This window comes from Melospiza melodia, chromosome 3 (genome assembly GCF_035770615.1).
Source record: "Melospiza melodia melodia isolate bMelMel2 chromosome 3, bMelMel2.pri, whole genome shotgun sequence".
In the NCBI taxonomy this organism is placed as follows: domain Eukaryota; kingdom Metazoa; phylum Chordata; class Aves; order Passeriformes; family Passerellidae; genus Melospiza; species Melospiza melodia.
This window is the reverse complement of record NC_086196.1, coordinates 24,997,411-25,285,768: the sequence shown is the minus strand read 5'-3', so window position 1 is coordinate 25,285,768 and position 288,358 is coordinate 24,997,411. Positions and strand designations below refer to the sequence as shown.

Genomic DNA, 288,358 nt, shown 5'->3' with positions numbered 1-288,358 from the left:
TAGCTGCCAAGCAGTACTACTGCTTTGGGAAGCTGCCTGTCGCATCTGCTATTAATGAGCACAGAACTCAGAGCTCCCGACCCGGGAGCAGCAGTATCAGCACATCCCCCGATGCTCCTCCTGGTGTGATAGACAGTGAAGTACCTGTTAAGTCTTGTGGCTGCATGCCAGCATCCAAACACAGCAAGTTCATATTCTGTTAGAATACATCTCTGACCAAAACCAAAATAGCTGCATGAGTTTTCAGAGATGGAAGAATGCAGGTGATGAAAACTGCAATTTTCAGTACATTGAAAATAAAGAATTTTCAAGAAATTAAATGAGAAGGCTGCCCACCTAGATAATTTAAGTCCTTTCTACATTCTGTCTAGCAGGGAACTGTGTCAATGGCCCTTGATCCCAACAAGCCATGAAGCAGCTTCCCCAGCCTTGTAAAGCTTCCTGCCCCGGGCAGCAGAGAAGGCTAACAGCATCCCCGGTTTTAGTACAAGGATTGTAGCCAGTAAACTGAGGGACGAAATCATAAACTTTCACTCAGTGTTTTTAATAAATTAAAAAGATATTCCAAGAGATAAAATATCCCAACAGAACAAGAAGGCTAGTAGAGAGAGACCATAGTTCCTACATAAAGTTCTGAGATCAGATGAGATGTGAATACTTGTTTCACTGCTGAGACACAAGACTCTTTAAAGTAATTTCTAGAAGCACTTGATCTATCTTATCTAAGTGCATTCCTCCACCCTGCATTTATCTGTGATAATTTGGGGTTGATGTATACAACCTTATAGGATGAAAGCCAATGACTCCTCCTCTCTCTTTGCTGAAAAATTACACCTCTGGAAAAAGACAATGAAGCAAAAAGACAAAACTGTATTAAAAAAGCAGGTTTATTTTTCCATGTTCTTGTTATTAAACATTAACTTTTCATTGCTTGAAAGCTTTACCCTAAAGTCTAGTAAATATAATCAAGCTCTAATTAAATGTTAATGTAGAGTCAGTGTGTTAAAAATTCATAAGGAGTGAGCAGATGCTGTGTTTTAGTCAGCATGGTCGAATAGACAGGATCAGATCCCAGCTGTGGAAATCCTCTCACTTGACACACCAGCAGAGCAGCTCCTGTGGGCTGTACATTCTGAGTCACTTCTGTGGCTGGCAGCACACTAGTTTAGGGCACAGAGGCAAAGGTATAGCTACCTCTGACCTACAGGCTGTGTTCACCTTGGAGTGGCTGGGCCATGCTATTGTTAGCTGATATAAGAGTGCAAAAAAGGAGCTGACAATCTTCCCCTATGGACACCCAACACAGATGCTCATATTGCATTTCTAAAAAGTCTTATCTCACTTTTGCATTTTACCTATCAGTTTTAAGTTCCAATTCTGAAAATAGAAATCTTGCACTGTACTTCTACTTGACATAATGATCATTATTTCCAATAACATTTTTATGAAAAAATCATTTCTCATTAAAAAATTTAATTTTGAAACTGTTAATAAATAATGGGACTGGAAAAAGATCAGATTTTCTCTTTCATAAAAAGTACTGATGAAATGCCAATAAAAGTACAAGATTAAGTTTTCACAAAAGCTTTTATTGTTGTATTTGTCAGTTACAAATGAAGACTAAAAAAAAAGAATATATTATTCACAAATGAAAACTGATTAAACTACTGCTTCCTCTGTTATTGCTCATTTACCTGTTATCTCAGTCTGATTTTATTCCACAATTTAGGTTAGATATGTAACTGAATACCTTACTAGGCAGTGCCAACACATAGTCATAAAATTTCTTCTATAACATCTTTCCCCTCCTTCTTATAATTGGTTCCTAGAACTGTGCCTGACCCTTTCGTGCATGCTATAAAGTTGCAGGAAGTTTCCTTATGCCTTGCTGTGAAAAGCCTGCCCATGCACAAGACAAAGCACAGCTCTTCTGCAGCCATCACAGCCTGAATAATTAATTATCTTGGTGGGAATAACCCTGACAGCCATTTTGCTTGACTCATGACCTTGTGCTGTGTCTGCACAAAAGAAAAGTTTTACAACCAAGTCTCTCTTTAAATTTTTATGTTCTGCAAGACTGCTGAGTCAGGATGTGGTTACTATTGCAATTGCATGCTGCGTGCACATTTTTGTACTGTTTTTTGGGTCCATGATGTAAAGAAAGGCAAAACCCGGTAGAAATTTTGAAATAGCAATGTCTGTCACTATGGTTTTTCACAGAATCATAGAATACTTTGGGTTGGAAGGGACCTTTAAAGGTCACCTAGTCATTACTGATGCTGCACAGAATTGCTCAAAATGCTTTCACAATCATTATACCTGCCTAAAAATTGCTGAAAGTCATTATTTCTTTTCACAAATGAGTCAAGCAAGAGATTATTTCCACAGATGTTTTAAAAGTGTGTTGTCTCTAAGGGAATCTTACTTATACAGCACTTTGATTAAACCTTAAGAAGCTTTGTCTGAGATACCACTCATTATTTCCCTGAATTCCTTCTTTCCTTTATGTGCATATTCCTGAATTTTACTAACACAGTGCGAAATCTGTTGCAGACAGAATGCTTTGACTTTTTTTCAAATTACTTTTTTCTCCTATGGTTTTAATTTTGTTAAACATAGAAATTGATTTTGCAGGTATTGTCAAATATTACTATGGGGGGGAAAGATAGAGGTTCTGGAGGTTTTTTTTTTATAATTGTATTAATACATAAGATTCAGTTTTCCTTCTTTCTGGCATTTGAGATTCCCTGCACCAGTCATCATTACATGAGTGGGTGTACAGTACAGTAATGCATGTGTGTTTGGCATCTGGTGATCTTTCCCTGGATGGTTGGTTTACTTGCCAGGGAGGAATCAGTAGTGGGACTATATCTCCTGGGCCCCCTCCAAGGGGAATATGCTGTTCTGTAAATATGTGAGCTAGAGCTAGAAAGCTGGAGGCAGAAGTAAAAAGCATCTATTGCAGACAGAGTGAAAAAAATAGGATTCTTTAAGCACAGGAAAAGTTCACATGAAATTGGGGGTCTTACAGAAATTCTTATTGATGTGTAATGCTGAAATGCCTCTGATGGGATTTTTTCAAGATCTGCATTTGCACGAAAATGCTTGGTGTTGCAAATATCAGTGCTATCATGGAATCTACTTTGGTTCTGTAACTCAGTGCAACCCCCCTATCCCTTAAAAAACCCCAACTACCAAGCAAATCAAGAAAAAAAAAAAAAACACCCAAACCAACCAACCAAAAAAGCAAAGGCAAAAGAAACCCTACTCCTCACTTCTTTCCAATGGGAGTAGATAATGTTCTCTTTCCTTTTGCAACATAGGTTATCTCACTTATGGATGAATCCGTAGGAAGTCCCCATCTCATATTCTTTAAATGTGAACACTATGAAATAGCTCATGTTCTTACTGTTTCGTTTCCTTTTTTCTTCTAACAGGCACTGTGCCTGCAGATCCCAGATGTAAGAAAAGTTAGCTTTAAAATTAAATTCTGATGGAAACAGAAGCCTGACTTTTCTCCAGCATCCACATTTTCCTGGGCACAGAAACAACCTTGTGTTTCTAGGCTTGATTTTTGTAGGAAGCATTATTGTTGCCAAAAGAGAGAAAAAGATCTGACAAAGGCAGCCACACCTAACCTGAATTAGCTGGCCCCATTTGTAAAAGTTTTTGGAGTTTGACACTGATCTCTAAACAAGATGCCATCCAAGTATTCAGAAAGTTGTTGAGCTCACCTTGAAACCCATATTGCAATACCAGTGTCTTCCAATTAAAATTCTTGCCAAGATGATATGAGAATATTTTATATTCTATCATCATGTCTTTTGCAAAAAAGATATTACCAATCTTGTGCATTTTAAATTTATGCAAGATTTGTAGTTTTATTTAATCTTAATAGTTCACTATTTTATTTAATCTTAATAGTTAACTAATTCATAATACTATTTTTGTTTTTAAATCACAATAACACCAAAATACCTTTTGGGAGAAAGCATGAGCTGAAGTAGAACATGTTAGCTTGATTTTGTTTTGTTTTGTTGGGTTTTTGGACATCTACTTAAAGGATTATGTATTTAAATGATAACAAAAAGGATAAAATCAAACTACAAACAAATGTATGAGAACAACCAAATGAATGAATGAATGATGAAAATAACTTTGTGAATTAGGTTTTTATATTCTGAGATACAGTATTCTGATAGCAAAACTTATGCAGGTTTTAAAAAACCATAACATTTTTGTTTCTGAAAGACATGGTGAGAACAGACTGTTTCTTCTTTGTGGTCAATTGCAGTTCAAAATCACTGAAAATGGTCGTAATCTCAGTGCTGTTTAAATCAGTGACAAAACTTATTCAGTGCAGATGTGATTTTGTTAGGTTATCTTTTTTAATGCATCTTGGATGAATGGAGGTGTATTTATAAAGTAGCAGTTTCTCTGCAAGCACATTTTTACAGTCACACACATTAAATCTATATGTGTGGTTTCCACGCATCTGAAATCTTACAAACAACTTTGCAACTTCTTTCTTTTAAAGCTGGGGGGTTTTTTGGTTTGTTTTTACTAATTCTGTTAGTGCATTTCAAGGCTCATTTACATGTATGCAGGCTTTCCTGCAAAACTGTAGAGCTACTTATATATGAGAATAGCTTTGTGCTACATATTAAAAGGCAGCAAAACTTTGGTTTTTGTTATATACAAGGTTGAATTAAAATTGTTAAAGTCACAGCAAAACCAAGTTGAATACAGGTTAAAGAGCTTTTACCATCTTCAATATTTACTTTGGAAGTGAGTTTCCTCAGCATTTTATTTTCTGCTGCACTACTAGCTGAAAGCAAGGAGCATGCATAATCTCTATGTTTCTTGTTGTTCCCACTTTAACACTCCCCATGAGACACATCTTTTTGCAGGATCAACATAAAAAGAGAGGTTATATCTCTTCATACAGCTGGCTTCTAAAATAATTAGAATTATTGTAAGCTGGAAAAGAATCTGGTCCATACAGTAGACTAGGCCTTCTCTTGTGCTTGACTTCAAGCACCAGGAAATAGTACTTGCGTGATGAAATGAGAAAAAGAGGGAAAGAAAATTCTACAGGGAGACATTTCCAAAAAAGAGAAGAGTCGGATATGCCTGGATTAGTTTGACATAGACAATAAGTTTAGAAAGCAAATTTCCATGAAGAAGGTGAATTCCTGGAGTGTTTGGGTCTGACTATGTGCTGGGAATCACAGGGCTGCTGTTTATTTCTTGCAAATACACAGACCATGCTGCACACATATCTGAGTGTGGCCTCTGATTTCTACTCCATTTCAAGATCATCAGCAAAACCCCACAAACTGATTATTTTCTTTAAGAGTGGTGATCAATTTAGTAGCAAAAAGGAATCCAAAAGCCCCGGATTTTCAAAGACTAGAGCACAGACTCGTTTGCTTTGAGATAGTGTGCTAATCCATAGCATTGCTGCTTTGATAATGATAACAAAAATGGACCAAAAAAGCACATAGTACAAAAGTTGGATTTATATAAAGCTTTCTGTACAAATAATGAAAAACAAACATTATCTTAGCTCAGGGGGAAAAGGCATGATCCTGACATAGACTTATAATATGAAAATAATTTGCAACACTACATTATTTTCAAAGGGGAAAAGAACAAGCTTAAACTGATGATGATTAGCAGCAAGCAATCACAGACAGGCTCCAAGGAATTTTTTGTTGTCTAAGCTGTTGTACAAAACATATTTTTGACTGTGATTATTTGCATCTATTTTACTCTGGATACTTTTCTTCCTTTTTTTTCCTTAACAGCTCTTCAGATTAAATTTAATTACAATACAAAGCAGCCAGATTTGTACCTAGAGTAGAAGTCAATAGACTGCAACAGCATTAAGGAGATTAATGTTCTCTGTGAGTTAAAAGTTCAACTGTCTCAACAAGGATTTTCATGAAGTTACTTGTTGAAATTATCAGTCCAATGACTACACAAACACAAGGCTTGGTGTGCTCCCCTTATTAAAAGCATCACATGTAGATATGGAATCAAGAAAAAAATATCTCTTTGTGATTTTGTCAACTTCTGGGACAAATGTGACAAAATTAACTTCTGTCACCAGCAACAGGATTAGGGTCAATGAACATAAACTTAAACACAGGAAGTTCCATCTGAATATGAGGACAAAATTCTTTGCTTTGCTTTGAGGGAGACAGAGCACTGGAACAAGCTGTCCAGAGAAATTATGGAGTCTCTTCTGGAGATCTTGAAAACTACCAGGATACGACCCTCTGCAACCCCATCTGGGATTTTTTAGCAGAGGGTTTTTCTTTAACAGAAGGTAGGACTAGATGATCTCCAGAGGTCTGTCCCTTCCAATCCCAACAGTGTTGGGATTCTGTGATTGTCTCCTACCCTTTTTTGTATCAGTATGTTCTAGAACGCCTGTTGAAATGGGATTAGTTGTAGACGGGAGAAGAAGTAACAAATGCTAATTCTACTTACAACTTTCCTAGACAGAATCCATGTCTTCACTTCTTTTTCCTCTTTTTCTATTTTTTTTCCTTCCTTGCCAGACTGCCTAAATTTTGAAGGTGATTCTGATGAACTCAGAAATTTCTAAAAATTAGTTTTAATCTGCTACTCTGTCTCAAAATAGGAAGCTAGATTGATATGTGGGAAAATATCTTTTACCTAAGATCCTGGATATCAGGAGTAGACACTCTTGGGTGCCCAGTCTTCTTCTTTATAAATACATTTTGTTGTAAAATTAGCTTTTTCTTGATTAGGTGTAGTTTAGCTGCAAGCATACAAGGTATCTGAATAACAAACTGCCATAGTAAACAACGTGCTGTTTTATGGGTAAATTCTCAAAATCTTGACCTATAAGCTCCATTTGACCTCTCTAGGAAAACATCTACATTTAGCATCTAATCATAAGACGTTTTCAGGTCTGTTTTTCTTCCACATTGTGTAATGTAAATTTTCTGAAAGAAAATTTTAATATAATTTTATTTGTATTTTTCATGTCCATGGTGAATTTTCTGCTTGTTTAGATACAGGTTGCTTTAGAATAGATAGCCTTTAGATTATCTAGGTAAACCTAGGAATTTCCTGATTTAAGATCTCAGTATTTGTGCAAGTGGTTGTATTTTCCTTAGAAATTTTAATATGAAATTTTAGGCCTTGTTTTCCATAATTAAACACTGTCATGTATTTCTTGTCCCTTCCCATCCCACCTTCTTTAATTGTCCTTCCATAGGTGCTTGGATTCTCTAATTCCAAACCCTCAGTCCCTTTCAGCCTGTTCATCTTAATTGTAACACTGACTATCGGAGCTTAGGCAAATTCCTCAGAGTATGAGTCAAATTCTTTGCACTACTTTCTGAGGGTATGTTTATGTGATGTCAGATGACTGAGTTAGTTTGTTTAATGAAAATACCTCCTACAGCTGGAGATTTATGTTGCTCAACTGAGACACTCCAACAACATGTATCTCTGTTCCCTTCCTGTTGTCATGACAGGCACAGTTGATTAGCTGAGCCCAGTTACATTTTTGTATGTAAATTCTGGGCTGGTAGGCACTCTCTTGTCAGCATTCTGATTTGCACATCAGGCCAGAACGGCTCAACCTGTGCCTGGGTCTTCACACGTGAGCAGTGTGTCTGGCTTGCTGTGCCACCTAGCCTTCAAACAGTAAATATCTCAATGAACATCAATCCTTTGCAACCTTTGTTTTTGCATCTACTAAGTGCTTCACTGCTTGAGGTTTGCATTAAATTCTTTTTGACGCAGTTGGAAAATTCATCATCTTCCCAGACCTCGCAAGAATTTACAGCATCTGTCAACTGTGGGGAGATAAATGATGGATAAGAATGGGTGTTATTCCAACCAAATAAAGGGAAAAGGACTGGCACTGAAAACAAGGTTGGGGGGGATGAGGAAGGTGGAGAGTGGTTCTTTCATTTATGTTTTCCTTTTTTCTTTTTCACAAACTTCTTGGCATTGGAAATAGCAATTGGCACTAACTACATCAGGAACCTAACCACCATTTCTCCAAGATGTATTTACTAAAGCATGATACAAGAAAATCTACTCTAAGAGTTTTACAGTACAGCAGAATCAAGTTTTGGTCTCTCACATGCAATCAATATTCTTTTTGAACTGACTGTTTTTTATTTCAAGAAATCAGATATAAAAATCTATAACACTTTCCCAAAGTTTTTCTTCTCTATTAAACTTTTCAATGCCAAGTGTGGAAAAATAGCCAAAAGGATACAGATTATAGGAAGAATTTATGTTTTAGGAACTCTAAGTTAATTCTAGATTAACAGTATTTATATTTTATCACACCTTTTAAAACTAGATGTATTGAAGCAGGAGGACTTTTTATTTATTTAACTGATAAGGAAACAGTCTTCATAAAACTGCTTGCCCTGTAAAAATCAAGATTCATCAACAAGATGAATCTAAAAATCATCTAGCTGATGACTGAAACAAATTATTTTTAAGGTGCTTTCAACCTAACCCAACCCCCATTCTCCGATTCTATTATTATTATTAATTGGATGATAGTAGTAGTAGTGGTGGTGGTAGTAGTAGTAGTAGTAGTAGTAGTAGTAGTAGTAGTAGTAGTAACACTATTACTACTACAACTACAACTGCTACTACTACTCCTGCTACTAATAATTTTCCAGAGGCAAATGCAATAAAGAGACATATCATTCTAGATACAAACTATTTGCTTTAAGAAGAGGAATAGCAGAAGTCTCATGTATTTAGCAAAGGAGAGCAGATGTTCTTTTCCTCCCCCTTTTCAGGAGGGCAGGCAATTGCCCTCTTTTTTATTATCTCAAAAGACTGATTAAGAAAATTTCTACCTAAGTGGTTTTGGCAGTCATTGTCTTGACTGGCACAATGTCATAATTATGCTTCTATAAATCTTTATATTTCACCTATTATGTCCTAGGTGAGGTGGCTATCCTGTCTTAATTCATCCATCCAAACTTATTTTGAAGAGGAAACTGAGAAATAAACATTAATTTTACATTAAACAGAAACAGTAAAAATATGGTGAAAATTCATTACTCTTTTTTTAAAAAAGATCTACTAATATCTTCTACACTGACATTCCTCAATACACAATTTTTTAATCACCTTTAAACAAGCATCTATTATATTGCTACAATAATTACATATAAAGTTTTTTTTTAATATCCCAGGTTACATATTTTCTGCTGCCTAATTATCTTCAGAGTTCATTATGCGCCTATATTGTTATCTGACAGAATAGATTGTACCAAGCTACTGCTTATGCTGAAGGGATCGAAGTCATTTCCACATACATTTTCAGGCAGTCTGATATGATCTGCTCTCGACAGCCAATATCTTCCTACTGCATGTCCAACTAGAATTATTGTCCCCGAGATGGCTTATTAAAAAGGTGTAGAGATGGGCCATTGAAGTTCTCAAATTTTCCCTGACAATATCTCTATCTTCGTATGATTTTATTATTATCCCTCACTCAGGATTTCCTGGAATAAATGATTTGAGTCTCAATTAATTGCTGCAACTGAGAGTTGAAGCTATTAGCAAGCCTTTGGCAAATAGCTGGGCATTAGTATTTATTACACACACAGATGCATGAGAGGTGCAATCAATTTTGTCTTTGTTGGATTTCAACTTCAGTGAATTGTTCATTGATTTTGGAATTTGAGAGGATTCTAGGAAACTATTAAACAAATGGGCAATTTTGGGAACCATTTTATAACACATATAGTGACAGCCTAGACAATAGATGTCAAACCATTTGCACAAAGGTCCTTTTAAGCCTCACTTGGTGCACATGATCTTACACCTCATAACATATAAGCCTATGGTAAATTGTGTTCTTTAGGCAATTTCTCCTTTAGGTATGAATGAGAATTAAAAACCAACAGGAAAACATCTCATGTATGGATTTTATAGGTCAAATTTTTTTCCCATTATTACACTATTATTTTTACATTTTGCTATTCTAGTATTGTGTGGTGACTTATCTGGTGCATTATAATTCCAGAAGTCAAACTAGTTTTAAAATAAATTTTTCTTCCTATGTTTTTGGCATGCAGTTATTTTCCCCTTTAAAGTATATAAAATTATTTATCAAATTTCATAGATTTACAGTTAGTTTACCCAAGGCACATTCTCTGAGTTTTGTGTGGGATTCATTGTTCAGTTTTGCTTACAATGGAGAGATACACATTTTTGCAGCAACTTGGATTTTCAGATTAGAAAAATCCTAAAGAAAATGCTTCCCAAAAGAAAAATTCCAAAATGCATTGAAATAATGCTTGAAACATTTAAGCATATAATCATATTCTAGAAACTGTCTATCAAGCTCTTTGAAAATGTGACTCTGTCACATAATCATTCATCAAAGAGCTGGATTTTATTGTATTCTTTTCAATATTTGTTGCAGTGTATCATTTCAAAGAGCATTAATTTTTTCTTCTATGGATATTAACATTTTCATGGCCTTGAAAACATGTGCATGTTCCTTCATAAAAACTTTTCTTTTTTCCAACAGGGTAGGAAAATAAGAAGAAATCATTTATAAAACAGGATTAATTTTTCACTCCCAGGATGTAGAATTTTTGGTGCCCAAACTTTATGCTACCTTCTCTTTTCAGCAGTGTGTATCAGCCTACTTTAATAGTCTAATATATCTTATCAGCAAGAAATTATGTCTTCAAATGCAAATTATGCATTTCTCCCAAGAAAATGGTTCTTTTTTATTACCTCTGCACTCATCTATATAAATTTTACCATCATTTTCTTTTTAGAGTGTAGGGTTGGGTTTTTTTCTCAAATATAAACTATAAGAAAGAATATGATTGAACTCTTTCATATACTTATTTTTAAGTTTGCAACACACAAAGTTTCCTCTTATGCCAACCATTATCTCCTACATTTTTGATTTCTTATGAAAAGGTTTTTGTTTGAAAATGAATTTTTGATACTTTTTCTTAAAATGACCCCCTGTTCCTTGAACTGATACACTGAAATACAGGAGCATAGGCTGTCATTAATCTCAGAGTTTTTTTGTTCAGATGCTGTAATGCTTCCTTACCAAACATAAAAGTTTTGTGTTCACTGCTTGTTTTCCCCCTTAGTGCTAACTCATTTACAGCATTGCCACATTCAGACCAAACATATTTTTTGTGACTGTATGCTAGCTGAGCATTCTTTTTTCCTTTCATTCTCTTATCTGCTTCTTCTTCAGAGAAAAATAATCAGATAGTAAACTCACCATCCTTTCCTACTATAATCACTCTTCATGGAATTTAAATTTTCCAAATATTTGGAGATTTTTAAAATAAAAAAGTAAATAGTTACATTTGTGAGCATCTTTTTAAAATATCATTATCCTTAGATTGAAACTGTTTACGAGTTTTTTGTACTGTACTAAAGATAGCAAATAAATACTTTTATTCATGATCTGTTTAAGCACCATTCAAAAACAGGAATCAATTTTTCCCTTATGTAGTCAGTCATAGCTTAGCAGGAGAAAAACACTGTGGGTTAACAAATAAGGAAGAGAAAAGCTATTCTGGCACATCCCTTCCTATTATACTACTAATAACATTACCCATAGCTACCTCTTTAGTCTGAATCTGCCCTGTTGTCAGATGTGATAAATCCTTTTTTACTTACTCTACCTAAAACTGCTGTTGTAGACTCATGTACCAGCACTGCTTGATATAGAAAAAAAAATTTTAAAAAAAGTTTTAGAACTTTAAGTATCCCAGAAGACCTTTAATGTTTTCCCTTAATTATATTTTCTCCTTTATATTTTGTTGCTAGTCCTCATTGCTGCCTGTGCCTTTTGCTCCTTGCAGAAGATGCCATTTAGAGTTTTCAGGTTGTGAAGCTTCTGAAATATGACCTATTGCCAAGTCAGGACAGATCCTATTCTGGGTTCTTTTATCTCTTCAGGACCTTTTATCTCAAAGTGTAATTTCAGGTTTTCATGGATTTTTATCTATGAACAAAGTTGTGTGTTATAGTTTTCTTTGTATTACAAGGCTATAGCTTTATCATAAGGCTACAGGTTTTATCATATCACCTGTATGGCAATGCTAGCAATAGATTTTATTAAATGAGCTGAGAACTTCATTGACTGTTTTTTAATATTATGGAGGAAAATCTTGAAAAATAACTGGTCCTTGCATTTACAATGCCACCCTAATGACTCTCATTGAAGAATCATCTATGTTTTCACAGTTGTAATATTCCTTTAAGGAAATGCTAGGTGATTTTATATTGAAAATTAATTTTTTCCCTTTGTTGCAGTGTGTTTTTGGTTTTTTTATCTCAAATATTCACTTTCTGAGAATCCCCTACTTATTTTAATTGAGATTCCCTTTAGAATTAAATTGGAATTTGCCTGCTGCTATCCACATGTTTCTTTTTAAGAAGAAATAATATTTATATTTCTATCTGGTTTATTTGTTTAATGCAAGTGATTTCTACCTTTGGATTAGATCTCTTTTTTTCTTTAATTCTCATGAAGCTGGGTCTCTTTTACATGTTTTTCACTTTCCTCTGTGGTTTCTACACTTTTTTTTTTCCTTTGTCAGTTTTGGCAGTGCTCTGAGAAGTAGACCCTGGACCCATGTTGCCTGTACAGGTGAGGGAAGCATCACTGCCTTAGTTCATCTGAGATTCCTTATGTTGTTTCCAGCTTCAGTTAGTTAATCAAGTGTTTCTACCTTTCTCGTTTCTTGTCAGTTCCTAGAAGATTTGCACCTTGGATGCCATTGATTTTATTTTAGGTGCAGAATCTCTAATATCCATCTTTGTGACAGAAACTTGCCCGTTCAATGTCAAGATTTTTGTTGGTGGTGTTAGGATAACCCTAGGGACTCTTCCAGTTACTCTATTCAATGCCTAAAGGAAATTCAGTTTCTTTTTTAAGCCACAAGGTTCTTTATAGGAACAACATTCCTGTACTTGGTCTCAGGGATCTTCAGAGACTTTTTGGTTGGGAGTCTCAGGTTTCCGAAGAATTGAGCTGTGGATAGAGAGACACTTTCTCTGCCAAATATAGGACTATGTTATCCTTTCCTCCATTGCAGGGAGGGAAGAGGAAGTAGACCAGTGTGACAAGATAATCTCTCTGGGGCTTAGATCCTTTCACTGAATGAAGCAGCCTAGTTTAGCTCCAGACAAGGGAAATGACAGCTGATTTTTAAAGCAATTTTTAGTTATTGTAAAAGGCCACTATAATAAAACATTGCTATTCCCATGATATCACTTGAGCCCCAAAAATTTAGTGGATTGAAGGAAGGGAAAATACTCTTGCTTCTACAGGAAGAATTACTTCTTTGATCCTTTCCTGTATGAAGCTTTAAATTCTTTTCCAAGTTTCTCTGAGGAAAGCGTGTGCACTTGTTGACATTGCCTGGACCGCTCTTGTTCGAGATATCTGCTTCCACAAGCCAAAGGAAACAAGAGACCATTAGCCCCGACAGGTGACGTGTCACATGCTAGTGGGAAGTTTTGTTCCAAGACTGACTGGCCAAAATTTCAGCAGCCATCCTATTTTAATTCCTAGTCCTCAGCAAAAACTGCAGGACACATCAGTGTTAACACCAGGGGATGCATCAAAGAAGGGCTGTTTTGCTCAGACCTCCTGTGCATCAAGACAAGTTTCAGTGAGCTCACTCAGGGAGAAAATTAGGACTAGTCCCTGTCCACACCTAATACTGTTAGTTAAACAAGTCTGATCATCCCTGAATGAAAGGATGAAAATTGTTTTGCTTGAGGAAAAACAATCTTGAATTCAATTGTGTAATACTGTACACCAAATTGACTACAACACTCCCTACAGTTAAGTCTGTAGTTCAGCTGCATAACAGCCATATTACAGTCCAAGAAGGAGTTCAAGAAGCCTTTTAAGCAAGAAAGAGCATAGTACATTTGAGATTGCTATGAGGCTCTTATATAAAATAAAAATATCAATAAATAGAACACGAGATTCAAAATTTATTTTGTAGTTGGCTTTCTTCAGGAAAATATAAACTATTCCTGAGCCTGATCTAGTGCAAGTCCCTGTACTTATTGATTTTACAACAAAGAGGGGAAAACTATCAACAACTAAATTAAATAGAGATAGTGAAATAGCAATCAGGCTGTTTCAGTCACTTAAAACTCAAAATTTATAATAATTGAATGACATAGCTAAGTCAAATAAAGTAAGAAATAAACATCAGGGTAACATAAATGAAAACAATAAATTTTTGAGAGTTAATATATTTTGGTGAGATAAAGAAGAAAATTAAATACATCTACTGAAATTTTCTTTAATTCATCATTAAATAAAGAATAAAGTGAAAAGAGAAGAAAAAAATCTGTCAACTAATCCGATTCAGACTGAATAGAAACATGCCTCCTCATAAAAGGCAATTCTACCTTGGGTCCTGACGTACACAGATGACTGATCAGATGAGTAACATATGGCTAAGTCATGATCTTTAGTTTTACTGACAAATTTCAGTAATAAAAAAAGCCCGCTTGATTCAGGACACAGGAAGTGTGAAAATGGCCAAAAGTAATCTTTACAGTAAATTAGAAATTATATCTTGCTTTGACTTAGAATTTTTAGTCACTTCACTTCCATCCGAGTAGGAAAGTCTGCTCTAAATCTATTGCAGTTCTAAAACCTGGGTTTTCTTAGGATAAGTACTACTGGAAGATCTAGAAGGGACTGAATTACCCAGTTTTAAGTAAGAAGCTCCTTCCCACTTGTCTCCAGTCCTCCAGTTTTAGTTCTTTAATTCTTTTCCTCCCCTTCACCGTTCATATCTGACTATCCTGCATTGTTAAGTACTAACACCTGCCTTGGAGGAAAACTGCCCATCAGATTGTGGAAAATGTTCTCCAAAAGCAGTTCAGGACCTCAGAAGATAGGACTGGCAGCACACAGGAAATAGGCAGGGATAGGAGTCATTTCCCTGACTTGGAACAAACTGACCTGTGCAGGGGGTCACAGACTTGTGCTAATGTCAGTGTCCATGACTGAATGTGGTCTCTTTCCTCTCAGCACATGGGTGAGGTCTGGGTTGGGGACTTGGCAGTAGGGGCTCCAAGGAAAGCTGTGACACATGAATGTGAAAATTCAAGGCTGAAGTCCTGGTTTCTAGGTGGAAAGAGATGGAAAGAAGCAAACAATGGATGTTTGATTGTGGTTCAAAAAGACAAAAATATAGGGAGATAAACTCAAAGATGTAAGGAGATAAGGGTTTGGGAGATTAAGGTTTATAACTGAAAATCATCCTCAGATTGCCCTTGTCACAGACAATCTGTGACTCACTAGTACATTTTCTTTTCTAAAAAATAAATCAAAACAGCAAACACAGACTTGTTTTTCCTAGCACCATGGACTGAACACCTTATTTTCCCTTTGGAGATCTTGATGTATCACTTTTCTCTCAGTACCCTGCTTCTCCTCCTCTGGATGTGGGAATTCTTTACTCTTGTCCAAGGTTTTCACAGAACACATCATGAAAGAATAGATCTCTTGTTGCAGCTCTTTTTCTATTCCTATATTCCCCAGAGGAGATTTGCAGTGGAGAAACTGAGCTTACAAAAAGACTATGAATTAATATCTTCCCCCAGAATGCAAGAAAAAAATTTCTTTAACAGAACTGAAAGTTATTAGAGGGACGGAGTTTCTTTTGTCATTAGAAGACAACATCTGACAAAGGATAGTTGTTAAATTAATACTGTGGCTACCTTTCACCTAATCTTTCAAATAATTATCTTTACAGATAATTATTGAGAAAATAAATTGGACTTTATTCCCTCTATGAGAAAGTCTGAAAGGAAGAGGTGTAACAGGCAGTGTGACATAGTGGATACTTCAGCCAGCCCTCTGTAGTTAGAACCATGATTTCACATAGGACTCAGCCTTACTCCCTGACAGTTTAACAAGACTCTTCACTCTTCCTAAAGTGGCTATCTGATAGTTTTCCTGTTGTATGCTGTATGCCATGTGTCTTTTTTGCTTTCTATATAAAACTAATTTCAAACCTATTCTCATTCTTGCTTCTCTACTTTCAGTATTAATCCAAGGATGGAATTTTAAAATTTTAGTTTATTTTACTATTTAGAAAAGTTATGAGTAAGTGTGAAATATATTTCCTTACTTGAATATCTGCATCTTCGCCATCTGAAGAGCACACTTTTCTACAATAAGAAACGCTTATGGCTGATTCTCAGAGGAAACATGGCTATAAAAGTGTAATAATATTTGGGCCCTTCCAGGTTTTCTCTTCCTGAGATTTTCCCATTACATTACAGAACTAGATAGAGGTGTAATATAATGCAGATATGACCTGTTTAAATGAGACAACCTGAACTGAGCAACCTACATAATCTATACCACAATCTTGCCAAACTAGAATATCCACTGAGCTAGTTATAGAAAAGAATAAGATATACAAATTTTGAACATCCTAACACCCTTCCCCTTGTGATTTTTAAAGACTCATTTTCCTCCTGTGATATAACAGAGCAGTTATTTAACAGTGCACATCATGATTCCAGAGAAGAATTTAAAATTAACACAATAGTCAAAATGAAAGAAAAACTTTCCTAAATCTAATGTAAACACTTGACAGGGTTAAGACTATTTGACTAATGCTGTACTGTTGTAAAAGGCTTTATTGAGTATTTAATGGTAGCAAAACCTATTTTTTTATGCAAGGGACTTCATTGTAAAAAGTAAGAAAAATCTCCTCTAACAGAATGGTGCATAAGCCTTGATTTCCCAGTGGTTACTCATGCTCTTACACAAACGTTCTATTGAATCAGTGCTTATCTAGATAGGTAAAATTTCTGCACAAGTAAAGAATTACTTTAAAAAAATCTTACTCAAGGGAACACTTGGAACACTTACTCAAGGGAAACGTATTGCCTAACATACCGCTTGCCAAGCTTTATTTAGTTCAGATTGTCTGCTAAAATAAAATAGCTCTCTCATTTTTTTATAGGAAATCAACAATTTAACTCTCCTTAGTTTTATTAAGTTGTTAAGAATGTAAACTAAGGTGATCAGGCTGCAGGCACCTAGTAAATACCATTTAGACAATTAAATTTTCACCACATTTTGACATCACTTTCACAGATTCTATTCTGGTAGTTAGCAAACTACCTAGTTTGTAGAAAATTTACATGTGAAATTTTTTGGTTACTTGTACATGTAATTACTACAATAAAGAAGTCAGGTGATGTGAAGAACCTCAGGAGGTCCAACAAGAGGAAGGGCCTAATTCTGCACTGAGGGATGAACAGCCCTATGCACAAATATATCCTGAAGAATACCCAGGTGGAAAGGATCATAGCAGAAAAGGACTTAGGATCCTGGTGGCCATCAAGTTGAACATGAAACAGCAAAGCCCTTTGTAGAAAAGAAAACCAATATTACCTTGGGATGCATGAGGCAAAATAGGTCAAAGGACATGATCTTTCCCTTCCACTCAGCACTGGCAAGGTTATATCTGGGATGTTGGGTCCGGTTTTGGGCTCCCAATTATAAAAGAGACATGACATATTGGAGATACCCCAGAAAAGAGCCATGAAGATGCTGAAGGCACTAGAGTATCGTGTCAGTGACAAAAGGCAAAGAAAGCTGGGACTGTTCAGCCTGGAGAATAGAAAGCTCAAGGAGATCTTGTTAATGTACATAAATACTTAAAAGGAGAGTGTGATAGCACAGTGAGGATGGAGCCAGGATCTTTGCAGTGGTGCCAGCGACAAGACTAGAACCAAAGAGCACAATACACTTTTTTATAGAAAGTGTGACCAAACCCTGACACAGGTTGCCCAGAGAGCTTATGGAGTCACCCTCTTTGGCAAGATTCAAGCACAACTGGAAATGAACCTGCTTGAGCACAAAGTTGAATTAGATAGACTCCAGAAGCCCTTTCCAGCCTCAGCTGTTCTGGGATTTTGTCACTGCATACATAAGGTTACATGAAGTTATATATATACTCTCTGTATCTGTACAAAGGGTATTTGTATTTCTGTATAACATATATTGATGAACCAACAGCATTTTTCCCAAAATACAGTATGATGCACCAAAAAGATATTTTAACTTATAATTGGATGTAGTAACACTTACTGTGACAATACAGATTGCATTATTTGAGGTGGGTGTTTATTGATAATTTTTCACTGTTGTTTGAGGGGTTTTGTCTTGTGAAAATCTTATGAATTCATAACAGGGTCAGTATATTCACCCAGCTTTATCTCCAAGGAATAATACCAAGATGACTGGGAAATAATGTACTGGTCTGACAGAGACTGAGTACCTTGATATAGAGTTTGCATTCTCTGATGCAGTGAGATAAATTACTGAGGTTTATTTCCACTTTAACACTTTTTCATGATAGCACAAAAAGGTGACCATTGGAAATAAATAACTAACTAGATCAAACTGGTATTGACAAACTGCAATCCCTTTTTGGCCAGATTAGATACATTTTTGTACCTTTGTCTTTCTGTGCTGGCTATATTATAGTTCAGTGCATGTATTTTACATTTGGGGAGGAGAATGGAGGTGCACAAAAATGTTTCACTTGTAATGTATAAAAGATTTTTAAACCCAGCATAATTTAAAAACTTTCTACTGTGTCTTCTTGAAAGTGGGAAGAGCTTTTGCTGTCTACATCACTTTTGTGTTCCTATCTGAATGTTACTATCTTCCTAAATGTTTAGCTGATTAGTGTATTAAAATCAAATGCATAATTTAAATAATTTTGCATAAAGTTTTCTGCCATTCTTTATTTATTCATCACTTATTTGCCCTCTAATTTGTGATACAGTCATGATATCATTGAAACTATTTTTTTTCCTAGAAATTTAGTGCATTTAAGTGCAAATAGTGTATTTTAGTCCATGTGAGGAGAGGAGGAAAATAAAACAAGTGAGCTTTAAAACATAGGGCTGAAATCAGGAAAAAAATAACTTAGACTTGGTTAGACAATTGAATAGGAAAGTGCATTTGAAATGGATCATAATGAAAAGCAGAACCAGAAGTGCCAGAGTAACCAGCAGGCAGCAGGCGCAGCCCCTATTGGAGACTGCGCTGTGGTCTCCACGTTTGACTGCAGGAGAAGCAGCACAGAGCACGTACAGAGCAGCAATCATGTTCAGTGACTCCACTGTTTATGACTCATCTGTGGAAGGATGAGCAGCATCTGAAGGTAACCACAAAGAGCTGTAATAGGCTGGCTTGTGCCATTTCTCCTCTTTGTTACCGTCTGTCATGTGTGTAGATTAATGTTAGGTTATTTCCTACTCTTGTTGGAGTCTTCTGCTGTGATAATAAAGTATGAGAATTTGAATGTCTAGCATGTCCTTGGAGCGTTTTACAGTACAGGAGCGTTTGACATTTTCTGTTTTAGTACCTAGCTCTGCCTTCCCCAGAAATGAGTGTGGCTATAAATGTTGATGAGTGAAATGAGTAGCCAACCAAAATTAAGAACATTGTAAAGGTCAAGGTAATTCACCACTAAGACTCTCAGTGTGCCATATTCTAGCCACTAAACACTATCACAAAGTCTCCAAAACAAGAGCACAAAGACTTACATGTAGGGTTTCAAGTTTGGTTTTTGTTTGTTGGTTGTTTTTTCTAAAAAAGGCAGTGACAATAGTAACAAACAGCGGAAAATTAAGACAGTCTACTTACAATGCATGTATACTAAATTAATGGTCTTTGTGCTGCAGAATAGCTTCCATCTTCTCTGCATCAGAAATGACTTTTGGAAAGAGGACATAACTCAATAAAGTCCAGGGTAAAGAAAATCTATAAGACGCAAGGCTGATAAACCAAAACTGTTCTTCATAGTGTTTCATTTTAATTTTGAGTGGCTTTTCTCTCTTTTTTTTTTTTTTTTTTTTGCTTGGTTTTTTTTTTTTTCCTTTTGATCTCATTCAGATCAAAATTTAAAATCAACAATCAACTGTAATGGCATCATTCTAAAGAGAAATGGAAATATGACATTTGTCAATCCAGCCCAAAATCATTGCAAAGAATTTATGCATGTTCTCATAAAACACAGCTGTGATATTGCAGTAATTTGAGCCAAAAACAAACTGTAATTTTAATGACAAAATGCTTCTGTTGTGTAAAGTTTGCACAGAAACATGGTTATGTTTAGTGTTTTGATCTCATCAAACTGGAGAAAACTGCCAGTCGACCCTGGACATATGCTTCTATTATTAAATCTAATCTATTTGCACAGCAGCTGCACACCTCTTAGTTCACTGAGCACTGCAAAAATGTAGGCCCACTTTTATTTGGAACTGATTCTGATACAAGAAGAAAAAAATTAATCCACACATTGGACTGGCAAAACCTCTTGAGTAAAAAGCATTTCATTACAAATAAAAAATCCCAGTGTAGAGAGGACACATGTCACTGCTGCTGTTCTGATATTTTCTTAAGCTGGAATTCATGGCCACCCTCTTCAGCATGGCAGGCTGTGCTCTCAGATTGCACAAAGGATAGGAAAATAAAGTCATCTTATAATTTTCAATTAGATTTCCAGATCTTTTTCAAAATACCTGTGCCAAACTGATTTCCTAAAAGAAAAAATAACTGGATTTGATGGGAGTGTTAATGAAAATGATGCCATTTTGAGTTATGTTTTTTTGTTTGTTTTTTTTTTCAATCTAGAACTGAAAACTACTTATTTTTATTTAAAAAGATAATAATTACAGACTATATTATCCTTTTAATTTAGCAAAAATTCTAATGAAGATAGAGTAAGTAGTTGGATTTTGCTGAGATTTGTAATTTAGAAAATCATATTTATTTTGTATTTTTAAAATTTTTTTTGAAATCATGCAGATTTGAGTGATTTGCAGATGCAGTCAATCAGTTACAACTTTTATACAAAGATAATTCTTCACAAGTGCTGAGTTATATCAAAATTTTCATGGAAAGAATTAAAAATGTTACAGTGTTTTTAAAATAGATTTTATTTTGTTGTGGTTTATTTTTCTATAAGTAAAGTATTACTTGTGTTATCTATATAAATTTACTGTGAAAAAAAGAGAAGTGTTATTAAAACAAGTAACAGTTCTGGGTGAGAAAATAAACATAAAAGAAAGCTTAAATCCAACTCAACAGCAGATTGCCCTACCATTCAGAACATAAATGAAAATATATTTTTAGATACAGTATTTAATTTTGTGCCTCACTTTTCCTGTGTGTTTCTCTTCTTCCTCTGACTGAAATGTACCTTGCTTTGAGGACAACTTGATATCCTATTCTTGACTAACAGATGTCATTTTTGCCTCACATATGATGGCTTCTGAAGGCAGACCCCATTGCACTGGTTAGTGACCAAAAAGCAATGGAAATATTATTTTTCTCATTGGTAATTCACTGATTTTAGGACCTGCAGTGCCTTTATATCTACATTAATTTTTCATTAATTGAATATAATTTCTTAAATAGAACGATATTTAGAAAAAAATTAGGATTAAATCATCATGAAGTTTTAGGTTTATCCCATTTCCCTTCATTGCTCTAGAACTGGCTAGATATTTGTCTAATGTCTTAATACATCCTCAAACTGACAGACACCTTATACCATTAATATTCCTTATAGTACCCAGTTGGATGGGTTTCTCATCTACAAGAACCCTCAAGTAATTTGCACAGGTGGAAGTTTTCAAGGACGTCTTTAGATGTTTTAAGGAAAGTGGAAACTAAGGAACCTTATATCAATCCTTCTTGAAATGTCCATCTGCTTTGCTATTCCAGAAGATAATCCAGGGTCTGCCAAGAGGGTAAAGGAGACACAGAGCTAGCCTGGAATTTGTGCTTCACTTAAAAATTATGTTTTAATAGCTTTCAGAATTTTTATTCAGGACCAGTGGCCTAGTGCCCTGTAACGGGAATACAAAGTTGTTCTGGTGCTTCTTGAAGTTCTTGACCTGAAGATACCCTAGTACACACAGCACAGCTGGGTTTTTGGGTCATCAGAATGTAGCTGAGCTCAAATTTAGTAGTAAATCCAGTACAAAGTTCTTCACAGTGATAATGGTTAAAAACTGGAGAGTCTGCATAAGGAGGCATGGAATCTCCATCCTTGGAAATACCTAAAATTCTTGCCCAAGGACCTGAGCAGACTCATGCAATTTCAAAGCTCACCCTGTACTGAGCAGGAGATCAGACTTGATGGTTTCCCAGAGTTCATCCAAACCTATGCAATTCTGTGAACAGGGTCCTGCAGAACCTTGAGCTCCAGAGAAATCTTAGAAAAGTATGGGGAGGAATTATACAGAACGGGCCAATCTTGACTCATCTGGCATTGTCTTGTGTACGAGGAAAACATAATCTACATGTGCTAAAGGCTTCAGTATCTACTGATGCACAAGCTGCTATAAAGACATAAAAATATTGTTCATAGCTATTATCTCAGCTTTCATTACTGAGCAGTTGTCTGTTATTAATTCTTTGTTTAAGCTGCTCCTTTTTGGGGGCAATAATTGAAGAACTAAAAAAAATTTAAGAGACTCAAGAATTTAATCTGTAACAGAATTTCAGTTAGCTTCAGAAAGAATCTCAAAGTGACAATTCATCTTTCTCAATATTCTTTGATAAATACTATACTAGACTTTTGTACAAATCTTCTTATTTGCAGTGAGCATGGAATGAATATATTTTGCTTATGACAAGACGGGACTTTACCATAGCAGTGAAGGGGTCATATTTCTTTTTCAGATAGGAGGACCTATCATGACAGATTTTAATACATATTTTTCTTTTTACACCTTCAGTTTCAAATAAAACTGGAAGAAAAATTAAGAATACATATTTCTGGTATTTTCATGTAGCCCAGATGTTCAAATGTGGTATTTATATTTCTGAAGTAAGTATATATCATTTTCTACTTAAGATGCACAGAGCATTTAGAAGATGAGCATTCAAAAATGGATTTTTCATTTCTTTTATTTGAAATCCTAATAGGTTCTCCTTTTTTTTTTTTTTATTTTTTTTTTTTGGCAAGCTTGCTAATAGCTTTTTGGGTGCTAAAAAAAAAGAAACTTCTAACTTTTGATACTATCCATACTTATTGAATGCTGCCATAATCTGCAGTTTTTCTGCCTGGAATATGCTGTGCTTATCATAATAGCACAGTGATATTTAAGAATGTTATCCTCGCCAATTTGTGGTTGAGCCTAGCTAAAAATGATTTCTTTGTTTTGCTGAAATGAAAGGAAAAAAAGAGGAAGTTGCAAGAGTCTGGAGAAGGAATGGAGGTGTCTGGTGAGGCAGGACATGTTCTAATAACCTTTCTACCAGTTCAAGAGGATCTCCTTTGCCTCTGCAACGTGTGCCCTGCAAAGAGATGGGGAGCAATCTGATCTGAATGTGTTGCTAAAATTTGTTTCTGAAGCAGCCTGGAAAGGTTGGCTGCACTCTAGAAGAGGAGCATGCTGCACAGAGAGGAAAGGCTCCCCTTATCCTCAGAGGCAGGTGTGGGAACTGAGGGAGATGCGGACTCTTCCTGCACCCCTTAAATGCATCTTGCTGTCCATGAAAACATCAAATCACAGTATTTGTCTTATTGTCTCTCCCCTACAAACCTAGATGCTGAGAATAGGGGCAATTTAATCTAATTAGTAATCTGAAAGTTCACATTTTAATCAAAGTTATTACTTGCTATCCCTGATTGAAAGAGCATAGAGGAATAGAAGGGAGGGACCTCCATAGTGCAATTATTCCTGTCCCCTGGAGACCAATTCAGACCACATAACACAAACATCTCTCTAAAATGGGATGAATAGGTCTCCAGAGATGCCCTTTTTTCTCTCTACTAACTGTAAAGAAAGCAGTAGACACCTAGCACTGATGAGAGTCACTGGATACCTAGACAGATTCAGGTAAAATGGATTTCCTTCTAATTTTCTCATATTACTGATGCTTGCAAGTTAGGGTAATGAAATTAAATTCATATGTTACTTTAATTTATAGGCACAGAACCAACATTCTTTTCAAAACTATTATTACAGATGAAAACATGTACTATAAAACTGTCTATTAAAAACACAAACAATGATAATAACTGCAAGGAAAGAAAAACACAATTCAAAATACAACAGAGGTTTGCACTGATGTGGGCTTCATGACATCTAAAGTAATTTGCTTTATTTCTCTTTGTCTAAGGTCCCCTTTACTTAGCATGAAGTTTTTAGCAGAAATGATATCAAAAAGATCAATAGGGATAATCAAATATTTGGAATAGTTTACATATTGTGGGAGATAAGGACTCAGTACTCTCCAATCTGAGGGAGAAATACGAGGGAGAATAAAATTATGACAAGTAGGGAAAAGTAGGAAAAGAGAAATTGCGCACTGAAATATGTGTTGAAATGACTTGGAAGAATAGAACAAGGTCATTAGGGGAAAAGTTTGAAGCAGAAAAAGGGAATACCATTTAATATTATCTTGTTTGAAACAGGAGGCTTCTTTCAGTGGGATGTTGCTGTTGACAGTAGCTTATGCAGACTCAGAAAGCATTAATTTTTATCAAAGTATATGAGATATAGTTTCTTCTAAGAAGCTTGCAAATAGCTCATTGTCAAAAACTTTCATCATATTTCAGGCAACATGTCGCAGTATGCTTTTTCTGTTCATGTGTACTTTCCTAAGATCCTCTACATAAAATATTCATAAAGAATTCTAGATAATCGACTGCACAGGTCCATAACATTTTGAGTATGTTATAATTACAAACTTAGACTGCCAGGTTAATTCACTGGAGCTGACAAAATATTTTGAAGACTAGTCTCACTCCTCTGGTATGAGGCATTTGACTATGGCTTGCAGTGAAAAAAATTATAATTGTTTTCTCTTCAATTTTGTTTATTTTCAAAATCATATACTCAGAAAAGTCTTCAGTTTCTTTCAAACCAGGCAACCTAGATACATGTCCTATGAGTACCTCCACTTGCTGTTTTGTCACAAATGTTTGCCCTTCCTTACTGTTTTATTTTTAATAAATATTGTCAGTTTGGCTCCCAGCCAACATGCTGTTAAAAACTCGATGTGACAACTGTGCTACTAGCATGCTGGAAGCATGATAACTGGGATATATTTAATGCCTGATTATAGCCACATGACAGAAAAAGGGCAATTCTTTTCCAGTTTTCCAATACAGTATCAATATGGAGGAAAACGCCCAGAAGACATTACTGCAATGGGATTGCACATCTTTTGTCTTAATCTTTCACAAGTCTCAGTGAAATCAAGCTTCCTTCAGCTTCAAATTATGCATCTCTAGTTCAATAATTTTCACAATTATAATCCAAAAAATCGTTTGGGACTATGACCAATGGATTTTATGCTATTGGTTATGTTTGGGGTATTCTTACCACTGGCAACCACAGACATTGGTTGCAATTTTCAGTTCAGCAATTCAGAAATTATTGGGTTTTTTTCTCTTGTGGTCATCCCTAAAGCCTTCAATCAATTTCTCAAGCTTCAATTTTATGCGGATGGGGTTTGAATTTGTAACAAACTTGTTGTCATCTTAAAAATTTCTTCCATTTTGATGATGGTGGACTTGGGACATTTCCACCACCCCCCCATCCCCAAAGAATTTCACATGAGAAGAATATTTCCATTGATCTTTAAACTATTGAAAAATGTTGGAATATCATAGGTAACACAACAAAACACACCAGTAAATAAAATACAAATATCTTCTATATCAAAATCTACAGCTTGTTCTGAAATAATCACTCCAGATCCTCTTTACTGTGACTTGAGGGAAGTATTCATGTCTGAGACTGGCTAACTGGCATCTAGACAAATCAGTCATTGACTGAGATTCTCTAGTTCTCTCTCTTTTCTCCACAGATACTCTCACACGGATCAGATTTTTCTTTTGTGCTTCTTGAATGTCCAGGGACACAAATCTCACTTTTAAAAATGCAACAGCTAAATCAAAATAACCAAACATTCAGCTACAGGTGCTGCTTTACCTGGTATGAGCACTAGAGTCAGTGATCATTTTGGTTTAAGTCCCCTGAGCACAAGTTAACAGATGCTTGCTCTATAACAAATTCTTTATTTGTGAAAGTGAAGATTCTTCTAGTCTTTCTTCCTAGCCTGGAACTCTCCCAAATCCTGGGGATCATTACCAATAACACAGTTGACTTTGAAACAATCTGTTCCTTAGAGCAAGCATTTTCTTCACTGACCAGAGACAGTTTTGTTTTCTATGGACATGAAAACCCCTAGAATATGCTTAGTATTTCCATAGTGTTGAAACATGGGGAGAAACCAGCTAGTCTCAGACATTTTTCTTCTCCTTCCTGGTCAGGTAACTAAACCTAGAATAAAACTGACTTCTTCTGTAAGGTGTAGGTTAACCTCTAAAATATTCCTGTGAACCCTTTGTCTTAACATTTTTTAGCATGGTAATAATAAAAACAAATTGATTTTTGTTTTCTGATTGCTAAAAACCTCCCAACACTTTCTTCAGCATCAATGTTGAATAAATCACTGTAATGTTCCCCTGAAGTGAATTGAAAATTAATTTACACAGTGAAGATGATCCTCCTAATAACAGGGTACATGGAATGGGGAAATTGGAAATCATTACCCAGCAAACATTATCTGTATTATTTTTGTAGCTGCTTTAGATTGTATTGTAATAGAAAATTAGGAGACTGGCTGTGAAGAAGTTTAAGAGGGTCCCCTGAAGAGCTTCTGCTTTAAAATTGATTCTTTAAAAAAGCATTAAAAAGCTATTGGAATTGATTGCCTGCTAATATAAAGGAAAAACTCTTTGCCACCATTTGTGTTAAAAAAGAGCATCTTCATTCATGCATGTTATTAAAACTACTGGCCTGAAAGCCCCTGTAGAAAGATAAAGGATATGGATGGGATATTAAAACAGCAATCTTTACTTTATCTGGGATTTAAAGTTAATATGTCGCTTTTATTAATTCAGCGGGAGCTATTAGTTAGTATGTCAAATAAGGGATTTACAATTAAAATACTATATAATAGAGGTATCTTTAGTAAACAGTGAAGCAGCAATTCTTCATTAATCTTCCAAGCGTGAGGTATACCCCTGCAAAGAATAAATCCTGCATTTACAGTTTCTTTATTGCCTAGCTTGCTACATAGAAAAAATAAAAGTCAGAGCTGATAACACCCCTGATCATCTTCAGCAGTTTCCACTGCTGTGGGGTAATGGTGAATCAGATCTTAGCCAGCCACCATATCTTATTTCCAAAGACTCAACTGAACAACCTTTGGAAGATGTTGCTGTATGTAATGTGTTTGTAATATTTAAAAATGACATGGAAATATAATTTCCTTTCTTGACTTTAAACTACTCAGTGCTTTTCATGGTGTTCTGATTTCTAACACATTTAGGACAAATTTCCCTTGTCTCTTTTAATTTGGGATAACAGGAAACATTTAGGAGAAATGAATATTGAGGAGGAACAATCTTAATAATGATCCTATTAGAAAAACAAATTGAATGAACTTTAAAGCAGCAATTTGCATGGGTGCATTCTTCAGTTTTGCTTTCTTTTCAAAAGGGAAACAGAGGTTGTGTTAGAAGGAAGACCATCTTGGGAACTTTGTCAAACACAGCATTTAAGGTGAAGTCCCTTAGGTAAAGTTGCAAAGAAATTCAAGTTGATGAAATTATATTGATGAAACTATTGCAGATTCAGAGACCAAGGGAGTGTGACAAAGCATAATAGCAGTCAATATGGAGATTAAAAGAAATAGCCTGATCAGGAAAGTGACAAGCCAGACATAGTAGAAGAGCACCCAGCTGGTAACAGAAGCCACTGCTTATTTATTCTGGATTTCAAATGTCTGAAGATTAAAAAAAATATAGGTAGCAAAGCCCAGGTATGAATTAGGTTAAATAGAAATTAAGTGTAATGCAAACTGAAGAAGGATATTGCCTACTACATGGACATGATACAAGGACAGTAAATTTTTTTCAACATTCTGTATTGTTATGATGGAAAGGAAGATTAGCTTTTAACTCAGCCTAAGGATGTGTTGTCATCTTATTGCAAAGCTCCCGTAGCTTCTCTGTGATTTCTCACGTGCAGCTCCTCACAGCACTGACAAAATTTAGATTGCTAGACAAATAGCAAGAACTTCTCTCATCAAGAAACTTCTGGAATTTTGGTCTCTGGGTTTGCCAGTCAGTCTAGAAATTCCTTACATTTTGCATTAAATAATACGTATTGAAAATTTTAGATTTATTTAATAAATGGTGGTTGTAATGATTAACTCAATAGGATGCATTTTACACATCAAAACAAAATTGACTTTGCTGAAATGATAAATATTGATGTTAAGCCAGTCAAAAATCTATATGTTCTATGAATAATTTTAATTCTTCAGACCATGATTTCCTGGCAGAAAGCACAACTATGCTAATAAATATTCCATCACTTCAAGTAACTACATGAAAAAAAGTTATTTATAAAGAAGAAACATTGATTCCTGAGTGACAAAAGCCATAGTAGAAACATCAAAAATATAAACATGTAATTCTGAATATACTTACAATAAAACTCCTTAAAAGTTCACCCTCAATTATCATTCAGTGTTCTTAACTTTTGAAATATTTAACTGCTTTTATCTACCATCAATAACCAAACTTTCATTTGTGAGCAAACACAGGTTACCTACAATCTTCACCCTCTGGTGTATTTGTGATTCAGAAGTTTGGAGGATGATGAGGAGGATGAAAATGAAGAAAAATTACCACAAGTCTTTTGAGAATAATCAAAGTAAAAGGAAAAGTCAGTTACAAATTCCCTAGGCAAATAAAATGACAGCCTTACGATGTCACGTATCTAAAAAAAAATAAATCCTTAACCTTCTATATTTTACATTTAAAAGTCTGTTGTTTAAGATTTGATAATTTCAGAGTTGTGTTATATACATGTACTGGTTATAACTGAGTTAAAAAGATCCCTGCCCAGAAAGACAGCTACATGCATAAGCATCGATGAAGGCGACCCCCAAACGTGCAATAACTCCAATGATTTCAGAAGGCTGTCCAATTGCTTTATTAATCTATGTATATATTACACTACATACTATACTAATACTATACTAATAATAAAGAAAAACCCATGACATTTTTCAGACAGTCATGATATAGCTTTGACCTAATTGGTCAATCAGTCAAAACAGCCATCACCAGTGTCCAATTAAGAAATCCCTTCTTCGGTAAACAATCTCCATAACACATTCCGCACGTGCCAAACAACAGGAGCAGCAAATAGAGATAAGAATTGTTTATTATTCCCTTCTCTGAGCTTTCTCACTGCCTTCCCCAGGAAAAATCTGGGAAGATTGTGTCTGCTGCTCTCTGTGAAGAGAGCTGCAGCCACACATAAGTTTTCACTTAGTAATGTGGGAATGTAGATTTATAGAATTTTTGCTATACTCTAACAACAGTCTGAGTGCTTGCTCTCATTTTGCAGTAAAAGTAAGACAGCTTATTCCACACTGAAGAAGAAAACTACCTATGTTTACCATAGCATAAGTACAGGCAGTTATTGCAGAGTACCTGATATCATAAATTCAAACTATAACTTAGACCTTATTGACCTGTTGAAAGATTGGGAGTCCAGTACGCTAACCACTGTACAAACACACAAGAATAAGTATCTTTTGTCAGGCAGAAAAAAGAAAACAAATGACTGAATCATAGAAATCAGATGACTTGCTCAAGGACAAGATGTGAAATCACAGACCTAGGACTTGGATATTTATCTTTGAAATTTCAGTCATAAGACTGTCTTTCCTAACCTCAATAGTAAAAATTCTCTTCTGCAAACAAAGTGTGCATTTAAAATATACACATATTCTTTTAATTCAGCACTTCCATTGTTTGCTGAAGTCACATCCCTGCCTAGATCTGAAAAAGAAAGTGTTGGAGAAGAACCCATTCAGTGTAGTCACCCAAGGGTCACTGTAACAACCCTGAGGGATGTTCTCTTGCTATGCTGCTCTACAAGACTTAAGAGCTTCTTGGTCAGGTCCCAGATGCACTACTTACCTGAGGCACTGCTTGGGAATGTGAAATTCATCTTTTTTTTAGTTTTTTTTTGAAGAGCAGGATTCCTAAACTGGTCTAATGCATACATATACAGCACGAGGTATTGCTCTACAGCATGCTGCAAAAAATACCTCGAAGTCCAAATAATTACAAGAGCCACTACATTAATGCATTGCCTTTATGACAGATCTGTGATGTTTTTCTGTTAAGCCATAGATTATAACAGTGATTTTGCAGATTTGTGCTCCCTTTCCTGTATTGTATTAATCTTATGGCTTCCTGGACATAGAGATGGATCTGGGTCTTCCAAAATTATGGCAAGAAGGGATAATTCTACTTTTTTCTTTTGCTGTTTAGTATGCTTATACAACCGCCCTAATAACAGCCTCTATTTTTTATTGAAAACTGGCATGAAAGCCTAATTTCAGACATATATTGGACTTTCAACAGAAACTTCACTTTGGCATTACAAAGCAAATCAGCATCCTCTTGTAATTAAAATAATAACCTAGTGCTGACTCTTGGCAGTTCTTAATGGCTCTCTCTATTTTCCTCAATTTTTTTCCCCTGCAGTTACCATAGTGAAGGTATGGTCATATATACAATACACCTGGCAGCTTCGAATGTCCAGATGTCAAGTTTACCTTTCCACTGTTGGCATTAGTTTATAAATCTGAAGTGATTTCAAGTGTGAGCTGTGCTAGAAAATATGTTCCAAGCAAGAATTGTCAGAGAGGAGAAGCTGAGCAGCAATAATTAATTTCCCATTTTAAATTTATTTTGGGTGATCACAGGTATCACAATTAAAAGTACAAATGAATTACAGCAGTAGAAGAATATTTTTCTACTTGAAATTAATGAATGAAGGATTTAATAGTTAATGTTGAACATTTAGGTAAATCCTCAACTGAGCTTTTCATGCACCTCCCTTTGCAAGTGCTAAGGCCTCTGATCCCATCTTCACTGATGGCTGATAGATAGAAGTGGGCTAAAAGGTAATAAGATTTGCTTTTCTAGAGCACTCAATTTCATCTAAAAGTGCCAGAAGGTACCCTCCTGACACCTTTGCGAGACAGACTGTATCATTTTCCCCCCAGTTTCCTGCAAAATAAATTGAGGATCAAAAAGGTTAAACTACTTGCCCATGGATTCATACAGAAGCCTGGGGCACAGCCAGGATTAGAATATGAACTTCCTCACTCCCACGCTCTGTTTTGCTACAAGACCATTCTACACTTGGTAAACATCAGATTTGTAACTCAGCCATGGAGAAAATACTGCAGTAAAGTGATTTGTGCTTTTCCATCTCGCAGTATGAACAAGGAAGCTCTCAAGTCAAAGAAATGGCAGTACTTCATACAAGGAAGGAATGCAAATCTTAAATTTTTCTAAAGTTCTTCAGTGCTCTGGGACTATCAAGTGCTGCTCATTTATAGATCATATAAAATTATATATGTTGGATGATTAAATAATTGAAAAATTCGTAAACTCTAACAGTAGGGCTCACAGTGTTTAAAATGGCAAAGTCTATGCCTAAATTATTGCAAAATGGAAATATTAGGTCTTAAAATATTAGCTTCTTTGCTGTATTTTTTTTCCTGTGGCCTACTAATCTCTGATATTTCCTTTCAATATGTCAAAAAATTTTTTTAATTCATTCCCTTCTTTAAATTTACGTTTTCCCCTGTAAACTACGGCATTGCTTCTCTCTCCTTGTCAAGGTAGAAAGAGGCTATACATATCCTTTTCCACCTATGGCATAAAGAAATTGTTTTGCATTGTTTAATTTATTTTAATGTGCCATCTTAACCAACATCAAAATCAAAAAAAACACAACATATAACCAGTATGCTCCAGATTTCCCAAACTGCAATGAAATTAAATATTTGCTCTAAAAAGGAAAAGCCCAAGTCATTCTTTTCATTGGAAAGTCAATATTTTATGGAAAATTGAGATGCTAAGAAATGCATTTCACAAATTCAAATTATTTCCCCATTGGTTTTTTTGTATGTTTTATCTGAATTGTAATGAAAGTAATCTGGATCCTAATTCTGTACTGTCCTTTAGTTTTTTCTTTGTGAATTCAAAGAAAAGAATGCTAGAAAACTCACTAAAGAAAATATAAACAAATTTTAGCAATTAGAATCTACAAATAATATTTAAGAAAGTGAAGTGCATATTACTTGTTTTCATTTTAAGTTCAATTTCAGAATCTTGGTTATCCTCCAGTGACTTCCTTTGCCAGTGTTTATTGTGAGTTGCTGCAGCTGCATGCTGTGAGAGAAGTACTAAATCACAAACTGGGAACTTCATCTAGATGCATAGTCCCAGGCATTCTGTTTCACTTATTCATCATTTTGGGGCATGGAGTAAAAATTATGAAGTATAGTGGAGAGGATTTTTTTTTCCAGGCAAATAATGACCTACTCATGAGCTCCCAATAATATGCAAGTATTATTGCAAGAATTGAATGAAAACTTTTGAAATATTTCTTAGTGGAGGTGCAAAATTATCAAGGCATAAAATGTCACAAAACAAGGCAGAACCTTATGAAACAGAATATGCAAAACTGATTTGCTAATTTACCTTGGAAATGCAAGGAATTTCTCTGAGATATTCTTTTAAACATTTCATACGGTCCTTTGGGAGAACAAATTGGTTAAACATGGACATGTTTAGAACTAGTATAGAAGTTAGACAAAGAGTAAGAGAAAGGGACAAAATAGTTGAAGATGCTGAAGGAAGCTTACCAGTAACACACCATTTCTGGAAGCTAGATAACACTTCTTTCAGTGACCTTGTTGCAAAAGGATAGCTTGTTTAAATGGAATTTACTGATGTCATGACATTGGGAAAACACCCCCAATACAAAAGAGGTTTGGAAGACCTGATGACCTTAGAGACTTGCATTATAGTAATGAGATAAAAATTCAATCAAGCAAAGGGCAATGCCATACACTTAAGGGCTATCATTAAGAACTTATAAGCTCAAAAGATTAGAAAAGAAGAGAATCTATGATTACCAATAATGCCTATGAACCATAGTGATATTCTTAAAAAGGCAAAGGTAATTCACACTTGTATCAGGCAAGGCATTTCCAGAAGGATCCATGGCAACTAAGTGTTTTTACACAAGGTACTGCTGGTTGCTTTTGGAGAACTGTGCAATATTTAGGATCGCTCAGCAAAGAACAGGGGAAGAAAATGGCTCTTGGAGTATCAGAGAACTATGAGTCTTAGAAGAAGAATAAAACTGGGTTTGTTTGAGGTAATCTAATAAAACAGAAGCTGGATGATATTGAATTACTTTCTATAAATACACAGACAGGGAAACACCAGGGCAAGAAAGGATCTGTTTAGACTAAAGGACAGCATTGGCACAAAATCAAATGGATGGAAACTGGCCATAAATAATTCTAGTGTGGAAATCAGAAGAAGGTTTCTAGTTGTTAGGAGAATGATATTCCATGTAATATATTTCCAGTAGACTTTTTGCTTCGCCCACTCCATAAGTTTGTAGAAGGGATTGCAAAGAGCAAATCTCTGCAGCAGCAAAGATCCAAGAGTTTCCACACTAGGTTAAATGCCCATTCCCTTCTTACTAAATAAAGGAAACATGTCACACATTAAATGTCATGCCACAAACCAAAATACATTCAATCTCTTAATGGGCAAAAATGAGTTAATGGGTCAAAATGGGTTAATGGGTCAAAATGTGAAGGGGAGGAACTAAGTAAAAACCAAATATTTAGCAAAAAGGTAAAGATGCCAAGCTGCAAAATGCTTTTTTAATTCCCTTCTTAATTAAAGAGATTGTGCAGAAGGGCAAATCCTGCTGTGTAACCTGTTTAAAAAATACCCAATGATGTAAAGTTCCTACATGGCTCCTTTAAACTTTATTAGAGAGTTATGTCAGACTGGAAAAGGATGCTGCCTGAACCTTTAGATCATTATTTATTTATTTGTATTTGGATTTATGTCAAAGTTAGACAGGAAGAAACACTAAACTTTTTACTGCAATGAACCTTGGCGTTTGACTTCCATTATAAACAATGTGAACTAAAAATGCCTGGAGGCACAATACCTTGTGCATCTGGCATTTATACAGCAGATTACCAGCACTCTCACTGACCTTGGCAGCTCTGCAGGGGACACAGTGTATATTCATTGAGCTGAGTTGATTTAAAAAAATCTCTTGCCTGTGCACATCCGTATCAGGGTGAGGCACAACTTCTCTCCATCATTGTGTCAAAGGGATTCATGTGAAGTTCATCATGCTTTCAGCAAAGCACCTTTGTGAAGGTGTGAAATCAGATGGTGAGTGTATTTAAAAGCCCTCAGTTCCAAGACCCTTCAGCTCTTACATGTGTTTGCAACCCACCGTGTTCAGTACAAATAAAAAATGTATTTGTTACATACATTCGAGGGCCTACGAGATCAGAGGGTCTAAACCTTAAGGGCCAAGATTTCCATAGACTGTTTGCAATTGTGTGCAATAGCTGTACGCAAGGAGTTTTCTACTTACATGTTCTTTGGAAAAGTCATCTCCAGCACTTCAAAGGAATAAAGTTTGAAAAGCAGGCCACTGCCATCAGACATGCTGGATGGTAATCAAAGGCTAACTAACATGAAAGGTTTGGAAGAACAGATGTAGCACTCAAAAGCAAACAGAGACTGTGCTCACTTTCTTTACTCATTTCGCTGCACATTTAGGAACCAAGTCTCCAAAAATTTCTAGGCACAACCAAGCCATCTAATCTCAGAAACACTTTGAAACCAGAGTTTGGGCTTTCCTGAAATGCACTACTTTACCTGAAGTTATAATAGTGGTAGCTGTAGCAATTCTTAGTCTCAATTTCCCTCACTCTTAAGTTCTACTTATAAGAAGACTTCAAATAATAAAAATGCAAAGAGTGAAAATTAGTTCTTCTGGCAATCCATTTTCTGCATGTTTACTTCCAGAAAGGTTTAAAATGGAAAATTAATGGGTGCTTAGAATCCAAACTCTTTGGATTACTGTGAAGTAAAACACTTATTTCTGAGAAATAAAGGGCCAAAGTTATCCATACTGTTCTAAGTATGAAATTATTTATGACCAATGCATATTACTACATATAAATATATTCATATATATGTAAGACATTTGATATATATTAACTTTCAAAGCCTCTCAGAAGATATTTTTCATTACACATTAAAAGGAATATCTTCCAAAACACGTTATTTAGACATAATGGAGTCTATAACATTTCTTTTGAATTTCCCATTCTTAAAACAGATCTGGTCACTGCACATACTGAATTTCTGAAGAGCTTTATTTCATGAATTTAAAGAATAGAAGAATCTTTTTACAGAATAATCTTTTCTTTCATTGAATAATGCAGTAGTCCAAAGTGTTTGCTAAATAGGTATAGCTGTCTAAAGTGTCTTCTAAAAATGGCTAAAAGAATTACATATCCAGATTTTGAAGTAGTATGTCAGGTGAAAAATGAACACATTTTCTGAGAAGTGTTTACCAAACAATTATTCTTACTTTTTTCTAATTTTTTTCAGAATTTGTCATAAATATTTTGTCACAAGCAGAAATACCCAAACCCAACATTCTGTAGCTATATTCTTGCAGTAGAAAAATACAAACTAACCTCTCTTCCAGTCCTAACAAGAGAAAAAATGAGAAAATATTGGCTTTTCATTTACAACATCATTTCAGCAGTCAAAAATTTATCAAAATATTCCCTAAAACTAATTAACCAATTGAAATTAATAGCAGTCCTTAGTATTTCACTAATTTAAGCAGGCTTTGTTCATTTGACACATTTAATTTTGGCTGCCATCCACAAAATGAGCTTCCTAGTCATTTAATTACCTGAAATTATGAGTATCTTCCTGATAGAGAATGCCAGTTAGATAGTCAGGACTTTATTCCAGACAGGCTTTTGTTCCAGAATTTTTGTGTTGTTGATGTGACACAAAGCTGACCCACTTGCTTCAGTTCCCAGTGCTCAGACTTTCTAAAAAGTATTCTTGAGGGGAGAAGCATAGGAGCAAAATGGGGATTGGAAAAGATAGAATGCCATATGCAATGACCCAGTTGATCCTTGTCCATGAGTGTAACATTGTAAATTAGGGTATCCTAAAAATAATCCTCAATTACGGAGCAGATTTTCTTCACTAAACAGGAATTATAAAATCACAGGAAAATGGCAGACAAAACCCTCCCCCTAGACTTTTTTCAGATACTTTGAAAGAATTAATTCTCTGCTGACACCAGTATAAGCATTCAAAATATCAGATTACCCACATATTTAAAAGCATGAAAAAAATGAATGCCTCTTTTTAAAAAGTTATTTCCTATGTAATGGCAAGAAGTGCAGGGTTATTTGAAGAAAGGTTATATTTCAGTTCTCCCTTTGGAGTAATATTTTCTACAAAGTTAACAATTCAAATAGTCTCCTATTTTTCTACAAAAACCAGGCCTGTCATGCTTATTGACACGAAGGGATTAGAGCCCGGGCAGGGGAGGTATTGTAGAGTATTGCAATGTCAATTAGCATGTATATTAACACTTAAAGGGCCTGTAGAAGAAACGAGGCATTCTTTGCTGTATTCGTGTTCTTTCTGTACTGCAACAGCTCCTTCAGGTCACACAGTGAGGCAGCATCCTGTATAAAATGCAAGGACAAACAAGGAGACATTGTTTCCTTCTGTCTTGTTATTTCAAATAAAATGTTAGTTCTTGGAAGAAAATTTATACCATTTCATTTATCTCTCCAACCTAGGAAATTTCAAGAGATGCTTATTCATTTTTCCTACATATTTCTGAGTGTATTCACTCTAGGTGCTTTGAACTTGAGCACTTTTGCAAGTTCAAAACACCTGTCTCATGCAGCTTGATATGTAATTAATCACACTAGAGTAGGATTGTATGTTTAACACTTTCTCTGTATTTTGGAAAAATTCACACTCTCCAGAGGTTGCTCCATTTTCAATGTAGTAATGTATATAAGGAACTTTCCATCAGCAAACATGTTTGAGCAGATATAAATTGCTTTACAGCATTTCATTGACTTCGGAATACAGAAAAAATCCCCAGCCAAATGACAAAACCCCCTACAAATTGTTTCCACTAATGAAATAGAGTAACTTGCTTTATAGAAGTTTTTGAGGGGTAAAAATTAATGAATGTGTGCTAAAATATATTCATGGTAAAACTCTGATTTAGTTTAGGATGGCTGATATGTGATACACATTTACAGCAGAGAGAAAAAAAATGTAATGAATTTTAGCAGGAAAAAACCAGCAAGTGAAACCCTTGAAGATTATTCCTTTTTTTCTGCAGAAAATCCAAGCACCAGCTACTGCTCAGCAAATCAGGATGAAGATACCCTTCAATGCTCTGCCATAGCAGACACTCTGCATGAGATTCATCTGAACAAAAAAGGCTTTTAGTCCCACAAAAAAATAGGCATTTCTGTGCTGAAAATCCTATCTTTTGAACTAAGCAGCTACATTTGGCCAGATGAATCATGCAATAAAAATGCCTGTCTCTCTCCACTGTGCTGCTCTCTCCCAGAGTCTATGCAGATGCCCGTGCTGTACTTTCTGACTTTTCTGTGATAAGAGTCCCATCCTAGTTACCACCTCAGCATTAGTGGCTCAGCACACCTGCAGCTGCTTGCAATGCTCCCTTACCCTGGTAGTAATTTAGCTCTATATTCTTGGGCAGCTGTGCACAAAAAACTCTCTCTGATGACCTTTCTGAGCCCATGGGTACTGTAGCTGTGGTCTCTGTTGTCAGGCAAATTCTGCGAGACTCAACAAGTCCATATGAGAAGAATACTTACTGACTAGATAGTGGTACATCATTTCCAGTATAGAAGAATAAGAAAAATTACAAGTTAAGATCTTCATGATAAACAGAAGAGGGAATTCAGAAAAAAACAAAAACAAAAAACAAAAAACAAAAAACAAAAAAAAAAAAAAAAAACAAAAAAAAAAAAAAAAAAAAAAACAAAAAAAAAAAAAAAAAAAAACAAAACAAAAAAAATAAAAGTAAAAAAACCCAAAAAAAACCAACACATTTAAAAGGCTCAGAAAATGCTTCAGTTCAGTCCATAGCAAATAACAGAAAATTACAGTGTAAGGTGCAAAACTATAAATTATTTTGGTGACTTTTATAAGCCATAGACCTTCTCTTTTGTACTCTGAGAAGAAATCATCACAAGGCTGACATGTACAATCCTTCTATGGGTACCCTGAGCTCTCACTAATCACCATTTCTCTGTAGGTATTAACTGCACTTCTCATATTCTCCTTTGAACTCTGTGTTCAAGAGGATACTACTCAGCCTGGTTTTTTAATTATTTTTCACATACTTCACTCAATCTTCTTCCTCTCTCATTCCTCACAGAAATTGATAAAAATGATAAATTGACCTTTTTCTTTGACTCAAATATAGGAACTTCCTGATACTGCTGATGCAGCCCTTTGTCTTCTCTCCTGTTTTCAGTTCCAATTGTGCTATGGACATTAATTGAGATGGAAGAGCACAGCTGTTCATTAAAACACAATGTGTACAGCAGCTAAGTCTCCTAAAGGAGTCATTCCTTCAATCTGTTTCAATATGCATTGTTCTGTATATATTTATATAGAGAAAAAAAGATAATAAAGTGAGACCACTAGTCTAAAGGTACTACATTTTGCTAGGAAAAATAAATTAATTTATAATTTCCATATGGTAATTTCTATCAAAATTACACTGGAAGGTACTCTCCTAGATAACAATGGCATTTCAGAGAGAAATATACAACAAATGAAATATGCAACAACAGCTGCAAGCAGTTTATACATCAAACATGTATTTTGCTGGAGTATCTTTTCAAGAATTTCTTGCTTTGGTAGCACCAGCTGAGTATGCTCTCTCCAGCAGCAACCCAAACCAGAGGGGCAGAGGGGAATTAAGAACTAGTAACCATTGTTTCTCCCAACTGATCCCCTAGACTTCAAAAGTTTTTGGCTCAGGCCATTTCCTGAATCACAGAGAGTTTTTCTGTTTAGTAGTCTACAATGGATATTTCTTCAAATTGTCTAGTATCCCATGAAACCAGGCATCCACAACATCTTTTGGTGAGGAGCTTGTCATGTCTGCTACCTAAAAATCAGGCAACTGTGAATGCACCACTTGGAAGGTAGAATCAGGACAGAATAGTAAGGCAAAATTAACTAAGAGCCATCCATCTTTAATTCTCATACCATATACCATATACCACAATAAGAAAAATTATTGAGTTTTTTTTACAAAACTGTTGCACTTTCAGATACAACGTGTTTATAAAGTATTTATTCTGCAGCAGTGTACAGATTGCTGAAAATTTTCTGCTTCTCTCTCCAAATGGCTCCTTTGCATTACTACTAACACTCATTCTGTAAAGCTTTGTCTCTTTTTGGATAGATGTAATCATTTGATGTTAGAGTCAATGTCATTTGTCCAGGACTTTACAACCACTGCGACACTTCTCAATTTGTCTGCTTAGTTTTGGCAGAATACCATAGGTGGAACTTTAATTTTGCTGCCTCATCCCAGTAAACTACTTCTTGCATCCTTTATCAAGACTTTTCCATTGAGACTATTTCTTTTCCTCTGAAGAGCAACCAAATTGTGTTTTAACAATTTGTAACCTGTATGAGGGGCGACCTACCAAATCAAAGTTTTAGGCCTGAACTGTACCTTTTTAGGTCAGTTTTGTTATTTGCTGTAATCTTTTTTCATTTTGAATCCTTTTACTTGCAAGAGAATCCACAGCTTATAAATCACTCTTCAGAAATATCCACAGCAGTATCTAACAGAAAAGTAGAGAGCTTTGTGTTTCAATTTTAAAAGGAATCCTTTTCAGAAGGATACTATAAGAGCTAGTAGAAGAAATGATGAATCACTTGAAATTATTTTTTTAAGAATAACAACTTAATAAAGACATTTTTAAGAAGCAGTGAAAGCATAATGCTCTAATTTCCTGAATGAGCTGTAAATTGTCAACAGCTTTCTCTTTAATAAATATTATTTTTTACTCACATGAAGTTTAAGTCTCAGATGCCTAGCCTTCAAGGACTATAGTGTGAGGAAGAACACAGAGGCAGTGCCTTTGCATCTTAATTATAGCAGCCCTATTCTTTCCAGCGCTGAGCCAAGCTACACCCAGAGGATGGGGAGATAAATGTGGGAGCTGTGAGGTTGACGTCTAATATCTGCTACTGAAGATTTGGGATTTGATTTAGTGCCTCTATTGGAAGGTTTGAAAAAAACAGGTCTTCCATCTTCTTTTAATAAATTCGTTTTCAGACCTGCAATTTACTTTTTTGGCAGTTTTACGATTCAGAACAATGGGCCTTTTTTTAGTCATGTAATTTTTTTGGGCTGTTTCTGTTTTCTCTCACATTTATAAACAGAAAAACGGTGTTCACTAATTTGCAGAATAGGGAAGCAGGAGACATTAGTAGTTTCCTAGCTGGAGAAACTTTACCATGATTCCTGACTGCAAAAAGGCTTGGAGAGTATTTGACAATTTTTATCAGTGATAAAATGATACTTGTAAATTACCAGATCACATTATATTAGCTCCATGTAAACCTGCTCTACTGGAATATCTGAAAAATAAAAATTCTGAGGTGACATAATAACTCCTAGCAGAAGGGGAAAGAGATTTTCTTCAAGAAGGAAAAGAATACCATGATAATGCAACTTTGCTTTTATTTCCTATTAATCTTAAAATAAAAGGCTATGAGGGCAGGAAGGGAGGTAGTGGGCAGGAAATGCTTAAAAGGACATATAAGTTTGGAGTCTAGTGTTCCTGATGAATCCGAGACCTGACAAATTTATAAAAAACCAACACACACCTGAACAACAGATTGTGCGATGCCAGACCACATGGAAGAGTGTGGTGGCTGCTATGGGCAAAGACAACAGGATTACATGTTCAGCACACCTTAGGGGACTTTCTGAGCTTGCACCAAGAGACCACTGGTGCTTCAGTGTGACCTTCTGCTTCTGTTGGCCTCACTTTTCATTGGCCTCCTCCTTGTGGCTTCCACTGAGTAACTGTGAGTGACTGTGAACTGTGATGAAACAAGCAAATGTACCGTGCAAACAGCTATCTGATGTCAATGCCAACAGCAAGGTTATTTTAATAGCAAAATCTTAATAAAAAATGGCTGTTCTGATAAATCTTGGTTATGATCTGCCCCTCTGTCTCAAGAACTAGTTGGGGAAAAAGGAAGTGACAATAGCAGCCTAACCCCTCTGCATACATGCACTGCATCCTGCCTGGTGGTTGTTTTGAGTAACATGTATACTGTAATTGCATATTCTTGAAGAAACCTACAATGTAACTCACAAAATTAAAAAGAGTGACTGAGATTTTGGTCAAACACAACAGTTTCTGTATTGTACTGACCTGTCACAAACCTGGATGTCTTGAACACCTGGGTCAACCAGCTTTTAGATAAATTTTTAATTGCTTTTAAATAATCTATAAAGGAGGAAGAAGATAATCTGTATCCTATACAGATATAGATAGAATCACACAATCTGTCCTCTGTCGACCAAAAGAAAATAAACTGCCGAGATAGATGCAGTGATTCACTTGCTTGTATCACCACAAAACTGAAATAGCATCCTAGTAAATCAGTCCTGCTATCTATGCAAACCAAAGTAGATATTCTGTGCTCCAAGTTCCATTTATTTGGTAGGAAGTAGCTGCTGGAAATGTCTCTTGGTGAGAAACCAATTCCAGCTCCACAATGCTTTTGGTCCCTGCTTGGACGTAGATCTAGACAGGGTCACAGGGTGTGACTGATCCATTACACATACCTGCTCTGACTTCACTCTTTCTTGCCATTCGTACTTCAGATAGAATGAGTAGGGCAACAGTATAACAGAGGCTTATAGGCTTTTTCATCAGGGAAAATACCTTCCATGCATGTAGGACTAGTGACAAGAAAAAAGACTGGTAAGTCCTTATTCAGGTTGCTCACAGGTCAATAAAAAGAATGTGGTTTTAGCTACATTATACTTTCATTTTTATTTGGATCCTTTTCTGCAGACTGTCGAAAAGATTTTGGAATGATGTTGTGTTAAACGTTTATTTAAGTAATTAAATGACAGCATTATTCATATAATTCATATAAACATTTGTATTCACTTGCTTCAAATTTCCTCTGAATTAACCACATTAAGGGAAGCACAACTGCTTTTGTATTTGCATTAAATTTTGTTGATTCACAGTTAGAATCAGGGTTGTATTCTTGTTCTTTCGATTCTTGCTGTCAACATCCTTTTCAGTAAATGAAAGTCCCATAGGGCACCATTGCCCTTCCTTTTTATACATTTGTCTAAATCCAGTAAGAATGGAAGAAACACTTAGGCTTTTAAAAGAAAAAAACCCCACAAAATAAAAAAATAAAATAAAAGAAAAACAGAAAGCACCAAAATACCTCACTACAAACAGTATCATTAGGACAATTAAGGTTTTAGCCTCCACTCAGCATGCATACATTACTCTGATTAACGTTATCAGGAAATACAGGCTCACAGACTGGAGAATAGGTCCCTTAGCTCAGAAGAGAGCATTACTCTTGTATCTGAATGTGTCCTTTTAAAAAATGACCCTTAAGTTTATCCCACAGCAACTATTTTCCCTTTTACTGTATGTTTGAAACTATTTTAGTTTGAAGTGCTGTCAGGAAACTAAAATCTTGTTATAGAATTCCCTACAGAGTTTGAACCACATGTTTAAAGAAGCACTTGGTATTAATTGCAAGATATGTGGAAATAAATTCTGTGATACCCGTCTCACAGATGGAAAGGGCCCTATATGGATGTAACAGGGAACAGAGTCTATCCAATTTATTCTACTTAATGCAATACCATATAGGAGAGTTGTTGGAGAGAGGAAAAAAAAAAGAGGAAGAGGAATTGGAAACTCATTTTGTCCCCTTGTATCTTTTAAAGGTCATTATGACTAATGGTCTATGGATAATTTCCAGGTCTACATTCTGCAGTAACAATAAGAAAAATGGAAACTTCTATGTGCAGATATGGTATCTAGTTAAAAAAAAAAAAAAACAAAAAAACAAAAAAAAAACAACACCAAAAAAACCCCAAAACCAAACAACTCAAATCTCACAGAAGCTTTACATAACCTTACTCCTGTTCCAATTTTTCATATTGTATATGGGAAGAAACCTATTTTAGCAAGCTGTTTACTGAAACAATCTCGAGACTTATTTCATTATCTCATGTTCCTCATATCAGCTGACAAGGAAAATATTCAAGGTTTTGCTTTCTCAGCTGTTTTGATGGGCAAAATATTATACCTCCCTCACAGTTGTGCCATCATGCAGAGCTACTTTCCAAACAAGTTTAAAGAAGATATCTTGGACTGGCAATTAAAATAAATTACTCTGTTTAGCTAACAGATACTGAACCACAATGTCTTTTTCCAGCAGAATTCAGACTTGTTTCTGACTTACTGTACAACTAACTTGAAGGCCATCAAGTCATTTCCTCCTGTGTATGCTAGAGATTGTCCATTGATTGGATACAGATGCTGTAATTCACTTGTGTATATATACAGTTCAATATCTCTTGTATTCCTCTGTGTGAAATCTCTTATCTCTTCACTAAAAAATAGATGTGTTTAATCCTGGTAGAATGTGTTTCTTCTGGAAAGTTTACTGAGAATAGAAAGTAATTAAATAATTGGTGTGTGGCCTAAGAAGGTTAATGCTCTTCATTATTCTTACAGAAAAAAAATCTACTTAGGTCAACTAGAGTATTTTAGTTGGCTTCACAGACTTTTATGGCCAAAATGAATCATTATAGCTTCTACTCTGAATGCCTTCATATTACATTTCATCCAATTAGCTTTCCAGTGTGTTCACTAACCTGTTTTGGCTAAAGCTTATCTTTCAAAAAGGCATCCAACCTTGATTTTATAACCTTAGAAGTTGGAGGACTGTCGGTTTCTTGGCTGTTTAGGTGGCCTGGAAAGGCCCAGAGTGGCCTTGGGCAGCCCGCGCTTCAAAGGACGAGGAGAGACTTCTGATCTTGTTTCGGTCTCAGTGTTTATTAATTGTTTATCTAAAAGATTTTCTTTCAGCCCTGCAGAGGTCTGCACAGCAAGTCAGCCATGGGCACACTGCGAGCCCCCGGGGCGGTCACTTATCTTTATACCCGTAGTTACGTGTACAATATTTATAATTTTTCTCCAATACTTTCTACCCTTATTAACTGGTGCACTTTTAGTAAAGACTAATTCTAGAGTGCCACCATCACCACAGAAGATGGAGGCCAAGAAGAAGAAGAAGAAGGACAGGACACGCCCCAATTCTTCTATCTTACTTCTCTAGACCCCCCTGTACAGAAATCCTAAACTCTGTGTTTTATACTCTAACTAACTTATCTCTTCACCATTCACCTCAGTGAAATCCTCCCAGTCCTCATACAGATGTTATCTCCTGTGTAGGATCAAAGTCCAGCCACCAGACACTTCTGGCAACATTCTAGGACTCTCGAGCCCCCCAAGGGTGGTTTCGGTCACTCTGCACCCTCATCCTGAGGTGCTGAGATCTCACAGAGGACTAGTCACATCGATACGTGTGTTGTTTCAGAGAATAAAATCTGTGAGAAAATGACATTTGCAAATTTACACTTTTCAAGCATCAATTCCCTTGATTTATGTTTCTAGAAACTGGCTGGTTATTTTCTTATTTTCTTATCATTGATAAGTTTTAGGCTTTTACAATCCATTATCTCCCTCGGAAACTTATTCATGAAAACACCTAATTTTTCAGTTCTCCTTTTAACAAACAAAACATCTTTCTGTGTCTTCATTGATCCCCAGCTAATTCTAGTTAATTAGAAGCTGCTTTAAACTACTTTCTCTAGTTTAGAATCACATAGCTGTAGAAGACAAAAAATATCTAATTCTTTTTCCTCCACAGTTTTTAACATAGATTTAGAAACCATGGCAAAAGAGCAGATTGCAGCTGACACTCACATTCAGATGTAGATTTACCTAAATGTATCCTGAATATGAGTCATTCTTTCAGAATCTATACATCTAAAATTAATTTTGCCCTTTTAATATACCACCACACAGGACAGTTTCTTGTCTGCCATAACCACCTCTTGGAACTGTTACTTTCCAGAGCTGCAGCCCCTCCTGTATTAATAGGGACATACTTCAGTTTTGGATTCCATGATTTAGACCTATGCAAATATGATTCTAACTTATGATACTGCTGTGGATTTCAAGCTTTTTCTACTGATCTTCATCTGTCTCTCTCCTTCATTTAATAATGAACTGCTGCACAGGGTACTAGCAAGGCACTAGTACCTAACACTAGCTCCTTTTCATTCTGCACAGAGTTAAATAGAAGATAAGGGCTAGTGACTGGCACGGGTGAGCTCCAAGCTAGTAAGCCTGTACATTTGACTGAAAAGAGTAGGAAGTGCTGCAATAGAAGATGTATTACATCATTCTCAAATGCAACTATGCCAGCAACAGCAGCTGGGAAGAGTATGGGGTTCTAATTACAGATTGCATCAATCTCTGTGAACAGAAGCAAATCTCCTTCCTAAGTTTCAGGGTTGCAGCTTGCTTGGAGAGGCATAATGAGTTAGGATTAAATGTTCACTTACAATAGGATGACATTATAGGATGTAAGCAGATGTTGCATGCAAGAGCTTTAATGATGTATATTTCAGTGCATCAAAACTTCAAACTTCTAAAATTAAGTCTTTATAAACCCAACTCTAAGTGTAAGGATGCCTGCATTTATTTTGGGATGCAGAATCAGTGATTGGAAGGTGTTCTCTGTGCATGTTAAGTAAGATTATAAACCAGCTAGAAACTTCTTAAAAGAAATATTGAGAGAAAGTGACAATAAATATTTAAATATGAACAGAAATAGTGGCTTTACAATGCTAAAAGTCAAAGATTACCAGACAATACAGAGGGGCAAACATATTATATTGTATTATTTCTCCCATCACAACATTAATCCCCAAAGTTTCCAAATTATGATGGCACTGTACTTGTCTGTTCAACTGGGACTATTACTAACAATGCAATTGTAGTTTTGGAATATTAATGACACAATATTATATAAATCTGACTTCAAAGTGTACATATTAAAGGCCAAGAGTTGGTTTCAACCACATCTCCATTTTGTTTTTTATTCCTGTTACTATGTCTTCATCACTGCTTCTGGCTTTAGAAAAAAGAATATATTTGTTACTTTATCAGGAAGATTATTAAGCAAAAAAGGACCCACTGAAAACCCCTTTAAAGGTTTAGTCAGAAATAGGTGCTAGATAGATTACCTCTGCATCATCTGTACCGTGAAACCAGGTATATTGACGCACTTGTTCTCCCCTCTGGTGCTTGAAAACTTACATCAAAACACAGGACTTTTCAGGTATGGGGACATCTAAGCAGAATTACAATAAATGGTGACAAGGGAATTATTTAGAGGCAGAAGACTAGATACCTAGGCCAGGCTTCTTCTTCAAATAGATGGCAAACCTGAGGGACCCTTACACCAGAAGATCATTAGAGTCAACACATCCGAGCTTCCTTTGATGCCCAGGTATCAATTCATCCTCTCATAGCAGGACACACTGCTACACCAGCCTGGAAAGGACATCTGAGACTTGGAACTGCCTGGCACTAAGTGTGGCCTTCAGAACCAGGAGCTGCAATCAGACACTGACAAACCCTTCCTCTTATGACAAGAAAAGGTCTAGTGCAAGACTACTGACAGTGTCAACTGCTTGCAAAAACATTGTTTGGATTTTCAAATGAGATGGTTCTAGAAGACAAATGAAATGCAAGGACTAGAAGGCCAAAATAAATCCCTTTCTCCTGTTTGATGAAAAGGAGTTAAAAAGGGATCTGAAACCATGTTTGTTTGATATTCCTATTCATTCCTCATGGAGCAGATATCTATGAGCAGAAAATAGCATCTTGCTTAATAAGTTTTTTTTGTTGCTAACAATAAAGGGAATCATGAATCTACAAAATTTTAAAATGGCAAATAAAGCTTATAAAATATTCTTTATGGAACTACTTAGCAAAATTTTGTGGTAAAACCCATGGTGCTCTATAGAAACATGTCCAAAATAAAAGAAGCACAGATAAATCATGAGCGCTATCAACAACTGCTGCTTTCTTCAGCAATTACAGTGCTTCAGAACAGGCTTTTGCTTCCACATTGCTCTTCTAGTGAGATAACACCCATATATTCATCCTTATGAATGCACTGCCTTGAGTACCATTCAGGTCGATAAGGAGTTTTAAGCAGTGTTGGTGTCGGGGAGCAGCAGGAGCTGCTCTGTGAAGGAGAAGGATGAGCAGGATGTGAGGGGGACTCCAGGACAGGCTGAGCTCATCGACAGGCATCACCCTGGAACGAGCTGAGCAGGCCAGCAGGGCAGGGCTGTCACTGCAGTGCATCCTACCAACAGTCCAGTGGCAATGAGGCAAACATGACGTGACGAGTCGGGTGGCTCCAAGGTCAAGTCAGCACAGCCAACATCAGCTGGGGACAAGGCTCAGACTCATCTAAATCTTAGCTCAGCAACAACTGCAGGCTGAGCAGAAAAGAGGTGCCCAGGCCCATGTGTACAGTGTGGGAGAGGGTGCCAGAGGGTCCCAGGTGAGGCTAGTCAGAAACACCATGCACCACTGATATCCTTGGGGCATTGACACAGAGATCTTCTTTTCTTTTTTCTTTTTTTTTTTTTTTTTTTAATGCTAAGTAAGCTGCTTCTGGCATGTGCTTATAATTACTTTTCTTATATTTTGACAGACATGTACAGCTGTGCTCTTCAAGTACTTAAAATTCTTATTAACACGGGTTTTTTCATTTCAAAAAGAGCAATATGCAATACCTATTCATAAATAAATATGAAATTGGGTCATATTAGTTCAGTGACAGCAGTTTAATTGTGCTTCAAACCTTCCTACACAAAATTAGCTGGAAAATAAGACGGAAAATTCTCTAAGCGGCTTCCTAGGATCTATGTACAGAAGGTGGAGGGTTTCTTAGCCACCCACAACAAAGACCAAATTACTGACCCACAAAGTCTCCAGGAACTACAAAAAAGTCCAATGCTTTCTGAGGGTTCCTCTCTCCCTGCTTGCCATTTGTATGCACACACCTGCTTCCAGCAGCATGGCTCCATCCCTACAGGCACTTCCCAGGCACAGTATGTTATTTTCATTGCTGTGGCATGGAGAGCTTGAATTTAACACTGAGATTACTTTTATTTAAACACTGCACAACTCAAGCAGTGAGAGTTTGGCTTCAACTGCCGACCAGAGCCTTGGGCTTCGAAAATAGAAGCCAAACTTTTTCTCTGTAGCTTCAACCCACTTCCTGGCTGAAAAATAGCAACTACTGCATGCAGAACCTGTGCAGAAGTTGTGCAGCTTCACAAAGATAGATTTTATTGAGAAAAGTCACTACACAGAAAAAAAATCTTATTATTACTGAATAAACAGGGTGACAAAGAGCAAGGACAATTAGCTAAATTTAGAGCACAGATTCAAATCCCTTCACCTTACATTGCTGATTATATCTATTTTAGGACCATAGTTGCCAACAGAGAAAGACATTTCCACAGATAAATTAGAACATTAGTGGCCTTGAGGTGCTGTGTTTTTTGTCTGTTGCCCATACAAAAATCTAAGCGACTAAGAGGTCTATACTAGGTGATTTAACCAGAGCCTAGAATAGCAACTGGTAGAAATATCATTTCTGCAAATGTTTCCTTTTTTCCACCCATGTGTGCTGAGTTTAGAATAAGATACTCCTTTTTTACCTATATTTCACTTGGATGAATTATTATTCTTTCCCACATTAAGGCTGCTCAGGAGTTTTTCATCTGACAAACATAGGTTTCTCTATGGCTGGGAACAGTACTGGGAAGAGATACAGCTGGTGGGATAGGGATCATTTGGTTAGTCTGGCCCTGTTGTGAACCCAAGAGCTTGGAGGGATCTGCATTGTCATGTATTTATTCTTCATTTTACATTTCCTTTGCATAGTAGTAACAAAATGCATAATACCGCCTCGAAAGAAAATTTTATTTTTTACTTCTTCTCCTAGACAAGTAATTTATCTAACAAACACTGCTTTTCTTTGTTCTCCCTCTTAATTAGCCCTCTTGGAGTCTTATTTCCTATTTTGTTTCACAGGCATGCCCACCTTCCTTTGATGTTTTCTGCTCCATGGTCACCCTTCTTGAAGAGCACTTTTTCCCCTGTCACCCATTTATTCTTATCTCACCAACCAGAATATGTATTTTTCTTTGTGTTTGCTTTGGCATACTTGCTTTTTAGTTTTATATCTAAATACCATTTTTCTTACTTCCTGTCTTTAAGGATTCAGGTGACACAGAGAAAGCACAAGTTTCATTATACCAGATTTCTAATGCTTCTTTTGGATTACTTATGTCAGACCTTTGAAATCAGTTAATCCAATACCCCTCAAGTCAAGTAGGTTTACTCTTCTCCTGACTGATTTTATCATCTTGTCAGTATAGTAAATGTACTGCCTGGTTGCTCAGTCAACATCTCAATTGGAAATACTATTCTTATATCCCAATCATTTCAAATTAAAATTGCACCAAAAGCTGGCCTATAAGTACGGGCCCACTTACACTGCTTTGTTCTTGTCTGAAAAGCAAAAACAAGGACCATGTGAAAGCTGTTACTTTTCTGAATTAAAGTGAAATACTTACATGGTAATGGCCAGACAAAAGCTACTGCCTATGCTGCTTTCCTTTCCCATTCCAAGGTAATATTGCTTCAAAAAACCAGTGCTGTTCTGGTACTTCACCTTTAATTTAGACTTCCCTAGAATTTGTCAGCTTAAACCAGAGACTTAATACTATTTTCATGCAGCTTTTTGGTACTTAATGACAGACAATCCATTCTGCTGTGGAGCAGTAAACAAGCTCACTGCAAGATGCCAATTGGGAATCACAATGGGAAATAACTGATCTCCTGAGTGATATCAGCTAAAACAGTGTGTCCTACAGCCAACCTTGAGACTTGGTAAAGCATTGTTGTGTGAGGGTTTAACTCACTTAATACATGATGGAACAAACACCATACATTATCAGATAATACAGAGGCATTTTTAAACAATTTTAGTTTGTTGAGAGGCGATTAAAACTAGCAATCATATATATCTGTCAAGAGATATCTGTGTATTAATAGTTCACATGTGCACGTACGTGTGAATATGAAGCTTAAAGGAAGTTAAAAGCAACTTGACATCTCACCTCTACATTTTTTTTTTTTTTTTTTTTGCTACTAATACTGAAATAGTACTGAAGTTGGTTATTTTAGATAAAAATACACAGGGTCAAATTCACCTGTTTTCTCACATGTCTATGGGGCTCAAGCCAAAACAAAAAAATTGTAAATCTGAAATAGCTAGCAAGGGATTGGGGTTAGTGATGGTGTTGAGTTTCTGACTATTTTGATTTATAGAAATAGTCTAAAGAATTTAAAAAGTGCTGATGATATTTGAAAGTAACTTTAGTGAAACACTTTCATTACACAGCAGTAAGATTGAAGAAGCGTAACTTTAGGAAAAGCCATCTCTTTACAACTACAAAATACTCGACTTCTCCCAAAAAACAACAACAACAACAACAAAAAACCCCAAAAAAAACAAAGAAAGAAAAAAACCCCAAAAAACAAAAAGGACCCCAAACCAAATCAACCCCCATCATGGCATTGTAATATAAGCTCAGATCTAAGTCTAACCGTGGTTCTGATTTCATTTCGTGGTGAAAAAGTATGAGATAGAGGACTTATTTTAAGCTTAACAGCTAAGAAACTAAGGATAATGCACCAACCATAAGTTATTTTTAACTTATTCAGGTCATGGAGAAGGTAAAAGAAATTGTGACAAAGAGAAAATTATATAAAAGGGAACAATGACTCAGGATGCCTGAAAAATACCTTCTTCCTTTAAGCAGATTAGTTGGAGCCACATGTTCAGAATCTAATGATTGTTCTTTTGTGAGCAGATAAGGAAAAACTTGCTGTTCTCAGTTGCTTAAAGTTATCCCAAATGTTCCTGAGCAAAGTGTGATTGTATTCAGTGGGAAACAATAATGCAAGGAAAATAAAGGAACTCCAATAGGGAGAAAATAAAAATTATCAACATTAGCAATCCAAGTCTCTCCCAATGTCCTATTTCACGCAGTCAGGATGCTGTAACTGGAGAGATATCAGCTTACACCAGTCAGCATTACTTCATTTTCTCTTGCTACCCTCTGGCTGAGAATTTCTATCTTGTACTGTTCAAGTTGCTCTGCCACCTGTCAGTGTTATCTTGATAAGTACCTTTCCTCTCCCAGTTAAAATGCATGGTGGGTCATGCATATGTAAAGCATTTCTATTTCTTGTAGGTGATCAGAGCCCACATTATGTCCTGGGGTTATCAAAAAACCCCTGCAAATATGTCCAGCTGTTCCACAGCTGAGGTGATGCTTAAAGTTGCACAGTATGGGCTTCAGTTATTGCTGTGTTAAATTTTTTCTTTGACTGGGAAACTTTTATCAGGGAAAGCTATTATCTACCTTACCTCCTGAATGCCACCTCCCAAAGCACAAGATTCTTTGCTGCTATTTTTACAAAGGACTTGCTACATTTTAGTTACTTGCTCTTCCCTTTGTGTGTATGGATAGGTATAGATACACATTAAGTTCCCCCATTCATTCTGCAAGTGAAAAATTAACAAAAACAATTATCTCAATTTCTCACTTAATTGCCCTTATAGGCACAAATCCCTTTTTAAATAGCATTTAAACAAAATGTGCTATTTGAATACTGATATTATATATCTCCAAACCTCACTTGAGGGAAAAAAATTATAGCAGAAATACTATTTCCAGACAACAAATTCACATACAATATTCACTCTCCTAGTCCAGTTGGTTTGGAGACAACCTGTTTCCTAGACTTTCATGGTAGGTGGGACAGCAACTTCTGTGTAAGGTCAGTACTAACTCTTACATGTCTTGAGAAAGGAAAAGGCAAAGTCAGCCAAGGTAAGAAAGTCAACATATGATGGAAAAGCCCTTCCCTTCCCTTCCCTTCCCTTCCCTTCCCTTCCCTTCCCTTCCCTTCCCTTCCCTTCCCTTCCCTTCCCTTCCCTTCCCTTCCCTTCCCTTCCCTTCCCTTCCCTTCCCTTCCCTTCCCTTCCCTTCCCTTCCCTTCCCTTCCCTTCCCTTCCCTTCCCTTCCCTTCCCTTCCCTTCCCTTCCCTTCCCTTCCCTTCCCTTCCCTTCCCTTCCCTTCCCTTCCCTTCCCTTCCCTTCCCTTCCCCTTTTTTGGTAATGCTAAGGCCATGGGAAGCTGCTTCACCAAGTGTTTCATGCTGGAGCTTCATGGTAATTGTGCAGTCTGGGACTCAGATGTGTTTCAAGGAGATCCCTTGACAGGCTGTGATCATCTCATATTTTCTCTGTCTAGTGTCAGACATGATTCACTGTGTTGTAAGATGAGTAAGCTTATAAAAATAATGATATTTCCTCCACAACACAGTTTTGTTAGGCTCTACACGTAGACTAACTGTGGGCAAGTGGGACAGTTTGCCCCAAGGCCACCACTAGGAAGAATCAGAGTCCAAACTTCTTACAGCAGGATATATCATCATATACGTAAGAGACACACAGAGGCTAAATAGTTGTGAATATAGTGGAGAAAGTAAAATATGGGCCTGTAACTCTTTGATCCTTTGTAAATCCTTACCTTCATGGAAAGGGCTCACAAAGAAGAAAAACATGTCCTCAAACTAAAGTCTGTTGGAAGAAGATTATGGGTCAATTTAAACCAAATCAAAACAACAAACAAAAATGGAACAAAATTAAAATCCACAACCATCACACTTTTTTTTTAGCATACATTGAATATTTGTAAGGGTCAGAGCAAGGGACTCTGCCTAATTTCCATAATTTCTTCAGGAGTCAAGAGTGAGTTCATTGCTATCTCTCGTATCTCCTATTCTGAAAAATGTATGCTTCAGAAGAAACAGCCTAAGGAATTTGTATTCTGTGTCTCTAATTTTCTGGAATATTAACAGTGAAGCCTAAAGCAACTTGGCTCATATTATGAACATGTTTAAAGTTAACCCAGGGCCCTAAGTGCCACCCAGAGGGGATTCTTTGAAGCCAGAAATTCTTAGCCAAAAATGCAGACTCTTACATTGTTCAAGCCAAGCAGTGTAGCAAAATGAGGTCAAATAGTATGTACTGAGTTATTGACATTCCTGTGGTTTCTCTGTGAAAGCATTGGGTAGCATAGCCTGGCTGATAATTAAAGTTTGTACATTTTGTAGAGCTTTCCAATATCAATATGATTTTCTTTCAGATAAAGCTTGAATGAGAAGGTTAGAGGTTGTGTCCAACGTACGTTTGAACAAATCTGTCAATGTTTGCCCATGTGCAGATTAAAAGCCTTGTAACAGTGTGCCAGGTGTGTGTGTGGGGGGGTTGTTTATGTTTTTCTCTTCATTGACTACAAGTCACATATTTTATAGGGAAGCTGTCTAAACTAAATCTGATATCCAGTATGACTTTAGTTTGCTATGTGATTGAAAGCATTTTCTAACCCATGTGTTGCTTTAGCATTGGGCTTTCATAGTAACTATGGTAGAACTTTTAATTTTTCTGAACTCTCGGATGTGTGTATGAAATACTTTGTACTTGATTCTGCTCATCAGCACCCTAGCTGATTTCTCTTGAACTACTAAATAAAATGACACTCAAAAGTAGAGCAGCAAAACCATGTTTGTCATCCTCAGCAGCAAGAGGTGTTATCTCTTGCAGGTAATAAAACATAAAAGTTCTTATCAGAACAAATCAACAATCAAGTGCCAAGAGCTGTACCATAGGAAATAAAAGCCTCTTACATTTTAAGCAGCCTGGATGGAATCAAAAAAGAAAAAAAATAAGGCAGTGGAAAAATCCCACAAAAGAGAGAATTCAAGGCAAGAGGCACATCCAATATGATCAGTAGCAGTCATAGTACACTCATTATCTAACCAGGTATCTTTCACTGGAATCCCAAGTCATTACATGTGCAAATATTTTGCCTTTTGAAAAACTCTAAATGATCTGATAATGGGCACATGGCAGGGTATAATTGTCTCATGCTTTATTCCTGGCTTGTTTCACTGAATAGCTCAGGACAAATCACTTTTTACCCCTCACCATCATCTAAGTGTGAATAATTATAGCTATCCTACTTCACAAAAGTGGTATTAGGAACAATTTAATTGATGCCTGTGCAGTGCTTTAAGAAACTTGGGTGGGTAGATCAATGCTAAATTAGAGCAGGCAATTATATTCAGCCCGAGGGGGAGAAATCAATATCCATATGGCAAGGCAGGAGGAATACTTTCATGAGCCTCTTTTAAGTCTCCCTTATCCCACTCTCACATGCCTGTATTTTGTTTACTTCCTCGGAATTAGTTCTGGACAGCACTGGAAAAGGAGAGAGCACGGTTGGAATCCATGAGTCCATATCTGTGGGGAACCACAGCCAAAATGAGAGTTTGGAAGACAAGGGAAAGAGTAAAGGTGGTCAGAGCTGAGCTCTTCTGTATTATGCAAAATATTTAGACTTCTCCACTTTTACACACACATTTGGATTTTTAATCAAGTTTTATCTTTTAGGGCAGTATTATAGTTCTAGAGGAAATCTGAAAATGCTGACATTTTGGTTTTGCATTTTATGGCAGAATCTTTTTCTTCTCCTTTCTTTGGAATAATGACTGAAATTTTTTTCATATTTACATTTCTGTAAAATTATTTCTTACATGAAATGAGATAATAAATAATTCACTGGTTTTATCTTAACGGGTAAAAAAAAATTCTTAAGATAATTTTTATGTCTATAAACATAAATTCAACTAATAAATGTTTTCAAAATATCAGATTTATCTCAAAGCAATGCTGAAACATGAAAACACTGAAATAAAATTTTATAGTGTTTTTCTCATGAATGAGATGGGTAAAAATTCCAACAAATGTTATGAAAAAGCACACTTTCTGCAAAAAGAAACTAGTATATATTTATATATGTGTATGTGTGTGTTTGCTTGTATATATAAACAAATTTATTACATTCACAGAATTTGAATCTTAATTTTGCTGTGATCTCTGCACCACTCCAAAGGGTTCAGAGCTCTGTTTTTCCAAGAGGTGAGAACTGTTCTGGGGAGAGGGTGAGAAATAGCAAATGCAGTAATCCATAGTTATTAGCACAATTCCTTTGGGTAAAAGGGAGGAGTTGGCAGCTGAAATCACGTTAGGCCAGCCCTGAAGCTTGAGTCTGCCTCCACTTCTCAGATCCAGGGCCAGAATTAAACAGCAGCTCAGATTTAGGCCTGGATAACACTTGATATGAATACAGGCAGATGTATTCTTGGAAAATGCATATACACTTGGTTGTTGCACTTTGTGTTCCTGGGGACCACTAGGGAGATTTTCAGTTCAAGACTGGATCATATTTGAACACTGGTCTTTTGGTCTATTTTTTTTTTTTTCTGACTTTTGTTGCTAATGAAATACATGTTTTGCAAACTTGGTGGAAAAACACCTTGAATTTCCACAAACTTATAAGGCTGAATCCTTTCACAAAAAAGTGTTTTTATCTGAAATCTTTCTCTTTACTGTTGTTAATGCTGCTGATGGTTTGGGGGACTTGCAATTAAAAGTTAAGTGGAAGTTTTTGTTTATTTTGCAATAGAATTCTTAAATATTTATGAAGGACCTTAAGTCTAACTCGCCTTGAGGAAATATAGATGAATTAATAATTTATGTGGTTGTTTTGCAGAAAATTAAAGGTTGGGAACAAGTGTTTAAAAATTAAATCATCCACAATATAAGAGAGCAGATGTTATTTCGTTAAAATCTTGCTAACAACAAAGTACAATGAGGTGCTATCTTCTCCTTGGTCCAACTGAAATCTTAACGATTCATTACAATTGAGCAGATTCTGGAGCCTGAGGCTAGCTAATGTCAGAATAATGAAGAGGAACTTCAATTATGTAGACCAGATTTTTTTATTTGTTTTTGTTTTATTTTATTGCCTTCAGTGAGAAAGAGTCTGTATCTCTGTATTGCATGGTGATTTGTAAGATGCTACATTCCCACAAAAATCACTGCATATTTCAATAGTAATCCTACAATGGAATCTCCTGCAACCAAAATGTGTGTGCTTCTACCTGTGTAAATAATAATAATAATAATAATAGTCATCATCGTCGATATAATGAGATTTTAGATGGAAAAGAGACACTGAAATTGCATAGCTTAATAACTTCAAGGTTCTTACTCCTTTTGTCCCAAATTACTTAATTTTTCCTCTTTCTTTCTTATAAACGAAACAGTCTCACTTACTCAGGACAGTATAGTTAGCCAATTTGTGGTCATCATCAAGCCATACAGATTCTATAATGAGTTTTCTTCTTGTCTTTGATTAGCTAAGGCCAAGCATGCAGTCTTTTGGCGCTAAAATTCTCTTCACAAGTACATTACCTGGATCTTAAGCACAGCCCAGTTGTTAATCCTACTTCTACGTCTGTTTTCAGTGCAAGGCTTCTACTAAGATCAAGGCAAACCCCACAAAACAAACCAAACAATCAAACAAAAAGTGTATCAGATCAGAACTTGAACCAAGATTCATTCTGTAAATGCAAATTCTAAGAGGTCTGTATCTGCAGAAATATAAACCAGGATGTGGAAAATGCATGCATTATTTTCTCCTCTCATTTCCTTGCTGGTTTGAGAGTGACTGCAACTGCATATACAAAACTCTGTCATTTTGGCAAAGACATAAGCATATCAATCTGTAACCACAACTGCAAATATAAAAGAGATTTCTTTACCCTTCAAAGATCTGTACAGCACAGCAGATGAGAGAATTTTTTGCTTAGATTCCATCTAATAAGAACCCAAAGGATTTCATTGCTATTAAAAATGTAAGTTGAGACAACTTCAATTTAAATAAAAAGTATATGTAGGAAAAATATAGTCATAAAGGGGTTCTCTTTCAAGATACTCTGTGAAGATTTAGCAATGTGATTCTTGAGATGCAAATAAAGACAGAAAAACTGAAAAATTGTACATTGCTTGACAGTATAATTCAGCTCAGGAGTTGTGTATTTTTTACTCTGAGGAAGCCAAGTATTGGCAATTCATCTACACTGACGCTAAATTATGGTTGGTATAGATATATAAGACTGTAATTGCACAGTAATAATAAATGAAAAACTTTCACAAAAACTACATACATAGCAGTTCATAGACTCGGCCAGCTCCATTTTCCATCTAAATGTTTATCTTCAATCAGCATTGCAAAAAATCAATCTTTTTTTCTTTCATGTTTTTATTTTTCCTGTTCTGAATTGCTGTTTATGAGATTTACTATTCCGAGTGATTTCAGAGGAAGCTAGGTTTGCCTAACACACATATCTAAATAAAATGGCAGCAGTCTGAATAAACTGAAGTATTTAAAATTAGAGTTACTTTTCTAAATATTAAATGTAAGGGACATAATGAGCAGATTGATTTGGTAGCATCAGAAGCTTTTTCCTAGGTGTATATTTCCATATATGTAACCTTTCAATTTTCAAGTGTTCTTTCTTCTGACCAAATGAATCTCATATTCCCATTGCTGGGGTTATTTTCATCATTTATCTTGTTAGTATCAATCAAAACAGCCAAAACCTAAGTCCAGTGCCTAGTTCTTAAGGGTTCATTGCCAACCATTTTGTTCTCCCTTAGCAGACAAAAAAAGTATGGATGTGATCAAGATTAGGGGTTTCCTGCATGAGGCAGTGTATTTATGTGATAAGTAGTATTACTGCAAATGTAAAATATTAAATATGTTCAGATTTTGAAACTGCTGGTTTGACTTGCTGTGTGATATGGCTGAAACCCGGAATTATAGCACACAAACTCATCAGTGGTCTGAAATGAGTTCTTGTTTTCTAGTGGTTGAGTGGGGAAAAGAAAGAAAACCTTTTGTTATTTGTCATGGAACAGAGAACTTCTAACGTGCCTCAGAATATCTGGCAACTCAATAGCTAGCATGCCTCACACATTGAAGTTCAAGAGTCAGATTTTTATTCAGCTCGTTACTCAAAATAATTGGAAATTAAAATTTTCACTTTCCTTTTTCCTGATAAAATTTCTCTGAAGTCTTTTTATGAAGTATTTTAGTTTCAATTAAGTTATCATCTGATAACATGGTAAAAATACTTTTGGAGAAAGATTGCTGACTGCTGCATTGCTAAGTATTGTGAAACTTTATGCCACTGCACCTTTAAAGCAGAGTAGATTTAAAGTTGTACAAATGTCTGAAGCTCTGCTGACACCAATAAAATAAACCCCCTTATGACTGATTCAATTGAAGTTCAGACCTAAAGGATGTAAGAAAACTGTCAAGTGTTAAATGAAGATAACTTATAATTGTAGTTCTCAAAACTCTGTTGTTATCTAGAAACAAAAAGTAAGATACAGAAATATTTTGAGAAGCTGATAATGTATCTGACACTTCTTCCAATTTCCAAATGATCTGGAATTCACAAACAGCTGGTTTGCATAATATCTACAAGCGTTGCAGATTAGATGTGAGCTATCACTTTCAACAGGACTAGCCAATCTGAAAGTGCATTCTCCTTTACATTTTAGCAGTCATGTCTCATTACACAGCTAATGTTCTATTACTCTGTCTAATGTAACATGGCATGACTGGTAAAATTTGTGGAAGCAGACAATTTTTCATATTAGAAATCCCCTCTTCCTCTCTCTGAACTGGTTGTCAATTCCATTTGGAGTGCATCACACTGTAATCTTGCGTAAACCACTAATATGGGAGAGCTGTAGATCTTAGCAGCTATCCTATTACCAGAGGAATGGAAAGCCAAATTTGAACAGCTTGGCATGTCATCAAAAAAGAAAAAAAATCATGACATATGATGTTTGTTTCTTTGAATTTGCTTTGAAAGCCTGTTATGATTGAATACAAGGTTTTTCTCTTCTGTTTATGTTTTCATCTACCCACACACACAAAATATAATCAGGTTGTACTTTTTTAATTAAGAAAAACATCACTTAGATAGATATTAAGGAAGATATATTGCAAAGCTTGATAATTTTTTGAAAGCTGAGTACTTAGGATTGAGAGGAGATGGAAACATCTTAGTCCTGCATATGTCTTATGTATACAGTCCTTTACTTCTACATTATTGGAAACAAAAGCTATTAATAATATTGTTTAACAAAGCCCTATCACAGAAAAAAAGGCCTTAACGAAACAAGTTTCTGCTCTACTTTGATGTCAGTTTCTTTCTTTCTCTACTTTTTCAAACAGTGTCTTTAGAGACAAATTTCCTGTCTTGGCAGTAGTTGGATTAGGTATGAATTGAGCAAAGGTATTTTACATGATAGAACTCATCCATGCTGCTTCAAAGCTGCACAGTCACCAAGGAGGACAGTAACAGCTGTGTCTTTCTCTACAGAGATTTTTAAAAGTTTCTGAAAATTAGAAGAGGAAACATAGCAAAGAAATTCTTATTATTCAATGGCTTTAGATATATATTTAACATTTTTGATAGCCATAATATTTTCTTAATTTAAGTGTGCATAAACTATTTGAAGCATATATACTTGGCACCTGGAAATCATTAATTACTATTTTTTATTAAAAATCTGCTATTAAATTTAATTTTGGTCTATGGACCTTGTATAAAGAAAGACAGTTTATTCAGTTTATAAATGTTACTTTATAAAAAGGAACATTTCATGCTGTAGTACTAAATATTATGTAATTAATAACAATAACATAATGTTAATAAAATAAAAATGAACATATTGTATTGCAATACCCAAAATGTTAGGAATTTTAATAAAGTGTCAAGTTAAATATTCACCAAAATTATTACTTGCTATATTTTATTCAAGTAAAAATTCATCTTCTACATGTAATTCGATGGGGTTTTTTCAGTTGCAGCACCATTTTGAAAGAGTGACATTAAAGAATACTCTTAAATTTTACCCCAGTGTAAATAAAATAGATTTTATGGCAAACTTCTCACTCAGGAAGAGTATATCCTTAAACTACATGTATTTTTCATACTTAGACAGTAAAAAAAGATGATGCAGGAGTGTGACAGAACTTTGTTTTTCTTAGTCATACTGCAACTAGAAACAAATAATGGAAAAGAAAGAGAGCTACATTAAATATATGCAATAACAATGCTTTCTTTACTAAGCACTATGTTTTTTTGCATTTCTGAAAACAGTAGATTTGAGCTCATCAAAAGTGCATTGGCATTCCACCTGTTTTTTTCTGACCATTTTAATTTTTAGCTTCCCAGCTTTCTCTAGACTTTTTTTTTTTAATCATTTAAATCTCCTGTTTTGTTTTGGTTTTTTTTGAATAAGGTATGATAATGAAATATCTATATGTCATAATAGTAACGAATATATATTTCAAGTCCTTTCTATTTCATTCTCAATGCATATCACTAATATGACATGGGTTTTTGTGGATAAAAAGCTGGACATGGGCCCACAGTGTGGGCTCACAGCTCAGAAGTACATCCTGGACTGCATCAAAAGAGGAGTGGCCAGCAGGTGGAGGGACATGGTTCTCCTCACCTACTCTGCCCTCGTGAAATCCCACCTGGAAAGCTGCATACAGCTCTGGAAGCCCTAGCACAAGAAAATTGACCTGTTAGAATCCAGAGGAAGCCAAAAGGATGATCAGAGTGCTGGGACATCTATCCTACAAAGACAGGCTGAGAGAGCTGGGGTTGTTCAACTCTGGAGAAGAGAAGGCTCTGGGGAGACCTTCAGTACCTTAAGGAGGCTTATAAAAAGGAGGAAGAGGGACTTTTTATACAGGCAGATTGTGAGAGGACAAGGGACAATGATTTTAAAATGAAGGAGAGCAGGTTTAGATAAGTGTTAGGAGGAAATTCTTTAGTGTGAGCATGGTGAACACTGGAACAGGTTGGGGATGCCCCATCTAGAGAAGCTGGGGATGCCCCACCTCTGGTAGAGTTCAAGGCCAGGTTGGAGGAGGCTCTGAGCAATCCCATCTAGTGAGGGACTTGGAACTAGATAATGTTTAAGGTCCCTTCCATCCCTATCCCTATTCTGTGACTCTATAGTATGCACTCAGAATACAGTATTTACTGTGTAATGTACCTCTCTTGCATTGAGCAGACACTAAAACTATGGACAGGTCCTTGAGACATCCATACTCAAAAACCTATAGCCTTTACAAATGGCTATAAGGTGACTTTAGATAAGCAGAGACATAAATATTGTATTGTTCTTAAAACAAAGTGGTTTTAATGAACAGTTTTCAGGTGTTTTTGCTTAGCAGCATGATCTCATAGGGAACTTTTTAAAAAAGGGGGAAAAACTATAACAAACCATTTAACTTAACTACTTCCCAAAGCGGAATTAGCTGCACCTAAAAAATTCCTGACAAATATTTCTCCACACACCTCTCCAAATTTCAGTGAAAGTAATTGCCTACTCTTCACAAGAATTCTGTGTCCATATGTAACCACCATAACTACACCTTTTCTCTTCTGGGCTGTAAGCCTTACAAAGTGATAGTTCCTTGCAGAAGAGAAAAAGAAAAGGAAAATTGTCTTTTGGAAATGTGTGTTTAGGAGAATGAAAAGCAATAGCGCAAGTGTTATCTGCTGTGGATTTCATCAGGAAGAAAAGTGTTCTCTTCTTCTGAACGACAGAGATTTGTCACTCAGTGAGGGGATAAGTTTATATTCTTCATTCTCCCAGAAATATTATTCTTAAAATAGACCATGTTTTTGATAGTCATCTCCTTTTCTACACCTCAAATTTACTAGCTTCCTAGCTATATGTACATATGTGCACATATGTGTCTGCATATACACACACACACACATTCCAATCCCACACATATTTTAACTCTGTGAAAGAATATACTCTTGCTCTCATGTCAGTGTGCCAGCTGAATTGGTATCTTTTTTACTTTGTTGCCAGGACTATTACAATGAAATTGTCTCCACTTTTGATCTCATATTATAAAGATTCCTGAATCTCTGACAACTCAAGGCGTTATGATATACTCTTCATACCCTCTTAAAGCAGACACAGAGAGCAGAGTTCTCTGTAGAGCATAAGTAAAGATTTATAGACATGCTGAAAGAACACTTTGCCTGCTGCCTTCTTAAAATAATTATGACTTTCCATGAATCTCTTTATAAATCAAATGTAGAATGACAAAAGCATAAGGAAGTAAGCCACAAAAATACCATTTACAATAAGCTTGAGTGGACTTATTTAAGCAGCATATCACTTTGCTGATGAAAACTCTATATAATTATTTCAAGAAAACATACATGCCATAATATGAAAAATAAGAATTTATTGTGCCTGTCACTATGTTTCAAAACCTCGCTTTCTGCCTTGATTTTTTGTCTTACTAAAATACTTTCATATGATGGTACTAAATATTAAAGGAATCAACAGATACATACTGAGAGACACATAAAAGGACACTATATGACACAAAATAAACATAATAGGTTGACAGTTTCTAACAGTCATGAAGAAATACTATTATTTAGAATGAAAGTGAACACCCTTGAAATTTTACTGAATTCAGGCTGCAAGAGAAAGCCCTCTGATTTGTTTGATCTAGCAGCAGCAGCTACCTGGCCTTATCGATAGGTGGGGTTAGGTATCTGCCGTGTGCTCAAGGGTATCAGTGACTTTCCAAGCCACCATTTCTGCCTGAGCTTCATAAGCATTGCAGTACCAGCACAGGATGCTGAATTTATACCCTTCATTCCTTGCGCTAATTACACAGAATAAACCTATTCAGTATTAGTTGTTAAATTGTCAAGAAACAATGGGGACAAAACCACCCTTCTGTTATATGGATTGCAAATGCAGAATTTTGCTTCCGGGTGCTCTCTGGCAGCCTCTCTCAGCTGAGCAGTGCCTTGTCAGGCTGTAAAACCATCCTCACATCTGGCTGCTCAAGTGCCTCAGCTCACCTCCTCAGCCCTCACCCTGCTGGCAGGGTTTCCTCTCAGCCTCACAAGCAGGGGACAACACACACAACCCTCTCATAACAACAGGGTTTTTCCATTCAGTGAAGAGCATCCTACTCTTCAGGGTGAAGTGTCATCAGGAACCCTTTCAAATGAGCTGTCTTCATTCACAGCCACCCATAACCAACTCTTTCCCTCAGCACTCACATCTCCCTGACTGTGTGGCTCCACACAGGTAGGTGGGCTGGGTTATCCCAATCTCCTTGGGTTCATAACTTCCATTTTTCTGACCTTCAAACACTGGCTTGACTTCAAATGCTGTCTGTGGTTTTCATGGCATGAATCTGATCCCTGCGTTTTAGAGATTGCTAAAGCCATTCAGACACACTCCTGCTGTTATGTAGTAGTACATTCACTTTAATATACTCAGATCCAGTTAAAATTATTAAACATAGGCACTAAAAGATGATATGGACACACAAAAGAAGGGAATAAGAACAAGCGATCAAAAGGATTTTTGTTATTAAATTGCATTAAGCCAAAATATACCAATTTGTGTGATGACTTCAAATAAAGTTATAACATAAATCCAAAAGATTTATGAACTACAGAGGGTCAGCACTCAGAACACAGTTCATATAGAAGATATGGATGACAAAGCACTTTAAATATAGAACCCTGAACAATAAAATAGAAAACGGTTGTTTTCTGCAAAGAAAGTGAAGTAACTGCCAGAAGAAAGCAAGGGCTCTAGACCTATTAAATTGTTTTATTTTTGCTAAGCCAAACCTTTCACATTCTGATTAAGTTCTGTGCCAGTGGATCTTGATGGATAGTAAAGCTTTCTAACAGCTTGATTCTTTGAGAAGAGGTAATTTTATTCTCCAAAATAAAGCATTTCAGATGTTTGTACGTGCAAGACAGGCATCCAGGTAGTACTTAAAATCCTGTGCAAGCTTGTGCATGCAGGGAGTAAAAAAAGTATTTAAATGACACTTGCTTTGCAAATGTTGTCATGTTAGCTTCAGTTTCATTTAAGCTAACTAGTCTGTGAAGTAGTAGTGCCCTATAAACCTAACAATTATGAGAGTCTTTAAACAAGACAAAGCAGAGGGAAGAAACATGATGGAAAAGAAAATGCTTTCAGATACAAACAAGGCTGTTAGCAAGACCTGTGAACACATCTGTTTAGATTAAGGCAGCAATGAAAGTTGGGCTCTTATGTTGGTAATGTTGTCACTGCAATACAGCTGCTCCTCCCTTGTCAGTGAGGCAAAACATAATAGCTAGAAATAAAGTCCTGAAAAAAGAATAAAAATCTCCTGAATCTGGGGCAAAAATTCTCCATAAAAACAGTAGATTAATAGTGCTCTATGCATCCTACCAAAATTTCACTCTGCAACAAAATGGCCTAAGAGGATTGCAGACTCAGTGGCTCCCCAGTGATCTCACTAAGCCACAGGTAGGTGTGTGTCCTGAAGTCTCAGTGCCCTTTACAAAAACCTTAGCTTAGATAAAGAAGAAAACTAACCAATCATGCAAGAATCAATTTTGTTTTCTTATTCCTTGACATATAAAGAAGAGCAAGGAAAAAAATTGAAGCATATTGAAATGCTGTCATACAGAGGTGTATAAACTGCAGATGAGGAGGACATTTAATTTATTTGTTGCTTTTTTTAAATACTGTATTTATTTCAAAGTTCATAGAAACTAAGCTTTGTTGTATTATGTATGGCAATTTTCACTCCCAGTTGGACATAACCACAATAAAAATTGTGCCATGCTCAATGAAATCAAATAAGAAAATGTTATATGTAACACTCCTAACTGTGCTTTAACTATTGAAATCTACCCTATATTTTGACTTTGTTTCAACTTAGCTTACTGATAAAAAGATAGATATCAAATATCTGTAACTGCATGTAGCATAGAAAAACTGTGCTTTCCTTTTCTATATTTATTCATATGAGCCTGTTTTTTTACTGAATGAGCAATGCTAATGGCTGTCACTTTTCTTTAGAACAAGTAACATGGCAAATTATGAAGTTTCACAGTGAGCTTCTAGACAAGAATGAAAATAAGCAAGGATAAATTCATGTCCATTTTATTTTCTTCAAATTCAGTGAAGAATTGATGTATTTTACTATGTGTTTAAAAACAGATGTGAATATTTTATATCCAAATTGAGAACAATGAACAGTCTAGATATATTATCAACAAAGTATCATTATATACTATTATATTACACAGAATATATAATTTAAAAATATTAGGTATGGATATTTCTGCACACCAGTCTCTAATTTGTAATGACAGCAAAATGTTAAATCCTATGGGATAGAAGAAAAGCTCAAGACAGAGTCTTTATATAATTTTTCCACCTTTTAGAAGAAAAAAAAATCTCAGTGTTTTCAAACACCAGAGAAGCTTCTTTTGAATTGTAGGCTCCTTTAACACTTTATTCCACAGTACTTTTCTCTTGCTCTTCATATTATATTCTCAACATATGACACATGGCTTTTGTGTAATTAAATGTGTTACTCTGGATGGGATGCTCACGCATCCAGAGTAAAAAATATTCACATTTTAATGGGAAGCTCTGTGCAGGTGAAAAAGAAAAGACCTATTTGTCATCCTTCATTATGTCAATTCACCATAATAAATTAACAGGGAAGAAATATTCTCCATATTTCCACAGCACATTCTATAACTCTTCCCCTTCAGAGTGTTAAGAGACCAATCTTTGTATGGAAATAGTGCAGAAGTACTTAAAAGCACTTTGCAATCTGGTGTCTGAATTTCTTTCTTATAAACTCTGTTTGGCACTGGATTAATATCTAATTTTGCTCTGACACGAATAAGCAAAACTTATGCCTGCTAAAAGGCTTATTTAGGCTGCATATGAGAACATTTGTTTCTCTGTGGGAAATATATATATATATATAAAGCTAAAAAAGAGAGTTTGGGCTGTGGAAAAAAGACAGCACTTGAAGATTTGGTAATGCTGGCAGTTCACACAGCTGTGTACAAAAGAAATTATACAAAGTACATGAGTATTTTAATAATCCATCTCAAACTCTATGCAATATATATGAACACTCACAAATGAAATACAGTCATATGAATTATGTTGGCAGAAAACATAATGGAAACAGGTAGGAAACAACATATACCCTTTATTATATGGAAAGTATGTTCTGGGATGCAAAATTAACTGGGAAAAAGATCTTATGGGAACATTGTATAATGACTGTCTGCCATAGTGATGGTGCTTACATGACTTCAGAGAACATTTATGATGTTACTGCATATTGTAGACCAATTCTTGGACCTAATTCTATTACTTTTTTTTTATTTATTATTTTATTCTTTGTGTCACCGCTCCTTTAGAGCTCTTACTGGTGTTTAATTAAATGTCTGTGGAAATTATTCTTTTCCTGTCTCATCATAAGACCACCTCTGTCTTATGATGAGACATATTTTGATTTGGTCACTTTTCAGAAGGTGCCTTACCCATCACTGCTAATTGATTTTGAATCTAATTCAACCAAAGAGAAAATCACCCTGGGATTTCAGTGAAAAACTTGGGGTCACCTAACTCATTGAAAAGTTCAGCTCAAAAGGTAAGTTTTTGAGAAAGCTACAGTCATTCGCAGAGAGAAAACTAGAAACAATCACCTTGATTTCATAAAATACCACATATCATTAAGTATTTACATATTCTAGCATCCAGATTGTAGAGTTTTGCATGAAAATTTAAGCAGCCACAAATAGGTCTTGTGATTTATTTGTTGGGTTTTTTTTTTCAAGCAGTTTAAAAAGCATTCTCTTGGCAATAAAAAAATATGACAACCATTCCTTCTCTCCTAAAGAATTATTATAAGATTTTTTCCTTATCTGTGTATTTATTTGATAAGATAGCATTTTTTTCCCCCGATGTTGTAGTGGATTTTTCTATTAAGTCATTGGTTAGATATATTTGGTATTGGACCACACGACATATTATTAATATATCTGGAAAAAAGGATTACAAGTAAGATAGACATTGTAAAATTGTCAAAGACATATTTTTAAGGGAGAGCAGCATACAAAGGTTTCAGAAAATATTATCAAGGTGGTTCCTAGTTGAGTTCTGCAGAATGTATTCCAGGAACTCATCTGGTTTATTGCTTTGAATCAGGCACAGGTTTAGATCCATAATGATAGCCATGCACGAGGAAGGTAGGACAGAGGAGATCAGAAATGAATACCAAAAGATGTAGATGAACAGAAATAGGAGTAGATTGAAATGCAAGGTCATGCACATGGAGATAATAATAAAAAGTTCTCTGATATGCTGGAGGCTTATCAGATGGAAATGTTTTGTAGAAATGTGACAGTCAGTTTCTCAATGAATGAACTGACAGTGTGATGGAGCATAAAAATCTCAAACAGAAACTGAAAACTTGTTGCAAAAGGTGAATCTGTCAGAGACAGGCAAGCACTGGTATCATTGTACTAGGCCCTGGTTAAACCTCACTGCAATCCAGCATTGAGATTTCTAGTCAGGCAGGTAACCTTGAGAGAGAAAATGTAGAGAGAAGGTAGAGAGAAAGTAGGAGAAAATGAACAGTTTTAATGGTGACCCTGAAAATGGTTTTCTGCTATGAAAATATATAGAAAAATGAAGCAGATAGGGAGGTGATTAAGCTCTATAAATATGTCAGTGAATAAAGAAGAAAGAGCTCATTAAATCATAATACTGAAACAGAGAACATTCTATGGACATTCACGTGGACATAAATGTGCTGAAGTGGAAATTGAAAAATCTTCTAGCCATTACACCAAGCAAATTTTACAGTGTTTTTTTCAGTTATGTTACAAAGAAAGTTTTTGAAAGAGTCATTTGTAGCCTCTTATGAATGGGATTATTTGGCATATGCTTGAGCATGGGGGAAGTGAGATACATGGCACATGTCCCTTCCACTCTCACCAGCAAGACTTCAGGTGCATCAGTGCTTCTAAATGACTCTCAAAGTGTAATAAACTGTCCCATAATACCTAAATATATTGAGACTGAACCCATTTATTGATGTGTGTCTCATAAAAAAAATTGAATAAAAGAAAAAATCAGATTACCAAAGCTGGACCTGAAAGATTAAAATTAATTTGTACATCAGATTCTAAATATGGAATCTAGAAGGACTTTGCCCAATTTATATGATGTAACCTGCAATACAGTTGCCACTTATCTTTCTCTAGTTTTGCCAGCTACAATGTAAATTTACTAAGCATGTGGTTACAAGTGTTTATATTTGTTCCCTAAAAAAACTGTTCAATATGTCAGTAAACAGTCACGCTCAGAGGCAATACTCAAAATATGTTATTCAACACATACTTGTATGCATTTACTGTTTTTTCTTCTGGAAATTAGGGTCTGAGTTAAAGAAATTCAGCTGTTTCCATTGTCCAAAGCTTGTTGTGGATCAACAGTTCAAGGAGGAAAACACAGCAGCAAGGAGAGAGTGCCAAGATGTGCATGATGCATTTTCTGAATTCTGTGGAGAAGAGCAGAGGCCTCATCTCTGCAGCACCTCTCCACTGTGAAGGAGATGTGTGGATTCAGGCAGGCACCTGGATCAGTCAAAGTTCAGAGTAGCAGTCTGTAGTAGGGCTTCAAAAGAACTGGTAACTCAGAAAACTGCTGATGATTACAGACATGGTGAAAAAAACAGGGCTTTCAACTTTATTCTTCACAAGCCTGACCTTAACTAACCTGGTTTTGGAGTACAGATTAATCAGATGATTTTTTATCTGGCAAAGCAATTCCTTGCCAAAAAAAAAAAAAAACCAAAAACCAAAAAGATATCAATTCAGAGGAAATAGTCACTGGGTGATTTTTACAAATAGAAGTTCCCACATGAGGTTTTTAGCAAAGAAATTGACACCCCTCCCCCCTTCCTATTGTATATCAATCCTTGTTAAGGTAAAGGGATTTGGTTTCCAGGTTCCTTCAAAAATGGGTATGAAAATAACTGTAACATTTTATGTCCCATTAAAATCCCCATAAGACATAATTTAGCAAGAGAATTTTCTTGTTGTGGACAATAAAGAAAGAAATTAACAATTTTACTTTTTCTTCAGTGCTTCTTCCAAACCAGAAAACTGGACAGGTTATCCTGGCATTGCTGTTAGAAAATGTCAAAAGAGAAGGAAATGCTTCCAGCCCCCACCAATTCTGAGCAATTTCCCTCTCCTCTAGCTCTGCTTGGATCTTTTCTCCTCCTATAAGTGCAATATCTTAAGTGTTCAAACAAAATGAGATCACAGCACCAAAAGGGAAGTAAGCTGTCAATTTCAAAGCTGGAAAATTTACAGGCACTTCTAGACAGTAGACAAACTTTTCCAGTTTGGCTCAAAAATAAATGTTCAGCAAACTTTTCAGTAACACATTATTCTGGGACTTAGAGTTTCATTATGCTTGAAGAACCTACACTCAGTTATGACCTCAGTCTTAAGCATAAGTGGGTTCCAGGGTGGCTTGCACACAGATTGTGAAAATATCTTATTTTTTTCTGCAAGACCTCTCATCCTCACCTCTGTGAAGAAAGTGGGATGAGTTTTGTAACAATGCTGTCATCTTTGTTCTCGCTGCCTTTTATTACTATTGCTATTTTTGGCCCATATACAGTGAAAGAAGTTTCAGTATGCATTTCAATTAATGTTTCATTCTTAAAGCATTTGAATTTTTATATGAAATGCAGGATATTATCCCCTTGCAGTGCTAGAAAATTCTAGTGATAAGCTTGAAAATTCACCAAAAATTAGCTGGTCACTTCTCAAAAGTTATTTTGATTTTGAATGCCCTACTTCAAAGCCTGTGTCTCATTTGTAGAAGTGGTCCCCTCTCAGCTGAAGCGAGTGCACAGTAACCTTTCAAAGAGTAAAATGAAAATTTCTAGATAATTTACATTTACACTCAAAAGTGGTGGATGCTTATTCTTTAATTGGTTATGTCTCAGTTTCATCTCTGCAATGGGAGTGGTGGAAGTGCTGTAAAGTAAATTAATAATTTGTGAAATATGAAGATGTCATATTGACTGGTTTCACAGAAAATCTTCTGAAAAGGTAATTAATACATTTTCTCAATAGAGTTTAAATAAATTGGTAAAAAGTGTCTGATTTGCCCAAAAGCCAATGAAAATAAAATAAAGGTGCTTAGCCATAAAGCAGGACTTATCTTTTGCAGGGATGTCCAGTGTTGATGAAAGATGAAACAGTATGTTTTTGCAATTTTAAACTGTGCTATAATGTATATCCACAAATAGGGAAGAAGTTGAGTAGAGTTAATAAAGGCAATTTTAGTTCTAATGCGGCCTAGTACATGACAGCAGCATTTTACTGCAATAAGAATTAAGAGGTTCCATTCTTCCCTTTCATTTTCCTCCTTCTCTTTCTCTTCTTTTCCACTTTCTTTTCTACTTTTCAAAGAAGGATGAACACAAGTATCTCAACAAGTAGCCTGACACCAAGAAGATTCATCATTGAGGTTGGGAAGTTTAGACCTGCAGGGTATGTTTCTGCATGTCGAGCTGCTGTCAGGCCTGACAATGGCAACAGATGGTCACGTCTTGTGTGGAGTTCCACCAGAGGAGACTGAGGGGCACACTTTGCCAACAGCTCTCACAGATAGTTATTGATAACAGTAAAATGCTGAGGTTTGGGATGGCTGGTTCATTTCCAAGATCTGCATGGCAGTATGCTTCAGTACTACAGAATTTCTGTCTCTTTTTCTGCTTTTATGTCTTATTCTAGTTCTCTCTCTCTCTCTCCCCCACTTCTGTGACTTCATTCACATCTTCACATCTTCACTGGCTTTTTTCCACCTGACTTTTCACTTAGCCAGCTACGGTCTTCACTATTTTGATTTCTTCTTTTTCCTTGTCAGCATATCCAAAATTTTAAGCTTCTCACTTAGTTTTCCCATCTGAGTGCCACAAAGGCAGATCCCTTGTCTCTTCCCATGCTCCTTCTCTTCACCTAGCAGTCAGTCATCTGAATTCAGTCTCTTCCTTACCACTTCCTCACAGGTCTCAGAACTTTCTCCCGTATTTTTTACCATTGAAGTCCCTGTCACTTTATCCTTGCCAGTTTCCCAGTACCAAGAAATCCAGGAAAGAAGGCTTTCATTCCAGAAACACTGAAGCAGCCTACTTCTCAGTGCATCTTGGGCTCTACACAAAATTAAGAGTGGAGGAAAAACAGACCCTCTTGCTTAAGAGCAACAGCATTGGGAGACACAATTCAAGACCATTTCTGAATGTACCTCGGTGGAGAATGACTAAACATATGCATTAAATTGCATATTCCTAACAAACTACTATTTCACCTGTGTCAACTAAGCTTCCAAATGTTCATGAACTGGAAAAATGTAAATGAATTTTCATGGAGATACCAAGTCATCCTCAACTAAATCCTGCCAACTGTAAGTCTCTTCTCTGTTACCTGAAGGTGCTAGAATTCTTTAAAAAATAGACCTTGAAATGAATATATTAACAAGAAATAAAATATTCTTCCTCAATTTCTTTCTCAGGTATAGCTGAACCGTTTTGGTTGGGTAGGCTAAAAACATGCAGCCTGAGACAGAACTTCAGTGCACAGAATTTCAGGCTGAATCACTGAAGTTTACCAAACTTACAGTAAGCTGGAAGAAGTGTAAGTGTCAGGAAGAAACATGGAGTGGACAGAAAAATAGTTGAGAATTATTCCTCTTATGTGCAAACCTCAGCTATTCTGTCAATACATATCTGAATGGAAAACAAGAGTCAAGAGGCCTTGTATGTTAGTTTTTACCTGAACAAAGTAGAAAAAACATCATAAACCTCTGTGAAAATCATGCCTAGTGTGGGTGCCCAATGACCAAATAGCTCTGCGCATACCCATAGATCTCCCACTAAAATTAATGCTATGTCTTTGTATATAATCTTTTTTTCCTCCTAAAGGGAATCATGCATGGACATTTGAAGGCAGAATTTGATTCTAAGCCTAGTATTTTTGAATTTATTTCCCCCAAAATGAAAGTCTCTCCTTAACATGCTAGTCACATTTTAAATAAGCTGCCTCTCAGCCTATTATTGTTTAGTATGTTTTCCTATATATTCAGAAAGAGTTGTCAAAACTCTCAGGTGCTGAAGATAAGCCTGCAAAGCAGAGCTTCAAGAAAATAAAGAAGGAGATTGTATAAATTCTGAAATATATCAAGGTTAGATTACCTTTGTTGCTTTGTATATCTAAGATTTGAATTGATTTTTCTGGTATGAAAACAAAGGGGGGGAAGGGATTTCTGAGGTAATGCTTTGCAGAAACCAGAAAAGTCAATAATATGCAGACAGCTCAACATATAGTATTTACTGATTCAGTGAAGCATGTTTTTAATGAGTTATGAAGGCAAATTCCTACCTAATAGATGTACATTGGTTATAAATTCTAAGAAATCTATTATTTTGATACACAAGTTTACATAATCCTATGAGATTCTTAAAAACCTTAAGTTTTTAAAAAGTCCTTGAAAAGAACTTTTTTTTTTCCAAAAAGTAAGTCAACCTGCCATAAGTTAAAAAAAAAAGTTGGCATATGAGACATTTCACATGGAGCAGAATGCAAGTTTTAAAATTTGGGAGACAATTACATAAAACATACATTTATGACAGACCAGATGTTTAAAAAGTAAAGAAACACTCTAGTCCAGTTCCCAGAACTATTAGTGAAACTTGAATTTTAGACTAAAAATCTTGGTGCCCTGGTGTTATATATAGAAGAGTAGACATGATGTACCAATCTGTGCACTTTCTCTGACATTTTTGCTTTTTAGAAAATCCTCTTGAGTGTCAAAACCTTACTTGGTTTCAAGTTGTTAATGAGATTTCAAGCCAATGCAGTCATACAGAAAGTGTAATAAAGGGCATTTTAGTCTTGCCATTTTTATCTAATTTTGCAGAGAACAAATTTTGCTTATTATTTATTATCAATGTCTGTTTGTAAAAAAAGGTACATACTTCTTCAAGTTAGAGTAGTGAAAAGGAATACAATAAAGCTGTTGGATAATAGGCTTTGTAGTAGAAAAATATACAAAAGAAACAAACAGAGCCTTATTGAAGAATAGTGGTCTCAATTTTCTATTTCCTTAAAATTCTGGCTGCTGAATACCTGTTACTTCTATACCACATAAAAGTTGGAAATCTTGGATAGACAGAAACCTCACAGTTTTACATGAGCTAATGTCAATGTGATTATCCTACACAACATATGAAAAGATGGAGCAGTGTGTGTGATACCTTATTACTCTTCCCTGCCACATTAGATGGCTCTTAAGTAAGGAGAAAATACTGGATTTAGTGAAGAGAACAGAGAAAAAAAGCAAACAGAATACATGCTTTCAATCATTTGACATATTATCTACAGTAGAAGTAATCATTCATTAATTTTAGGGCTATTTATGATTAGTCTTGCTGCAACAGGTGGAAATATAGCCTAAATTTGACACTACAGTGTAGATTTCCCTTTCTTTCCCATCCCTAACATCTGCTCTTGAGGCCAGGAAGTCTCATACACCCAAAACTTTATGCTAATGTACCAGTCACTTCCTAATTTTATTACTGATCTTAATGAAAATGGGATCAAGACTACATTTTTGTGAATTAAATAAAGAGACTTGGGCCTTTCTCTCCTTGGGCTAGGATAGAATGGTGCCTGATGCCTATGTCTGAGGAGCTTGTTAAGGTGACAAAAAATACACCACTAAAACTTTCCTCAAGTGGGTGAGCCCTATTAACTTAGATCTTTTATAATTTCCCAGAATCTCACATTTGGTGTATTTGAGAGGACTCTTCCTAAACCACAGAGGATTTAGAAACAGTGTGTTGAGGTCTTGAGAAGGTGTAGGTGTTATCTTACACTCTGCATTTCTAATGAGCAGTAGGATGTGTTTTACAGCACAGCCTGACCATGGCAAAAGGAATAAAGGTCTTCTTTCCTGCTGCCTCCTCCATATGAGATTGCATTTGTTTGCAGGTCCAACCATGTCTGTAACATACAGAGGTATCTCTATAACATTCTTGAATTCACTCTTGTTACCCAGCTAGCCCTTCTCCCCATTCCCACCACATATCCCATTCTTTTTTCCCCAGGTCCTCATGTGATCAGTCATCCCTTTTGCACATACTACCTATCCTCCTCCTTGATTTAGCAATGACAGATTCAACCTCTCTGAATGTAGACTTTCCATAACAAATATTTTGGCTATTAGGACCACAGCCTAATGTCCTACACAAAAAAAAAGAGAAACACAGAAAACATTGTATACTTCCTTTTTATTTTTTTTTCCACAGATGTATTTCTAATACTTAAGTTGTTTGTGTGAAAAATAAAGTGCAAGGTATAACTTTCATATTCTTTCTGTATCAGCAATTCTATGACTTCTCCTCCAAGTGGTAGCACTTTTTAATAGCACTCAGAAGGATGTTGAGAGCTGTGTTTTAAGCTTTACCTCTTTTTATTCTAATTGCTGTGTTTTAAGCTTTACCTCTTTTTATTCTAATTTTTCTGTGATTTTGAAATATGTTATTTATATAATTGTTATATATAGAGCATGTATACATGCACAAACATTTATGTATGAATATATAACTTCACACAGAATGTTTTTGATTAAAGGGCATATATGCATATATATATTTACCACACATGAAAGGGAGAAAAAGACCCTATATATCCTCTTTTCATACTTTTATTTTGATTACATAGGGTTTTGCTTGGTTTCTCTCCATAAAGAGAACTGGAACTAAAACTCTGAATTCTAGACAGTCTAAGTAGTATTTAATCCAGTGATGAAGGTAAAAATTATCCAAAATCCTTCTTATAAAATAAGAATTTTTAATATGCCTCTGTCCACCTTTATGCATATTGCCTTAAGCATAGGACAATGTTTTTGCCCATAAAAATGAACACAAAGCAGCTAAAAACTCACAGTATTATTTCTTTCTCAAAATTTTTATTGTTGATACTCTATTTTTAATTGCAGCATAGAAGAGTTGAGTTTACTGTGAAAAGAAAATGGCTTGTCTTTAAAATGTAAGAATTTATTCGTGTGCTATTGTTGCCTGCCAACAATGAGCTAAAGAGGTTAATGGATCATAGGTCTGGCAAACAGCCACGCTGCCTCAAGCTCCATATATTTAACTGCATAATCTGGGTTAAGATCTGGTGCTATATTTTTTTTAAATCAGAGCATGAACCGTTGATAAATAAAAATTAGGTTTTATCCAGTCTTTTAATTTTTTTATTTTTTTTAATTTATTTTGCCCCCGAAAACAGAGCCACTTATCACTGATCTCGAATGGCACGGCAGGAGGAGCGAGGGGAAGCAGGCGGGGGCTCCCTGCCGCCCTTTGCCCCGGGATGGGGCGCTGCCCCCCTTGGCAGCCGCCGGGCACTCCCTGCATCCCTCCGGCCGGGCATCAGCGCCTGCTCGCCCTCTCCCCGGGCTGCCAAACTCCAGGGCCCAAAGTCCCACAGGAGCACTTTCACGGGTCCTCTACACACTGCCTTTTCCCCAGGAAACTCCTTTTGGAGCTCCGAAACCGCCACCTGCAGCCACCTCTCCATCAAAGGAGTGGGGCATGCGGGATTGCGTTTTGGTTTGGGTTGGTTTTTTTTTAAGAAAGAGATCACAGAAAAAGTACATAGCTCCCCCTCTCCCATATTGCATGTTCTTTGGGCACACTGGTGGAGGAGCCAAGCAGCAGCGGCAGCGTTATAATGCAAATCACTAAGCGAGCAACTTTCAATGCTGTTGAGGCTATTTTTGATTTCTCTCCCGAGAACGGGCTTTTTTTAGTGTGCGTGTTGCTTTTTTCCCCCCTTTCCATTCGATTCCTATAATCATGCCCTCCCTCCATTCTCCGCTCGCTCCCCCCTCCTCCCCCAAAACATCCAGCAGCTATGGTGCACCGTCCTCGGTCCTCTCCAGCGGGTCACTCCGCTCGGGCAGGAGGTGAGCAGCCGAGCGAGGCAGCGGCGTTTGCAGGGATGCTCTGGGGCCCCGCACCGCTGCCCGGCAGAGGCGGGCCCTCGCCGCTGCTGCTTCATTCCTCCGCTTCTGGGCCCCGCCGGCAGCTCCTGGGGGCAGCCGCCTTCCCCTCCGCGCCCCTCGCTCTGCCCCTCCGGCCGCGTCCCGGCGGCGGCAGCCTCCCAGCGCCAGCCCGGTGCCTGCGGGAGCGCGGCCGCTTCCCGCGGAGGAGCCAGCGCCGGCGGAGGGCCCTGCCCGGCTCTTCCTCGGCCGCAGGGCGAGCCGGCAGCACCTGGCTGCGTCGCCCGCCGTAGCGGACTGGGAGAGGGCGAGGGAGGGAAGGATGGAAAAAAGGGAGGGAAGGAGGGAGGGAGGGAAAGAGGGAGGCTCCTGCGTGCGCGGGGAGCGGCTCTGGCTCTCAGCTGGGCGCTCCCGGCAGCTGCAGCCTCTGCCTGCTGCGCCGCGGGCGGTGACGGCTCCGGCGCGGCGGGAGCGCTCCGCTGCCGCGGGACCGCAGCTCCAGGGCGGGGGGCTCAAACCTTGCCCGGGAAGTAGAGCCAGAGTTTTGCGGTTTTTTCTTTTTTTTTTTTTTTTTTTTTTTTTTTTTCCCCTAGTGATTGGGCTTTTTTTATTACCCTTTTTTTAAATCCCTCCCCCCGCTCCCCCCATTCACCCGGCGGTGCGTGTGGCGGCGGGGAGGATGCGCGCCTCCCCCGAGCCGTTCCCCGGCAGCTCCCGCCGCGGCTGCGGGGCGCTGGGGGCCGCGGGGCCGGGGGCGCGCTGGGCCGCACCTGGCGGCACCGCCATGCCCGCGCTGCGCCCCCTGATCGCCCCCGCCGCTCCCCGCCGCCCTTCCGTGCCTGAGTCTCCCTTCGCTTGTGTCCAGCATCGCGCACACACGCACACGCCGTCACGCACGGAGACATTCACTCACTGACTCTGCCGAGCTGCCCAGGCTGCCGAACAGCACAGCGCAGCGCCGCGCAGCCCGCCCGGAGCCCCCTCCCTCCCTCCTTCCTCCCTCCCTCCTTCAATCCCTCCCTCCCTCTCTCCTCCTCCTCCCTCGCTCCCGCCCGCCCGCCCGCCGCTCTGAAGGATGCCCGGTAAGTAGCGACGAGGACCGGCACCTCTGCCGGTGCGTGATGTGAGGGGTGAGGGACTGCTTACACTGCTGCCGCCCGCCGGGGGGGCGCAGGGCGGGGGGCGAGGGGCGGGGAGGTGACAGCGATCCGAGGCAGGAGGCGGCGGGGCTCGCTGTGTGCTCCTCAGAAGGACTTTTAGCTGCTCGACCGGGGCTTGGATGTGGGCGCCGAGGGACGGGGTCTGTGCACCGCAGCGGGCACCGGCCGGGGCGGGGGCGCTTCGCCTGCGCTGCGGGTTGCTGCCTGCAGCACCGCGGTGAGTACGGGGCTCCGCGCCTCGCCGGGGTCCCCCGGGGGCGGGTAAGGTGTGGAGGGTGCCCTGCCGCGCTTGGGGCTCCCTCCTTGGCGGCTCCGAGCTGGGACCGGGGCACGGAGGGCGCGGTGCCCCCCGTACGCCCCGGGCACTGCCCGCTGCTACTGCTTGGGTTTGGCCACGTCTGTAGGGGCTGCCAGCGCCGTCCGGTGTTTGGGGCGCCGCGGCGGCACCGGTCGGACGCGGGGACGGAGCTCCGCCGGGCGCCTCACCTGCGGAGAGGAGCAGCCAGGTGCCGCGCACCGGGGGAGCGAGCGGAGCCCCGGCCGGTGCCCAGCAGCGCAGCGAGAGCGGGGCCGCCGCTCCTGCCCGCTCCCCGTCCTGCGCGCTCCGTCCTCCTGCGCTGCAGAGGGCTCCGGTGCGAAAACGCTCGTCCCTCAGGGAAGCGTAGTGTTTGTAAAATGTTTGCTATCAATTAGCGGGGGGCTCCGCTCTGCTCGGGTTTGCGCACGGCTAACTCCGCTCAGGCAGGGGCTCAGCTCCGGCTACCAAATGCTCGGAACACCGCGCAAGGGGCTTTTTGTTCTCCTACACTGCCTGGTGCGATTTGTGGGAAACACATATGAAAGCGCACAGTTGCTGGCGATTTTTAGGTGGACTTTGGTAAATCATTGAAATCTTTTTACTCACTTCTACTGTGTGTACTTTGGCAACGATCTCACTCTGTTTTTCATCCTGGGTATGATAACTCCGCCATTGAAGTCAATGGCAAAACTCCCAATTGACTTCAGAGGAAGGCAATTATGGACAATATGGAATGAAAGGGACTGGGCAGAAGATGGAGAGATGGCAAAAGCAGAAGAGATGTATCAAAGAAACTTCCTCTTAGAAGCTAGCTCTCTAACCAAAGAGTTTTAGCAGTGTCAGGATTGTCTTCTAGAATTTCATTGCCATTTTTTGCACTGGAGAATACTGGAATGATTTCTTGGTATGTTGGAAATCAAGTGGGCTGAATCCCATTTTTTCACCCATAGACATAATAACATATTACTTAGTAACTGATACTTTTTCCAGTATATCTTTTTTCTCACTAAAAAGTTGAAAGCAGTTGGAGACAATTAGATGGGCTCTCATTGACTTCGGTGGCCTGTGGATCGGACCCAGAAAGGCTCAATAGAGAAGTAACAAGAGAACTGTAGTACAGTTTGTAAGGAAAGGTGTTGCATAAGCATTTAACTCATGAACTCCCTCCCTCTAGAGAGGAGAAAAATCTAAATGTACATTAATTTTTTATCCATTTTATCCAACTCTTTCACAGCACAGATACAAATAAGAAAGAATGCTTCTGATTAATAATTAAAATGCCCATATTCATATGGATTACAACGAAGATTTTATGCAAAAAAAAAATCCATTAGCAAATGGAAGTTCTAGTTCACAGAATGTCCTCTGTTCACTGCAGTATTTAGATTGGGAGCAGTCAGATATATAATGAAGCACCAAATACAAATATTGATATTCAAATGGCAAAAGCTAGACTTATTCCTGTAACCTGACTAACCACTCTCAACTCCTTGGAATGTCTTAAAGATGAAAATGTGATTTTTAATTTTTTTTCCAAATCGGAGTGTTGAAAGAACCCCCAAGCATCCCTACATGCTGAATTTAGTCAAAAATCTTATCAAGTATCAGAAATATGTTCATGCTCATGAACAATGTAACTATTACAGTGATAGCTGTGCTGGGATGCCCTGGGTGGATGCCAGGAATTCACCAAAACTGTGTTATCACTGTCCTCCTCAGCCAAACAGGGAAGAGAAAATGTAACAAAAAGCTCATGGGTTGAGAAAAGGACAGGGGAATCAATCAGCAGCTACTGTCACATGGAAAACAAATACGTATTGGGGAAATTTGTTTAATTTATTACCAGAGTAGAAAAACAAGAAATAAAAGCTAAATCTTACACATCCATCCTTCCCCTTCCCCTCTCAGCCCCCTCTCTCAGCCCTCCATTCGTCTCAGACTTGACTTGGCCCCTTAATTATCTACCTCCTCCCTGCCAATGGTTCTGGGGGGTAAGGAATGAGAGTTAGGGTCAGTTCATCACAGGTTGTCTCTGCCTCTCCTTCCTTCTCAGTAGGAGGACTCCTCACACTCTTCCCCTGCTTTGGTGTGGTGCTCATGGCGTGGGAGATGGTCTGCCATGAACTTTGCCAACAAGTCCTTCCATGGGCTGCAGTTCTTCATGAGCTGCTCCAGCGTGGGGCCCTTCCACAAGGTGCACTCCTTCAGGTGCGGGCTGTTCCCATGTGGGTCTCCTGAAGAGGGACACTACTCCAGTGCGGAGTCCTCCCTCCACAGGGCCACAAGCCTGCTCCAGCATGAGCTTCTCAAGGGGTCACAGCCTCCTCTGAGCATCCATCTGCTCTGGCACAGGTTCCTCCAGGGGCTGCAGGTGGATCTCTGCTCCTCCATGGAGCTCCATGGGCTGCAGGGGCACAGCTGCCTCCCCATGGTCTGCACCAGGGACTGAAGGGGAATCTCTGCTCTGGCACCTGGAGCAGCTCCTCTGTTGTATTGCACTAAACAGTTTATTTAGTTGTTTTGCACTGGGGTCAATCTTACACTCCTCCCACTCCCTATTTACTGACCTTGGTGTCTGCAGAACTGTTGCTTTCACATGTTCTCAGTCCTCTCTGTGAATGCAGTTTCTATTGCTCACTCCTCTCTCTGGCTGCAATTTCTGTTGCTCAGGGTCTTCTTTCTCCCTTCTTAAACCTGTTATCCCAGAGGTGCTGCCACCATTGCTGATGGTGCCCAGCCTTGGTCAGTGGCAAGTCCATCTTGGAGCTGGCTGACATCAGCTCTGTAGGACACGGGGAAGCTTCTGGCAGCTTCTCACAGAAGCGCCCTTGTAGCCTCTGCCACTTACACAATCCAAGAAGAAAATTTCTTTCTCATTTATGGTCCAATAATGATGTTTCCCTTTTAAGTACAACTTTGTGATTAAGAGGCAAATATAAAAGCAAAGTTTGAAGTGCTGCATCTCTTGTGCAGCTTTTTTTTGCAGGCATTTGGTAGAATTGTCATTGAAATGAACTGAATGTGTCACTAATACTTAACTGTGAAAAGATTAAGATGTTCATGCTACAGTGGGAAAAAAAACCTGCAAAATGGACAAATGCTTCACTGATTATCTCTTCTCTCCTTGCAAATCCATAGGCAAGACAGACATCTTGTTCTTAAAATGTCATATTGTCGGTTTCTTTCTAATTTTCCTGTGAATTCTAATGTTTCTTTTATCATGTGCCATATATGGAAGTGGAGGGTACATATTTTATGGGACTCTACACAGAGTAAAATTTTATTTGAGCTACTTTGTTGCTTTCTCTATTCTCCAATCTATCTGCTGTTTGCGAACATGTTGTAATGCCACAACATATTTTTGTTGACAAAACTTCTATTTCAAGTCAAATGTGAAAAATATAAAAATATGGTAATTACTTCAATATTAAGAGGTTTGGATTTTTTTTTGCTGGGGGGTATGGTGGGGTGTGATGATGGTGCTTTTTTTAAGATCCAAAGTAATGCTCCTCTTCTTTCTGTCAGCAGTTTCAAAAATGAAGATATTATTTGAATAAATATTTGGCTTTATCTGAGAGCCATTATTTGTAATTATTTGGGTTTTTTTTCATTTTGATGTTGTAGTACTTATTCTTCAATGATGTGTATGGACAATCAGACAGATCCTGTGGACAGCATCTCCAAAACAGAAGTTTAGGTTTTTTAGGCTCACCTGTAACTAAAGACTTTATAAGATCTGAGTATTTAAGGCAGAGTTGAATGAAGCCAGATAATGAAGTACCAGGAAGCTCCAGAACATGATTCTGAATAACCATTACTCACTTTTAGCAGCAATATAAACCTAATCCTGTTTTGAGGAGTAAATGCTGCTCATCTTTATTCAGATGAATATATCAAGATTATTTTTGCTGTCCCTTGCCTGACTCTGAAACATGTTTATGCCCTTGTATTGCTATGGTTGTTAAGTGAATGGTAGGAAGCATTTACGGGTCTCTTGGTATTTGAATCTAAGAAGCAACATTACTGGGATTCTTGAAAGTCACCTAAATTTTGTCATTACTCCACCTTTAAGAACACATTCAAAATAAATTTTATTGTTTGTTAGACTCAGAACACATTCATTGGATAATTTATTTAGGACTATATTCTTCTATTCAACAATTTAGGAACAAAAGCCTCCACTGTAGCTCAAATCATTCAAAATATTGGTTTTAGGTTATACATTGTACATATGGAACCTGGCATGTAAAGCAGATGGTATGTAAAATTATGCATAGCATGTCTGGAGAGCCATACAATATCTAAATGCAGTGCAATAGAACAAGGAAAGAGTATCATGTGCAACTTAAAATACCAATCACTGGACTATGTCTAGTCTCAGCTGTGCTTTGCTTTCACATGTGTGTGTGTATTTGTGTGTGTGTGTGTGTTCGATTTTTTCTTATGGCAACCAGGATATTTCCTTGATAGAATGATCTTCCTTAGAAAAGCATGCAGACTGAAATGATATGCTACTGGCTAAACTAAATAAAAAGATGGATATACAAGAAAAACTAGCTTAGTTCCATTTGGGTGCAGAGCACAAATGTATGGAAAATAAAAAAAAAATAAAATCAAGAACAGAAATTTCAAACTTTAATGCAAATGGCCAGACATCACTTACTACCAGGACTGTGTTTTTCTCTGTTATTTATACTCTTGGTTTGCCCAGCACAGCAATAGCACTTAAATGTACTTCTATCCTGTTGCATAAATGCTGTGTTAGATTCATCCCTCTCTCTCTCTCTCTCTCTCAAGTATTACAAGTCTGTATGCACAAATTTTTTTTTCCTGAACAAACAAGCATTACTGTGTATTGTTAACACAATCAGATGAAATGGTAATTGCAGAAAGATTCACATCAGCAAAACCCTTAAATAAATATTAGTCTTTAAGCATGTGCTGACCTCAAGGGGACCTAATCACATTTTGTTGAACAGAGATGCTTTTGTGATCAATGACCATGAAAGGTAATAGTTTTCCCAAGTTTATTCAAATATGTAAATCTGTGGTTACAAAATTTTGTCAGCACCAGACAACTTTAACTTTCAGGGGAAAATCTTCAAATATTGCTACTTTTTCTTTTAATGTTTTATATACTTTAGAAGTACTGGAAGCAATTAACTGTTTTAAAATGGGTTGCACAGCTGTACTCTTTCATATTTCTAGCCAAAATGAACTTTTGTAGATAAGATGTGAAGGATGAGGTTTATAATGAAGGACTACTGCAAAGTGAACTTTACATATAAAAATGAACTAACACTGCACAAGGTAGACTTTAATAGCTAATTCTGTTAGATTCAGACATTTTTCAAGGAGACAAATTGAAGGAATGTCTCCATGGGTAAACTGTTGAATATCCCCAAACAAAGAATTTTTAAGGTACCTGAGTTGATATACAACATTTCATGCTACAAAATAAGTAAATAAATAGATAATTCCTCTACTTTTTGTTCACTAATCCTCTTAGTCCTTAGGCATTTTATTTTTTGCAACAGGGTTGCTTGAGAAAAGACAGATCTGTGTCTGGGGGACTAAAGGAACACATTTGTCCTCATACATTACAGAGCAGTGTCTAACAATTTATTTCCCTTTTGGAAATGAAAGAACTTTTATCCATTCAAATCACTGTAATACAATCTTGTATTATAATGGCTTGAACAATCTTGACTCTGCACAGTTGCTGGAGTCTCTAAAGGACTGTCATAAATAAAGCTATTAGACTCTATTATAGAAGACACATATTCAGAGTCTACCAAGGGATGACAGGATTTTACATTACAGCAGAAAATGGTAAAAAGTGTCTGCAAATTACCAAAAATTATTGGTAAAAGGACTTAATAAACTGATTTATAGCACATATATATGTGTTAGTTTTCTTTTAGAGTGTGAAAATGCAACATTAATATTAATGAATTAATTCTATGTAGAATTAATTGAAAAATGAGATGGCAAATAAGGGATTTGTCCTCTACAACAAGTCTTTAAGCTTGCTCAGCAGCGTGCAAACTTTCTGCACTGACTGATGGACATTCAACTTATATCAAAACCTCCCTTTCCAACCCGACATTGCTGCTGTGATGACAGCCTTAGAAAACTGGCATCTCTTGGGAGATAAGTCACTTTACATCAAGGGAAATGGATTTACACTGCATCCTGCATTCTTTGCAGACAAGTTTGTTTTTATTTTTCCTCTTACTTTTATAGAAGGCATGACATTTGCCAGGTATGAAGACAAAAATGAGTTTGGCAAAACCCTGAATGAACTTAGAAACAAATTTGGAAATGGTGAAGACATAGCAAAATGAAGTAAAAATATATATATAAGGATGTGTTATGTTGTTGGTTTGGTTTTTTTTCAAGAGAGGGAAAAGTGCACTATTTAGTGAAAAGATTCCTAAGACAGAAGTAAGAATAAAAGGAGTGCAACTGAGGTTAAAAATAAAATTATGAAAGTTGAGTTACCTAACATGTTCTGGCCACGGGAGAAGTAACTAAAGCTGACATAACGACAGGATGGGAGCCTCAAAAGAAGACTAAAGCCAGAAAATAACCACTTCCCATGCTGCAAATCCAGATGGCCCTAACAGATTTTGTGTGCATTTGTATACCCATTTATCTGTGTGTATACATGTGCATACGTATATACTTTTTTAATATCCAAATCTGTATAATCTTTGTTACTGACTGACTTCCTCATCCCAGCAGGGATTTGCTGGTTCTTCGTTCTATCTGATCATGAAGTTACAGAGGAAGATTTGACAACACAGTAAATAGCTGAGAGTGGTTAAATTGTTTCCTGAAGGTAGAACAGTAGGGTCCAATGGTTCTCCTGCAGAATGTTTTAAACCCAAGGCTATAAATAAGAGGCAATGCTGTCAAAGCAAAACAAAAAAACAAGCAAACACAAAACAACAACCAAAAAAAAAAAAACTTCAGCAAAAACCCCCCCAACCAACCAAGCAATCAACCAAAGAAAAGAAAAAAAACCAAAATGTATTCAAATCCTGAAAAAAGAGAAAAAAAAATGAATCTTTACTTCAGTGTCTGAAGCCAGTGTTACATTTTGTCCTGAAAAACATGAATCTGAAAGATATTTTGCCAACTACAGGCTAGTGTCACCTACAATCACATTCAAGGTTTTCCTGTTTAAACTTCAAAAATCAACTACAGTCTTATACTGGAGAATTGGAAAAATATTTTCTCTGAATGTAATGTGGAGCTTTTAGGTAAACTGAAGATGACAGTGGAGCAGAGGAGTATTTCATACAGCATTTTATTTAATACAGTAAATAGATATACCATTTCTTCATATAAAATTTTGATGCTGAAAAGACTGTTGAATGGATTGAGTGGAGCTAACTTTATCATGATGTCAAAGGAAGATCTGAAGAAAAATATTTTAGATAATTTGCTGCTGCATGTCCTTGCCTTTGTGAGTGCCATGTAAGTATAAATAGTGTCAGAAGTGGCAGCAAATCCTTCCTCTTTATAATTTCACATTCCTGCCTCTTGTAAAAGGATTAATCTCAAATCTAAAGTAAACCAGATTTGCAGCAGGAAAAAAATCTGCCAATGTAGAATCTATCAGTATAGTCAAACAACATGTCTTTATTTGTCTTCTGGTGGAAAATTACATTCCTGAATGATGATGCAGAATCTCCATAGAATAATCTATTACGATCTTTTTGGCAAATAATTCTGAAAAAGAAAATATGACTGATAAGTTTTTACCAACCACAGAGTTTCACTCAGAAGTAGAAAACTTTTGAGGAGAACTAGTGAAAAATTTGTCCTGGTATCAGAAGTTCTCAGTTCACATATGAAAAAATTCTGGTTACCCATGACATTGCTAGCTATTCTTTTGGTGCTTTCTGAACTGAGAATGAAATTCGCTTCCTTCAGGTATGGCAAAAAACACGGGCTTCCAAAAGTCAAAGTGCAACTGCAGGAAATGGAACTCAGGCCTTCGTTCTGATGTGCCTGAAATCATATTTCATTTCTCTGGTTGCTTTCCCAGCAGCTCCTTCAGGACTGCTCCCTGGCTGCTAGTGAAGTGGATTTAGGTGAGCACGAAGCAACAGCTCTTTCCTCCCTTATATATTGGATGTGCAGTGCTGTAACTGCCCTCCTTCCCTCCTGGTGGCAAACAAAAGACAATTTATGGTGCAGATGCCTCAGAGAGGTTTTTGTAAACCTCCACCTTCCACAACTTAATAGCAAGGAACAACAAAGGATGCATTTCATGACAGAAGCTTTACTTGTGAGCATTAACATTGAACAGAAATTAATTTCTTTAGCAAAAATGGATTGCAAAGATTTATCTGTCATTAAGATTCGTCATTTCTTCTTTTGTAACAAAACAAACTAGAAACTTTTGCTTTGTTTGTTTCAGAAACAGAGAGTATATAAGTAGTTTTAATGATAGTGTGTAATTTTCTTTTATTTTCCACTACTCTTTTTTTGTGGAAGCAGGAAAGTATTTCAATTAGAAAAAGAAGAGAAAGATGACAAAGGGATAAAAATATTTTCTAAACTTTCAAACGATTTCTCTTTTACACCAAGCAAACATATCTGAAAAATGCCTCTTTGTCATTCACCACTTTGAAAGAATCTGTATCCAATTTTAAAAATCAATTTTTAAATGTCAATTCAGAATGGATCAAAACTTCTTATCACAAAAGTTTTCTCTTTGAAGATATTTCAGCCAGGTCTCAAATAAAACTTGAAGCTGGCTCAAATTTCTTTGAAATTTAGGTTTTTCTGACATATAAGTTAATTTAAAATTAACCCGTCCATAAAAATGACATATTTTCCTATATTTCCTGTGCACTGTGATAATATATTAATTAAAAGGTATATTTTTCATTTTTCTTAATCTATAAGGTGATTTTCTTGTGAAAATAAGAAAAAATAAAAATCTGCAAGAAGTCCCCAAAATATTGCCACAAAGTTCTTGATCTGTCCCTAATAAAAATTCTTTTCTTCTGAGATTTTGAAGACTTTAAACTTACTTTTTCAACTTCAGAAAAAAGCATTTGAAAAGATCCAAATATTTTTCCGGATGGGGAGAATAATCCCTGCCCCATTTCTGAGCAGACACAATGTTGTGTAGATCATGGTTTTAGGCTAATGGACAAAGGAGAAGAATTAGGAAGGTAACTAGGGGATTTCTTTGAAAGGTACTTGTTTAGTGGAAGTTGAATATTTTATTCCTGGTAATACAGCTCATACATTAAGGAAGACTTCAGGTGAGATGAGAAAGAAAGAAAGAGAGGAAAGAAAGAAAGAAAGAAAGAAGAAGAGAGAGAGAGAGAGAGAGAGAGAGAGAAAGAGAGAAAGAGAGAAAGAGAGAAAGAGAGAAAGAGAGAAAGAGAGAAAGAAAGAAAGAAAGAAAGAAAGAAAGAAAGAAAGAAAGAAAGAAAGAAAGAAAGAAAGAAAGAAAGAAAGAAAGAAAGAAAGAAAGAAAGAAAGAAAGAGAGAAAGAGGGAGAGAGAGAGAGAGAGAGAAAGAGAGAAAGAGAGAAAGAAAGAAAGAAAGAGAGAGAGAGAGAGAGAGAGAGAGAGAAAGAGAGAGAGAAAGAGAGAAAGAAAGAAAGAGAAGAGAGAAAGAGAGAAGAGAAAGAAAGAAAGAAAGAAAGAAAGAAAGAAAGAAAGAAAGAGAGAGAGAGAGAGAGAGAGAGAGAGAGAGAAGAGAGAGAGAGAGAGAGAAGAGAGAGAGAGAGAGAGAGAAAGAAAGAAAGAAAGAAAGAAAGAAAGAAAGAAAGAAAGAAAGAAAGAAAGAAAGAAAGAGAGAAAGAGAGAAAGAGAGAAAGAGAGAAAGAGAGAAAGAAAGAAAGAAAGAAGAAAGAAAGAAAGAAAGAAAGAAAGAAAGAAAGAAAGAAAGAAAGAAAGAAAGAAAGAAAGAAAGAAAGAAAGAAAGAAAGAAAGAAAGAAAGAAAGAAAGAAAGAGAAAGAAAGTGTTTCCTTGGCATAACTAAAGACAGCAGTGAGTGGGAAATTAAGTGTGTCTTTTTAAAAACTTTGAAGAGGAAAATGCCCTACAGCTGAACAATATATAGGCTCAGGATGTACATTCAAAATGTGGCTGAAAGCTTAGTGCGCAGCTGGGAGAAGGAAATCTGCCTTCCTTGGCGTGGTGTTTGAGCACCTGAAGCTGCATGGGTGCTGCTGATGTGAGCTGACACGTGTCAGTAAGGGGTGCTTAGGGGCCAGGCAGCCTGCAGAGCCGGCTGTGCACAGCACCAGCGCGCTGGGTCAGTGAGGGACGCGCAGCGCGGAGAGGCAGCGCAAATCCCCGGCTCGCTGGTGGGCAGGAGCCGGCCACTCGCGTCTGTTTATCCCCCAGGGACACGAGAGAGCAGATTTGTCAGGGTTCGTCTCCTTTATTCCAGTAATTATGAGAGATTAATTGGGAATGTTTACTGTTGGGAGAATAATTGGGAATGCTTGTTGTTTACATGTTTGTTTGGTTGGGGCTTTTTCCTATTACAGCTGCGTTTCTGCTCCTTGCCTGTAATTTTTATGAATAAACTGAATGATGCAAGGCCTCCCTCTAGCCTGGAGGCCAGCTAGGCACGGCCAGTTCCATATGGTTAAGCTCCCTTAGCCTCCCAAGCACAGGCTGCATCCAGCCTGCCTCTTGGGAACAGCCCCAGAGCTGGGCTAGTGCCCTAGCTGTGCCCAGGAGGCCCTGGGGAGACAGCTGGTCAAGTAGCCAAGATCAAAAGAGTGTCAGGGCCTGCCCTGACATTTTATGTTCTAGGAAAAAAAGTAGTTTCAGGGCATGAATTCATGCCCTACTATAATTTGACTCATTTCCATAGATGTAATCTTAGTATTATTTAGGTCAGTGTGACTCCAAACACATAGTTGCTGTTTATTCACTTTGCTCGCTAGGAATGAATGAACTAGGTTGATTTAAATGGTGCTACTACAGCATAGCATAATATTTATACAAATAGTGTAACAGGGGTTTAGTATTTATTTGTAACCAGCCATTAACTGTGAAATATATAATAATATTCTGGAAGTAGAGGAAGTTTTGAATGTGGTAAAATATTTTAGATAATGGTTGCTACTCTTCTACATACTTTTCTGCATTACTTATAGTTAAATTTCTTATCAAATGCTGGGGTCATTTTATCCAGAAATTGTTGTTATAGGAAAGCTATTATCTATTTACAGTGAGTTTGTTTTCAGAAATTTATATAGTGCTGAAAAAATCTGTTTTTTTCAGAGGTACAAAAAATTGAGGGCACTAGCACTTCTTTTAAAAGATGCATTACTAATTTTTGTCAAGAAGGCAAACAGACACAAAAATCTTCATTTGGTGATTATCAGTATTCTTTGTGTCAAGAAAACAAAAATAATGACAAATTTAGGGCAGAGTCTCAGAAATCAAACTCCTTTAAGCTTTAAAATATACACTTTTTAGCTAGCTGGAAATTATGCTTAGGATATTTTAGACAGTTGTAATATGCAGTTGAATGACAGTGAGCTAATTTCATAACAAAAATAATATTTAATTTAGTTGGGGGGAAAACACATTTAATTTAGAGTGACTTACAACAATTTTTTATTTCTTGATATTTAATGTCACTGCATTTTTTCCAACATCTATAAGTCATCTTCTCTAATCTTTTATTGGTGAGCTTTTGCAATGTTTTATTTTCTTTCTCTGATGCAAGATAGCAAAACTTCAAAACAGTGAATATTAGTCTGGGTATGGATACATTGAAATGCTGCCTGGAAGAGACTCTACTTCTCAGCATAGTCCTACAATATCAGAGTTGCATATGTAAATTACAGTGCTCTTGGGGGAAAGGTACCTATCAGAGAGCTAATAATTTCCCATCAATGGTAAAATAATTGCCTTCAAATGCTGTGACCCCAGGTGTGTGGTAAGACTGAATCCCAGGGGGAAGGTCATGAGGTCCCAGTGCCTTCTCCGGACATTACTTCCAGTTAGGGTTTCAGCAAGCTGCATTTAATACCTCTGGAGGATTCAAATTAGGAGAAAGAACAAATCTAAATATTTTAGCCATTTCTTTCTCTAAGTGATGCTTTTAGTGGATTTTCAAGGAGTCTGATTTAATTATGGCACAAGCACATGTATAATGAACTTGATGTATCTAACTTAAGAAAACCCCCTGTATCTGAATCTGATAAATGGGCAGTAGCCAAATATCAGTTTCATTATTCAGTAGGAGCTTTTAGGCTTGACCAACAAAGAAGTGAAGATTATTTAGAAAATTGAAACTTAATGAAGCAGACCAGGATTTTTAGCTTAGCTTAGTTTGGAAGTTGAGATGATATATAAGTCACTTACTTTGTTTAGTGAAATCACTGAGTTCCCTAAAATTCTTCATGCTTGAAAAATTATGTGTAGCTTGCAACTCCATTAATATATTTAGAAACAGTAGGGTAGGAGCAGAAATTGAAAGATCCCTTGTAAAATTTGAGAGAGGTACTGTACGATTATTCATGACATACATGTGCATATTGATTTATGATTTATAATTTAATATATATTGTGCATACTCTCACCTAAATATAAATGAATTTTTTCTCTTTGTATGGCATATAATGATTAAGGAGATCTGAGAGTGTTCTAAGAAGTTTAAGTTATTTATCACTGATACTTTAAAAGGAATAGTTAAGTAAGTAGATCTAAAGCCGGCCTGGAGCTTCTTTGGTGTGTGTCTGAAGCACGTCTACTAACTACAACTGTAATTCATGATCTAAAGAGCATCCTGCTCCTTGCATCCTGCTGTAATGCCTCTGGTGCCTCTGCCTTTATCTCTTCCTTCCCTTCAGTTTGGTCTGCAGGGATGATAGCTCTCAGTGGATGAATGCAACTCATGCAGTCCAGAAAAAGAGGGATTCATACCAAGCAGTTGCTAATGGGGAGTGAAGTAGTAGCCAGCCTCAAATCTGGGTCAGACAAAGAATTTATCACAAGTTTGAGATTTCTTGAGGTGCCTTTCTTTCAAAGATGAAGCTTCTTTCTCCAGCCTGTTTCTTAGTAAAAGCTCCACATTAAGATCCAGCTTTGCAAATAATTTTGCAGATTGCTTCAATATCAAAAAATTGTATTTTTCAGCAATAAATTGTCTATTAAATATTTCAGTCCATTTGACAAAGGTCGTTTGAACAGATGTGAGCCTGAAACATTCAGGGAGAAAGATCATGACACATTTGGTGACAATGTGGTACCAGTGCCAATAGCTTCCTATAAGCTGTGAAAAAAACAGATGTTATTCTGGCCAAAATTGTGCCTTCCTCTTGACTGCTTTCAGCAGGGTGCAGGCCTGACTCTGACCCCCACTCCCTGAACTAACCTTGAAGCTGCTGTTGCAGTGATGGAGACCTCTCAATTAGCCTGATCCTGCGACTGTTTGACACATGCTACAGCAAAATTGTCCTTGCCTGCCTGTGGCAGCTGCCGCCTCCAAAGTGGTACTGTCTGCTTATAACTCAAAGTATAACTCTGTCATACATACACTTAGTGCAGAATGGCTCTTAAAAGGCATTTTAATCTGCTGGCATTTTAGTTCGTAGGCCTCTGGGGTCAGGTTGAAAAATTACACTAATGCTGAACTTACTCTGATATTCTGGGCAGCCTTCTGAATTTTAAATAACTATCCTCAGAAGGCTACCCTTTTCAAAAATTATCTTAAAGACTGCACACAGAATTTTAACTCTGTTCAGTAACCACACAGATATGCAGACTGAATTTTATAAAAATGTAGGGTAAGAATCTCTGAATTTATGGATAACAGCAGTTATTTTAGTTTTCATTATCAGAGTATCTGTTCCTACAGTGCTAACTATATGAGCTCTGTTTTACAGTAATTGTTAATATTTGCATCTGAATTAACTGTTCTGCATTGCTGGTTTTTGTCGCTGACTGCCTATTCAAATATGTAGGATTATTTTGAAACCTACATAGGAACTGGTTCTTTTATAGTCTGGAAATGGGCAAGGCAAAAGATACTGGTCCATTTTTCAACCAATGGCTCTTCTTCATCCATTTCTTTTATGTATGTAGGGAAAAAAAATGCCTTTGGAAATATTTATGCAGGTATTTAATATTTTGCTTATTTAGCATTTGTTGCTTCTCCCAGTGATCTGCCTGGATTGTTGCTGACTCTCATCATACAGTTTCTTCTGCTGTGGCCTCTTCTGTTGCAAAATTGAGCTTGTCCAGCTCAACAATTTGGGCTCCTCTTCTGGTCCTCTACCACCCATCTCCTCTGATCTGACCCTGCCCTCAGACTCTTTCCAAAGTGCAGATTGCAGTGGGCACCCAGCCATGGAATGGGACCAGATTTTGGGCACAGAATAAACCCCACTGCTTCCAGGCAGGGACTGAAACCCGTTAGCCATCTGTTCTTCCTGATCATTAGGGATAAGGGCTGCCCAGAGGTAGATTTTAGCAAGGCCCTGAGCAAGTGTACCTTTCTGATTTATCTCAACCCTCTCTTGCTTGCAGCCTTAAAGACATGCTAAGTATTCTATATTCTCAGTATTGAAATCGGATTTTGAGAAGCTTTAAGCTGTTCCCATTTCACAGCACATCTTCTTACCCAGCTTGACTAGAGCTGTTCTCCTTTGGGAGGAGGTCTTGCTGAGCCAGAGGGAAAGGAAGGATGAGCTCAATATATTCCTTGTTCTACCAGCTGCCACCAAACATATTCATCTTCCCTCCAAGGAGCTGTGAGTCCAGATCCATTCACACTGTGCACCCTGATGAGACAGAGTGACATCTTCCATGATAGGTGATGAGGCTGTGGTTCCAACCTCAGGGGGTTTTTTAGGTTGGTTGGGTTTTTTTTTTGTCACATCTAATGAAGAATGCCAAAGCAGATGTGTTTCAGTGTTGTACTTTCAGGAGCAGAATGAAATAAAAAGCCTAGGATGGCAGCTACAGTGAACTTTTGCAGCATGCTGAATACCTGGATTGTGAGGAAAAGTAATTCTTTGGCTGCTCAAATAAGTCACAATCTTTTCTGAGTGCTCCAGCAAGCTGTAGGAAGAAGGTTTAACGACTTCTCATTTACACTCTGTTGTAAAAGGCTTTTTTTGCCATGTGTCCAGCCTTTTGCTAGTTAGCAAAGAGTTTCTAGAATGCTTCTTCAGCTCCTTTTAAGATCATGTATCTTATTTTTAGATTGACAGCAAACTGTGCCTGGCAGTGACATCTGCAAGCTATTCTTTCTGGGGCTGAATGGTGGCTTTTGTGTTAGATGTGTGATGCATAAACACACCAGTTCTGCTCTTTGAGTAGAAGGAGGGCACAGTTTGCTTCAGAGGGTTTATTTTTTCCTTGTCCTAGTCTAACATCATTGCCTCCATATGAACTGGGTGACTCTGATTGTTACTTGAGGTAGACAGTGGTTCTGATTATACACTGGAGACTTCTGGTACAAATACATCCCAAATAATACAAATAAGAAAGTAATGATAATGCTTCATATTATTTAAAAGTCAGGAGGAAATAAACTGCTACTTTAGTAACAAAATTGTTCTGTTAATGTCTATAAGCACAAGGTTGTATAGAAGATTTAAAGATATATCACAAAATCCCTGTCTTTTGATGCTTTGCAAGACTCCTCTTTCAAAAGTTTTGGTTGGGGTCCTTAGGAAGACAGAGTTTTGTTGTCAAAGTATTCTGCTTGATTAGTAGTTAATTTTCTCATTTTGGGAAAATCTTTGCTGAAAAAAATATTTTAAAAAATGTAACTTCATCGCCCTTTGCTCCCTCTTGGGAAATACAATTACCTCCCTTTTTATGAACTGCAATTGTGATTTTTATCCAAAAGATTCAGGTCTTGAACAACACAATACTGTATTACTTGCTTTAATAATGCTAGTGAACCATGTCAATTTTTCATTAAAAGAGGAATGACCTATGCTTTCTTATCCTTTCCTCTCTCCCGGAATTTGACACAGAATTTCAATGTCACAGGAAACAAATAACATTATATCTATGCAAAAATAATTTACTCCACCATATATCATTCTTAGCAGCATCACACTTTCACCTTTTTCAAAATTGGAAGATGAATTAATAAATTGGTGTTTGTTTCAATCATAATGGAAAACTCTGACTACTTAAACAGGCTCATGCCCTCCCTGTAATTGAAATTTGCAAATATTAATGAGATTATACCAGTGTTCTGTCAATAAATGTTATCAACTGAGTTCATTTGGGTGGAGGTCTTGGGATTTCTGCAGCATGATTTTGCATTGTCACTCTAAAGGTTTCATATTAAACCTAACAGATCGTGACTACCTTTTTTAATTAACTCAAGCCCTCTCAAGCTTTATATAACATGTCAAGGGGTATAAAGTATACAGCCCTTCCACAGGTAAGCAGGCAGGAGGAATGCACACTGATGTGACTGCTGCTTATGAAGAGTTACAACTATTTGGAGAGGTGCAGCGGCATCCCTACCTGAAATAACCAAGTGACAGATAATCTAGGTCTGTCCCAAGAGCAATTTGTTCCTGAATGAAGGTATATATCTCTCCTGGCCAAAAAACATCCAGCACTGTCACTGGGAGGCACGGCTCTAAGCTCCTACCTCGTCCTTAGGTGGCAGTTTTGTGATAAAAAGTGACCCTGTAGTTATCCAACTCCTTGGATACTTGTAGGGAAAAGCTGCTGGAAGAGGCTGAATCCTTTTGCACAGGGTCTGACGTGTGTACGTGTGTGAACGTACACAGAGAGCAGGAACACTGTGACAGCACCACTTGGGTCACCTGCCATACAGATGTCACCACTGGGCAAGTTCTAACTACCTGAGCTATGTTTAATAACCCTGAGGAGTCAAAAGATGGGTTTCAAGGGGTTAGAATCTCTGAAAATGTCCCTGAACAGAAATTTCCAGGATCAGCCTACCTCAAAAGGTCAAGGAAAACAGTTTCTCTTTTTAACTCTGAGGAAGACTCCACAATAATGCAAATCATAAAAAAGCATAATACTTGAATATTTTTAATGCCTGTGAAAACTGAAATTTCAGAGCTGAAAAACTGAAAAAGACAAATCCAAAATTGTCATACAAATAAGTATTTCTTAAAATGCATTTGTTCATTCCAGTGATATTTGACTGAGCTCCAGGTTTATAGTATATAGTGAAAAAGGTTTTTTTTCTAAATTTATTTATAAATGTAGCTCTCTCTGTATATTTTTTTGGTAATTGTTTGGAATGTTCTGAGCATTCAAAGGAATGAAAGAGATCACTTATCCTCTGTGTTTGGCATGAAGGGTGTCCTAATGCACATTTAAGCTTTTCATTGTAGAAGAATGCTATCCTGTGGCTTGCTTACACAAAATGGGAGAGGCTGTATCTGATACAAGCAGTCAAATGACATTGTGTAGTACACAGTCAGCACATTTCAAACTAAGAAATCCTTTTTTCTCTTGTTACCTTCAAGTTTTTCCTTGAAAATATTTCCAGATAAGTGTGGAAAAATCATACTAAAAGAACAACTACTGCGAGGAAACTTAAACTGTCACTGTGCAAAACTGTAAACTTAATAAAAATAACTTATTGCAGGTATTGCCTCCCAATTTTCTGTGTTCTGTGTTTTGAAAAAGGTCAGACTGGATTATCATATTTTTCCTCCTGACCTTAAAATCTATGTCAGCACGTTTTACTTTTTATTGGAACCTGGCACAGCATTTCTCTGGTGATTTTCTCAAAGTTATATCTTTTATTTTTAAATAAAAGCAGAAAATCAAGGTGGGGGTGAGGGCAAGGTGGAGGAGAGAAGCATAAATCTCTAGCTGTGACCATGACAAAGAAAACTTAATAAAACCCTCAAAAAGTTAAGATTTTGCCTTTTTTTCTTTTTTTTTTTTTTAATGAAAGTGACTGGCATTGAATTTTACTATTTGATATAGTGTAATTTAAGGTGTGAATAGTCATATTGCAAAGCTCTTTGTATCTACGCTGGGCCTGAGATTGCCTTTGTGCTCTGCAAGGATTCTCAGACCATTTCTTACTGCGTGAAGCCCACCACAAAACTAAGCTGCCCCATTTTTTTTCCAGTAAATTAAGAAAAAAATTCTATGCTGTAGGAGACTTTCTGAAGAAATATGACTTGAAGAGAATTTAAATAAGGAGAGATTCCAAAAATAATCAGTATCCCATCATTCATATACTTTTCCTAGTGATAGACATTCATGAACTCATGGCATGACTTTCAGTATCATCTCTGAATTTCTTTCACATGCAGGATACTTCCCTAGAATAATAATGTAATTTCCCAAAACTATATCTATGACTCCATAGTGTATTAGAAAAGAAACTAATACAAGAAAAATAATATTTGCCGCATTCATTTCAGAGAAATAAGTGTTATTAATTAATAAAATATATCAAAAAGTTATTGCAGAAACCATTACAGTTGATTTATCTGCCATATTCCAGAACCTCCTGTTTTTTTAATAAATTTTATATTTTAATTTAATTATTCTACAGATTACCAGATCTTATCACAGTGTTCAATGTTGGATATGAAGAGGGTAAAGGGTGAAGCTCTCCAGACTGTATGTGCACAAGGTGCTTTTCACTGTGAACTTGGAAAAATACTTCCTCTTTTTTTTTTTTTTTTTTTTTTTAATTTGTCATGTATTCAGCAAATTATCACATCTGTGGATTTCATAGGATTTCACACTTGGCTATGTCAGTGTGAACATTCTTACATGAGATTAAATGCTTAGTCTCATATTTGAGTCTTTTCCTTTCTTTACATATATAAACCATATCATACAGGCATATATTCTATTTCAAAGGTGCAGAATTTTCAAAATATGCTGAACTATTGCTGCTTTAATATTTAATATTAGTCTACATATATATATGTTTATTTATTTATTTATTTATTTCAATTTAGACATTTCTAGTGTATAAATTTGAATATTTTTTTTACACTTATCTATCAATAAAACTCATTATTGTTTACATTCCTGTAGATGGGGCAGCTGAGCAAATCAGGTTTTCATCTAGCTGAGTTATTGAATTTAACTTCCTTTTATATATTTGGTCATTTTCATTTTCCAAAATAAGGTGTTTACAACTATTTATAAGGAGAAAAAAGATAATGGGACTGAAAATGTTCAAATATCCAGTAGAAAAGGACACCATTCTACTAGTAAGATAGAGATATCTGTACTAGAAATGGCCAACACCTGTAATTTTTAATATGATTTAAACCACAGGCTTCTCTCTGACAAGATAGACTCTATTTTATAAAACTTTCTCATGAAACAAATTAATTTTATTGGAAATTATTAATAATTAAATGAAACTGCAATAATTTCCAAAGCAAGGAACTTGCTTTTCAGGATATTCTTTCACAACATGAGCTTTAAAAAATATTTTAAAAGAAAACAAGAGGGACCCCCTCCCCACCCCAAGTTTTACTATATCCACCCTAAGGATTCTTCAGGTATTTCCTGCAATTAAAATAAGAGAACAAACTGTATACCTTTTCTATTATAGTGGTATTCCACAGTACTTTCTTGTTACAGCACAGGTAAACAAGAGTGTGCTGCAGATCCCATTCCCAGTGTGGGAAGAGGAGCATGGTCCCATCATCAGACTATTGTTCTCACTAAACACAGAACCTCTGCCATGCTTTTGGAAGACCTTGAGATCTAAAGATTTGATTTATCATACAAACAGTTAATTGCAGCTTCTGCAGCATCCATGACAGCAATTTCATATAGAAGCAAAGGTGAAGTCTAGGGCAAGGTGTATAAGCTACTTTATAAGTTTTGGGCACAATCTGAACATTTGTGGTCAGGTGGGAGGACCTGCAGTGGACACCTTTCTCTGCAGCATTAATGTAAACATGTATAATCAAGGAAAAGTGTGGAAGGGCTCTGAGGATGCCAGAAAAAGGGCAGAGTGTCAACTCAAAGAAAAAGTAGTAATTCTTTTAATTCAAAATAACCTGTACGGCTGGCTGGACCTGTAGGTGCCAACTGACTAAGCATAATTTACCAAGCAGAGTTTGGGTCTGGATTGAAAGAGAGGCAGAGCAAAAGAAACCAGATCTGCAATCTGTTAGTGATAGCTGCATCATTCTTGCTGCCCAAGAGAGCCTGTGGCATTACAGGGGGGACTTTCAACGTGTAACCAACAAGTGAACCCAGCTCGAGACTGTAGTATCCCCTGTACCAGTAAGGAAGCCAGCTCTGCTGCTGGGCCTCTCTCTGAGCTCTGCCCTGGTGTCTGTGACCTGAGGTAGGTCCCACCTGGGGTGACGACACAGGAAGGCATCAGGCTCTCCAGGGTGACAACTCTCCTGCGTGTGATCCTGTGTGTGGCATGAGCTGGGCTCCCAGCATGGCTGAACTGTAGGAATCCCTTTGAGATGCTCACGTAGGACAAATTTTCAACAGCTGCCTTGGTAGCTAATTAGCCCTATCCAGGCTTTGATATTTGGTTCAGTCAGTACATGATGAAAAGACTTATTTACATATTTTCCACCTGTCGCCTGTTTTTCTGTCATCCTAGGGTTTCTGAAAGTGTAATGTAATGCCAAGCTTTCCTGGAGTAATGGAGTGTTTAAAGGACTCCAAGTTTATACTAATATGACCCAAACTAGATGACTCTTAATTTTTAATTTTTTTAACTGCATTATATGTTCATCTTACTTTTTCATGAGTTTTCTTTCCTGGGAGGAATTCAAAGAAGTCCAGTGCAATAGCCGAAGAAATAAAAGCACATCATCCTAATGGAAGGGATTTTTTCTTTCAATTGATATTGAATGAGATATCCTGCCTTTGTTTAAAAAAAAATAGGACTAGGAAACTTAATATGTTTCTTATTCTTTTGGTGTCATTTGTACTAGACTGTTAATCTGATTTTAACCTCAGAAAAAGATCATGACAGCCAAGAACCCAGTTGCGTCCTTCTTTTCTTTACAAACTTTTGTACTTAGATTTCTTTTGCATATTTATAACTCTTCTGCAATTGTACACAAGTAACTGATATTCCTGCTAAATCTTGGCAGCAGATACCAGAGTTGGTACTTGAATTTGTGAAGGAAAAAATAAGAGGCAGGAAAGGACAGGAAATTGTTTTTGTGATGTGTTAAAGTACTCTAAAATGACCCAAAACCAAATCATCCCCACAATGTGGAGCTTTCTTACAGTCAGCTACTAACTGTGTCACTCGACACGTCAGTGGACTGTAATTTACCACCATGCATTAATAAATAAAAATGCATAAAATATACTTTCTTTTCTGATTTTCTTCACCCTCTATAATAGTGCTGGGCTTCATTGTTTTGTGTACTGAATCTGCATACAGGGCTGATGGTTATGTCACTGGGAAGGAACTAAATCTTTGCTTGTCCCTCCAGATGAATGCTGGATCTCTTCAGTATTTTGCACGTGTCTGCTCAGTTCATAATGTCATATGCCCCTGTGACTGACTGCAGCCTGCAGAGTGACTGTCACCATTATGTTATTGACATGCTCACCCTTTCTGGCACGGGAAGTGTGCACTAGCTGCATTTAAGGTGGGGAAGCTGGTAATTTTTCCAGCTCAGAAGCTAGTGGTGGAGGATCTCCTCCTATCTAAATATTGAGGGCAGGCATAACTGCAGGGCAGCACAGGTCACCCAGCCCTGCAGCACAGAGTAACTTATCTCCCCAACTACCAGCAGCACATCTTCAGAGGGTGGCAGCACAAACTCACCTGCTGTGGGTCTGTAGCAGGTCAGAATGGCCCATTTCCATGCAGTTGGTAGCATCTTCTGGCTGGAAAAGACTGTATTTTCTTGTCTGCCCTAGGAAATCCCAAACACTTCTTTTTAAGCTGTCAAGTCCTTCCCACCAGTATGATGAGAAATGTGTGGGTTTGCCCTACAGAGCCTAGAAGCAGGGACTCCTGCTCACATCCAGGGACTCCTGCTCACATCCAGGGACTCCTGCTTCCACTTGTGTGGAAGTGCAGAGTGGGTGCACCAGGGGATGGGGGACGTTCCTGTCTCAGTGACTGGATGTGCATCAGACAAGAAAGGCAAGAGAGCTAGTTAGCCAAAGAATCCCTAGGATGTTCCAAGTTTATGATTGAATTTGTAAGCCAGGAGTGGCTAATTTCTTAGCAACTAGTTTTCTAATTTTATGATTTCTATGGTATAAAATAGTTCCCCAATAAACCCATTAGTTGACCTTAAATGCCTAAATATGTATTTTAATAATTTCATTTCTTCTATAGATCCTCTTAGAAACAAGCAGAAGGGTTTTTTTTAGACATTAAGTTTTAATTTTTTAATTCATATATAACTTTCCATAATCATGTAAATGTAAGCTCTAATTAACAGTGTAGAAATCAAATTATTCTGTTAATCCATGACATACCATTAAATTTGATATTTTAACCATGATGAACTATAATTAGATGAAATATAATTAGATCAAAATACTGTCCTGAACATTTGATATAAAAAGAAAAATATATGGCTGTGTACATATGCTTTATCATATCATTATGATAAATTTATTGCAGAAAAAACAAAAGCTAGTTTATTCTAAGTTGGTTTAGTGGTCTTGTTCAGAATATGGCAGGAGTAATTTAAAAGAGTTCTCAGTTTTATCCACATTATACATAATGAAACTGTCAAATTGAATCATTAGTATACTATTTTTGGCTCTCTTAATAATCCTTTTTTGTATTGTATATTCTTACACAATCTTACAATGATGGGGAATGTATATAATTGTTGGGTGCACTAACAGCTTGTCTGTATAAAAGGAGAACAATTTTAAAAATAACCACTGCTTTCAGATGTGCAGTTTAAGAAACCTTATTTAGTCATCCAAAACAAGAAGAAATTAAAATCAAGGTTCATGATGTCAAACCAGTAACCTACCTTTTTACCAAGCTGTAAAGAAAGTAAGCATCCATATAACAAATGGCAAACTCTTAAAATTACTAGGAAGGCTTTGAAACCAAGAGCTCAAATCTTAGGAAATGTCACAACCAGAGCACTTTGTTTTCAGCCCTCTCACAAGGGTGCATTATGATTCAGACTTCAATAACATGAGTGTGCAGTAGTTTTTCTGAAGGAATCTTGACTCATCTGGTGTGGTGATTAGAATGGGCTCTCCAGTGAGCAGTGCTTCAATTCTATTTTTTTTTCTTTTTATTGTTTACCTAGTGAGCCCATGCCTTGTTCACTTCATGCTGTTATGGTCTTATTTTGAAGATAGAAATCCTGAGTTTCTCATTGGTTTTTTTCAGTGTTCATTGCTGAGATTTGCAAAAGTCACTAATTTAATTATTAATTTTTATATATCCTGAAGAGTAAGCAGGTTATCATTAATACATTTTTGCAGTTCAGAACTGAAGTTCATGTAAATGTTAGGACATGAACTCACTTCTGCTGTTCAGCTTGAAATTCTACTATTCATACAGATATGAAGATCTCAGAGGGAAAACGAAAGAACAAGGTGGAGAAGATGCCTGGTTTCTTTCATATATATAAAAAAATTCATTTCAATTCTCCTGAAGAAACATTCCAGCTGTTCAAATGTTTATTTCCAGAATATGACTCATTCAAACAAATTTCTTACTTTTAAAACCAGACCCAAAAAACTGATTTTCTTTTTAAAAAATACCCCAAATGAAAAAAAATATTGAGATCTCTAGTTTACGAAAAGTGGGATTCTGGGATGGGGGAAGTTTGTGTATGTGTGTATGTTAGGAGAGTGCAATGGTACTTCTCCAGTCCTTGAGGAAGCAACAAACCCAGAAAATACGTGACAGCAGATGGAACCATGGCTGGGTGATATGCTAACACTACTGGAGTGGTGGTCTAAATTTTAAATACAGATTGGCTCATTTATTTGGAGTTTTTTGGTTTGTTTTCATTTTTTAATGCATTTCTATATGTCCATAAAAATACTAACAAATAACAAATATAGAGGTTTATATAAGATCTATATTGAAGATCTGTTATCAGTTCAAAATTTTTGGAATTAAAATGACAGGCCTTTTTTCTCTACATTTGAAGGGTGTATTTCATCAATAAGCTGGATATATGCAATACATGTTTGCAAAAATTGTTTGTGATTCCCTTGTTTCCACATATCACATATTAGAAATGGCTACTGTATAGGGGTTTTCTCCTACCAGAAGTTCTTAGTTTGAAAAGAGCCTTTTTTTATTTTTTATTATTTACAATATCAAAACCCATTTATTACTCAATTGGATGCAATTAAAGAACTTTTTTCAAATACAGTATCTTTGAGTACTATTGTTTCTAGTAGTTCATATTTGTGGTTTGGTTTGGTTTGGTTTGGTTTGGTTTGGTTTGGTTTGGTTTGGTTTGGTTTGGTTTGGTTTGGTTTCCTACCACCATCCCCAAAAGGAGCTAGTGAAACTAAGCCCCAGTATGGCACTTTGTTTTGTATTCATATGGACATTCTTTTACAAGATCCTTAGCTTCCAGTGTCATAGGAAAAATATGCTTTTCTACTTTTTACAAGAGCAAGGATGTTAAACTCTGGAGTCTTGGCTATGTTCCAGATTGACTAATTAATATTCTGCATAGTTTCTCTAAAATTTCAAATTAAAATATTGGTTTTTTAATTTAGACTAGTAACAAGCAGAGTGTCATACATTGCCCTGCAGAAAACCTTACATTTCTTACTGCAACTTAGTATCACAAAGCATCATCAACTCTGAAGAAAAATAATTGTGGAAGTATTAGTGTGTTCCAAGAAGATAAGTTTGTCTATTCAGAGCAGTGCTTACCTGTTGCAGGATATCAGATCTTTGATTGTAAATCCTAATTCATGTAAAAAACAAGTTGTAAATGAATCACGTGTGGTACATATGGTATAGTAACATGACAATATTATTGCATAAAGATGAACCAAAGTGGATTTGAAGATTCCTGTGACCTTACTGACCCCTAGGAGGACAGAAGTAATCAGAGTCCTTGGGAACAGATGTGCTCAGGGTTGTTAAGTGGCGCTCTTGACTTGGGGGGAGATGGGGTGATGCACACACTTGCCTTTCTATTGAATGTCACAGCTGGCCGGGGCAGATGAGAGCATCTGGTGCTCCCCCTGCCAGCCTGCTCTGCAGTCCCCTTACCACAAGCTCTGTGTTCTGCTTGATTCCCACACCTGTCACTTGCATAATAGAACTGAGAATGACCCCAGTGCAATACAGAAACTAAATTATGCAATCCGTAGCAGCAAATTTACAGTTTCAAAATCCAACCATATAATTGCATAAATAGAGATGGAACTAAAAATACAGTACTGCAGCTGTGTTTCATCTTGTGTTTTAGGAGACTACAAAGGATGAGTATGCCCTTAATGAACCAGCTCTCTCTTTTCCCACTCTCTTTTATCTCTCAACTATAAGTACTCAGTAATCTCACTGTGAAGGTGTTGAAAATCAATGTTATATTTGATTATATTCAATGTTATTGAGTCTTTTCCACTGATATGAGTAGGATGAAGAAAATAGTGGCTCAAGGATCTTTATGGAAAGAAGTCTTGCAATGTGATTTCGAGAGAAGGTGTTTCTGATACATCTCAGGATCATAAAATGCTAACCAAGCCAACCTGTGGACATATCATGTGTTTCTAAATTACACAGTAACACACATCAGGAAACCAGGATCAAATTGAAGTCAGATACTGAGTACTGGCTTCTGAATTTGGGATGGAATGTGACTGGGAGATTTCAGATGATCTCTTTAGGACATCTGCTTCCTTCCTCTTATTGTGTTCTGTGCTTCCAAGAGGTTACTGTATCTTTCCTTGTCATACTTGAGCCAGAACAATCAATCATCCTGGATATATGTAAAAAATATTCCTGGCAGCTTGGGCTGCCAAACCATTGGCACCTGAATTTTCAGAGCTTTTGATATACTCATTTTATCTGAGCCAGTCTCCAAATGGCAAGGTCTAGTCTTAAATCAAAATCACATAATCCTGGGGAAACTGAGTGTCTCACCTGCTTTAGCACAACTAGATGGCTTGGTCCTTGTCTGTCACCTCCCCTTTAAAGAACACTGAGAAGACATTGATTTGAGGAGTGAATATCATTGGGAGAAAGAGTTTGAAAACAGCCTTGTAAGAAAAAGGGATAACATAAGAAAGTCAGGAGGCCATTTCTTGTCTGGGCAACACAGCCTGCCATGAGCTAATTGCTTCTCTATTTGGAGAATGAAATGAAGTAGAAAATAACAAAACTTGGGTAAAATAGCACTTTTCTGGGCTTGTAGTGGTCTTTTGAGCAGGGCTAAAAACCTGATGGTTTTTAAGCACAGGTACTGTTGCCACATTATACTGCAGCTGGCTCCTGTCCTAGCCTGCAGCAAGGCAGGATTATCAGCAGGATCAGTGAGGTAAGGACAGACCACTGCTCCTACACATTATCTCCCCAAATCCCAATGACTCTTATCAGAAAGTTTCAGTAGCTTCAGGATTCCTGATAATACTCTGCCTTTTTAATATCAGGGTTTTGAGACACCCAGGTGCATTACCTTGTAGTTATTAGCCATTGGTCAGAGCTGCTGTCTGGAATTCATCAAAGCAATGTTCATGCTTGGAAAAGCCAAAAAAAAAAGTATCTACTACAGCATGTTGTCCTTTGGAAGGGCCATTTATTCAGTGCAAGTGTCACAGAACTCTCTCTAAACTCTGTCAGGAGAGCAAGAGAGAGAACAATATATTCTTCCAGTGTAGACATAAGCACCTTGTGTCACCAAGTCCCCATATTGTTACTGAGTCTCTTAAAAACTCCAGCCTCTTGGAGTTTTAAAAATAATAAACAGGTTACAGGGAAGAGTCTGGTGTGGATGGCTGCTGGAGCCCTGCTGCAGAACGTGGTGCACAGGGAAGCTGGGATAGAGCCAGCCTGTGGTGGCTGCATGGGAGCCTGTCTTTTGGGTCACAGAGCCTGTGTAACTGATAGCAGGAATGATCTACCAGAGCAGCGCTCTGCCACTGGAATCAGACTGTGCCAGAGTCTCTGGTGGGTCTGGAGACAGATGCACAATTTAAGGATGCCTGTCACAAGGTATAAGGTTCAAAAGGACTGGCTCCAGTGCTCTGACACAACTCACTCCTCTCCTTTCTGTTTGGGAGAGTGTAATTATCTGGGTCATATGCCACCATCATGTAGAGGAGATTTGCTGTGGTGGTTAGATTTTTTTCTGTTGTATACCCAGTATTTGGCGTTATGTAGACTTTTGACTATTTTTTTTTTCATTTTTAATTCTTTTCTCTCGATCTAGAGGTTATGGTAGGTGAATGGTAGTGCTATGGGTCAGGCTATCTTTTCCAGGCCAGAACAGAAAAGGACAGACAGTCAACATTTTTTATGTGCCATAACTATTAGTTTTTAACTGTAAAACCAATTCATTTCAATTAGCCTTTTTAAAGTTTACAATAACAGATATATTTGCAAATAAACACAAAGAGTATCACTCTCTAGAACTTTTATGGGCTAACTTCACTCCTTTGACATCCCCTTCCATTGCCCCAGTTTCTAAAATATATGATATTTAGGTATGCTCATTAAGAAAAAAGAAAGATGCACTCATTGTCAATGAGGCAAATGATCTTATTGTAAAGAAAAAACAGATTTTCAAACCATAAGTCCTTAGACAAAAGTATGTTTTTATCATAGTGAAAGTATTATGGGCTAATGTCTAATGAAAATGTAGTTAAAAAATCAATAAAATGTGTCTACAGTTTTGAAAGTTTCATAAAGTAGTTCACATTCTTTTTTATATGATGCTAACTCCAAGAATTTTGCAAGTTACTTTAATGATAGCTGTGATCATTGTATTCCATTATGTATTCAGAAACAGTAGTAGAATTTTGTGTATTAGTCAGAATAACTGAAAGCTTGTAGAGACATTTATGCAGTCCACAAATGCATTATGAAAGTACTTAATCTGAGGCAAACACAATTGTATATGCTTTATTATGTACTCTTTTAAATTCAGGTATAACAGAATATCTTCCCAAGCATTTAAAGATATTAGACAAAATTGAATATATTGCCTTAGTTCATCCTAATTTAAAGTACCAGTGGGTTTTTTTTTTTTAAGAAATAGCATGGAAGGGTTTTTTTGTAAAAAATTACTGGATTTTTTTAATAAGAAAACTTTTGCCAGTGAATGCAGGAACTGTCATGAGGTGGTACATTAAGCCACAGCTTCTTTTAGCAAATAGCTATTTTCTGAATGGCAATTTATTTTTTCCCTCTGAGTTTGCTTAATGATGTTATTCATAGAGTGATAATTTGTCTCAGTGTGGGGCTGCCTGCTCCAGGGGAACTCAGCAGGGGCTGGGAGCTGCTGCCTCTCTCAGGTCACTCCACTGTGAGGCAGCAACTTGTTTGCCTATGGAAACTCAAAAACATCCAACACCCTCCCAAAAGGAATATCCCCCCTCAGTTCCTGTTGTGTTGCTTGGTTGTTTATTTTTTATTTCAATACCAGGTAACATCTCGAAACAGTGCAAAAAAAAAAATACAAAGAAAACTTCTATACATGGATATTTCCAGTTAAATATGGACTTTATGAGTGAAGAGAGTGTCTTCTGGCTTTTATGAATGCATTAAGTAGTTTTTTGACACTTCAATATAAATCTGTCAACAGGTAACTAAAATATTAAGGAAGAGGACATTTTTGTTGACCAAGGTGTGTAGAGGCCCAGAAGGCTGGTTCATCACAAGGTGACAGTACAAAAGTCAAAAGGGATTATGTTCATTATTGAACTAAAGAAGTCTGAATTGTGTCCGCAAAATAAAACAAGCAAAAGAATTAATAAATACAAAGCTTTAAATATCTTTTGACATGTCTCTTCAAGGTCTGCCTTGTGTACCTGGAGGCAGTGTTCACATGTATGTGACAGCTTCTTGATGCTGACACAAATATTACTTGAAGTGTTATGGCCAAACACGTCTTCACGTCTACAATTTCACTTCATTTCTCTGATTTTTAACCCTTGGAGCTTAATTTTTAGTGGCTATTATTAAAAAAAAATGTGGACTATGATTTCACTGTTCTATCAGTCCTAGTTATTACAAGATTATTAAGGGATAAATATTTTCCTCTGACATTATGGAATAATTTGTATGAGGCTCAGTGGTTCATCCTGTAAAGTGGACATTGTAATACAGCCATTGATTTTTTTCTAATGACTTTGAAGAGCCCACAAACATAATGCTTTATTAAGAGGATGTCCTGGTTTTGTCTGGGGTAGAGCTAATTTTTCTTCTTACTCAGGTGGTAGAGTGCTGAGTTTTGGATTCAGTATGAGAATAATGTTGACAAAACATTGCTGCTTTGGTTGTTGTTCAGTAGTGCTTACCCCAAGTCCAGGACTTTTCCTGTGCTCTCTCAGTGAGCAGGTACACAAGAAGCCAGAAGGGAGCATGGATGGGACAGCTGAGGAGCTGAACTGAAAAGGCCAAAGGGATATTTCACACCATAGAACACTCTGATCAGTGTATAAACTGGAGAAAGTTAGCCAGAAGCTGCTGATCACTGTCCTGGGATGGTTTAAGCCTTAGCCAGTGGGTGGTGAGAAATTATCTGTATTAATATTATTAATATATTTTACTTTATTTCAGTTATTGAACCGTTCTTACCTCAACCCACAAGTTTTACTTCTTTTCTTCTGTCTCTGCTCCACATCCCATCTTGTGGCAGGGCTTGAGTGACTGTGGCACGTGGTTGGGGTTAAACCATTACAGGGGAGCTGCAAGAAGATATGAAATACAAAACTGAACAGTCTTGTTGGGAGAATCAAAATTGTCTCTCAATCTCTTCTGCCTTGTATAGCCCTTTGGAATTTACCATCTCCATGTATAATCCTCCTTCTTTTACTCTCTCATTTTTAACTATTACCTCTGTTTACCTACTGAAACCTTCAACAAAATAGTAGTACAGAGAATTGCACAAGTGTCTTAGCAATAGGCTTTAATTAATTTCTTTTTTTTTAAATTACACTTCTGCATCATTGTTCCTTTGGATTTTCTAGAGCACAGACATCTGCTAATTTAGGTGGAAATGGCCTAGATATCCATAGAGATAGGGGCAGGGGGACTGGATCATAGACAGTTTTTTGAATACAAATGTTTAGGAGACATCCTGGACCTATGGGTTTGCTTGCAGTTGCACCACGAAGATGAATGGGAGATGTATAGGTTCAGTGACTTTGACAATGAGGTTGTCAAAATATAATCTCTGCAGGGGTCCTTGCTTTTGTTCGTGCTCTCATCCCCAGTGCCAAGCAGAAGCCACATGTGTCAAAGAGATTATAGTTTCCTTCTAATGCTTTGTGTCTTGCACCCTTTCTTCTCTTGAAATCTGGAGTTCACCCATTGCCTGGATTCTTCAGGCACCATGTTGATTATACAGTTACTTTTAGGCAGAAACAAATACATCTTTTGGGGGAGAAGAGTGACAGAAGTGTGAACTATAGCTTGTTCTGCTCAGCACTGAGGTTGTCTTTAATATTATCCAATGTAGCAATATTTTATAGAATCTCAAAAAGCTGCAGTTTTTCCTTATTTTCCTATGTAAGGAAAAAAAAGTCAAATTACATTATTTCTAGCATAGAATTGTTGGGAAAGGCATTTTTCCTTTTTTATTTATTGGTTTAGTTGAAAGCATTTCTGCAATAATTAATAATTTAGACTAATTTTAACTTGGTGCTTAAAACCGATTGCTAGTTTCTCTTTATCGCAATAATTGCTCAAATGAATGAAAATTTCACAATGAATCTTCAAGTTTATTATAGATCAAGGACATACAGATAAATAGATGCATTTGTTACTTCTGGAAAATGAAATTCTTATAGAAAATTATTTCAATGTAGTTGTATAAAACGAAATTTAACAGTGGTAGTCCAATAAAGAAGCTTTAATAATTAAAGGAAATGTGAAGAGTTAAAATCAAGAATTATCTTTTTCCTGGTACTGCTGTAGACCAATTTAGGGAATATGGAGTGAGTTGATCTCCATTTTCTTCCCTACCAGAATTATATACTTAAGTTCCAGTCAATTATATCTATGTAATGTCATTGCAGGCTTTAAAAGACAGTGGGGTGGCTCAGAGTTGTCTTGGGGTTTAATTTTGCCTTTGGAATCTTTATTAGCAGTGATGATATGTGAAAAGGAAAGAACACAGCTTGGCTTTTGGAAGCTAGGGTAAGTTTTTGGCTGATGCTTAGGAGCAATAACATGCAAAGCCTTTGTAAACTGATCACAGACGATGTGCAAATCCCTAGAAATCAATAAAATATATTTATTACATTTTAGAATCAAAACCCAGTTTAACTTGTAGGTACTGCAGAGTTTGTGTTGTGAAGTGATTCTAAAATATTTATTTACACGCCTTAAGCTAAAAAATTTATGGCTACAAAGAGCAAGATCATATTAAACAAATCAACATGTTTCAAGTATTCCACTGTTCCTCACTGAACTCAGCAGTAAGAACTTAACCAAGAGCTAGATCCACAAAGAATAATTGGTGACAGGATATTTTCTAACAAAAGATTAATTTATTTTCCTAAGAAAATTAGAAGTCCTTAAAATAAAGCTGAAGATTTACTCTACTGAAATTGGACCAGTGTATTTTATGTGCACTTAAATAAACTCCTTAATTACTGAGAGGACACTGCAGTTGACAGTTGATAATGATATAATTAGACACTCATAAATCCTCTTAAAAAGTACTAAAAAAGTTGGTGTACTGTCCTGAAAACGAAAAGCCACACAGTTTGGATTGCCACCTGTCATTGAAGAAATATATTAAGTGCACAGTGTCATTAACATTTTTTAAGATAAATATGCTAAAGCTAAATTATCTGCTTGATATTGAGCTAAAGATTTAACAGTAGACATGTCCTGTGAAAACCCTGAGCCACGGCAGAAAAACGTGTCCTCTTCAAACTCTGTTTGTAAAGCATTTACGCTTGTGTCTTCGTGTTTTGTCCCTAACAGATGTGAGCTCTGTGAACTGGTCAACATCCCCTTTCTGTTTCAGAGGCTCTGTAGTCCACTCATCACTTTTTGCTTGCTTGTCCCTATAGACATTGATCGCACTTTGCTTTACATTGCTTCCCATCCTAGGTTTCCACTTTTCAACACTTGATGTGATTCCCTGTACATTCCACGCCCCTTTTTCTTCCCCAAGTTTTCTTTACCTTTACTAATATTCCCAGTGTCTCTGCTATCCTCACGCCAGGATTTGTCATACCAGCTCTCATGTACCTGCAGCTTTGCGTTCCCATGGACAGCCAGGGGACTGTTTTCCTTATTTCCATGGAAGCTTCAATTTCTAATAGTGCCTGAAAGTTACCCTCTCCACTGAGGCTCTTTCAACTTCTAGTCCCTCTTTCCTTTTCTTTTAAAACTTATTTTTGCCTCTGAGAGATGTATCATTTAGAGCATTAGCCAACAAATTCTGCAGGGAAGATGGTTAGAGCCAAGGCGGGAGTAGTTTTGCTGCAAAGTATGAATTTGTTATTAGTTCTGTTCTTTGAGCTGAAAATAATTGGGAAGATGCTTCTAACTGCTTAGGTAAATAGATGGCAAAGACTCAAATTTTTTTATTATTTTTATTTATTTCTTCTGAGAAATCAATAAATTTTTGCCCACTGATTCTAGAAAGGGATCACATGGGATATGCAAAAGTGCATGGACAAAGAAATGCATTAGGTTCAACCAGATTTCTTATAAACATAGTTGGTCAGTAAGTAAAAGTAAATATTCCTGACTACCTTCCTCCATTCATGAGTAAAGAAATAGGATGTAATTTAATTTCATTTTTATAGGTAGTTATGGTTATCTACTGAGGCTTAGCTCTCTACGATGGATTTATGAAGCTTACTCAGATTGTTTTACTTTCTATGACCAGGTGTGTCTTTCATTTTTTTGTTGTCTTTTATGTTGTCATGGTTATAGACAATAAGATTGAAATTGATTTAATGTAACTCTCAATAACTACAGTATTTTAGATGGTTTTTAGAGTTGAAGAAAGGAAAGAGGCATTTTTAGGGTATGATTCATTTGACCCTTTTCAGATGTCTACTTCAGGAATGGATGAAGCGTACCAAAGAAAACCTAGAGGGACTACATCAGATGTGAAACTCTCATTGTTGTCTTTGCACTAACTTAAATTAGCAATGTCAACTTTGTGATTAGAATTGAATAATGAAATCCACTTCTTTATAGAGATAATATACAAGTAATCTCTGTCATCTAAGCCTTTAAACATATGTAGTCCAACACCCCTGCCAAGGGCCTGGACGTCTTTCACTAGATTAGATTGCTCAAATCCTCATCCAGTCTGACTTGAACACTTTCAGGGATCATCCACAGTTTCTCTGAACAACTTGTTTCAGTGTCTCATCACATTCATTGTAGAGATTGGTTTCCTTGCAGCCAATATAAATCTACATTCCTTCAATTTAAAATTATTGTGTGCTGTCATGAGAGGCCTTAGTTAAAAGTTTTTCTCTTTCTTTCTTATAAGTCATCTTTAAATATTGAAAGGCCATAATAAGGTCCCCCTGGAGCTTTCTCTTCTCCAGGCTGAACTCCAGCTCTCTCTTTTTTGTATTCCTAGGAGAGGTGCTCCAGCCCTCCAATCATCTTAGGTCTCTCCTCTGGACTCACTCCAGCAGGTCCATATCCTTCCTATGCTGGGGACTCCAGAGCTGGACACAGCACTCCAGATGGGGTTTCACAAGAGCAAATTAGAGGAGGAGAATCCCCTCTCTCAGCCTGCTGGTCATGCTTTGTATGCAGCCCAGGAAGCAGATAGATTTCTTGTACAATGTTGAACATTATTCTTTGTGTCTTTTCCCAAAAATGAACGCTACTTCCAGTGACAGCATGTTATTGTCTAGGGGGAAAATGTTAGAAAAAGAATGAAGGATGAAGCAGAAAGAGACTAGTAGGAATCTTCTAAAATCCAAAATATTATTCATAAAGATACCTTGTAAATAAAATCTAATACAATAAATCCAAAATAATTTCCAACATGTCTTACTAAAACAAGCAGAACTTTTCAAAAAATGGCCTATGACAGTTTCTTTACTTATACCACATTTGCCCTTAAAACAGTTTGCTGACATAGCTGGGCTAGGAAGAAGTGAGATGTTTTAACCATGCAGAATGACATAAGTATGATAGCAACTTCCTGGCTGTAGAAATGTTTCTTAAAGAGCAAAAAAAGCCAATTTGCAAGTACAGCTTATTCTATTCCTGGAATTAAACTCCTTTTGCTGTTGCTCTATCTCCATGGTCAGGATTTACCAATATAAACAAATGTTAGGATCTGATCATTGTGAGATGCCTCTGCCTGAATTAAGGTGCAAGGGAGAACATATGCCAAAATCAACACTACAGATTTTATTTGACAGTAAATGTGAGGTAGAGAGAGAGATCAAAATAGCAAGGGGATGTGGAGAGAGGAAAGGGGGAGAGAAAGAGAGAGAGAGAGGGAGAGCTAGATTAAGCAAAGATGTCACCACCACATGGATTCCAGTAGTGGCCTATTGGTCCTCTTCTTCTGGTCTTCTTGGAAGTGGGGGTCCTAAGTTGTTCTTCTGGAGGTTCAGCTCTATACAGTTCAAGCCCCAGGTATCCAAGGGGTGGTCACAGATGTTCCCACAATTTGGGCTGGCATGGGTTTAAGTCATTGTTTCCTTTCTCACAGCTTCCCACAGCAGGAATTTTTGTCCAGATGCTACACAAAACTTCACCTCAATTAGGCCTGGAATTAGCTCCTTCCTGCTGTGCTGTCTGCACACATCTAAAATTCTGTTGTGGAGGCTTATCCTGTGGGGATAGTGTTTTGAGACATGTAACTTTGCTCTTTAGGTCCTCACAACACAGTATAATGCTTTTCCAGAGAACCCTTGTAAATCGAGTGAATGCTTTCTGCCTTTCAGAACCATCAATCCTTGAATTCTTGCTTTTGATAACCTTATGAATCAGTTCCAATGAAAAACCCTTTTCTTAATTGACCACATAAAAATATCTCCAAGTCATATTTGGAACAAGTTCATTTGACCTTTTGTTGAGGACCTTTTCTGCTATACAGCCAATTTATACTGGTCTCTGGAGTGGTCACTTATCAGATATGTATATTCATTCAATAAAGATATGCTGTCTAGCTGAATGTGTGCCAAAATGTTATGACTCCCTTTCTTCATTTCTGCCAAACAGTAAGAAGATTACTTAGTAATCTTTGGCATATTGTGTTTTGTCACTATGCACGACCTGAATGTATCCAGACATATGTTATAAAAAGCCTTTATCTCTTCCTTTTCAGTGGGTGGGAGAAAGTCAATTATTTATCAAGAAACTGCTATGTTTGATTCTTGAGGGTATTTAGTTCAAGAAGATAGAAAAATTTGCATATTCAAGACATTCTTTTCGTGCAATCCAGGCAATACCTGGTTCCGTAATCTTCTGAAAAGTTCACAGAAATTATTCCTAGCACTGAGAGAGGAAGGTGCATGCTGCTTTGTGCACTGGAAAAGAGTGCAGCACCTTTCCCACATAATTTTGAGTACATCAGCTTTTGCTGGAGTCAGAGCACAGCTGGGTTGTTGAACAATATGATCTTGTCAGCTTTGGGAAAGCAAACTAGTATAAGCAAAGACGGGGTTTTCAATGGTCTAAGTATACAGATCTAAATTCAATTTGTAAATTATCTCATTTTAATAACTTTAAATTGGGTTTTTTAATAACTTTAATTGGGTTGAGTCTTTTATATCGCTGTTCAATTTAAACAGACATTATGAAACTATGTGAAAAAATAAACCAGAACCATTTTTAATGCGAACATTCATATGAGACAGTATACCTATATGACTTATAAATAAAAACATCTGTGTCCAGACAAGCCCCTTCAGACAAGGAATATTTTTTAGCTTACGAAGCCATCCCTCATCTTCTGAGTGTGTTACAGCTGCGCTGCTGTGCTTGGGGGGATCCTGATTTATACTTGGTGTTAACAAAATGCCCACTGGAGATGTGGTTCCACCAGAGTTTTCTGTGCATGAAATTGTCCCAGTGACTACCTTTACTCTATCAAACCAACAAATATCTCTGCCAGTAAAACAATCTCTCTGCTTCTAGCTCATTTATGAGCGGTCTGTGAAAAAGAAAAAGCCTGCTTCCAAATGCCTGGACACTCTCTTCCACCAGATTACACTGTCTCCCCAGCTACTCCAGTATGATCATTTTATTATTCTTTATATCTATAAAAATGATCCAGGCTAAAGTCAGAGCGAGAGACATAGTTTGTGTGACAGAAACACGATACTATTCCATCTGAACTGATATTTCCCTAGGATTCAGCACAGCAAACTCAGTGTGATGAGAGTGCCTCCTAGCAAAAAACAAGATCTCATTCAATTGAGTCTAATAGATATTTTTATGAGAGGTGTGAGAAAATCTCATCTTTTGCCAAGCCCTTAATGCTGTTTGCTCTTACAACTAAGTATTGCAAAATTTCATTGGGAGGTTTCTAATACACAACTAACATAACGTCACATACATTATCCTGGAGATTCCTCATAACTTGCCACCTCTGTTCTTTCACTTTATGTGTTATCTCAGAGTTAACTCTTTCCATAGACAGGAGGGTATGAGGAAAAACAAATTTATTACACTCTTATCATGTTAGGTTATTGATGGCTGTCAAGTTCTGTGTCATTTAAGTCACACAGTGTAATGCACACTATTAACTGTTACAAACCATGGTCTGAAGAGAGAAGTTCCTGCATGTATTGAAGGTTTCTTTAGGCAATGAAAATGGCAGGACCTAGAGATATTCCATGCCACTTATGCTGATTCAAATGGAAGGTTTAATTACCTCTAATTTTGTTATACCGTAGTACAGCAATGGAAAGTATCTGTTGCTTTGCTGTTGGCTAGCAGAGCTGAGGAACTGACCAAAACATGATAAGTTATTGCAAACAAGGTTCTGTCTGGCACCTGGGGCTATTTAATTAGCCGGAGACTGAACTCCAATAAGAACAAATCACTAGAGGAGAGAGTTTTCTTTTTTTTCTTGTTTCCTTCTGAGCAAGGATAAAGCGAAAAGGTAAATGAGGTAAAAGTTCAGATAAGAGCTTATGATTTTTCCATAAGAATAGGAACAATTTTTTTTTACTTTCTTTCTTTTCCTGCTGTCTCTGTGGTGCTGAAACCTTTGGACCAGAAAGAAATGAGATGACAGCTGGGTTCTTCCTCATGCAGGGTGAACACTTTGCAGCTCTCACTGCTCTGCACTTGTCACTGCCCTGCTGAGTGGCATGGGTATGAGAAGTCCCTCACCAGCTTCCAGCAGAGTGAAAGAGGCTATTTAAACACTTTAAACTGCTAGTCTGGACTAAGCTGATTTTATTGCCATTGGATTAGGGAAGCAATTGTATGAATTGTGCTGTTGGCTCTGCAGGAGGATCAGACTTTTCAGCTTTTCACCAAAGTTGAAAAATCAGCAAAAAGGAACAGGATGTTTGGGTGGCCCTAGAGCGTCCATTAGGCATTTTTTTCCCAAGTATGCTTCAAGACTGAGCTATGGACTAGTTCTGTATCCTTTGGTAGTGCTTAGTAAACATGACAGATCCAAAATATCTGTTAACAGGAGAGTCAGTAGGAGGGGCAGCCCGTTGTTTTGGGAAGTATTAAACAAGAGCTAATTTAAGGCATGAGCAAACTGATCCACAGTCAGAGGAAGAGGGAGAACAGTCCTCCCACAGCTCCTCTGAGTTAGATTTCTAATCTGAGCCACCAACATAGGCAGTCACTTACCTAGGAATCCCAATGAATCAGACACTCATTCATACTGGTCTTTTTTGTGGGAGAAGATTATGGAAGGAGTGGAGCTGAAATGTCTTAGCAGCACAGATCAGACTCTGGTTAAGCTGGGTTTAAAACTATGTTGGTTCTGAGCTTGTTCTGGCTGCTGTAAATGCTCTTCTTCTGTTTGATGGCAATCAAGTGTTCATGCTGACATTAGGGTATCTACTATTACTTTACTTAAAATTGTCACACTTCTTTTCTGAAAAGATCCAAATGTATCACTGAATGATTGCCCTTTATAGCTGCTGTACACATAGAAATAAAATAGTTGGTGAGACTGCTGTTTCTCTATTCCTTTATAGAACATAAAGTTCATAGAACTTTATAGAACATTTAGTTCATAAAACACTAAAGTATTTGGAAAAAATGCACATTTGTTCCCCTTTCTGAATTCACTTCTTATTCAGACAGCAGTTCAAATTGCCAAAAATAAGAACAATATAGCTTTCAAAACACTGATGTAATAACAATACATTTTTCAGCCACTGTCCCAGTATAAAGAATTCTATGAAATACAGAGTAAGCACATAGAATGAGCCCAACAGTGAGTAGAAAAACCTACATGTCCTCTAGCTGCACATCCACTGTGTACATCCTGGACATATCAGTGAGGTAAAAAAGTTCATTTTGGATAATTTCTTCTCGGATACATACTTGCAACTCAGCTTTACAGAAGGCCTCTGTGCCTGAGCCAGCATAACTTCCATCTTTAAAATAGGATTTCAGTGCCTATGGCCAAGAAGGTTCCCTCTTGAAGCATCAGAAATCATTCAACTCCTTTACAAGTTCAAGAACTTCAGACTTAGCTCACTCCTTTGGAGACAAAAAAAATAGTATCATTCCCTCAACATGCTTAGCTAAGAAATACATTCTCTGTGAAAAAAGCTAAAAGAATGATCTGGAATTGTGCTTCTGGGCTTGGTGTATCTGAGCATGTTTTCCTTTTGCCTTGAGAATGATTCAACCTCAAGTGATTAGATACAGTTTGGCTTACTTTTCCATTTCAGAACTTTAGTCAGATGAGAAAAGTAACCTTACTGTTAGACAAGGACTAGACCCATTACACTGATGAATCACTTAATTAGATCTTTACATCAAGTAATATATCTGTAATATGGTTGGATTGATAGATAAAAATCCCATAAAACGCTAATTTTTTTCTTATTTACATTATAAATACATTAGCAACAGAGTTCAGACACGGAAGCTTGATCTATCATTCTGTGCCTAAATTTCAAGTGCAAACAATATTTAGTTATTCTAGTATTTGTCTAACATTTCATTAATTATATTTTTACATAAGGAACAACGCATGAAAAGTATTTGTCTGAAACAGGCCAGCCTTCTTTTCCTTTTATCTGTAATTATCAGCTGAGAATCTTTTCAGGCTGGATGGCATGCAGTGTGCTAGTTATTCACTGCTTGAGGTTTGAGCTTAGTTCTGACTGAAACCATGAATAAAATTAGCTTAATTTATTTTGATTGTAGTAAGTATTTATCTGTATGACAAGACTATCAAAGACCTAGGCATAATTTACAACATTTCCCAAGGTAGCACTTGTAAAACAACAAAGGTGTTGATAGACCCATTTTATGCCTTTTGGCAGGCTTTTGTGAGGAAACTTGCCATGTTGTGTCTGCATTATGTTGTTCTCACATCCAGTTAATGGGTTTCCTACCACTGCAACAAGAGACCTAAGAACTCCTTGAAAATCTCCAAAATCACTCAGAAGTCCAAATTTAAACAGAATATTCAACTGGAAATATGGAAGGCCAAGAAAATAAACTTGTTTTTTCTTTTAAGTAAACTATAGTGTAACAATTTTAAATAAACTAGAAGAACTTATGTAGAGACTCCAGTACATTTCTTTTTTCCAAGTTTGTATTTCTTTTTTTTTACTCTCAATATTATTGTTGTCTCTTATATATTCTTTATTCTTATTGTCATTATTGACAACTTCATTTTACTACTACAGTGAAATGTCCAGTGGAGCGGCTAAGAAACTAAGCTTCTTTTGGCAGATTCTCTAGTCCCAGTTTCCAATTTAAATTTGAGTCATAACAAATTTTTTAACAATATCTCATATTAAAGGAATTCCACAAACTTGAGATGCACGAAAATTGTCCAGCTTGACAACAGACTAGTTTGCCTTTTGATTGTGTGAGTCAGCACTATATGTATTGATTCCAAACAACACAGGCATTGGAGAAGTATGGTGACCCAGTTTTAAAATGCATATTGTTGATTAGAATAGTCATTTCATTTTGGTGGTAGAATGAACAATACTGGACCACATCCAGGCCTTTAAAACAGTTAATGGCTGCCCTTCTCCAACAGATGGCCACGGTGTTTGTTTTATGGGATGGTTTGGATCCATGCAGCTTTCTGCATCACCATCTTATTGCAACTAGTTGTGCTGCAATTGGAGGAGCCACTTCCACAAGCAGATATGATGGTGTAATTTATACAAATAATTATCAGCATGGAGTCAAACAACTGTAACAAAAGGATTAATTTCTAGTGAATTGAAGAAAGCGTTGGAGTTAAAGAAGGGAGGTTATTACCAGTTGTTCATTCACTGATGGACTAATTTGCTTTATATTATAATAAATTTGGTAAATTTTGATAGAAAAAAGTAATACACACATGCCTACTACTATTTATCTTAATGGTACTGTGACATTAGATTGCAGCATGAATGAAATGCTGATGTGTTTCAATGCCTTGGCAGCTTGCAGTGACCTTCAGGAGAAATGAAATGCTCTGTTGGCTGAGGAAACAATTGAGCTGAAACCAGTCAGGCGCAGTAAACTCTGAGATAGTCTTTCCAAATTAAAAGCTGCTACTAGCAGCTCAAAACAAGGCAAAAAGTCAGAATATAACATCTTGCTGCAAGGTGATTTTTTGCTCAGAATAAAGGGGAAGGGAAAAAAAAGCTAAGTTCAGATCTAAAGGAATTCCCATTAACTTGAAGAATCTGGAGATTAGAATGAGCATTAACATCCAAAGGTAGCTGATATATGAACACACTGTAGAAGCCATAATCTATTGGAAATCATAGAGATAAATTTAGGCACTGATCTTTTAGTGCATTAGGGCATGAAATAAATCACTGGCTGCAAGTAGTAAATTTGCTACAATCTAAATGCTTTCCAAGTACTTCTAGCTGTAGGATTCTGCAGTCGAGGGCACTACATATCAGGAATAACTTTTTAATATTTCAATTATGCCTGAGTATTCCTGACCCAATCTTGCCTTGTTGTATACCCCAAATTTTTGTTACTATCAATGGGTTTTTCAGGGAATCAGAAAGTCAGGCTTTAAATCAGTCAGCACTGCCCTCATAAATTAATGATTATTTACATACTGATAAAAATTTCAGCTTAATCTCTAATAAATTTCTACAGATTTCAGCTGCACTGCTTATAATATATTCAGTATTAAAATTCACTTCATTGGATCCCTTTCTTTACTGGATGTGTGCTGCTTTACAGGTGGGTACCCTGAGGAAGTGAGCCCATAGTGTGAGAACTAACCAGCTGCAGCTGGAAGTTCCAGTCCATGCTTCAAACACACATAACAGTGTTTCAGGAGCAGTTGTTGTAGTCCTACTTATTGTGCCCTGCTGACAGAGAAGAATTTTTCGTCTGTTCTAGCAACACCATTCTAAGAAGTCTCCTGAACTGCAGACAACATTGTCACCTTCTTTCTGTCCATTCCAGAGCCTTCACTTAAACACTTCTAAAGAAAAAGAGAGACTTGATGACTTATGTTTGGAGGAAAAAGTTACATCTTCTTCTGTTCTTCTGCATTTTCCTGACTCTAATGTCACTTACACATGTTTCTCTTTGCAGAAGAAATAATAACATAATCCACATAGCACACATCTATCTGTAAATGTCAAAGTGAATTCCTCAAGGTGTCAAAGCTTCATTCTTTCCCCTGATAATTGAGTTGGGTAGAGCATTGACTGGGGAAGCATGGGCTTTTTCTGAGGACCTTAGAAACCATTGTTGCCTTGAAAACTCAGAGGAGTTATTTAGGTTCAGCACTTTTCAGTATAAGATTTTGGAAAAGATAAAGACAAGTGCTGTATCTCTGCAGCATGACATAATGTTGGTTTTATTTTGCTAGGCCTCATTACCCTCTTTGTGAGGGGAACTGGAAAATTGTATGAAAGGAGAAAAATTTTTCTTTCTCTGCTGAAACTCAAAGCTCATTTACTTCACCAGGTCAGCAGCAGTTCTGTGGCTCCTACCTTGGCTGGGGTAGTGAATAGTTCCTCTTCTCTTCCAACTGACAAAGATTTTAGGAGGGTGGGGATGAGCTTTTAGTAAAACAAATTGATTTATGGAGTGTTATTCAGGGAAGGGTCCTGTATGTTAAATATTTCAACAAATAACTGCAATTAGGTAATTATCAGATCATTTTTATAGGTTGGGGTTTTTTTCTCTTTAAAATCCAAGGGATTTAGCCAGTTACGCCTGCTTTGCAGTATTGCATACTTATGGCATTTCCCCTTCCCTGAAATGACTCTTCAAAGCATAAACTTTTATACTGTTCAGGGGAATAGAGCTTCCCAGACAACTCTCTTGTGAGACTTTCAGGGAATAACATGGAGCAAGTTATTTCCTGCGCAAATTTCTTAGCAAAACCAGAGACGTGAAAATTCCAGGTTTCCTTCAATTCTGACATTTCCTTCAATTCTGACTAGCATCTAAAGAGACAAGAGAGGTCAGGCATCATAGACTGGTTGCTCCTTAAAAATGCATGCATACATACATGCATACATAAATATATACATAAAGCTATTCAGATTAACAACAGTAAGGATAATATGAATAGTCACATGTGCCCTATGATCTGCCCTTGATTCTTCATAACCTTGCTTGCAGTTGAGATGCCATCTTCTGCTATGCCTATTGTCATCCAGACCTCTTAAATTTTACACTAAGATGACATGCAATGAAGGGTTCTTTATTCCACAATATCAATTCAGAAAAAAAGAAAGAAAAGAAAAAAAACCCAACACCTTCATGTCTCTTATTTTTTAGTTGACTTCTAGTCTTTTTTTACCTCTCCAACTTTCAAAATCTGCTCATGAAGCTCTTATATTGGGCCTTTCTTCAGTGTTTGACTTACACTATGTCCACAGGAGTTTGGAATCTAAAACCATAATGCTCCTGCCCTCTCAGCATATTGCTGAGCTCTATACAGCTTACTTGGCTCTCTGCATAATGCCCTGTTTGGCAAAGATATCCAGATAGCATATCCTATTTGTACGCTGTTCTCAGAGTTTGGTGAAGTAGAGAGTGGGAGGATCAGGAGCATGCTATTATAATAGTTGACCTTCCATGCAGCAATCAAGGCAATAAACAAGTTACAAGAATTGTAACTTACATAGAAATAGTAACACAAAAGAGGAGAGGGAAAGCTAAAAACAGAAAGAGGCGCTGAAAACCCAAAAGTTGAAGATCATTCTCATTGACAGCAATCACCAAATATGTATATACCTTTTATTTCATGCATATTTTTTCAAGGATAAAGAAGAGTTTTTTCATCTTAGCCTCCCTTGTTACTGATTTTTTGTTTGTTTGTTTCCAGTACGCTTCTCATCTTATATTTTGCTTCTTTATTTTTAATCCTCTTACTCCTCAACTTTTGGGGATATTTTTGAAACTATGTGTAACATAATCCTTTCATATGTGGCTGTCCAACTTGGTAAGCTGCACAACTATCAAAACTTTATCAAGGTTTGAGATTACCAGGTATTGATTCTAGGTGAGTATAACATTACAGGAAAGAAACTGGTTTATCTGCAATTTTTCAGAAATATATGTATCCTTATCTAGCAATGCATGAGAGACAAAGAAGTGATTGCCTGCTAAGGGATCATGTGTTAGTCTTCCTGGGGAAAATGTTTACATTTATATGACATTTAGAAAGTCATCATAAACAGGAGGCTTGGTAGTCAGTATATTATTTATTGGACAAAAAATCACTACTAAGCATACAAGGTTTGCAATAGAAAAGAGACACATCACTCTCTGTGTTATTTAGTTTCTCTTAAGCAATTTTGCAAGCATTCTGTTTGAAAACACAGGATACAGCCAATAGAAGAAGGCCATAAACTGTGATACAGGTCAATATAAACTGAAAGTCCACTAAAGATTCAAAAGCATTTTTATCCTAAAAAATTGTATCAAGAGTCTATAATTTTTTTCTGACATTGAAAATGTCAGAAAAAACTGTGCACAGCAGCTGGAAGAGCACAACTTGAATAATGACTGATTTTTTCTGTACGCCCAGCTTGACATAATCCTAAAACTCCAAATTTTGTGCAGTCCTGAACACAGGCCTTTTCAAATTGATATCTCAATGTGTGCCAGTTTGGATAAAGAAAAATTTAAGTATATAAATTTTGATGGGTTGAAAATCTTCATGTAGATGTTTCTGCTATATAAACTATGAAAGAACTTTATAAAGAACACTACTAACACAATCTTGAATAATTGTATAAAGAGGAACACCACTAACACAAATGCTGATGCTGTCTTTGTTCTTGCCCACATACAGTAAGTGAGTCACATGAATGGTGTAGTCCATGCTCCAAGGGGGGGACATCAAATGCATCCAGGATGCCTTTAAAATACTTGCTTTATTTATTGATGAAAATGCATTATTTTTATAACAGTGTTTATTAATTTAAATAAAAGTCCTTCCATGTATGCATTGCAAGTGTCCTTTTGAAATCACAGCAGAGGCTGCTGCACACTCCATTATTTAAACCTGTTCCACTTTTGCTTTGGGCTCTTTGTTGTCTTTCATGAATTCTTTCTCCATCTATCATTTGTTGTATTCACTTTCTTTTCTGGAGGAGACTTAGACATTTGCTCTTACTGATCTGGAAATAAGGAATCAGTAATGCAAATTCAAAAAGCTCAATTAAAATCAAGGCATTTTGCTTCACTGTGTTGACTGCACACTGCTATTTGCTCTTCAATGTAAAGCATGGCTGGATTCATTTAGCGCTGAGAAGGGAAACAGGAGATTCCAGTTTTAATACAAGCCAAGGAATTGTGGTAAAGCAGTTGGCAGAAGTCAATCTACAAAAACTGGAGGAACAGAAAGGTTTAATTTGGTCCTTTTGTCACTATAAAAAAAATAGTGGGATTCCAAGAAAAAAGCAGCCACCTTCAGCCAAAACCAATCTTTCATTTCAGAAGAAGAGAAAGAGAACAAGATGCTGTCTTGTTCTCTCCTGTCAGCCAGAACCCTTCCTGAAAACTTCACAAGTCCTTCCTGGAGTCACTCTTACCTACTGCCCTCATCAGTGACCCTTCTTTACCATGCAGATAGTCCTTCTAGTCACTCTTTGAAGCTCAAATGTGACCTTTGAAGCTCCAGCTCATGACAACAGAGAGCTAATTTATTTATTTTTAATTTCCAGTTCTTTAAACTCTGCCTCTGTTTTAGATGCAGTAGTTAAAAACCTACATTTCCTTGAATCCAAAATGAGCAGTGGGAAGAATCCAAAAGGGTTCTAAATATGAAAAGAAAATTGAATTCATCATTTAGCTGCACTAATTAAAATTTTTTATTTGTTCAAGTGCCTTCATTGTTTATTTTAATATCAATATTTTATTAGGCATTGAGAAAAGAAACTGCAGTTCTTGGAAAAATGCAAATTCACTTTTGTTGCTTTAAATAAAAATGCAAATTCCTTCTTCCCACTTATCTCTTCAAAAAGAGAACACAGCAAAAAAAAAAAGAAAAAATTCTTTCTACCACATGCATTTCCTTCTGTAGCCTTGGCCACACAGAACAGCTACCTAGGTACAAACCAAAAGCATTAATTAAAATGACCTTGGTAAATAGGTGAAAATCTATCTGTGGATATTGTTTTCATCTTAGCTGTGTATTTTATGATCCAGCAGGGGCCAGATTTATGAATGAAATCACCCTTTCACTGATATAAAATGATGGACATATGAACACAGACACAGAGGTCAAGGCATATACTAAATCACTTTGACCTCATGAAAAAAAAATTCTTATATTAACCATTATTTAAGGCAGTGTTGGGGCCTATCTCTTCATGAAGCTGCTTTATAACTCTAAAGAATTTGAAGCTCTTCAGGGAAAAGCTGTCATCCCTTATCAGAAATTAATATATTCTTATGCTTGAAGCATAAAGGATATGACCATAGCGCAGCTACAGAGACAATTCCAGTGTTCCATGTAGGCACAGATCTAGGATTAAACTTTATAGACTACTACTAAATTGCATTGGTAATGGCAACATAAACCTTGGGACAGGGTAATTTACCCTACTTGTGTGAAGCATTTAGGCATACTCTGTTTTAATGTCCATGCAGGTGCCTATCTCAATATAACTATCAGCTTTGACATATTAGCGAGTGGCCGGGTGACAATATGTTACCAGGCATCAGTGGCTCCATGATAACAGTGCATTGTGCATGCTCCATTTCCTCATGATAAATGGGAGGTATTTGATATGGGTTACCCTCCTTAAGGAGAGTAAGCTTCTTGACATGTTTGGAGGATGCTGCTGCTGCAGAGTAAGATAATGCGTAGGAACGCCGGAGCAGCTGATTCCCAGGACTTCACTTTTGTGTTAAAGGTTTATGTGAGATTTAAATCCAATTTAAGTTAAATCAGTGCAATTCTTCACTGCAGGTGGAATGTTAAGATTACTGCATTAGTGCACACTAAAATCTGTATTGGTACAATCTATGGTTTAAACAGTCACCCAGTGGTAAATCTAAGTGGGCATGTATTAGTTCTATCCTTCATGGAAAGGAAATAAGTCACACCAGTCTAAGGCCAAATTTGCATTACAGGTTTTACTGGCATATCTATATTAGCCAAAAGCCTGACAGTGCACAATCTGGTAGACACAACTGTAGAAGTGAAGGTACCTGAAAATATGTAAAAAAAGGCGTTAAGAATCTTAAGATTTTGTCAGCAGTAATCTACATTTAAAGTTGTTACTCTTCTGGTCATTCTAGATATAACACCCTTGATCAAAACAGTAAAGAAGGCAGAAGTTTTAGTTATAAAATCAACAAAAACTATTTTGTCAGTATATGTTATTCTGTTCAAGGAGCTGGCTTAAGTTGTACTGGCAAAGAAAGCTATTTTATCAATGATCTATTTCTGTACTACAAATGAGTGGCTGCTATAATTCTATCAGTGCAGCTCTTATCACCAAACCTGCTAAGTGCAGCCAGGCTCTCAAGGTAACTTATTCATCCTAGGAAGAGGAAACGTGTTCTGGAGTAAAGTATACTCGCTGGAATACAGTTTTACTGATTTAAATTGCCTTGTCAAGAGACGTATTTTGCTTGTCATATTCTATCACAAACAACTCTTACACTGCCCCTGACCTGAAAAAAGTTTTTACTGTCTAAGTGGTCTTATCACGTCTTATACCAATATATCACTTACTCTAAAAAAGTTAAAGTAATAACTGCAGTGTCTATGTAAAGTTCTATTAAAAAAAAAAGTTCTAAAAAAAAATCCATTAAACGAATTCTGTCTAAGCCAATATTTAGGTTCCAAAATTTTTTCTTTTTTTTTTCTTTGGAAGTTGTAACTGGTTGCTTTTTTTTTTTTTTTTTTTTTTTTTTTTTACATAAGCACTTACCTTTCTGATCTGTTTAACTTGTGATGCCATATAGGTTTGCTTTGAGGTTTTGGTTTGGTTTTCAACTGGAATAAATAAAGATTTCATTTTGACTGCACCCAAGGTTCTGATCCCCTCTGCTATATCCTACTTTGCCTGAGGTCATATCCATGTGCTGCATCCTGAAATTTATATCCAAATTTATATTCAAATTGTCTGCAAAGCAAGTTTCACATAGCTATATTGACAGATAAAGGTATAGTACAGATAAAACTCAAAAATTAGTTGGGTTTTTAAGTTTGATTTGGCTTGGTTTGGTTTGGTTTGGTTTGGTTTGGTTTGGTTTGTGAATGTATTTTTTTAATAGCATAAACTACGGGCTTATTATAATTGCAACAGTTGATGAAAATGCTCAAAGCAATCCTGTCTCTTAGACAAGTTTATTTTGGGATTTTAGCAATTCCCTTTGCTACACTGTGTATTTCTTCCATGTTTCTATCCAGTATTTATCAACTATTGCTTTCAGGATCCTCAGGACTCTTGTCCTTCACTGTTTTTACCTTAGCTGAGGTGCGTCAGACTCTGCTAACAGTGTTATTATTCCACATAGTTTTATTTCATTTTTATGAAAGATAAGCTACTTTATCTCACATTTTTCAAATTCAAAAGAGATACATCCTCTGTCTTCACAATGCAACAAAAAGACAGGAGTCTATAGTTATTGTATCATGTTGAAAATTAGCATCCAATACAAGGATTCACTGATCTTGACATTGTTAATACACACCTGAAATGTATTTATAATCAACTATGTAACAGGGAAATGTTACTGTGCTCTCACTTCCCATATCTCAGAAAACCTGCATACCAACAAAAGATTCAACAATTTGATACTTATCTTTGCATGACCTGTACAAAATTAGAAGTGTAGCTGGGGTACTTTTCAGAAAGTGGGAAAAGTCAGTAGTAGTCATCTTTTCCTATTATAAGTTCAGATGTATGAAGGTGCTGTGACTTGGCAGCCACCTTTGTTTCAATAGTTGGTAGTACAGATAGACAGCATTCACATGATGATAACAGCATCAGAAGAAAAGTAAATTTAATATTTTTATAGATGCAGGAACTATTTGAACTTTGATATTCTTAAGAACTCTTCATAGACAGTAAGCATTTTTTAAACAGCTAGTCTTCATATGAGTTTTCTGCTGAGTAGGCAACCTTTTCTCCTGAAGGGAAGTATGGAAAATATGGAAAAAATAGTTCACAGACAGCTGTCCAGGATCCCTAGTTCAAGGAGAGAAAATATAACATGCTTAAAACTTATATGAGAATTTAATGGTTTCATTATTAATTCAAGTTCCATAGAATTAGTAGCAGCATACTTTATATGAGCATACTTAAAGCATAATCCCTTATCTCTTAGAAGTGTTTTAACAGTCCAGAGAGATTAATGGTATCAGTTTGCCTCAGCTATTTTGGTTCAACCAAATCATTAACGTGTTTTTGGCCATACAAGTAAATTTTATGCTAATGGCAATGGAGAGACACAAATGCCCTATAATTATAGGGTTCTATGACATCAGTATTGTAAAAAGCCAAAATGCCACTAATAGAAAGAATTTTGGCAGACTACATTAGCTAAGAAAAAACCTAATTTTATTTGAAGATACTGTCTATAAGATCAGCCTTTGGAGTCCTCTTAGGCCAACATCTCCCAGTTGAGACTGAAGGCAAGTCTGACAATGTAGTGGCAGTATAACTTGTTCAAGAGAAGGACAGATTTTGTGAATTGCAAAACTCAAGATATTGCATGGAGATCAGATTTGTAGTAAATGCTGTATACATATTTGTAGTGAAAGCTGTATACATATTACAGTAGATTTGTAGTAAAAGCTGTATACATATTACAGTCATTATTAAAGTATGTTTAATTTAAAGGAATCTCTTTATAGAGAGTTCTAGTTATTGTGAGCTGCAAATTGTTTGAATAAACTAACCAATGCAAACTGTTTTAACTGCAGGCAGTTTTTCATCTACCTCCCTACTCTGCTGTAAAATTCACCTTGTTCAGTGAGTTCAAGGAAGTCACTGGGGGGCAAACCAAATAGTTCTTAGGCTAAAGAAGACAGGGCTTCCTCATGGGTACAACCACTCTGCTGTACGAAGCACAGAAATAAACTTGTAGATGAGTTCAAGTACATCCTCATGCTCTGAGCCTGAGCAAGCCTCGCTTGTTTCTTCTTATAACGGGGACCTACCACTACACTGGCGGTGCTGCTGCTGCTGTCACAGAATGCACTTGGCAGGGCAGCCTCACCTGAACTTCTCAAAAGCCACAGGATAGTGTCCCATCAATAAATTCGTTTGATTTGGTGGCTACTTGGTTCTCATGTATGCCAGTCAAAGATCTCTGTGATTCTTCTACAGTAAGAGTCAATCTCTTGATTTCTAGTTAAGATTTTGATGGTAACACTTTGTACAATGGCCACCACGCACAATGAACCCCCATTTCTATTATCATATCCTAAAATAACTTCAGTATTTAAGGTCTAGCCTGTTAACTGTCTTTTCTCCCTTCTTAAAAATACTCGATTTTAAAATTATGATTATTTATGGAGTCTGTGGAAAACACCGAACACTGGAAATGTGGTTTTTTGAAAGCAGGAGAGGGATTTAATCAAAATATAAAAGCAGTTTCTTTTGAGATACAGTTCTGACATGCAAATTGTCCTGTCATTACAGTCTGAAGGAGAGAGTAGAAGCATATTTATGTCAGTTATTGCACTATTACAAAACTGCCAACTCTGGCATTTACACCAAAATCACAATGCAAAGAAACATGGACATACCAATGTATGCACTCAAAACACCCGTACTGTGGGAGTGCCATCTCAGGAAATGCCAGAATCAAGGTGTTTATGACATCTGCATTCAGTTCCCCAGGGTGTGTATCAGGATACAGGATCACACAGTCACAGCCTGGTTTCTGTGCACTTTTCCAGGGCACAGAAGACCACCATGTGCAGCTGCACAGGGTAGTTCTTTGTCCTCATGGTCCAGCATGTCTTTACCCAGAACTGTGTACAAGTTATTTTCATTTTGAATTTAATAGTGTGTTTTTTCTTGTGCTTTTCCCTACTCAGATATTCATTACCATTTTGCCTGAGTGATTTGCAAATATTAACAGTCCTTCTTCACAAAGACTTCTAAAATGTGAAGTATTAGTTCCAATTTACAGGTCAAAAATTTATACATAGGGAGATTGAAATTAAAATCGTCCACTTATTTAGGAAGTCCTGTTTGAGATGTTGAAAAAATGGACCTTTTGCAGCATTATATAGTGGTTTGATTAATCAAAACTCAACATTTTTTTGCACCTGCTACTGCCAGAATTTCTGCAAATCTGACACCAAAATAACATGAGTAAGGGAATAAAGAGCCAAGATTAATCTGATTTAAACAAATCTCAGGTATTTACATACAAATTCTGTGACTTAATCACATCTCCAGCTTGGCTTTGCCATTAAAGTATGTTCTATAGCATAGAACCTGCCATCTTCCATAGGAGGTGAAACAAAAGCAGCTCTCAGTCTTCTCCTCTGAGTATTCCAGAGTCATTTGTACAGCATGGCTGTCACAAACCAGACCAGGCTCTTGTTAAAACATAGAAATAAAATTTGAAGATAATATGTTTCATCCCTCAAAAATTGATCCTACAGCATCATAAATACACTTAAGCATTCCTCAACAGACCTGAGACACTTCCTATTCTCTTGTTGCTTGTGAATATATTAATTTATATAAAGATAGTGAGACCACTTAGAGTTCTATAGCACTCTAGAACATACAGCTATGATCATTATAGATCAGCATTACAAAAGAAAAAAGCACTTCAGATTGCCAGGTGATTTCACAAATCACCTTGACAGCCATTTCAGTCCATCCTGCCAGACTTCTGAATGCTATTGCCTAGGTCATCTCATTCTCTTTCTTTTAAGGCAACTTGTTAGTCTTTCTTGTCCTGATATGCTCCCATGTCTTACCACATTGTGGTGTGTCTTTCTCTGACTCTCTTCCATAGCAGTTTCCCTGACCACATGCACATTTACCTCTTCACCCATCTAGTTTTTCTTTTTCTTATTTCATTTTGCCCTTTCTTTCTTCTTCCTCAGCATCTTCAAGTTGAAGGTTGTCATGGACACCTCATTCCAAATTTTTTTATCTTGTTACTCTCTTAACTTAGATTCCTGGCCCCATATCTGCTTCAGGCTTGGTTTTCCACCTATTCCTGTGAATATACCCCTGAGGCCCATTGATGCACAGTAAATCCTGGCCACTCAATGGATCCAAATCTGGAACCCTCTCCTCATCCTGTCTCCTTCCCCTCTGGCTGAGCTGTCCTGTTGACATCTTGCTGTTCCGTTGGCTCATCATTTGTTCAGGTTCCCTCCTCAACCCCAGACATTCAAAAATTCCTCCTGCTACACAGCTGCTCCTCCATTACCACATGCCCAAGCACAGGGTGTACCTATCTTTTGCCTGTTTGTCACCTGAGCTAGGTGACTTTCTCCCACCAAGCTGACTGCTCATGTCACAGGCTCAGATCTGTGCTTGGGATAAGCCACACCACAGTGTAAACCTGGTTCATGCCAAATGAGAACAAGATAAAGAAAAAAAACCACCAACGAAAAGTCTAACCTGCTCAATAGGAGTATTGATTTTGGTTTTTCCCATGAAAATGTTTGTTTTCATGTGAGAAAAAATAAAAGACACGTCTTTGGCACTAAGTTCATATCTGTACAATATCTTGCTCCCAAACCACTAGAGAGTCTAAAATCCAAAACCTTATTTGTCCCCACAGGCATTCATTATTTGTTTTTTTGTTTTTTTTTTTTTTTTTAATTTGTTTGTTTAGTGTTTATTTTAGCATTGGTATTTCCAAAGTCTCTTTCTTTGAAAGGACTGGAATTTATGGAAATGTTTCATGCTGAGACAGATACTTAGGATGAATGCTCTAAGCCTCTATTATTCAAATCTGGGGAGGTTACAAACAACAGAAGTTAAAAGATTTTTCGATGGAAAGCATTAGGCAACTTTACATTTTCTGATATTGAAGTGAATTTCAGACTATGACCTGATTAATAGCTGTAGAGTTAATAAGTATGCAGAAGACATAAAAAGAATCGATCAGCTCTCTATGGAATCTTTTGAGCAGCTTAGTAACTTTGGCACAAATTTATAAAATGTTGCTGCTTTTTAAAATGCTGTACACACAAGAGAACACTGAAAAAATAATCCTGTTTCACTTATGATATTTTTTACTTTCTTTCTCTTTCCCTCCCTTCCTCCCTTCCTTCCTTCCTTCCTTCCTTCCTTCCTTCCTTCCTTCCTTCCTTCCTTCCTTCCTTCCTTCCTTCCTTCCTTCCTTCCTTCCTTCCTTCCTTCCTTCCTTCCTTCCTTCCTTCCTTCCTTCCTTCCTTCCTTCCTTCCTTCCTTCCTTCCTTCCTTCCTTCCTGTCTTTTTTTTTCCTCCCCTTGGCATCCAATACCTGAGGAGTAGTATTCAGGCTTTTTTCCTTTATGAATCTTTTTCCTTTTGGCTTTCATCCCTTCAGTCTCTGATGTTGTACAAACTTTTTCAGTAAACAAAAGACGATACTGCAAGTGAAAGTCCATATTTTAGGTTAGATATAAGCAATATGAAAAATAGAGGAAGCTTGCACAGTTCTAAAATCTGGAGAGTAGTTTTTTTCATCACCTAATTTATCACTAACATTCAATTTATTTTTCTGTTTATGTTTCTAATATCTAAGAGGACATGAAATCATATCCATAATTTATATGGAAAAAGTCCAAACTTAAAAAGTTGGCTGATTTGACATTCATATATGACTCCTAAACACCTAGCATTCCTGAAACAGTGCTTTAGCAATTCAAAGCAGCCTGAAGTGACCAGATTGGCTTTACCTGTATAATAATCATAGAATCATAGAGTATCTCAAGCTGGAAGGGATCCAGCTAGGATCATGGAGCCCAACTGTTCCTCAAAGAACTTCCTAAAACTAAACCATATGATTTACAGCATCCTGAAGATTCTCCTTGAACTCTGACAGGCTTGTGCTGTGACTTCCCTGGGGAACCTGTTCCAGTGACTGACCAGTGAAAAATCTTTTTCTCATGTTCAATGTGGACATCGCCTGCTGCACCATCATTCTATTTCCACATTCCTAAATAGCTTCTGTTTAAAAAAAAATATGTACATATTTGAATGCCTAAAAATTTGGTCCCTAGGGAAAAAATCTAACTGGAAAAGGTTTAACTTTTCAAACAAGGCATTCTCATCTGCTTCATAATCTCCTATATGACATCTGTGAAAGGTGGAGTATGCATCCAAATTAGCTCAAACCTCTCTAGATGAAACATTAAAATGTCTGGTGTTCATTTTGAACATTTCAAGTACAGATATCTTTGAGTCTCGAAACTACCTTGATTTTTCAGGAGCTGCCTGTCTCCACTTTGAGTCTTTAATTCAGCTCCAAGCCATCTGGAGTGAGCACCCAGTGTAACACCTAACATTTGCAGCGCACTCAGCTCTGTAAAGCTGCTGTTTGACAGCCTATAGCAGATTGCCTGCTTAATTACAACAAGGTTCTACAATTCAATACTACTGACATTGACATAAGCCAAGTACACATAGATGTGGATATTCAAGTTCAACACATTTCAGATTCTCTTGCTTTAAGTAGCTCTTGCTTAATGGCTTTATTATCCCTTTGCTAAAAGGAGTCTTCATGAAGATACAGAATCCATAAAAAATGCAACATTCTAACACATTTTTGTAACTTCCAACAAAGCTGCATCAAAAACCTTTTTAAATTTTTTTTTTGTTTTGAAGATGTTCTGGGAAATAGATACAACTAGACATTGACAATATTTCAGAACATTCCACCAGCTAGTAGAAAACAAAGCTATAGTACCCAAGCTCCCAAACTCAGATAAGCTGTGCACATCCTGACAGCTCATGTCTAATCTGTTCTTAGAAACCTTCAGCAAAGAAAGCTACACAACCTCCCTAAGTGGTCTAATCTGCCGCCTGTCTACACCATTCATAAGTCTAAACTAAGGCCTGAATTAAGCCTGCAGTTTCTTCATGCTCCTATTCTGTCAGGAGCATATCATGTGCAAGATGTCTCCCTCCTTCCCTCCCCACAAATGGCCCATACTTTCCTGCCTCCCTTTGAGCCCTGACATTTATTTATGCCAATTCTGCACTTTTTTGCTCTGACTATAAATCAGACTGATGAAATAGCATGTTTTTATTTTAAAGACTAGACTTTTTTTTTTTTGAATGCTTCATTTTGCAAGTCCAGTTTAGAGGTCAGCCATGTGAAGAGCTAAATCAGCATAACTGAGAAGAGACAAATCTCCTAGGGGGAACTAGAATGAATGGCTAAATGTAGAAAAGATGAATCATGTTTGGGCTTTTAGAAATGGCACAGTTAATGTTAAACCACAGTCTGCAGGTCATCATCACAGGATCAACTCCTTGCTTGCTTTCCTGTCCCAAGTGGGTTCCTGATCAGAAACTGAATTTAAGGAAGAAAGTAGTAGGGATATCATATTATAATGGATGAAAGATGACAGAAGGATGATGGGGCTGAAGCAGTGGAACCACATAGACATCATGAAAGGTGTGGCTCCCAGACTATCTGCTTGCTCTGTTTTCCTGCTCTTTTGTCACTCCTTGCCCCCTTTTCCACTTGTCTTGCCCCCCTCCCTTGGACAAGTCTCCAGCCTTCCAGTGTTTTTACTATGCTCAGTACGCTGTCAAAAATGTACTTGCCCTTTTTGCTGGGATGATGGGCTGCCCTGGTTCAGCAAAATGCCAGATGAGCAGCAGCAGCTGAATCTGTGCCACAGGTGGGAGTAGGAGAAGGAAACTGCACGGTCACTGTGTGTAGCTGTCCCATCAGAGGGGTTTAATGTCCCTTACGCCGTAGGAAATATCAAGATGGTATTCATTCCTTGTGATAAGTAAAGCATGTGCCAGGGATGGTGTCTTATCTGCATGACTTTTCACAAGCAGAACCTCAGGACTTGTAAAGCTGTGGCTGCTGGGGTCGCAGTGTAGTCCAGTTGTTCTCTGTTCTCGTGTATTTGACTAGACCCATTGAAATCAAGTAAACTCAGCACTGTTAATAAGTATTCACACTGGAAAAAGGGACTCTATAAAGGATCATTATTTTAATCAATAGAATGATCTTCATTTTCCTAAAGTCTCGCAGAAACAAAATGACTGCAAAACAGGCAAAACCAAAATACAGTTCAAGAAAACAAGAGAACATAAGAAATATACAGGAGTGTTTGAAAAAAAAAAAACAAAAAAACAAAACCATGGGGCAAATCTTGCCTTATTTTTTTCCCTGAAGGCAGTGACAGATTTGGGTTTGAGCCCAAGTCTCTCCCTGAGGTAAGGTCAGCATAGCCTTGCTCTCTACCTGGGATCTAGGTAGTTGGGTGGCCTCCCTCATCCTGTTACCCTATTTAGAGACAGGAGACCAAGTCATGACCAACCCAAGCCATCAGGAAAGGACAAGTGCCAAGAAGAAAACCTCAATCAGAGTATAATTAAAGCATCCTACTGTAAGAATGCCTTAGCAGGCTAGATCTGGACTTTGATGTTGGAGCTTTTAAACAGTTTGTTGTGCTAAAAAGGGAAGTAATTTGCAGCCAATGTTGTTTGAGGCCAACACTGGAAATCCTCATTCCCCTTAATTCCATTTTTAAGTGTTCTTTACTTCACTAGTGCTCTGAAGTTTTTTTCATATATTCCTAAACATCTGGAACCATAACCTCTGTCCAGGTGTTTAGACTACTTAATTTTAACCAAAACAAGACAAATGCGTATACCAGAGGATACATATAATTTTATGTTGGCTATAATCTTGCATGAATGATTAATGAAGTGCTCTTTTCTTCCTACTATTTAGCTCCATGTTGGCAGCCTCAACAGCAAAAGGTTATGGTCATTATTTATGTGGCTGATACTTCACATTTGTTTTCAAGCTTGGGAAAAGTGGATTGAACATTTGAAAAATAATAGCTGGCCATAGTCACTGATTTATTCTTTCTCCCCTTTGAAGTTTTTGTTAAAATTAGATTGGTATTACGGTTTGCTTATCCTACAGAATTATTGCCCTCTAGAAGACTAATTATACATACAATAAGATTTAAAAAAATGTGTAGCTTGTAGAAATATTGATAATATTGACATTTTTTCTGAATATACAAAAAGGCATCTGTACTTACATTGTACTTTTCTATGGTAATGTCGCATTGTGTAGTAAGAAAAAAAAAATCAGTTTCAAATCCAGTTGTATATTCTATAGAAATATTTCCAGTAGCATTTATACTGAAACAAACACAATTTTTCTGTAGTGAAGAATTGCTCATTTAAAATCCCTCAGTCAGCTTTTAACTTTCAGAAAAAAAGTCCACTTCTACTTAGAATTGTCATATTATTCTGACTAAATTCAAAGTTTGAATTTTACCCTTAAAGCAACAAATTGCTCCAATGACTCTATTATTATTATTATATGTCCTAAAACATTAATCAATACAAGAACATTCCTTCTAAGAAATGTTCGTGTTTTTAATGGCTATTAATAAATTTTGAAGGTTTACCCCTCAATGCAAATGTGTGTCACTGTCACTTTTTCAAACTACCGTTCGTGGTCTATTTGAAGAGAAATGTTACTTTCAGTGATGCTGATCAGTAAGATCCCTTCTTCTTAATTGCTGCAGTAGGGTTGTTGGAACAAGTACAGAGGTCAGCTGTAACCCTTGTGATTGCATGGTAATAAAAGTGGATTCCTAGTTAATCTGCACAACCAAAGAGTACTAATATATTGTCTCTAATTTACATTTTATACTGTAAAATACCAATCATGTGACAGTATAAATTTCCTTGGATATTGAACAATATACAACACATGTATTTTCTTAGTTAAGTTGATTTTCTGAAGTCTGAGTATCAGTATATAAAAGGCTGGCTAAAATATATTTTTCTTTATTTATCAAATCTGATTGGGTTTTTCTTAATGCAGGACCAGCTTTATCCAAAATTCAGGATATAACAGTTATAGTTTGTAGAGGGTCTTTAACATTATACTCTATTTCTTCAATATTTTTTTTGTTATCTGTATCTGGAAGAAATCTTTGAACCTTCCTTTTTAAGTCTAACCAACTACTAATTATTCTGAGCCTACAAAAAGAACAATAACAAAGTATTTGTAATTTTCAGCCCATAGCATGATGTACAGCAGTTATTGTTTTGGGTACAGTGAACACTTTTAAAAGCTGATTCATGTAGTGTTTAGCATATCTTTTTTGACTGCTCTTTTGAATGTCAATTAGATTGAACCAGAAAATTTAAATTTAACAGCAATAGCTAAGTACAAGAAAGGATTTATGTCTATGATATATATATATATATATATATATATATATATATAATATCAACATGTCATTGCCCATGTATGACAGAGAGGAGAAGAGAAAGAAGGTTAAAGAGAAGAATTATTTGTAATTGCCAACTGAGATTTAGTAAGAAATAAGAGTAAACTAGAAAGCTGCACCACCACAGAGATTGGATTCAATAATTTATGTAGTCATGAAGACTGACAAAAAGTTTACTTTTTATAATTTTAACACAAGTTGATCTCTGCTATTTTATACTGAAAGCCAAAAAGTGTTCTGAACAGAAAAAATAATGAAAACAGAAGACTGAAACAGGATTGAAAACTGGAGACAATAACAGTAAATTTAATATTATTTATTCCATTTTAGTTTAGTACTCCTTGTAGCAGTACAGAGGAAAATTGCTACTTACAAGGAGTCCATTTTACATTACCCATTACAAGATCTGCAACAAGACTCTGCTACGCTAAATGAGAGAAGAGGGCCTTTCTGTGATTAAGATCCAATCCATCTTCAAGAATTTCTCGATCTGTTTCTTGTGTATTTGACTCAGGGAGGTGCCTTTTCCTGCTGGCAATCACTGCACTGCACACAGTTGTTGAGAAAGGAAGGCACAGCAGAGTCTACTGCTCACTTCACCAGCAGTGGGGCTGGGATAAGATTCTGAGGAAAAGTAATCAGAATCGCTGAAATTTGTCAGATACTCGCTCTGATATCTGAATTTTCAAAGTTGTCTCAAGATAAAGATCCATGTAGGGAAAGGTACAATTTTTTAAAGGCAAACAATTTAATTTGAAGAAACTGCATGTTTGAATTTATTCAATCAGACTGGTTGATGTCTCTGGTCTTTACAAATAGTTTACAATATAGGTGAAATTAAACAAACAAGCAAAAAACTCAGAGCAGTATGAAAATTTGGAGTACAAGTAAGAATATTTACAGAATTAAGAAATCTTAGCGTCTTTTCTGATTCTGATCATTAGTAACACCCACTCCAGAGTTTCATACATAACTCAATATTTAATTGTTTTAAAACTTTAGGTGATAAAACAAATCTCACAGTACAGTTAGATACAGTATCATCACAAATGTACTGATGGACCAGCTTCTGAACTCAGTATTTCTTCTTCAAACATGTACAAGACTTTAGAATTTGGTCTATGCTTTAAAAAAACCTCACCTTTAAAGTGTTAGTTATTGCTGACATCTTGCTAGGGGAATGATAAATCACATTAAATACACCAAAACTTTGCAACTTTTTCTGGGAATTCTCTTCAAAATTTATGATGACCATATTGAATGTGTTAGTTTTAGAATGTGCATATGCTTTGGCATTTCAAACAATCAATACTAAGCCTAGTAATGCTAATATTTTTTTTATTGATGATCCAATGACTACTCAGTTGACTTTAGATCTTCCAATAAAATGTATTGTTTGGATTATCTCAGAGTTCAGAAGACTGTGAGCATGCCAAAAAACCACAAATATAATCAAATTTAAAGGTCATAAAAGGATGTAATAGTGGCTGAAATGGTTGTCTAGTGTATAAAAATATGAGACCATTCTAACTACAGAGTGTATTAAAATCAATCTACAAGGGATTACACTTTATCTTGTCTCAGAAATCAAATATTTCATCAGGGCAGAAAACTAAAATGCTTTCTGAGAGAAATTAACTAATGTATATAATCTGAAAGGGAAAGTGACAAGCTTCCACATTAAGGGGCATAAAAACCTAGATCTGTTGAAAATATGTGAAAGCCAACATATAATCTAGTGCTATGCAGACACCTGCAGACTGGATGTGTCCTGGAAACTCCAGACTGGTGTGTGGCTGGGCAGAAGATGCTACTCAGGGGACTTCACTTTGCCTTATCTGAGATGAAGTCCCAAGAGCAGTGGGGCAGAGAAGAAAAAGAAAAAAAGAACATTTTTGCAAAGCTTTTGAAAAGAGGTTTACAGGTTAAAGGACAGAGTGCATGAGGAATGGAAGCCTAAAGGTAAAATCAAAATGCAGGAAAGAAAAAATTAATGAAAATGCATTCATAAGAAGAGCATGAGGGATGATAATAGTTCAGTTTACTGAAATTCAAAGATACATAAAAATATACTGGAGCAGATAATACAGGAATAAAGGAAAACAGCTGGGACCCCCATTAAAAGAACAAAATATGATTTAAATTGTACAAGAGCGACATACCAATTACCCCTTTTAATTCAAATTGCCTAAATATTACATAAAAAGATTTGTTTGTCCAAGTGCAGACACTGGAAAAAGAGATATATTCTTTGCCTAGTACCTCACATTTTTACTTCAGATTTAGATCCCTAGAACACTGTAGACTGAATACAGACCAGATGGATAAAACATTTTGAGAGTATTTTTTTATAAGTATGTAGCAGGATTACCCGCTGGCAATTGAGGGTTTTGACTGTGGGTAGATGGGTAGAGAGTGCTGCAGGGATATGATGTCCAGCGGTTTCTAAGAACGTGTCTGTGAGAAGACTACAGTACAAAACTTCAAGAAAGTATTTGAGGGAGACATTTTTCTGGACAGATTCCAGCCAACAGAAAGATATTCTCTGGTACTATGAGGGCTGAAGACAACATGAATGAGAATGACAGTGAATTGACAGAGTTCACAGCTTTTCAGAAAAGAGCCCAGAGAGCAGAATAACAAGCAACAAATGAGCAGGCAGTGAGCAAACACTGAGATTTGAGAAGTAAGCCTAATGGGAAAGGAGGGAGGTGGAACAGGCAGCTTTCAACAGGTAGTTTTAAAAGTATAGGTTCAAATTGTTCCACTCTTATGGAAATAGAACAAGGGACAAGTATGGCTAGATCCAGTGCTGTTTAATGACTGCCAGATAAGCAGAAAATAAAGGAAAGGGAAAAATAGATTGGATTGCCATGAAAAACAAATGGAAGCAAAGCAAAGACCACAGAGACACTGTACATGGAGCTAGGAAGAACACAAAAGCCTCTCGCTCTCAGAAAAAAAAATATTTGCTATAAAGTTGACAAGTATAAGCTGAACTTCAAAAGGAGAGAAAACTTACTAGTAGATAGCTCTTGGAAGGTCAAAGAGGGTAATATTGTGACAAATACATTGACTGATATGAGGTCAGTCTCTAGAGATGAGATGCAAGTAATTTAAATCAAGGCTTTGCAGATTTTAGATCCATATTGGACCATGTAATTGATTTGTTGTAGATGTAGTCAAAGTCAAGCAACATCAAAATCTGACCACGTTTCCCCAATCTTTTTTTTTCAGCCTGATCTGTAAAGTCTTTTCTATAATATCTTGATATCTCTGATGACATAAATACAAGTCAGAATAATGAGTTGAGCCAATGTATTGACAGCAGAAAATTTCTTTCATCATCTGAAAGACGAATCATTTGTTTGGGATGATTGGAGGCACTTATTTTTTTTAAATTTTCCTTTAACTTTACAAACATTGTTCTTGGGAAAAATGTGCAAGGAAACAAAACTGGAATGGTTTATTTTTATGTATTTGTCACTTGTATATTCATTAGCAATCTATATTTACTACTACCTGCTAATCAAACTCATAACAAACATTGAAATGAATCATGAAATTAAATGAAAATGTAAAAAATTCACAGTGGCATGTGAAAGACAGATTGTTCTGTGTTGTGGTTATATCACAAGCACTAACCGGGGAAAATGGAGCAGAAAAGTAAGGCAAATCCCATGAGGAAGTATCTGACTTTCCTATTCATCCTGTTTACTTGTTAGAACTTATTTAATTTGCTATATACAAATGAAATTTAAATTATATTACCTATAGCCTAAAGCAATAAGCATTTATTTTAGTTTGCAAAAGGATAAGCCATATTTTGCTGTCTGATTAGGACTGCATTATTTCATTTTTTGGCAAGTATTGACTAAAGGAAGAATTCTGTCTTCTTCCATTCTTCTACAACATTCTTCACCTCTGACAGAAACAGAGATAAAAGAATATTAAACTTTTAGTCTTTCATATAAAATCCACTGCATGTTCAAAATGGAGTCTGTGGGGCAGAGCATACATTTCAGGTTTCTGGCTGTATCTGGAAAATTACCCATTGATTTGTCTGACAAATAATTTCCAAAAGATAACTACAATTACACAGACAAAGTCTTTTCTGCAACTATTGGTATCCTGCATTCATAACATACTCATAGAAATTACTTGGGCAGGTTTTACTTCTATATGGAATGCAAAGTAATAAAATAGTTTTGATAAGGAGTCACTAATTCTGAGGCAAATTGCACTTTTCTTCCTGTGAAAGAGAGTTGAGAAAAGTGTGCATTGCAGAGATTGTTGTAAGTCCTTGATTTCTCCTAAGACCATGAACAACAGTTGGTGCTCTCTATGAATGGTAATCTCTATTACTCTGATCAATTTTTTTCCCTAATCATTGAGGGAATGGAAATCCAAAACTTTTAAATATTCTGAGATTTGTAAAGTTTTGTAATTGTAATTACCTCTAGCCACCTGTCCTCCCCATAGGAAGAGTTTTTACCCTATTAGTCTTTAAATACAGTTAGATTATCCAGTTACATTTGGCAGGAAAACAGTGCTCAAAGTTTTACACATTAGAAAATTAGCAGTTTTCAACTAAGTCTGTGTGCCACTTGAAATAATTTTTGTTGGATTCTACACTCCAAGAGTTGCATTTTTTAGTATGTTTGTTTCCTGGGTACATTGAATTTCTGGTGTTGTGTGATCTGTTGGATAAGTGAAAACCTCACAGCTGAGAAAGGCATCAAACCAGAGAGTACCAAGTAAGGCATAAATTAAAGGGTCAGATATTACTGGTGCTGGTCTATGTAACAGTCTCTAGCAAGAGAAAGCAGTTCCTTATTTCATTTGAAATTATGCTTAAAGCAGCTTGGAAAAGATTTAAAAGAGAGGTTTTGTATTTTAAAATGTTATTGGAATTATTAAACAATAAAAGAACATGTACTTACTACTAAAACATCCCGAACTGTAATATAGAATTACCAAACCAAACCAACCAAAACCACAAACTAACAAACAAAAGCCAAACAAATCGGGGGGGTGGGGGGCCAGAAATAAACAGCAAAACACCAAAGTCCTGGACATTGCACTAGAGAATCTCAATATCCACACATTTTACTGAGGGCTCAAAGATCCCCAGTATTATTGAGACCAGAGTGTTGTAGGATAGTGTGTTCAGTCCAGTCAGTTTCTGTTTTCACAGCTTTCCCTTCTGCTGCTTTAAAGAAGACCATGCACGGAGTGTTTGTAAACAACAACACTAATTACTAATTTGAAGTTAAAGAACAGATCTCCTCAATGTATTTTATCTTTAGCCAAAGCTTGGAACATCTCAAAAATGATCTTGCAAACCCATGCCCTACCCAAGAGATTATGTAATATGCATCTGTGCAAACCTTTAACAAGGTTTCAGAGTCAGGAGACTATAGAGACTGAATCAAATTTCTCTGTATTCTCCCTGGGGTCAGTGACAAATCAGCAGCTGTTTTTTTCCATCGATATAGTCCGTCTGCTGCTGATGCAAAAAAAAGACAAGTTTGAATTCTTGTGACTCAGCTCAGGCGAGACAGTGGGCTGGTGGGTGACTGGGTTTACAGATTTCAGACCAGGTGTGTTGTTGTCAGATAAGCAGAATGGAAAATGCTGATGCTTAATTGCTGTGTACTTGCATTGAGAGGGATCACACAGTAAAACGAGGAACAAAAGACTTACAAGGTAAGTAATTCTGTTTAAAATTGTTGTATAGTATAGCAACATTGTTTTGAGATTAGAAAGTTTGTAAAATAGGCTAGATTTGTGCTTTCTTATGAAAGCCTTCTTTTAGCTACCGCAGCAACTAATTTTTATACCATTTTCTCCAATGTGGTTGTATTTTTAAAAGGTAAAGAATAATGCAGTAAAAATTTTCACTGGTGATGGTAATGCGATTCATTGATATCTCCTCTTTCTTTTGTGGGAAGTGAAACAGTGGAGCTTACAAAAACCTAGTTTAGTCTTCCAATTCTCAAGGGCCACCTCCAGCTTTAATAATTTATATTAATGTAAAGAGTAGCCTGTTGGAGTCAAAGTACTTTACTTTCCATTCTTTTCCCTGTCCTTTGAGCAGCTGCCTGCTGGGAGCTGTCGGGGGGGTGCTTGTTCCCTGGGACCCTTCTGTATCAGTGACCTTTATGCGTGGAGAGCCCAAAGTGATTCTAGTAATACTAAAACACTCCAACAAAGGAAATAACATTATAAATAGTCTTGTGCTGATATTTTTCATAGCTCAGATGGCTGGGACACATTAAAAAGATGATGATTTCTTAAATGTGCCGTTTCCGGTTACAGGTATCTTAGTGCAAAGATTTGTTTTTTAGAAACAACCTCCTCTATAAAGCCAGCCTAAAGCCTCTTGAACTAGACAGCTTCAAAGACTTGAACTGAGAAGTTCAATGAGCTTCAGATCAGGTTATGAATTTCACCCTGATTTCCACTGTGGTGGAAAGCTGCAGGTCTACGAGCCATAGGTTTGCAAACATTTGTGTGTAAACCAGAGGCATTTCTGACTTGACTAGATCACTCTTATTGTCATTTAGAATCTAACAAAGTTTAAAGATTTATAAAGAAAGATCTTTTTTTAAGTAATTATATATTTTAAAAAATTTAGAAGGCAATTACATAGGTCATCTCCACATTGAACAGATTGGTTTGGTAAAAATTTTTTTTATGTATGATATAATTTATGTCTTTGATAATATTTCCACAGTTTAAAAAACTGCATAATTTTGTATGGTAAAAAACCAAAACTCAATAATGAGTCCAAGATTGAGCAGTTCTAAATACTATTGTTGCTGATATATAGCTCAGCTTTAACAGACTCACACTGTCCTAGATCTACTCACAATTTATAGAGAGACAGTTTACCTAGATCTAAATAATAAAGATATTAAAAGTTCAAATGCATCTCTTAAATTAACAGCCAGTGTATTTTTTGAACTATTATAATTGTGTGTTCACATTAGGATTTGCCTCATAATATTCATGGAATGGCATTCACAACTTGTTTTAGCTTCAAAATTATCTCACAAATATGTGATTTCACACAGTGTCTGTTTTGGCAGCCTTGTCTCAAGGTTACAAAGGCACAGATAACAGAAGTAACACTCCTATCTGAAAGAAATGTTTTTACCTCACCATACAGAGGTGGAAGAACTCAATTTTACTTAGATGCTGTGTGAACACTTAATAAAGATGAAAAAAAAATCTATTTGGTTAGTTAGCCTTATGTAGCATGTACATAAGGTGTATACATAGCAGGTGTGGTGCAATCTGTATTTCCAATGTTTTTTCTTTACCAATTAATACCAGTGCTCATCCAAGTTCCTGTGCCTGCATGAGTATCCTGAACATGTTACTGACCATACATTTCCTTTTCCCTGTCCCTTTGAGAAACCTCATGACCCATACGGTGAATAATAAAGCAATAAAGCCATTTATTGCACAATTAATAATCCATGGTTGTTTTAATGTCTAACATTCCACAGTCTTTAAAATATAGGTAGGTATATCTCAAAGGCATTTCAACACCTATCTTTTTTTAAACTTTCACAACAAAAGCTAGAACAGCAGCTAAGCAAGCTCATGAATAGACAACTTTTCAATAGACAATCTTTTTTTTCACCATTCTTTTTAAGCAACATCCCCTCCACAAGCAAAAAGTCCGACTAGAGGGCAAGCTGGAACCTGGGAAGATATTTACTCAGCCATAGCTAAAGAACTTGGAAGGGACATGCTAAAAATCAGTCCCTGACACTTAAAAGATTGGCCCTGGGTTATTTTTGAGGATGGTCAGCAATGTGCTGCTTGAGTCAGCTCTGTGCTAGAGAGGCAATGAAGGCTAACCTCTATCACCGAGTTATTTGCAGTCATTCAAGTGAAGTGACCGTGTCCCTCATGTTGGTGAGGCTTGTGAGGCTTCATCTGGAGAAAGGTGTCCAGTTTTGGGCTCCCAACACATGAAAGATGGTGACATGGTAGAACAAGTCCAGAGGATGACCACCAAAATGGTAAAGGGGATGAAGCAGACGAGCTGTATGGAAAGGCAGATAGAAGGAAAGGTGGAGCCAGGCTCCTCTGAAAGATGGAAAACAAAAGGGCATGAGTTATAATAATTGATATTTCAGTCAAATATTGTGACAGTCATTTTTTGATCCTTTTACAGTAACAAGGGTCAAGCCCATTGAGAGACTGCCCAGGGAAGCTGGGAGAGGATTCTTCTCTGATGATATTTAAAACTTGACACCATATTACCCTCAGCAACATGATCTAAATTCAAAGTAAGATCTAAATCTAACAGTGGCCCTGCTTTGAGCAGGGAGTCAAACCAGGTGACCTCCATAGGTCTTTTTAAATCTAAGCTATTTTATGATTCCGGTAAAAACCTGCATGCTTCCCAACTTCATAATCTTTCCCTACCAGCACACTCAAATCTTTCTTCTCTGTTGAGTTAAAAAAAGAGCTCTTTGTTTCCTACACCAGTAACTCATAGCAATCAAAAGTTTTGGATTTTTTCTCTCAAAAAAAATCCCCAAATTACTTTCTTTATTACTTATGGATTTACTGAAATATATACAAATTTGAAATTCTCAGTCATCGTGTCAGTGAAAATGTCTACAAGCTATACTCAATTTGTTTCCAGATACTCACTTTGATTCCAGACAAACCAGCTACCCAGGCTGCCTTTTTGACCTAATTATGTGCTCGAAAATCCAGAGTGCATTTTTTTCTAAAGCACACTTGATGTGATATGGATTTATTATCCGCTCCACATATAGAACAGCAGGAAATCAATGGGGACACAACTTATTCATCTTCCAAGAGCTGATATTAAAAAAATAAAAGTCAAAATACTGACCATACATTCATATTTACTCTCCAAAATGTGGTATGTACAGTGTGGAAGACTAATAGAAGGGAAATGAAAGTGGTTTGTGAATTTTGAAGGCAAACCTTCTGCTAGTATAAATTATTTAAACATTCTCAAAGTCAATAGAGCTATGAAACTTTATAGCAGCTACAAAACTGTCCCTTAATCTTCACATTCTAGTTAGATTTTGAATCAAAATACTTTAATAATCTCCTTTACATCTCAGTCAAAGCTCACCAAGGTCAATGAAAATGTTCCCAGCAAAGGCAAGGGAATTTTGATCACAACTATTACAATTTAAGTCGTTCGCATTGCAATGTCTACCTTGGTCCTGTCAAAATGACTTTATTTATCTGGGGGGAAAAACTGACAACCTCTGGGATATGCATAGAGATTATTTGAGTGTATATTAATGAAACAAACTACTGTTAAGGTTGCTTCAAATGCCTTTGCAATTGAAAGAAGGAAGTGCCATTAGTCAAGTTTGATACCTTCTGGACACCACTTTTATGAAAGATACCTCTTTTTCCACTCTTGACTGCATTATACCAATCTCTCATTCTTTCCCCTCACTCCATTTTTAAGGTTCACACACACACACTCACCCCCTTCAATCTGTTTGTTCAATGAAGTTCTGATGGATATATCAGAAAAACACTACATTGGTGGCTGAGAGGCAGTTCAAGTGTCTCACTCAAAGCAGTGTCTCAGAGAGGGATAAAATGTTCTGTTACATAAACCACAATATTTTGTATATGGATAATGGAAGAAACATACCATCAAAAATCTGTATCTCCTTTGTCTTGCCACAGCAGACAGATCTAAAAAGCGATCTCATTCTTTTATTTGTTTCCTTACAGAGTCAAACTTGAATAGTTTCCCACATAACCATGAGAGAAGAAAGAATTGGATTGGAGAAGAGGGAGTATTTTGGTCTTTGGGGTTTTTTTCAAGACCAATTACCCTTTTGATCATATTTTAAAGTGTTAAGTAATAGAATTGCCTCATTTGGATATGATACCACATAGAAGCTGCTCAAACAAACCCATATTTGTTGCTAGAAAAACATTTGACATTAATTTCAGATTAAGTAGCTGAGTCGTGAAAGAATTCGAATTAATGCTCAATTGGTGTTGCTCTGATATGTAATTGATAAGAGAATAATAGTCACTTAGAACAACATGAAGGGAAACCCAACACTTGTTTTAAAAAATATTTTTGCAACCCAGTTCAGTATCATTATTCATACTATTAGCAAATTTTACATAAATGAAGGCATTTTTAAACTTCAAAAGACAATTTTGAATACTCTTCTGATAGAATGAATTTTATATGGAAGCAGCAATTTTGTCCCACAATTATTTTAGATATTGGAATGATTTCAAAGTTGCTTTTTCTTAAAAAAAAAAAAAAAATCAAACCTTTTAAAGCATAATTCAAAAAGAACATTTGAGGTTTTGAATTTCAAAGGGACCATTCCCAAGGACTAATGTCTGCAGTATTGGGGTGACAGTTTATTAGTCCCTATGTAGGGATGTGAAAGAAGTCTTTTGGCTACTATACTTCTTCCTGCTAGTAAAATTCCCCAGCAATAGATAATAGGCATCTTTTTAAATCATTATAAACATTTTTAGCCATTTATGTTGCCCACGTTTCTGTGGCATTGCACTACAGTCTTGAATTATAGTCTGCAATGAACACCTATTTTCATACATATTAAGCTCCTTGCTCTAGTATTGATAAGTATTTAGATTATCAAATTAATTAAAATAATTAATTAAATTAATTTTTAAAGTACCCATTCAGGATAATTGTGAAAAAGAAAGAAGTAACAGCTTTAGCTTTTTAAAAAACTTTCCTTCATTTAATTTTTTCAGATAGCATACGGATTCTTCAGGTATGATTTCAGGCAGATTTTGTTTATGGGGAACCTTGTAGGGACATTTGATGCAGTCTGTTGTCAGTGTTCAGTGCTGTTAGCAGAAGTGATTCATTTTAACTGACTTGATCTTTTTGTCAGGAGAGTTCAATATTCTGAGTTTGTAGGGATTGAGCTATGGTTATAATGGTTTCTTTTTCAGCAGATTAGGACAGATTGAGATAGATTCCCTTTAAAGGGCTTTAAACTCTGATTTCTCTGCTAGAAGAACAACAAAAATGGGAAGATGATGCTGAGTGACTGGTGTTTAAGTGGATAATATTCTGGGTTTAAAAATGAGCAAATAAGAAAACTGTGTTTTCCAGTTGTGGCAAAGCCTGCCACATGCAGGAACACAGCAACAAACAGAGTTACAGGTCTGATTTGTACACATTGATCCAGAGAAAGGTTTGAATCTGACTATTAAAACTAATGCCAGCTGTCAGCAGCACCCCTGGGACACATATGCCAGATGGAGTTTGCCAGAACAGTATAACCATGTCCCTTCCCTGCCAATATGTTCCTTTACACCAGTGGGACTTGGGGAAAGCACTTGAGCTAACTGTGACACAGGGGAACTCCTTGGCGAGGGCTTTCCACTTTCTTTGTCCAGAAGATGCAATGAAAAAACAAGAGAGGGAAAAAACCAAACAATGACTCCATCTTATCAGCTATTGTAGCTTTTCAGTATGTTTCTTCTGTGTTGTTTATTTTGCCATTATGGGCTCAGTACCACAGCTTGTTATTTGATTGCTGCTTAAATCCTTTATGAGTGATTTTTCCAAGGACGGTTTTCTGAATTTTAAAAAGGTTGCACTTGAATTGAACTTGATTTCCAGCTCATCAGGCAGTGGGTTGTATAAATCCACGGCTAAATATGACCATTCTCTACTCATTTCCACTTGCATGAACTGCATTCATTCCTTTGTAAAGGTAGTGGAGCTCTTCTGCAGGCTGAAGAACCAGGGACGTCCAAGTCTCTTTAATCTCTTAACCAGTGATGGGCTAGGATCATACTGGTGGTCATTTTAGCTGATTTAATAGAGTCAGCAGTTAGCACAGCCAGAACTAAATCAGTGGTTAAAATGCTTCAGACAAGCTCTTTTCTACTCTGTCTTTCTGGGACCTTGGATTTTCCTATTTCTAGAAGGGTTTTTCTAAGTTTGCAGCTATTTAAAAAGGACAGATGTGGTTTCTTCTCTTCCCTGTCACTGGTGCATGGAAAGTGGAAATCTAACAGCGAGTTATTATGCTAAAAAATTCTGCTGTCTGCTTCTTAGGTACACATCACAAAAAGACTAATTTTATATGGATTTTCCTGTTTGTTATCAGAGGCGAAATAAGACTGATATTCAGGTATACAAGAGAGGGTTTTTTTAAAATTTCATTTTCACTTCTTTCCTTTATTGTGTACAGGGAGAGAGAGGGATAGTTGCAATACTTTACAGCTATCAGAAAACATATGTTATAGTGCCCTTATTGTAAGCCAATAATTTAAAGAAGTCAATGAATTTGCTTTTGACTAGGGAATTTATGTGGTTTGGGAATTAACTGTACCACAGGTGACACAAGGCTTTGTTCTACAATACAGAGCACCATGTCACCTGTGGTACAGTTAACACAAGTAGCCATTTTCACATCACTTGGGATATCTGTGGTGCACAAAGCTGTGTTTTTCCATTTCCCTTAAGTTTACTATGTTGTTTTTTCCCCACCTACTTTTTGAATATTTATACTTACACATCCTCTGTGCTCTTCATATTTTTTCCATTTTCTGGGGCCCTCCAGAAATTACCCCAGAAGATCAGGGGCTGTTTATAACATGCCTGTGCATGTGTGCTGAAAGCTATAATAACAGGGCTCCTACCAGGAGTGTTTTTGCAGGAGGTTAGAACAGCAAACAGCAATGAATTCCCAGTGAGTCTGTCCAACACAAGAGCTGTTGCCTGGTGAACCTGCCTTCACCCTGTGTTACTGTGAGCAGGCATGGAAACCATGAGGAACAGAAGCCTCTGTGAGGAGAACAAGTCCCCACTGCTCCATTCATGGTGGAAACAAAACTGGGAGCTACTGGCTCAGGGCAATACACAGGCAGAGCTTCAAAGCTTCCCAGAGATCCACAGGCACCCGCTGACCTCCAAGTAGTGAGGAATGGTCAGAGGTGGTGTATTTGTGTGTTTACCTGCTCCTGTGCAGTTTCCTATTGGTATGAAAGGTTCTGCTGAAGTTCTACTCTCTCAAAATCAACCCAGCTGCTGTTGCAAGGCAAGAGGCTGCGTAGCACACTCGCTCCCTGCTGCAGGCTCCTTTTAGCTGATTAGTCATTACTGCAAGCACTATTCAGTTGCACAGCTAGTGTCTCACCCCAGCACAATGAGCTTTCCTTCCTTCTTGTAGAGGGAAATTAATAATCCCAGTGTCAAATACTACACTCTATTGTGGTGAGCAAATTTTGCTTGCTGTTGTTTTTGGGTTTTTTTCCTTCCCTGCCCTCCTAGTCCCTGAATGGTAAGCTACTGGTGAGCGATCTGGACTGCCTGGCTCTCTGCAGGCTATTTCCTTTTCTTCACTTTTCATTTTGAAAAATATGCAAACTTCCATCTGTTTCTTGAATACAATCCTTCTGAGATCTATGTATGCATGAGCTTTTTGTGCTGAAGAGGCAGGTTTCTTAGGACTGTAACATTTTACATGAATGCATTTTGACATTGGTTTTCTGCTTCCACATACTCACTCTACCTGCATATTTTGTTTTAGGTGCCACTCAGTGTAATCATTAAACTTCTATCATGCTTGCAATGCAATTGGGCACCAATATTAAGTAGGAGCAATGGCAAAGCTGATAAACAGTAAAATCTCAGGTTTCTGTTTTTAGCCAGGGTGTATGTGCTTCTGCTCTGCAGCAGATGTTTCTGCCTTTGAGGCAATTTCAATGCTGAGCTATTTTAAAGACAGATTATTCTACATGAACAAGTAAATTCATAATTAATTCTGCTTTCAACTTTTAAAGATTTTTTTTGCCACTGAGAGAAAAAATGAAACTGCCTAAAATGAAAGTTTATATAATTCTTGTTCCATCAGATGGTGTTCCAGTGACAAAGGACAATTCGTTCTGACCAGGGATGGATTTGATTCATACCTAACACTGAGAGGTAGGATGTGAGTCAGATAAATAAAGGCTGTCATTATATAACTGAAGAGATGCACATAAACCAGACCCCATTAGAGCACACTGCCTCAAAAATCTTACCTCTCTAAGACAGGTGATGTTGAAAGCACTTTTTTTGCCTCCTATCTTCCCATACAAACTGCATTTATTAATTAAACTTGGGACAAAATTCATTTAGTTTGGAGACCCCAACTATGCAACCTCTCCTCAGAACTGTCTGCCAAATTTACTAAAGTTTCTGGATACCTTCTTTAGGGTAAGAAAGGTCATTTTGCTGAGCAAAAAATAAACAACGTTAACATTGTTTATTTATAATGTTTATTTCTAATGTTTATTTATTTCTAATGTTTTATTTATGTTTGTTTATTTGTTTTTTTATTTATACACTGTTGTGTGCACCGGTATGTTTTCTGAAGGAATATTTTTATGTCTTCTTGTGTTGTAAATACAAGGTACTGTGATGATTTCTGGCCTCCTGGAAGGAATTTGGGGAAAATTGGAATTGCAAAAGGTGTTTTCAGTGGTGTGTCCTTGCTGCAAAAGGAGAGGTGCTGTTCCAAATAAAACTCTCTAGTTTTTAGGCAGTCCTATTAAGTCACTCAGATAACAAAGGCTTACACATCAGTGAAATTGGATGTTTCAGTGGATAATATTTTAGGTTCCAGACAGACAAAAATGGATGGAAAAAGCCACAAAGGAAAGTGCAGACTGAGCTGCTCTTTCAGCAAAAACTGCTGAGATTCATCAATGCCGGGTGAGCTGAGATGTCTCTATGGCTCTGTTCAGGGCTGTGTACCAGGAGTGGTACAGCTGCTCTGGAATGGCACAGGGAGGTGTGGGGCCAGTTGCCCTCTGCATCCTGCCTTAGTGACTCAACCACATCCCTCTCCCAGAGGATGTGACCCATGGGTCTTACCTCATGTATCTGAGTGCAGCAGAAGAACACTACACAAATATTCCTTTGATGTGAGGTGCTCTGTTCACATTCTTACAACTCTTGCAGCTTTGACTTTACCTTTTTATTTACTGTTTCAATGTCTGTGGTTTTTGTGAATGTTTTTTATATGTGTGTGTGTGTGTGTGTGTGCGTGTGTGTGTGGGTTTTCAAACTGATGTGATTGTATTTGCTCTCCTTTTAAGGGTTGTTGGTGTTCAGACTGTAGTGTTTTGGGGGGAAAAAAAGATATTGTAATGCAAAAGTTACCAGAAAACATTTAATTTGAAGAATGTGATCTTGTAGATACAACTCTGAGTGGGGCACTGTAAGTTTTGGGTCTTGAAATAGCTTCTTTTTTCATCACATTGATGGAAGCCTCTAGTACTGTACAGTGTTAGCAATCAACCCTTAGGGAAGAATGGAAAAAAACATTAATTCTGACAGCAGAAGCAGTGGCTCTGAATGGCCTTATGGATTTCAATTTCTTTTTCTCATTCCAGTGTGCATATTTATAGTGCATATTTTTGAGAATTTCTGTTTTGAAGTGCACATGCAGCTTCAGACAATACAACATCCTCCAAATATCTCTCTCTTGCTAAAACTTTCTTTGGTTAATATAATACTTTAATTTTTATAGTCTGCCAAAATTTCTATCTTCCATAAGGGAAGCAAAGTGTGGGAATTTTGGACTTTTGGTTCCAGTCCTCTTTTATGTAGGTACAAGTTCTTTTTCAGATAGATATATCATCTTCCATAAATACTAAGGCAATGTTGGTCCTAACAGTCAAATAAAATTATATAAACTAATTTAAGACACAGAATTGGAGTTTTGGTACCATTGTTTCCCTCCTGAGTGCCATTCATCTCACAGAATAGAAACTGGCAAGTGAGGAGAAGATGGGGGATGGTGGAATAAAGAAGCAGGATTAGTTTTTGGAAAACAGAAACTGTGTGTCGCTTGGCTAAAAGAGGAAGTGACAATCAACCATATTTTATTAAATATACATGGAAGAGAACAACTTGCTGTGTTCACATAACCCCAAGTCTATGGGGGTTGAGCCAACACTCAGTGTCAAAGAGTCTGTTTTTCATTTTAAAAACTGGTATTTAAGATACAGGTAATTCCTGGAGGCACCCATTCATGCAAATGAAACTTGTAGATCAAAATTAATGGATTTTAGTCCTTAACAGGAGAGAAAGATGAAAAAAAAATATATGAAAATAGCAGGTTCCTTCACTTGCCTTCTCCTTGTAAGAAGCAGCTTTTGCTTTCAGTTGCCTTTATTAATTTTGTGTTGAACCAAGTATACTGTCAGATTTTCTGTCCAGATTGCTCAAAACAGTACTTGGCCAAACTGACAGCAATTACAAAAGCCTTTATTTGAGCCCAAATTATCTTTTCATAGCTACTCAAGTGAATCAGAGAATATGAAACAAAACTGAATAGGTTGCATTTTTACAACTATAAATGAACCTTCATTCTAGGTATATAAACTGTCAAAAATGGTAAAACAGTATAAAAAATATCTCTTGCCTATTTAATATTTCTTAACATTGCCAGATACCATCAGTTTTTGACAATCATTCATGTTATGTCAGTTTTAATACTGTTGAACATGGTACATATTTCCCTTGGCTTTAACTGACATTTACTATTTATGTGAAGTGAGTTTTCTTTAATATAAACGAAGGCTACTTTTTCCCTATATACTCTGTAGATTTTTTTTCCAGACACATACTATACTGTAACATTGATTAATTGTATTTCTTGACTTGTTCACTAATTATTTTCAAACACATTGAATAAATTAATATGTTGCTGAGTTGTGTTTTAGCAAAGTAGAATCTAAATTAGCTCATACAAAAGGCAGATCAAGTCCCAATTCCAGAAAGCCCTTATTTTTCAAGCCTTAAGTCCTACTTGTCTCCTATTCACTCCTCTTCTCTTCTCTGCTTTACACCAGACATCAACTCAAGTTTAGCAAAACATATAAGCATGTGCTTAATCCTTGCTGCTCAAAAATCACAATGTAAAAATAAGTCCAAACAAGCCAATAACACTTGTTTTTATTTGCCTTCTGGTTTTATATTGTCTGATAATATTTTCAAAATTTAGCACAGCTATTGAGGCCAGAAATATGCCTAACAATTATAACTCAACAATTAAGTAAAAATAACTCCTAGAAGCTAGTTCTTTAGGAAAAGCACATTAGGACACTCACAAAAAGTTACGAGCACTCTCAACGCTGAGTTGTCTTGAGCAAAGTACTTAATGCTCAATTATGGATTATATCTAATAGCAAAATGAGTAAGCAAATGTTTTAACAGACTACTTCTGCCAGGCTAGCCTTTTCCCTAGGCTTCTCTCAGACTGAATATGAATCAGCTCTGCTCCAGAAACTACATAACTATGTCTGTGTGTTCCTAATTTCCTCTGCTGTGTCTCACTTACTGTCTGCCTGCTTTGGAAGGCTGGAGGGTCAGGCATCTCTCAGAATGCCTTAACAGAAGACTTTTGTGTTTTGTGTACTTAAACTGGAACTTTTTTTCATTTCAGATTTCTTTCTTATTCTTTTAAAGACGTAATATTTTTCATTACAATCTGTACCCTCTGCTGTGGTGGGTATCTTTGCAGCAGTGACTGCTTTGAATTGGCTTCATTTTCATTAGACAATAGGTAACAATTCATTATTCTGAGAAGCCTCACTAACAGTTAATATTTTATAAATATTTGGTCATTATGTATTGCAGCATGTTATTTTAAAAACAGTTCTTTTTATATAATTCTTATGGGAGAAAAGGGAGAATAAAAGGTAATTGTGTAATACTTCACAAATCTATATTTAAAGTGATTAAAAATTGGGATGATGCTGTTGTGAATCTTCTTAGAGATGACAATTGATAATAAAAATACACGAAGGAATTGAATTAAGTATTCCACATCCTTTTACATTTCCTGTGGGGTTTTTTTCCAATTGTCTAAATAATAGACAATTTGTTTTTACATTATATTTTTTGAATTTTTTTTTTATGTTCCAGTTAATTACCTTTATATTGATCAAAGCATCTTGTGAGTCTTGAGTTACAAGTACTAAACTTGAGAGTTTACTTCTCACAGTTCCAGTTCTTCTGTGATTATTAATGTTACCACATATTTGTGAGGCTGAGGCTTACTTTTGAACAGAAGCTGTAGGAAATATTGGAGAGACTGAGCATGAACAACTAAGTTCTTCTACCAGCACAGGCTGTAATCCTATTGCTACTGTGAATTGCTCACAGTCTTCAGGACTCTGCACATAAGCTAAGTATTTAAAAGTCAGATGTCAGGAAAGGGCTTCTGCCAGCTCCCTCCATCTTAGCACTGCCTGAGGGTGGGATTTGTTTGACCTAACTCCAGCTGCCAGAAAATTAGGTGTTTGAAAGGTATCAGTCACCTATTCTGGCACAAAGGAGACAGATTTATATGCACAGAGATTTATCAGCAGGCTCCATAGCTGGTGGCATATATGGGCAGTTAGAGTAGCTTTTGGGCAAAGATAAAAACAGGAGAGAAAGAAAAGGGAAAATGAAAAATTTCCCCGGGGAAAAGTGGGGAGAAGTGACAAGATCCACAGCTGAGCACGCTCAGGTCCTGATTCCATCAGCATCAGGGGTTTTACTAGCACACATGCACACAAGTTCCAGTCATACCTGGAACTTGTCTTCATGTCTTCAAGACATGCTCAAGCTGCCAACTTTTATGGGCACAATGCTGTTGGTCCATTGAGTAAGCAAAATGTTGGGAAAGGATGGAAGAAGGGTGACTCTCACAATGGTGGTGGTCATTCACACAACAATGAGAAAATATTGTCATGAGAAAATATTGTCATAACAAAATGCAAAAACACTTCTGTTGTGACTTCAATGAGAGAATTGAGCTGCAAGTGAAAGGGTGTAGAATTGCAAGTAGAAAGCCCTTTGTGACAGAAAGCACAGAGACTGTGCGACACTACCTTGGGAATGGATGGATCACCCCAGGGAAATGCATGTCTCCACTGCTGCAGAGGGATTCCCACTGAAGTTTGTTTAACTTTTTGTTAATATGACTTGAATCCTACTCCATATACACACATCTGACATCATGATACTTTTAATGTGAAGTTCTTTATTTGCGTTCAGGAGTCCTCATAGGCCGTGCTCTTGGTAATACTATATTTTTCTTGGTTATACTTATATCTATCTTTAGTTTAGCAGCTTTTAGTAAAATACTATTATTTATATCAAAATGACATATTCTCTAAGAAACTGACACTCTTCTAAAATTATCTGAGAAAATGGTCTTGTTCACACTCAGCAGTTGCAGCACTTCAAGTGTGCTACGAAGCCAAAAAAGTCTAGTATGCAATAACTGAAAATTATGCCGAAATATTTCAGCAGCTCAAGTTGTTATGTCATCAGTTATATCTAGCTTAACCAGGCCTATTCCCATTGGGTTTAATGAACTGCATAGAGGGGTAGTACTTCAGACCCATTAGCAGCTGGAGATGTAAAACAATTTCAGTAGAAGGAATCCCTTCCATCACAGAAATAGTTACACAGGCACAATATGTCATGTAGAGCAAGGCTAAGAAACCATTGTACAATGATTTACTGACTACAGCACTGGGTTTTTATTCTCTTTTCTGCTTTCTACCACCTGCTGTACCCAGTTTTTAAGTTAGATTCTTCTTTTGACAGAGCATCATTCATGCAGATCACTGTCCTGTTAAGGTTATTTTGATATATTTCCTTTGTGTGACTCCCTCTGTGAAGATCAGGCTCTTCACCCAAGTCCACAAGGCTGAAGAACTGCCTGCTGTTCTGGCTGTGATCTCTAGTTCAGGAGTGAAAGGACTAGTAGGAGCAAAACTAGGCCCCAGGGCTCTTTAACATATAGTACCTCGAGTATAGTGAGCTGGCTTACCTGATTCCAGCTCTTGTACTGCTCACCGGTGCTTCATTCAAAGTGGCCACTCTCAGCTTTTGATGGATGCATTGATTACTTTATATCACCCACCACAAACCTACAAACACACAGATGAAGTTACACCCAGGAATTAAGCTCTGACACTCAGAATGACATAATCTGTGATCCAAATATCAATGGTGGGATTCTGTGGCAGCTTCTCTTCCCAAGGAGTATAAATGCTATTTCTACCAACAGTGAGAAGTGTTTGAGGACCAGCAGTGAGTTTGGCTGATTTGTTTGAAACGTGTAGATGGCACCTTCATCAGTCATGTAGTAGCACCTTTTAAAACATTTTTGTTAAATAGTTATCAGTTTTGCAAGTATATGCATTTAACAGAATAACAATTTCTGACAGTTACACTAAGTTTGAAAGCTTCAAGCACTGGCACTCAGATAATGACAGTGGCAGGAATGTTTTTACTGCATTAGATGCCAATTAAATTACTGATTTCATAATTATAAATCAGCATGTTACAGTGGATAATTAATGTTGTCACACTCAAGCTGAGACACTTTATATAAGCATAACCCTTTCCTCTGTTGATTTGCTTATTCAGGAAAGAGAAAATATTGCATATCATTTTTTAATATTTGAATACATATCTTTTAGGATTTCTGTTCCTGCCTGCAGCCATAGCAGCATTCTGTCCTATACAATGGTTCAATTTAATGAGTGTGGACAGTGTTCAGAAGGGACACAATGACCTCCAGGAAGAGAATGTCATTTAAAATTAAGACTAGTTTGGTGTGCAAAAGAAGAAAAACAAAATACTTAAAAATAATTGCCAGGTATAGCATTTTACCAGTAAGAAACTGTGTTTAAAAAAGGTTGTTTGGAAACTCACAGTAACAAGGATTTGGCACAGAAGGTTTGTTTGCTAGTGTAGAGTTGCTCTAAATTATAAAGGAAGTCATGGAAAGGTAGTATTAGAATAAGATCTTCCATTCTATAACACAACAATATCCCCAATCTTTTCGTCACTTTAAACTTAGTTGTGGTCAAGGTGGTTCATTTGAAATTGGGAAGTCATAAAAATAAATATATGAGAACCTGACCAATAAACACAGAACAAACTATAGATTAAAACCCTATTGTCCATCTATGAGAGGAAAATAGGGTTTTGGGTTTTTTTTCTCAAAAATAAGAAAAATCAGTGATAGTTGACCATGTATCAGCACAAAATTTCTACTTTTAACCAAGGATGAGTTCTACTGATTTGTGCTGGGAATTTGGAAGCTAAATCTCAAGGCCATTCCCATCTTCAGGAAGTTTAAAATCATAGCTCCCTTCCTCAGGAGAGCAAGGCAGACTACTAGAACATTTTCCAGCTCTCTCTTCCAATTGAGCCACACTGAAACCAGGAAAGCAGAAATGATGGGACCAGAAGTACATATACAAGACACCAATTTCTGGTTTAAAATGGAAACAGTGCTGCGATTAACCAGACATGGGGTTTCAGCTTCTGCTGTTGGAACTCTTTGTGCTTCTGTTATATTGAAAAGAGACCACAGTTTCTTTCAGCATGGTCTTAAAAAGGGTGACCTTGACATGGGCCTATCCTTAGATGCACATTCTGATTTTTAAGGAGATCAGGCATGCATGGGAGTCAAATATAATCAGAATTTGCTTTATTATTGTCTTCACCATCCATAGCATCTAATGCCATCACTCTGCAGCATACCTATCAATGTGCTTTCCTTTCCAGCTCTATGATTTCTTTAGGTTTGTTTTCTTTACCAAATCACAAAATTCTGGTCATAGAGTAGAGCTGCTTTCCTGGCTGCTCTACAGGATCTTGTGTCCTGCAAACAAACCCTGTTCCTCCCCTGTGGAGCCAAAAGACTGCCCAGTGTACACAACAGTAGAGAGTGGCACCTGCCGACACAGACATTCTTATTCACACTAAAAAGAATCAACGGAAATACTTTGTGGTGTTATAGATCTAAAAAGACTTTTTTTTTTTTTTTTTCAGTTTATGGTGTTCTGATAAAAGTGTATGAATTTAAAGATGGAAAAAATTGAAAACCAGTCTATTTTAATCAAATTGTTCAGGCTTAAAGTACAGAAAATGTTATATTGTAAAATGTCTTTATCTTATAGTAGAAAGATAATTGTGGTGCTTTTATGAGTAGACAGGAATGATACAATGACTGATCAATCCCAGTTTTCTATATACATACACATTCTCTATTTTTAACATCAATACAGCTTTCAAACATTTATTTGAAAGAATTAGTCCTGGGTCGGGTTTTTTGTGCCATTACTACTTTTGTAGTCCACAACTTTTTAAATTGAAACTAAACCTAGTTTTGATTATTGAGACAAAAGCAACACCCTCTTTATAAATATGTATACACGCCCTAAGTTAATCAGTTCACTGCTCTGGAATTAGCTGACTTGTTTGCCTTGGTGTGTCGCCAATTAGCAGGAACTCAGGGATCCTGGCAGTTGACAGCTGGAAAGAGATCCCAAGTTCTGCGGCATACGGTTTGCTGTGTTGTACAAAACCCTGAGCTCATGGTATTAATTCTTTAATTTGCTTATTAGAACCTTCGTCAGCAAGCTGTCTGCTACTTTCTAATGAGCAAAATATGCCTCTAGAACCCTGCAAGGAGCTGATTTCCTCAATATAAGGCTCTTGTGATGTTTGAAAAAGTGGCTTTTTGCTTGGTATTACTAAAAGGAGCCGGTGAATAGAAAAAAATAAAACAAGAAAAACCACAACAGATAAACAGAATAAGGGAAGAGGAGTGGAAGGCAGTTCTTTGTCCAGGAAATTGCATAAATCAGAATTATTTCAAAATAGAACACATTTAGAGGATAATTAGGTGCTTGTTTATGGGACTCCAGCTTTAAAATAAAAATACACACTCTAAGAACTAAATGTTAATTATTATTTAATAGGGCGCAACAACTAGTAGGATTCACATGGTCTTCAATACATGATTGTGAATGGTTGACTTTTTTATAACATAAAATACACACACACAAATATAGTCTACTAACATAACAGGTACAATAAAGAAAAACAGTTTACTTCCTTCAAGAATTAGTATAAGCCATAGTTGTTTTCTAAGTCTGTTTATTCTTGAAAAGTTGGATAAATAAAACACAATCACCCAACACAATAGGATCAGAAAGTTAAGTCCCACAGTAGTGAGCAACACTAGAGTTAATTATTTTACATCTTTAACTTCATTCTTCTCTAGAAAATAATATATTCTAGAGATTATATCCCATATATCCTTATATATATTTAGAGAATGAGAATGCAATTCTCCTTACATTTCACATATGATCTGTTAGAGCAGTGCTGATGCTGCATACTCCTGCCACACAGGATGTGGCTGGAGTCATAAGAGCTCTGTGAGAATTACACACAAACAAGTCAAGATTAGTATTGATCTATTTCTGCATTATTTACAGTTACCCTTGAGTCCATATGCATGGTTTTGATGGAGCTTAGCTGCATTAGGATTCAAGCTAAATATCACATTAGAAGCCCGCCCAGGGAGAAAAGCTTTCTGAGTACAATATAATGGAAAACACATATCTGCAGAGTGCTAAAGATGACTACATAACCTCCCGTGCTGGCTGCTATAGAGATTAACACATGACTGTACAAAGTAATACATATTTGTTTATAAGGTAGAAGTAACATATGTAGCTAAGGAACTAAAATGAAAATTGCCACATTTCATCCTTTCTTTGGAGGAGTTTCATCAGTGGATGAAAACATCAGGAGAATGCTAATAGAAATGAAGAAAACTTCTTTACACAGAGAAGTTTGAAAACAAAACTTTGACAGGAGTGAAATGACCTTGCCTGTTTAATAAGCTTAAACAGGCTCCTGCTGGCAGTGCTCCTATCTGTTGAAGGACAGATAACAATCCTGCTGTTTATGTCAGGGTTTACAATCACTGTCACAGAGCTCGTCCAGTATTGTCTATGGGAGCAGCAGCAGCAGGGAAAAGTGCAGAGTAGAAATCAGTGTTATTTGTGTGTGAAAATAAATTTCACTGTGAGTTAGAGCATTTGAAATGTATATATCCCTCATCGGAGTTCTGGCAGACTGAGCAGATCTACAAGTGGAACTGCTGAGTCAGCATTATCCCTGATAAAGCCACACAGCATCAGATTTACAGTGTTAGGAAAAATGTATCTGTCTTACCCACATCTGTAGGTACCAGCCAGTGATCCACAGAGAAAGTAGGGTTGTGTGGAGCACCAGTTTAAGGTGTTAACATTGGTGTCAGCAAATTGTGCTGGGGCAACAGGAGATGTGGGGCTGGTACCTCAGAGAACCACTTCTTTTCTGGATTTGGTCTGTTTTCCTGCAAGTCAGCTGAAATGATAGCAGTCAGCAGAACAGCCATAATAATGTTCTCCCTTACCTGGGATAATTTTCTTTCTCAAGGCTTTGGAGGGCAATATCTGTTGCAGTATCTCTAAGAGCAGCTCCAGTTTCCTGGTGAGTTTAATACCTTGAGTAATAGATACAGGAAAATGGCAAGTTCCCTACTGCATAAGAGCACAGGACTTGCTAGCATAGGATTCATTAATATTTTTTTAATTCTTGATCAGAAACTATAGCAATAAGACAAAGAATAAAGAATTCACACAGAAAGAGGGAAAATTTAGGTAGGTATGCAGAATTGTGAGGTTGGTGAGGCACTGGAACAGACTGTCCAGAGATGTTGTGCATGCCCCATCCCTTGCAGTGTTCAAGGCCAGGTTGGATGGGGCATTTAGCAACCTGGTCAAGTAGGATATGTCCCTGTCAATGGCAGAAGGCTTGGAACTAGATAATTTTTTAGGTCCCTCCCAACTTAAATCATTCTATGATTTTTTACCAATGATTGTTGCTGAACAAATACACGTAGTGGAAAAGAGTGAGATTGATAGCTGTCATGGTTTAGGAATAGCAGTCTCCAATTTAATTCTTCTGGTAAAACCACAGTTCTGCTTGCTCCTGCCTGCCCCCAGAGCTGGAGGCATAAGGAGTAAACATCACAGATTGGGATGTCCTAGAGAGCTACCAGTAGGAGTTTACAGGAGTCAAAAGCACCACCACTGGTGAAAAAATAACCTCTCTGTTGTTGCTTGGCCTGTTGTAATGTTGTTTTTAAAAGATTTCCTGCAAGGTTTTACACTGTATCAAAGCCCAAAGGAAATAGTCCTTGTCTTTTAGGTCTCATAGGTTGTTTTTTTTATTTTCCAGAGCCAAAAGAAATTATTAATAAAACTCCTTCTTAAACAGAAGTTATTATGTGTCAATTTCTGAGAAGTGCTATGTTACTGAGGTACACTGGTGGAGGAAAGAACACCATTAGACGTAAGGGCTCAAGAAAAATAGTGTTTTATTCTAAATAAGCTTGTATTGAACCAAAACAAAAACAAGGGAAGTTTTTTTCCGTATTAAAAATTGCCTAAGTCCTCATAAGGTTTTGTCACATTTTGTGAGGTTTCAGTGTTCTCTGACCTGCAAATCTTCAACACATCACCTTCAAAGAAGTTAGAAGTCATTTCATCCAGGACGGGTAACAAGAGTTCTGGGGAAAATGTGTGCCCAGTGTGTATATTCTTGGAGGAACGTGGAGGAAGGATAGGAGAGCCACAATAGGAAAGTGTGAAAAAATAGGAGTCTACCCTTCTGTTTGGATGAATTCTGATCCCAGGTGCTTAAGACAGTGAAGGATAAAAAAGCTGTAGAATTTGTATGTCATGGTGATCCCCTTGACTTGAGATGATTCATTCACTTCCAACAACTTGGAGGACATGAGATGGAACAGCACCTTTGTGCCTAAAATAAGATTCTGCTGAGAAAACCTGAGAGCATGGCCAGGGTTATGATGCTCTTTCAGCTCACATGTCTCTACATTGTGTTGCCCAACACACACGGTTCCAAAATCCTTTTCAGCCAGAAAATAAAGCAAAGAAGATTGCTGTCTGTACCATCTGCTTAGACAAGTCCCTTTCTGCAGACTTCCTGCAGGTTTTCTTTCCTGGAAGTCCCATCAGGGTCTTGCTAGTTGCTCTTGAAGAGATATGACAAGAGAACCAGTTAAAAATCCTTAGAATGTCACAGAGTGATGATGGAGGACTAATAAAGTCCTATCATTATCAGCACAGCCCACGTAAGCCAGGAGAGTTGAGAGTGCTTTCTGCTGACCCAACTGTTCTGCAAGGCAGTAAAATCTGTCAGATTTCACAGAATGGCCCTCACCCACCTCCCAGAGCACATGCTCACCATCAGCATCCATTTCTGTATGCATTCCCTGAATGTGATGTGAAAACTCAGTTGAGGTTCAGCTTTCCCTCATCAAGCAGAGCAGTCACATTGCTGAGAAATCAGAAGGGTCTAGCTGGACATGGTGGGAAAATGCATCTCACAGGTATAGGACACTCATTCTTTAGATAGGAGAAACAAGAAAACTGCTTGTAAGAGCTGATACAATAGAGAGTTGAGTACAAAATTATACTATAGTGACATAAACTTTGTGGCAGAAATTATTGTAAAATCAATTTTCACACCCCAGCCTATGCAGATATCAGTTCCATTTTCTATTTGGTTTTCTGATCTCAATGCCTTTTCTGGTCTTTTTTTTTGTTTGATCACATCCTCGATCAATCTTACACCTGTTGAGTGTTTTTCCCCTTCTTCCTCAGTGCTCACTCCCTTGTACTCCCTTGTGGGTTCATTACAATTTATTTTTCATATGACTGAGCTTTGTACACATCTGTGCCCAGTGCAGGAGGTTCTTGGTATGGTTGTTGGCCAAAGATTGTATTCACACAGGTAAATCTTTGGCTCTAACAAGTTTTTCATCAGTGGGGAATGCTAAAACTCTAAACTATCTTCTTCCCTGTTTAATCCTTGGAGCTTTGTATAAGAATTATTTCACATATTCCCAAAATGGGTGTTAAAGGTTCAGTATTACTGGGAGAACTCACAGCTACTAGTCAACAGTTAGAGTGTTTTTGGTACTGAAACTCATTTACAATCACACACATATACAGAAACAGTATAAATTCTTATTAAGTGGTATTCTTTTCTAGGAATAGGTCATAGATGCAAAACACCCAAAAAGTATCCTTGTATCCCTTCAGAGCAGGTTTTCTATACTGTATTTATTGTTTTCTAAATATGCAGTAACGCTTGCCAAGTATTGCATAAGACATGAGGGATGCTAAAGATCTGTCAAAACCATCTTTCACTGAGGTATTTTTTTAAATTAATCTTTAAGCTCTAAGCTTAAAGCTTGGTAAGGCAGCTCAGTTCAAGGAGGTGTCTTTTTTAGGAAATGGACTCCCTTGTGTTAGATGATTAACTGTCATCATAGATTTTGAGGTTTTACACTTACCATATTCCAAGCTCCATAGAAATTCTTTGAAGAATTAATCTTAATGTGTTTTCAGATTACATTGAAAACCTATAATGTTAACTTCTCTCTTTAAAAGCCATTGGGTTATGGATTCTTTTCTATGAATTTTTGATAAAGTGGTCCAGAACAAGAAAAAGAAGTAGTTATTTGTCAAATAATCTCATGAAATTTGTATTGGCTGTTTAAATGCTTGTTTTGAAGAGCTAACCAAGATCATGCAAAAACTGCCAGCAGATCCATGAATAAGAAATAGTTTTGTCTTATGTATTTACTGCTGCAAGACTTCTACAATTTTATAAGACAATAGATCCCAGTTTATTCAAAGAAAAAAAATTCAATAATGGAAAGAAATTTCACTGCTTAGTTTCATCATTCAGTTCTGTCCCTAATGCGATTTTTATATTAGAAAAACTAAACTTGCAAAGCTGAATGTTTCTAGCAGCTGGCATTGGAGCTGAGGTTTCCCTTGGGACAGTGGGGAAGAAATCCTTGGTGTCCTGCACGCAGCTACAGATGCACCTGCTAAATCAGCTGTGCTCCCCTGCTCCAACAATTGCACGTCTGCGCCACCACGCAGCTCTGCTCCGTGCCACCCAGCCTCTTTGGAGCCCCACCTCCTCTTTAAAATATGTATAAATCAGTGTTGTGTGTGGTGCAGCCTGAGTGCTGGGCAAAGCAGAAGGCTGTGTATGGGAGCAGAGCATACCATTTGTCTGATTTCCCTGCACCAGTCGCATTTCCCCTCACCCGTCCCTGCAGCCCACCTATCCCACACAAAAGTGTCTGTCTTCCTGATGGCAAAAGCTGAGATAACTACAATACTGTTTCCCTACTAAATATCCCCCTTCTGGAGATATAAAAGCATGTTCTGAGAAAATAACAAAAAGGTAGATAAAATGCAAGTGATAATATGAAACCACCAAAAAAAAAAAATCCTATTCAATGGATACTAACCTTCCAATCAATCAAAATACTGGGGTGATTTTAGCCTTGATATTTTCTCAAATATTCATAGCTACCTTAAAGAAAAAGAGAAAAATTATATTTCTTTTGAGGGAATGTACAATAGGGCACTAGAAAGCGAAAATTAGTTTTCTGTGTTGTGTAATATTATTCTGATAGGGGGGAAAATGATAAAAGAAGTTAAATGGTTTGGGGTTTAGTTTTGGGATTTTTTAAATATATGATTCACTAAAGAATGTCTTACAAGGTTTTGTATTACTTGCAACAGCAGTTTTTTATGATGATTCATAGCTGTGACAATTCAGCCTATTGATATCAAAACCACTTTGTGCAATTGCTCTCTGCTCTTTTGTTCCACTGACAATATGCAAAGCTCTACTTATATCACTTGGGATGTTTCAGTATTTGAAATTTCTAACTTGAGTCAACTGTTTAATCAATATATTTCATAAACCAACAAAGTTTAAAGATTGTTTTCCGCTGTTCCAGGCATCAGTAGGATAAGGAATGACAGTGGTTTTGTAGGTTTAAGTTTAAAACAGTGATTTTACCAGCTGTTGGGGAAAACTGCAATTACATTTCCTTTGTGTTTACATTCTGGATATGTTACAAAATTACTGTAATTATCTAGAATAGAACGTGATGATTATATGGTTGTCTTTTTGCATTTCAAAACTATAAAGATATTATAATAACATTACATGTCTAAGTTGCTCTCATAGGAAAGTAAAGGGTACAAGTTTCCTTCTGGCCTTAAATCAAGCTGTTTGTGGTAGATTTCAGGTCAACATGTGCAGGCTGTAGCCACTGCAGTAAGCCCTCCAGAACAAGTCGTCCCTGAACAAAAGGTTTTCAATTATTCAATTTGCAAACAACCTTTGAAACACTGAAATGAGAGCGAATCTGTTTATCTGGCCTGGCAACCAACATCTCATTCAAGTCTCATTCCCAGCTAGACTTAGATTACTGAAAAATTCAAACAAGGACCCTCTTTGTAATATTGATCAAGAAAGAAATACATGTGAGCAAAATGGGTATGTTTTTAACTGATGCCTGGATAGGTAAATTATTTTTTCTTGCATAAATTACTTTTATACATCACTTTCTTGGATAACAAGAATTTTGTATCTGTGACACTGGTGAAAGAATATTTTTTTAATGAAAGAACTCTGTGACCTGACCATGATGTGAGTTCCAGTTCTATCAAGGTGCAAGAATAAAATGGTTTCTTTAAATAGTCACAGCGCTGACTCTCATCTTTGGTATATTCCCAGCTTCTAAACCAAACAAAGTGAGTACTTCTGACAAGTGGCAGGAAAGTACACTGGGTGCCTGGGGCTTTGCTCTCTTCTGTGGGGAGAACAAGTGTCCTACTTAAAATTGCTGCAACCTAAGGAGCCTCACTGTGCATAACTTTTGAGTTCTGGATAGGGGATAATATCAAATAAGTCATCCCACAAGTGCTTTTGGAGGGGGGAGGAGGAAAGAAATAGAATCCAAAAGGAAATTGCAGAAATGTGTATCTTTAAAAGGGTTTGGGCTTTTTTAATGGAACTCTTGTTTGGAAACCTTTTTTTCTTCTCTCTTCTCAGCTTAGCTTTCCCTGTAAATGTAGAGTCCAAAACTTAACTGGGAAAAATACAGTAAAGCTTCTTTACTAATGTCAAGATAATCTTTTAAACATAAAACCCAGAGGATAACAGTATGAATGTTACCTCTAAAACTGGGTCACTCATCACTCTTCTTAAGAAAAGTTATACTTCCGTTCTTCACTTTATCAGAAAAAACATAGTACTCTGATAGGACTAAAAAATACTGCTAAAACAGCAGCACATATTTTAAATTTTTTTATTGTTCCAACCTATTTTGTTTCACTGAAGTTTTCTTCTTTAAATTTTTTGTGGGGTTGCCCAATTAAACTTTTTTCTACTATTCCTTCTTCTTAAATGCTATAACTGTAATTATATCTGGAGTCCTAAAACTACCTAACTTGTTTCCCAATTACTGCCATGGGTTTCCTAGACAACTGAAAACTTTCCCAGAACACCTTCTGTGTTGCCCTTTCATCATCTCTATGACAGTGATTATCTCAATCTATTCTAAGACTGAGACACAGTGGTGAATTTCTTGTTCCCTCCTTGAACTTATGGTGTAGTTAGCTCTGGGCGAGGATGCTGAATGTATTTAATGCTAATTCAGCATTTCTGCACCCCTGGAGAAAAGCTAAATAAAGTTTGAACATGGTGGGGAGGGGGGGGAAATGCTTTTTTTAGGTGAATGAATGCAGCAATTTTTTTGGTCAGACCCTCATTAGTGGAAATCAATGTATCATCATTGACTTCCATGGAGGTATGGCAAATGACATTAGCTCAGAGCCTATATGCAGTGATGATATTTGCATTTGTTGAAGCTTTGAACAAGATCTATAAAGCTTTCATATGGAACAGATTTGTTGCACTGGGAGTTCTTAAGAATTTCTCTTTGGAGTGTTTGAAATTTGCTGGTTTTCAGCCTTTTGACAGTTCTATGAGGTATCATATTTCTTGTTTTCCTGGGATTTCCTAATTAGCAATGCTGAGCAGGAATTGTTTGAAATGCAGTGTAAATTGCTGCATCTCTGTCCATATTGCACATTTTAAAATTAATCTGTTTCATCAGAAATGTGTCTGTAGAAATTAAATGACCACAGCTGCTACACCTGGGTTCTTGAACCTGAAAGTTTGTCTATGCAAGTTCACATTTGAGAGTTACAATTCATTTGCATACACATATTTGCAAATAAGATTACTCTTGAGACTTTCAGCAAAGCTAGTTGGAAAAGTTTAAAATTTGTTCCCCAAAATAATAAGATAAATTTTTGCATAATTTTTCTATTTTATTTTATTTTATTTTATTTTATTTTATTTTATTTTATTTTATTTTATTTTATTTTATTTTATTTTATTTTATTTTATTTTATTTTATTTTATTTCTTATTGCTTTTTTGCTATGTATAATTTTAAGCTTATTTGATGACAAATAATTGTTGTCCATATGAGTCACCACAGGGCCTACAACTGGTGGGCAAGCTCAGCTTCAGAAAAAGAGAAATGGAGGTTATATGCATGCTGTGACAGCAATAAGCCCAAGGGCAAAGCCTTCTGTTCTGGAGAAATGAGGGTTAGGTTCTTTGAACCATCTGTCTCACAGGTCTCCAGAGAAGATTATGAAGAAAGGAGTAAGCACTTACTCGACATAGATCTTCTCAGATATTGATTTAAGAATGATTCTTTCTTTGTAGTTCTGAAAGTAGTCCTAAATGGAAGAAACTTGGTAGATTAAACCCTTCCTCAGCCATGCATCAGTCCCTATCTGTACTGAAATTGTACCTGTTTAGGGCAGGGGGTAGAGAGCATGGCTGAAAATATGTCTGTATGTTTAATTCAACTCTGCCTGGTGCCTTTTTCATTGCCTTGCTGTTGATCCCTTAAGAAAACCAGACGTAGAATTTATGAGGATTTATTAACATCAGAAGTCACGTCAGCCTTAGTGCAAGGGGATGTAAGGGGCTGAGCCAACATCAGCATTTTGGTAGATCCACAAAACTATTTCCATTTTCTGGCATCCACCTGCCTCTGATAGACATTTCAGTCTCTGCTGCTGTATGCAGAGAGCACCTTAGGTTTCAGAGAATGGCCATTGATGATCTTTTTGGGTCACACTATGTCAGACCCACCCAATCTGCCACTTAACCATAGCTGTTATGCAAAATTAAGGGGGGATTGTAAGAAAGCAAGAGAGCTCCTTTTCCATAAACACCTGATTTGAAAAGATGATGTTTTGCTGGTGAGTATTTTGTTTTGTGGGGTTTTTTTTCAGTCTTTCAGTATTTTTCAGTACTTTTTAGGATTTCAGAGTTCTTCAGGTACAATGATATTTTGTTGCAGTTTTGTAAGGTCCAGAGTCAAGGGAGCACATAAGAACCTCAATTTTCATTGTGAAATGAATTAAAATAAGCCTCAAGTTATAGGAAAAGTAAAACCTAGAATGCATGCCCTAATTGCACAGGGAAGATCACCATAAAAGAATAGAAAATATGGCTCTGTTATCAGAGGAGGGGGAAACACTCTGCTTATATTTTAATTCAAAAGAGGTTTTTCAGCTGCAAAAGATTTTTGTGCTACAGCACTGCGGAAACTCCTAAGAAAATTTTTAATCTGCATGTCTTTGAAACTCACGGATTGAGTAGTACACATGCATAGCTAAATCAATATTGTTCATGTCCAGCTTGTTATGTCAGGATGAAGAGCTAACAGAGCCTCTGCTTAACTTTTTGAACCCTATTTTCAAGCTCTCTATGCAAATTATACGCATTAATGTCAGTGGAAGTCCCAACTGAGAAGGAGGCTGCCTTTAAGTCTTCTTGCCTGCATTGTGTAACTCATAGGTTCATAGATAATTAGGACATGCTAGGGCTGCAAACTAGTGCTGCAAGAGAAGATGTATTGGCCAAGGTTTGTGGCTAAACAAACTTTCTGTGCATCCACAGAAGCTCTGTCACTCTTCTCCATAGCCTTTTGAAACATTATCACAAGTAGCATTATTTCAATATGTCTATATATTGAGCAGTTTCTACTCATTTCAAGGTCTTATTACGACTCTGGTGTCTGAGCACCGTAAGGATGTACACTTAATTTCCAAAACTGATATGCATGAGAAGTAAAGTGGTTATTCACTAATGCTAATTGGCTTCTAAAAAGCCAATTCATTTTTCAGATAGCTCTAATCTTGATATGTTAAATAGAAATAGTGGAAGATATTCACCAATGTGAAAAGAAAGTTTTTGAAGCATTCATCTTCCTTTCTCAATGAAGCATCTTCTGTCACTAGCTTGCCTATCCTTGACAATCTTCATTTATCAAATCCATCTTTTTTTAGTTGTTTTCCCCAGCCATCCTATTTGCTTAGCTGATGAAACTCCACAAGCCAAAGACAGCAATCCTTGGTGATCTGTTCTAGAGGAACTGCTGGTGTTTTGCTAAAGCTGGACAACACTTGAGTGTAGAAATAAACAACATGAGTTGTTGTTTGAGTGTAGAAATAAACAACATGAGCTTACACTATTTTCATTTCAATTACTTTCTCAATTTGTAATGAAAGTTGCCTCCATTTTTGTGAGGAAAGATTTTTTTCAGGCCTGATTGTTTCTTAAGCAGTATTAGACAAAGAATATTGTGACTACATGCAAAACATCAGAGATATTTTGCTGGATTGATACTGTGCTCATTCTTCCAGGTAACCACAAAAAGCAGCAGTTCACCTTAGAGCAGCCTGTAATTATATTTTTCCTTTTCTTTTTCCCCTATGAGAAAAGATGGTATATTGAAACTGTCTGAGAAATACTTTTTTTTGGTAGTCTTAAGTAAAGTAAATATGACCATGGGGAGGAACTATCTTATCCCAGTAGACATGATGCTGATCTCTTTTGTGCCAAAGTAAATCAAGAATAATTTTACCAATGTCAGTACAGCCACATCAGTACAATTCTAGTGGGAATATGGAATATGGCACAGTATCTCTGTAAAGAATAATGAAAGATTGCAATGGGAATTGTTGTGCCTGTGTATCTCTGCAGGAAGTCTGTGGAATTTGGTATTTTAGAAGGTGGAATAAAATAAACTTTGAGTTTAAATTAATCGGGGCTGAGTTAATTAATCTGACATGTGACAGGAGAACACTGTGAACCTTTAACCAAGTCATCTGAGACTGGACTGAATATCTCTGCTCTGTAAAGGAAAAACGTATTTCAAATCTACTGTAATATGATAATGGTTGACAGGATTTGGGCAGGATGGGGACTGACATAAAAGCAAATTGGAAATAAAGACTTCTGCTCTATCTCAAATGTGGCTGTTACATGGTGCAGACCAACTCTTGCTGTGTGTGTGTTTATGTGGAAACCAGGAAACCAGCAAGATAATTTTGTTAGCACAGGCAAGTTTTTTGGATTCTTCATGGCTGACAGTGTCTTCACTCAAAGTACAGAACCAGTTTCTGAAAAAAAACAGCCTTTACTCTGCTTAAACAACTGACTGGGTAGTGATAGGCTGCTTTTTTAGTTTGTACAGGCTGATACGCAATGAAGCCAGACCCAGAGTGCTGCCTCCTGCACCTGGCAGCTGTCCCTCTGCGTGCCTGTGGAAAACTCCCATTTCCACACCAGCTGCAGGTGTCACATGAGGCTGCTGCTGCTGCAGCCAGGAGAGAGAAGGGGTCCAGATTTAAGGTACTGAGATCAAAGGATGCTGCCTTTGAGGAGGGCGTTTAATCAGATACCAGGATGTTCAGTGCAGCATTACATTGATACATTGCCTGCCTGGAAACATGCTAAACCCCTTCACATTGAGAAGATGTGAAGCTCCTATAAACATAGATTAAATAAATAAGCTGTCCAGTCAAAGAAATTAGAACTGAAAAGTATTAATTCATCTAATTTATACGCTTATCAATTTCGGGAGTGAAAGTGATCAAGGGGAGACATTTAACTGATTTTACAATTGGCCTGTACTTCATTCCCCAGAAGAATTTACTTTAATGGGCAAACATACTGAAAAGATAAGTCATGGTGATATTTGCATTCAGATTATATTTACTGCTCTCTACAATCTGTGCATCTTTGTAAGTCAGCTCAGGTCTGTGAAGTTATGTTTGCGTGGGACTGTACTTCCCCTGGAAAGCTGATGAGGCTGAGACTCTCTGGGTCTCGTGCATAAAATCTGATTTGGGATTCAGAGTACTGCTGTGTAGATTTCACTCAGAAAGATAAGCTCTTTCCTCTGAGCAATGGCTAGCATTTTTGTGGGAAGCAGTGTTTGATCTGTCAGAGGAGCCAGGACTGCTGCTCTGCAGAGTCACCTGGGGGCAAGAGGCCTCAGGGTGCCTCAGGTCCAACCTCTCACTGCAAAGAGGCCAGTCACACAGCAAGTACTCAATGCCATCCCAGTGCTTCTCATCCTCCCACTGTGGACCCTTGAGGAGAGTCCTTTTGGAAGTGTTTCCATCTATTCCACAGCCTCCTCTCAGGTGGCTGCAGACCAGCTCTCTTCCTTTGTTAGGCTGAACAAACCCAGTTCCCTCATCTCCCTCCCTTGCATCTCATAGGCTGCAGTAATGGGTATTCCTGTGGATTTTCTTGCCTTTGTTTAAAAATATGGACAACTGGAATATTTGGAAGCTGCATTTGAGAGGACAGGAAACAAGATCAAAAATATAGCTGTCCTCCCACTGCCTAACACCAAAATAAAGAAAAGCTTGCCTTTGAACTGGAATAGGAAAGACAGTACCCATTACATAGAAGAGAAGAATTCTTTATTATGGTTTTTCAGCTGGTCATTTACAGATTGTATCAGGCATGCCATGGTAAAATGTAGTAAGCAGCTGTGAAGAGATGAAGCAGATGATATTAATACATACACAGATGTGGAAGGTAAAAAATACATAGCAGTTATCATAATATATGCTGATTTTACCCACTTCATTTTGTTCAAAATTAATTTTTGTTATGAATACGTGTATTTAAATATATTTGAACATAAAATTACATTTATTATGAGAAATAAATTCATAACAAATGTCTTCTTTTTAGATATGGGTACCTTAACTGCATTCATGAAATCTTTGGACAGGGTTGTCAGCTTGTAACATGCTGATGAGCATGTGTGAGTCCCACTGGCCCTTGTCATTTTCTCACTGTCACACAAAGCTGTTGAGGGTCACTATGTGTTGTAGCCTTCCCTTCCCAGTGAGCAGAGTGTATCCCTGCTGCCAGGGCTGTGATATGAGTGCTGTCACAGCCCCATCCTCTCCTTGTACCCTTTTGCACTGTGCCTCCTGTAAGTGTGATGAAAGGCATCTCTGCACCCAGGCAGGGATGCTGGGCCACTGGCTGTTCCTTTTTCTGACTCTCAGATAAAACAGGTTTCCTGCCAAGAAAATTCACATTGGCTTCGCCTCTGCAAGGGGGTCTCTCCCCAAGTGGAAATTCATTATTTATTTCCTCCAAGAACAAGTGATTTCCTCACAAAGCTGACCTATTTCTGTAGATCATGCTCCAGTTTCCGCTGCTGTAGCTGTCTGTACAGCTGTGCTAATGTGCTGGATTTACATCAGTAAAGCAGCCACTCCTGTCACAGGTGGCAATTTGTACTGAATAATTGTAGCAGAGCTCGTGCACAAGAACCCATGTAAAGTATATATTGTACATATTTATTGTACATATGAAATATAGTGGGTTATAGGAAAATACATGCACTTTTGTGGTACTTTGAACAGTACTCAGGCATAAATGAGATTTTGTGTGCTGTACATACCCCTGTTCAGGGTTACTTTGAGAATATTTGTTCATTATTATTTTATTCTTGTTTTTCTTATTAAATATTAACTGCAACACAGCCTTGTTATTTAAGACTACTACCTCCAGAGATTTACTGCACATTTCACACCTTTTTTAAATGTAAGTTTAGTCCGATAATTTTTTGACTCGTTATAATTTTCTCAGTGTAGACTCACTGCACTAGGTTTACACCATAGTAACACATTACTCAGTGTGTGGAATGCTGATCTCACCTTTTGCCTGACAGTTAAATAGAGGAAAAAGAGGAGATTTGTGCGTATTTTGAAATGTGGACACACTAGCACAGTGTTTACCAACTTTTATTATCTTGATGCAAATTTTCTCAGCCATGTTTTATCACTCTGAAATTCAGCTTCAAAAGAAAAAATATATATTTTTTAAAATGCAGCTTGCTATTTTTGGTGGCAAATCATTGATCTGCTTGAAATTCATTCTATCATGCAACCAGAACTGGAACTGGTTTGGACCTGAAAAGCAGATGATGAGCACAGTGGTGGGGTGGCCATTGTGGCTTGCCATGGCTTCACACACCTTTAAAGCATTTTGAATAACAGCTGCAAAGGTAATATGTGGCATGTCAAAATTTGCAAGCATGGAGGGTTGTTTCCCTGAGGGTAAGTATGCTTCATATTTATGGAGCAGGTGGAAAAAACAATCTGTAAAAATTCCTCCCATATTCCATCAGGAGCTCCTGGACTATGTGTGGCCATCTCTGAAGGACTGTGCTGGAGGGCTTCCCAATGCTACTGCCCCAAGGTTGTCTGTCAGAAAGATTTATCCCAGAAACACAAACATTAGAAGCTCTGGCTTCTTAGAGATTGGGGCAGTCTGATTATCAAGGTTGAACAGATGCCATAGGCTCAGAAATTTGGGAGTTTTCTGAAAATTATTTTTATGAAGCAGAGGGAAGCCTGAAAATGATAATATGTGTAAGTGACTGATCATTGATTTTATTTTCTTTTTCTTTGTCCTGAGTCACGCAATTATGGCTCTCTGTATCTATTTTCATGACGTTATGGTAAATTCATTTTTTGTAGGGAATCTGACAGTGATCTGAACGTTCCAGAGTAGCCTTGACAATTTGAGAGTTAATGCCTTCTGTATAACTCTGTAGAAGTTTTAAGTGTGATTCATAGTTTAATCTAATTTTTTTTATTTTTCATTGAAATAGACATGGTGTAGGCAGGTGACCAGATTTTTTGTATGATTTGAAGAGTAACTTTCATGCATATAAAGAGAAGGTCACATACAATGTCCAAGCTAAGTGTTTAGCTGTTTGCTATTTTCTAGACTAGAAAAAAAAAATTAAAAACCAAACCAAAATAAAATATTTGAAAATTTATTTTTAAATTTTTCCTTTACAGGATCAGGAGAGTCTTGTCATCTGTTTTTATAACATCTCCTGCACGGTGCTTCCTTTTTCAAAACTCCCCTGCAGCTGACAGATTCAGAAAAGGAAACCTGCAAATCAACTCAAGTCCATTATTTAAAATAAACAAACATAATCTTCAGCCAATCTTATTTTGGCGTGGACAAAGACTCTAGTCTTAAAGTGGATAAACACACTTTGAAAATAGATAGTTCACATTAGCACAAACAGAAACAGTTAAATTAGAAATCAGATCAGAAAAAAAGTATTATCCTATTTAATTTGATTTTTCACTTCATATGTATTCTTTTAAACTGTTTACAATAAATAAACTGATTATGTTTGTGATCATTTATATAAAATTATATATATTGATGTTCACGCATATTCCACATTGAATTGTCGCTTTTATTGGTAGATCTGTCATTCCTGAAATTCATTGTATATAATTAATGAGTCTTCATCAAATAATGGAAGATAAATTCCGTCTAAGTTTGAAAACAATCTATTCCTTGTAGAATATAAACAGTATCCATTTTATAAATAAATCTACATACTGTCAACACATTATTGACTAATCTCCTCAAGCCTGCTGGGAAACCAGTCCTTTCTGCAGATACAGAATGCCTGTAAAAAGACAGGACTTTTAACAACATTATTCTCAGGGAGCTTGACTACTGCCTTGGAAAAATTTTAGACATTTAATTCATGAAATACACCTTAAAAAGAGGGAAAATACTAATATGCAGCTTTTCTCCAAAAGTGTTTTCAAATCCCTCTTCTTTTCTCTGAAACCTCAAAGGTGGTGATGATTGCCATGGCACAGCCCTTAGAATGCATTTTATTTTCCTTGTGAACAACTCAGCTGAAAATCCTGTAACTGAGAGCAGGTCTTATTCATGATACATTAGGAACCCTTGAGAGCTCCCTCTTAAGGGATTTATCACATTTGTTTCCCTCACTGTCTCTGCTGCACATAGGAGTAATAACAAACATTTTTTTGGATGTAATGCTACAATCTATATCTCTAAATATCACTGGCATCAAAGAATCAGACCATTATGATTTTCAAAGCCTCATTCACACAACTGAGACAAGTTCATTGTCTTCTTGATGTGACTATTAATATCCCCCAGGGAGAGCTTATAGGTTCACAGAGGCGTTTTCTAGGGTTTGCTTGTTTGTTTGCTTTCCAAAGCCAACTTATTAGCTCTCAAAGATACTGTACATGATACTGGCACGATTTCTCAGAGCAGTAGTTGAGATGTTTTATTAGGTATTTCAGCTGAACATTTACTCTCTGAAACTGAGGTATCCAAAGAGGGCTTTTGGGACACTATCAATTCGGTCTAATGTATGAGCTCGAATTATTGTATCATTATAATATGCTGCTTGGTGTCTTTTGCCATTGATTTGCCTACATTTTTTAAATTGCTCAATCAGAAGCCATTTATCTGATAAATTATTAATGAATAAATGTTTGTGATGGAAAAACAAAATACTCAGCATTGCAAATCATGTGCAATGTAGTCCTACAGGCAACAACAGTCAGAAGTAAACTGCTCTTGAGCCAAGTAAGTGGTTTATGTAATGTGGATGGAAACTATATGTTGAAATAAACACTTCATTGCAAAGAAAGGATGGCTGCTATTCTAGTCTTTTACAAGACTCTTGAGCATTTATACATTCTTTCATAGGTACAAAATTTAGTTTCAAGTGTGCAAAGGCATCTGCAATTTTTAGACTCCAACCTTACTGCAAAGGTGTTCAGACTGGTTGTTCTTTGCAATATTTTTTGTAGAAACCTTTTGATTTAATGTTGATCCTCTACTCACAAGTATTTTTTTCCAGCTAACAGAATAATTGCAGAGTTAATGTCTTTTGGCAGGTCACATTGACATTGATGATTTTAAGGGCTTAACTGTATTCTAAATTCCTTGGGACTTGATTTACTTTGAATGAAAGTAGATATGTTCATGCTCGAAGCTAGAAATTGTAGTATAGGGTTTGTAATTAAATACCATATTCACATTTGTCTCTGTGACCCACGTCTTCAATATGGAGGCATAGTCAGATTATTAAAAAAACCTTAAAAAACCACAGAAAATCGAAAAAAAAAAAGACAAGATCATCTAAACAATTCTCACTAAATGCTGTTACCATTTTCTCCAGATGTGTTTTGCATTGTTCCCAGTGTGAAAGCAGTTTTTTCCAGTGATTTACAAAATGGCTGCAAAATACATCTCTGGTCAATGTCAAGGGTGAAATGTAGCAGAGTAGCAGTAGCATGAGCAATGTATTACCTCTCTCCAGTAAATATCTAACATTCCTTTTCTTGTAACTCATTTAAAGTAAGCCTAATTAGCCATTTTCAGTCATTAGGTATGACTTTTGTTTGGGACTTAGTATTATGAAATGCATTTGTTGCAATTTTCCTTCCCCCTTCCCCTTCCTTTCTAACCTGTGCTCCAGATTCCAGGCTGCCAATGTTTACAAGACACTGACACAGTACTTCCAGAAACATGACCTGACATGCACTACCTCTGGGGCCCTACTGCAAAAATTTCTTTTCATTCTTAAACAGGGAAACTGAGGGTTTGGGTTCTTTCCTTTCTTTGGTTTATTGGGTGTTTTTTTAATTTTTTTTTTATTTTCAAACATGCAGCAAGCGTCTTCTCTTTTTGTACAGGCTCAGCAAGTTGTACACCATTTCGGCAGAGATGTCTGATCTTTCCATCTGCTTTCCTGGAGGTGCTTTATTCCCTGAATGGTCTTTTCAGTAACCACTAAAGACTTCTTGGGACTGAACACTGGAACAGATGAGTTAAGTCCTTCTGGAATGTTCTTCATCAGACACAGACGTATTGGACTTTCTGGATGTGCCTAAGGACACAAAGGTCAGTGTCTTCCTTAAAAGCCTCAGGTTTCAGGACTGTTTCATTTCATCTTTAGCACCAGGGACTATGTTTCAATTTGTTGCTTGAACAGGGACAGAGATGAGTAAAATGGTGATTAACACAATATTTATATAGATGTGATCATGCTTTTAACTGCCTCATAATAAATGTGCTTAGTGAGCTCAGGCAACCTAAAGGCTTCTAAATGACTAACTGGCCACGAAGACAAAGCTGTGCCTATGCTCTGAGCTTGATTGCCATTAACCATTTTTGTGGCATTTCTTCTAGACTTGTGTTTAGTGCATTTCAACCACTCTTACTTGATTTACAACCTGTAAAGAGGGGACCATGTTCTATTTTGTTCATGAGATGGTTCTTCTTTACAGTCAGTGGGGGTCAGAGTATTTGTTCAACTGTGTGCTTGATTGCTCTAGATGGCATGTAGGCTACAAGGGAATGCCAAAGACATTCACAGCATGTTGAAAAAAATAATTTCTTCTTAATGGCAGCTATTCATATTCCAGAAACTGAGATTTTGATAATATGCTTCATCTACCCTTTGGTTTCTCCTAAAATATTATATAATCTGCTGATATTATTCTGACATTACTTTGCCACCTCAGGAAATCAACCTTGACCAGAACAATTCACTGACATAATTTTTCTGTGGTATGATTGAAAACATAGAAGAAATAATTTTGTAAGCAGATACATGCTCAGAAAGGTGGTAGAATGTGTGTGGGCATATGTGCTCATCAAGTCATGTCTCAGACACATAACTGACAAGGAAAGTAGCAGGATCATAAAGATACATCAGGATTTTCAGCACTAATCATAACACTATAAAAACCACTATGTTTATAATGATGTGGATCATGCTATGAGCAGTAGAGAAGAAAAGTGAACAATCCTAACCTTGATTTTATTCTATGATTGCCATCTGTTTTTCATTTTTTGCAGAATATTCTTCAGGATTAATGCTCTATCTCAGTTTGGGGGAAGAGGGGGGAAAAGTTCTTTTCAGGTTCATTCTGTCAACATCTTATTTCATATGGACATTGAAAAAAAAAACCTTAGTCTTACAGATACTACTTTTTCTTATTAAGCATCTCCAATTAAATCTATTTAAATCTATTAAAATAATTTCAGGAAACTTATTGGCTAAATCAGACAGAACTCAAACTTGATGTAATTCAACTATATAAATTGATTTCTGCTTTTTCTTTTTTGTGGAGGGATTCTAGTGCTATCATCTGAATAATAGCTTTCTAATCAACCTTCTTCTGTCTGCTACTCCAGCTAGCATTTGAGTTTGTATTCTAAACACCAACTCCCTGTATAAAATAAACAAAAGATAAAAATATCATCCCTCATCAAAAAGAATTTTGCCCACTGGCGCCAAATATCTATTCCAGATAGGAGGAGAAAAAAAAAAAACAAACAAAAAATGAATACAGTTTTATTTTATCTAAGTTCTATTGAAGTTACAGAGAATCTTTGGAACAACAGACTTCAGCAGAAACAAGAAGATGAATATAAAAATACAAACTCTATTTAAAAGCAGAAGGTTAGATTGTACAAAGTTTGTTGTATGCAGGAGAGCAGTGTTAGTTCTATGAGGTGCCCTCAATGTGATACCTTAATATTTTCCAACAAAGTAAAATTTATATAAGAGCATATGTTGTAACTTTAATATGTAGACTTTTAAAATAATATTACATCTTTTATACCCATGTGTATACTATGAGGTGAATGAATACCTCAAATGCATTGTAAACTTCATCTTCCTTCACTGTATGTTTGTGCGTGGGAGGTTTGTGTAATAGGTCTGTGTGTGACTGATAAATAAACATAAAGGATAGGATTATGGGTTTGGCTAGCTCAGCATAGTTGTTGATGGAACCTTGCTGTTTTAGGACAGATAATGCTGGAAGATAGGATCACAGACTGGTTTAGGATGGAAGGGATCTTATAGATCATAAGTTACAACTCCCCTGCCATGGGCCAGGACGCCTTCCACTCGACCAGGCTGCCAAAGCCTCATCCAGCCTGGCCTTGAATATATCCAGGGCATCCACTTCTCTGGGCAACCTCTGCCACTACTTCACCACTGTGAATAAAGAATTTCTTCCCAACATCTCATCTAAACCTATCCTCTTTCAGGTTAAAGCCACCGCCCCTTGTCCTATCACTATCTGTCAATATAAAAAGTCCCTCATCCTCCTTTTTATAAACCCTCTTAAGGTACTGGAAAGCTGCTGTAAGGTCTCCCAGAAGCCTTCTCTTCTTCAAGCTGAACAATACTAAGTTCTCTTAGCCTGTCTTCAAGGGGAGGTTCTCCATCCCTGTAATTATCTTTGTGGCTCTCTTCTGGACCTGCCCCAGCAGCTCCATATCTTTCTTGTGCTGAGGGCTCTGGACCTGGATGCAGCACTCAGGTGGGGCCCCACAAGGGCAGAGCTGAGGAAGAGAACCACCCCCCTCAACCTGCTGCTGACCTTTCTCTTTTGGAGCAGTCACAGGATGTGTTTGGCCCTCTGGGCAGTGAGAGCACACTGTTGGCTCATGTCCAGTTTTTCCTCCCTGAGAACCCCCAAGCCCTTGTCCACAGGGCTGCTCTCAATGAGTTTGTCTCCCAGTACTCATACCCAGAACTTGCACTTGGACTTGTACTTCGTGAGCTTAAGTATCCTCCCTATCTTTCACTTTGCTTACAGGATTGCTACTAAAGCATACATTCATTAATACCAATATTTGGTATTTTGGATATAAATTTGAATATAAAATGGTGTAAAAAATTTTGCTTTATTTTTCATTTTTGTGGATTTCATGGCTAATGCCACAAATATGTTGCAAACTTTATTTGATAGATTGGAGAACAAATTGTCTTTGACAGGTAATAGACATGTTTGTTTAAACAGTGCAAATCAAAATGAATAAGCTAAATTATCTGACTGACTGTAAAACTGGTGGAGTTCCACCTGTCCAAATTTTCCATGGTTAATTTTTGTTACTGGCTGAATTTTATCAAAGATGTGCAACTAGATTTATACACTAGGCTTGCAAAAGCTTAGGTAGCAAAAGTAAAAATTACCCTGATGTAAGTGAATGAATGATGGTTATACTGAATTGAGTACCTATAATGTGCATTTGGGGGGCGGGGGGGTGGGTGGGTAGGAAAGGCTTGTGAACTGGGAACATTTGGCATAACCTGAGATTTAAAACTGATCCTGGAGATTCTGTGCTAAGCTTACAGCATACAGACTATATCCTGGAGGCTACAACTTCCTCCCAGAGGTTGGAAGGAGAGTCCCCTGACACAGGAAACACTGAATTCTGCCCTTCCATGTTCTAGGAGGTTGAATTAATGTGTGGAAACAAAAATGTCTTCTGTCAAATATATTTTGTGACAAAAACCCCCAGAAGTGATCTATCCACCATTTCAGAAGTAGGTCAGAGCTGTGAATCCTAATCTAAAGCAACAAGACTGAAACTCAGCATAAGGTCCCTTAAGATCCAGAAAAACAGGTTGTGTTTAAGATATGTCTGTACGCTTGTCATCACCTTTGCCTTTCTCCTTGGTCCTCCTGAGAACCACCGTTCACACGAGAGTGATCTCATCTTCCTCTCAGACAGTGCTTCTTATCAGAAAGCATAAAGCTGCACACAAACAATGTAACAGCAAAACAAGGCCTGGGCACGAGTTTGATCCCTGGCTCCTGCTCATCCATCCAATCTATTCACTTGTTTCCTTGGTTTTGCCCCACAGTCCCATGAAATGCATGGTAGATTTCAGGGAGCAGGCAGAGAAGGGACAGTTTCCAAGAAGCAGCTGAGAATACAGACACCTTTTTTTTGGGGTAGAGAGACAGGGTCACCCAAACCCTGGGCAAGAGAATTAGTCCTGGTTTGTTCAACTTAGAAACACACACCCTGCCAAGTGTTGCAAAGCCCAGACCCACACTGCCTCCAGTGGGAGCACAGATATCTTTTATTGTGAATGTTTCCACTGGTCACCACCTAAAGCACGGAGAATTTGAGGAGAATGAGCTGAGACACCACCTCTTCCATTTTGAACTCTTAAAGAGGATGTAATGAAAAGTGTTTGCAGTATGTATTACTTTCACACAGTAGAAAATGATTGCTCAAACAACTACAGTGGCCTCTGATCCTTATCCCCAGGGCCTTTTTCTTTTTCTTTTTTTTTTCTTTCATGTCATTTCTGGCTTTAATGAGATAAAGAACTCACATAAATGAAGTTATACTTGCCATGCTACTTCTATGGAAGAAGCTTATCCCCTGTGTCTTCTTGTAAACTCATGGTCTTTTGCTCTCTTTTGTATATAATCTTTTCTGGAAACTTTCAATATGATTTTAGCTTAGTAGCATGTTAGAAATCACACCTACTGATATCTGATCACGTAGTTGATTCTGATATCTGTCATAAAATTTCCTCCCATGCAAATTAAAAAACTTGTAAACACAGATTTTTTTCAGTAAAAAATTATGAGAGAGATATGATGATAAGCTTTAACAATATAATATTTAAATAATTAAAGCATAAACCCATAAATTCTGGACACTTTGTCCCTTTAATTAAAATCTGAATATCAAACAGTTTTTACAAGAGGCAGCAAAGGATTTATGGCTTTCCCTCTCTCAATAATTTAATTCATGTAAGATTTAAAAAATATTTGACTTAAGAAAATGCGGGCATTTTTACTTACTTGGAAAAAAAGGCATTTTAAACAGCAGGATGTAATTTCAGACTATTTGCAGTCAAGAGGCCTCTGCTGAGCAAAATACTCATTCAATTTAGGAATGCAGATTATAATAATTTTCCTTTCTCCCTCACAGCAGGATTCCTGCCATCGCTTTGCAAACCCACAGGTTGCAGTATTGAAAGACTAGCTAACTTCAGTTTCAGGTAACACACGCTTTAAACATATTCTCATTAGCTCAACTTAGTTATAATGCAAAGCTGCTTAGTTTCACCAAGTGAAATGGGACACACTTAAATTGCCTCATCTAATATAATACTCCTTAATACATGCAAAGTGGTTTATGAAGGCAAAGCTTGTAGAGCATGACAATCGGCAGGGAAAGTAAGGTTTTCTGGCTAAAATTGTCAAAAAGAAGTCCTATTTTATATCATTTCTTTTTAAAGAGGTTAAGAATGAGGAAAGACAGATTGGAGTAAAAAATAATCAATCTAGAAAAATGCAAATTTAGCACATTAACCTTTTAATATATCAGCTCTACCAAACAAGAAAATTATCAACTAAAGCTGTTCTTTCAGTAATATCCTTTGCACTGTAAAATTAAATGTAAAATACACAGTGTCCAAAATGTATTGCAATAAGAAACAATATTCTTCATTCTATCTATTTTACACAGGGAGTTTTATATTGTGCACCATGTTTCCATTTGCTAGCCTTACAGCAATACCCAGCTTGGTGTGGCTGTATTAATTTACAAGGACTTTTTAATTTCAGGCAAAGAATTACTTATCTCTCTTCTCCCTTTAACTGCTGAGTGAATATGCACCAATCTTGTATACTTTGCAGACACAAAGTCTGGTTTCAATAGGACCCCAGAAAAACTGGTAACATAATTTCCTTTTTTCCCAATATCCTGCACCTGCAGTCTGACCATAAGACTATAAATCCTTTTCCTACATCCCTTTCCAATACTTCCAGAAAACTCCAGAGAGGTGCTAAGCTGCTGCAGGCTTTGCAGATGACACCCAAGTGCATATCTCACTTTCTGCAGATGTAACCAGAGCCATCATAAAGATGTTGCACTGCCTAGAGGAAAATGGCTCCTGGAGAAGAGCATCTGGCTGAGAATAAATTTGGGTGAGATCCAGACAATACTGGTTGAAAGACAGAAATGATCCAGACAGCCAGTTGAGCAAGATTCCTATGTTCATGCCTTAAGCATTAGTTTGCAATGAGGCTGCTCATATCCTTGGAAAAAGGCAGGATAAGCACATTGCTCAGCTGTGGCCCCAGAGAATGAACCAAGAACTCTTCACAGTCCAGTTAAAAGCATCTGCAACACAATTTGGTTTTTTTCAGTCTGTGTTAGTTTTCACTTTGGTTTACAATATGAGGCAGCAAAAACAACAAAATCTAGAAAATGCTCACACACCTCCAAGAAGAAGGCCTAGCCACAAAGATCTCTCTGCTTCATTTATACAACTCACTGTATCCAGGGCTGTTTGGCTCTTCTCAGTAAGAGAACATTGCTCCTGCAGTGCAGTGTCTCCAAGGCTCCTATTTACATCAGGATAGTAAGCACTATTCTTGCTCTCAAAGGTACAGCCATTTTAGTTCTCTTGATATCCACAATTGCTTTTTCATTTTCTGTAAATGGACATCTTCTACAAGAAAAAATCTGAAACCTTTTGAGCAAAGAGGGTTCCTGAGGGAGGTTTAATGATTCTCTTCTGGTTATGCAGTGAGCTTTTAGGATCTGTACATACTGCAGAAGCCTTTCAGCAAAGAATTTACTTCCAGAGGTCCTGTATGTCTGCTTAAATTACGACTTCTACTGTTGGTGGCAAAAAGGTTAAAGACAGATGATTTAAACTCTGGGAGGTCATACAAACATCATTCATCAGGGATATTTCAGGATACAACAGCTCTTAACAGTAACAAATAACTGGCAAGTAGAGATGAAAGCATACATGAAAACTATAAACAAGTAACATTCCATGAAAACACACAACTGGAGAAGCCACACACAATACTTCTGGGGAAGATGGAATCCAATTTCAGGACGGACCAGGTCATTGAACCAGGTCCCAAGCCTTGATGAAAAATTATGAATGTCTTTATGAAGAAGAAGTAACTTTAAAACTCTTGGTAGTCACTGTAAAAACCTTGAACCTTCTACCTGAAAGCACTATCCTTTTTTTTACTCAGTTTCCACAACAGGGAGTAGAAAAAGGCATCCTGGGGTCTTTTTCTTGAGGAGTTTGTTGGTGTAAGCAGTCACCTACAGTTTAGCCCCCTAGATTTTCTGAGGTCACAATATGACCAAGTAAGATGTGCTCTTCTAAATACTTCCCTTGTATTTCTTCCAGTTCACATTCAGGAGTAAGAAAGAATAAAATAATAATACAGATCTTCAGCTTTTTACCTTTCTTACTGATGACTGCATAGTTTTGGTTTTTGTGGTATACTTCTCAGAAATTTCTATCTCAAAAGCAAAGATGTATTCAGAGAGTGTTCAAGTCATCCTGTTAATTTTCCATGTATGTTTTGCGTATATGAACTGGAGCATTGATCTTGATTGGTTAATCTTCGGGCCTCACAAGGAAAATACATTCCTAGAACATTTTCCTCCTGGTAATGCCTTCCTTGTAGTCTCTTGTTGGCTTGCCAGCTGTGCTGCTTATCACAGCTTCATTCACTTTTTTAAAACTCTTTAAAGTGTTCTCCTTTAAAAGCTGTGTAGAAAACTGAGTGCATGCCTGTGAAACACTTGTAGGAACATGTAGTTATTGGGAGGAATAAAATAAAAAATGCAAAGCTACTATTCAATTGGTATGTGCACAGCCATGCTGTACTTATTGCCATCATGAATAAAGCATTTGTTTTGCTAAATTGTACGTGTATTCCTAGAGGGGTACTTAAAAGACAGAGCTTGTTAGAGAAGTCATGTAAATGCAGAATTTCTCCTGTTTCAGTGTTCAAATCATAAGGTATAATCATAAATCCTGACAGCAGTCAGACCAGCTAAAAGGGCACACGGGACTCCACTAGAAATCTGGGAATTTCTTTTCCATGACCACTTGTATAACCCAGCTCCTTAAGGAATGAACAACCAGCCAATCCATGTCACGCTCTAGTGGTGTTGTCCCTCTCCAAATGCCCTGTCACTGCAAGAAGTCCCAGCAGAGACAGGGCAGTGAACACTCCAAAACACTTTCCTGACCAGCCTCTGCCTCCTGGAGCCTTTGCAAATCACTAGCTGCAGTGTGAACATTTTGCTCTCGAGGGGATCTAATGAAAGCCGACATGCTTTGATCTGCTAGGAGACTCACAGGAAATACTGCCATAAAAATACTGGGTTCTCTGGGGACTTTCTGCTTGTTGATTTGGTTGGTGCTTTTTTTCTATATTTTGAACTGTTACTTGAAAGCTTAAATCATTCTTCCTTCCATAAAAGAGAGTTACCAGCCCAATAACAAGATGTGTATACTAAAGCTTGCCAAATGCCTTCTGTGTCCTTTCTCATTGTTCTGGTAGAGGGTGGCATTTTCTCTCCTTTATTAGTTTGCTGGTATCTTGATGAAGATCAAGAAAACTACTGTTTTAATGGGCTTGACAATGTGATTCCTACTTTAACAGCTTTTGTTTCAAATACCTCTTAATATTTCAAATATACCACAACTATATTTATGAAAATTTTATCAGAAGTTTCTTTTAACTTACTAATGCAAAAGGGAAAAAAACCTAAATAGCTTCCCTTTCCTAATTGTTTTGATTTACTGTTCTTTTTACTGTAGCACAGTACTGTAGTACAGTATTACAAAACTTTTATGTTTTGTAGCACAAATACTAGTCTCTGATTTTTCCTCATTGAAGGTTAATGTGCATTGAAATGAAGTAGTAATGGCATTTTCTTTCCATAAAACACTTGCTTTTACAGCTGTTTAAATTGTGTGATTCCATCACATGATAATATATACATATTTCTATGTAGATATCTGTTGGAACTTTGAGAGTGTCAGCTACACCTTCATGAAATCAAAAGGCTTACCATAAACAAAGTTTGGATGTTTGCTATTTTAACAAGTTGTGGATGTAGCATTCTAAAACTATGCAAATTCATACAATGGATAGAACTTTCTGATGTAATTTTTTTTATCCAATGTTTTGTAACACTGAGTTATTCCTAAATTATCTCCTTAAGAACAAAAGTCAGTGTTCTCATATATGCTTCAGGATTATTGTCAAGGTCCTAGAAGGATGCAAATACCTGAGGTATAATACAAGCAGAATCTGAATAGAGAAACCCGCCAGTTGAAGATTCACAAGCATCTTAGCTTGCAAGAAAGCCTGTCACTTCAAATTCTGTCATCACCCAACCCAGAAGCATTGCTGTATGGGCTGTGTTGTATATCTGGCTAATTCTTGCCTTCCACAGGCAGTTCAGATTTCACAAGACAAGTACTCCAAAAACTTGTGTTCTACATTGTTTGGATAGTGACAGTTTCCTAGTAATCTTGTGATTCTCACCTGAGGGAGTGGGCAAGTTTTTCTTGGTTTAAGTATTTAGACTTTAATTAGGAAAAAAGTTTAATGAAGACTGAATTGTAAAATTTATTTCTCATTTCTAGAGGCAATCCACACCCAAGTCTGCTTCCCAACACCAAGTCAGCAGGGATTGTGAAGCCATAGTGTGACCGTGTTCACAGTGGTCTGAGGATGAGGGAAGAGATGAGGATCTGACTCCATGTTTAAGAAGGCTTGATTTATTATTTTGTGATATATATATTATATTAAAACTATACTAAAAGAATAGAAGAAAGGATTTCATCAGGAGGCTAGCTAAGAATAGAAAAAGACAGAATGATAACAAAGGCTTGCGTCTCAGACAGAGAGTCAGAGCCAACTCTCTGTGATTGGCCATTAATTAAAAAAAACTGCATGAGACCAAGCATAGATCCACCTGTTGCATTCCACAGCAGCAGATAATTATTGTTTACATTTTGTTCCTGAGGCCTCTCAGCTTCTCAGGAGAAAAAAATCCTAACAAAAGGATTTTTCATAAAAGATGTCTGCGACACCATAGGATAATATATAGAAAGTATATTCATCAAAATACTTCAGTTTTCACTGACTTGTGCTCATGCATTTGCATTCTTATGTTATCATGGATAGAAATGATGTTCAGTAGTAAATGGAAGAAAAACATGGAAAATAAATGGGCCATGCAATTTATCCACTCCTACTTGCTGTTCCATATCAAAAATGCTTATTTAATATTTCAGCTCCCTGAACATCTTAAATCTGTGTATGTTTAGAATAAAGGCTTTTCTACTTTGGAAAAATTCAAAATGTCACAGGAAAATCACCCCATTTGTGATTCAGATTAAAAGATTTGGTACTTTTCAATTTCATGTTCTAAAAATGGCATGGATCTGAAGTTTATTTTCTTCATATCTTCTCTTGAAAAACCCTCCAAACAACTGGAAAAATTGCCCAACCTAAATAGCTATTCCTTTCCTCACACATATCAGAGATTTTAAGTCATTTTCAGAAGTTATTATAGCTTCCTCCAATCCTCTTATTCTCAGTAACTCTTGGAACCTGGCAGCTCAATCAGGTGTGAAAAATAATCTAATTTTCATAAGCACACTAAATATGTTGGAAGTTGGGTTTTCAGTAAATAGATGACATCAAATATCCTTTTTTTTTTTTTTTAATCAACGTTCTTTCCAAGATAGTTGCACTACCTACAAATGGCAGTGAACTAACATAGAGGACTGGAGCGTTTTTGTGCTTATACAAACTGTGCTGGAGACTTGAAGACATGCATTTGGAATCTTTGTCCCTGTTTCTGAATATCATGACTCTTTATTTAGAATATGACTATATCTCAAACTAAAAATAAAATAAGGAAACATTTTCCCATCTTTTTTTTTTCCCTCACAAACTGCATAGATCTCACAGGCCCAAACTTGAATTGTACAATCTGTTCCTTGGCCTCATTGGAGGGACCGAGGAGTTTTCCTGCCTACAAGCATAAGCATATAGCAGAAGTATCTAAATTGAGAACTTGCTCATTTTAAGCTGATTTTGTAATCAGAAGCCCAGATCTGAATCACATTCTGGAAACATTTGTCTCTTAGCACTGATCACAGGGAGAGTTTAAGGTGACTTCAGCTCCCAACTTAGGCATTTTGCTGAGAAAGTCATCATGATGGAGAGTGAATCCACACCCTAATGCTGCCACATTCCCAATCCAGATTCCACATGAAACCTGGATGTAGCCAAAGGAGATAGAAGCTGTGTATTTGACCCCAAGCACGTAGATACTCTCTTCAGACCCTTTGTCAAAACTTGCCAGAATGTTTAACCTTGGAAAATAAGGACATATGGAAATATTGACACAGCCTTGAAAGCTGTAGCTCAAACGTGTCTGCAGTAAAATGTATTAAGTTTGTAGCTTTGACACAGGAATGGGATGATGCATAACTCAATGAATACAAGAGATCTTTTCCTTTGAAACTCCAGACAGCAATGCTCGATCTCTGCAAAGCTTAACAATATATAAATAGCTCTTTGTCACTTTCATGAATGCTTGTTTACAAACCCCTCAATCCCACTGAGTGCAAATAAAAATTGACAGGTAACACTGTAATTGAAGGTGCATGTGTATATGGTGCAGTGCTTGTTTATTTGTGCAATGTTGTGCTGGGCTATGCCAAACACAATGGAAAAAAAGGAACCATTGCAGTCATTTTAGCAAGTTATTTGGCTGCATGCATGATGTGATCTACTTCTGGGTCTCGTGAATGCATTCAGTTTTACTTGTTAACCAGCAGAACATTATTTATTAATGACTTCTTCATGCTTTATTAAGCCTAATGTCAAAACACCTCTGTGGGACTATAGGCATGTTCTCTCTTTGTATTAACCCATCTAAAGAAAATGAAAAATTATGCATCAAAGCTACAGATAAAACCCAGTAGATATCCTTTCAATTTCTCTTGATCCTGGCAGATGATGTTTCTAAATATTTGTGAAAGCACAGCACTTGATTGTATGCTGGCTTAAATTGAAGCATTCTGCAATCTCAGATGTGTGTAATTAGGGTGCCTTAGAAACCTAACAAGACTACTGTGGCCTCCAAAGCTGCAGAGTGCTCAGATGGCAAAAACTGACAAGTTCACCACAGAAGTAGAATACTTTCTTATTTCGATAAACTGATGTTCCATATCACAGGGAAAGGCTACTTCATGAGAACATTGAAATTAAGCAAAGAGGAACAGGTTGAATTACCTGTGACTTCTGTGGTTTGAGATGGTTGGTGTGGCTCAGGAAACTAATACTGCAGTTCAACAAACTTTTCCACCTTCATCTGACAGAACACCTTGTTGTTTAACACGTGAGATTCAAATCCAACACATCTTAACCAATAGCAACATCCTAAGACATATTTCATGGTTCTTCTATATGTGTTAGTATTTAACACTGATTAAGCAACACCAGCTTTTAGACTATAGAAATATAAACAGAATGGAATAAACTTAGGATTTTATGTAGTTGGAAGAAATGGTCATTCCAATAAAGTCAGCATGTTCATCAATTTTTACATGAAAGAGAAGCCTTCAGATAAAACTCCAAGTTTTTTCTCATCTTACATTTGTAAAGGAACCTTTTGTACATGTAGTTTTTAAAAATGATTTTGCTTAACAGACTTAATAATGACCAATCAGAATTGCCTGAGTTTTAAAAATAAGCAGAAGTCATATTAGAAAAATTTAAAAAGTAAGAAATTTTATGAATTAGAGGTCAGTTCCTTTTACAAAACCACAATATTTAACATCTGAAGTGATAACACAACAGTTTAGTTGTTGAAATCCAAAGTTTTGCACAGTAGAAATGCTGTTTTGTTTTTACTGAAGACAAAGGTTCATCATAGATTTTATTGGAGAGCAGAAATAAGGTGTAGAGCCTTAATTTTACTCTCAACTAACCCTGGCCTATGTTTATGTATCAGATAAAAAAGGTAGTAAAGTTTGACCAAAGACACAGGCCAAAAATATGGGGTCAATTTCCAACTCCAGCGGCAGAAATCTAAGGAGAAAAATTCCTGGAGGGAGTTGTAGATAGATGATTTGGACACTGCATAATCACTACTACTTTCTTTCCTACTTTCTGTTTGTAATTACTACCAGTTATGAATATTTAATGTGAGCTTGTTTTGTGCTTTTCCTTTTTCTTTCATCTTGCTACTTTCATCATCTTTCACAACATCTGAGAGATCAATGTAAGGCAATGGGATGGTTGGGGAATGTTCCATATCGTTACCATATCACAGCAAACATAAATAATTGGGAAAGCAGATCCTCAGCTGGTGCCTGTGAACGGAGCTGACCCAGTTTTGGTAGAAGCTGTCCAGTTACAGGCTGTCATTCAGAGACCTCTTGGCATGGAGGTTTCAGTATCACAAACTGAAGAGTGCCAGGCGTCCCTGCTGGAGTGCTTTGTTCCCTTTTCTGCCAAGTAGACACTGGAGCCTGGTTTGTCTCTTTCCAAGTGGGTGCCTCATCATCAGAGAAAGAGTCCTGCCTGTCTGGTGCATGGTTTTTGTCTGGCACTAGCTATAAAGCTGTGAAATAAGCCAGGGGTAGTAGAATAGGGCTCTGCTCTTTCTCCTCTGGTTATCTTTTGTGATAAATAATTGATCCTGTTAGAGATGTTAGCCTGTAAATGCAATGGGAAGGAAGCACCCCTGCTAGCCCAGGAAAAAATTCTAAAATGACACAGAGGCAGGATCAAAATTAAAGTCACATCCTTTCCATTGGTGCTCCCTAATATTTAGCATGGTTAAGTGCAGAAGGTTTCTCTTTCAGGGCGTGGGTTTTTTCCCCCCACACTATTCAGCCACCATAGTTATTACAGATTTTCCTCTTCCCAGCCTTCCTAATGCATTGCCTATGCTACATACAGAACACAGTGTGTAGATGATGGAGGGGTGTTAAGTGTGGCACTGTAGTGCTATGCCCAGCAGCTGTCTGCTCTAGATCCAGCTCAAGAAGCCTTGCACTGCCTAAAGGCCAAAGAAAACAGGTAATCTGCCTTTCTAAGGAGTGTAAGGCAGTGCAGGCTGGTCACTGATACCATGGCACTTGGGCATGTTACAGGTATCTTCTCAATGGCTGCTATTTGCTGCTTTTACACTGCTGTTTGTGTATGCTCAGAGATTTATGCTAATAAGAAAGATGTCACATGAGACATTTATGTATTTGGTTACTTTTTCTTTTAGTACAAAAAAGATGTCAATAAAATTTCATCTGTTTTGGAACCAGGTAAACATTATTCACCACTAAGATTAACTAGAGACCAGAAACCCAGCAGTAACTCATTTTAGACCAAAGGGAAGCTGTTGAGAACTTGTCAGGTCCCTCTAGATTACAAGGGAAGCAAGCGAGTCTGTATTGTATAGATTTCCCAGGAGGACACAATTAAAAATCATCCTGTTCAGGAACTACTTTATATGCTTTTGTTTTTAATAAAGCCCTTTGAGACCAGCAGTGGTGTAATATTCATACTGCTTTTGGTCTGTGTATGGTCTTCATGCTGCTCGTTGTCAATCCACCACACTTTCTTCTCAACTGTTTGCTGTTTAATGAGAAACTCAGGATTAGATGGAAGGTCACCCACTTCTTTACACAGATTCAGTCCAAGCTCAGTTTCATTTATTTGATTTCCAGAAATGCAATTTCAGATGATTGCTGTGATGTGGTGATATTACCATTCCCATGAACACATCATTTCTTCAGAGCACAAACTGTCAGTTTATAACTTACACTGGTTCACACTGTGGCATTCACCCCTCTGTGAGGACAGCAGAGCTGTGACAAGCTTCACTGGCCTCGTCCATGAGCTGACTTTGGTGCACACTGTCACTGGCATTGATGTCTGGTGCACTGTCACATCACCTGAGCCCTGCCTGTGGGAGAGCTCATGGGCAGTGGTGAGGCACGTTTCCACCTGTAGCGCTGCTCAGAGGAACTTGCTATGGATGGAACCATCAGCTGGGACAGGACTCTGGTGAAATTTGGGTTCAGCCCTCCCCTATGAACTCATGAAGCCAAGGACACAAAGATATTTGTGTCTTAAATCGATGCAGTTACTGGCAGGTTTGCTCTGGAAAACAAAAAGAGAACAAATGTGCCCATAGAGCTGGGTTCTGTGCATTGTCTTCAAGGCTATTTCACTTAGTCATGTGATTTTTACCCTTTGTTGTACACACGCACCTCCCATCATTCCCTATCACATGGTGGAATATAACCTACTGCATATGAAGTAATGAGAAGGGAGAATCATGCAAAATTTATGTTTTAATGATTGGACTTTCACTTTGCTTTGCTTATGTTTGTGGGTAAAGCATGTGCAGAAAGCTCTTTTGTATCCTCAATTACTGCTGCTCCAGGCTATTTCTGCTTTTGCAGCAGTTCTGATAAGCCTACAGAAGAGAATCACTTTTCTGTTGACAGCACATTTTCTGGTATTTCTGCAGCAGTTCAGTAATGTCTTTATTGTGTAATATTGTGTTTTAATAGTCAATTAAAATTCCCATTGAATTGACAAAATGGACTTAAGAACTTCTGAAGACTATTTGGCTAAAAGTACACATGAGACTGTTCTGATAATCACTGCTATGACACTTCTACATTCAAACTTACTCAAAAGCCTCACCTTATCACAACAGGAAAAGTACTGAGGCAAGAGAAAACATAAATGCATTCCATCATAAAGGAGTCCATTATTGAATTGACTCTCATTTCTCTGCCACGACCATGTCTCCTCTTTTTTCCCTCCAACACCATCAGCATCTCTCTTCTGCCTTTGTTCATTTTCCCAACTCCTTTCTGTGTTGCCTTTTCTCCTTTTTTTTTTTTTTTGTTTTTGTTTGTTTCCTCTCATCCTCATGCTCTCTACTAATAACAAATCGTGCAGTGTCTTTGTGATGAGGATAGGAAGGTGATGAATAGTCCAGTAGTTAGTTTTCAGAGGCTTCACACAGGGTTTGTGTGAATTCTTTTTTTTGTTTTGTTTATGCCTTTCATAACAAATGTGTTTACAGCCTGCAGGGTAAAATGAATGAAGGTAGCAAATACCTTAGACAAGCTCTGTATGAGTAAGTACACCACTAACAGGCAGCAAGGCTTGCAAACACAAGTCATTCCCACTCACTCATTACTCACTTCTGCCTTCCTTACAACCGTATCTACAGTCCCATGATACTTGGTGGGTTTCTCAACACCCCAGCTGCTGGAATCACTCAGTGCATGAAGAACTATTCTTCCACTCAGCCTTTCCCAGTTCTCCCAGTTTCATTAGAGGATATTTTGTTTCTAGACATCGTCAGTAGATATTTTTTCAGCATTTTTAAGATGATCTCCTCAGGACCTCACCTCATACAAAAGGGTAACAGGCTTATGCTAATAGATGCACTGCCAGATGTGTTGTGGGATGGTGTTTGTAATATTTAGCAACTCTTGCAATTGCTCCAGAGAGGAAGCTTTTTCCAGCTTCCACAGTCAAACACTGCAAGCAAGGCAAATGACAGAACCTGGGAAAAGCCATAAATAGGAACCACACAATTCAAGATACAAGTAAATCCATAGGGTTCTGTTTGAGAGAATAATAATAATAATAATTTTAGCCTTTTGGAAAGACAAGGATAGACAACAACAACATTTCATTGCAAACAACATTTCAGTATTTCTCATTCTATTACCTCTGGCCTTTTGGTTTTCCACTACAGTGTGCAAATAAAAGTGAAATGGCACTTTCAAACGTACTTCTGTGACTCTACAGATGTGTTATTAATGTGGATTTTTCAAGGCAGAAATTGACTGTGATTAAATTATATGAAAAAAATACAGTGGGCATCTGCTTGCAGGTCATTCTTCCTATTGTTTACTGCACATGGTGAGGAATCATTTTGAACAAAGATGAATATTTGGAGAGCACACAAACAACCTTTTACAAGGACTAAAATCTGTGGGCTGTGGAAAATGAAAGGGGTATATTTTAAAAATTGAAAAAGTAGTAAAGCCCATGAGAATTGTCAGAGTGAGGCAAGAGCTTGCTGGAGGCAGGTGTATGGGTCAGTAACAGAAGGACAATCAGCAAGAACTAAAACTGGCATTTTTTTTATTTCAGTATTTCTCTGTACTTGAATCATTCATTCCACCTATTGAAATATTTGCTTCTTCTTCCCTGGTGAGACCTTCACAAAGGTCTGGTGCACAGTCTGGTTTCAGCTGCACGCATAGAGCAAGGAGAAAAGACTGAGGCCACATGGAAACCTTGTCCTTGTTTGCAGTGGCCCAGAGATGCTGCTGTGTGCTCCCATGCGCCTCTCAGCACTCCCACACAGGGGAGAATACTACAGCATGCTTTTTTACGTGCAAGCTGAACTCTCTGCCATGAAAAGCAAGAGTGCATAGAGAACTGGCAGGTTTTTGCCCTGAAATGCAGCCAAGGTAAGCACCTAGGGACTAGTGTAGCCTATTTAAGCATTCATTTCTTTTATTTGCATGTGTTATGTCAAAGTTTTCAGTTAATGATTACATATAGGTTTTTTCAGACCTCTGCTTTTCTCTCTGCACAAGGAGGGACTATGCACTGAGAACAACCAGCAATACACAGAAGAAATATGCTAATCTCTGTAAGATGCCTGTCTTGTGTAGTAGAAATGGAAATTATGTCAGTTAAGGCAGAAAAATGCAGAAAGAAAAAATTAAAACACCTGAGACTTCAAAAGTGGATATCGTAATTTTAGCAGTTACTGCCCACCAGCTGTTCATTACTGTGCTTTAGCTAAAGGTTTCTGCCTTCACAACTGAGTTGTATTCATGGTTAACAGCTTAAAACAAGCACACTGGCTTTTTGCTGAAGCTGATTCAGTCTCTTGGTGAGGGCATTAGGTGGCTGTGGATGTTGTAACAGCAAGGGAGGGCAACTCCTTAGATTACATCAACTCTATCCCAAAGACATACATAGAGACAACACTCTGTGTTGGCCTCTGCCACTGGCTTCCTGGTAATGGTGGGCAGGTGATTAAAATTTTTTCACAGTTGTCCCCTAAAATTCCTTCTTACAATTCATTTCATTTGGTTAAGCAAAAGGAAATATTTGGGGCCTATTGGCAGAAATAGTGAACAAGTCTCAGCTGCAGTTGAAGGCCCTGGGTAGGCTCCCTCAGGCATGACATTGGAAAGGAGTCGGGTTAAAGGCTTCTCAGACTGACTTTCAAGTTCACTGTTATATTTTACAATTCATCTTGAACACCTGTGGCCAGTTCCCTGTCTTGTGGGGGAACACTAGCAATACTCTCATCTCACACAAGCATTGTTAAGACACATTTTTTGAGCTTTGAAAAGAACGTCACTAGAGAAAAATCTTCATTTAAGGAAGCTGTCATTCCTATTAGAGGTAGAAAGTGAAATTCAGCCCATCTGTTGTGTACCGCTGTCCGATTTCAGCTTTTTCTCTCATACTTGTAAAACTCTTGAATGTGACAAAAAATATGACAATTTTTTTTTTAAAGTTGCTCTTCAGAGCATGTGGCAAATGATTCTTGGATATCCTTTTCACACTTCCAATGTGTGAGCAAAAGAATGTATGAAGAGAGTTGTCTGCCTTTTCTTTCCTTTTCTTTTTCTTCATTTGAGCGTCTAATGCCTCCTTTCCCAATATTACCCAGAGCCTTTCTGTGTGTGCCCTTTCTGTTGTCTGCATTGGTAAGCTTTACTCTGTCAACTCAAAGTAGTGTTGATTAGGAAGCTGATATGGTTGCTAACAAGCTGTACCTAATGTGTTGATTTCAGTCCACAAGACAAGTTTTCTTGGTACTATTTAAGTACCAAGAGAAAGTTGTTAGCTTAATAAAATACAGGGTTGATTTGTTTTTTGGAAATTTGCCTTACATCATCACTAGATGTAAGAATTGTTTGCATTCCTATGATGCCATCATCAAACAATGAACCAGTCAAGACCCACCAGCTCAGTTATCTTTTTGCGTGCTGCTTAATAGTGACACTGCATTTGTGATGAAGAAACAGCAGTTTGAAATATCCCCTACTGATAGTGCCAGAAGAAAGCTGGAAAATCTCCAAAACTCACTCATTTTGAAAACATTGCTGAATTTCTTTGTGAATACATGAATATACATATCTTGCTTATTTGAGCAATGAGATTTTTTTTCTCACTTGACTGTGTTTTCTACTTGTGGTACATATTGGTTCAGAAAGAGACTAAAGCTTACCTCATGTATCAAGGAGGGTGAGAGGTGGGAATTTCAGTGTTATGTGTATTAAAATTAGGAATTTATATTTTTTATCTATAATCCATTTTGCAAATAAGGGGGAAGTTAGAGAAGAGCATACACTCCATGTTAAGCACAACTTAATTGTCACTGTAATGGAATTGTTCCAGAATTGAAGGATACAGCTTAGAAACACCAGGATACTGATTAGAAAACACAGTAATAAGTCAGTAAAATCAAAAGGCCTGATTTCTATAGGAATTGTAGCCCCTTTTGTGGGAATAGAAGCAGGAACAAATTAGGAAATATGCTTTTGTATGTGGCCGTATGTGAAGGAATGAGTATTTATGCTTTATTTTAGATGACATTCTGCATCTTTGCTTCTGATGTTGGTGGGCAAACCACAGAGATAACTTGGGCTTAGGAAAGGAAATATCAGCTTCCCAGATCCTGCTGCCACCTTCCAACAAAGAGGCAGGTACCCACCAGAGCAGTGTCTAACCCGGCCTTACCCATGCCAGCGACTTCTTTTCAACCTTTGTCACTGCTCAGGAAGGACAATCACAACCAAAATTACAGAAGGACACAGAATGAAATAAGTTTGAAGGCAATAGTGAATTCATGGATGGGTGAATGGAGAAAGGCTTCCTCTCTTTCCTCCACATCTGCGCTGTCAGTCAGCCAAAACAAATTAGAAAGTGAAAATTATGGCCCATGTGAAGCCAAGAGAAGGCAGTACATCAGAAAAGCCCACGACTGCAAACCCAGGTGAACTGGATGCAAATTTAACAATGTTATTATTGCTCAGTGAGGAGGATTTCTCAGGGAAAAAAAGGCAATAAGCACAGAAATATCCTAGGGCAAGTGTTAGTCTCTAGTGTGACCTGAGCAAACTCAGTTTTATTGTGAGCCATGTTAACAAGGAGCTGAGCCTATAAGTCTTGTAATAGTAACAAAAAAGCAATTTATGCAAAATGGGGGCAATCTTCATCTCATAGTATCTAGAGAATATGCAGTTCTATAGGTGATTAATTTAAAAAAAAAAAGACAAATGCAAAAAAGGTTTTCATAAGTTATTTAAAAGCTTTTTAGGAAGCTGTGACTGGGAAAGTATTAAGAAAACTAGAAAGGGTATGGCACTTGAGGAAAAGGCAAGGCATTGTGGGAATACAGTGTGATATAAAGCAGGATTCATTTATGTAATTATTACAGAGACACTGTAGTCATACAGTAGTTAAAAATTATGCCACAATTCCCCAAAATAAACCTCTCTTCATGGAGGCAAGTCTTTATCTTTTCTACTTGGTGTTTTTATTGAAATCACAATAAATCTAAACATATAAAGAAATTAATAACTATTTCTAAAATGCTGTAACACTGTTCTGGGTTTGTTATGTCTTGGGTTTGTTGTCATTTCTTCTTTTTTTTAATTCATAACATCTTCAAAATTATTTAATCTAGGCATTGCAAGCATAGCCACTCTGAACAGAATTGCATACTGCTACCTGTATGTGTATTAATCAAAATTGAAAGACATATAGCTCTACACTTTAGAAAGCAGTCAGTAACTCACACTGAGTGGTCCATTTGATATGCATAGAAAGAAAACACAAAGTATTAAATCAGCATTTAATATCACATTTCTTTAAGTGTGTAAACTTAGCTACCTGATATCATTAATCAAATTTAGTATATTAGGTCATAAATATTTACATTTCTTTTTAAAGTAATAAACAGCCATATTTGCTGTTACTCTACAAACTATTAATTATGGTAGAGACCTTCAAAATAACTAAAGCAAAATGGACACCTTGGGTTAAATCAACCTAGTTATGAAAGCCAGAAACAATAAAGGATTTTGAATGGATTTCAGAAAGCAGTCATGGGGACTTCCACATCAATTTTTTTAAAAACAGATGTCCACATTCATATTGCCACTTCTGAGGTGCTGAAAACTTTTAATCACTTGTCGTTTATTTCAGTTTTTAAAATTCATTATCCATTTTTTATGTTTCTGTAGAGGCACCAAAGGATTTTTGCCTAAGGGAATTTAAAAATTTCCTCTAATCAGAGAGAACCACCAAACACAACTATTACTTTGCTGTAGCCACAATACAGTCAGCAGACTCTTATAAACATTAAAGTTAGAAATGTCAACCTTTAGATCTGAAATAAATCAGTATCTTTCAAACTTATTAGTAAGATCAGGCCTAATGGATACACAGTGGTTATTGGTTTGGGCCTCATTAACTCTGGATCATTTTCTTAGCTTTGGGTTCTCAGTCTCAGGGTCATGGAGATACCTCTCCATCCCATAAACCAGAGCCCTAATCCAGGTCTGCGGCTGAGATTTTTCACCTACCTCATATGCTTGGTGTTTCCTTCTGTTTTGCTCAAGCAAAAGTGGCACCAAAGTGTGTGGTATGAAGGGGGGAGGAAAAGGGTGTGAGAGGAAAAGGGTGTGAAAAAGACCTGCAGGTATCAAGGCCAAAGTCTGCTGCTCTCAGCTCCAAAGCAGCTTTGGCCCCTGCAAAAGTAGGGACTGGAGGATCATTGGCTGCATTTCAGCACTGAGAAAACAACCACCATATTTTAACTAATCTCTCAGATTTATGCCTGATTAGCAAGACATTCCTGGTGATTAAATGCTTTCAGAATATATATGTAACCAACTTTTCACCCAAATTTTATAGTTGGCAGAGAAGGTGGCAATTGGAAAATGTTAGGAATTCTTCAAAACACTACTATCACCAATAGTAGCAGCTTTTTAAAAGTTGCTCCTGTTTAAAGGCTTTTTTTTTCCAGTCTAAAATATTTATTCCAGATTTCAGTTTTAGAACAAGAGCAAATTATTTCTGCAACTAAGTAGTTTATAGTTTCCTTTAATTTATTCCATCTCTGTCATTATATTGTCCTTGAAACTATTTTCTGTCACTGTCAAACATGATAGCCTCAGGACAGAAATGAAAGTGAGATAATATATCTCTATGAGCTTTTCTGGTGAAATGTTTTTAAAAGTTTTCAAACGCAGCCATTTGGATTTAAGCAGAAGATGAAAGAACAATGAAACTAGGAGATTAAAGGAACAAAAGCAATTATTTTAAATGTTATTATTGTAGCATTCCAATATTAATCCTTGAACACTGTTATAATTGCACCAAATGATTTATATAAGTAACAGAAAAATTATTTTATTTTACTTCTTCTATTCCTCTGTGAAGAATAATGTCTTCTATCAGTGTCTTTTCTTATAATTAAGATTCCCAAAAATATGTCACTGTGACATTTTTCCAAATATGATCTTAATAAGAGGCTTAACTTTAATGTTTCATAAGATTATCCGACCAATTCCTAAAAACATAAAATACGTTCATTTTCAGAAACCATTGTAAGTTCTATTTGTGTTGTTTTTCCATTTCAGAGATTACCTAAATAAAACAGGAAAATCCAAAAGTAAGGCTTTCATTGTTGCAATAGTGTGGGAGGAAGAGTGAGGGGCAGAGATTAGAAGATTTATGCTTTCCCTGTATTTTTTCAATAAGTGTGTTATAGGATTTATCATTTATTTCTCATATGCTAGTGTTTTAAGAGATTTTTTTAAACTCTTTTTAACCTCTATTACATTTTCTAGATTGGAATACTTGTCATTGAAGCTCTGAATTTCCATAGACTGGCATCCTTAGAGGTAGATTGACTGGCTGATTCAGGGAAGCTATGTCTTGCATTTCAGGAAATGTGATTCAGGCATCCTTGAATTGGTCTGAGTGTTGAAATGTTTTCTTTACACAAAATTGGTCTTACATGTTTGTTGGCCTTTTTATTTTCTCCTTCCTTAGAACTAGCTACTTCATCAACACCTTGCACAAAAGCAAATAAGCGTGTTTTCTCCTTCAAAGAGACACAAAGGAGGGCTGGATCAATAAAGTTAGTAAGAATATTCAGAGGTTTTACTGCTTTAACTCACCTCAAGTTAGCCATGGCCTTTTTTCATCCCTGTTTTGATAGCATTGCTGATGAGCCAGAAATTAATATGTGATAAATGGTTCATTTAAGGACGGAAGACCCTGTTTATTTTGTTGGTCTCATCACATTACATTTTCCTCAGCCAAATGAAAGTTTGCTATGCAGTGCTTCTTTTAAATTACCACTTCAGCCACTTGACAATTTCCCTACCAGTGATTACTGTCATTACAGAACAAGAACTCTGGTGGGCTTCAATCTTTTCCAGAAGAATACTGGTTTGTTAATGTGAAACAAAAAAAGCAGTTCAGTTTACCTGCTCTTCTATGAAGACACACAAGAAGGGATATTATATGAGTGTATGAGCATGCATGCATGTATGCTCATACCTTTAAAGAGAAGGAAATTCCAGTGGTGCTCAAATTTTTTCAGTCATAGCTGGTCTGCTTGCTTTACAGAAACACATGGACAAGCAAACATCCGCATCTATCTTTATATAACTACATGCATTTCCATATTCATGCACAGACATGTATTTTTTAACATATTCACAAAAAAATGTAACTGCAAGGGCATATGGTTAAAATTGCAAATGACTGCCATATTAATAAAGTGATTGAAAAGACCTAAAATGTAGTCTTGAAAGTGCAGTTTTACATTTTGTAAAAGGCATGCCTTTTTCAATGTTTCTTTACTGTCAAGAGATTTTATGAATCATAAAACCATAGAATGGTTTTGGTTGGGTTGGAGGAACCCTTAAATACCAGCTAGTTCTAACGGCCCTGCCATGAGCCCTAAACATTTTCATATCAAAACCCCACTGAATCACATGGAAATAAAATATTTGTCATGAATTATAACTAGTATTAAAATGCTTTTCCTAGTTAAATGAGAAGTAGTTATTCCAACATTATTGAAAAATATGCTTCAAAGAGAACAAAATTCAGACAAAGTGCCCAGTAAATGTGATCAGTGCAGCATCTGGACATCCTGCTAGGTAGATGCTGCCTTTTAGGGACACCAGTAACTTGTGCCTGACCTCAGCAGTACTTGGAGTGCTTTGTGTCACTTGGAGGAACAAGGGAGAGGCCACAAAACAGAAATGTGCTTATAAGAGGTTTGGAAAATGCCAGCAGATGGCATGCATGAGTCCTCAGCAATGGGGTTTGCATGGAGGGGGGAGGAGAGTTCTGAAACAACAAAACTTCCTTGAGTGCCCCAGACGACTTACTGTGAATGGCCTTTGAACATGATTCTAAATATCAAGATTTCTCAAGAGGTTATGCTAGGTAAGGAAAAAGTAAAAGACCCCAAACTAATGAATATACTTAGGAAAGGATTTGTCTGAGTCATTAAAAATACATATCTCTGCAATTCTCAGAAAGCTCAGTTCCTATTACAGATACAGATTAAGGATTCTATTTGTATGCACTTTTTGATCTGCACACTTGTCTTTGTTGCAGTTTTTAAAAAACACATTAAAAACATCAGCATTGCAAAAAAGGTTTAAAAGGAATTTGTCTTCTGAAAGATGTTTGTTTCATTGATGTTTGAGTTTGCACAGAAGTAGTTATAAAAACTGCATCTCTGATCACCAGAAAATTCTAGTCAAAGGCACCAACTGTCCTGACAATGTGATGTGATGTCTTGCTCTCTCACTGCCAGATTCAGCTACAGAAACAGCATAATTATATGAGTAGCAACAATTCCCCTTATCTAATATGAACACTTGCTACTGTTAACTGCATTTCAATGTGCTAAAGAAGAAATAGAGAGTTAAAATGTATGCTAAGGTTCTTGGGTCATTTAATCCAAGGGAGGATGTTTTCCTCCTGGGTTTGCGGTAGATTGTTTTGTACATTTTGTTGGGGCATTTTTTAATTCTACACATCTGAAAATATGCCAGCCAACAGTGATGATGGCAGAGCCAGGCAATCCTGCTGCCCAGGACATGCCTCCTGCCCTCCTCTGGACACTTTTTGCTTCCCTGAGAGTAAAACTTCTGTTCTGTCTGACTCCTTGTGCCACTGCCATTACCACAACCTTCTGACTGTGGCATTTGAGAACTAATTTTCAAATAAATTCAGCAAAAAATTCTCCATTTCTATCTTTCATTGTCGCATAAATAGATTTCCCAATTGTAGACACTACCAACAGATCGGTCCAGATATCCTCATGCTGTTCATAAAGACAACCAATTAACAGTCCAAAATTCCTCACCTAAAGATAATTAACACCAAGGAAGGTTCTTATAGAGAAAACTCTGAATGGCATGTGAAGCAAACAGAATAACCATTTTTGAACTGCTCAAACCCACGAAACTATATGGATATTCAGGTCACAAAAGTGAAGTAGTTGTAATGATATTAAGAATTAGAGGGATTTTGATATTAAAATATCTAGCTGGTTCAGTATGACCACAGTTACTTCCAAATCACCTCACAGAATCACTGAAACAACAAAAAATGTCTGGAGGAAAAAAAAAAGATGTATTTGAGTTAGAGTAGGGAGAACTGGAGAAAATACAGCTAAGTAGGATGAATCAAAATTTGTTGTATATTGAACAACCTAATTACAGTGATTATGGCTTTTGTCATTGCAGAGTTGATGAATGTTTTCTGGAGCAAATGGAAATTTCCATCCCACAGTCATTGTAGTTGTCTAATATTGCTGTACGTTAGTATCTTAGAGGATCGTGATAGTATCAAATATAAACAGATTACTGTGGACAATCACCAGCCAAAAACAACAAAGAGGCCAGATTACATCTAGGCCTTTTGATCATCAAAGCTTTAATATGCTTTATAAGCTGTTTCATAAATTATGAATGTGAAATGGTTGTGGCAATAAGATCAAGGCTTACATATTGCTGTAGTAATTATTTCAAAATTAAATATAAGTAAACATATTTAAAATTAATGTATTTATTATATATAATGCCGAATGAGCCAAACACAAAGAAATATCTAGGAGGAGATTTATTATCTGTAGGTCACTTGTATCCTATTTGTAATGATATCTTTCCTGCACTAAAGAGAAGAGCTAAAACAATTTCATAAAAGTGTCATATAGTAAAAGATAACCTTTTCTTTGGAATTATTTCTAATTTGTTGCAGAACTTCAGAAGGAAATGTGACAGCACCAGGATTTATTTTTCCCTTTTTGTTTCACACATGCTGATTTACATATTTTGCTGGTCTTGTTGAAATAGCATACCATCTTCTGTGAACTGAAGAGACTTCATTAGCAGCAATGATACCAGCAGTTCAAATTAGAATACATAAAATTCCTTATTATTTCACATTACCACAAAATAGGCATCTTTGTCTCTACTAATAAGTAAAAAATCATCAAGGTTTGAACACTCATTATCTGTACCTGGACTTCTAAAGAAAAACACAAAAATAGAGATCAATTTTTAATGCCCTGCCAAAGAAATTCAGGTGAAGGTTCAATGAAGTTAATCATCCTTTCCACAATAATGAGGAATTAATACTCAAATCATCTACCTTTGATACACTTTATATTCAGCAATGTCATTTAAATGTTAAAACTGCAAGAATTATGGGACCTCTCAAGCTAATATTGATCTAATGGCTACAAATCAATGACAGTGTCAATTACTTTATATGTATATTTAATATGAGAAGTATTGATGGTGTTAGAAACTGTACAAGACAGATAGGCCCTCCTTCCAAAACTGAAAAAAAAAATTTCCCAACCACTTTTCCTTGTAGCTGAATTGGGTTTTAATACAAAACATTTACAGGCATTTGTTACAGAAAATTATGGAACATCTTACCTTTGTAAACTTTAGACTATTTAAGAAAATTGATTTAAGTGTTATTTAAAAATCTACTACAATTTTCTTTCTATTTTTATGGTTGGAACTATTGTTCCCTACCCAATTGTTTCCTTTTTGAGGATACTGTAACTTACCGATCATCAGCTGTCCAATATCTGCATTGTTCCATTCAAATTCACCCCATGAAAACGCTTATGCTTGTTATTCCTTCTCTCAAATTCCTTCTCTCCTTCTCCTTGCAGAAAAGTGAAAGAAACCTGGTGTTCTGCTCGTTGTTTGCACTGTCTAATTTTACCTCTTCATTAAATATGTCCTTGCTATCTTATGCCTGGCCTTTGCCAAACAAAATTATCTTTGGGTGTAGATCACATCCCAGTTTATCACAGAGTGGTGTTAGGGAATAGTCAGGCAGTGGTCCAATACACTCACACTCACCTACATTTAAAACTATACTGTGTTTACTCTCAGTGAAACCTGGGCCAAAGAAGCACAGGTTAAAGGTATACCAAATGTCTCTCCAAGCATCCCACTATTGCTTGGAGGCTTTTGCCTCCAGCTTTCTCAGCAGGAATGCCCCATAAGGCAAGTCAGGTGTTGCTCCAAGAGTGCCCAGCCTATTATGGATACCAGAGAAAAATCTGTAGCAGATCAGCTACAGAAAACAGGGGTTTAAATTCCAGATGTTCATTACAACAAAGAGAAAACATGTTGATTGACCCCAGACTGTTCCCTTGGGGCCAAGAAAGTTCTGAACATTTTCTTGTCAGCACTCTGAGGGTAGTGTCTAAAACAAGCCCTCTGGGATGCAGCTGCTTTAAATTGATTACACACTTTTAGTAAAATACTTGTAATAGTAATGTCAATCCTGAATGGAAGGACAGTTCAACAGAAATCTTTTCTACAAACCCAAATTGAATCTCAATCTTTCTCCACAAAAATCAGAACAGAAACAGGAATATTGCCTTATTGAGATGTGACAAATTTTTCACTGTGAAGGTCTGAAGATTTTTCCATTTTGGGAGTGGTTGGTGCCGTGGAATTGCACCTCCAGAACTCCCTGATGCTTTGGAAGATGTGTGGGGATTTCTCATAGTGGTTCACAGAGTACCCTAACTATTACTCCCAGTGACTCTTTATATCAATTTCTGACTTCTGTTGAGCTTCAGTGTGCTCTGGGAGTAACTCCAGAGTTGATTTGTCCACACCTTGGGTAAAACTTCTTCCTTCGTGCCTGTCATTTAGCTCCTTGAGGTTTAAAATGTTACTTTTTTTATGAGAACCACTGAAGGACAGCACCCAGCCTGTCTTCACATCCTGGAAAATGGTGATTGAAAAGAAACCATACATCACAGTCTCTGACATACTTATGGGTATTTAAAGATGCATGGAAACATTGGTCCTTCTTGAGGAAAGGGGCCTGTCCTGTCTCTTCCACCTCATGTGTGGGAACATGCTGGATCTGTCTGACAAGAAAATGAAAGAAGGTGGCTGGTCCTTGTTGCCTGTTCAGTAGCAATATGGAGAAGATATGGAATTGGCTTTGTATTTCTGCCATCACGTATTTTCCTGTACACAGACATGCATATTTCTTTCAAAACCCCACAGCTCTTGTCTCCCTGTGATGCATTACCCTCCATTTCAGCAGTATGGGGAGGAACAGTTCTAACCAATATGAAAATGCCAAGGCACTGAGAAATGTCACAAACTGGAAACCCTTCTCTACAGGACACATTCTAAAATTTGTTCCCAAAACATACCAGGGCAATAAGAAAAGAAGGTGCCTCACAAAACACAGTAAAGCAGAGCACACATGTGAGGACACCTTTAAAAGGACAACTTAGCTACTTAAAAACTGAAGTCCTTAAAATCTCTGATAATAGATATTGCTGCAAGCTTCTAAGACCCACAGCAATACCTTCTACTGCCACTTGCTAGTCAACCAGACAAGTTGTCTCTTAGTTTCCCTTCTCTCCCTTGTATGGGTTAGAAGAAAAAAAGCATTATTGCATCTGGTCTTTACTTCTAGTCTTCTAATGACTCTAATTCTTTTGAAAGAAACCTGCTGCATTTAATGTGTTGCATAAAGCACCACAAAAATTACATCATGGGAGATTCCCCTGTGAAAGAAAATGATCTTGAGAGATATGATACAACATTAAGCATTACTGGAGAAACCTAACAGCTCTTATACAAGACATTAAGTGTTAAGTATTCATTAAAGTCTGAGGAATCCTCCCTATATTGAATAATGTCCTTGTTACCTGAAGAAAATAATACTGTAATCACTGCAAGTGGAGGAATGGACTTGCTTGGACATAAACTTTTCTCTAGCTGATAACTCAAATGATAACTTGTAGGTTTGCTGATGACTGGCCAGAACCTGTCCTGAAATCAGGGAGTAGGGTATAATTAATAAATTTTTTGATTCTCCCATCCATTGATATGTTGGGGTCAAGCCCATACAACAAAGATCAGGTTTCTTTTATCTAATTAAAGACGGATTTAATGGGTTTCTTTTCTCTCTAGGTTGCTACAGAAGTCACTGCTTTTAAGCAAATATTTCATTCATATCCAGTTATTTACTCAATGGGTTGTAAACAAGAGAAACCGGGGTCCTGGAGCTCATAGTAAGAAGTGCTCCTGAATGCAATGTCCTGGGTATTGAGTGGGAGTTAATCTGTGCACCAGGGATTCAGCAGTAAAGCCACCATTTATCTTAAAAATTGCTGTAAGAGGGCTTCATGCTTCTCAGAACTCAGGTTCTAGAGAATAACTGATAATCCAACACAATCCAAAAAAGGGTTTTTAATCTATAATATAAAACTCAAAGAAACTGATGCCATCTTTTGTTACATGAAAGCGTAGGCTTGACAAAAATTACAAAGAAGAGGATGTTGTGATCAACAAAGACAACCTAAACACTCATTTTGAATTTTTTCATACAGACTAAGCCAAAATATTGAAGGAAACAATGGCAAAAGTGATTTATAATTCTAGTAATCATGCTATCGCACCTTTTCCCTATACAATTAATTCATATATATTTGTTCCTTACAAATAACTCATACCCCATTGCTGTGTCAAGCAAAGTATTTTTCATGGCATATCAGCATGTTGTCATCATAGTGCAAGAGTTCTATTGTCATTACATTGCAAAGATTCCACATTGCTAGAGTTTCACACCTCCTTGATGTTTCTTGTAGGCAGCTCCTCTGGGCACTGACTCCTCCTTGTCCTCACAGCAGCCACTGACTCCAGTTCCCCTGAACCAACCAATCCACTCTTTTATAACACTCTTCTTATTTCCTACAGCTGTGGCCTGTTAACATCAGGCCTGCTCCTAATCTTTAATGATTGGCTCAGCTGCAACTCTTTAGGGGGTAAGATTACTTTCTATACTACCTTTATTTACTTATATTCTATCCCCCTACACCAGCAACCTTACTTTCTGCTACCACATGTAAGTTAGTATCTCTTCCTTTAAAAATTTTTCAGCTGAGTAATACATGAGGTATTAAAAAGGCAGCAAGAGCTACTGAATCTATAATGATAGTCTGTGACAGTGATAGTGTCTTCTACCAAGTCTGTGATAGAATCTTCTGTAATACATTATCCAAAAAACTGCCCTAATCTATGGAATGTATACTTGTGTTCTTTTATTATGCTGTTTTGCTTACTATGTCTTAGTAGAAATAGAACACATAAATCCATCTCTGACATTACCTCTTTAATGAGTTTATGATCTAGACATGCTCAGAAATGGATTTATAATCCTTATTTTCCTTAAGTGAACCCTCACAGATGAGTAACTAGGGTATTTCACTTCAGCTTCTTCGTAGAAAGTGTGGGTGAGTCTTTTGAAGAGTAACGCCAACCACAGTGCCATATTCTGTGGAAGGATGCGGCTGATCAGTCAAAGCTTAAAACAATTCACCCTCCTTTACAGCAGGTTGTTCCCCTTGCCGTTGTATCAGTCCTGAAAAATCTTGTCAAGCTAGTTGTCACAGACATCTTTTTGTGAAAATCCTTTTCTTGGGATTTTTTCTTCCTGAGAAGCTGAGAGACTTCAGGAACAAAATGTAAACAATGGTTATCTGCTGCTGTGGAATGCAACAGGTGGATCTGTGATTGGTCTCATGTTTGTAATTAATGGCCAGTCACAGCAGAGCTGACTCGGACAGAGAGTCTGAGGCAGCTGCCTTTGTTATTATTCTTGTTTTTTCTATTCTTAGCTTAGCTAGCCTTCTGAACTTTTTCTTCTATTCTTTTTATTATAGTTTTAATGTAATATATATCATAAAATAATAAATCAAGCCTTCTGAAGATGGAGTCAACATTCTCGTCTCTTCCCTCACCTGAAAACCCCTGTGAACACCATCACAGCTAGTCTAATTTTCATTGATTTTATTTCAAAATTCTGCCCAGTCTTCATTTGCATGCCATATCCTACCTAACACCTTGTATGCTCCTTGCCACAGACTGACCTTTATTTCAGATCTTGCCTTTTCACTGGGGATGCTACAGTGTTCCAGACTCATATTTTTGTTAGTTCTTGTGCCAAACAACGCTGAGAATTTACTGCTTCATTGATAGTCTCTTCTTTACATGTATCTTGCACATTAGCTCACTAATTCATGGGTATCAGAAGCACATACACCAGCCTTGCAGGAAATTTTGGGTTCTTCCAAACACTGTGTTGACCTGTATCATTCTTCTCACACCATTAAGTGTATTGAATTTCTTTTAAGCCTGAAAGTTCCTTCTAGCTATATCAGCTGGTTTAAAAAAACTCAAAACCTTATGCTACATAAAAGCCTCCTCTAGTCTTTAATCAGCAATGCTAACTATGCCAGGGACTGTTTGAACCTTTTAAATCTAAAAGCTTTGGAAGACATATGTACCAAACTTATTTAAACAGGTCCTGCATTATTACAGTTTACAAGTTGTGTGTCTTTCACTCCCTCTGAGATTAGCATTTTTCCTCCTATTTTTAGTGATGCTTTTGGAGAAGAAAGAGCCTTCAAAATGTCCATAATATTTTAACTTCTTCCTGTAGTCAGAGTAATGAGTGCTGAGAGAGATAAATTATAGCAGAAACAATCATTTTTATCAGTGGTGCAATTTCATCTCTCCTACATACATTGGATTTTGTTTTCCTGGCATTTTCTCACTCTGTCTTTTAATGCCCTATTATCTTCTACCAAGAATTCCATGTTTTTTCAGTGTAATATATTAAGTGCTGCAGAAAGAAAAAATATATATTCCATTCTATTACAAATTCATCCCCTTTCACTCTCAGGGAATGTAATTTTCATAACATTTCAACACTTTCAACCTACAAGTATGCTAAGTGTATTTTGTTTGGGAGGTTTCTTATATATTTATTTATTTTTTAGATTAAAAAAAAGAGGAGAGAAGGAAATGCTGCTTCATGCAATATGGCCTGTGAAGCTGAACTGTTGTCATAGCTGGTATCTCATTTTAACTTTGCAGGTCTTGATGAAAAAGGATCTGAGTTCAGGCAGTTATTGAGCGTATGCTCCAGTGACTGCCAGATTGATGCTTCTGTCATACAAGAATGTGACAATAGTTGCTATGGGTTTCCTGGTTCGGTTAATTAGATTTTTCCCTGTATAATTAGCACATCTTTAGACTGAACTTCAAACTATGTCACCAATTTATTTTAAAATTAGAGAAAGTGTTGGAGAGGATTTTATTCCTCTCATTGCTTGTAAATGTCTGTGCTAAGACCCACTAGGAATATCACAGAGCAAAATTGTTAAGAGGTCAGTATGTGATGTGGAAACGGGCTGTTTGACCTAGTTTTGGCTGTGGCTCAGACATCTGAGCTCACTGAAGAGCGGCTGTGAGGAGAATCTCTCTTTGTTTCATTTCTCAGGATTGAGGTGAAGCTAGTGGGAAAGAGTGGGGTAGCTTTGCAATTATATGAAACAGCTATTCAGTTCCAGAGGTCAGAGCAGACACAAAAGTATTATCATAGCACAAGGAGGACTGGCTCACTGTACAGGGAGGGAAGGAGGAAAGCAGCACTGCAGAGCAAAGAAAGGTACGCACACGGTATGAAACCTTCTAAGTCATCTAATTCATATGGGTAACCACAGGAGTTCAAAAGCCTTTGCTTTGTCCAGTAAAGTTTCTATCCTTTCATGGGCTCTTACAGAACTATTGTAAAACTATCAAAAATTTAATTTAAAGAAGCGCTGTGTTCATACTACACAATATGACACAGTTATGACAGTAATGCTGTGGGGAATATTTGGCTGAGGTGGCATAGTTAAGCTGGAGTTCACTCCATAAATCCTCAAACCTTTATTTCAAATTATTTTTAACATAAGATCTGTTGCTCTTTAAGGTTAAAGAGTACAACTTATGCAAAGAGAAATTTCTCATTTTGAGAAGCTTCTGAAAAACATGTCAGCAGTTTGCATTACCTGAAGCTTTGCTTTGTGCTCTGCAGCAGCTCCTGAAAAATTTCTGATAGGCTGTGGCACACCAATACAGAATTGTTTAAAAGTGTATTAGTATAAGGATACATTTCAGTGAAGTAGAAAGGGGACAGTGGGAAGGGTATCATGGGACTGTGACATCCCTGTGCACGACATGAAGCAAATCACATCAAGGGTTGAAGCTTCATGTGCTGGGGCATGTCTGGAGAAGAGCAATGAAGCTGGTGAAGGGTCACGAGCACAAGTCCTGTGAGGAGCAGCGGAGGGAAAAAGGATTGTTCAGCCTGGAGAAAAGGAGGCTCAGGGGAGCCCTTTTATCCTTCAAGTTGCACCAGGGAAGATTTAGGTTGGATTTTAGGAACCATTACTTCACCAAAAAGTTGGTTAGTCATTGGAACAGGCTTTCTAGGCAAGTGGTGTAATAACCATCCCTGGAAATGTTCAAATGTTGTGTGGATGTGGCACTTGGAGGTATGGCTTAGTGGTAAATCTGGAAGAGCTGGGTTAATGATTGGACTCAGCAGTCCTAGAGGTGTTTTCCAACCTAAACAATTTTACAATTCTCCAATCCTTGGTGCTCCCTCTGGCACCATGGCATCCATGGATTAGGTGGTGTCCCCACAGCAGTTGCTGTCTGCACTGTGCCACTCAATGAGCCTCCTCAAACCCTCCTGCTTTCCCTGCCATTCTAAAAACACAGAGTATTGAGCATGACTTCTCTGCCTTTATGGCAATAAAAGTTCAAGTAAGCAGCATTGAAGACGGCGCTCTGTAACACACCATCAGTCCAGACTTTCCAGTGGTAAGTGACAGGGAGCTCTGCTTAAATGCAGATAGCACAAAAGAGGCCAGGTCATATATATAAACCTTGCCTACACTTTTTTTTTTTTTAATGTAAATTAATATTTGTTACTGTTGGAACACAGATTTTGTATTGTCATCCAAAGGGATCACAATAAAGACAATAAAGAACTTCCTGTCATTTCAAGACATCAGATTGTTTATAACTATTCCTTCTCTCTCAGAGAAAACAAAACACTAAAATCGCTTTTGTAGCACAGTTTTATGCCACTAGTGGCTGCTTTTATAAACCTAACTGACTAAACTTTACTTAATCAAAAACTATGACTTCAAAGAAGGCACACTGGAACTAACAGTGCTTATGTAAACACAGATGGTTTTGAGAAAAAATGACAAGAGATTTTGTGAAAGACAAAAGGTAAAAGAAGTTGACAGACTTAAGATGTATTACTTTCCTTTAAGAAGCTGTTTTGCATGTGTGCCTTGAAACATATTGATATCTTCTATTCTCATATTATTTATTTAGTTTCATTGCATACACTGCACTGTAATGGGGAGAAACTTGTGTTAGCCCTTACTCCTATGAACTATAACTTCCAATTACGTTCTTCTGCTATTTGGTTCCCAAGAATATCTTTAAAGTTTGATAATAATTTATGTTGTGTGTCTATTAAGTCACTTTTATAGGATCCAACACAACCAACATCTGCTTATGTGAAGCCTGAAGATACTTTGGGTTTCTGTGAAGGCCATTTGATATCTGCCTTCTTTTATGGTTGACCTTGAAGGGGAGTTCAGTTTGGTAATTTATGGCAAACAGCATCCAGGAAGACCCATTTGCAAGATTCACTGTCACTTAGTGCTAAACGATCGCTCCTGACTCTGAAGACAATCTGAGTCCCTGACAGGGCAATCCCATAAAAAATATTGCTTGGCCACCCAGGTGTCTTTTCCAATTATCTGGAGTAGAAATTAATACTTTTAAAAGCTGCTAGTTTTTGAAAGGTTATTCCAATTTATTCCAGTAGTTTCTTTTGCACATTATGATAAATTGGTTTATTACACCGTTATTTTGAATGTCAGCTTTTTAGAAGATTGAATCATAATGTTGAAACATTAGAGTGAATGGCAAACATATTATTTTACAGCTGAGTAATATATTCGTTCTAAAAAAATTCTGCTCTGTTTTTAATAACAGGTAATTTTATGATTGTATTGCTTAATGCTGTTTCCCCACAATATTTATTTCTATGTAGTAAGGACTGGAGGAGTTTCTCTCCTGTTGTCAGTGACAGCTTGGACAGGACACAAAATCTATGGAAGTAAAATAATCCAAGTTGTGAGCTGTGCTTTTAAGTATAAGAATTCATGATTTCTCTGTATCAGTTTAATATATGGAGCAGCTCCAGGGAGAATAAATGGGTAGGCTCACTTTAGAGGGCTTCTAAATTTAGAAGTAAGTTTTTTTAATGTCATGTTTTTTTCTTTGATTTTTTTTCCTTTCGGTGATAATCTCTGGGTGCTATTTTTGTTCCCCAAATCCTCTCCAACGGATCTATAAAAGGACTGTAATTAGCATTTTAATGGGAATAGTTGAATCTCACTGTTTCCTTACAGCGAGCATATTCCTATTTATGTAGAGCTCAGCAATACTCAAAGACATAAGAAATTCATAATTTCTTTTTTTCTTTCTTTTTTTTTCTTCTTTTTTTTTTTGTTTTGTTTTGGAAGCTGAGAGAGGAGGAGATGGGGTGGGGGAGGAGAAGAAACAAAGCTAAAACCCTCATCCTTTTCAGCACTGTATCTGCTTGTAGAACAGTTTCTTTTTCCAGCATGAATTACAAATTTTTTGGCTCTCTATCATCAGTTCTGCAGGTGGCTGAATACTTTGAACTCCTATTGACTTCTTTCACAGCACAATAAAGTTTCCATCCTGAAGTGCACAGCAATGCCCCATGTATTTTTTAATTGGAACAATTATCTCAGAATGGTTCAGTACAAAGTACTATTTCAAAAAGACAATTTCCTGTAGGTAAATGGTGTCAATTTCAAAAGTAGTAGGTTACTGCTAATGAGTGTCTGACACTATTTTTCAAGCAGGCACATGTAAAGATAAAGATTTGGATCTCAGCCCAAATGCTTAGAGAGTAAGACACCTACAGCTCAAATAGCCAGATAATGGCATCAGAAATAATCTTCCCTCAAGCCCAGAACTTCTTCCCCTTTACAATCAGAAATTTCTGTTGGCTGTGAGTAAGGAAACCTACCATAGAACCTGAGCACCTCACAGATATTGCATTCTTGTTTCCACAGGCTGATTTCCATGGCAGTGTGGAGAGTAAAGCCCTGATGAATTTATCTTCATAATGTGTGATGTGGAAAAATAATTAAAGTCCATAATATGTAATATTTGGATCCTTGCATCACATCTTAGCCACAGGTGCAATATAAGCAATAGTTTACAAATGGAGTGATTTAATGTATAAGAAAAAAGTTTTAGTGCAGGAGAACAGGCTTGGCTCCTGTTGTAGCTGGGACAAGTTGGTGGCACTGTTTGTGTGAAATTGTGGATCCCATGTGCCCCAGCTTTGTCCAGGAACTCACGGGTGTGCTGACCTCTTCACCCCCACAAGATTCACATGCAGCCTTTGTGGATACCCTCAGGAGGCTGCTGAACAGTGCTGAGCTGTGCCTGCACTTCAAGATTTAGCAGACCACAAATCAGTAAATCTGTAGCTATGTTGACTAGCCTGCTCATTCTTAAAAGTAAATTCTTTCTGACTCCATTCCCTAGAAATGTTGTTCGTGGGTAAGAGTTAGGAAAGATGTTTTCTCCAGCCCTATCAATATTTTTTCCTACTTTATCATATTAATCTCAATGAAAAGGTCATATACTTGAAATTCAAATCCATGAAGGAGTGATATCCACATATTTCTGGTTAGAACACCAATAATAAATAACAGTATATACATAGCAGCTTCTTGTTTTCCTGAATAGCAGGATTTATCTCCCAGCACAATAAATATCGAAGTTGGCTTTAAATTGGTCAGAATTAGTCTTTCTGGTCAATAAATCTTGATATTTCCCTCCACAGAGATCAATATCTGTTTAATATATCAGATTATTGAATGAGATTAATAAATGTAGCTCTGCATGAAGACTCTCATAAATGGAGAACAGTCCAAGTTTAGGAGGCACCACATAGACTCACAACATACTGTATGGACTATTTCAGTTGAATGCTAAGAAACTGCTGAACTGTGCATTAAATAAATTACTGTATTGCTCAGAGAGTTACAGTAAGGTCTATTAAGTACTTATTTAAAGACTTGGCAACAGTGAACAACAATAAATAATTCAAGTAGCACCTCTAATCTTGTTTTCTTTCTCCTTAATTGGTTTTACAGCATTGTTTTGACATTTACCCTTGAATTAAAAAAAAAAATACTCAGAAAGAAGAAAATGCATGCTGTGCACTAATCCAGCTGTCAATGGAGTACTTACATATTGATGCATCAGAACAGCACAGGAGCTCCACTCTGTCTTCAGAGCTGGCAAAGCCCATTACTGGTGTGCAGCCCTACGGGCTTCTGGCCTTGCAGAAAAACTGAGTTTAAGAATTGTGTGTTTGTACAAATGTGAATGTATAAACATGAAATTACTTTAAAAATAGAGAAATATTTCATCACCATCTCCAGATGCATAAGAAACCGTGTCTGATCTATCACCCAGGGAGGCATCTAAATGCCAAACATTTGCCAAGAAGGACAGATGGATCCAGAAGAGCTCAACAGCTGGAAAACTCAAGAAGTAAAGGACAGCCAACACTTTTGCTGTTCAGATTTTCCCAGCCTGTTGGGAACTCTGGGTGATTCAAGCCTTCAGGTTTTAAACTCAAAAGGACTATGTCAGGTCATATTTCAACTCAGCTTTTAGAACTGGAGAAATTGATTTGGTTTTAGTTTTAATTAAGTTTACAGAATATAGGACATAGTTTGGCTTCTCCAGAAGTTTTCCAAATTTTTTAATCTAAACCATTTTGTATTGCCTGACTATTCAAAAATATTAAGTTTATAAAAAGGATTTTTTTTTCCTGAAGAGAGAAGGGAATAGGGAAATAAAAGACACGTGTTTTCCTTTCCATGAGTTTTAATTTTACTACATAATTTTCTTCAATTATATATAAGCTTGCACTTCTGAGCACAGGTAAATAAAAACATACATAGACATATGAGAAATGAGAATATACTGTCATTTTTTGAGCAATGTATGAATCTATTCAAAGAATACATTTGGTGAATGCCAAATTGGTAAAAATATGGCACATACTGCATTTAGATATCGTATTGACACCTCTTGGAACTTCAGATGGAAGTATTAACACTTTTGTCATGTACATATCACCTCCATGCATATTCATATTGAAACTTCTATGCATAGTAAATAATTTTTTTCTGTTACAGAGTATGTGTTTGTATGTGCACCAATGTTTAAAAATTATGTTTTCCAACATATCCTATTTCTTTTCTTCTAAAAAATAAAGAGATTTTTTTCAAAACATCTTTCTTATATGTCCTAAAATACAAAAATTCAAAGACACCATTAATCAATGTAAAACTGAATAATATATTTTTTTTTACTCAGAGAAATATAGAAATACTCTTCTCACTCCTACTTATCTCACTCATTATAATAGGATGTAATTTAAAAACAAAAACAAACCCAAAAACAAACCAAAACATTTTCCTTTGTACTTGGGCCATCAAAGTATTCCCAGAGTGCAGAAATCCTCCATACCTCCTCATAAAGATATTCTACTGAGTGGTAAAACACTGCAGTAAAGTTAATAAAATCCCTTCTGACAATAATGAATTTTCTTTCTTCGTTGTGACATGTGGTTGAGGTGGCTTGTATTGACACCTCCCCAGTAAGTCCAGACAATAAAGGTAAAACCCACTGCTCTTATTTCCCATTCAATTTCCTGAATTTGTCTATAGTAAACATCTTTGCGAATCTTATTTCATTCACCTATATCCGTTAAAGGTAATATTTGACTAACGAAACATGAAACAAATCTAATTATCTTCATCTCTGTTTTGAGCAGGTTACTAACCAGTCACTATTAGGATAAAGTAGCTTTTATACACCCTGTTTAGCTGTTCTCAAGCAAAGACTGCATTGCTAGCTCTGCTGATAACCTATCAAGGGGGCTGGGTTAAGTCACTTCAGTCCCCTAACTCCGTTCCCACATCAAAAAAAAAGAAATATTTCACAATAAGTCCTTAGACCTCGTTGTGAGTCAGGGAACAAAACCTCATTACACCATTAGTATTTGCTTTGTAATAGTGTAATGCTCCCCCCCCCCTGCAGGATTGATCTCCCTTGGAACTGGCTGAAGAAGAACTGGGAGTCAAGCCTCAATTAGTAGATACACATAAAAATCTTCTTTGTACAGAGAAAAGCAGCAGTCCACAAGTGGCAGGTGTGACCTGTGTGGAAATGATGCCACAGGCTGAGATGAACTGCCTTTGGAACATGCCTGTTACTCTCCATTGAAAGAGCCCTTGCAGCTTTTACTTGAAACCTAGGGGAGTAATTAAATACCTGAATATATGTCCTTAGTGCATTTTGTGGTGCCCCAGAGTATTGCAGCTCTGTAAAGTGGGAGTCCTCCATCAATCCTGTCAAAGCTGCTAGCACCATGCATGTATCCTGAATTACCATATAGCATCCCAATTGGTGCTAAATGCCTAGGCTAGGTACCTGCATTGCTCTTCACATTTTAGGGCACTGCAGTGGAAGGAATTTTTTCCTCCTCCCCACGTAGCATAAAGTGGATCTCATGAAGAAGTGCAATGTTACAGCCCTTGAATGAGAGTTGTCTTGAGAAAGTGCTTGCATATGCAAAGCAACATTTCCTGGAAATTTGAAATATTGTTCTTTCAAATAATAATTTTTTATCAGACAATTATACATTTATATATGCTAGTACACCACTGGTATTGAATTTGTCTTGAGTAACAAACTTATTTATGGTAGTATGACTGAAGCTGTAACTTTGTGGGCTGCACTCTTAAAATATTCCGATCTGGTTTTATTTTCTTTCTTTGTTAAGGACACATTCTGCCTGCAGATACATGACTTGTGTTCCAAAAGAGTGCTTTCTCTAAAACCAAATAATATTGATCTAATTATGCACTTGCTAATGAGTGTCTCAGGAAAGCAAATAATTTGGGAGGTGACATGTTTGTAGTCTGGCCATACCTATTATCATCTTAATTCCATAAAACTATAGGCTGACCTTGAACTGACTGTGCATTTTACAAGCTCAGATGAACAGTCATGCAAACAGACCGGCTACCACTCAAGAGAGCAAAAGTAGTCAGCTGCCCAGTCACTTAAATTCAAGGATAGATCAATCACAAACTTAGAGATTTTGCATACAGTTTTGAAATAAATCCCTACAGTGGTCTCTCTTTGCAGCTGAACTCCACATGCTCCGTGGTTTGGGCAACTGTCAGTTCCTTTGAATTTGCATTTACCAATCTAACAAGTTTAGTTTTCACATCCTTAGCAAAACATGGGACTGGAAGGCTTATTCTCTCAGATGGCCTAATTCAGCTCCCATTAAAATCAATAAAATTACCCTGTTGGCTTAAGTGAAATCTGAGTTATATACTACACACAGAACAGCTGTGCAGGATCAGCTCAAAAGTGCATTTATTCCAGCATCCCATTTCTGACAAGAATAAATAAAGTGTGCTTATGGAAGAAGTCATGGAAACAGGGCAAATACAGAAGGATACTTTAAATTGTACTCTAACTACTCCCAGCAATCTGCATTTCAGAGATTTTGTGAGCTGTATGCTATAATCACTTCACTGTGTTTAATAGCTTTTGATGGATTTTTCATTGAAAGTCTTCAATCTGCTTTTGAATCCACTTATACTTTTGACATTCACAAAGGGTTCCACAACTGAATTATGCCTTATTTGAAAAAGTACTTCCTTTTGTTTATTTTAAACTGCCTAATAATAATAATCTCATTTGGTTCTTCCTAGTTCTTACATCCTGAAAAAATAACAAATAATCAGTGTCATGTTCAGCATCCACATGCAATTCACAATTTTATAGACTTAAATAATATTTTCCTTTTACCAACATTCCTTTTTCAACCTGAAGAGCTCCAGTTTATGTAATTACCTCTCACAGGAAGGGCATTGCCCAGCTTCTTTGGAAAACTTGTAATTCTTCTTGGTCTCATTTGAAGTGACACAGCAAGAACTATTTGCAGAATTAAAATGTAGGTACATACAGTGGCACACAGTTTCCTCTCTTATTATCCCTTTTTTCTTACAATTTCTTTGCTATTTCAACTGCCCTGAGCACTAAGATAATGCCAGCATTTGGCACACAGTTATTTGCATCCATTTGTCTTGTTGAGTAAGAGCTGATTCTCATGACTGTGTAATGCTTTAGTGTAAACTACAAGTATAATACAAATGTAGCAGTTTGTCTTTTTAACCACTGAATTTTGTCTGCCATCTCATTTTCCTGTCATTTGGTACCATGAAATACACAGAATCACAGAATGGTTTGGAAGGGACCTTAAAGATCACCTGGTTCCAACACCTCTGTCATGGGCATGTGCAGTTTCCACTAGACTAGCTTGATCAAAAATTCCTTCTGCAACTCTTCTTAGTCAGGGTTTTTTTTTTGCACTAACATGAAATTTTTGTTTCCAACAGTTCCAAAAATTTTTGAAACCAACAGTTTCACTCTTCAGCCTCACAATTCAACACCGTTTCTAAGACAGTTTTATCTGTGTGTAATGACAAATCAGAATAAAGTCTCCTCAGAGAGATTGATTGTTTATTAAACCTCTTCTTCAGAAAGAACTAGAATTTTAATGTAGTAATTGAGCTGCAGTTTTACAGTGCTCTATCTTCCCACCTGTCTGTGATGGGTTTCTCTGTGAATTCCAAATTTCCTTTCTCTGACACATCCTCACCTATTCACTCACCCCAGGCAGATTATATTCTTCACATTATTAATTTGGGATTAAACCAGTGTTAATTTCTTTCAGTGGCAATTGTGGGCATTCAGGGGCGATGCCCTTCAGTCACTCCAGATAGCCTCATGCCAATCCAAGTGGCCATAGCCCCACTCTCCAGTGAAGCTGGACTCTGTTTGCTGCACTCACCATGAAAATTTTTGTGCCTCTAAGACCCTATAGTACTGCCAGAAAATCTTGTCTGAGCATAGCATTTGACACATTCTGGACTAGGTGGCACATTTTGGGGGTCGTGCAAAACTGTTTCTAGTAACCATTTGAACAAAAATAGGAAAAGATATATGAAAAACAACAGCAAGAGAGTTAGTGTACCATATACAATACTTGCTGAAAAAGCACAGCTGCATTAGGGGCATCCCTGTGGGGATCTGTGACAACAACCAAACCCTTGAAGTTAAAACACTATCTAACACACTTTAATCAAAAGCCATGTGGACTTTTGGGATGCTCTCTTCCATCATTGCTTTGATTAACATCATCTGTTCTTTCTGGCAAGCAAATAGATAACTAAAACATGGTCAGATACTCTTGCCTGAAATGTGACAAATATGCCTTGCCAGCAGATGAGAAACACCTCTTTCTCAGGGATCCACCAAAGTCAGAAACTTGTGAGGCATTTTTCAGTTTATTTGACGTGTGAAATTTGGGAGGTACACTTCTTCAGTAAAAAGCTGTCCTGTATGTGAATATGTCTCCTGAATAAGAACTGGCACCAAACACAACAGGCTATGTGAGTTACTGCTTAAGATAAATGAAATCTGCTTTTTAATCCCTTTCTCTCTGAAGACGAGGTGATTTACTTAAATATGCTGTCCATATTTGTCTGTCAGGCTCTTATGCCTTCCTATATATTTTTGAAACCCTTAACCAAACTTGACAGAAGGTAAAGGAGCCTGTAATAAATACAAAGGGAAAATAATTTGAGTATAGAAAGTGACTATTTTTGTTATTAGAATATTTTCTTCTACTATGTGGAAAGGTTGTGTGCCTGAATCAAAATGGAAAATATTAGAAGTCATATTTAGGGTTAAATATCAAAGTTTTATTGAATTTTGTTACCTTCTTTACAAAGATACTTAGAGGGATGTATTGAAAAAAAACAAAACCATGAATGAGGAAAACAAAATGTTTAATTTTTCTTCAAACAAATCTGTCTGTATCTGGAGGTGAACATGGAAAGCAAGATGCAGACTGCATTGATTAAATTTCTGTGAATTTTTTACATCTAAAGAAAAGCTTTTTGTCCCAGGTGTGTTGTATCATATAGTCTGGGTCAGTTTATCTTTCTCTCCAACAAATCGCAAGACTGTACTGCATACTTCACCTTGTAGGTGCAAGAAGCAACATCTGCAAAATAAGGAAAGTAAAAACGTTTCAAGCTGTTGAAACTGTAATGGACATTACATTTAGGAACAGCCTTTATTAAAGGCTTCCACATCCTTTTTCCTGTTAGAAATACTGGCTTGCTAAGAACTGAAAACTGTATTTTTTCATGTAATTTTTCATGTAAAATATGAAAGACAACTAGCCCTAGATGCCAATGAAAAGAGCTGTCATTTTCTTGATAGCATGAACCATGATATGTGTGAGTTTGTGTTTGTATTAAAAAGTAACGGTTTCTTTCAAGAGGCTTTTATATTTAAAAATGTGTACATTAAGGTATCTTCCCAAAAAACATTGGTTGTTCACATGTTGACTTTCATTTCAAAGAAAGAGGTCACAGTTCTCATCCAATTTGTTTTACAGTTAGACATCAACTTTCCATAGAAGAAAAGTTACCTAAAGATTGAGGATTATCTAATACCTTTTCCTGGCAATGAATTACATAGAGCCCTGATTTTATCTGCCTTGGCAATTTCTGTGACCCTGTGTTTCTTCTAATCTCTTCAATGTACCTTCACATCAATAGAAATCCTGAGAGTGGTGTCAGGAAAAGCAAATTTATATTTGTAGGATGTCTAGCTGACATAGAAACAATGAAAGGTGAAGGAAGAGAGTTTCTTATTTTAGATTTGTTGATGTGCTGCCCACAATGAGAGAGCACATTAACAGCATAGTTAACAGTCATCACTTAATTACTCTGCTTTCACAGGTGTTTTTACAGGTGCTTTCACAGCAATCTTTCCAAATATCCTTTCAGATAACCTTCATTCTTATAAAAAGCTTGTCTTTGAAAGCAAATATTTAGATAATTTTCTTTCTCAAAAATCCTTCATTGAGTGAAATGACTTTGTTCAATGCCATGAGGGATTAAAAAAAAAAATTCATACTAAGAGAAAGGACTTTGTGCTAAGGAGAAGTCATGAAAATACTCCAAAGTAAGTAAAATATGATGAACATAAACAAGAGGAATTTCCTCTGTAATGAGGGAAGGGACTCAACTTTTTCTACCCATAAAAGTACAAAGACATATTAATATGTAGAGCACACATAAATGATGGTAGTAAACGGGAGGAAAGAGATTTTAAGAGAAAATACTAATCTAAAAACTGCTATTGACAGTTGTCAAGAATATATTGTAGAGTAAAAACTGGTACAAGCTTCCAGATTAAAATTTTGAACTTAATATTTGAGAAAATGGCAAACAATTAAAAAAAACTAGCATAAGTTTGTTTTTCAGTCAGAAAAAAGAAATCAATCTATCTATCTTCAGTACTTTTTTTCAGTAGAATTTGTCAATCTTCCATGTGATTGTTCCCTCTTTTTCAAACCTTGTAGGTGGTCTGCATATTAGAGTTGTTCTCGAGATGTCTGAAGTCATGTAAAACGAAATTAATAGTTTGCACACCTATAATGATTTTTACTATCAAAAGCAAGTAGCCATTGCCACTTAAACAGACTTAAATATTGAATATATTTAGAGCAGATATGTATTTTACTAGCAAAAGAAACAATTATTTAATATTCCCTCAAATGCAATCAGGAGGCAATGATGATGAGACAATGCTCTTTATTGCCTACCCCTTTGTGTCTGCAAGTCACCTTGCATGAGTCTAAAAAAAAGACTGCATGAAATAACTCCTAGACATAGACTAGAAAACTGGCAACACAATTTATTTTCACTTTATGAGCATGCTAGCACTCAGATTCTCTGCTCTGTATCTGGGCATGCATATTTCTTTTATACGCACTTTTCTACTTACTCTCCTGGCTGGCTCCTATACTTCTGCCCATTTCTTTGTATCATAACTTCCCCATGCTTATTCCAATTTTATTCTATTTTCAATGCTGGTTCTCATTTTCTGAAACTCATGAATTATTTTGATTATGAAATTTCCATGTCCAAAAGTAAGGCTAAGACATCAGACAGAAACCTCAAGCCTGCTCATTCAAAATCTAGGAGAGTTTGAAGATACAAAAAGCATCCTCTGCTGTTAGGAAACATCAAGAAATTTTTTGTTGGATCAGCAATTTCTACCCCACCTCTAAGTCCTTCTGTTCTAGTGGATCAGGGGATGTGCCTAAAGAGGCAAGAACAGAGAAGGTTCCTGTTCAGGTGGTAAAATTGTGCATCAATTGGACAAAAGACCCAATAACAACCCATTCATCTAATTGCCTGAAATATGCCAGGATTTCACTCAAAATCATCTCAGGCTTGTGATGCTGAATTATTTTCATTCATAGTGAGTTCAAAGGGAGCTAATGACTCTCAGCCCCTTCTACAAGTGAACATTAACAAACAAGATGGCCAGGCAGAGATAGGACCAAAGGCAGAAAACCCTACGGACATAGAGGTCTGGCTCCCTGCAGATAAAAGGTTTGTCTCAGGGTTGGCACCCTGGAAAGCAGCTGTCGGGAAAGCTGAAAATTCCTTTGTCAGCACATTTGGCAACAGGCTGGCTGTGCAGCTTGAGGTAGCTTTACCCTCACCAGCAGTTGTCCCAGCTGCTGAGGGCTGCCTTCAGTCCTTTGGATCCTGCTGCACAGCACTCCAGTTCCCAAAACAAAAGGGACAAAACCAATCCAGCCTCTTATCCCTAGCACCACCTTGGACAATTTACTGTGAAAACCAACATCAGCAGGCAGGTGGGGAATAGGCCAGGTGCCTTGTCCTGAGCTGGGCAGTGTGTTTCCCTAGAACATATTCCTGGTCTGTGCTAGAGCACCATCACCTCATCCCCTGCCACAGCACAGCCACCTGTAGCACACCTCCTGGGTGACATCTGGGGTGGTGCTCTGCAGCTTTGTGTGACACAGCACGGGACTGAGACACCAGGCTTCACTCTTGGGTGTCATGAGAGGGAGCAGTTTCACAGGTGTGACATTTTGTGCCAATAAAAATTGCTGGATGAATTTCTCTGATTAGTTCAGACTATTTTTTTTTCCAGATAACTATCTGAAGATAAGGTAATTTTTATTCTGGCAAACAACAAATCACTTTCTTTTGGCAAACAAAAACCCCTCATATAATGTATTTTAGATTTGTCTGTTTTCCATAAGCTGAAATTTTGAAAAATATTTAGAGGCATAAATCCCCAAAATTATCTGTCTTATCACTCCACTGTAAAAGGCAGTTTGAAACAGAGGTTCATATATTATTTAAAGCTTTGTAGATTTGTTAGCTCCTGACGGCCATTCTAATTTCATGAAACAGTTTAGTGTGCTGGAATTTTCTCAGCAAAGCTGTCTTCAAGATTTAGGTTATTTATAAAAATATATCATTAAAATAGTATAAATGTCACAAATTGGTAAAAGAAATTCAGAGAATTTTAAAAAGCAGTGTGAAGTACTGGTGCAGAGCAGAGACACTAATTTTCAGAGACTTCAAAAGTGGTTTTCACTGGTTTGGGTTACTGGCAACATTCTTAAATGAGTGCCTTGTCTATCAAGTTCTATTTTTAAAATCTTCATTAGGTAGACTGGTAAAACTGTCCTTTATATCTCCACACAACCTTGTTGTTGTCATTAATAGTGCATGAGTTCTATTGTCATTACATTGCAAGGGTTCCACATTGCTAGAGTTTCACACCTCCTTGATGTTTCTTGTAGGCAGCTCCTCCAGGCACTGCCTCTTCCTTGTCCTCACAGCAGTCACTGACTCCAGTTCCCCTCAGCCAACCAACCCACTCTTTTATAACACTCTTCTTACTTCCTACAGCTGTGGCCTGTTAACATCAGGCTTGCTCCTAATCTTCAGTAATTGGCTCAGCTGCAACTCTTTAGGGGGTAAGATTACTTTCTATACTACCTTTATTTACTTATGTTCTATCCCCCTACACCTCTTTTTGCAAGGAATCTAACAAGAAACAACACGGTTATAGTCCAGATTTCCATGACTGCAATTGCTTTTCTGCTAACAAAGAATCTTGGACTCCCTGGAAGAATGCTGCAGAAGTGGAGGAAGTTTCCCTTGGTCTTGCAGTACTCTGTGGGAGGATTCTCACACTTCACTGCTGCACCAAGGCAGTCCCTGACCATGATGAGTGTCACATTGCATGAAATGATGCAGAAACCACAGCTACAGGAGCTACAGGCTGCTCTGCCCAGTGTTGTTTCTTATCTGAGATTCCAGTCCAGTATACAGGGAATTTGTTTCATGGAAAGTCCCATGCTAGAGTTTTTATAGGAGCTAGGCTTGCCTTGTGTGGACGAAAAGAATATGTCCTCCCTTTATAAGGAGGGCATCATGTACCCCAAATAACAATTACAGAATTACCAGAGCCAGGGAAGGAATCTAGAAATCATGCTGCCTAATGCAATTCAACCTCAGGGTTAATTTTCTTTCATTATTAAAAAAATAAAAAATGCATTAAAATTTTACCTTGATGCAGGGCAAGTGAAAGGCACCTACCCCTCAGGCCACACTGCTGGCCACAAACATCAATGTCTTAGAAAAACAGAGGTGCAACCAGAGCTGCTACAGTCCCCTGTGACATCAGAGAAGTGCAGCCAAGGACTCCCTGCAGAGACTGAGAGTAGCCAATGATGTAAAGGGGAGCTTCCCAGCATGAGTTCCTCCAGCTGCTCACTATGCCACTGCTCTTCCTTCCTTCTAAAGCTTTCTTTTTGGTCTATATATAGAAGAAATGTAGATGTCTGCTGTGAGGGGGTGGAAGGCACTGTGGAATAGCTGCTTTCCAAAGCTACAGAAGTTTAGGCAACTGCAATAATGAATTTGACTCATCCTTTACTTGGCACTGAGTCAGCATCTTAGAGCAAAGGAGGGATTGCATGCTGCAAGGTCACGCATGACTTGTGACAATCAGCCTTACAGGAATAAGAAGCAAAAGCAGCTTATTTCAGTCACTTTGGTAAAATCATTATAGAAAATGGTTACCCAAGACTAAAGGGATTCTAAACACTGCTCCATAAGCAAATTGATGCCATGCAGCTGGAAGAGGCTGAAAGCTGGCATGTGCCCCTCCACACTGTGCCTGACTCACGCTCTCACTGACATGACTTGCTTGAATGAAACAATCAATGCTGTCCTGTGGATGCCACCCAGAGCTGCAGCAGACAGATCCGTATCGGGGCTAATATCAGATGCTATCAGCTGCCTGTGTGTAAATGCAGGAGAGAAAGGGATCTCTCACTGTTGCCAGCATGCAACTCTCAGTTTTGCCTTGGTGAGGGTACTATGGTGTGGATGGGAGAAGTCTTATGGCTTTCCTCCTTAATTCCTCCCCACCCTGCTGTGGAAGGGGACGTTAGCTAGGCACAGGTCAGATAGGGGCAGCCTCTTCCCGCTATGGACTGAATGGAAAGCAAGGACACAAATTTTGTTTGCACATATCTTGACTTTCTGTAAACCAGTTGATGATTTTCTTAATTTAATAGCTCATAGAATTTTTCTGTCTTTGGGACTGAGTTTGTTTGTTCCTGAAAACTGGTCTCCCTCTTCAGCTGTTACCTGGGGGGTTGGAAGTGAGGAGAAATTATAAAATTGCCATTAAAGAAAGATTACTATGCCTTTGCTTCCTTTTTTGCTCATATTCATACCTGAACATTCATTTGTCTTGTTGTAGTACATCAGAAGAATTTTTAAAAGGCTGCCGCTAATGAGGAATTTCAAATATTAACCCCCAAGCTGATGTAGTAGCATACAACAGACATCCAGCTTAGTTTTACCCAAGGCAACTAGAGTTCCACAGAAAAATTTCACCAGAATACAGGGAAAATCAGGCACTCAACATTATATTTAGAGTTTTCTGGAAATTTTTCAACTGAAAAGATTTTCAATATAAACCAGGAGCATTATTGATGAAAATGTGATTACAAACTACATTATGAACTGCCTCTTGATATGATTGTTTATTTAGTTTTGCTGGTACCTGTCCAGCTGGCTAGAGAAAAATAATTGTCTTCCAGCTTTTCTTTCTATGTTTTTTTGGTCAGTCTTCTGATGGAAAATATTGAGGGAAAAAAAGGCAACAATGCAAAAAAAGCAGCATTTTTCAAAATACTGTTTGTTTAGAAAAAATGTCCAATTCTCACTCCTTGAAATTTTAACAGCTCTACTTCTTATGTATACATGAAAGGAAGAGAAGAATTGTTTCACTAACTTGTCCCCTTAAGCAGAAAACTTGCCCATATGTCTTGCCTGCCCGTGGCTGCTAGCAGTTTTTCATCATATTTTGCCCATTTACATCCTTTCCCCACCCCTTCCATAGCCCCATGCCATTTGCAGAGCACTTGCAGGTGCTGTTTTTCCCTGGCATTCCCTGAGCTGCTCCTGCACCAGGGTGAGTGTTTAATGCAGCATGTTGGCAGTGCTCCACGTGGGGCACTCGCCAAGATTTCCCCTCTCTCCCCCTTGGTGTATGAATGAGTGCAAAATAAACTCAGCAGAAATTTGCATTCAGGCTTACATGGACTGAGCACGGAGTTTTGATGGACTGACCAAACTTATCAGAAGTTTTTCCTTTTATTTCAGTCACGGGAAGAAGGGTTGTCACATCTTCAGTTTACTCTGTATATGAAAAGAGCTGCACAGAGTTAATAAAAGTCACAGGAGCAGCTCAACTGTGCTGCTAGGTCCAGAGCATGAGAGATCATATATCACTGTAACCTACCTAACCTTCCCTGTATAAATGACAAACTGCTGCAAATAGCCTTTGGGTCAGGTCTCGCATTCACTAAAATACTTGTCCTTCAGCTGAGGACTCTGTTGCACTCATATATCACACAGCCTCTTAAATCACACAGACTTGCATAAATGCTAAATGCTAATTAAGATTGGAAAAATTACTGAAAGATAAAGTCCGTGGAACAGGTCAAATCAAGGCTTAATTGTATTTAGAATTTATCTTTTTAGATGACCTCAGAAAGATAGAAGACTGCGATTTTCTATGTGTTTATTAAGTTCTTACTGTACTTCTTGCTGCAACTCATGTCACCCTCAGAAACCACTTAGACTACATCTTGTGCTCAGCCAGAAAAGGATTTCCAGTCGGACACTTCAAGAAGCAGGATGTGGCAGCCTTGTTGAGCTCACAGCCTTGTTGGCTGTGCTGAGCTTTTCAAATTGTCTTTCTATAGGACATGTCTGCTGATTAATGGATCGTAACATGCAGTTCTTAAAAGGTTTTATTTGAAAGATTTTCACAGAGCATTGTTTGTTAGGAAAAGGTTGTTATTTGAAACCTTTCAAGGACTGATCTAAAAACACATTTTGGAATAAAACAGGAATTATAAATGTTGGCTTTGTGCAGCCACACAATGTAATAGTCATGACTTAAACACTTTACCATGCATGCTAAATTCTTTCTGAGCAATGTTTCTGCCCTGAGGAACAATCATGTTAAGAAGAAATAGCTAAATAATCAGCAGACACTGAAGAAAGGGAGCAAAATTTTATATATCGAATCAGTCAATTCCTTGAAAGTACCACGACAGCAGTGTTGGGGGTTTTTATGTGACAGAAGGCAGGAAGGTAGCAGATATGCTCAGGGAGGTCAGTCAGTGAATATAGAGCTTTTAGGTGATGGAGAAGCTGACAAACTGGCTGATTTGATGTGAATTGAATCGCACTGAGGTTCTCAGAACTGAGTAGCACGATTTTGTGTAGGGCACACAGTATAAATAATGAAAAAGAGAAGGAGACATCGTACTGAGTCATATGTTTTGAGATAAGATATGAGTTGCTGGCAGGGAAATGCAGGACCTATTCTGAGCACAGCTGCAGAGGAGAGGACTCAGAAGAGAGAGGTGACAAGGGAGGAGACAAGGAGATACAGCACAGGAGGTCAGGAGGAGTCACACACACATGACAAGCACTTGTCTTCTGCATTTCAAAATATGATGCAAGCACAGTAGCCATATTTGATAATAACAGCATAAACAACTTTGTTCCAGCCCTTTCTCCATTCCTAGAAATCAGACAAAAAGGGTGGCACAGCACTATCTGGATATACAGTCTGTCATTTTCCCTTTTGCTCCTGGGCTGTTGCAAGTGTGTTATTACTGCTGGCCTCTCACTGAGCAGCCCTGGGTGCAGAGGTGCGATCCCCCTTCAGCAGCTGAGCTCTGGCCTGTGCTCTGCTGCCCACAGTTCTGGGTTAGCCCCTAGAAAACTGTTACCAGCTGGTGGAATTTAAAGAAGGTCCAAAGCTGCTTTGAATTACACCCCAGCTGTGATGAATGTAGGAATGTAGTGGGAACTGAGTTTCTGTGAAAACTGCATGACAATGTTGTGCAAGGCAAGGAGAGAAAGAACCCAGCACATTTGTTTAAAAAGTCACAATATATCTGCAGCTTTTAAAATGAACATTTAAAAGGAATTCAGACAAAATTGTGATTGTTAGGTGTTTGATACATCTTATGATTAGCCTTTGTTGGAATTATCTGTACTGCAGAATAATTATCTATACACAATTCCCTGCATTAGCATTATAACCTAATCACATCTCTATAGCTTTCTGTATGACTTTTTAAATTGGTTTTGTAATAGCCTCAGTGTAAAAACAGTAACCTGAAGTGATTAGTCATTCATTATTTCCCCTGTCCCGGATTCAAAAGAAAAGAGATGAGCTAATCAAATCCATACCACTATACAGTTTTTTCCAGAAGTAGATAGAAGTACTAGAAGCTGCTTTTAGGGCGCAGAAATAATTTCAGTTCTTTCCCCAAATGACTGCACAAAGTTTGGTGTGGAGTTCATACAATATCTTCCTTGAAACCGCTCTGGGTTTATTTACATCAGAGGGAGTCTTCTTGTAATTGTGTGTAAGTCAAAGACTTATATAACACAAAGAAGAAACATATTCCTTTTATGTCCAGAACTATCTTATTGATAGAAAAATTTTCACTAGATTAATAAATATTAAACAGCAAAACACAATTCCTATCAAACCATATATATGAAAGTACCATATGTAGAAGTTATAACTTGCAGCTAATTATTCTGGTTTAGAGTCTGGAGTGAGATTAACTGGCACTGTCTTATAAATCTTTAAAGCATAAGGGCTAAACAGCTAGTTTTGCATCTTGAGACAGGAAAAAAGAGGTTGTATATAAGGCGTATTTTTTCACAGTCTTAATTTAATATACAATTCTTTACATATATATGTATATAATATGTAGTTGTATACCAAAAACTATAACAAAAATGTACAAAAGTGTAGCAATAGTGAGCAAAAATATAAGTATACTATACAGTCTTATGACAATACTTCATCTTATATATGATTTCTGTAGATGGGGACAATGCAGTTTTATGTTAGGCATTTTTTAAAGTCTTAAATAAAGTCTGCACATGTGACCACTACTAGAAGAACACAAGCCCTATGAGGAATGACTTAGAGAGCTGGGGATGTTTAGCCTGGAGAAAAAGAGACTCAGGGGTGACCTTATCCCTGTCTACAACTCCCTGAAAGGTGGCTGCAGTCAGGTGGGGTTGGTCCCTTTCTCCAGGCAGCAACTGACAGAACCGGAGGACCCAGCCTCAAGCTGCATCAATGGAAATACAGGTTGGATATTAGGAAAGCTTTTTTTATAGAAAGGGTGATAAAGTACTGGAATTGTCTGCCCAGGAGGTGGTGGAGTCACCATCCCTGGATGTGTTTTAAAAGAGACTGGACTTGGCACTCGGTGCCATGATTTAGTTGAGGTGTTGGGGCATGGATTGGACTCAATGATCTTGAAGGTCTCTTCCAACCCAGTGATTCTGTGATTCTGTGAAGATAGTATTATTAAAGATGCAGATGTCACTATTTAATTTACTAGTGCATACGTGGCCAATGCACTCAGTACAACACATTTTTTCGTGTTAATCACTGTTCATAGCTAGAGAAAGACCCTAATTTGAACAGATTAGATGAAATTAGATGAAATGAAGAAAGAACGTATTTTAAGACAGGGAGCTGGGGCACAGATATTCTTAAACACTTTACTCTCAGCAAATAGTCATTAAATGAAAGGGAAATTCATTTGGACATTCTGAGTCCTGATGAAGTATCCTAAATTCAGTGACCATCCCTCTCTGCTAATGACCACCTTATTCTGTTATTCCCTTTTTTATCTCATTTTATCCTGCTCTGTACTTATTTTTTCAGCCAGACTACATAATGGTGAAAGATATACCAGAAGTGCCAGAGGATAGAACTTCCATTAACAAGCTGATGATGTCAGGTGCTATTACCAATTTATTTACTTAAGACTTCAGATCTGGCAGCAGAAAACTAAGAGGGAACTTATATTTCCCTGATTCATCCTCAAAAGCTGTAACAACAAGCCCAGGGCATCAAGCTGGCTGATGTTATATGAAGGCTAAAGTGCTGTTGCTCAGCACTGTAATGACCCCAGTGCTCTGCAAGTTTGAATTTTGTGGGATGCTTTCCAACGATCTGTTCTGTCTCCCATGCTGCAGTCTCTCAGATGTGCACTGGAGAGGTAACCTTGGGCACCAGCACCTAGGAAGAAGATTTAAAGCACCACCACAAGCCTTTGACAGTCTTCCTCAGGTCAATAGCAGCCTTCTGACACTGGATATGCTTGGACTCAGCATGATCAGCCAGAATATCTAGTCAGGTCACAAAAATCATGATTTGCTAAAAAAATATTGAAAAAAAAATTGGCTTTCTATCAGATTTGATCTTATCTTTTGGACAACACATCAATACTGTCTGCAAGCTGTTCTCCATGGCCATCAAAGCTGGTCAATTGGTTGCTGATACATTGAGTAGGGTGGAGGTTTTTTTCATTCTGTTTTTCCTCTTTAATCACATGGATCTAGAAAATTAGTCACTGAATATGCACTGTAAAAAGATGAAGGTGGGATAGAGAGAGAAAAATCAGCTCTTACAAACAGCAATTTTATGCTTGTATGACCAGAAGGTATAATTCAGATAGAGCTGAAATTTGAAAAATATTTTTATGCTAATTTTTTGAGAGAAGGACCTTATTTTCTGTCTATGTTTTATCCAAATACCCTGTTCCACACAAATGTTCACAGTTCTACCAGACAGAACAAGGTTTCTTTGTCCTGTAATTAAAACACCTCTTTTCTCTCTCATCTGCACATTAATTGTCATTTCACGTGGTGACATTTGGCATTTTTGGAAGGTAGAGCATGTAAATTTTTTACTCTGATTTTGATATTCAATTAGTGTAAGCACATGTTGTATCAGGAAGTACAGGGCAAAACAATTATTGGGATAGGGTAGAATAAAAAATACCTTTTAATTGTGTTGGCAGAAGCTAACTCTGTGACTTTATTTTCTAAATGTATATATTTATAAATGGTTTACAATTTTAAATGGCATGAGAGAGTAAGAGCAAAATAGGACATGTTAAAATATCTGAGCAGGAATTCAGGAGAAATTTTCACATAAACCCAAATATAGGAATTTTTCTTATGTTCCTAAGTACTGCAACATGCCTAAAATGTTATATATCCACATTGAATGATACTTTTGAAACAAATCTTGATAGTAAATAGGAATAAGATGTCTCCAGAATTTAATAGAAACAGATATAATTTTTCAGGCAAATATTTTTAAGATATATACAGACCTTTCTTCATATATGTGTGTATATATGTGTGTGTATGATGTCCTCTGTGACTTTCCTATTCTTCACAATGAAAAATCTGGCAATTTAATGCATTACAAAATCCTAATATCACCCTCCCACTACACACTAATTTATCAAAATATTTTTTCTAGAAAATTGCTGTCCTCCAAAAATTCAAAGCTTTGGGCTACATTCTGCCTGTATATTTCAGTTTCCTTTAAGGTGGGCTGCAAGGGAAACATGGGACTCACTCAGTTCCTAGCAACAGCAGGATGGGGGATCATTTACTCTCAGGGAAAGTGACAGCACCTTAAAGACAGGACAGTAGAAACTGGACACTTGATTTCTTCAGAGCAAATTTCTGAGTTCTCACCCTAGTTTCAGGACCTTAGTGGAAAAATTGAAGTTTCAGACACTATTGTTGAAAAATAGCATGGTTAGCCTGCTTGGAGGACTTGTAGTTGTGACAGGTAAAAGAATCCTTGTGTACCAAGGGAAAAACAAAGAAAGTAGAGAGCACAGAGTGCTGCTGGTGGAGCTGCTTTTGTTGCCTCCAGTAGCTACACTATGCTTGAGAAAAAGGGAGATTCCTTGAGAAAAAAAGGGAGATGCTGCGTCGGTGCTGGCAGTGCCCTGGCCCTGCAGCTGGAGCACTTCTGGGCACCCATCAATGTGCAGCCTTCACTCAGCAGCCTCTGCAGCAGCTTGTCCTGACAGCCCCACAGCCCTCAGTGCCTTCTACACATCTCTGGCAGCCTGGTAACTTCAGCATGATAAGATCAGTTTGCAAGGTTTACTGTCAGTGTGGAGGGAATGATCCCTCACTTATATCATTCTACAGACAAGGATCATCTCTTGTTAGGACAAGGAAAAATGACCTTAAGTTCTGCCAGGGGAAGTTTAAATTGGATATTTGGGGAAATCTTTAGTGGAAAGCGCTGTCAAACCACAGAACAGGCTTCACAGAGATCTAGCAGAGTCAGTATCTGAAAGATGTGTACAGATGGCACTTGGGGACATGGCTTAGTTGTGGACTTGGCAGTGCTGCACTGACAGCTGGACTCCATGATCTTAAATCTTTTCCAACAGAAATTGTTCAATAACTCTGTGATTCCTTGATTCTATATTTTCTGCAACAAGGCTATGTTCACACAACTCTGTAAATAGCTAATCATAATATTGATGACAAAAAACATCTTTGCCTGAAATGATCAGTATCTGCACCAACAGTGACAATGTCAGATACAACAGAAATTGTACAAGACCTAGGGTATACCTAGCAAAATAATTGTTTTACACACATCTTACTTTTTAAAATTATCCACCTCTGGATTGAGACAGCAGCAAGAACTGAAAAACAACAGGTAATTCTTACACAAATGCACCTTCCTCTGGAACAGCTGGGCAAATCTGATTAGAGATTTTTGAAACTAAATTGGACGCTTCATCAAAAAGTGATTGTTAGGAGAAAGCCTGCATGGAAAAACCACAAGATAACACACCACTTTAATCTTGCCCTCCTGGAGTATGACTACATTGATTTAAAATTATCCTTGGTTTTCGCAAATCTGTTTCCTATATGAATATATTTGATGGTCCTCAACAAGTTTGTTTCTAGGCCTGCTAAACACAGGAGAAATTTTATTTGTTTTGCAGTCATACTGCAAAATTATAACCTTGTTTTTTACAAAAGGATCTTTTTAATGTATATTTATGTTTATATAATGAATATAAATACCTGATGCTCATAAACCAAGCAACCATCTGCATAAGTTACTGTCAGGCAACACAATATGAGTCTTTCACTAAATCAATTTCAAAAAGTGATAAAAGTGTTGTAGTACCTGGTAGTCATTATGTAACTTCTCCAGGCAAGAAATGAGTGGAGATTTTGATGAAGAGTTGATTTCTTTTTCTTACTTCCACCTGTCCTATACCATAGATAATTTGATCTCAGTACAGGTCCAAGGTTACTACATCTTCTGATTTTATATCATCTCTCAGGATCACAAGAACCAAGGGCTGCACCCACTCTGGTAAGATAGTGCCAGGACAGATGCTACAACACTGTCCTATGGGTGTCCAGTAACAGGGAACATTCTCCCTGACATGCAGTTGGGTTCATGTCACCTAGAATTCCCTAAGCCAGTGTTCCAGCACTCTTCAGGAGGTTGTAAGTAAAATAGCTGTGTCACCCTGTTTTAAAAGGTATTTAGCCTTCAGGTTGCAAATTTCTTTTAAGATAAGAGAGCAGGCTATAGAGCAGGCTATGGACTTCTTAATTTACCAGTCCCAATGTCGTGTTGGATACGGCGATAGCAATGACACTTCATGGCTTTAACACCTCCTGGCACCATGTGCATTCTGCCTTGTAGTGTTACCACATGGTGAAATATCAGCCTTTAACATGAAGAAATTGTGTTTCCAGTGATTCCACGTGATTGTGCGTGTGACTGCTATGGGCATATACCGGGAGAAATGCTCATGTAAAACAAGCAAGCATGCGCACCTTTTAGTGGAAAATCCATCTGCCTTAAATTGTATCTCCAGAGGGCTATTTTAAATGGTTTTTAGCTGCATAAAGATGCAATATTGTGCTCAGTAATTCTTAGTACTCTTTGTGGCAGGGAAATTGTTCTCCTAATCTCGTACTCCTGAGAAGCATAAAGGAAATAAAGCTATTGATATTAGTTCCTGGACTCTGAAGAAATGCCATTGCAATTTTGTCACTATACTACAGAGACTTGTTCATCAGCATTAGACTTTAATTGCTGCAAACCAATACAGAATTCAGTTAATTGTGTCTTTTAAAAATTCTCTTTCTGCATAAAAGTAGGTTTAACTATTACCCTAATATCTTTCCCTTATAGATGTTTACATTGCTGGGTATGTATGCTGGGATGTTTGTTATCCTTATTTTGCTTTGTAAGTTTTACTTGAGATCAAAGGGTTTAGATATCAGCAGACACAGGATGTGCAACATTCATTGGTACCTTTGCATGCCCTTACCTATTTATGTCCCTGCCTGTGACACTCACATAGCCCTGCTTGCCATTGTGTGCCTGGGCCAGGATTATAAATATAAATAGGCAAGCACTTGCACACTGGTGCTGTGCCAGCCTGGCTGCGGAGGAACAAGTGGCAGACACCAGTGATGAGAACTGGACACCCAGGCCAACAAAACTGTTGAATGTCCAATATCTTCACACAAAACGTTCTAGTTTCTAACACCAATACAACATAAAAATTTGCAAGATGAAATTTGTTTAATGATGATAAAGAATGGAAAAGAAGATGCTCCTCAAATACTTTTCTTCTGGCTGTAACTTGATTGGCCTTGCATTCTATGGTCAGGATCAGAATTGTTGCAATTCTGAACTTCACAAAAAGCCAAAGCAGGGAATGAGTCATGAGCAGGATTTTGTCCTGGGTTCTCTGATGTTCCTGCTGAGGCCAGAATTTCTCAGCTCTGTGGGGGTTTCATTTCAATCCACATCCACATTTTTGCTGGAATTAGTCTGGTTGAGGCAGGGGAATGCTTTTTCAGTTGCATTTCACCATTAATGAATACAAAAGCCGATCTGATTAATAACCAGGGTGTTGCAAGCCCCAGCCGACTCAGGAATAAATGATTAGCAATGGATCTTGCTGTCAAAAGAAATGATTGAGGACACAAACCGAATAGGATTAAATTTGACACCAGACTTTTAAATAATGAAAGCAGAAAAGAACCATATCCTGAGCACAACCCAATCACTGACTGAGAGGGTCAGGAACTAATTTCCCATTAAGCAAGTTCATCAACAAATGAACATTTGATCACATTTTACCACGTTCTTTCTTAATCATTTTGTGCCATTCAGTTCAGGGAGAGGGAGAAGTAGGGAGAAGGAAGGGGCCAGCAGAATTTGGTCTCCCATGGAAACTGCCAGGTATTACTTGCTCAGATTCTCTCAGTACAGGGGGAAAGAGCAGTCCTGAGAAAAGGGGTCTGACACTGTGTGCCCAGAGGCAGCAGAGTTAGCACCAGGTCAGGCACACCTTATGAAGGGACATAGTATTTATTGGGCACTTTTGTCCAAACTTGGGCTGAACTTTCCAACCTGCCCAGAGGACAGCTCTTCCCTGACCACAGATAGACAACCCCTCCCTAGGCAAGCTGTCAGTTTGGCTTAGACTGATAATATCCCTGTTCCTAATGGCAGTTTCTGGGATTTTTAACGATGTAATTTTGAGAATCCTAATTCATGAACACATGCAGAGATTTGTTGCTTAACAGTTACAAAACTTTTATGCCTGTAAACAGGTGTAAAAAAATACTCAGAAAACCACTTGATTTTTATTTGGTGTCACATCAGCCTTTACTCTCTGATTTCAGAAAACATTATATGAAAAAACAGGACAATTTATAGTGGAGTATCATATTGGAAACCAGCCTAAGCATTGTATTGATATTGGTCTTTTTCAAATATTGGACCGAATGCATTGTGCCAAATGTTGTACACCAATTAGCAACACATTCAAAGAGTTGTGCCATGCACAGAAATCATTTGCCTCCATGAATGATCATAATGTGTTAAAAAAATTTAATACTTGAATCCTGGAAGTAAATCCTAGAACTGCATCCCCAAAAGAGAATTATCTTTTGCAGATTGCATGCCAAGCTTTTTCTGAGTTATTATCACAGATGGTGAAAAATTCCCATGGCCTTATACTCATGTTCTTTTTCATTCCAAATGGAGTCCTTTGTGAAATAGCAGCATGATTGCATATGTTTGAACTCTGACTGTCCACTTAAACGTATGCTGCACTTCAGTGGTGTGGTCTCTGGGAGGGAGTGCTAGGCTCTGTTACAGGAGGTTTAGGACAATTTATTTTCACCCCAAGGCCACTGAAACCCTGCCTAGCATTATCTCTGCTAGACTGTGCTGCTAAACTGGAACAGTCAGAGCTGAAACACAGTCTGTCATGCTATTCTTAATCCAACAGAGATGCAAGGTTCACAAAGGCAAGTCTGGTTTCTCCCTACGCTCTACACCCATCTCCATGTATCCATCACTTCCCGCAGCTCTCCGCAGTGACTCCTCAGCTCCAGAATTACAGATTTTCTTACAGACCTAGTGGAAAAATGAGGCATGGTTGGCTCTGTGATCTCTTGGTCATTGGGCTGATGGATGAACTCAGACAAGATGCTTCAACTCCATTTCCCTTCTGCCTGTGCCCCCTATACAATTGGGAAATGATAAAGGTGAGGTCCGCTATCTTGGTGAAAGATCTTCAGTAGTAATCTCAGTAATTAGGATGAGCCTATTTATTGACAGGAAAATCATATTTAAGGTTATTCAAGTGACCTTTCCTCTTAGACCTCAGATTTTCTTGTAATTATATCAACTGCTATATAGAGCCTATACTGCCTGTTCTTACTTGGTCTAGTAGGTATTCAGAATAGTGTGAAAGTACATAGTATCAGAGATCTACAAAAGAAATCAAGAGCTGCAAGTATTCTTACGGTGAGTGTGAAATTTTATATCTGCTACAAGTTTGGGGATGAAGATACTGCTCACATTTTGCACCTAAGTAGCTGGTGAATTTTAGATGGGATGTAGGGGCAGCTGGTCAGCCTTGCTGCAGCTTTTCTGGTGTGCCCACTGTTTGTCATCTGATAGGGACAGAGCTGACTTCCCAGCAGCCCTGCCCTCATCCTTCACCCTCCTGCTGCTCCATGGAGCTGGCTGCTGTGCCTGTGCGCCGCCTACATTCGCAGCTTCTGGGCAGCAGCCCATGACACCATACAGGGTAATTTCCCTCAGTTCCCACTGGTGGAGCAGTAGAGATCAGCTGGAGCGTGCTTGGGGACTTGGCATTTAATGGGCTTTTTGGTGAGTAGTGATACAAGCCTTATGTATCTGGTACAGTACATGGAGTACGAACCGTAATGAAATGGATCCGTTCCACGAGAAATACAATTTTATGCTTCCTAATTGAGCAATTAATTTAGTTTTGCCTACTATTTCACAAATGTCAGGGGATAAACTTGAGAACAAGTGGTTGCTGTATTTGCATCAGGAACTGAGGGCTAAAGAGTTGTGCAAAATTGGTAGTATACAGAATTGTATACTACCACTATATATTAATGTTTGGATGGATTTGAATAGAGAGTTAATTTTACTTTTTCACTTACTGATCTGATTTGAATGCCCTCCCAACAGAATAAGAATACAGATTTAAATTCTTGTCTTCTTTGACTGATCTCTGTGAATGTCCTTGAAAGTCCTTCTTTATTCTGACTATGACTGTACTCTTTTCCTCTGGGAAACACATATTTTCCTGTAACTCTAAACTAGTAGGAAACAAGTGTCAAGAAAACTTGGATGTTTAAATCAAAATCGATTTGCCTATCTAAGACAACATCTATTTCATGTGTGGGCCAAACTATGGAAATTTTGAAAAACTAATAACCAGAAAAATCTGTCTAAAATATTCTCAGTGTGTTTCATCAAAATGATATTAATTTTAACCACTTAAAACAGTCTTGAATAAACTTTATTTCAGTCATAGAAAAGAAACCAATGTTTTTGCTGGATAAAGGGATAGCAAACTTGTTTAATATGAACATGTACTCATTTACTATACATTATTTTAATATTACTTGCATCTATTTGTGTAGAAAATTAGAAATCTAATCCAGAAAAGCCCAGAGAAGATGAGACTACATTTTGCTTGGTGTTACATCAGTTCCACACTACTGAGGAATCCATTTTATTTAGGGAGAATCCCCATGAAAGCAATGAAGGCAGTCAACGAGATGCTTTACACAAGTGGGAGGACTCTGGTCATGCGTGTCTAAAATGTGCCATAGAAAAGACATAATTGCCCATTTTATGGCATGTTGGACTTCACACAGAGTCTGCTTCTAGCAAAGAACATTTCTAAGGAATCACATCCAATAAATGAATCCTCCAGGCCCTTGTTCTCAATGTTGTGTGCACTTCTTTGGTGTGAAAACTTCTGTGGAGGCTTCATGAACTAAAAATTCTCTGAGGTGATGTGCTGAGACTCCAGGAAACAAAACTGATAATGTTGTACCTCCTGGGCATCTACACTCCCTCTTGTCTATATTCAAAAATCAATGTGTGATGATGTGGTTTTAGAAGGCCCACTGTAAGCAAGTGGCTATTAAAATGGCATTAACAGTGCCTTAGGCAAATTGGTATTTGTTAAGAACATGGATAGTATTATTAGCATGACATATGCCTGGCATCTGAGTAAGAGTCACCAGTATATCTCAGGCAGAAGGTTCCCACTTCATGGGTCAGTTCTCTGGTGAAATATATAGAGAGTTAAATTGGAAAAAAATGATTGCTGAACCCCATGCAATTTAGAGAAACTATTTGGTCCCTAGACCTTCCATGTAACCCTGAGACTGAAGGAAAAGCTGCAGTTTGCTGAGGGGGCCTACTGAACAAAAGGTGATGAGGGTGCCTTCATCACACAAATGAAACCATGCCACAACATCACACCTGTGCTGTGATGAAGTGCCCAATATGTGTGTGTCAGTGGCTCCACAGGCTGTGTTCTCTGTGTTTTGAAACTAAATCTTTCTTCCTCCTATTGATTTCTTGCCCTCTGGTACATTGAGTTGGCTGCCTGAGACGCTTTCACTAAGTACGAAGTCAATTGACTGTAAGTAGTGATGAAGAAAATGTTGTGTGATTAATATTACAGTTCAAGCTCCTCTGATCAGTCACAGAAAGAGCAGTCAAATAAACTCAACTTCATTTCAGAGAATCACACACTGTTAATGGTGGAGAGTCTGTCTGGAGCCCAAAGGGGAAAAACAAGCCACTTGAGGCAAATCTCTCTTCTTTTACATAGAACAAACTGGTTGAGCAGTGTTAAAAGCTGCTTATTGATTTGTGCCCAGTCTGAAAGCCATGCAGTGATGTAAATGAAAATGTGTCAAGAATCAATATTGATTCTTTTTCTTTTTCTTCTTCTCTTTTTTTAAAGCAAGGCCACCTCACTTGGGAAATACTGTTAGCTATACCACTAGGTTTGTCAGTAAGGGAAGTAAGATTCTTTTCCACAAGACTACATATGTCCAGAAATCAAATTTACTTCTTTTACTGAGGTAATATGGACAGCATGCTGAGAGCAGCTATGTTCACAAAACTCATTTTTTTGAGAAAATTGTTAGGTGAAGAAAAAGAAATGACAGAGAAGAAATCAAATCTTAGAGAAGATAAATTTCCGGGGCTGAGCTTGCAGTCTAATACTTGTGTAGTAGACCAATTTTTTCATTTTAAAATCTTTCCTTGCAATAGATTTGTGTAGCAATATAAATTATGTTCAGCAAGCACCAAGGACAAGGAAAGGGTAGAAAGGGAATCCTGCTGTCCCTAGAGGGGTGTGCACTCAGCTGGAGGAAACCTGACAAGAGTTCCCTTCAGAAAGAGGGTGTTTGCAGGTGGAAGACTTTCAAGAGTCTCTCTTTCACATGAAGACTAGCAGAAGAGAAATGGGTGATCCCTGAAGGGTAATCCAAATACATTATTTGTTGACTTCACACCATGCTTAGTGAGGGATATGCAAAGCAGTTTAAGAAAATACAGCCAGCTGTTGCCTATGTTTTCTTCCCTGAAGAATCAGATGCAAACTGTAATAACTGCTGCGCTCAAAATCAATGCTATAGCTTTTTCTATTAGATTATAAACTGCAACCAGGCTCTTTTAAGTAAAATTTCTATCTTGTTAACTCTTAGCAAGTAATATTCTTCCAGGTCTTTGACAAAAGCTCCTTCTCTCTAGCCAAGATAATCTTTTTTCAATCTGTGCCACAGAATCTGGCAACTAATTTCTTACACCTCAATTAGAGGTGACAAGAGGATGTGGCAGACAGCCCATTGCAGCTCTGATCTTCTAAGAATGAGCAGCTACCCACAAGGGAGGGTCATATTTAGTATGGAGTAAGGCTTGTGAGATGTTTTTTTTTAATTTATTGGCACCTTTTAGGGTTTTGGATACTTCCACAGCTTCTAGCTTTTCTTCCTGGGCAGAAAAAATGTGCTTCATTTATGGTGGTGGCCTCTTCTCTTCATTCACCCATCTCTGCTTGCCTCTTTCCCTAAAAGAGAAACATTTCTCCCGTCTCTTTATCTACCCACGAGAAATCATCACCTCAACTATAGTCTTTCTGAGGTGACAAAAGAGCTATTTCAAACTAAAAATAAATAAACGAGAAACTAAATTCTAACTTGGAGAAGAAATCAGAGTAAGTATCACACAGGCAAAATGGCAGTCTTCCAGCTACTGGCAGAAAAAGGTGCCCAAACTAACTGGTGGCAAATCAAAAGTGCAACTCCAAACATATTAAGTGTGTGGAAATGCTCCTATCAATTTCATGTTGCTAAGGTTCAGCTGATTAAAATAGAAGTTCATTTTCAAGCTCCAGCAAATTGAATTTGGGCTTCTGTTAAAGACTGCAACTTTATAAATGTTATAAATGGATCCCTCGGCTGATGAACTGAAAGTTGTTCAGTGAGAGACGTACACATGGCTCACACTTTATTTTTCATCTCTCGGATAGGTTTGTGATCCTTTTATTTGCTTTTTACTTTTTCTTTTTTTTTAACATTTTGTTGCCAAGCAGAATGATAACTATAATGTAATTTATTTTTTTTTTTGTGTTTTGAAGAAGCACAAGGGTAATAACATAGTCTGTATAGACTAAATGTAATTTGCCACAAATCTGGAAAGTAAGGCAATACTGATGTTGTTCATCTATTCTGCCTGCTTTGTCAGGCAACTTGATTTCAATTTTGTGTTATAACCATTCAGATTTATTGTTATTAAAATTCAGGCAGAGCGAGACAGAAGAAGATATAAAACTATTCCACTGCTCGGCTCTGTTCTGTACATAATGTTCAGAGATAGTCACTCAGTGGAATTCCATAACAGAAGAAACTAACAAGAAACATGAAAGGCAAAAGACTCACAAAATGGATGTATTTTATCAATCTGTTTTAAAAATGTATGAATGGGAGCGATCTGGCATTAACTACTTTCCAAACATTTTACTTGTCTCACAATAATGTTCTCCGTGAAAATGATTTTATTTTGTTGGCACCACAATTTCCAGTGCTGTCTCACACTTTTCTATTCTGGGAACAACAACTGAATACAAGTGTCTTCAGCCAGCTTTGGAAACACCTACTTCTTCTGTACATTTTAAGAATTAAACCGGAGAGGGGCTGTAAGTTAGACCCTCTTAGGTGCTCTGGTATTTGGAAGATAGGTACTGACATGCAGAGGATTTAGCTATCATCTCCTGGACTCCCAACTCCCTGGTGGGGTGCTCCACTTTGGAATTGTGCAGGAACCACCAGAACTAATAAGAAATTAAATGAATGGGAAAGAAGCATCTGCCTCTGGCCAGACAAACATCTTCTTTCTCTTGACATGCTTGACTGTAAACCCTGCTTTACAGATTGGTGCCAAGCCTTCTTTCTGTATTTTATGAATGAGACACGTTATTTCTCATTTTTCCTTGATATTTCTTTCATTCATCCATTCATTTATTCACCTGGTGTGAATAGAGGCTTGTGATTAATTATTTGTTCTGGAGAAGGACTTGAATCTTGATAGCCTAGCTGGGTGACCTACTTGTTGGCAGTAATTAACCACAGCCTTAGACATGTTCTGAAGGCACTTCTCTGAACCAGCATGACTAGAAAAATGGGTAGAGAGTTGTCTTGTTTGAGAATTCAGCTTTAGGAACTGGGGATATTTGGTTTGTGCTAGGACTCACCTGAGGTGCTATTACTTTTCTTTAAGCCTACCCAAAGATTTGTCTTTTCACTGTCACACTTCTGGCATCTCCTCCAACCCATGGAAGGAGAAGTCAGTCTAACACCAGAACAACATAAAAGCAACAGTTGTAGCTGAGTTCTGTCTGAGCTTTCCAAGATGCTGTTTGGCTTTTTGGGGTATTTGTCAAGACAGTGACCTGACCACATGATGACCTAACATCCACTCAGTATCAGAAGCTGCCCCAATGCAGACACAAGCCTCAGCAAACAAAGGAAGATCTCTTTTCCTGGGAATCCTGCTGGTTCACCTAACCAGTCACCTGGAAGGTGAGGGCTCGCTCGCTTCACCAGGCAGGGCAGAGGGAAGAACTCAGGGCAGGCACTGGTTTAAATGGCAAGTAGTTTTTGAAGCAGAGAGCAGAAAACAGTCCTCTTTCCCAGCTGAGTGCCCTAATTGCTGCCCTATGGTTGTGCTCTGTCCTGCTCTCTGGTCCAAGGAATACTTAATTATTTAATGTAAAACAAAAGAGCTTTCTCAGGAGCTGAACAAAGTGCTCTGTCCATCTCTCTGTCTCTGGGTACTGGCATATGCATGTGCATACATAAAGACACCAGCACACAGATGAAGAGGTTGCAATTCTCTTGGGAGGTGAGATATGTGAGTTTGAATCCTCTTAGGCTGGAGGGCAAGGCAGGATTAATTTTGTTTTGTTCATAGTCTTATACTAGAGGAGGATTTCAGTGTGGGTCTTGAAGAAGGGTTAGTAGAGTGACCTTGGGAATGCTCTATGTCTGGTAGTATTTTGTTAAATGCTAAATTGTTTAACAGGATAGAGCATGATAAGTACGGGAAAAGAGGCAAATCAATTTATCTCAAATCTGTATTGGTTAAATTAATCATTTAAATGATCCCATCTAGGGGCTTTATAAGATGCACACTTTTATGTGTAAGCCACTTGTCTTTTTTACAGATTAAATGCTTTGAAGTCAGTATAATGATATGTTCCATTTCTCAGCATAGGACACAGAGGATAGACATGATAATAGCTTATCTGCTTTTATTTTTGGATTAATCTTTTTGAAATGTCTCAAATATGCAAAAAATGATGAAATAATAGTATGGTTGAAATAGTAGCTGTTCATTTTCTCTGAGAAATCTCTCTGAAAAACAATATAAATAAACCCATTTTTTAATGTTTTTTTTTGTTTCTTCAGGTGATACATTCAGGGGTAAATTTGGAGTGTAAAAGAAGAGTTTTTGCATGAGTTTGAGAAAATAGCATAGTATGTGACTCACATAAAAAGAAAGGGGGAAAAAATTACTCATTTTCCTCTCTCTAACCCAACTCTTTACCTTCTTTAGCACTTTCAAGGAGATGCTTCTGACCTCTTGAATCCAACACAAACTCCTTAGTCATGTATCTGTAAAACAGAAGAGTCTGAGTCCTATTGCTTCAGGAGTGTGACAGAGGGAAGAGGCAGAAGGGAAAGTCTTCTGTTTTGTTTAGAAGAAAAGGAGACAGACGTATGCAAGCATATATTGTGTGAATAGGAATATGGATCACACATTCAAAAGCCTTTAGAAATCCAGCCCTTCTTCCTTTTCCCTCTAACCTCCCCATGAAATTATTCTGGCTTTAATCCCGTCCCTCTCCCTTTTATGTTCGGTGGCACAGAATTATGTGACCCTTAATGGTATCAATTGACATTTCCTTTCCTGCCCAACTCAGATCAGGAGAAGGAACTGTTTGAAAAGTAATGATTATTAAATGCATTTTTAATGTATGCTCAGAATTTTTTGTGAGTGTTCGTGACAAAAGAATTTAACCTGCCTGATTACTTAGAAAAAAAAAAAGCAAATAAATGTAGGTTGGAAACAAGTTAAAATGTGATTTCTAATTTATTGTAGTGCTTAGGAGCATATTTTAACTCAATTTGCCACACTCTCCATGATTACTGTAGACTTGTCAGTGAGAAAAACTCTTTGCAGTGAGCTACTTGGATCCTTGCCCTTAAATAAAACAGGATTTTTATGTCTTCTAATCAAGGACATTGTTTACAGGGCAGATAACTGTTAAGTCTTCTTTCCATTATTGACTACATGATTTGTTTCCTTTTTGCAACTGAATTTAGATGTGCTAAAACCTCTCTTGGCTGTTTCTCATCTTCTCAGTGCCTTGCTCTAATATGTGATTGCAGCTCAGTTATAGCAGAAGAGCTGAGTACAGAGCTCAAGCTGCTGGTCACCCATGCCAAGGAGCTGTGGCAGTTGTTTTTGCTGTTTGTTTTCTGCTCTCTAACAGAGCACCAAAACACGCTTAGGGAATAGTGTATTATTGGATACTGATATAAATACTTCATCAGCTTAATGGAACAATTAACTCAACCATTCTGCCGCTCTTGATCTGCAGAATTTTGCTTTAAGATTAGAGTGATAAGGTGAAGATTAACACCTCTGGGTCAGTGGGGCTGATGAGACATGATTTATTAATCCTCAAAGAAAACCTTAATTGGACACTGGAGCACTCTCTTCTTCATTGTTAAACTCTGCCAATTCCCTGGATAGTCAGAAGAGATGGTGAGGATGATAGACTTACTGTAATTAGATGCACCAAAACTAAAGTAATGATTTTTTCCCCTGGGAACACCATGTGTTATTTTATTCAAATAAATCAGTGCTGATATTTATGAACACCTGAGAAACATCCCCTACACATGGTCATTCACTACTCAAACATAACTTATAGAAGGGAGCTACAGAAGAGGATTCATAAGAATCCTTTGATTTAGAGGAACTGTCTTAAATCCTGGCCTTCAGAGCACAGAGAATTTACTGTGCAAGCAGGTTAATGATCAGGTTGATTTATCCTTATTTTTTTACCAACCATTACTCATTCTTTCATCATGTTCTTTCCATTAAGAGGCACTGATTTATGGGAGGAAGCACTCCTCTAAGGAGTTTGGTAGGTTTTGAAACTAAGTCTCCGAAATACTTTTTTTTTATAAAAGAAATGTCTTTTTTGCAGGCTGTATAATAAATAGGTTCATTACAATGCAGCAAGCAGCTAAAGACAGGAGAAAAGTCCACAGGCATACAATTCTAGCTGCTGTACCTCGGGCTCAGGAAACGGAGCTTTGTGACTTGAGGATTCATTAAGACGCTTGGCGTAGTGCAACCCTGATGAAATAAGTTAGCAGTCTCATTAGGGGGTTGGAGCAATCATTTGGAAAAAAGCCTCCTTTGCTGCATTTGTTTACTCTGTCACAGGAAGCATGTCCTCAGTCAACTGGGATAATCATTGTCAGCATTTTACATAGTTACAAAGCAGGCTAATAAGCCAGATTGTCGAATTATGTCAATCATGTCTAAATATCAACAAACAAATTGCTCTATGCAGATGGGAAATTTGTGAGAAAGATTAAATATTCAGTTCAGTGGGAACAGTGCACACTGCGAGGTCACGGTTTAAGACTAATATCTGGAAGAAAGTAACTTTCTACAGTGTGGCTCTGAAGTAAGATTTCTGTCTCTATGAAATTATTTGGTGAGGCTTTTCACATTTAGGGCACTGACTGAGGAGACACTTGCATCATTAAGCATTGCATCCTGCTTTTCCTACCCTGACTCTGTAGTCACCACATTATCACACTGGTATATTAGTTGTCTCCCCCTTGCCTCTGCTGAAGTCCTCAGGTTTTATTGCAGCTTCACACCCAGACTGACTTCCAAAAGCTCTAGACAAAGAAGAGATGAGAGCTGAGGAGTCAGAATTTTTTCTGCTATAAAAAGAAGAAAAATTTATGTATTCTTATTCATCCCCGATGGGGTTTGGAGTCAACTTTTAGCCCGGCAGTCCTGATGTCAGCTCTCTGAGTGACAAGTGCTTTTGGCACTTGTCATCTTTGCACCAGACACCACCCTAGGGGGGAAGGGCCCTGTTTGTGGCTGGTGGTTGCTGAGTGCTTGTGTGATTTCACCCCTGTCCAGGGTGATACCTAAGGGACAAAAGCATGAAGAGTTTAAAAATGCTATAAAGCTTTCTGAGTACTTAAATAGACTGAAGTGAAGACTGCACCAAAAAAGTAAGATAAAAAGATGTTAATCTGTAGAGAGAGCAAAAGATCTATTAAATTAATCAATAGGTCTTTTACAGTGGCAAATATGATTTAGTTAAAGAAAACAGAGAGAGTGCAAGAAGAATATAATGAGTTTTCCACTTCTCCTAAAAGCAAGGGTTGAGAAGAGCACTTATTGACTGACAAGTATGCTCTTCAGAGAGGAAAATCACATTCTGGAGGGTGAGTCTTGGACCTGCACTGAAGTTAGAGAATGTCTGCACTGTAGTGTCCCTCAGAAGCATGGCCTCCAACTCACAGTGTTCACCTGGTTAGTAACACTGAAACATACCACACCAAAGCCAGTTTCTGTCCTTCCTCCTATTTAGAAGGAAATAACAAAAAGGAGATATACATTGATTCTCCAGCAACTCCAACTGTGTTTTGACAACATGAAGAATAATGATAAGAAAATAAAATTTACATTGTGGACAGAAACATCTGTCCAGGGTCCCAGGTAATGTGACCTCTCCATTATTGTACATACCAGTGTAAGATACTCTTTACATTAGCTAAGTCCCAAAGGGTTTGATATTGGTTCTGCTCAAGACATAAATTTGATTTTTCAGTCTCAGTGAAATGTAGACTTGTTTGTTTGGGGCTTCTTTACTAATATAACGTGTCTTTAACCAAAATCTTTGTGTTCTGATACTGAACCCCATCACTTTTATGGTTATTCCATATTGATGAATGATTGGCTCAATACTGACCTGTTTTTCCAAAGGCTCACTCAGTGACTTGTTTACCTGCATTGCTGTTGTATGTCATACGTATGTCATATGTCATCAGACTTCCTCTGATCCATGGTCGTTATCATTTGGAATTTATTCCTTCATCCTTCATGATACAAAGTGCTTATTCCACATTATATTCTTTCTTTAGTTACCTTTCTGAAATACAGTCATAATCTACCCAGAGTCCAGGAATTTGGGGACTTAGATTTTTCTAATAGCTTTCCCCTGTAGCATCAAAGATTTAACTCCAATAATATTAGGTATTCCCAAGACTGTCAATGTCACAGTCTGGATCAAGGTGCTCCATAGAATGCCCCTCCTCCTACTTCTGAATGTTCATGGGCAATTGCAGGTAACTGCTATTCAACAACTATTCCCTGAATGCTGGTGAGAGGAAAGCCAGAAGCACTAAATTAAACTATTAATATAACACACAGAAGGGATGGGGGTGAGCCAACTCAACTGTATCATGCCTCATTTGACTGGAGTGCTGATGTTATTGGTTTAAAATTTGATCAACCCTCTCGGCTCTTTAGCACCCATAAATGTTATGTTGGAGCCTGATTCTCAAAGAGAGGGAACCAGGGAAAACTTAATCTGCCATCATGAAGAGAGGTGATGAAATTTTCTTTTCTCGGTGTGAAGCAGCCTTGGCTGAGCAGGAATTTAGGAGGCCCATGGGGTCTGTATGTGCTAGCAGGCACAGAGGTTCATTTTAACTTCAGCTGGCCTTTTGGGAGAGATAAATACATAGAGCATCTTTCTTTCCACATAGCTTCATAATAAACTTCCAGAGAAACTTGAGCTTGACAAATCTCACTGCAAAATTTTAATTAAAATAGATCTTCCATTTAAAAAGTCAATTCCACTTTAAGAAAAAGAAACCTCAGTTCCACTTGAATCTCAGCCCCCCTAAAAAGACAAGCATCAGTAAGCTGTTGAATTTTGTGAAGAAAACACACAGAACCCAACTGATTGATTTTAAAATGCAATCAATTAGAAATCACAGCTGACTTTTTTGATTGGAACTTAATTTGATCTGGAATGGGTTTGTGTCCTTGCCTACTATTAATTAGCAGTAATAATAGTATTGTTCTTCTATGGGAATTTGAAACAGATCTGCCTTCCTATAAGGCAGATGGTTGGTACAGCTCAAAGCACTCTGAGTCACAGCAGAGGTCTCAGCTCCATTACTCCTGTTAGCTGGCAAGGGAAGGCTTTGGTAGAATAAAATGGTTATCCTGAACAAACGAAGAATAAGGAAGAAGTTGCCAGTGGAACGAGTTTGTCTTTTCAAAGCTGCAACCTGAAACACATTTACAAGCAGGAGAGGTTGCAGCATTCTCACAGCATTGCAGCTCTCAAGGCTTGGACACTGGGGCACTGCAGGGGAAATGTGTAGGAATGCAGCAGCGTAGTGGCTAGAGCCTACTGTAGAATTCCAGGTGTTAAACTGGTGTGAAATATCTGATTCACATTTCTGTCTAAAGCATTAAGCCAGACCTTTCTTGGCCAAAAGCAAACTCAATTGCATTATCTTCTGTTTGTTCAAGGGATAAGCCCAGCAGCTGTTCTTGTTGTGTAACATTTATATCTTTACAGAGGCTGCAACAACAGATATAGCATTTGCAGAGGCTCTGTGTGCCAGGGCTGGCCCCTTCAGTGACCTTGGAAGGAGCAGGATGCTCAGCAGGATGCAGACCCATCTCTCACTGGCTGGAGACAATGGAGCAATGGCTCAATTTTTCTTCCTTTTACATTTACACTGCAGACTAAATGCTAGTCACTTTTTAGTATTTCAATAATATTCAGCTTACAGACTTAATTTCAAAGCAAGTTTTGATATTTTCATAGATGGACAAAAACTGTTCACATTCCTAGAGATAAAAGAGATTGTTTTTTCCTCTTTTTTTCCTTTTTTTCCTTTTTTTTCCTTTTTTTTTTTTTTTTTTTGCCTGGCACATCAAAGGGTGCAAAAACGTTCATACATCTGGTTTCTCTAATAGACCTTACTAGAGCTGTGAGTGTTTAGGATAAAGAGTGTGAATGTACATGGAGTGCTGGTATCTTTTTAGTCAGCTCTGCTCTTCACACAGCAGCGTGAATAAAGCCTGAAGTTGGGCACTGTGTAAACTGATGTGGAATGGCACCTTTTGGGATAAGTCAGGCAGAATGAGACTTAGTGCCAGTTTTATGTAATACTAGCCTAGGAGTCCATGTAGAAATCCGTGAACTGTGGATATGAATAGCACAGGGAGCCCCTAGGGATCTCAAGGTGGGCAGGTGCAGGGAAATGCCGTCTCCCTGGGTCTTACCAGCTGTATGGCTCGTCCCTGGTGGCCCAGGAGCATGGGTGGATTGAGCAGGAGTCTCCCATCTTCTCCATAGGACAGGCTTCCTATCAGCAGGAAACTGGGGAGAAGCAGAGAGCAGCAGGGAGCAGTCACCCCATAGCAGGGAATCAGCAGGACTGATTCAGGCATTGCCTGAATGCCTTGCTCCAGGAGTCACAGCAGCACCATGGGAATGGCTCCTCTGATATGGGATAGTTTGATAAATCTGCTGCTGTTGATACTATTTTGGCTTGTTTTCTGCTAGCTTAGTTGGTGAGGGTACTGAAACAGCAACTGTTAGAGACAAAAAACTAACTTCTAGGGGAAAAAAAAACCTTCTACAAACACAAAGAGGAAGGACAAAAGTGTATATATTACACTTCAACTCCACAGTACTTTTATTTACTTACTACATACATATGCTTTATAAAATAGAATTTAGTGACTTCCTTCCCTCACCTAATACAACTCAAAGACATCTGCAAATACAGTCTGTCAGGCAACTATTAAATAGACAGCATTAGGACCATTAACCTGGAGGTAAGAGATGTTTTATCTTATTGCACACTCTCCAAAAGTCTGGTTCTGCTGATAATAACAGCATGGACACTGACATCATCACACGTGCTTGGATTCTTAGTTGTGATCTGTACTGCAGAACTATTAAATACATTAAATTTAACCAAACACAGAAAAGTGCCTGCCATTCTCAAGAATGAGGATTACCCAAGAAAGTAATACAGGGCGTTAGTATATTAATGCACACAACCCCCACAAATATAGTTAGAAACAAGCAAAGTGGTTAGTTAGCAGCAGGAATGTTCATAGGGTTCCGAGAGAAGCATCTTCAAAGACTTAAGGATTAAAGTGAACCTGCAGAGAGGACAGAAATTTGAAAGACATCAGTGAATTAATCTGCAGCTGACATTAGCAAAATAGAGTTAGGTAATGCTGTAACATCGTTTCCTTTTTCTAGGCTGTGATCTTGTGTTTGCACAAAATGGGCCCTGTTGCAGAGATGCCAGGAGGCAGATTGTTTGCCTGAGTGGCTGTCAGCACAGGGGAAGGAGTTGTGGCACTGCCATCCATCCTCCATCCTGACAGGAGCCCAGGTGGGGATGTGCCACTGCCCTGAAGCACAGGCAGCTCCATCAAGTGTCTCCCAGCCAGATGTTCAGTGTGGTTACCTCCTCACAGACTGGAACTATTGACCAGATATCACCAGGTCCTGTTTTGCACAGCTGGACAAAAATTATCACCAGCCCACTCCCACTAGAACATCTCCCTTTTTTGCAAGAGGGCTTCAGTCAAGGAGCCCTGAGAAGGAGCAGGAAAGGGATGAACTCCAGTGTAAAGTAAAATTATTTTTGACTGGTGTAATTGAGTTTGCTCTTATATCAAAGAGTGAGGACAAAGTTTTCCACCAGGCTAAGCTATGATCTGGCTCCAGTGTATTATCACATTTTTTTACCTGTAAAGCTACCTATATAAATTGTTAAATGGGAATTTCCCTGGTAGCCTGCTACCTGGTAATTATATCAGCAGAGCAGGGTAAGAGATGGCAGGAAAGAATGTAAGTGTGTTATGGGAATAACAAAGGAGGAATTCAATAATAACAAACATTTGCTTAAGAACATATTGTACATTTGGGTGTGAAGAAGGACTAGTCTCTGTTTTATACATGGTAGGGGAAGTAATTGAGAAGGTGTTCCATTCAGATGTTATTGCAACTGGGAAGTTATGAGACAGCCTCAAAAATTAACTCAAAGGTAACAGACTTCTAATATATAAAAAAAGAACCTTCTTTGAATTTACCTAGCAAAGCACATAATTCACTGAGATCTAATGGTGTTAAAGAATTTGTTTCCTATTCCTTCTTCTATGGCAGAGGCAGAGAAGAAAATAGAAATATTTCTTAAATTAGCTTTGTTTACATCCTCTTGTGAAATGGCAGGACGAAAACAGTAATGAGGATTCAAGGTCAAAAAGAATTCTGTCCACATCTCAGTCCTTCTCAAATCATTTTGAAGAATGAGAACTGAATAGAGGAAGAATGAACTGATTTCTTTTAAGTTTAGTCGTTGCAAATGCAAAATGAGTATCATTCTGCAGATATGGTGCCAGAGGACAACACAAGCTAACAAAATAATGGTAGTCCAAATAAATAATTTATGCACCATATCAAAAACTGAATGAGATAAAGACATAGAGAACACATTTGAAAATTTGGAAATTGCTCAAAGCTTTTCCTCCAGTGTCTCCCAGGAGGATGAGCATGGAGGACTAATACACTGTGACTGTGTATAATTCATAAACTTTCCCTCATTTTTTGATTTTCAGTAGTTACAGTTTATAGCTAACAAAGGAACAGAGTGGAAAAATCCTGGTGAGAGTTGAGAGGAGAACATAAACCAGCTGATTCCTCCACTTAGTCTATTCATAAAGGGCATCTGTTCTCATCCCAAACTGCACATATATTTGCCATTAAACTTAGCACATTGAGAACAGAAAAAAAGCCTTCTACTCACATCCTTATGTTTACTTTATATTTATATTTTTATGACAGCTATTGCAATGTGAAATTATAACACAAAAATCCATTTCCAGGTGATTTGTTTTAAAATTATTCTGTTGTGGCTGTTGGTTAATGTTCAGACTGGATTTCTTAGGGATTCATTCAATGGCAGCAGAGCAAACTCAGAGCAAACTAGTGAATGCTATCAGAAGGCAGTGGGATGTTTCTGGATGAATTATACAGAATAAAACCTCCCCCACCTACAGCCACATTGGAAATATGTTTCTAAGTTAAAGAAATCTAAAAGTTACGTTCAGATAAGATTTGCCTTGAAAAGATTTTGATGGTCGCAGCAATGTGAAGTCACATTCTGAAGAGATAGGGCAGGCATATCCAGTTGAAAAGGGTTGATTTCAACTCGGCATGTCAGCAATTTGTAACAGATTTTATACACAGAACAATTAAGTTACACAACCAATATTGCTTTCTAAAAGATTCCTTGGAGTTTTAATTTTTTAACCAAAACCAGATGATAGCGTCCTGTGGCTTCCTGAGGGAAACCCTTTGCCTCCTACTCCAAGTAAACAAGCAGAGCCCAGCACATTTCTCAGCTGCATGACAAGTTCCAAGCTGCTGGGAGGCTGAGAGGCCCCCAGCCTCTGCTGCCATATGTCAGAGCAAGCAGTGTCTGCCCTGAGCCATCACAGCAGACGTGGTGGAACACCAGAGCAGGAATTTCCACGCGGCTTCCCACCATCACCAAACACATAAAGAAACCACACGGTGCTCTCAGGGCACCTCTGCAGATCTATTGTTCTGGAGGTGGGTAAATGAGAAAGAAGGTCACTGCTACCAGCAAGCTGCAGAAGTGACTGAGGGGAAGCTGCCCTCTGATTATCCCCTGTGCTCTGAGCCCAACAAAAGGGATTCATTCTCCCACTCCTCCCTATGGTATTTTCTGGGGTCTCCTGTGGTATTTTCTGGGGTCCCCTGTGGCAGGAAAGATGAATCTGACTCCATGTTCTTAGAAGGCTAGTTTATTCTTCTATGATACTAAATTATAGTACACGAAAGAAAGCTACACTAAAACTGTACTAAAGAATAGAGAAAGGATACCTACAGCAGGCTTAACAAGATACTAATGAAAACTCGTGACTCCTTCCAGAGTGCCGACACAGCCTGACTGTGATTGGTCAGTGAGTAAAAACAATTCACATATTGGATAAACAATCTCCAACCACATTCCAAAGCAGCAAAACACAGGAGAAGCAAATGAGATAATATTGCTTTCCTTTTTCTCTGAGACTTCTGAGCTTCGCAGGAGAGAAATCCTGGGCAAAGAGATTCTTCAGAAGGTATGACAGTGACACCTCCCTGCCTGTCCTGTCTGCCTCTGAGAGCCTGTTGTTATGTGAATGTTGTTTACTTCATTAATTTTCTCCTGCCATCAATTGATGAATGAATTATTCATAAGTAAATTTATAAATTATTCTACTAGTTCTATTGATGATTGAATAATATTGACCATATAAATTATTCACTCTTCTTTTTCTCCACTAAATGACAAATAAATTATTTGTGAGTATTGTTTTCTTCATTATTAGATCAACTCTTCCATCTGTTGAGACATCCATAAGATGTCACTCACTATGATAGCTGTAAAATTTGTAATCAGGACCCTTTAGGAACTATGCTTTCATGCACAAACAGAACTAGTTTAACTTTATTGTATACTTATATGGCAGTTTCTTTATGTACAAGGTCCTTTCTTTACATATAAGGTCCTGTTCCTTTAAATATAAGGTCCTTTAGAGCATGAGGTAGTGTCTTGTATGTTTCACAGCCAAGTAGACAACGTGCTGAGATATTTTGGGTTGATTCTCACCCAATCAAGACAATTTTAATTGTGAAGTACTGTACTGTAATTTTACAGTTGTTGCAATTTGTACTGTAATTTTACAGTTTTCCATATTTGGACTTAATAGTCAGGGTTGAGGCCTTAGTCTTCCCTTGATCCCAAAAGTTGTAGGTTCTGTAAAGGAGCATCAGGAGCAAAGCCAAGCCAGAGATTCCTTGACTAATTACTATTACAAATGTGAACTGCATAGGCCAGTTATTTCAAGTTCCTGGGTAAACTACATGAGTTTTCCATCAAGATAGATCCATGCCTTCTGTCTCTTTCACTGATTCACCAGTAACTATTTGGCAATCAAGTGACAGCCTCTTCTAGTGGCAGCATTTCTAGCATATTTTACCATGCAGACAAAATATGTCTATATCCAAAAATATGAACAGTCCATGTGGTTATGATGGGTTAGGGAAAAAATCAAAATCAATTTTAAAAAATGCATTTCTAGGAAAGTGATGCTAAGCCACAAGCACCCACAAAGAAAGGACTACGTCCTCTCTGTTCCATGAAGCCCAAGTTGAATTAAGTTCATCAAGACAATCAAGCTGCATTAACATGAAATCGGTATAAGGATCATAATAGTATGCTGAAAAGTAATCTCTAAGAAGTTGCTCGGAAAGAGACAGAGAGAGGAGGCATCTCATGCCAGCAGAGGAGCAGCCCTTCAATAATTTTCCTGGTGTGAGGGCCAGCAAAGATCAGAAGCACATACCTCTCTGCTGGCATTTGCTTGAGCCCGAAACCTGTCAGTAAAGTATGTGCAAAGATGTTTTGGTTGACTTTTTATGTTCTTTTTTTAGAATTTAAAACCATGAAGCAGACTGGCATATTTGCCAGTCTGAGTACATGTAAGAGAGTGAACGGAGACCAAAACTACAGTTCAGGCTGCCCAAGGGGAGGAAAATGAATAAACAGGCCATGCCAGAACAAGAGGACTGCCTAGTAAGCAGAGAGCTCATTTATGGGGAGCTCTTCAGCACTGGGCAGGTCTGTAACATCATAGCACTGTAAAAGCTGTTTCTTCTTGTTTTCCCTTTCTTTTCCACCCAAATGATCTGTGATCTATCACAGGTTGTCCCTTAGAACACCTGCACAGCAGAAAATCCCAGCTCTTTCATTTTCAGAAAAAGCTGTTAATAGTTCTGCCTCTCTCACTGAGGCACACTAACAAGTTCTTGTCTAAACTGTCATTAATGTTTTCACTTAGATTTCCACATTAAAATTGTCAGCACTTCAGATTGAAGTGTTGTGGTCAGGGCTTACAGGGGAAGCACTGAGACTTTGCATTCTGAAAAACAATGATCTTCAGGGTCAAGTTTTTTAAATTCTGTTTGTCCCTGTTCTCCCAGCAGAAGCCCCATGGGATATCCAGACACAGAAATAGACAGAAAGGTATGACAGAGAAAATGGGAAGGTGGTAAAAGTGTGCCTGGACAGAAGTGGTGTATTGAGAGAGCTGGAATGGAAGAATGGCCTTAGCAGCTCTGTTCAGAATGGATATGAACAAAGCACAGTTACATTGTTCAAGGGCAGAGAAAAGACCACTGCAGTAGTTGGGATAAAATGGTGAAGGGAGCACACAGGAAAAACTTAGAGTTATATAGGTGGGTAATGGACTGAATCTTTGGGACAATTATGACAAAGAAGTTATGAAATTTAGTCTGCATATGAGATTACAGAGAGCAGTCTGAGCTGATCATGTTTCAATTAAGGGTCTGAGCAAATGACAGATGCTACTGATCAGAACAAGTGTAGGTGCTCCATATTAGACAGCGTGATGTCTATTCATCAGCAATGGGATAGTTCAGAATATGAGTTTGGATAGGAGAAAAGAGATGAGTAAGTGTACAATATAAAGATATGAGCTGCACAGAGGCTTAGGTGGTACTCTCATGCAATGATATTTTTTCTCACTGGGAGTAAAAGCCAGGAGCAAAAATCTACTGAGATGGATTTACTGTAAATGCAGTGTACTGTCAAAATATATTTGCAGCTCAGTTAGGTTTTTCTGTTAGTTTCCCATCAATGCTTTTGACTCCTATTAATGTTCCGAATTTAATTCAGTTTTGCTGCTTTTCTGAAAGTAAGTCACCAGAAAACAGAGCTGCAAAAAGCTGCAGAAGGCCACATATATTTTGCCCTATATCTAAGAGAAATTTAATTTAAATTATCTGTCAGAGTCAGTTAATTAGGAAACATTCAAACAACCTTTCATATGTCTTATTTCAGATGTGATATTATTTAGGAAAGGGTAATTTTTCCAAGGAAAAAAAAAGGAGCAAATCTGTGGACATGATTCTTAGTGAAAAAGAACATGTCAAAATTACTGGTATGTGACAAAAGGTAATTTTATTTCACACTAAATCATATTAAGCAATAACTCTCTGCCTTATCCTGTTCAATGCAGTGAAACTGTTCATGATGAGGACTGTACCCTGAAGGAAGGACTAAATAAGAAAGCTCTGGATACCTACTTGCTTACTTTTTTCTCAGAAGACTCATAATCTTCTTCTCTAAGACTTTCCCAGAGCTGAAAAGCAAACTGCTTATTCCTAACATTACACTAGTATTGGCCTCTCTTTATGATTTCTCCTATAACTTTTGCAATCATGCTTCCCTATTCCATGTCACTGAATTTTTCCCTCAACTTCTTTTTTCCTGTATTATTGTTCCTTTTGGTTGCAGTTGATTTAGTGCCATCTTGAAGAAACAAGGCTGGTATTTTCTTTTAAAAAAACTGTGAAATTGTTATGTGTTATAATCTCTGTACAACCATAACTGAATTTCCACAGGTATTCTACCTTAGTGTCATCAGCTCCACCATTCCTGAGAAACGGAGCAGACAAGGAAGGTGATCATGTCAGGAAGGTGATCACTTCAGAAGAAGAGGAGGGAAATAGGTGGGGAAGTACCATTAATCCGAAGAAAAGAGCCAACCCTATCAGATTAATCTCACACTCTATGAAGAGCAGTATTAGGTAATATACTCAGGATGCTGGCAAGGAGACAGGCATCTGTATTTTGGACTAATGAAGTCCTATTAAGATCTATGTGCTTGGAAATGTTCCTGGAGCGCTGTAGCTAAGTGTGGATCGTGGCAAGCCAGCCATCGTCGAGCAGAACGCGGCCGCCCGCCTCGGCGGCTCGGGTGCAATAAGGCAGCTTTCCTGAGCAGATGTGCCTGAGACCTCAAGGGCATCAAAGCGCCTGAGATTCCTAGCTGCTCTGACAATCTGGCAGCAGATCTGTTTGGCACAGGCCATCACAAAGTCAATAGCATGCTTTTGGAGTTGTTTCTCTCTTCCCAACACCATATTGCTCAATGTCTTTCAGTGAGATGCAAAAGGAAAAAAAAAAAAAAAAAAAAGGGAACCGGTCAGAGCCGGTTATGGCCTTCTGTACTGTTGTCACTTGACACAGCAGCTTCCTGGAGATAGCACAGTTATGGGTAGATGAGTCTCCAACGTGTCTGGAGTGAAATGTCCTGTGGGCAGTGGACTAAATAAATAGTCATTACCACTCCATAGACTCAAGAGAACACAGATATCTGGCTATCCAAGCCAGCCCCGATGGGGGATTATGAGATACAAATACTCTTTCAGCACTGATAGTGTGCTGACTTCTGAGAAATGAACATAAATGAACATATGTTTTCTTATCTAGTATCCATATGCAGATGCTGATTTTTTGGGTGGTCTCAGAGTCTAGGAGCTTTTCTGGAGAAAGGCTTTAACCACTTCTTTACACAAAGAACTGGCTTCAAAGGGAGCTTAAAGACAGTCCTAAATCCTAAATCTCAAAATCTACAGTAGCTGACCAAAAAAAAAAAGAGTATTTTAGGTTATTGTCACAGGTGTGGCATAACAGGATAGGAAATGTTTATGTTGGAGTTTATCTGCATTATTTATTGTTTTCCGTCAGCTTTGCTGGCATTTTCTTCTCCACTCTTTCAGTCAATATGAGTCATGAGAAGAAAAGCCGAGGTCTACACAGGGACACTTATATGAATCTGTGAACTTCTTCCATGTTATACTTCCTTCTTTTCTTTATTTGAAACCTGAGTCAAGCAAGTGTGCATTAATCTTACTTCATCCCATTTCAGTCTTATGCTATAGATAAAAAATTGAAAACTCTAATTACTCATGAGAATTAAATTTCTTTTTCATATTAAAATATGAACCATTAAGGAAAATATTAAAAAAAATCCAAGTTCCTTTTCTGCAGGGTCAGCACTTTATCATTCCCTAAAATATATGGTATTTTCAATTCTTTCAGTTCCCATTATCCATTTCATTTTACTGTGTCAAAAAATTGAAGCATTTTGTCCCTTCTTAGACTATTCCATGCTATTAGGAATGAAAAATCCTCTCTCTAATGAAAAATCATGTTCTGTTTTATCATGATCATTCTAGTTCTTTAATACTGTTCACGTGTTGCAATAGTTCCGTTGCAATTAAGGAAGCCACCGAAGCATAGGCTACAGGGGAAAAAGCACAGCAGCACTGTGTCTTTTCCTTGCTGCTAGCCCAGACCTTCCTCAGCAGTGAGACAGAGAACAGCGAGTGGGGAGGACCTGGAGGAGAAGCAGGAGCAGTAACACGACTGGCTCTTCCAGGCAGACCATGACTAAGATCATGAGCTGGTGAGAGTGCACACAGTTTGAGGCACAAATTCCCTCCTTTCCCAATCACCATATGATTTCACACCCCAGAAAAACTCCAGGTGCTTGATTTGTATGAATGTTAGTGACAGTGAGAAATGGAAGAAACTGTAGTTAACATTCAAGAGACATAATGCAAACGTTCCCAGTGATAAGTTCCCTGACTTGTTTCCTGTCACTGTATTTAAATCTCCTACAAATTCAAAAGATCTTTCTGCAGTGTACGACAACAAATATTTGTTGGTCAACAGCTGACCCCTGCTGGTGTGAAAAATAATAATAATAAAAAAACCACACCAAACAATAAATACTAATAAAAACTACAACCTATTTATTATTTTTCCAGCCTCCTTTGTGCATATTTGCCTTTGTCTTGTACTTCATTTTGATTAATCACTTAACTCTATCAGGACTGTATCTCTTCAGCCTGTTTGCAAAAAGAAAGGATGTTGTTGTTGTTGCTGTTTCTTATCCTTCCATCCATAATCAACCACATGCTATTCATTTATCTATAACATCTTCTCATGTCTGCTCTATGTGTCCAAAAAATTTCCCTTTGATCATTTGGAAACAAGTTCCTGGCAATTTCTTGTTTCATTGTCTGTTTATTTGGAAGTGGTGATGGCAGCATATTCTCTTTTCTGTGCTTCTGCACAATTCAGATTTTTATCAGTAATGCCATCATTACTAGTATGCTTCTTCTCCAGTTTTCTCCTACTCGTTTGACTTTCCCCTAACTTGAACCAAAAACTAACTTTTACAACAGCTCACAAAAAATTTACACTATTTGTCCTGCATACCCACTATCTACCTTTATACATGATCCCTTAATCTTGTCATGAACAGTCTATCTATTTTTCAGTTATTATTATCATCAGAGTTCTGTATAACTGTACTGTCTTCTCTTGGCAATTCACTCAATAACCTTGGTCCTCTCCCCAGCAAAATGGGAATGTAGGGAAAGGGGTTAAATGAGGCATTCACATCAACACACTGGTAAGGCTACTTTCTAATGTTTCTTTATTGAACTGTATCATGATAGTCTAACACTTCAGATCAGATGTACATCTGAAATCACAAACCACATTTTACTTTTCATTTACACAGGATTTACAAACTACATTTTTAAATCTACGTGATGCTTCACACATTTATATAAATCATGCATTCAGTAATTTGTGTTGCTCTTTGTGCATTGTGACTCTCTCAGATAGCCAGGAATGAACTCTCTTGTATGCATATTTAACTAAATTGTCCAAGACAGATATTTCTAATGTAAGCCCACTGGAGCTGTGCAACAGTGTCTTGTCATCTCTTTGGGTGGGAGGCTCCACATTCAGCATCCAGCTACTGGGAAAGTTCTGCCTGCAGCTTTCTCCCAACCCCCCTCCCACTGGTCAGCAACTTTTGTGACAGTTCAGCTCTTGTCCCTAAAAGAGAGCAAAATTTTTTAAAAACACCCTTATTTGCCTCAAATAACTGCTAAAAGTCTTGTCACTTTGGATTATATTTTATCTTGCCTTCCAGCTTCTTGTAAAGTTTAAAAGTATGCATTCCTAACAGAAAACTTTATACACCTGATAATACTTCCCAGAATTTTAATTTCTTTCTTTTCATTTCTTCTTTCCATTTCATTTAAGTGTTGCTGTGTTAGTCTCCAGCAACATTTTCGCCTTAGGGAGCTTCACCTTAATCACATTCTGGTTGTATTAACTCTGTGTCTTAAATAGAAATGTTTTTTCAGTCCTCTCCTCTGGCACACAGAGCTGTCTCAGTACATCCATTGAAAGGTGTAGCCTTTTCTGGAGTCAAGATATAATTTTTCTATGTTTTTTTCAAGAAAAATTTAACATCTAGGGAAAGTTTTATTGAAATCATCTCTCTGGAATAAAACTCCTTCCATGGCCTTTAAATTACATGCTAAAAATGAAAACAAAAATGAAACAAACAAATAAATAATGCCATCTTTACGTTTCTAGTGTGTGCCTAATACTTTTCCTTCTGTGGGAAAGTTTTCTGTACTTAGGCACGTGCAAATATAAAACTGGAACTGGTTTGGACTTTTTTTTAGTTGGTGGATTTGTTTGATTTGCTTTGTTTGTGTTTGTTTTGTGGTTTGGTTGGTTGATTGTTTTTTGTATTGACTCTAATTTCAAACACTAATATTGAAGTCATGAGGCCTTGTAGAACATATTTCAGGAAACAGCTTGTCATTAATTTGATTTTGTTGTGGCCTGATGACCTCCACAGCCTCACTAAGGCTTGCAGGCAGGACCGAGGTGGGCTCCAAGAGCCTGTACAAAGGAGAACATATGGAAACAACTTTAGTTTAATGTATATATATATGTTTTCTGAGAGACAAAGTTCATTGCTGTAGCACTGAAGTGAAACCTTCATTTGGAGGGAGCAACACTGAAATACTTAAAACTTGGTACCTATGAAAATTCATCCCCTTCTTCATGTCCTTCTCTTTCATCTTTTTAAGCTAAATAGTTAAAAGAGTAATTAGCAGTAACATATCAACACAGAGGTTCAGCATTTGTGCATTTTTCTTAATAGTTCAACTTTGGCTACATATTTTCTGCCTTGCTCAATGTACAGGATTCCTAATTTATGCATGATTTTTATGGAAAAAAAAAGTATATTACAAATAGGCAAAAGTTTACCATGTAGTTAAAGCACCAGAAAGGAATTATTTCAGACTTAATCTCACTGGTGCTACAGGTTTTCTTGAGAAAAACCACTTAATCTCTCTGTACTTCTGCTTCTCATGTATTTCTTAAAGGATGGTAACACTTCTTCTTTCTCTCTATTTACATTGCAAACTCCTTTTACTCTGTGTTTTATATTAATCTTGTTGCACTAAAGATCTTATCTAAGAATTCTTATGATAGAGTTGCTTTTACCTACATAAAAAACAATATATTCCAATATATTCTGTATGATTAGTTATCCTGCATGATAGGTTATCCTGATCTGTGACCTGAGTGTAAAAGGAGTTGTTATTGCAGCAGAAGTGCTTTAGAGACCAAGTCAGATCAGAATTTCAGCGTTGCATGGCTCTTTTATCAAGAGATGGTGGGTTGTAATTAGAAAGCTTTCTCTATAACAGTAAAATAAATGTACTTCAGAATGGCTTTTCAACCACACTTGAAGAAAACCAGTTTGGAATGATCTGCATCTGCACCTTTAAACCAGCCAGCACTGGGGCAGGCAGGCTACATGACTGCTGCCTGCTGGGAAGGGTTTCCAGCTTGTATTATCTCCGTGACTATATCCTGGATTCTAAAGAGAGATTTCTGGGCCAAAAATTTAACATCATGAACAGAAATGGAAAAAGATGTTTCCAGAAATGGAAAGAAATGTTTTCAGGCTGTGTTTAGGAATGGCCAGTCAAACCTTGCAATCTTACTGAAAATTCTGCCTCTGTATATAGTTTCATGCTTATAATAATGTATCCCACTCTTGCTTTATGTAAATCCCAAGGCTGGAAAAGAAGAAAATGTGCTGCAAAAGAAACTTCTCTGGAGTAAAACCTAAGAAACTTGACATCAAAAATTGCTCATAATAAGTCCAGACAAAATTTGGGAAAAAAGTTTTTGTTCAAACTACTACATAATACAGTAAATATTCCCTGATAAAGGGAATGAGACTTTTGATCAATATTTCAGTGATTACAATTTATATTTATGATTTTTGCACCATTTCATGATGAAGCCATTTTTTTAGGTAGGTAGGTAGATGGTATGGCTTTACCCCTTGTGAAACAGTGAGAGGATTGAAACTTAATTCTCCTGCATGTCTACAAGAAAGCTCAGAACTGGTACAGAATAAAGAACCATGTCATCTTTGACTGTTCTCTGAAAGGAGGAGCTGATCTTTCTCCTCAGTTCATGTAAGAATGTATTAGGAATCCAGGTCTGAGTCCCGTAAAGAGATCTTCACAGATCACACACATAATCCAGCCCAGAACATAAATGTAATGTTTGAGGAAGAGTCAAACTGAAGATAGTTTTACTCAGCACTTCTTTCTACCCTGGCTGGGAACCTCCTGGTTAAATTCTCTTGGCATAAGGTCATGTCTTTTTACTCCTCACCGCTTCGATAACTATAGTATTTGAGTACATCAGAAAAAGAAATTAAAATATATGCTTTGCTATTGCTAAAAACTGGAGATGTAGGCATGCTTGATTCCAAGGTGACAGTTTGTGTCCCAGCAGGTCTTGAGGTGACAGTCAAGGCTGGTGTCATGCAGGTGAGGAGCTTAAATGGCTCTCCACAGAACAGATCAGATGATGCCCAGCACAGACACAGCTGATAGAATACACTAATGCTGAAAAAACATTATTGTGCCCACTCCAGCTACCTGTTTCCCAGTTCTGTCACAGTTGACTTGCTGGCATGGATCAAGATATCTTTTTTTGATTTCTCTCCAGCATACACTCTAATAATCATAGAGACAGAGTAAATGTGCTTCCATAAACTGTACACAGGATCTGCAAGCCTAACTCCTGGTTACTGTAGCTTTACTTCACATCAAGGCATTTAAATCTCTGTTGAAATCTAATTCTGTCTGATTCCAAAAGGTTTAAAATCTAAACATATGTACCTAACAAGATTTCTTATTATAGTATGAGCTTCTACAGTAAAGACCTTCATTGTGGCTATCCAACAGTCACTTCCAGAATTACCATCCTACTCCACATACATTGCCATGTGGGACTGAAAAACAGTAGCAAAAAAAAAAAAAAAAAAAACCAAAAACAAAAGTACGTTGTTTAACTACTTATTTTGCAGTTTTGCAAAGATTTTCAAGTGTGGCCTAATCAGCTGCAGCACCTGATTAAACACTACCCTGCACATACTATGCTTTCTGATGAGTATTTTATGTGTTCTTGTCTCTGCAGACTGAAGAAGTCCTGAAGATTGATGGAGGGCCATGCTATTCAAACAGCAGGCGTTGCTGAGACAGAAGCTCTTTGTGCTAGGCAGCCTTGCTATTGGAAGTCTCCTATATCTAGTTGCCAGAGTTGGGAGTTTGGATAGGTAAGTCATTAAGTAGCTGCTCTCTTGTGTAGAATGGGCTAAGATTGTCTGAGTTTCTGCTTCAAGGGTTTGATTGTTTTCATGCTCTGTTTTTTGGTTTGCTTTTTTTTTTTTCTTAGAGTCTACTTGTACAGGAAGACAGAAAGACTGGCTATTTTAATGTGGTTTTCACTATTTATTCCTACCCTTTGGAGAAGAGAGTAGGAAAATAGTCACAGTCATCCCTGTCAAAGTTTTTCTGTTTGTCCATTTGTATTCTGAACACACTGACACTTGTTTTCAGAGAAGAAACAAACTAGCATCCAGTAAAAATGTCATTACAGTAGCTCATTTTGCCTGTGTACATCTGTGTGTTGACCTCTAGTTTCAGCAAAACAGTTATGATGTATTTATACATCTCCTTTTCTAAATTTGTGAGCAAGCAATTAATGTGCTGCAGTGGTAGTTAAAATTAAGTATGAGCCTGCAGAGCAGCTCGTCAAATTTTGAATACTATTTCATTTGAAAGATTGCTTCAGGGTTTGAGAATTTTAACTATGTTAATTAGCTGGTATTTTCTGTAGCTGAATGTGCTAAATAAGTGGGTTTTCTCTGCAAATGATTTCCTGGAGAGCAGTAGAAAGCACAGTAGAGAAAATCAAAGAGTGCTTGGCACTTCTGACCAGGCTGACTTTTGACTGGTTTTTGACAGTGCAACAGTAGTGCTACCTGCACTGACACTGCTGCTCCTGTCAGCTTTGAAATGGCCTGGGACTGCTGTGGTAGGTGCTACACAAATTCACAACATATTAAAAACAACAACAACAACAACAACAACAAAGAAAAGAAAAAAAGCTGATTTAGAAACATGAATGTAAAAAACCTACACGATTTCCAGAATCAGGTAGACAGTTTGCAAGTGTTAATGCTGTATTCTTGTCCTTCTTTTTAATGATGCAACATATTAGGTGGTTTCAAAACAGTCACACAATGCTGTGTGAATATGTGGTGCTTGGAAAAGTGAAAACTGCTACCTGTGGTCCACTGCTAGGTAACAGTGGGCTCCATTGGCAGTCACTGGGTGCCTTCTTCCACTCCTCAAATCCACTCCAGAAGAAGGAGACCATGTACTCAGCTAGGATCAAGTGCATTGCAAATTAAGCCCTGGAACTTCTTTCCCCTGATGGTCAAACCATCTCTGATACTTCAGAAGTAGAAATTTCACTGAGACTAATGTGATTCTGTAAATGGAGGCAGAAATCCTTACTGGTCCCTGCAAAAGTATATTTTATGCTCAGAGGCATGAAGTCTAATTAACCTTCTCCTATTATCTATGCTTGCACATCTACAGAATTTACTGATGGCTATAAAATTATCTCGCCACAGTATTTGACTCGCTGACCTCCTGCGGCAATGAATTCCGCTGGTTTCATACATAGTGTTGCCAATGGCAGTAAAATTCAGTTTTGTTCTCTTGCTTTACCCAGAGTGAAGCATACCACACTGCTAAAAAGAAGTCCTGTGTATGGACTTGTTATGAAATAGAGAGAGAAAGAAGTACTAGAAAGGACAAGGCACAGATGAATTAACTGGAAATATTCTTCTGCCTGATCATTGTTGAATCTCTCAGTTAAAGGATGCTAAGTGGCTTCAACAGACTTTGGAATAACTAATTGTTCAGGAAGAAATCCAGATTCATTTATGCTTAATTTATGCTGATCTAATTTGAACAAGTGAGCTGGGGGTGGCTCATGTTTAATAGCCTCAGATTAGGCTTTCCAATGGCAGTGTCTTGAGATTCCTCAGGCCCAAAGGGAAATTACCACTAGTTTATATGATTCATTGAGTCATAAAATCTGGTAAGATGAGCACTTCCCTCCAGGGGAGGCCACCTTCCTTCAGCTCCTGAGAGCACAGGTCTGCTTCACATGTAGAAGCTCAAATAGATTCTATGGCAATTTTGAGCATGTCTGGATTAGTCTTTGAGTTACCTGACTCCCTGACTGGCAGTGCCAGGGGCCTCCACATCTGATTTCCATGCTACAAAATACTCCTGCTGGAACCAGGCTTATAATCTTTTGCTGCTGTGACACCTCCATTGGAAGAAAATTAGCAAGTATTCTGGATCAGGTGAGACAGCTCATTAAGATTGCCCAGACCTACTCCAGCTGTTTTGAAACTTTTCAGAAATACAGGTCCTGGAGATTAATTGGTTTATGGTGGGTTCTCTAAAGAAGAATTATTGTAGAGTTTTACTGTAGCAGCTTGAGAAATTGCCTGTTTTGGGAGAGCAACTCAGTGATATAATAAGTGCCATATACTCTTTCTTAGCAGAGAACTGTTATTTAATGGGAAAGTTACTCAGAAAATTAAGAATATCAGCACATTGCAATATAAGAGTTAATAGTTACATCTTGGATTAAACTATGAGGATCTGCCCTTTACTTTCCACCAGCAAGATCTTTTAAGTGTTACTTTTTCATTGTTTAGAGAGAGTAGAATCAGGGGGAAAGAGTAAAAGAGCCTGAAATACAAAGGCTGAGGAAGGACTTCTAACAACATTGAATCTTTTCCCCTAGGCTAGAGGATATCTTGAGTATTTATTTATTTTCAAAGGAAACCACCCTGTTTGACAAGCTGTTGTGTTACACTGAAGGCAGTGCTAGCTGTCTTTTTGAGCAAGAGATAAAATTAGTTGAGATGGGTCTGGAACTGCTGTTGTGGAATCCTCTTTGCTTGAAAACAAATAACAAATACACAGAAGGAGAGGGAAGAGAACAGAGACAACAATTGCAGTTTCTGTTTCTTATGCTTTTAACTGCCACTTTGCTGATGCATTAAGGCTCCCACCAGCCACACCACAGTCTGACCAAACTGTAGCATTGCTAAGATATTTCTTCCTTTTTTTTTTTCTCAATATGGGCTGGTTTGCATCAGCATTTCAACAATTCAACAAAAAACTTGGTCTTTGCCACCAAGTCAGGCTTTTTCAGTAGATGGCAGAGAGCAAAGGGATAGAAGAAGCTAGACACTTGAGAAAAGAGATAACAGGAACTCACTTTTCATCACACTTTCTAATTAGTCTGCAGGACTTAGCTAGAGCTCATGTGAACCCAGCAATGTCATATGGATTGTTTCCCTGGCTCTGTCTGGACAGGCTATATCTCTCAGCATCTGGATAATCAAGGAAGCAGCTAACAGGTCAGCCAGGGAGATCAGACTTACTTTGTCCCAACCATCCATTGTCCTAGAATCAGTGTCAAATTAGAGACCCCAACAAGCAGTGATGGATGGAAAACCTGCAAAGAAATAAATAATTATGTCCTGAAAGCAGGGTTTGAATAATATATAGTAAATGAGTGAGGGACCACATGCTGAGAAACTAGAATAAATACTGAATACCTAAACAGCTATTAATGAGCATTGCCCATCTGGTATACTGGCTAAGGCAGGGGTCCTGTGAAAAATAATAGCATGTGGCTATGTAATTTAAGAACTGTATCATAATATATGTGCACAGCAAGCTCACACTAAAATTGCCTAGGCAACCTTTGTTCTTACATATCCTTAAATTCGGAGAGCATATCTCAAAAAAATTAGTAAAAATATTTTTTGTAGTGCCTTGGAAGCTCTCTGTACACACCAAGCTAATCTTCAGTGAAACATTGGCCTGTAAAATGTCCAAAGTGCTGATTAGAGAGTGGACATGAGAGTTTTTTCAAGGTTGTGCAAAGTTTTAACATTTTTCTTAGTGAACCACTTCTTGGATACAAGATACAAGAGCAAAGAATGAGAAAGTGGAAAAGAGGGGAAATAATTGTAGCTGAATATAAAAGAATAATACAAAAATGCACTTGCAAAAGAAGAAATAATAAAACACAAAATAAGTGGGAGGAGTCCCTTCAGCAGAAGAATACAAGAGTGATTATAAGAAAATCATTGATGTAACAATGTAATAAATGCATTTTTAAAAACACTTCTTGCCATTCTTTTTGTACCTTGCTAATCTTGTCTGGATCAGAACCTTGAACTTTCTGATTCTGACTGGCAGACAAACAATGGGCATATTTTAAAGAGGAAGAAAAATACTGAAAGGTGATGCTTAGAAATCTGGTTTTCATCCCTTTTCCTCCTCTCCATTAAAAAAGCCATTGCTGGATCAACACAATGGAAAGACTTCAGGCTAGAATGAGAAAAATGTGGGAAAGAGATTACTTAAATCAACTGGATTTTCAGATCAAAATGTCCAAATATAATTCATCCTAGAATGCCTTAAAAACTGCCAAACCATCACAAAATAATGAGGAATGTGAAGTTTAGGCAAGGTTCAAGAAGACCCAAGAACAGTAATCATAGTTCCTATGCTGGCAAAGGGCAGATTGGTCAAGTTAGGAATTTCCCAGCTAAATCAGAGCAAAAAAAAAAAAACCCAGATTGAATAATAAAAAAAAAATTGCAAATTATTTAAGCATTGGCATAATAAAATAAGAGTTAAAAGATGGGCACATCACATTACATTTGAATATGATCCCAAGAGCATGATTCCTTTGTACATAAAACTTGTCTTGAGAGATATCCTCTTTTTCACAAGTACCTCTTATTTTGATTACAGACTGCAGCCCCTCTGCCCCATTGATGGTCGTTTTGGACCCCGCGGCCAGGACGAAATCCCCTTGCGAGCCCTGCAGTTCAAGCGAGGTCTGCTCCATGAATTTCGGAAGGGCAATGCCACCAAGGAACAAATCCGACTGCACAATCTGGTTCAGCAGCTTCCCAAGGCCATTATCATTGGGGTGCGGAAAGGAGGCACCCGAGCACTACTGGAGATGCTGAACCTTCACCCCGCAGTGGTCAAAGCTTCTCAAGAGATTCACTTCTTTGACAATGATGAAAACTATGCCAAGGGAATTGAGTGGTACCGGAAAAAAATGCCTTTTTCTTACCCTCATCAAATAACAATTGAGAAAAGCCCCGCGTATTTTATCACCGAGGAAGTACCTGAAAGGATTTACAAAATGAACTCATCTATCAAATTATTGATCATTGTCAGGGAACCTACCACAAGAGCTATTTCTGATTACACTCAGGTGCTGGAAGGCAAGGAAAGAAAGAACAAAACTTACTACAAATTTGAGAAGCTGGCGATTGATCCTAATACCTGTGAAGTGAACACTAAGTACAAGGCAGTGAGAACCAGCATCTACACAAAACATCTGGAGAGGTGGTTAAAATACTTCCCAATCGAGCAGTTTCATATTGTGGACGGAGACCGGCTCATCACAGAACCACTGCCAGAACTCCAGCTGGTTGAGAAGTTCCTAAATCTTCCTCCAAGGATAAGTCAGTACAATTTATACTTCAATGCCACCAGAGGGTTTTACTGCTTGCGATTTAACATTGTCTTTAACAAGTGCCTGGCGGGTAGCAAGGGACGCATCCATCCAGAGGTGGACACCTCTGTCATTACCAAATTGCGCAAGTTCTTCCATCCTTTTAATCAAAAATTTTACCAGATCACGGGGAGGACATTTAACTGGCCCTAAACTAAACTTCATACAACATTTTCTGTTGCACCTGAGGCATGCAATAGGATGCCTCCGCTGAAATATGCACTTTTCATAGATACGACTAGCAAAGTAACTTTTTTCATGCATACGTGTACATAATGCAGTGTGTGACCAAATATACGGTGGGATCGATTTTTTCTACAGAGTAGTAACTAACATAAATTTACTGTCAATATAGTTGCATCTTTTAAGATATAATAATAAAGGGAAAGGAAGTATTTAGGGAAACAAAGTCAGACACTGTTAAAAGGGTCAGTGTTCCTCTCGCTTAGTGAAGTGTTTATGTGACATACTTATTGATCTAAGCAGAACATTATTTTATGCCATAAAAATTCTTGTTAAAATTCTGTAAAGCTGTGAGAAAGCATAATCTTGAGGCTATATTTGGTATGTGTATTGCTAAAGGAATACTGACACTTTAAACAGAGTGCTGAATTTTTACAATGAGAGTGAATAGTACTATTTTCTTATTATTTTAAATGAATATCTTATCTCATACAAACTACATTGTTTTAGAGTTCCTGTGGTGAGTTTGCACTATTGTTTTATTGTATGGACCATAGTGTCACTTGTAGCATGTCAATCATGTGTCAAGAAAAGGTCAAATAATTTTTTCTTCTATACTTGTGCGTCAGCAAAGCTAAACATGGTGTACATAGTGTACAATGTTTGTAAATACTGGTTTCACACTAAGTAATTCTATTTTGTAAACTGAATATGGCTATTTAATTTATTGTGAAAATTAAATTTATTGTGGTATTTAAAAATGGAATGGATTAAAATTACCTATATGTGCAATGGCTTTTCACCTTTGCTTGATGTATGTCAGTGTGGTCCCTTAGCTTAGGTCATAAGTATGTGTGAGAGAGATTTGCTCAGGTAAGCTTGGTTTATAGACTGTTGAGGAAAGTGATACATGAGGCGAGGCAGAGTTTGTTAAAAAGCTCACCCTTCTAGGAATCTGGTGTAATGCACACCTCAAAGAACATTGCTGCTCTTTGTTGTGGCACTTTGCAAAAATTAATGCAGTGGCTCGTGAGGTTAAAGCATGACTGCAAAAGCCTACTGTAACCAGGTACATCAAAAAAGCAGAGTCCCCATTAAAATCAAAAAAACAGACAGATGAACAAAATCAGAAGAAAGGTTTTGGTGATTTCATTACCAAAAGGTGGTGATGCTTCAGGAGTCATAGAAAACAGTTGTGACACCTTTGCTTTCATCTGGTAATGCATGCGTCTACTCTGAAGAAAACAATCAGAGTATTGTTATTAATGGGATAAACATATAGCTCATGTTGCCATTAAATAAGTGACAAGAAATTAGTTCAGGAAATTATTATTTTCATGCATTATATGTTTTATGGCTCTTAGAGATTCATAAGAAAAAAACAATGAAAGCAAATTTAAAAATATTTTAAAACAAGAAGAAAAAAAACAAAAGAAGTGAAGAAAAAAAAAAAAAAAAATCACTTTAAACCACCATCTAGAGATTGATGGAGACAAAAATTTTGGAAGGTGTCCAGAACATCTGAATGTTCTGGGCTATGGCAGCAAAGTGGCTGGTAGCTCAGATTATAAGATCAAGTGTTCCCCATGGGCTGTTTATTTTGTTCAGCGATTTGGAAGCATTGGTTTTTCTAAATAAGTGGTTTTTAAAACTCTTCCGAGAGACTGCTTCTTGTCTTGCTGTATCTTTAATCATATGTGCTAACACTGTGAGCAATGTGCTCTTTCTTCATGCTGCATCGCAGCCGTGCCAGCACAACACAGCAGAGCATATGTGAAATTCTCTGCAGTAGCTACAATACAACTCACTGTTTCCCTGTATAAGAGCCATTTATCTTGCCTACTTCCAGACAAAAAATATAGATATTTAACTTATCTAATAGTGTTGAACAGGGAGTTTTTATCCAATTTAACATTTTCATGGTCTTCAGGTGGGCAGAGAGATTCCAGGCAGTTTTGGGTGATACCTTGGTTGATACTTCACATGGTCCTGGCTACAAACTGACTGAAGGCTGAGATGTACTTTCAATGAAAGGGAAAAATTAGTTAGGTCAAAGTTACTTCCAAGCACAAAATATGCATTTGAAATTAATATCTCTCTGCATTGATCAGAAGAGTCACAGAGAGTGTGATCTACCAGGCACGACTACGCACTTTCCTGTTAAAGTCAACTGGCTTAACTCCAGCTTATCATTTGCAATTTTGATGAGACGTGGATAAATTTAGGCTATATCTTAGACAAATCTGGTTGACAAATCCTGTTCAAAAATGCACAGAAGAATAGTCAGGAACAGCAGGGGAGGAAAGAGGGTTCAAAGGCATTATATTGTATATTAAGAAGACTATAAGAGCAAGAGTCTGATTCACTTTCACTAAGACTTCAATGCAATGTTGTCAAGTCTATTTGACACAACCCAGTGAAGAGAAAATTTCAAAACTGATTCATAATATATAGATACAACACATTACCCAAAGCATTCTCCTGGGTTAATGGGGATTTTGCCTCAGTGTTCATAACCAGTTTGTGAAGTCCTGACCTTATTGTACTTTCCTGTTCAGGAGCAATTTCTGAATAGTTCACTTCAACCTTTTTGCTTTGCTTCCCAAATTCTGAGTGAATAATTTCTATTCAAATTGATCATGAGTGTTCAGTCTGGGAAGTGCATTCTTAGCTTGAGATTATGATTTCAGAGTGATGCACAGCTACATGAAGTTGCAGCTGTTAACTTGTGGCATTTAAGTTCTCTAAAGACATTGCATCTTTCCCATTTTTTGTACTCTAAAATTAAAGGCTCACAGCTCCGGTAAATGTTAGGATTAAAACAGCTAATATTTCTGTGTATTTTTATCAGATTGTCCCAGCTGCTATTTAAAATACATAGGACAATAATTTGCAGCGTAACAGATTATCAGAGATGAATTTGAAATTGTATTTTTGGAAATTATTACATAGATAAATAAAGGACTGATAATTGGAAATAAGAGATTCATTTACCATTAACCAGCTATATATCATTTTCTTTAGGAAAGTGGAATAGATATGAGGGAAATGCATATACCCTATGTAAATGGATTTTTTCCCTTTTTTTTGCCACAACCTCTTCGAATAAAAAAGACACATAATTTTTAGCAACATGTTTCATTATAATAGTCCAAGATTTTTAAAAGGCAATAAGCTAAAAACACAGGGCCATCATCTGAACATCAGGAAACACTTTTATACTGTGCAGGTAAAGCACGGGCATGGGTTGCCCAGAGAAGTTGCAGCTTTTCCATCACTGGAGATATTCAAAAACCATTTGCACACTGTCCTGGGCAGCTGGTTTTGGGTGTTTCTGCTTGGGCAGTGGGGGTTCCATTTCCCTTCCAACCTCAAATATGCTGTGACCCTGTGAAAAATTTCTCTATAGCATTTAGTTCTTATTGAGTACTGCCCATTGGTTCAGTGTTGTACGGACCATAAAGAAAGAGAACCCCAGTGTAACAAGCCAGTCCAGCCACTGCTCAAACTCAGGGTATGGAAACACTACAGGGCACATATTTACTCCCTGGATAGCTGATCTAACTCGTAGTTGAAGCCTGTTCCACTTACTGGAACCCTGTAATAGGAGAGATTTTTCAATAATGGCGGTGCTACAGATCACTGCTGCTAGTTTCAGTACAGAGATGACCACAGAGACCAAGGAGTTCAAAAAGGACCCTTCTTCATGAAGGGGAGGACAGAAGTTGAATATTACAGGGAGTGGTGTCTTTACTTTCATTTAAAATGGAATAAAATGCTATTTCTTTCCTATGTAAAAATAAATTTAGAAACCAGGTGTGTAGAAGGAGTCTACAATCCCATGACAGTTTCAGTCAACCCAGCTCATACCTGCCAAGGTCTCAGTCTCCATCCTCAATGTGTTCCTTCCCACTCCTTTGCACTGACTCTCATGATTACCTGCCCCTTCCATGTGGAGCTACTTCAGTTCACTAGGCAGGCAGAAGACTAACCTGTTTAAAAAGATGAGTAATGTCGCTAAATCTCTTCTGGATTAGACCAAACATCTTTTCAAATCAGGATCTGTCACTAGTAGTGGCCCCAGTAATTAATGCTTTGTGCAGGACTTTGTAACAAAGAAAACACAAAGACATTTCCATGTTTGCATGAATGGTTGGCAGTCATTGGATGTCTCCAGTGGGAGAGGATAGGCTTCAGAGGAAACAGCACTGAGTGCCTTCCTCTTCTTTGTACTTAGCCAAAAATACCTTGAACCCACTGAAGAGGTGTTCCCAAGCTGTCCTCTAAGCTCTCTTATGTTGTCATTTTGCTAGAATAGATTGCAAAGTGAATCAGAGAAATTTTGATAGTACCTGTAAAGTCTGATAGTAAGCATAAAGATATGGAACAGAAGTTTTATCTTCCTCCCTAACTCACCTCAAAAATGTTATGGACAATCTAATTAGTTTCTTGAAAAAATACTCACCCCAAGACTTTATACTTATTGAAGGCCCCTGAGCAGGTCCTCAGATTTGTTAAAGACTGCAGAAGCAGAATAAATGATGATAAATTTCACTTTTGAAAGAGCTTAATTACAGAGACAAGGACTTCAGGTAAATTCTTAAAAGTGATTTTAATAATAATCTGACATTTTTTGTTGTTGTAGTCCTCAATTCTGAGGACACCAACTGTCTACTTAGCTACATTGTTATTAGTTTTCTATTTAATTTAGAGTCTGCCACATAAAATTTACTTCACAAAGAAAAAAACAATTTAAAACTCAATAATATAGATCCAGTGTGTCTCAGGTTGCATTATAAAGACTTAATTTTGTTACTGAAGGCTCATGCATGCTAGTGAAACAGGCATGTGCCCAGACTAACCATCATCGGTGCCTATAAGTTGATATATCCTTTGTTTATTAGTTTCTTTGAGGAGATACTTTACGTGTGATATTCCATAGCAGTCTCCTACCAGCTGATCAGCTCTGGCTAATCTGTTCTTTAAAGACTGACTTACCTTCTGACAACTTTGAGACAGACATAATAAACCATCTTCAGAGCCACCAACTCTCCCTAACTTCATTTATATTTATAGAGAAAGGATTTTCAGTCCTTTCTGCAATAATGCACTGATGAAAGAGTCAAGCCCTTAGAGAACATCCATGTGTTATCAATCTGGATACCAGCCTTTTTCCCAGGGCTTGAATTGACAAGTGCAAGGAAAGCACAGAAAAGACTAGAATGCCATGGTCCATCTGCTGCACTGTGCTTAGCATATGGTAAATAAGATTACCTGCTGTTCTGAGATTTTTAGTAAAACTGGCAGCAGCGTGGCACGACTTTAGGAGCTGATGGTGACCAAATTACTGGACTCTTTTTAGTTTATGTTGAGCTTACTTTCATTCCAACTTTGACTCCATTAACTTCTTATTAGTTTCAAAGTTTTTTCTCATGGTGCAGTGATCTGCAGCTCTCCCTGAAATGTATGGCTTGTGAGACAGAAAGAGAAATATCAGCGCAGGCAGTCATTGTCTTTGCCACTGTGACCACAGAAAAGGGCTGTGGTACAAGGAAATTAGCTCTTCTGACATCCTTGTGATTCCTACATGAGTCCTTAACAACCTCCAAAATAATTTCCCCTCAGCAGCAGTGCTCACTACTTTAGAATGTTAATGCTTTTATGAAAGTGTCCTGATTATTGATCAGGATATGAAACATCTATATTTTGAACAGATTGTGCTCCTTTGATACAATATATATACAGTACACATAATACAGAAAAACATAGCATATGACAAGGAAACAATGCTACTTCAAGCCATCTGATGTTATGCCTCAGGCTGATTAAATAGACAAAAGGAAACATGACAGAATCATGCACATCTTACCCCTGGCCTTAATTGCAAACAACTGTTTTGTAATGTATGAGGTCTTTGCCATCCAATTCCTTGGCTGATTTTCTTCTGATGAAAGACTTTCCACTTCACTGAACTGTGAAGGCTTCGTTTTCATTTCAAACCCATGGAGACATAAGAATTCATTTACAATTCCCTACTATATGGAAAAGAAGATATAGGCATTTCATAAGGGGTGGAACTAAAAGCAGCACTGTTAGTAACTTCATCTTCAGAAAATTGTTCCAGTTGTTGCAAGCTCCTCAGTAAAGCTCCACTAGTAATACAGCTTTATAGGAACAGAGAAAAAGCCTTTTTACTCTGGATGGCTGTGTAGCAACAGAGTGTCTTGCAAAGATGCAGCCCAAACCTATAAGGTTAGTGAAGTGAAATCATCATTTGTCTTAAAAACTCCACATATTGAAACAGCCAGCCTGCTCCAAGGAGATGAAGGAAATAACAATGTCTTTTTTCTTTTTTTTTTTTAATGAATGGTAAGTCTACTCTTCCAAGAGGTAGCCACAAGTAATTATCATTTCCATCAGGAGTAATTAGCAATGCATATCCCATACAATGGGCAGCTACTATTACACCTTCGGGCTCATTTTAATCAATTTGCTCTGAAGTGCCCCGAGAATTAACTGGAGAAGAAACTTCCACTTAGTGCTGATGAGATAAAAAGTCTGACTATATTTCTTTCCTGGGCTCTAAAGTTTCCACCTTTATGCAAGTGGTCTTCCCTGTCACAGAGGGCTGCCATTCTGTCCACTGATAACAAAAGAGGAACAAGCAGAGCTAGTTATACAGGTTCATTTATATTCAAGATTCAGCAAAATTTCCTTTGCGAAGCCATACAGGCTTTATTATAAAATGCTGTCAATTGATGTTGAGTATTTCACAGCTGTCATGTTCATTTTGACTTTTGACACGTAGATATTAAAAAAAATACAGAATATAACTATGCAGACATCTTCTCAAGACTTGGAGCTACCTAACCAATTCAGAATTCTATTTTTAATCCATTTTAGTGGATTTGAATAACAATTGCACAAAATATTAAGTAACTTGATAAATAAAAGTAGTTGCAATGCATTTTTATTTTGCATAAAATAGTAAAAATAATCACAGGAGTAGATTAAAACGGTAAGTACCTTCTTTTCCTTGATGTTCCTAAGTGTAAGTCTACAAGACTCTTCTTAACAGCTTTCTTCTTCAACCTCAAAAGTGCACTGAGTTACACCCAGAGGCTGCTTGCACCATAATTAGGATATTCTTTGAGCACAGGAGACAAGTATTCAAATTTCCTTAAGTTGAGGAAACTCAGCACTTGAACACAGACAAAACAGGGGCAAATGAAGGTTGAGTGCTATGACTCTTTGCTAGGCTTGCTTAGCACCAGCTGATCTTGTACAGTGTCCTCCAGAAGCCTAATGGATGGATGCCACAAACTCTTGGAGAGGTAAGAGGCTATACTCATATATCTGGCATGAGTACTGAATTCTTAGAAGGCACTACACTTACTCATGTAGAAGTAACCTAGCAGCTACTCCTGTGTTACAAAATCTGTGAGGTTGTTAAAAGTTTAGGCATTGCACAAATGATCCCCACTTACCCCAAATGTCTTGGAGTGACACTCTTGAACTTGCAAATCTCTCATGTGAAACCATGTCTAGGTCTGCAAGTTAGCAGCCAACTTAAAACCCTCTAAGCCTGCACAGGGAAACCAACACTGCCACTGTTTCCTGCCCAGAGATGAGACCAGGTCCTCTGCAATATTTCATCTCTGAATAGAGAATTACAGGGTGCAATCATTTTGTAGGTGTTCACATGGCATAGGGAAACCTGAGCACTACAACTAGTTTGGTCAAGAGCTTGGGTGCTGAAATTGCTCTATTAGCCACCAAGCAATCGTCCAACCTGATAATGCATCATGAGAACAGCTTTAGATTTCATTTGAGTAACACTGGTGATCTCATTTCATTTCCTTTATGTCACGTTAATAGTTATAATCCAACAGTTCTGATGTCCTTTTAACTTGTACAGCTCTGTGTGTAATCAAGCTGAAGGTTTAGTAGCACTTCGTATTCAATTAATTCCAGTTTTTCTGCTGCAGCCTTTTGTAAGTGCATTCTGAGAACCTAGAAGGAGATAATTTTCTCCCACGTAAATGAAAGTCAAACTCAGGACAGAATCAGACCTCACAAAGATAAAACACTGCTGCCTCTAATGTAAGAGACCACATCTGCCACTTGTATAGCCAAGTCATTGGGAAATAGCTCTGTTAAAGCAAATTTTTTGATTGTCTTCTGAGGAAAGTTTCAGGTGTGAGAAAGAGGAGACCATGACACTGGCTGGAGCCATTGTTCAAAATAACATATCTGAAAGGCAAGCCAAGGCTGTGTGGTAAATGTACTTTTTCTGTACTGATTTGGGTCCTAGCATATCCAGTCTATCCCAGCAAATTTTCTGCTTGCACCCAGATTGGGAAAAGTCCTTTGGTGTTGAACTGCCTGAGTATTGACAGAAACCTTTCCTGGGGGACTTACATAGTGCCTGTGGGAACACATGTGCAGCCATTCTCCTCCTCCTCTGCCCAATCTATCCCATCACCTTTCCACTCTAGGTCCCACACCATTAGGCTCCCCATAATCTCTACTGAAAGGAAGCAGAAATCCAGAATAATGACAAATCCAGTGTCTCTGTGTGGGTGATTGTAGAGGGTGCTGACATGTACCAAGCAGACGAAAGCAGGGAAGCTCCTGAGCTAAGAGGCAGCCTCAGTGCAGCTCTGTGGGTGCAGTGTGGCTGCACTCCCCAGCTAGCAGAGGGGCTTGATCTTCCGGCAGGAGCCAAAATCTGCAATGGTGGGAGACCAAGGGCAAAGCAGGCTTGTTTGCTGATGCACTTTGTCCCATTGTTCAGTAAAGAGCTGTGATTCCTGGGGGAAAAGCTCTCATCTTCTTTTTAGGGATATCAGGCAAGTCTCTCCCTTGCTACATAACCTTTCTGTATATGTACATGCAGAGCAAGCCTTATTCTGTCTTTCATGTACACCTGGGAGACAGACACTGGTGTGGGTCTTTTGCTCTCTCACCTTAAGGCTATTTTAAAAATCTCTTGCTTTGATAAGAGTTTGTTCACATATTTTGTTGTCGCTTTGCAGTACAGAAGGGACTCTGTGACTTTTGTGTGCTGGGTAAAGAAGTAGTTATGGATTGGCTAAGACTTCTCACATGAGAGAAATCTTGCCCTTTTTCTCGGTTTCTCACTGGATGAGCTACCAAATTTCCAGGGGGGCAGAAAAGGCAGCTCTGTATGTCAAGTCAAAGGTACTATGAGCATGACTGACAGTTTATCATCCTCCTTATCAAAGCACAGGAAAAATAAACCATGTAACAAGAAACTTGTTTCAATTGTCAGCTAAATGTTTCAAGTGAAGGAAGATGTCCCCACACATTTTGAGCTATTATAAAGCAGGAATGGTCAAGCTGTGATTCCTGACCTACATGAATTTTACTCAGGTACAGTTAATGCATGCCTTTCAGGCAAGGATTTTGTTATTTCTCCAACATAGGAAACCTGTCAGACGGCAGGAGGCAAGGGAGGCTGCAAAAGTTGTGGGTGAGAAATTTTATGTGTGGAGATAACCAACTTGAATAGTCCAAATGAATCTTTGCTACAGTCCTGTAGATTGTACAGATACAATCTTGGAAGGAAAAACAGGTTCTGTCTCTCAGAATAAAAGCCACTTTAAAATAAAAAAAAAAAAAAAGGAAACTTGGAGAAAAATAAAAGTAATAGAAAAAAGGCACTAGATTTTTGAGAAGAAAGAATACATAGAAGCAAGCACAGATGCAACTTGGCAAGAAATGAGAATAAAAGTCTATGGCTGCAAATATGAAAAATATATATTTACTATAGGAAGGGAAAATAAATCAATTTCCATATTTGAGAGTATAATGTATGAACTGGAAATAAGCAAAACTAATAAATGACAGACAAAGTATTTAGGAGGAATCAAAAAGACTTTACAGGTATATGAGAGAAATGAAACGACAGAGAAAATAATATGATAAGTAAATAAGAATTACATACCTGAAGTGGACTTCTTCAGTTTAATACTGGAGATTTCTTTTTCAATTTTCCCTCTATAAGTCATAGAGGATAATTTCAAAGAATCTGCTCAACATGTGAGAGCTGGGCTTTCTGCCCTGTTCCCAGCAATTTCCAAGCAATCTTACCCTCAGCCTACCTCTTACAGAGAGACCAAAACAGCACCTTCAACAGCAGCTGGGTACTTAGGTTTGAATTTCCTCAGCTTTTGGGATCTGGACTCTTGGTCTCCACCTGCAGACTTCATGATCAGGGTTTCACAGAAAAGGTAATTGTGGCCAAGATGAACACGGGTCTCTCTGGAATAACCTTTGGGTCTTGCTTCTCTGCTTTGAAAGTGCTTCTAAGGTGGGTTCATAGCTAGGTCACTTTAAGTTCTTACAAAGGCATTAGTCCTCATTCTGAAGAACTAATACAACTATCATTCTAACAATAAAAGCAACAAAAACAATAATAGTGACTAAAATGAGAATGTAAACGCTGGATTATCCAACAGAGCTGGTGGGAGACATCTCTGCTCACCACTCAGAAGCAGAGGTGTCAGTTTTCTACTCAAAGACCAGAGTCATAACTAAAATGACAATTTATATGTATATATTATGAGTAGCACTGCAGTTCATCATTTTGTCCAAGGGCATTTCTGCTGTAAAGCTCATCAAATTGAACATAACTCCTGTGGTGCATCTTTTTAATATGATATCTTAAATACATAATTATATAATAATTAATTTCATTTTTAAACACAGAAAATTCAATGTCTCTAAGATATTTAATATTTTATCAACACTGATGATCATAAAAGTCTTTCCCCAGCTATTTCCAGATAGCAGAAAAATTGGTGACAGAATGCATAACCAGAAAGTCTGCTGCTGCTACCCAATGATCGTATTTTATTGTCATTTTGGCCAAAAATACATCACTGGTTTATTGAACTTGACACAAAAAAAAAAGATCAGTATCAGCTTCTATGCAGAATTTCTCCATCAGTGTCAAGACCATTTAGATTATGTCTCCTTCAGTTTCACCATTCCTCCTGCCAACTTTGTTATGTGATACTGAGCAAGTCCCTTCTGTATCATCTGCAGGATGAGTTATAAGGACGCAGGGCAGTTTTCATAGCTGTCTGGAGGTTACTATATTTCTGTTCTTTTGCAAATGTCTTCAGCATATGAGCTATTCCATTATGCACAGCAGTTAGGCTGGGAAGGCTAGGATTTCCAAACTTCTGGCATCTCAGCTGGCTTAGGCCCAACAGCTTCACTTGAGATGCTGAATATCAGGAACCCCCATCCCAACCGCCAAGATTCTTATTTCATGGATGAGTCAAAAATTGTTTGTACTGGATTGAAATTTCTAGGGAAAAAAAAATAAGGGCACATGCTCCAGAAGAGCAAGATCATCTATTTCATGAAGAAGCATGAGAACATATCACACACAGCACAACAAAGTGGTCTGACAGCTCTGTCTGCTGCTGTGAATAGCACCAAATGGCCAAGAGTAGAGTGAATTTCTCTACAATAAGTTACAATAACTGCAGGATAAAACAGGACAAGAGGAGAGGGGCTGATCTAGTCTTCATATTCCTTTCAAATCCTTTGCTTTTCAGCTGCTTCATGTGACAGGATCTCCTGTTCATAGACAATAGCTCTTTAAAACCTCAAACATTCTATTACAGTAAAATGAGCCAGGAATAAGGGCATGTTCTGTCACAGAAAAGGTTTCTAAAGGCAGCTGTAGTAACTATCCAATGAAAATTTTAGTGGAAGTTTTTTTAAAAGAGACCACTGAATCAACATTCAACAGAGACTTCTGATGACAGAGTTTAATGTCTTAAGGCAAAATCCTATGAGTATTACAGAGATTATAGAACAATTAGCCTAACTTATTTTTAAGTAAAGCATTAGATACCATTTTTTAGAGATCAGATGGGAATGCTTTAAAAAAAGGCAAATGTCTTGATTTAAAAGCAGGCACCCTTCCTGAATGAAGCATAATCATGTCTCACTTAGAAAGGTGATAAGACAGTTGACTTCCATTTATCTTCAGTAGATCAAAAGGATATAGATAGCATAATAAAATTTCAGTGACTGAATAACAGAGTTTCGCAATGGTTGTAAAGAGTAATGAGTTGGAAGAAAAGTGGAAGAAATTTTTCTGTTATTTATATACTATAAGATTTTTACAACAATAATACTATCCATATGTGTTTGCCTATTTAAGGTTAAAAACTAACTGTTCCAAGAAACTGATATTCATGCCAGTTCATAAATTGCAAAGTAAAACATAGGAAGATTATTTTTACAAGTGGTATTGCCACTTTCAGGAATGTATTTTACAATGCAGAGAAAACATCAACAAAAGTCTCAAAAGAAGTATCAAGTCAGCAGATGAAGAAGTGGCTGAAAAGCAAATATTTATGAAAGAACTCACAAGTACAGATTTCTGTTTCAAACCTTAAATATTCCAGCTAGAAATTACTGACTTTTAAAAGAGATACATGATCTGAAAAAAGGAAAAGCTCATCTTTCTATTAAAGCTCTCTCTGAAAAGTCAGGCACTATGGGTTGAATTTCTGGCTCTGCCTCACTCTCCCTGTATGACCTTTGGCAGGTCACTTATGTCTCAGTTTCTTCTCAACAAAGTGGTAATCAAGTTTCTATGCTGTGTAGAGGTTATACCAGGTAAATTCATTAACATCTGAGCCTGACAATGCACAGCAGTAAGGAGATAAGAAATTAGACACGTAATCAGAGAAGTTGGTGGCTACAAAAATCTGTGTTAGTGTTACAGAAAAACAATTTCCTAAGTACATTTTATATTTTTTTCCCTTGACATTTAGAGTTGCTGGACTTTTACCAAAATCCAAAATGCCTTCCAGCTTCAGTAGCTGAACTTCAGTCCGATAAGGAAGCAGATGCCAAATGAGAGAAGGCACCTGTTCTGCACCCTTACTGTATTAGGAAATTAAGTGCAAAACAACTTAGATGTGCAGGCCCTGAAATTAAAACCATTGACTCTATCAAAATCTTGAGCTACTCACAGAAGCAGTGAGAGTGTGTTGAATGAATTCAAAGTGAAGTATGCCTTGCCTCCTCAATTAAATTGTGTGTGTGCGTGTATGTGTGTGTGTGTATGTGTGTGTGGTGTGTGTGTGTATGGGTGTGTACGTGTCCACAAGAGTGTGTGCATTCATTCCTGTGTGAATCTGTAGATAATTTTCTTTTTCTTCAAGAAAGTGGTGGATAAAGCAGTAACAGAAAGCTTGTTTGTGTAAATTAATTGGAGCCAGATGGTGAAATATAAACTGAACAGTTCATAAGGTCAAACAGACATGTGGTTGGAATGCCAACATGTCACATTAGGTCAGAAAATGTCATCACAAAAGAAATACACAGGAGAATTCATACTTTAAAAAGGGGCTCGGAAAGAGATAATGATCCTTCTCTGATATGGATGATGAATGGTGCTGCATCCACTTGGCATCCAGTCACATCCATCCCAATGTTGTCTCCCAGAGATCAGCCCAGTACTCTTCAATATCTTTATTGATGATCTGCATGAGGGGGTTGAGTCTACCACTAGCAAATTGACAGAGGACACCAACTTGGGTTGGGATGCTGGATGGCAGAAAGGCTGTGCAGAGAGGAATGGACAGGCTGGATTGATGGGTCAGGACCAACAGCAGGAGGTACAACAAGACAAATTCTGGTTCCTACACAACCCCAGGCACTTCTACAGGCTGAGGGAAGAGTGGCTGGAAAGCTGCCCTGTGGAAAAGGACCTGGGAATGTTGGTCAACAGCTGGCTGGACGTGAGCCAGCAGTGTGCCCAGATGTCCAAGGAAGCCAACAGCATCCAGACCTGTGTCAAGAATAACGTCATCAGCAGCACTAGGGAAGAGATTTTCCCCCACTACTCGGCACTGGTGAGGCCACACCTTGAATCTTGTGTTCAGTTCTGGGCCCCTCACCACACAAAGGACATTGAGGGGCTGGAGCAAGTTCAGAGAAGGGCAGTGAAGCTGGTGAAGGGTCTGGAGCACAAGTGCTGTGTGGAGCAGCTGAGGGAGCTGGGGGTGTTTAGCCTGGAGAAAAGGAGCCTCAGGGGTGACCTTATTACTTCCTAAAACTGAAAGGAGGTTGTAGCCAGTTGGAGGTGGGTTCCTTCTCCCAGGTAGCAAGGGACAGGACAGGAGGACATTGCCTCAAGCTGCATCAGGGAAGGTTTAGGCTGAACATTAGGAAGATTTTCTTCATAGAAAAGGTGAGTAGACGTTGGAATGGGCTGCAGGGAGGTGGTGGAGTCACTGGAGGTGTTTAAGGAAAGACTGGATATAGCACTTGGTGCCATGATCTAGTTGACATGGTGGTGTTCAGTCATAAATTTGACTCGATTATCACTGAGGTATTTTGCAACCTAAGTGATTATGGGATTCTCTTATCTTTGAGCATCATGCTAATAGCTAAATTTGAAGATTGGCAGTACTTATAAGACAAAGAAAAACAGCCAAATATTTTTTAGAAGTCTTTTACATGTGAAAAGTGCATACTTTCATGAAGAAGCTACTAATTCACAGAAACAATATAGATTTATATTTAAAATAAAAATATATTTTTACATTTGCCATATTTACACATTTAAAATTTATTTGGACAGTATGCCTAATGAACCATACATCTACAGAGATAAGGAAAAATTCAGCTGTGTTTGCTTCCTTTTGTTCCTGTTTAATTTATGTTTGTTTGCAAATTATTCAAGATTCCCAGTTTCTAGGTTTATTGTTTATCAATTTTCACTATTACTGCATTATACATAAATAAAGGAATTCATTATTTTTACTAACTGCAAAGTGGGAATTTTTTGCAGGGACATTTTACATCAAAGTCAGTGAAATACAAGGAAGCAGGGCCAGATTCTAGGTACATTTAGCACTTTGGGACTGAAGGTGCTCAAAGGTCTCATTGGTGGGGTTATAAAAGTATAATTATACAGAACCAAGGAAATGAAGTCAAAATCTTATCCATGCTACATATTTAATGTAGGACAGAAGCTCACAGACTTCTGGATGCTGCAGCCAGCCCTACCAGTGTGAGCACTTAGCATTAACATGCTATTCTGTCCTCCAGCCTTCACTGCAGACCACCAGGACCAGACTAGATCCAGCTTTATGTTGCAAGAACTGTATGTGAAGCTGTCATCACAGAATCATGACATGTTTTTACTTAGGGAACACTGTCAGGAGACTTTGTCCTTCTGATAAAGTAGTGGAAAGAAATGTCCTAAGCAGGCCCAGTATAACTGCTCCCAAGGGCGTGGTTGTCAAGATCTTCCATCAAAGATGAATACTTCCAGTGAAGCTCATGTTAATTTTCCAATAATCTGCACAAAATACATGCAGAATTTTAAGGCTGGAGGAGACTAACTAGGTGTTTTTTACAGCCCGATAGTCAAATAAACAGTCTCATTGGTTCATGGATGAGGAACACAAAATGTTTAGGTTACTGATAATGAAGAGATGCATCACTCATCTACTTAAGACATTAGTTAGAGAGGAAGCTGGCCACATAATTCATCATTTCTGAGTTGTTTGTCAGGGAAACAATTGATACCAGGAAGTACTGATGAATGTAGAAGAGCAGCAGCTTTAGCAGACAACACAGTGGCAAACAACAAACAATACCCCACCCTTGTGGGACATAGAGGGCAGAAAAAAGTCATATCAGAAAAAGGTGAAAAGCAGACAATACAGACTAAGTACCTTTTAAATGCAGATCAAGGAAATAATAAATGATTACATATTTATACTGAATTTTATTTCAATTCTAGAAGTCTAAAGAGCAAGGCTGGGATTCTATAATACTTTATTTAAATAAGGGTATTGGTATAATAATAAGTGTATCAAGAATTTGTTACAAGGAAAGAAACCTGTTTAGTGCCATGGCTACTCTATCTATGTAACTATATTCATCTATCAATAATTTAATCAGGGGTAGGTGTTAGTCTAGAGCACTGCCTCACCATGGTCCATGCTGCTAGAACTCCTTATGGCAAGGAAGTGACTTGTGGCAACAGCCTTCATATACCTTCTTTATTAGTATATATTGGTATATGTATAATGTGTATAATATATGTAATATGTATGATAGCTGGGTATAAATAATATAGAAAAGCTACAATATGCTTAAGATAAAATGTATGTCACATAAACAAATAAAAACACTCAGCCTTTTTTTTTCAGGTCTAAGCTAAACATATTCCTCCTTCACTATTGCTAGCTGTAACTTTGCCACTTTATGTTCCCTAAGAGATGAAGCAGGGAGGTCTCAGTCTTCTCCCACATTCCAAGAATGAGAGTGTCTTTTGGCCATGATCACAGGTAGCACCAGAGGCATCATCATAATTAAGACTAGCTTAATATAAAACAGATGGCAGAGCTAATGAAAGGAGATGCTTTGGAGATGAAAAACCAAGAATCCCTTGGGAGAGCCATCCTGTGCTGAAAAACTGGGATAAGCAGCAATAAGGCTACCTCCATTCAGCACAAGGCACATTCTGGTACATACCAGAATATGTACCAGATTTGTACCAGATCATGAACATCAACGCTTTACTGAGTCACAAAGAAGGCGTAGAAACATTCTTCTGTTTATACTCAACACAAAGCATCAAGCCGAGACTCTGAGAGAACAGGATGGGCATATAAAATCTATGGAAATCTCTCTCCAAGGTTTTAATTTCAACTAATGTCATGCTTCCCCTCTTCTTGTTAACCCTGCCAATATCCACCATACTCAGAGTGTATGCCTTAGCTGCAGAGGTACAGCTGACAGCATTGAGTGTCACCAGGAGTCACTTTCTGAAAGGAAATGACTGTCTTCAAAGCACTTCAGGAGCTCAACATTGACCATTGCCGCCTCTGCAGTAGCAGATGATAAGCTTTTCCTCAGGCACTAGCTACTGCTCCAGCTGGCAGTGGTTGGCAGGAAGCGATGCCTTGGAGTGAACTGCAGCAGTGCCCAGAGATGAAATTCCTGTTGTAGTAGGGAGCAGCTTGGTCAGCCATGAGCTCCATTAATCCAGTAGGGGCTAGAAACTACCAGCCCAGCTACCTGTGGTGGGTAACTTTTGATCAGTGAACGGGCCAATGTGCATCTTCCTTTTCTTTTGCTCCTCATTTTGTGCACACTTGCCTAAGAGACAAGATTTACAATGCCAAGTCATCCTGAAGGCCTGGCCCATTCCAGCCCTACAACCTCTCTTTGCCCTTTGAGAGAAAGCTTCCCTCAATCACAGGGAACTGGGCCAGTGTTGCTACATGCTGCACAATGGAAGAAGGGTGGTACAGTTCTTCTTTAGGCTTGTGGCTGCCTTATCACTGCACAACTCCCTTATGTTTGTATATGGAAAGCAAATGAAAATGGGTAAAATACGGCATATTGATGTAGAAATAGTTATATCTTACAGAAGTAAACATTCCTTGCTTTCCAGCTGGACTGAAGGTCATTGATGTCTAAGGCCTGACTAAAACAGCATTACAGAAACTACACGACTAACAAAGGCCATAAAATTATTTAAGTATTTGCTTGCTTTTTTGTATTGTAGAGGAAATAGAGGCAAATCAATGATATGTTGGTTCATGGCTTTCTTATCCAAATACTAGGATTTTTTGGTGTTTTGAAATACAAGATAACAAGAACAGGGATCCTTGATGTCTCAGTGTTTAACAACTTAGCCTGTTCCTAAGCATAATAGGCAAAATTGATGCCCAGGCACACTTGCAAGGGCAATCTATTTGCATTTCAAAGGCAGTAAGGTTTTAATCATGTAGCTGTTCACTCATAGAGTGCAATTATAATTCCATGTTAAAACGAATCTCTAAGTAGAAAAACAAAACAAACCTAAGAGGGGGGAAGTGGCACAGAGGGAGAAGGAGACAATCTGTTTCAATAAAAGAGAAACATGTTCCAGGTAGAAAAAATTACAGCTGGAAGATTCTACCTTACTATGAGAACCTCTGAACCTGCAGTTTAAAATGCAGTTCATTCTACATTCAAAATGACTGGGGTTAGTACTCCATACAGAATTTGTAGCACTTTTTTACCTTTTTCTCAAAGGTAGGGATGAAGAACTCATCCTAAAATATAAAAAAAAATGTATTCATTTCTCTTTGTGTGCAATAATTTATTTTTTTTTAACATTTAACTTAGTGAAAACTATTATTCCTCAGATAGTGGCTGAGAACCCACTGAAAAGTAGTACATGCACTCTGGGCTCGGAGAGGCTGAGAAATTCTGTGGATACAAGGAGCATGAGCTGCAGATACAGGAGAATATTGTGTTCCCCTGAAGATGGCACAGAAATCTTGGTTACAAATCTTTACTGTGTACTCATTGAAGGGGAACAGCTGGAAAAGCAGTGTATCAGCTAGAAAATTAAACCTGTTAAAAATGAGTGAGAGATTCATTCCTTCAATTGGCCTATTAGCATCTTTAGAAAATATTATTTTACTTTGTAGAGTTGGGGTTTTCCTTTCAGTGTATTTCATCTTGCATCATTTTCATTAACTGGAGCTCCCCCTCAAGGAATACAATGGAAAGTCAGTTTTGCAATACAAGATACAGATTTCTCATTTTGACTAGAAGAATCATTATATCCTAGCCTTCAAAATCTTAGAGATTTTATTCAGAATATTCCCTCGCTTACTGCTGATATATAGCTTGCAAACCAATTTCATGTAGAAGTGAGACGGTCCTTAAATAAAGAAACATAGGCCAGAGAGGACTAGAAAATTG

General features: G+C 37.5%; 1 protein-coding gene across 5 annotated transcripts; it reads left to right on the top strand.

The window, feature by feature from the left end:
• Nucleotides 1-77,391: 77,391 nt before the first annotated feature.
• Nucleotides 77,392-272,605, top strand: HS3ST5 (heparan sulfate-glucosamine 3-sulfotransferase 5). Of its 5 annotated transcripts, none has more exons than XM_063151031.1 (5): nt 77,404-77,422; nt 149,803-149,873; nt 176,614-176,821; nt 263,888-264,026; nt 268,618-272,604. In XM_063151031.1, the coding sequence occupies exons 4-5, from the start codon at nt 263,920-263,922 to the stop codon at nt 269,546-269,548; spliced, it is 1,038 nt and encodes a 345-aa protein (XP_063007101.1). In that variant the 5' UTR covers nt 77,404-77,422; nt 149,803-149,873; nt 176,614-176,821; nt 263,888-263,919; the 3' UTR covers nt 269,549-272,604. The 5 variants fall into 5 exon arrangements, with proteins under 5 accessions (XP_063007100.1, XP_063007101.1, XP_063007102.1 ...); XM_063151029.1 differs by lacking the exons at nt 77,404-77,422; nt 149,803-149,873 and adding exons at nt 87,815-88,210; nt 164,947-165,011; XM_063151030.1 differs by lacking the exon at nt 149,803-149,873 and having other exon boundaries at nt 77,392-77,422.
• Nucleotides 272,606-288,358: the final 15,753 nt, after the last annotated feature.

Coding starts and splice junctions, on each gene's coding strand:
- HS3ST5 (XM_063151033.1), top strand. CDS start 263,920: ATGCTATTCAAACAGCAGGCGTTGCTGAGACAGAAGCTCTTTGTGCTA. Junction 264,027..268,617: donor AGAGTTGGGAGTTTGGATAG/GTAAGTCATTAA, acceptor TTTTGATTACAG/ACTGCAGCCCCTCTGCCCCA.